We start from the raw sequence: 248,062 nt of genomic DNA, 5'->3' as shown, positions 1-248,062 counted from the left end.
AGCCCTCTGCAGAGACTCAGGGATATTTTGCTGCCAGTAAAGAGCCCTCTGCACAGGCTCAGACACTCTGTGACTCCAAGGAAAGCCTCGGGAGAAGGGAAGCCCTCTGCAGAGACTCAGGGATATTTTGCTGCCAGTAAAGAGCCCTCTGCACAGGCTCAGAGACCCTGTGACTCCAAGGAAAGCCTCGGGAGAAGGGAAGCCCTCTGCAGAGACTCAGGGATATTTTGCTGCCAGTAAAGAGCCCTCTGCACAGGCTCAGACACCCTGTGACTCCAAGGAAAGCCTTGGGAGAAGGGAAGCCCTCTGCAGAGACTCAGGGATATTTTGCTGCCAGTAAAGAGCCCTCTGCACAGGCTCAGAGACCCTGTGACTCCAAGGAAAGCCTCGGGAGAAGGGAAGCCCTCTGCAGAGACTCAGGGATATTTTGCTGCCAGTAAAGAGCCCTCTGCACAGGCTCAGAGACCCTGTGACTCCAAGGAAAGCCTCGGGAGAAGGGAAGCCCTCTGCAGAGACTCAGGGATATTTTGCTGCCAGTAAAGAGCCCTCTGCACAGGCTCAGAGACCCTGTGACTCCAAGGAAAACCTTGGGAGAAGGGAAGCCCTCTGTAGAGGCTCAGGGATATTTTGCTGCCAGTAAAGAGCCCTCTGCACAGGCTCAGACACCCTGTGACTCCAAGGAAAACCTTGGGAGAAGGGAAGCCCTCTGTAGAGGCTCAGGGATATTTTGCTGCCAGTAAAGAGCCCTCTGCACAGGCTCAGAGACCCTGTGACTCCAAGGAAAGCCTTGGGAGAAGGGAAGCCCTCTGCAGAGACTCAGGGATATTTTGCTGCCAGTAAAGAGCCCTCTGCACAGGCTCAGACACCCTGTGACTCCAAGGAAAACCTTGGGAGAAGGGAAGCCCTCTGTAGAGGCTCAGGGATATTTTGCTGCCAGTAAAGAGCCCTCTGCACAGGCTCAGACACCCTGTGACTCCAAGGAAAACCTTGGGAGAAGGGAAGCCCTCTGCAGAGACTCAGGGATATTTTGCTGCCAGTAAAGAGCCCTCTGCACAGGCTCAGACACCCTGTGACTCCAAGGAAAACCTTGGGAGAAGGGAAGCCCTCTGTAGAGGCTCAGGGATATTTTGCTGCCAGTAAAGAGCCCTCTGCACAGGCTCAGACACTCTGTGACTCCAAGGAAAGCCTCGGGAGAAGGGAAGCCCTCTGCAGAGACTCAGGGATATTTTGCTGCCAGTAAAGAGCCCTCTGCACAGGCTCAGAGACCCTGTGACTCCAAGGAAAGCCTCGGGAGAAGGGAAGCCCTCTGCAGAGACTCAGGGATATTTTGCTGCCAGTAAAGAGCCCTCTGCACAGGCTCAGAGACCCTGTGACTCCAAGGAAAGCCTTGGGAGAAGGGAAGCCCTCTGCAGAGACTCAGGGATATTTTGCTGCCAGTAAAGAGCCCTCTGCACAGGCTCAGAGACCCTGTGACTCCAAGGAAAGCCTCGGGAGAAGGGAAGCCCTCTGCAGAGACTCAGGGATATTTTGCTGCCAGTAAAGAGCCCTCTGCACAGGCTCAGAGACCCTGTGACTCCAAGGAAAGCCTCGGGAGAAGGGAAGCCCTCTGCAGAGACTCAGGGATATTTTGCTGCCAGTAAAGAGCCCTCTGCACAGGCTCAGAGACCCTGTGACTCCAAGGAAAGCCTCGGGAGAAGGGAAGCCCTCTGCAGAGACTCAGGGATATTTTGCTGCCAGTAAAGAGCCCTCTGCACAGGCTCAGAGACCCTGTGACTCCAAGGAAAGCCTCGGGAGAAGGGAAGCCCTCTGCAGAGACTCAGGGATATTTTGCTGCCAGTAAAGAGCCCTCTGCACAGGCTCAGAGACCCTGTGACTCCAAGGAAAGCCTTGGGAGAAGGGAAGCCCTCTGCAGAGACTCAGGGATATTTTGCTGCCAGTAAAGAGCCCTCTGCACAGGCTCAGAGACCCTGTGACTCCAAGGAAAGCCTCGGGAGAAGGGAAGCCCTCTGCAGAGACTCAGGGATATTTTGCTGCCAGTAAAGAGCCCTCTGCACAGGCTCAGAGACCCTGTGACTCCAAGGAAAACCTTGGGAGAAGGGAAGCCCTCTGTAGAGGCTCAGGGATATTTTGCTGCCAGTAAAGAGCCCTCTGCACAGGCTCAGAGACCCTGTGACTCCAAGGAAAGCCTTGGGAGAAGGGAAGCCCTCTGCACAGGCTCAGGGATATTTTGCTGCCAGTAAAGAGCCCTCTGCACAGGCTCAGAGACCCTGTGACTCCAAGGAAAGCCTCGGGAGAAGGGAAGCCCTCTGCAGAGACTCAGGGATATTTTGCTGCCAGTAAAGAGCCCTCTGCACAGGCTCAGAGACCCTGTGACTCCAAGGAAAGCCTCGGGAGAAGGGAAGCCCTCTGCAGAGACTCAGGGATATTTTGCTGCCAGTAAAGAGCCCTCTGCACAGGCTCAGAGACCCTGTGACTCCAAGGAAAGCCTCGGGAGAAGGGAAGCCCTCTGCAGAGACTCAGGGATATTTTGCTGCCAGTAAAGAGCCCTCTGCACAGGCTCAGAGACCCTGTGACTCCAAGGAAAGCCTCGGGAGAAGGGAAGCCCTCTGCAGAGACTCAGGGATATTTTGCTGCCAGTAAAGAGCCCTCTGCACAGGCTCAGAGACCCTGTGACTCCAAGGAAAGCCTTGGGAGAAGGGAAGCCCTCTGCAGAGACTCAGGGATATTTTGCTGCCAGTAAAGAGCCCTCTGCACAGGCTCAGAGACCCTGTGACTCCAAGGAAAGCCTCGGGAGAAGGGAAGCCCTCTGCAGAGACTCAGGGATATTTTGCTGCCAGTAAAGAGCCCTCTGCACAGGCTCAGAGACCCTGTGACTCCAAGGAAAACCTTGGGAGAAGGGAAGCCCTCTGTAGAGGCTCAGGGATATTTTGCTGCCAGTAAAGAGCCCTCTGCACAGGCTCAGAGACCCTGTGACTCCAAGGAAAGCCTCGGGAGAAGGGAAGCCCTCTGCAGAGACTCAGGGATATTTTGCTGCCAGTAAAGAGCCCTCTGCACAGGCTCAGAGACCCTGTGACTCCAAGGAAAGCCTCGGGAGAAGGGAAGCCCTCTGCAGAGACTCAGGGATATTTTGCTGCCAGTAAAGAGCCCTCTGCACAGGCTCAGAGACCCTGTGACTCCAAGGAAAGCCTTGGGAGAAGGGAAGCCCTCTGCAGAGACTCAGGGATATTTTGCTGCCAGTAAAGAGCCCTCTGCACAGGCTCAGAGACCCTGTGACTCCAAGGAAAGCCTCGGGAGAAGGGAAGCCCTCTGCAGAGACTCAGGGATATTTTGCTGCCAGTAAAGAGCCCTCTGCACAGGCTCAGAGACCCTGTGACTCCAAGGAAAACCTTGGGAGAAGGGAAGCCCTCTGTAGAGGCTCAGGGATATTTTGCTGCCAGTAAAGAGCCCTCTGCACAGGCTCAGAGACCCTGTGACTCCAAGGAAAGCCTTGGGAGAAGGGAAGCCCTCTGCACAGGCTCAGGGATATTTTGCTGCCAGTAAAGAGCCCTCTGCACAGGCTCAGAGACCCTGTGACTCCAAGGAAAGCCTCGGGAGAAGGGAAGCCCTCTGCAGAGACTCAGGGATATTTTGCTGCCAGTAAAGAGCCCTCTGCACAGGCTCAGAGACCCTGTGACTCCAAGGAAAGCCTCGGGAGAAGGGAAGCCCTCTGCAGAGACTCAGGGATATTTTGCTGCCAGTAAAGAGCCCTCTGCACAGGCTCAGAGACCCTGTGACTCCAAGGAAAGCCTCGGGAGAAGGGAAGCCCTCTGCAGAGACTCAGGGATATTTTGCTGCCAGTAAAGAGCCCTCTGCACAGGCTCAGAGACCCTGTGACTCCAAGGAAAGCCTCGGGAGAAGGGAAGCCCTCTGCAGAGACTCAGGGATATTTTGCTGCCAGTAAAGAGCCCTCTGCACAGGCTCAGAGACCCTGTGACTCCAAGGAAAGCCTTGGGAGAAGGGAAGCCCTCTGCAGAGACTCAGGGATATTTTGCTGCCAGTAAAGAGCCCTCTGCACAGGCTCAGAGACCCTGTGACTCCAAGGAAAGCCTCGGGAGAAGGGAAGCCCTCTGCAGAGACTCAGGGATATTTTGCTGCCAGTAAAGAGCCCTCTGCACAGGCTCAGAGACCCTGTGACTCCAAGGAAAACCTTGGGAGAAGGGAAGCCCTCTGTAGAGGCTCAGGGATATTTTGCTGCCAGTAAAGAGCCCTCTGCACAGGCTCAGAGACCCTGTGACTCCAAGGAAAGCCTTGGGAGAAGGGAAGCCCTCTGCACAGGCTCAGGGATATTTTGCTGCCAGTAAAGAGCCCTCTGCACAGGCTCAGAGACCCTGTGACTCCAAGGAAAGCCTCGGGAGAAGGGAAGCCCTCTGCAGAGACTCAGGGATATTTTGCTGCCAGTAAAGAGCCCTCTGCACAGGCTCAGAGACCCTGTGACTCCAAGGAAAACCTTGGGAGAAGGGAAGCCCTCTGTAGAGGCTCAGGGATATTTTGCTGCCAGTAAAGAGCCCTCTGCACAGGCTCAGAGACCCTGTGACTCCAAGGAAAGCCTTGGGAGAAGGGAAGCCCTCTGCACAGGCTCAGGGATATTTTGCTGCCAGTAAAGAGCCCTCTGCACAGGCTCAGAGACCCTGTGACTCCAAGGAAAGCCTCGGGAGAAGGGAAGCCCTCTGCAGAGACTCAGGGATATTTTGCTGCCAGTAAAGAGCCCTCTGCACAGGCTCAGAGACCCTGTGACTCCAAGGAAAGCCTCGGGAGAAGGGAAGCCCTCTGCAGAGACTCAGGGATATTTTGCTGCCAGTAAAGAGCCCTCTGCACAGGCTCAGAGACCCTGTGACTCCAAGGAAAGCCTCGGGAGAAGGGAAGCCCTCTGCAGAGACTCAGGGATATTTTGCTGCCAGTAAAGAGCCCTCTGCACAGGCTCAGAGACCCTGTGACTCCAAGGAAAGCCTCGGGAGAAGGGAAGCCCTCTGCAGAGACTCAGGGATATTTTGCTGCCAGTAAAGAGCCCTCTGCACAGGCTCAGAGACCCTGTGACTCCAAGGAAAGCCTCGGGAGAAGGGAAGCCCTCTGCAGAGACTCAGGGATATTTTGCTGCCAGTAAAGAGCCCTCTGCACAGGCTCAGAGACCCTGTGACTCCAAGGAAAACCTTGGGAGAAGGGAAGCCCTCTGTAGAGGCTCAGGGATATTTTGCTGCCAGTAAAGAGCCCTCTGCACAGGCTCAGAGACCCTGTGACTCCAAGGAAAACCTTGGGAGAAGGGAAGCCCTCTGTAGAGGCTCAGGGATATTTTGCTGCCAGTAAAGAGCCCTCTGCACAGGCTCAGAGACCCTGTGACTCCAAGGAAAACCTTGGGAGAAGGGAAGCCCTCTGCACAGGCTCAGGGATATTTTGCTGCCAGTAAAGAGCCCTCTGCACAGGCTCAGAGACCCTGTGACTCCAAGGAAAGCCTCGGGAGAAGGGAAGCCCTCTGCAGAGACTCAGGGATATTTTGCTGCCAGTAAAGAGCCCTCTGCACAGGCTCAGAGACCCCGTGCCTAGACGCAGCCCTTCAAGAGAAGCCCTCTGCACAGGCTCAGAGACCTGGGCGGAGAGGCGCGCTCTGCCTATGCCCAGAGGCTCTTTCCGGCCATCTCCCTCTCCTTCCAGCGGGGGCGCTCTGCGGATGCTCAGAGGCCGCCTCTCCGCCGCCAGGGGACCCCTTTCGCCCACGGGACGCTCCGAGCCCGCAAAAAGAACCGCGGGAGGAGGAGGAGGAGGAGGAGCCGCCAACGCCCCGCCCGGGACCGCCCCAGAAGAAGCAGAAGCAGCGGCGGCGGAAGAAGGAGAGGCGGAAGGCCCGGCGAGTAGGCCGCGCCGACGCCGGGGACTCGCGTAGCCGCCGACGCCGACAGAGTGGGGGCCATGAGCTAGCGCGGCCGCCCCGATGTGGCTGCAGCAGCGGCTGAAGGGCCTGCCGGGGCTGCTGTCCAGCAGCTGGGCGCGTCGGCTGCTGGCCCTGCTGGCCTTCCTGCTAGTCGCCTCCTGGTACCTGGGCGGCGCCTGGCCTCGCCTGCTGCTCCGCCTGCGGCCCGGGGGAGCCTCGGGGGCCGCCGCGGGGCTGTGCCTGCAGGCCGAGACCCGCGCCTGGCGGAAGGGAGACGCCCGGCTGCTGGGGGAAGGCCCCGGCCAGACTCCCCCAGGGCTGGTGGGCAACGGGCACCTGCTGCTGGATGCCCAGGCCAACCGCCTCTGGGTGGCCCCTATGGGGGGACCGGCTTGGCCCACCGACTACGGGCCCTTGGCCCAGCTGCGGGGCCCGGCTGGGGCTGAGAGCGAGGCAGGGGCGTCCGCCCTGCTGCCCAAGGAAGGGGCCTTCCGGAGAGTCCGCTGCATCCAGCCCGGGGGTCCCGGAGGGGCTTGCGTGACCGTCCGGGAGGAGCTGCTGGCCCACCGGGGACGCCCCCATCTCTATTTGCAGCGCCTGAGCGTGGACAACCCCACCGACCGGTTGGTGGCTTTGGAAGTGACCGGTCCGTCTTCCTCGTCCTCTTCCTCATCCTCCTCCGGCCGTTCTTTCGTCACCAGCCTGGAGAAAGCGGGCGACCGGCAGTTCTTCCTGTCCTCGGGCCGGGCGCTGCAGCCGGCCGGAGAGAAGTTGGTGCTGGTCGTGGTGGCGGCCAAGAAGCTGGTCAGCCGGGTGCAGGTGGCGCCGAAGTCGCGCTTCGAGGAGACGCTGGTGTCCGTGGTGCTCAGCTCGGAGCCCATCGAGGCCGCCCAGCTGGACGAGACCTTCGGGCGGCTGCGGGAAGCAGCCAAGAAGGAGATGATGGAGGTGCTGCCCCTGCGGACCGAGGAGCTGGTCCAGGAACACCGACGGGCATGGGACCAGCTGTTCATCTCAGGTGCGGGGCTTGGACTCTGCGAGTGAGTGACCAGCCACAGGGCAGCCTCGGTGTTGGGCACTGCCAGCTTTGGATTTGGACGGTGCCGTTGAGTGAGGTGTTCTGAGAAATGTGCCTTTTGGTACTTGGTACCAACCAGGTGCCACAAAGATGGCAGTTTCAGAGCAAGATAAGTTTTCCTCTGGCACAGGGATCTCCAACCTTGGCTGCTTTTAAGACTTGTGGACCTTCAACTCCCAGTATTCTTTAGCCAGCTCCAATCTCCGCAAGTCTTAAAAGTGGCCAAAGTTGGAGACCCCTGCTCCAGTGGTCCTACAAGCTTGCTTGGGGCTGTAGAGGGGGCTGAAATCTACCCCAAAACCTGTAATTGTCTGAAATCAAATTAGAATAGAGCTGGAGAATTGAGCTCAAGTAAGAAGACCAGGTCACGGTTGTTCCCAAAGGGTTTTTTTTTTTCCCCTTCAAAAAGCAATTGGACTTTCTTGGTTTTTCTTGAAAACGTTTCGCTTCTCATCCAAGAAGTTTCTTTGGTTCTGAAGAAGGAGCGAAGAAGCTTCTTGCGTGAGAAGCGAAACATTTTCAAGGAGAAATGAAAAGTCCAGTTTGCCTTTTGAAAAAGCACCTCTGGGACTTAGAGCCGAGGTGGCGCAGTGGTTAGAGTGCAGCACTGCAGGCTACTTCAGCTGACTGCAGTTCTGCAGTTCGGCTGTTCAAATCTCACCGGCTCAAAGTTGACTCAGCCTTCCATCTTTCCGAGGTGGGTAAAATGAGGGCCCGGATTGTTGGGGGCAATATGCTGACTGTAAACCGCTTAGAGAGGGCTGAAAGCCCTATGAAGCGGTATATAAGTCTAACTGCTATTGCTATTGCTACTTAACCAGCCTAGAGCTGGAAGGGACCTTGGAGATCTTTTAGTCCAACCCCTTGCTCGAGCAGGAGACCCTATACCATTCCAGACAAGTGACTGTCCAATCTCTTCTTTAAAAAAACCCCAATGATGGAGCATCCACAACTTCTGGTGGCAAGCTGTTCCACTGGTTAATTGTCAACGAAATTTCTCCTTAATTCCACACTGCTTCTCTTTCTGCAAAAATCACAAGCTCTGCGTGCCTTAGCAGTTGTGGGAGCAGTGGGAAACAGATTTTTGTTTCCGAGGGGTAGAAATCTGGACATTTTCTCCCTCCAAGTTGTGTCTGGACGATGGTGTCTTCTGTTTGTGTTCCTGGGAAATTGGTACAGGCTGGAGGAACATCCTGTGTTCAGGAAGTCAGGATCAGTTCAAAAGGCCTGCGGGGTGGATTTGATTTAAATCAAGTTGATTTAAATCACGATTTAAATCACTAGTAAAAAAAAAAAAAAGCTTGATTTAAATCAACTCGATCTAAATCATAATTTTTAAAGAGCAAAAACTGCCATCCCTGCAGTGAAATTGTACGAATGCCTCAGTGCAGGGCGTGTCATCTCAGCTTGCAGGCCTTGAGTCCATGGAATGAGTTTACCAAAAATTTAAACCTTGCAGGGGTCACCAACCATTTGGACTGCAGGGACCACTAAATTCATAATTTTAAATCCCACGGACCACCAATCTGAATTTTTAAAAAAAGGTAAATAGTGCAATATGAAAATACAGATAGTTTTTCTGCAAAATTTTCTCAGGAACCACTGGTTGGTGACCACTGATATACAGCCTCATGCTGCATAACAAAGCTCCATTTCATGCTGAATAAATGAAATGATTAATGTATCTTAAATAGAAAACTTACCTTTAAAATTATTGTTTTTTTTTAAATCATCTATTTTTATCCACCCGGAAGGCCTGCCTCTCCAGGGCCAGAATGTAGAATGTTGGGACAGACTATTTTATAACCAGAATTACTCATGGAAAAATACGATGATGGTTGTAAAGGCCTGAGCAAGCGGGGAATAGCCTTCGGCTGACATGTACAACTGAGCTAAAATTTCTGCTCCTCAGTGAGATAGCTGTTAAGTGAGTTTTGCCCTGTTTGACACCCTTTCTTGCCATGACTGTTAAGTGAATCACTGCAGCGATTAAGTTGGCAACACACGTCGTTAAGTGAATCTGGCTTTTGACTTCGCTTATCCGGAGGTCGCCAAAGGAGATCGTGTGACACCTTCCCCAACACACACACACACGCACACACGCACACACACACACGGGACCCTGCAACCGTCATAAACATGAGCCAGTTCCCAAGGACCTTCCGTTTGATCAAGGGACCCACAGGAAGGCTGCAATCATCTTGAAGGTGGAAAATGGTCACATTTCACTTTTTTTTCAGCGCCGTTCTTAACTCTGAACGGCCGCTAAACAAACTTGTTGTAAGGCGAGGACCTAACTGGTACAGGTCATGGGAAAGTTTCTCACTCCTTGGAGAAGGTAGGGAAAGTCCTTGCTAGGTAACTGTACTGTGAGAATTTAATGGTGGAGCTTTTATTATCGTATTATCCAAAACTTAATGGGACTCAGTGGCCAAGATGCCGAGCTTATCAATCAGAAAGATTGGCAGTTTGGTGGTTCTAATCTCTAGCACCGCATAACGGAGTGAGCTCCCAGCTTCTGCCAAACCCAGCAGTTTGAAAGCAGGTAAAAAATGCAAGTAGAATAATAGGGGCCATCTTTGGTGAGAAGGTCACAGCCTTTGGCATTGAGTCATGCCGGCCACATGGCCACGGAGACGTCTTCGGACAGCGCTGGCTCTTCGGCTTTGAAACGGAGATGAGCACACACACACCTAGAATCAGGAACAACTAGCACAGATGTGTGAGGGGAATCTTTACCTTTAGCCCAGTGTTTCTCAACCTTGGCGACTTTAAGTCCTGTGGACTTCAACTCCCAGAATCCCCCAGCCAGCTGTGCTGGCTGGGGGATTCTGGGAGTTGAAGTCCACGGGACTTAAAGTCGTCAAGGTTGAGAAACACTGCTTTAGCCCAAGACTTATTATCTTATTATCCAAGGCTTCTTTATTCCCGGGGGAAGACAGAGCTCTTAAAAACACTGAGCAATCTTTTTGCCTTTCAGGTGTGGAAATGCGCAAGATTACCGACGCTCACACCCCCTCCAGCGACACCGTCAACCTGACGCTCTACTTCGTCCTGTCCACCACCCCGGCTCCCCTCCTGGACCCCCACATCAGCCCCGAGGAGGAGGAGAAAATGGAAGCCACTTTGAACTACGCCGACCACTGCTTCAGCGGCCACGCCACCATGCACGCCGAGAACCTGTGGCCCGGGCAGCTGTCCACCGTCCTGCAGGTCTTGCAGCTCTCCAACCTGTGGAAGCTGACGCTGCAGAAGCGCGGCTGCAAAGGCCTGGTGGCGGCCGGGGCTCACGGCCTCATGCAGGGGATGGTGCTCAGCTTTGGCGGGCTGCAGTTCACCGAGAACCACCTGCAGTTCCAGTCGGACCCCGAGGTCCTCCAGAACAGCTACTCTCTGCGGGGGATCCATTACAACAAGGACCTGATCAACTTGGCCGTGCTGCTGGACGCCGACGGGAAGCCCTTCCTCCACGTCTCGGTCAAGTTCCAGGACAAGCCGGTGAAGCTGTACGCCTGCGAGGGCGGTTGCTCCAACGATCCCGTGGAGCTGACCTCCCAGGTGCACGGCCACACCTTCCCCGTCATGGTGACGCAGCCCATCACGCCGCTGCTGTACATCTCCACCGACCTGGTACACCTTCAGGACCTGCGCCACACCCTCCACCTCAAGGCCATCCTGGCCCACGAAGAGCACATGGCCAAGCGCTACCCGGGCCTCCCCTTCCTCTTCTGGTTCAGCGTGGCCTCCCTCATCACCCTCTTCCACCTCTTCCTCTTCAAGCTCATTTACAACGAGTACTGCGGCCCCGGGGCCAAGCCTCTCTTCCGAAGCAAGGTCTAAGGGTCGGCTTGACGGCCAAAGCAGGGTCCCGGTTTCCTCGGGGGGTGTGTGTGTGTGCGTTTGTGTGTCAGCTTCTTCTCTCTGACATCAGCCCTGGAAGCAGGGCACATCTGTAGGAGCCGAGGACATCTTCGGAAGAAGCCAGCCTTTGTGCTGGTTGTGTGTGTGTGTGTGTGTGTGTGTGTGTGTGTGTGTTTGCACACCTGTGCACCAGTCTACTTAGTCGTTTGCCTTTTTGGAAGATAAGCTCTCGAGGAGGAGGGGGGGGAGGCTGATAAAAAGGCCAGTGAAAAATAAAAGTTCTTCTACCAAAAGGATGCAGGGGTGTTGTGTTGGGGTGCTGTTTGGAAAAAAAAGGGTTGATGGGCAGTGTGATTGATGGGGAAGCTGGCGTAGGGGTGCCGGGGCTGACACTCCAAGGGTTAAGCAGGGGCCTCACTGTTTACGAGTAACCCTGAAATGAAGGAGTAGGGGGGGGAATGCTTTTTTGGGGGGGGGATGCTTGTCACGCGTGATCTGACTGTACCCCCAAAGTGTAGCTTTATGCGGAGTAAAAATCAGACGTTCTTAGCTTGCGTCTCTCTGTGTGTCTCTGTTTCTCTGTGTCTGTCTGTCTCTCTGTGTGTGTCCATCTCTGTGTGTGTGTGTGTGTGTGTGTGTGTGTGTGTGTGTGTCCATCTCTGTCTCTGTCTCTCCATCTCTTTCTCTCTTTGTGTCTGTCTCTCTTTTTCTCTGTACATATATGCCTCTCTCTCTTCATCTCTCTTTCTCTCTCTCTCTCTCTCTTTCTCTTTTTCTCTCTCTATGTCTCTGTCTCTGTTTCTTTCCATCTTTCTCCATCTCTTTCTCTCTCTCTCTCTGTCTCTCTCTCTTTCTCTCTCTATGTCTCTGTCTCTGTTTCTTTCCATCTTTATCTCTCTTTCTTCCTCTCTCTCTCTCTCTCTCTCTCTCTGTCTCCGTCTCGGTCTCTTTCTTTGTGTGTGTGTGTGTTTCTGTCTTTCTTTCTCTATGTCTCCGTCTCTCTCTCTAGCCCCCCCCCCCTCACTGTCTCTCTCTCTCCTTAGCTATTCAGCTGAAGAGCAGAGACAGGGAAGCGCCAGGATTACCCAGCACAACTGGAATTGACACAGGGGCAGAATCCTGGGCCTTCGGTCAGGCGTGGAACTGCCTCTCCTCTGACCTGAAAAACCCGTTTAAAAACAAGGCAAGGAGTCAGTTGGAGCGGCTGTGTGCTAAAGTGGCAGAAACCAAGAGAACAGAACAGCATGGGAAGGCAGTGGGACAGAGCCACCTGGCATAATATGTGCATATTTACTGGAATCTCTTTTTTTTTCTGGTCCCCTTTGGCTTTTCCCCTCAACTTTGGCTGCTGCCTATTCAGTTATTCAGAAAAAAAATATTTTTTTTTAAAGAGGGATTGAAAGGCTACACAACCCCTCTTGAAACCTTCCCCTCCTTGCCAATATCAATAACCCCAGCAGGGAATTATTGGAAATAAGCACTGCGGATACCCTTAAGATACTCCCCCCCCTCTCCCTCCCTTTGTATTCCAAAACTTTCTGTGGAAATCGGTGAGCAATTTGCTTTCATCGTTCGAAGCAGTTAAAAAGAGATGATGCCTGCGGAATGAATGTGTGTGTTTGTGTGTTTGCAGGTGCATTTTTCAAAGAGCAGCCTAGCAAAAACAAAAAGAAGATGGAACAGTCCCCCCCCCCCAAAACAACACATCAGGGGTCCCAAGAATCAGTTGCTTTTTGAGCCAATAAATGACTCGGCTCCCATCTTGGGTCTTTGATCCAAGAAAGCCCCATAAAACAACATCCTTTGTGTGTATGTGTGTGCCTCTTCCTGCACAGGAGGTGCAAATGGAACACAACCATTGGCAGTGACAACCCTGGGTGTCCTGGCTATGTCTCTATCCCCCCCCCCATGACCCCCAAAGACTTCCCCCCCCCCTCTATCGCTTCTTAGTTCCATTGGCTTTCCTTAACATTTTGTTCTTTGTTGAAAAATACTTGAAAAAGAAATGTGCATTAAGGATTTTTTTAATGTTGATGTTCAGCGATAAGGGAGGCCTTTAATCAGCGCAGGCTCCTTGGGTTTGAATGTTCTTGCTTAACTTTTGGTTTAAAAGATGTGGGGGGGGGATTTCTCTCCCCCTCCCAACCCTTAAACTGAGCGTTCGTCTCATTTCTTAACTTATTGTTGGCGGGTTTTCAGGCATTCTGTTCACCGTTTCGGGCCGAAGAACAGCCAACTTAGAATGTACCTGTGCTTTCATTGTGACTTTTCATCTTAACACTTGAGTTCTCACACCTTTTCTCTGAAGACGGCGTATAACTTAACAGCAACTTTAGTGAATTTTTATTGGGGGTGGGGTTGGGGGGGAGAGGCTCCTGATTTAGACTTTCCCCAAGTTTGTTGCCGTGACCTGTTTTTGTTTTTTTTCTTTCTTTCTTTTAAATTCTAGAGAGACTGAACAAGATTTTTCTGGTGATTTGCAAAAAAAAAAAAAAAAAAAACCCTGATTGTGATTATTTTAAGATACCAAAGGTTGTGGGTTTTGAATTTTTGGTTCTTTTTTTTTTGTAAGAAATAAAAAAAAATCTTTAGAATCTGTACTTGATGTCTCTTGCTGGCTTTGTTCTTTCTTTAAGCCCTGGTTTTGCTCGATTATTCGGTAAACAAGAAAGGTCTCGAACGGCATTCACGGGGCCCAGAGTGCCTGTTTGATGTCTCTTTTAATTCCTTTCCTTGCAAGGGAGGCGGTGGCTCAGTGGCTAAGACGCTGAGCTTCTCGATCAGAAAAATTGGCGGTTCGAATCCCTAGTGCCACATAACGGAGGGAGCTCCCGTGACTTGTCCCAGCTTCTGCCAACCGAGCAGTTCAAAAGCACGTAAAAAATGCAAGTAGAATAATAGGGGCCACCTTTGTTGGGAAGGGAACAGCGTTCCGTGTGCCTTCGGCATTGAGTCATGTCGGCCACATGGCCACGGAGACGTCTTCGGACAGTGCTGGCTCTTCGGCTTTGAAACGGAGTTGAGCACCGCCGGGAACGACTAGCACATATGTGCGAGGGGAACCTTTACCTTTAATATAATATTTGGGAATCTTATAGTTCATACCGTAATTGTCTGTTAATTCCTGCGCTCATAACTCTCCAATGCTATCGGCAGGAAAACAGGCGGGGTGCCAAATCTCACCTGCGAAAAAAAAGAAAAAAGGGAGAAAAATTCACACAGCAAAATTGTTATCTGTAAAAACAAAACTCCAGGTGCTCTGCCCTTGCAGGTAAATCTTCCTAGAGAAAAGATTTAATATTTTCAAAACAAGATGCTCCCTCATGACCAAAAAATCAGTCCGGCTAACCTCCCCAGACAGACTTAACCCGCTTAGCCTTTTCAATAGAGAGAGTCTTCGGTTTGCGGCCACAATTGTGCCCAAAACTCACCGTTGCTAAAGGAGACATTGGCTAAGTGGACTTCACCCCATGTTTACGACCTTTCTTGCCACGGTTGTTAAGGGAATAGCTGCACCTTATTAGTGAGACAGTTTGTTAGGTAAGGTCCCCGTTGGGAGATCGAGTGCTTTCAGAGAAGCGTTTGTGAGAGTTGTGTTGGAGAACACACAAACCAGCATACAGAGACACTGCAGTTTAAATAGGCTTTTACTTTCGTGGAAATAGAGGTATCAGAGTCCATCAAACAGTCCAAGTCATACACGGATAAGACAGTCAGTCATGAATGTCTTTCAGTTAAGGGATAATCCAAATAACATAGTTCAGTATCATATAATCAGTTCAGTACTCAAAGTTTGCTAGCAGTTGCAAAACTTACAATAGCTCACGGCCCTTTCTAACAGCCAGCTTCCAAAACACTCAGATCAGATCAGCCCAGCATCTAACAAAGCAGAGAGCTAACAGTCATTCTGGCTCCCTCTTATGGCCGATTGAGGAAACAGCAACCAATCACATTTTACAGTATGATTTAAAGAAACAGGTATAGCATTGCTATATGATTTATATACTGCCAACCCAACCGTTATATTATATTCCTAACACGGTTGCTCAGTGAATCCCCTTAACTTTGCTTGTCAGGCGATTGCAAAAGGAGACAGCGTGACCCCAGGGGGATCTTGCAACCGTCTTAAATGTGAGTCAGTTGCCAAGCATCTGAATTTTGTTCAGGGGATTAACAGTAACAGTTGGAAGGGATCTTGGAGATCATCTAGTCCAACCCCCCTCCCCCTGTCCAAGCAAGAGACCTTACACCATTTCACAGGGATGTTGCAACTTCCGTGTGAAAAATTGTAAGTCACTTTTTCAGTGCCGTTGTAACTTTGAAGAGTCACAAACACTGGGCCTTCTCTAATAAAATGAAATTCAATGTAGAGAAAAGTAAAGTCCTATACTTAGGCAAGACAAAAACCAAAAGGAAACATACAGACTGGGTGAAACCAGGCTTAATAGTAGTGACTGTGAGAGGGATTCTGGAGTCTTAGTGGACAATCAGCTAAATAGGAGCCAGCAATGTGTGGTGGCAGCCAAAAAAGCCAATGTAATCCTCAGTTGTATTAACAGGGATACAATCAAGATCAAGAGAGGTACTAATACCACTCTATAAGGCCTTAGTAAGGTCAGACCTAGAGTACCACATCCAGTTTTGGTCACCACACTATAAAAAAATGTTGAGACTCTAGAAAAAGTGCAGAGAAGAGCAACCAAGATGATTAGGAGACTGGAGGCTAAAACACAATGAACAGTTGCAGGAACTGGGCCTGGCTAGTCTAGTGAAGAGAAGGACCAGGGGAGACAGGATAGCAGCCTTCCAATATTTGAGGGGCTCCCACAGAGAGGAGGGGGGTCAAGCTGTTTTCCAAAGTCCCCGAAGGCCAGACAAGGAATAATGGATGGAAACTGACCAAGGAGAGATTCAACCTAGAAACAAGGAGGAATTTCCAGACAGGGAGAACCATCAACCGATGGAACAGAAGTTGCCTTTGGAAGTTGTGGGAGCTTCATCCCTGGAGGCTTTCAAGAAGAGATTGGACTGCCATCTGTCAGAAATGTCGTAGGGTTAGGGGGTGGGGGTGGTTGGACTAGATGACCTGCAAGGTCCCTTCCAACTCTGTTAATTCTGTAATCTCTATATTTCCTTCCCACTTCAAATGCCCTGTAGTGGGAGAGCATCCATGTTTCTTCGCCACGTAGCTCCAAAAAGAGCTAGAAACCCCAGAATAGTTCGACAGATGCACTGTTGGTTACGGTGCTGCATTCTGTGTTCCCAGCAGAAGCGTGGATCAAAGGGGCTTTTTCCCTGCTCAACTCTTGCCCCAAATCTGGGCCGCTGGCTCGACCATGTCGGGGACAGAAAGCCTGCGTTACCTTACTCCCTCGTCTTCCTGCAAGGCGAAGGCAGATCCGAGCAAAGAGGGAAGCGAAAGCAGGAGTCCAGATTTGCTTCACTCCCGTAACAGGTTCCCTTTTTGCAGGTGAGTGTTTTTGCTTTTAAGATGGAGAAGCGGGCAACCAAGCTTCTTTTATATTTTCAATCACGCCGGACCATTTAGGGGAAAACGGTTTGCAGAATCCTAAAGCAAAGTTTATTTTCTTCTAAGATTCCACCCGTGGAAGCAACATTTGAGTAACCTCCGACGAGCCATGTTTAATCATCTCTTTTAAAAAAATATATATATCATGATTTGGGGGCAGGTTGGAATTTTGCTCTACTTCAGGGTCAAGAAAAGCATCTTCGGTTTAAATGACATTTGTACTCAAGTCGCTGTCTGCCCAAGAAGAGGTGGGCTTCCCTCTTCGGATGGGGTCCTTAATTGGGACCAAGATTCAAACAAGCCTAATTGAACAATTCATTTGTCCATCCACTGGGGGGAAAAAGCAGCAAAAATTAACGATGGATTCTGACAAAGCGGATGGACTTTAAGAAGGGAAGCGTATAAACGTATCTCAACTAGCCAGTTTTTTAAAAAATTACAATATTTTTTTTAAGCAGTTGGTAAGAACTCTGTTTTGGGTTGGCCTGAACTAATAAAAAGAACTGTCTACATTTTTTTTTTTAGTTTGGAGGTTTTGCTGCCATTAAATTCATCATTCAATGATTTTTTTTTCTAGCTACTAAACCATCTAATCTTATTTTCACCACCTTTCAGGAAGCTGGCTTCTATCTTTCTTTCAAACTCAGGCTGTTTTCTAACCTCCATCGTGGGGCAAGTTCCAAACTGAAAGGCTGCTAATTCAGAATATATATCTCTCTCCCCCCCTCTCTCTCCATTGATATCTATATCTGTCTAAGGGAGAGAGAGAGATAATAGAGAGAGAGATAATAGAGAGATGATATATCAATATCGATGTGGATAGAGATAGATAGATGATAGATAGATAGATGATAGATAGATAGATAGATAGATAGATAGATAGATAGATAGATAGATAGATAGATAGATAAGAGAGAGAGATGATATATCAATATTGATGTTGATAGAGATAGATATAGATAGATAGATAGATAGATAGATAGATGATAGATAGATAGATAGATAGATAGATAGATAGATGATAGATAGATAGATAGATAGATAGATAGATAGATAGATAGATAGATAGATAAGAGAGAGAGATGATATATCAATATTGATGTCGATAGAGATAGATAGAGATAGATAGATAGATAGATAGATAGATAGATAGATAGATAGATAGATAGATAGATAGATGATAGATAGATAGATAGATAAGAGAGAGAGAGAGATGATATATCAATATTGATGTGGATATATATATATATATATATAGATAGATAGATAGATAGATAGATAGATAGATAGATAGATGATAGATAGATGATAGATAGATAGATAGATAGATAGATAGATAGATAGATAGATAGATAAGAGAGAGAGAGAGATGATATATCAATATTGATGTGGATATATATATATATATATATATAGATAGATAGATAGATAGATAGATAGATAGATAGATAGATAGATGATAGATAGATAGATGATAGATAGATAGATAGATAGATAGATAGATAGATAGATAGATAGATAGATAGATAGATATAGATATACTGTAGATAGATAGAGATAGGTAGGTAGGTAGATAGAGGTATAGGTATAGATATAGGTATAGATATAGATATAGATATAGATATAGATATAGATATAGATATAGATATAGATATAGATATAGATATAGATATAGATATAGATATAGATATATAAAATAGGTATTTCCTGGCTCTTCTTTCTATAATTTACAAAATAAAACAACATCAATTTCGCATGTTTAAAAGCTAGCTATAATTCTCCAGAGCAAGGAAAGGTGTCCATATGCAAACCAGGAGGTGTTTATGAGTCCAATCTTTGAGTATTGTAGGAAAAAATAAGAGGAAAAAATTGCCAGAAAATGAGGCGTGTTTCAATGCCCACAATTGGAGAATTTTCGCTGTATAACCCATGTAAATGGGGTGCACATTAGTACGCCAAGCACTACCCACCTTCGCGTGGCATATCAAACATGGCTGAAAGAAACAGATGGATTAACTTTGGATACCCTCATTCTGCAGCCCTGTCAGAATATTATTAGGAGGATCCAGGCTAACCGCAGGAGGAGGAACATGGGAAGCCTACTCACTTAACAGGTTTTTCTATGCCTTCCTTCCAGATGCTCTTCCCCTCCGTCGGACTGCCACGCCAGCAAGACAGTGAGACGGGTCTTGGCTCTCTGCTCCATCTCCTTCTTCACCTTGCTGGGAAACACCGCTCTGGATCTTAGCCAACTTCTGGAGTCCTGGAGGCACACCGAGAAGGCCATCAGCAAGCTCTCATTGTGCCGGAGTTTCTTGGCCCTCTCGGTGTTCAACCTCCTTGTCCAAGAAGCTAATTGGCAAGGAGGAAGAGGAGGGGGGAGAAACATGGCAGTGGAGAACATTTCTTGGCTGGAAGACACGCTAGTTGCTCTCTGCAACGAATCCTGGTGTAAGGACAACGATCGTTTCAGCTGTCCAAATGCTTCGATCAGGGAGAGAATCAATGGCACTGAGGCCTCTGGGATGGCTTTCTTGCAGCTCCAAATGATTGCAAAAATCTTGGAGATCCTTCAGACGCTTGAGGAGGGAGATGACCAAAAGATGAGGTCAAATCCAGGCTGGTTAGATGTGGTCTTTATCAAACTTCTCCTGAGAATCAAAGATCCGTTGGTACGAGCTTCAGAAGTGTCCCACCACCCTGAAGAGGTCCAAGGTTTGTGGCATCGGCTGTCTGCTCTTCTTACGTCTTCTGTTTTTACCTCTGAAAGCAGCCAAGAATGTTGGGCTGAGCATCCTAACTTCTCCATTCTGGCCACCCATCATGAAGGACTCCACACAGTTGCTCCTTCTTCGCTCTTCTGGTCATTGTCCCCTCCTTTAATGGATGAACTTGACGTCCTCCAGAGATGCTCACTTGAGAAAAGCCAAGAGCGGCTTCAGAAGAAGTCTAAGGATATCATCTCCCTGGTCAGTCTCAAAATCAGCCTCTTGGTAGTCACCGGACTTATCTACCCGGCGGTCCTTTTTTCCTTCAAAGGGATGACCGAATGGATCCAGAATTATGCCAGGACCCTCAAGGAGCGAACCGAGGATCTGAAACGGGAAAGGCACTTAGCTGAAGACCTTCTCCATCAAATGTTGCCCAGATCCGTGGCCAAACAGCTGCGGAAACGCAAGCATGTAGAGGCAGAAAATTATGACCAGGTAAGACGATGCACGAAGGGTTCAGACAACCTTGAAGGTTCCCGATTGACCGCTGCGCAATTCTGTCGTACAAAAAGCAGGATCAGTAAGGGAGATGTGAGTGAGACTTAAATAAAAATCCACACATATTCCCCTGATTTAACAGATGAACAGAGTTGGAAGGGACCTTGTAGGTCATCTAGTCCAACCCCACGCCCAAGCAGGAGACCCTACATCATTTCTGACAGATGGCAGGCCAGTCTCTTCTTGAAAGCCTCAAGGGATGAAGCTCCCACAACTTCTGAAGGCAACTTCTGCTCCATGGGTTGATTGTTCTGTCAGAAAATGTTTCCTTGTTTCTAGGTTGAATCTCTCCTTGGTCAGTTTCCATCCATTATTCCTTCTCTGTCCTTCAGGTGCCTTGGAGAATAGCTTGACACCTTCCTCTCTGTGGCAGCCCCTCAAATACTGGAAGGCTGCTATCCTGGTCCTTCTCTTCTGGTCCTTCTCTTCACTAGACCAGCCATGCCCAGTTCCTGAAACTGTTCTTCATATGTTTTAGCCTGGGGGTTATACCTCAAACCCACTTGCCAAATTCTGCCTAGGACAATATACAAAATAATGATTGCTCTTTATATCTGATTGGCCCATAATCAAAGAACATTCAAATTATGACATAATTATTGATTCTTTGTTGCTCTTCTTTTTTCCTTTCGCTTGTCGGTCCTCAGCTGTTCCCCTCACACATTGAGAGGGACACCCCCCCTTAATTAATCCCCCCTGTCTAATAAGTCTGCATTTCCTTGAGTGCTGTCATCATTACCCTAATTGGTCAATTAGGGTATGTATAGCCATAGATATATTGTATCAGAAACCATCTGGAAATAATGGGGAAATTAAAAACAGAACATCAAGCTACAGACAAAACCCGGCTAGGGTCTCAAGCAGAAGCAGGAGCAGGAGAAGAAAATTCAGGTTTCTGTGCTGAGTGCTTTTACAGCCCCCTCTAAGAGGTTTACAGAGTCAGCCTCTTGCCCCCAACAATCTGGGTCTTCATTTTACCCACCTCGGAAGGACGGAAGGCCGAGTCAACCTTGAGCCTGGTGAGAATCGAACTCCTGACAGTGGGGAGAATTAACCTGCAATACTGTATTCTAATCACTATGCACCATGGAAGGAAGGAAGGAAGGAAGGAAGGAAGGAAGGAAGGAAGTAGGGAGGGAGGGAGGGAGGAAGGAGGGAGGGAGGGAGGAAGGAAGGAAGGAGGAAGAGAGGGAGGGAGGGAGGAAGGAAGGAAGGAAGGAATAGTGCTTAGACTTATATACCGCTTCACAGTGCTTTTACAGCCCTCTCTAAGCGGTTTACAGAGTCAGCCTCTTGCACCCAACAATCTGGGTCCTCATTTTACCCACCTTGGAAGGATGGAAGGCTGAGTCAACCTTGAGCCTGGTGAGAATCGAACTCCTGACAGTGGGGAGAATTAACCTGCAATACTGTATTCTAACCACTATGCACCATAGAAGGAAGGAAGGAAGGAAGGAAGGAAGGAAGGAAGGAAGGAAGGAAGGAAGGAAGGAAGGAAGGAAGAAAGGAAGGAAAAAAGGAAGGAAGGAAGGGAGGGAGGGGGGAGGGAGGAGGGAGAGAGGGAGGGAGGGAGGGAGGAAGGAATAGCGCTTAGACTTAGATACCGCTTCACAGTGCTTTTACAGCCCTCTCTAAGCGGTTTGCAGAGTCAGCCTCTTGCCCCCCAAAATCTGGGTCTTCATTTTACCAACCTTGGAAGGATGGAAGGCTTAGTCAATCTTGCGCAGCTCAGGATCGAACTCCTGACAGTGGGCAGAATTAACCTGCAATGCTGCATTCTAACCACTGCATCATCACGGCTTCTGCCTCCTCCTCCTCCTCCTCCCAGGTGACCATCTTCTTTTCGGACATTGTGGGCTTCACCACCATCGCAGCTTCGTGCACCCCGCTGCAGGTGGTGGAAATGCTCAACAACCTCTACGTGTGCTTCGACACCAGGATCGACTCTTACGACGTCTACAAGGTCAGCCCACCTTCTTCTGCCTGGGGGGGGGACAGCAAGGACAGCTTCCTGGCGTACGCATGCGCGACGGGGAAGAACGGCTCTTCCGGTGTCTGGCGCGCGCATGCTTCCGTTTCGGCCCTTGGTGCTGAAAAGTTTTGTCAACACTGGTATACGGGGTCTGTCTCAGGGCTTCCGGTTGGCCAACTGGCATTCCAAATTTCCCTACCAAACCTCCCTTACATTCCCGTGCCCCGGCCCCCTTTCCCGTTACTGTTGTCTGGTTGCGAGCCTAGCGAGTCAGCCATGACAGCTCCCGATTTTCCTTGGGGCCACAAGGTGGAAACCATCGGGGACGCCTATATGGTCGTGAGCGGTCTGCCCGAGAGGAATGGCACCAGGCACGCCCATGAGATTGCCAAGATGGCCCTGGATCTAGTCGCTGCGGTCCGACAGGTTGTGATTCCCCACCTGCCAACTAGCAAGCTGCAGTTACGGGCTGGGATTCACACAGGTGAGCCAAGCCGCTGCTTTTCACCTGAGGTGAGTGGCCGCCTGTATGTGTGTGTGTGTCTACGACCTCTCTCTTTTTTCCCCACTTTTCCTGCAGGGCCCTGCGTGGCTGGCATTGTCGGGCACAAAATGCCCCGATACTGTCTCTTTGGCGACACAGTAAACACGGCCTCTCGCATGGAGTCAAGCAGTCTGCGTGAGTAGGGATACATTTTTTAAAAAAATATTTGATTGATTTTCTATTGTTTACATGTTGTTAGTGCTTAATAAACATCGTGTTGATGGGTTGTTTTCTTTGGTTAGCAGTGCAGATTACATTTTTTATTTTCCACCCCGATTTTCCAACCACTGGTAGAATAAGTTCCATGTTTGATAAATTTCTGTATCTTCTTTCTGTTAAATTTTCAATGTATTGTGGCCTGCCAGTGGTCAGCGGAGCTGGCAGCAGATTCGGACGGTGAGGAGGGGCCAGTCCTGGAGTCTGGGGAAAACTCGGAGGAGGGCTCTGTGTCGGAAGCAGAGAGTGAGCCAGAGAGTCAGACATCAGTGAGGCAGATGAACAGCTGGAGCCTGTTCCCAGTGTGCGCATGCACAGAGCTGCCAGACGAAGGGAACAGCTAAAGAACAGGGGTCGACTTGGGAGGAAGGCCACAGGTGGATGATGAATGGCCCCTCCCAGAGGAAATAAAAGAGGAGCGAAAGGGGAGTGGAGTTTGCAGGAGAGAATTAGTTCACTTCATTGGTTCGTGACTCTCTGAGACTCCTGGCCAAGTTCTGCAGATATCGGCCTGGCAGCTGTCTAAGCCAGATAAGGTCTGTGACCGTAAATCCTCCTTTGAAAGACTTTGCCGGCTGTGAATGAGCAGAATTCACAGTCAATTAATAAAAGGGTTTTGTGCCGGAACAAGGAGTTTGTTACATGATCTTGGGAGCCTTCAGAGTCAGACATCAGTGAGGCAGATGAACAACTGGAGCCTGTTCCCAGTGTGCGCATGCGCAGAGTTGCCAGAGGAAGGGAACAGCTAAAAAACAGGGGTCGACTTGGGAGTCCTGGACAAAATTCCTGGTGTTTTATTTTTATACAAGTCTCAGGCTTGGGGTCTAAATTTATTGTGGACTAGCTGATAACACGGCATTGCCCGGGTATTTATTTATAGGGGGAAAATGTCCAGACCAAATCTAATTTCTAATGTTGGATTTTCCCCCTTACCAGAGGAAGCCCCCTTGTGGAGTACTGTGAAGCTGTTACTGTGGCAATTCCACTGTGCTGCACAATAGAAGCCATCTTACGGCAGTATAGTAGAAGCCATTTAAGGCACAACAGGCTGTATCTTAACAGAACACACACACCAAGGGGTGTTAGGGGTATCTTACCCCCAGAGTATTTGTTTCCAGAGAGTAAGTGTGTACCATGTTTGGTTGAAATTGCTTGAGGCATTTCAGAGTTATTCTGGAACACACACACACATAGACACACAGACACAAAATGGGCAATTGCTTGTATTCTTCTCTGTTGGCGCGCAGCAGAAAGGCAGCGCTTTAAAAGAGTTTTTTTTTAATTATCCCTCCCCAGCACAGAAAATACACATCAGCTCAGTCACCTACCAGGCTCTGCTTGAAGATGATGCCTATGAAATTGAGCCCAGAGGAGAAATTGAGGTGAAGGTTTGTATTTTGGTTATTATTATTTAGGCTTCCCTTAAAAGAATTGATTTCCTTGTTCTGACCCAGCTCCCCAACCACGACAAACCCTCTGAAGTTAACTCAAAAGATTTCTTCATGAGGAGAGATGGCAGCCCCGGCAAAAAGTTTCTCTCTCATCGCAGGCAAACAAGTCTATCCGGCAGGGAGATGAATAATTGTCGGCCACACCTATTCATCTCCACCTCCTGCCTTTTGTTCCCAGAGCTAGGGGGGGGGGGGCGTGTTTCTAGCAGCGGTGGCTCTTCCGTGCCCAGGATCAGCCCATAGATTTCCACTGCTCTCCTCTCCTCTGCCTTTTGTCCCCAGAGCTAGGGTGGGGTTTTTCTAGCAGCGGTGGCTCTTCCGTCCCCAGGATCAGCCCATTGATTTCCACTGCTCTCCTCTCCTCTGCCTTTTATCCCCAGAGCTAGGGTGGCAGCAGTGGCTCTTCCGTTCCCAGGATCAGCCCATAGATTTCCACTGCTCTCCTCTCCTCTGCCTTCTGTGTATCCATGCGTCAGGCCCTGGACTCAGCTGTTCCTCCTCTTCCTCATCAGCCCCCTCCAGACCTGGGAGCTGTTGACTCGCCCTCTGAGGGCTGACAGATGGTCCAGGCTCCGCCCCCCCCCCCCCTCTGTCTCTCTGATAGCTCCATTCCTTCTTCCCCCTTGGAGCTCTCAGGTTACCTTGATGGTGACCAGGGGTCGTATTCACTTACCTTCCCTCTTAGGTAAGGTCCCCGTTGGGAGAGCGAGTGCGTTCAGAGAAGCGTTGTGAGAGTTGTGTTGGAGAACACACAAACCAGCCTACAGAGGCACTGCAGTTTAAAAAGGCTTTTACTTTCGTGGAAATAGAGGAATCAGAGTCCATCAAACAGTCCAAGTCATACACGGATAAGACAGTCAGTTGTCAATGTCTTTCAGTTAAGAGATAGGTTTCAGGTTCAGGTTTCGTTTTATTTATATGCCGCCCTATTCCCAGCAGGACTCAGGGCGGCTCACAAACCCAAGATGGGAAGGGAAACACAAGAACTACAAATACAAGCATTTAAAATAACCAACAGACACACAATCGAGAGGGGAAGGGAACTCATCAACCCCAGGCCTGCCGACACAGCCAGGTTTTAACGGCTTTTCGGAAGGCCTGGAGAGAGGTGGGGGTCCGAATCTCTGCGGGGAGTTCGTTCCAAAGGGCCGGAGCTGCCACAGAGAAGGCCTCCCCCGGGTAGTAGCCAGATGGCATTAGCTGGTAGACGGAACCCGAAGGAGGCCAACCCTGTGTGATCTAATGGGTCTTTGGGAGGTAATTGGCAGCAGGCGGTCTCTCAAGTACCCAGGTCCAATACCATGAAGATAATCCAAATAACATTGTCCCTAATCATACAAACAGTCTGGGACTCAAAGTTTGCTAGCAGTTGCAAAACTTACAATAGCTCACGGCACTTTCTAACAGCCAGCTTCCAAAACACTCAGATCAGATCAGCCCAGCATCTAACGAAACAGAGAGCTAACAGTCATTCTGGCTCCCTCTTATGGCCGATTGAGGAAAACAGCAACTAATCACATTTTACAGTACGATTTAAAGAAACAGGTATAGCATTGTTAGATGATTTATATATTGCCAACCCAATCATTAGATTATATTCCTAACATTCCCTACTGGTTGCAAATGTGATATGCACTCAGATGTATAAAGCAAGGGAAAATGCACACAAAAATAACCCCAGCATGAGAATAAAATATCTCATCCTTGGGGGGGAGGGAGGGAAAAACCTAGAGCCACATTTTTGTTCATCCCTCGAAGTCTCCTCACCCGAAGCTTCTCGGTTTACATTTTTTAAACGCTTTTCCCAGGTGTTTCATAACTAAACCCTTTAGTTTTCTGCTCTTTGTCTGTTTGGCTGAATACTTCTCTCTCTCTCTCTCTCTCTCTCTCTCCCTCCCTCCCTCCCTCCCTCCCTCCCTCCCTCTCTCTCTCTCTCTCTCTCTCTCTTTTTTTCCCTTTGGAGGGCAAAGGGAAAATGAAAACTTACTGGTTGCTGGGAAATAAGAACTACAGCGTCCAAAATGACAGCCTCGTTTGCCACTGGAACCCGGGGATGTCTCAGAGAAAGAAGGCAGGACCGAAATCACCTTCTGGGCAGCAGGTACGCCTTTGAAAAATCACAAAGGGAGACCTTTGAGGTCATCCAGTCTGACCCCAATGAAGCCAGGGGTCAGGGTTCCAAACAGCATTCAAAAATAAATCAGAGGCCAAGGCAAAGTATTGCTCAAAGTTCCTATTTATTAAGAGGGCCATGTTAGCACATCTGGGAAAACCCGAATCAGAAAGCTTCCCGGTTTTCCCCACCCAGTTGAAAGTTCAAGATCTTGCCCCCAACACCCACCAGCCCATTGCATGGTCCAATCTTCCACTGCCATGCTGGCAGTTCCACCCATCCAGTTCCGGTCAGGTGCAGAGGTGCAAAGACAAAGGATGACCTTGGTTTTCTAGAAAGAATTTTGTTTTGGCTACATCGCATCTGACTCCATACGGCATAGTAGAATAACAGAAAGTGTGGCAGGCCAAAGATCCAAGAGGAATATAGCTGCAGGCCTACACCAGGACTCTTCTAACCTCACCGTCCCAAATTGTCGGTCCAGGTTTTGCAGAAATACCTGCGAGGGGGAAAGGAAGGCAGAAACGGTTTGAAACGGTTAAGACATGGTTCCTTTTTTCTCTTCAATCCCAACAGCTCAGCGCCGATACCAAGAGGAGTCCGGGCAGCGAGAAACTCCCCGTCGCTTCTCAAACGCTACATCATCCTCCTGCTATCCAGGCTGGGGTGCACCCGGGCTCCCCCGCTGGATGGGAGCAAGACTTCCTGGGGTCCCTAGAGAGGCTCAAGACCCTCCCTCCTCAGCCAGCTGACCCGCGATTCCATTCAGGTCGCGAGAAGCCTTCTCTGCCGGGTTTTGTGAAGGAAGTGGGGATGCCAGGGGAATTCTCTCCTGGCACCGCAGATATTTAGGCTCTGCCTGCGCTTAGAGGGGACGACCACAAGGGGTCAGCCAAGGCTCAGCTGTTGCAGCCTCGCCAGAGTTATTTTAAACCTCTGTATTTAGATTGTTTTTAGGCTGTTGGGAAATATCTGAGCTGGGCAGCCAGAGAAACGTTTGCAAGGAAAAGAGGTTTTGTTGTTGTTGTTCAGAATTGGGGATGATGTGCCCTGCGGTTTGGTGAATCTGAACGGCTCCAGGTTGGGAGGAACTGCAAGAATTGCAAGGAAAAACTTTTTGTGCCTGCAAGCCGAAAATGGCATCTACAAACTTTCCCTGGTTTCTCCTGCCTTGGGCAGGGGGCTGGACTAGAAGACCTCCCGGGTCCCTTCCAGCCCTAGGATTTTATTTCTATTCTATTCATTCAGTTCTGTGTTCTCTTCTGTCCTGCTTGAATCTAGTCTAGTCTAATCTGTTGTTCTGTTCTATTTGTTGCGTTTTATCCTACTCTAATTCTGCTCCGATTCTATATTTATTCTAGTCTATTCTGTTTACCTATAGTCTAATCTAGTCTATTTTTTATTCTATTCTATTCCCTATTCTACTCTACTCTATTCTATTCCATTCTATTCTATTCTAAATTCATAATTCTATTCTAAATTTCTAATTCTATTCTATTCTATTCCTAATTTTAAATTTTAAATTAATTCTATTCTATTCTTAATTCCTAATTCCTAATTCCCAATTCCTAATTCTATTCGATTTAAATTCTTAATTCTATTCTTAATTCCTAATTCCTAAATCTATTCTATTCCTAATTCTATTCTATTCTTAATTCTCTATACTATTCTATTCTATTCTATTCTATTCTGCTCCGCTCCACCCTACCCTAGCATTCTCTTTATTCTATTCTATTCTATCCTATTCCTTATTCTATTCTATTCTTAATTCTATTCTATTCTCAATTCTATTCTCATTTTTATTCTTAATTCCTAATTCTATTCTATTCTTAATTCTCTATTCTATTCTATTGTATTCTGTTCCATTCCGCTCCCCTCCCCTCCCCTCCAGCCTACCCTAGCATTCTCTTTATTCTATTCTATTCTACTCTATTCTAATCCTTATTCTATTCTATTCTTAATTCTATTCTATTCTTAATTCTATTCTTAATTCTTAATTCCTAATTTTATTCTATTCTATTCTTAATTCTCTATTCTATTCTGTTCCGTTGCGTTCCACTCCACTCCACTCTACTCTACCCTAGCCTTCTATTCTATTCTATTCCTTATTCTATTCTATTCTATTCTATTCTATTCCACTTCATTTCTATTTCTATTCCTATTTCTAAAGCTAACTCCACCATCCCTGTTCCTTCCTTTTTCCTTTCTTTATGGTTTTTAACCTCTTCTTCATGCTGGCTGGGGAATTCCAGGAGTCGCAGTCCACACATTTTAAAAGTGGCTAAAGCCGAAGGCCTATGGACATTCTCCGCCCTCCAGGTCATGGTTGTCCCAAAGGCGCTTTTTTTTCTTTCCTGAAGCACCTGGACTTTCTTTGTTTTCCTTTTGAAGACGTTTCGCTTCTCCTCCGAGAAGCTTTTTCAGCTCCGACTGGACAACGGCGGGGAATGGAAAGATGTACAAAATGTATAAATCCCTTCCCTACCATCCAGTCAGAGCTGAAGGAGCTGCTTGGACGAGAAGCGAAACCTCTTCAAAGAAATACAAGAAAGTCCAGTTGCCACTTGGGAAAAAAGCACCTTTGGGTCGACAAATTTGCGTGACCCGTCAAAACCACGGTCCACTAAAGCGCGCCCGATTAAAGTGCGTACCTGACGTCATCAGCAGCGCGACGAAAAAAATTAAAAATAAATTAAATTAAAATTAAAATAAAATTAAAGCAAGTCGATTCACATAAAGGTAAGGGTTAGGGTTAGGGTTAGCATTAGGTTAAGGGTTAGGGTTAGGTTTAGGGTTACGTTAAGCGTTAGGGTTAGGTTTAGAGTTAGGTTAAGGGTTAGCGTTAGGTTTAGCGTTAGGTTTAGGGTTAGGTTTAGGGTTAGGTTAAGGGTTAGGTTTAAGGTTAGGTTTAGGGTTAGGTTAAGGGTTAGCGTTAGGTTTAGCGTTAGGTTAAGGGTTAGGTTTAGGGTTAGGTTTAGGGTTAGGTTTAGGGTTAGGTTTAAGGTTAGGTTTAGGGTTAGGTTAAGGGTTAGGTTTAGGGTTAGGTTTAGGGTTAGGTTTGGGGGGGGGTTAGGGTAAGGTTTTCGCTTTAATTTTAAATTTACCGCTCACAGAGCAATGTTTTCGTCGTGCTGTGATGACATCACGTACGCGCTTTCGTCGAGCGCGCTTTAGTCTACTGCGGTTTTGTGGTGGAACCCAAATTTGAGGAACATGGATGTAGATTGTAGACAGGCCAGCCTCCTTGCAAAGGCCTTTGTGTTAAAAGATTGCACCCAATGCTTTAGATCAGCCACAACCCAGGAATCCACAGACGTCTCCAAGCCGTACGAGGGCCAAACACGGGAAGAGCCAAAATGTCCCCTCCCATCTTCGTGTCAGGTGATGCCACGGGGACAGGTCCCATGGTGGGGCTTCTGCAGGGAGGCTGGGCTGATGAGTCCACCCATCCAGTCTCCGTGTGAGTCCCGGCACGTCCGCTTGAGCCTGGGCCAGACATACCCGGCAGGACGTTGCAAAATAAAATGCCCACGATTGGAATCTGCCAAGCGAGGCTGCTGTCCTAATTTGGAGGTTTGTGGGCTATCTCTTACGCGGGCCGAGGCCCTCTCCTCGCGCCGGTCTTCTCCACATTTCACATCCCACAAAAAGTAGGAGGGACGGAAGAGATGGGGAAGGTCTGCGGCTCTGCCTCAAATTAAAACCGGCTCTAAAGAGGATCAGGCAACTGATCAAGAGGAAGAAGTGGATCAAATTGGAAAGCTACCATATTTTTTGGAGTATAAGACGCACCGGAGTATAAGTCGCGCCAAGATTTTGAAGAGGCAAATTTTTAAAAAAAAGGTTTTGCACTCTGCAGACCTCCCAAAAACGGCCCATTTTTCGCAAAAACAGGCCTGTTTTTTTTTTTCAAAAAAAGGACATGAATAGCCTTTAGGAGTCTTATAGAGTGCTCCGGGGGGGGATTGGGGTGGGAGCAAAAACGAGCAAAAAAACGGCCCATTTTTCACTCATTTCTGCCCTCCCCAGCCTCCAGAAGCACTCTGGAAACCTCCTAAAGGCTATACATGGCTATTGTGGTGAAGGGGGCAGGGTTTCGGGAGGCAAAAAAATGCTGTATTCAATGTATAAGATGCACCCAGATTTTCAGCCTCTTTCTTGAGGGAAAAAGGTGCATCTTATACTCCGAAAAATACGGTAAAAAAAATACGGTCTGCGTGCCTTCCAAGAGTTGAATTTTGTGCCTCAAGTGGATCCTGGGTTAGCTGGCACATTGGGGACAGTCCAATCCTGCAATGCTTCTTCCTGCTTCCGTCCTTCTCCTCGGCGACCTTGCTCTAAGATGCCATTAAACATGTTTTTAACCAGGATAAATGGGTGTTTAGCGAGGATCTCCAAGTAACGGATGATGATCATGATGTTATTCGTTCAGTTGTGGGTTGATTCCCTGAGCTGGGCCCAGAGTTAGGATTCAACAGGTTCTGAACCGAAAATGTGAGCGGGTTCCTGCCGGCATTACTACTGGTTCAGTGCCCAAAACAATTGGCCCGAAAAAAGCTTTGCGTGCATGCGCATTTGCACTTAAAAAGGTCTACACATGTGCATACCATTAAAAAAGGGGGGAAATTACATTTTTTTCAATGAAGATTGTTCTGTGCATGTGCAAAGCAGAAAATAAAGATGGCAGCCCCCAGGATAGAACCAGTACAGTCACATGTCCGCCCAAGTTACTACCGTGTTTTCCCCAAAATACGACCTGTCCCGAAACTAACGCCTTGCCATATTTTTTGTGTGGGCAAAAATATAAGCTCACCCCCCCCAAAAAAACCCCTGGACAACCCCCCCTCAGGCCAGGCTGAGCACTGCTCTAGGAGTGCTCTCTATGGTGGGCCGGCTGCCGAACAGTCTTCCGGACAAAGAGTCTTCTAGCAGCCGGCCCACCATAGAGAGCATTCCTAGAGCGGCCGATGCTGGAAGACTCGGCCCCGAGTTTTGGAGTTTGGAAGTTATGCTCGGAGGGTGGCGGCAGTTGGTGGCGGCGGCCAGCGGTGGTGCCCTGGGAGAGCTGCGCAAGGGCTTGGTGAGGCTGGGGGCAGAACAGGCACTCGTGCAACCCCCCTCTCCAGCCAGGCAGAGCTCCATGCACTGACCTAGGGGGTATCCCAAATGTGCCAACCTGTGGGAGCTGGGGGGGGGGGACAGAGCACCATGTGGCTTGGCGCCTTAGTGATGCCCTCTAGGCCAGTGAATGGCGCTCTGGCCGGCTGGAGAGGGGATTTGCCGGGCGGCTGCTCGTGAGCATGGTCACTTCATGGCTGCTTCGCTCCTGAGGCTGTGCCTGGCTCTTCGGGAGTCCACCCGGCAACTCCAAAACAATAAGCCCTCCCTGATAATAAGCCCAAGGCCTTATTTCATGGGGCAAAAGAAAATAAGACCCTGTCGTATTTTTGGGGAAACATGGTACCTATTTGGCCGAACTGGTCCGTATCGGTAGGAACCCACTTCTGGTGTGCGGCATCAAAACACAGTGATTATATAAGATGGGTTATTGCTGGGGCAGGTGGGCGGGGCCAGCCACTGGTGGGAACTACCAGTTTACCTGAACTGATCTGCTTTCTTTGTGGATGTTTGGTGGTGATATTCTGTGTGGCTCTTGTGAGTGTGGGCCTGCCAGGATCCTTTTTAAAAACTTCCAGTGAGGAAGCACCCATAACTTCTCGAGGGAACCTATTACACTGGTTAATTGTTCTAACAACTGCCAGGAAGTTTCTCCTTAATTCCAGGTTCCTTCTCTCCTTGATTGGTTTCCCTCCATTGCTTCTTGTCTTGCCTTCAGATGCTTTGGAGAATAGGGTATTTTATATACATCATATTTGGAAAAATATATACGTCTGTATGTTGTCATGCTTGCAAGCCATCTTTCCTTTTGGGCTTCAGGCCTTCCACACTTTCTACTGTCTATTTTCTGTTGTGGGAAAATGGGAGGGGGAGATTATACGGAGTTGGGTGATATGTAGCCATAACAACATTCTTCTTAGAAAGCCAAGGTCATCTTTTGTCTCTGCACCTGGCCGGAACTGGATGGGTGGAAGTTGCCAGTGTCGCTGTGGAAGATTGGACCATGTGATGGACTTATGTGTGTGTGTGTGTGGGGGGCAGGATGCTGAACTTTCATTTTTTTAAATTAACAAACATGTAAAACTTAGACGTACACCACATTTACACAATACAATACGAATAGGAGCTTCCTGTTCTTTCTAATAGCAATTATCCGCTATTATCCGATAAGATCGCACAGACTGGGCCTCCTCCGAATTCCATCCGCCAGTCAATGTCGACTGGCGACTACACGGAGGAGAGCCTTTTCTGTTGCAGCTCCGACCCTGTGGAACGATCTCCCTGTCGAGATACGCACCCTCACCACCGTCCAGGCCTTCCGCGCAGCCCTTAAGACCTGGCTATCCCAACAGGCCTGGGGATAAATCTCTAATTTGCCCCACCCGAGTGTTGAATGTTGAATGCAAGTTGTGTTTTTATTACTTTATTTATTTTGTTCACATATTGTTTGTTTTGAATTGCACCCCCTCCCTAATGATTGTAAGCCGCCCTGAGTCCCCTCAGGGAAAAGGGCGGCCTATAAATCCAAATAAAATACTCAAAAATAAATTATCAATTGATACCGCTCACCTTATATTATTTCCCCTTCTATTGTATTTCATTTGGATTTCACCATTCTTAACCCTCTTATTTTACTCATAACTATTATTTTTTGAGTTTTGTTATATTCCTTTGTTGATTCTTGTTTCTTTCCTCCATCCGCCTATACCATTTATCCCATATCTGGTAGAATTCTGATTCTGCCTTTCCCTGGATTTCTTTAGTTAGTTTGTCCATTTCAGCACAATCCATAACCTTTCTTATTATTTCATCTTCGCTTGGAATTAATTTCTTTTTCCATTTCTGGGCAAAGGCAATCCTTGCCACCGTAATTATATGTAGTATTACATACTGGATTTCTTTTTTGTATTTCGCAGACATTATTCCTAATTAAAAAAAACTTCAGGTTTCCATTCTATTTTAACCCCTGTTATTGCCTTCAGCCAATTTTTGATCCTTTTCCAAAATATTTTAGCCTCTTCACAAGGATCCTGAACTTTCAATTGGGTGGGAAAACCTGGAAGCTTTCAGATGTGGGTTTTCCCAGATGTGCCAACATGGCTCTTTTAATAAATTGGAACTTTGATGAGGAATCCTTTGCCTCGGACTCTGATTTAATTTTGGATGCTATTTGGACATATTTATATATTGATTTTTTTAAAAACAGGTGGGGACTTTGTATTATATGTTGGAATTATTCACCGTGCACGGAATCCATGGGGTGTTTGATATTTTTCTACTTTTGCTTTGCTTTGGATTTCAATTTTCCTGGGGCAATTTAGTCTCCGCGGATGGAGATGGAGAGGAGCGGGAGGGAGGGCCCCTATTTACTCGAGAGAGATAGGCCTATCACGACCAATTCTATTCTAAGAAGGTGTTGGCTTGTTTCTGCAGAGAGGTGGCTAAATTTAGAGCCCCCACCCCACCCTTGGTGGGTTTAAAGACACCTTGGAGACACACACCCCAACCCCAAAACAGTTGTGGAAAGGGAGTCTCATCGGTCAGGAATGTACCCCAGGAAATGCTTATATGGTCCCTCACGGAGTTGTTATGGGCCAATAGGGAGAGCTAAAGAAAAAAACCCAGAGAAATAGAAAGAGGACAGAGAATTGGAACGCAGTCAAACTACTATGTATCAGCAGACGGCGAAGCGTCGTGTGAGGTGTGAGGTTGGCATGTCGACTGGACAAGCTCTTAGTTCAGCCAGATAGTAGAAACCAGCAAGATAGCTGGGAAAGTTGGCTGGTGGATGAGAAGGAAGGCCAACCTGGGCATGAAACACACCGTCCCAGCATTATTTTGCCCAGGAGGGAAGTAACCTGAATGGTTATGGAGTTAGAATAGAATAGAATAGCATAAGAGCAGGAGTAGAGTAGAATAAGGAGTAGAGTAGAGTAGGGTAGGGTAGGGTATAATAGAATAGAATTCAGAATAGAATAAGAATAGGAATAGAGTAGAGTAGAATAAGAACAGGAATAGGGAAGAGTAGGATAGGGTAGGGTATAATAGAATAGAATTCAGAATAGAATAGAATAAGAACAGGAATAGAGTAGAGTAGAATATAATTCAGAATAGAAGAGAATAAGAACAGGAATAGGGAAGAGTAGGATAGGGTAGGGTATAATAGAATAGAATTCAGAATAGAATAGAATAAGAATAGGAATAGAGTAGAGTAGAATAAGAATAAGAACAGGAGTAGAGTAGAATAAGAACAGGAATAGAGAAGAGTAGGATAGGGTAGGGTATAATAGAATAAATTCAGAATAGAATAAGAATAGGAATAGAGTAGAGTAGAATAAGAACAGGAATAGGGAAGAGTAGGATAGGGTAGGGTATAATAGAATAGAATTCAGAATAGAATAGAATAAGAACAGGAATAGAGTAGAATAAGAACAAGAATAGAGTAGAGTAGAATAGAATTCAGAATAGAATAGAATAAGAACAGGAATAGAGTAGAATAAAGTAAAGTAGGGTAGAGTAGAGTAGAATAGAATAGAATTGAATTCAGAATAGAGTAGAATTTTGTTTTCTGCAGACAATTTTAGAATATAATAGAATAACAGAGTTGGAAGGGACCTTGAAGATCTTCTAGTCCAACGCCCTGCTTACGCAGGAAACCCTCCACCGCTTCAGACAAATGGTTATCCAACATCTTCTTCAAAACATCCAGTGTTGGAGCATTCACAACTTCTGGAGACAAGTTGTTCCACTGATTAATTTTTCTAACAACTGTCAGGAAATTTCACCTCGGTTCTAAATTGCTTCTCTCCTGGATTAGCTTCCATCCATTGCTTCTTGTCCTGCCCTCGGGGGCTTTGGAGCATAGCTTGACTCCCTCTTCCTTGGGGCAGCCCCTGAGATATAGGAACACTGCTACTATGTCTCCCTTAGTCCTTCTTTTCATCAAACTAGACACGAAAGAGGCTTGGTGGCTCAGTGGCTAAGATGCTGAGCTTATTGATCAGAAAGGTTGGCAATTTGGCGGTTCGAATCCCTAGCGCCGCGTGACGGAGTGAGTTCCCGTTACTTGTCCCAGCTTCTGCCAACCTAGCAGTTCAAAAGCACATAAAATGCAAGTAGAAAAATAGGGACCACTTTTGGTGGGAAGGTCACAGTGTTCCGTGCGGCTTCGGCGTTTAGTCATGCTGGCCATCTGACCACGGAGACATCTTCGGACAGCGCTGGCTCTTCGGCTTTGAAACGGAGATGAGCACTGCCTCCTAGAGCCGGGAATGACTAGCACATAGGTGCTAGGAGAACCTTTACCTATCATTTAAAAAAAAATCAATTTTAAATATATTGAGGAAATCAGGTCCCGGCCAGCAAAGAGCCGAACACAGCTGGATAGGATACATCCATATTAAACTCTCTGAGGCCCGAGAGCATCTCCATTCTTGGTGCAAAGCAGAGGTCTCGGCCACTCCCCGGCTTTTTCAGGATGAGGGGGGTGTTAAGTCACAGACTTCCGCATTTTCACACCTCAACACCCAACTGGAATGCAACGTTATCCCGTGGGAGGCTGAGATCACCAGACAATCCTCTGCAGGGAAGCTAACAGCCAACGACAACGCCAGGCATTTGAGGAGGGAATTGAAAACTTTGGAAACTCTTTGGATGCTTCGGAGAATAAGTCGGTTAACATCAGCACAAGGGGGACAAAAATACCCTTCATTCCTCCCATGGACAGGTAGGTGTGCAGGTCTGCAAGAAAATTCCCCTTTGGGGAAACACACTTTCAAGTTGCATTAACAGAAGGATACAATCAAGACCAAGTGAGGTCCTAATACCACTGTGTAAAGCCCTAGTAAGACCACACCTAGAGTACTGCACACAGGTTTGGTCCCCACATTATAAAAAAGATGTTGAGACTCTAGAAAAAGTGCAGAGAAGAGCAACCAAGATGATGAGGGGACTGGAGGTTAAAACATACGATGAACGGTTGCAGGAACTGGGCTGGCTAGTCTAGAGAAGAGAAGGACCAGGGGAGACAGGATAGCAGCCTTCCAATATTTGAGGGACTGCCACAGAGAGGAGGGGGGGTCAAGCTATTCTCCAAAGCACCTGAAGGCCAGACAAAGAATAATGGATGGAAACTGGACAAGGAGAGATTCAACTTGGAAATAAGGAGAACTTTTCAGACAGAACAATCAACCCATGGAACAGAAGTTCCCTTCGGAAGTTGTGGGAGCTTCATCACTGGAGGCTTTCAAGAAGAGACTGGACTGCCATCTATCAGGAACGGTGTAGGGCCTCCTGCTTAGGCAGGAGGGGGTTGGACTAGATGGCCTCCAAGGTCCCTTCCAACTCTGTATATCTCTTCTGTTCTGACTACCAATATTTCAACAGCTGGATAGATGATAACCTACCCTTTGCTGAATGTAAAACCCTGCAGGCCCCTCCTGGCATTTTTAATTAGAATAGAATAGAATAGGATTAACAGAGTTGGAAGGGACCTTGGAGGTCTTCTAGTCGAACCCGCTGCTTAGGCAGGAAACCCTACATCACTTCAGACAAATGGTTATCCAGTATCTTCTTAAAAACTTCCAGTGTTGGAACATTCACAACTTCTGGAGGCAAGCTGTTCCACTGATTAATTGTTATAACTGTCAGGAAATTTATCCTTAGTTCTAAGTTGCTTCTCTCTTTGATTAGTTTCCACCAATTGCTTCTTGCTCTACCCTCAGGTCCCTTGGAGAATGGTTTGACTCCCTCTTCTTTGTGGCAACCCCTGAAATATTGGAAGGCTGCTGTCATGTCTCCCCTAATCCTTCCTTTTCCTAGTCCTTCTTTTCATTAAACTAGACACACCCAATTCCTGCAACCATTCTTCATATGTTTTAGCCTCCAGTCCCCTAATCCTATTTGTTGCTCTTCTCTGCCCTCTTTCTAGAGTCTCCACATCTGTTTTTACATTGTGGCGACCAAAACTGAATGCAGAATTCCAAGTGTGGCCTTACCAAGGGATTATAAAGTGGTATTAACACTTCACGGGATCTTGATTCTATCTCTGTTTATGCAGCCTAGAACTGGGTTGGCTTTTTTGGCAGCTGCTGCACACAGCTGGCTCATATTTAAATAGTTGTCCACTAGGACTCCAAGATCCCTTTCACAGTTACTACTATTGAACAAGGTACCATAAACACTATACCTGTGCATTTTGTTTTTCTTGCCTAAATGTAGAACCTTCCTTTTCCTAGTCCTTCTTTTCATTAAACAAGACATGCCCAATTCCTGCAACCAGCCTCCTGTCCCCTAATCATCTTGGTTGCTCTTCTCTGCACTCTTTCTAGAGTCTCCCCATTTTTTCTACATTGTGGTGACCAAAACTGGATGCAGGATTCCAAATGGGGCCTTACCAAGGCCTTATAAAGTGGTATGAACACTTCACGTGATCTTCACATGTAATTCGCATGTAATTACAGACACACACAGACACACCTTGGAAAGTCCCGCAAAATAATTTCGTTTCAAACGGGAAACCCCAAGGGAGGCTCTCTTTTCACTCCCTTTTCATTTCATCGAAGGCTTTTTAAATTTTTTATTTTACTTTTTATTAACAAACATGTAAAATACACACACACACACACAAAACCTAGATGTACACCACATTTACACAATACAATACGAACAGGAGCTTCCTGTTCTTTCTAATAGCAATTATCAATCGATAACGCTCACATTATATTATTTCCCCTTCTATTGTATTTCATTTGGATTTCACCATTCTTAACACTCTTATTTTACTCATAACTATTATTTTTTGAGTTTTGTTATATTCCTTCGTTGATTCTTGTTTCTTTCCTCCATCCACCTATACCATTTATCCCATATCTGGTAGAATTCTGATTCTTCTTTTCCCTGGATTTCTTTAGTTAGTTTGTCCATTTCAGCACAATCCATAACCTTTCTTATTATTTCATCTTCACTTGGAATTAATTTGTTTTTCCATTTCTGGGCAAAGGCAATCTTTGCCGCTGTAATTATATGTAGTATTAAATACTGGATTTCTTTTTTGTATTTCGCAGACATTATTCCTAATAAAAAAACTTCAGGTTTCCATTCTATTTTAACCCGTTATTGCCTCCAGACAATTTTTGATCCTTTTCCAACATTTTTTAGCCTCCTCACAGGTCCACCATAAATGGTAATATGTTCCGTGTATTGATTCGCATTTCCAACATTTTGGGGAGGTATTTGCTAAGATTTTAGCTAACCTTGTTGGTGCCAAGTGCCATCTGTAAAACATTTTGAACTGGTTTTCCTTGTATGCAACGGATAGTGTCATTTTTAAGTTTGTTCCCCAAAATTTTTCCCATTAGTCTAATTCAATATTATAGCCAAAGTTCTGTGCCCATTTTATCATTTGTTCTTTCACAATTTCCTCTTCCTCTTCCATTTTATACTTCAAGAGGAATTTATATATTCTCCCTATCATCTTTCTATCTGAGCTTTGAATAATTTTATCCAATTCATGTGGTTCTGTTCATCGAAGGCTTTTTTGCACGATCCCCAGGACGGGAAAGCAAACATTGGATTCCCTTTTAAGCCGATGGCCCTCCAATCTTGGCGGCAGCGGGAGTGGGAGTTGGGGGGGGGTCCTTCTGGAAATAAGAGGAGGGGGCGGGGGAGCATCAAACCGCAGAAGTGCGAACAATGAGATGACAGCTGGACTTATCGGCTACCCTCGCTCAGGCTCTGGGCCTGCAGCCCCCCAGGACGCCTTTATCAAGCACTTCCAATGTGTGAGGTTTCAAAACTCCGGCTTCTAATCAGCAGTGATGACAAGCCTCTGTTCTGACAGCTATACACACCAACACACCAACACACACACACACAGCAACACACTCTCTCTCTCTCACACACACACACACAAACACACAGATGCTGCTCCAGTCCTGCAGCACACAGGCACATCGCTACTTCCAGGAAATGGTTTTTTGGGGGGGAGAGGGGGGAAACTCCTCTGTCTAGGTCACCCAGCCTCTTTTTCAATACAAGAAGAAATTGGCTAATGGGATTGCAGGGGGTGTCTGTGTGTGTGTGTGTGTGTGTGTTTGTGTGTGGCTTCCGTGGGTCTAGGTCCCTGGGGAAAGCCAGGTTGTTCAGAATGTGGGAATGGGCTGCCTCCCCATCAGCACCTCACCGGGCCTGTTCTGGTCCCTTGGAAATTCTTTAATCGGAGCCGTTCCAGTTTAGGATGGCGGTATCTCCATTGCGGTCCATTCCTGGCAAAGCAGCTGACCAGGGTTAAGTGGGAGACTCTGCAAACAAGAGTCAGGTTTTTAAAAAATGAATCCAGAAAAAAGTATTGGCAAGAGACTCTAAGAAGATCTCTCTCCTGTCTGTCTGTCTGTCTGTCTGTCTGTCTGTCTGTCTATCTATCTATCTATCTATCTATCTATCTATCTATCTATCTATCTATCTATCTATCTATCTATCCTCTATCTATCTATATCTATTTCTCTCTCTCTCCTATCTATCATCCATTCATCTGTCTGTCTGTTTAATCTCTCTCTTATATCTATCTATCTATCTATCTATCTATCTATCTATCTATCTATCTATCTATCTATCTATCTATCTATCTATCCTCTATCTATCTATATCTATTTTTCTCTCTCATATCTATCATCCATCCATCCATCCATCTGTCTTTTTAATCTCTCTCTCTCTCATATCTATCCATCTCTCTCCCTTTCCTATATATCTCTCTCTCTCATATCTATCATCCATCCATCTGTCTAATCTCTCTCTCTCATATCTATCCATCTCTCTACCTCTCCTATCTATCTATCTATCTATCTATCTATCTATCTATCTATCTATCTATCTATCTATCTATCTATCTATCTATCTATCTATCTGATACAGCATGGGTTGCACAGGTAAACCAACCAGTGGCTGGCCAGGTTAGGTGGTCTTAATAGAATGGACCTTATAAATTCATTTTAGTTTGGCTTTTATTCCAGTGCCCTGGAGTCCCAAAGTTGACTTTTAGCTGCAGTGAACCTTCTCCCCAACTGCCTCATAAGTATTACAAATAGGGCTGAACAGTGTGGCAAGACCCTGTAAAGTGGGGGCATAGGAAGTGAGAGATAGAACAGAGGTAAAAGCTGCTGACAGCTTAAGATGAAATAGGAACTTCTCTTTTTTATATTTCTCCTATGTACTTTGCTGTAACAGTCCAAGTGAACTTCCCCTTTTGAAATGTCATGCTTGTCTCGTGTATGGAAACGCCTTGAGAATGTACCGTGTGGAACACGGCATAAAAGTAGTATCCTGGGCAGAGCTCAGTTCAGTTCAGATTTTGGTGTGTGAACACGCTGAACTCGATGCATCCAATGAACCTGTTTCTCTCACTTTCGTGGTCTCAAGTCCTGCTCTTTCCTAAGTAGATTACTAACCACAATCTGCTGCAACATATCTATCTATCTATCTATCTATCTATCTATCTATCTATCTATCTATCTATCTATCTATCTATCTATCTATCTATCTATCATCTATCTATCCATCCATCCATCCATCCATCCATCCATCCATCCATCCATCCATCCATCCCTATCTATCTATCTATCTATCTATCTATCTATCTATCTATCTATCTATCTATCTATCATCTATTTATCGATATCTATCATATTTATGACGGACACAGTGTCCTGGGGGGAGGAGGGGTTTCACATGATCCCCTTTTGCGACCTTCTGACAAGCCAAGTCTATGGGGAAGCCAGATTCACTGCAGGGCCCTTGGTGCTCTCCGAGCTTGATGGTTTTCTTGCTGACGTTTCGTGACCCAACTAGGGAACATCATCAGTGCTAGAAGGGAGGGTGGTTTGCCGAGTGGAAGAGAGGAGGAGGAGAGATGGGGGAGAGGAGGAGGAGAAGGAGGAGGAGGAGGAGGAGAACTGCAGGGTCCTTGGTGCTCTCTGAGCTTGACTGTTTTCTTAGAGACATTTCATGACCCAACTAGGGAACATCATCAGTACTAGAAGGGAGTGAGGTTTGCAGAATGGAAGTGAGAAGGAGGGGGGGAGGACTATGGGGTCCTGGGTGCTCTTTGAGCTTGGTGGTTTTCTTGCAGATGTTTCAGGGCCGAACTAGGTAACATCATCAGTGCTAGAAGGGAATAGAATTTGTGGGAGCGAGGGAGGAAGGGGAAAAGAGAGAAAGAGGGAGGAAGGAAGGAGGAAGGAAGGAGGAAAGAAAGTATTCTGGATCTCCTTGGTGTAGGCCAATTTAACAAGGGCAGCGATTAAACTTAACAGCTGCGGCGAGAAACGTCATAAAATGGGACAGAGCTCCCTTAATACATTCTCGCTCGACCACATATATTTTGGGCTCCGTTGTGGTCGTAAGTCGAGGACCACTGAATCTGTATTATTTTTCAGCAGGAAAAATCATACACCTCCCAACTCTCCTTTGGAGGGGTCACAGTTCTGTTCAACCCCAGTATTTGCATGATGATGACAAAATCGCAACTGCAGATGGCACCCATTCTCACCCATTAATTCTCTGAATAACCTGTTTCTCTCCGCACGAGGCAGACCTTCTCCGCCACTTAACATTTACAAAGGACAAACTTTGGGGGCTGGAGGGTGGGGTAGGTTGAAGGGTCCGTGCCCCTACGTGATTTGCAGGACCAGTTGCCTCCGGATGGGCTCAAGGCGTCGAATTTAGAAAGCGGAGCCGGACTGAAAGGTGGAGGTTAATTGCCAATCGAATGTTAAATCTCCAAACGAAAAGCAAGATTCGGGAGACTCGTCATTAGAGGGCCCTCCAGGGGCCATGGCAATCTATCTGAACTGCTGGCACAGAACTAAATGCCAGGCCTCCCACCAAGTTATCCGCCCGAGCCAGCCCTCTGCTCTTCTGTTATTTATAGAAAGAACCAACCACCCCAAACCAAGAAGGAAATGACCGACCTGTCGCATCTCCTAAAATTGCCCGGGTTCGGCTTAGTTTAGCGGGACGTGCCTAAACCCAATGTAGGTTCTCAGCTGTCTGAAACAAAACAGGAGATTTGCAGACCGCAGAGAAGTCCTCAGCGTATGACTGCAATAGAATAGAATAACGGAGTTGGAAGGGACCTCGGAGGTCTTCTAGTCCAACCCCCTGCATAGGCAGGAAACCCTGTACCATCTCAGACAAATGGATATCCAATCTCTTCTTTAAAGCTGCTTTTTTTTTTACATTTCATACAAATGACCACATGTCATCTACATAATCAAGACTGTTTTGTGTTGAGGCCCAGCAGGAGCCGTTGGGAGCTGCCACCAGACTCCGACAGCGAGGGGCTCTCTGAGTCGGTTCTGGAGGATGTGGAGGACCCTGGACAGGGTTCCGACTCCGAGCAGGGTGCAGAGAGGCTGGTTGGCCACCAGGAGGCGCCTGAGCCTTGGACCAGTGGGGAGGAGACAAGGGAGTGTGATCCGGATGTCAGCAGTGGGGAGGAGCCAAGGGAGTTGTTCCTAGATGCCCAGCACCGGAGAGCTAATAGGCGTAAGGAACAATTACGCAATTACAGGAGGTAATTGCACTCAGCTGGTGGTAATTAGGCTCCTCTCCAGACTATAAAAGGAATGCTTGTGCACATGCCCCTTTTGCAGAAGTCAACGCATTAACTAATGTTGGAGAACAGTATTGTGAGCTTGGCAGGCTGGATTGCTGCCAAGGCTTATCTGTGCTGGGTTTGCTGCCAAGGCTTGTCTGTGCCGGTTTGCTGCCAAGGACCTGTCTGTCTGTTAATAAATTCCGTAAAATATCTTTGGCTCGGAGTGTTTTGGTGTGGGGGGTCAGAATAGGTAAGTGTAGCTCAGGGGCAGGTGGGCGGACCCAGTTCAAAGTTGGAGCGAACCGGTTTGCTGCCAGCTGATAGACGGAGCTACTGGTTCACCTGAACCGGTCTGAACAGGTAGAATCCTACCTCTGGTTGGTGCGTTTTAATCTTGTTTAACAAATGTAATTAATCCTAAACGTTGGCTTCCTTGGGGAATTTAACCCTGTTGTCAGGTTTCCGAAAGTTGCCCTAATTGATTCATGAGTCTCGAGCCTTTTTATGCCAATTTTATGAGTTGACTCCTGTCTTGAAGGGATTACAAAATCTGCATTTCTAAAAGTTGGACCCCTTAAGTTTCTCCTTGGGGCAGAGAGCTGAGACTCTGAGTTTCTGCTCTTTAGAAATATGGTATTTTTAGGGGAATATATAATATTCTGCCTTTTTAAATATTTCCTAAACTATTTCATTCTTCTAAGAGGAGTGGGTACTAATTTTCTTCAGAACGGAGGAGCGATCCCTTGATTTCTTCTCTCGGTCTCTCTCCTCCCACCCACTCTCCGCAAGCTGGCTTGTAAGCATCAACATTAATGATAACGGCTGCTCCTTTTGTTCCCAGCATGTCTACCTTCTGAAAAATTAATAGACGGTTTCCAATTGGAGAGGCAAGCAGAGGTACCTCATTAAGCCACCTACTGGGGGAGTCCTGAGGAGACCCCCAAAGGGTGCCCGGGCAGGGGAGCTTCAAGCTGCTTTAACCTGGAGGTTGGAGGACAGGGAAACAGCCTCCATAAAGCTGAGATTCTCAGCTTCCCAAATAGATCCAGCCCTTTTAAAGAAAAATAATCAATAAACCAACTTTTGCATTGAAAGCAGAGAGGATCCTTTAGTTTGCAGGGCAACCAAAACTTCACACTTTTGTTCTCCCTGTCCAAAAAATAATACTAGCCACAGCAGTGTTCCAGCATTTGAGGGGCTACGATAAAGAAGAGGGGGGTCAACCTATTCTCCAAAACACCTGAGGCTAGGATAAGAAGCTTAGTTTAGACAGAAGCAACTTAGAACTAAGGAGAAACTTCCTGACAGTTAGAACAGTTAATCAGTGGAACAACCTGCCTCCAGAAGTTGTAAATGCTCCAACACTGGAAGTTTAAAGAAGGTGTTGGATAACCATTTGTCTGAAATGGTTTAGGGTTTCCTGCCTAAGCACAGGGTTGGACTAGAAGAGCTCCAAGGTCCCTTCAACGCTGTTACTTTGCATCTCTCTCGGAGTTTCCTGCAGATGCAAACCAGCATTTGTATTTTCTGCGTCAGATGAGGAGAGCCCATCCTTCTATCCTGGCCACTTTTTAGAGTGGCTAAATGGGGACTAACAAACTGCATCCCTATTTGGTTTGGTGGTAGCAGAACCTCAGATAGAAAGTCCATACAGAGAGTGGTAAGGATAGCAGAGATCATAGGAAGCTCGCTTCCCATTATTCAGAATGCTGCTTATAAGCGCTCTGTGCTTAGATCTTCAAGCATTGTTAGAGAGCACCCACTTCAGGGTCTGGTCCTATTGCTCTCCTCTGGGAGGAGGTTTCGAAGTATTTCCAGCAGGACTTCCCAATTCTGTAACGGCTTTATTCCCTATGCCATCCGTCTGGTAAACTCACAACATTCGTTTTTATCCCCATGTATATGTATGTATCTGAACTAGATTGTGTTGTTTCTCTATGTCATAGAATATATGTGGCTTTGTGGGTATATGCATAATATTCATTTATTTGTTTATTTAGTATGTAGTGTATATTGGAGGTGGTGAAGGGACGTGGTGGCTTAGTGGCTAAGACACTGAGCTTGTCAATCAGAAAGGTCAGCAGTTCGGCGGTTCGAATCCCTAGCGCCGCATAACAGAGTGAGCTCCCATTCCTTGTCCCAGCTTCTGCCAACCTAGCAGTTTGAAAGCACGTAAAAAATGTAAGTAGAAAAATTGGTGGGAAAGTAACAGCGTTCTGTGCACCTTTAGCATTGAGTCATGCCGGCCACATGACCATGGAGAGGTCTTTGGAAAGCGCTGGCTCTTCGGCTTTGAAACGGAGATGAGCACCGCCCCCTAGAGTCAGGAACAAATAGCACATACCGTATTTTTCAGAATATAAGACACACCTTTTTCCCTCAAACAAAGAGGCTGAAAATCTGGGTGCGTCTTATACACTGAATACAGCATTTTGGCCTCTCGAAGCCCCACCCCCTTCACCAAAATGGCCATGCATAGCCTTTAGGTTTCCAGAGTGCTCCTGGGGGCTGGGGAGGGCAGAAATGAGCAAAAAACAGGCTGTTTAGGGGAGGTCTGCAGAGTGCAAAAACATTTTTTTTTTAATTGCCTCTTCTAAATCTTGGTGCGTCTTATACTCTGGTGCGTCTAATACTCAGGAAAATATGGTATGTGCGAAGGGAATCTTTACCTTTATCTATTGGAGACGGTGACCCTTTGAGAGCTGTGTGCAACTCGATTTCATTTTAATGTAGAAACGATTAGTGCACATTCCAAGTTGCAATAAAGTCATTCCAAGTTTAAGTCCAAAACCTTTCCCTCTTTGAGCCGTTCTCCCTATTTTCTTGCTTTTGTGGCAGAGTTCAGCTGCACGATCGCCGAAACCTTTTCCCCCTACGTTTTAAAGCATTTTCTTTCCTGCTTATTCGCTCAAACCGGCAGGAAAAAATGCTTTAAAAAGTGGGGGGCAAATTGGCCACGCCCACCCAGTCACGTGACACCCCCGCCAAGCCACACCCACAGAACCGGTGGCAAAAAAATATTTCGATTCCACCACTGCCCCCCACCTGCAGGGAGAATGGACGGATGGAAGGGCAGAGATGCTGTGTTTCGTTTCCTCCTCCGACAAAGGATGAGCTGGACCTAAGCCAATCCCTGAGCTTTCCCTGGGCCCTGGAAAGGGGGGGGGGCTTGGGAGGGCTTGAAGGGGGTATAAAAGCAGCCGAAGAGAAGCAGGTCGACGCACCTGGGTGGGAGGAGGGGGTCCCTGTCCCAGAAACTGCCGTGAAGTAAGGATGAGCAGCCAGGCTCCCTGCTCTGCTTCGCTTCTTCTGCTTCTGCTGCTGTTGGGTCAAGGGGGAGCCAAGCCCCTGGGCGAGATCCAGGTAAGAGGGAGGCTGCTGCACCTGGTGGGTTTCTGCAGGCTCAAAGGATCGATGGGCTCCCTTTGAGAATAAGGAAGGGGTTGCTTGCAAGCCAGGTGGGCTTTTCCTGCCTGCCTCCCTTCCCTCGAAGCAGGTTCCCCCCCCCAAAGGAAGGCAAGCCATTTGGACAGAGGCGACTGCCCCACTGGGATGAGATGGGAGACAGAGCAATTGTTGCTCGGAGGCTGGCCAGCTCCCAACCTTGCAGGGAGGAAATTAGATCTTGATTGTCTTCCTCCACCTCTGTTCTGCCTCCTCCTCCTCTTCTTCTTCTTTTCTTCCTTCATCATCATCATCTTCTTCTTCTTCATTTCTTTCTTCATCTTCTCTTTCTCTTCATCTTCTTACTCCTCCTCCTCTCCTTTTTCCCCTCTTCTTCTTGCTCTTCTTCTCCTTATCCACCTCCATCTTCTCCTCCTCCTTCCTTTTTCTTTCTTTCTCTTCTTCTCCTTCTCCTTCACTTCCTCCTGCTTCTCTCCAACTCCTCCTTCATCTTCACTTCTTCATCTTTTTACTCCTTTCTTTCTTTTCTTATTTCTCTTCTTCTCCTTCTTCATCTTCTCCTTCTCTTTCTCCTCCTCCTTCCTCTTTTCTCTTTCTCCTCCTCCTCCACCTCCTCTTCCTCCTCTCCATCTCCTCCTTCATCTTCTTCATCTTCTTACTACTACTTTTCTTTCTTTTCCTCTTCTTCTTGTTCTCCTTGTCCTGCTCCTCTTCTTCCTCCTTCCTCTTTTCCTTCCCCTTCCTCTCTCCTCCTTCCTCTTCCTCTTTTCCTCCTCCTCTTCTTCTTCCTCCTCCTCCTCTTCTTCTTTTCTCTTTCTCCACTGCCTCCTTCATCCTCTTCTTCCTCTTCCTCTTCCTCCTCCTCTTCTTCTCCACCTCCTCCATCTTCTCTTCTTCTTCCTCCTTCCTCTTTTCCTCCACCTCACCTCCTCCTTCCTCTTCCTCCTCCCCCCTGCTTGCAGAGCTTATCCTCATTGTTTGAGGAAGACCTGGAGCCCCCTATGGGCGCAGAGGAGATGGACCAGGGCCGGGAGGAGTCCCTGATGGCTGGAGCCCTGGACCAGCCAGACGTGGTCTTCCCGTGGGCTAGAAGCCTGGAGGAGCATCCGGTCGATTTCCAGCAGCTTTTGAGAGAGTTGCTCAGCTCTGCCAGGAGGCACCAGTCTAGGAGCAAAAAGGGGTCGTCACGAGGCTGCTTCGGGGCCAAGCTGGACCGTATCGGAGCCTTCAGCGGGATGGGATGCTGAGCTCCAAGCGAGCAGGTGAGTCCCTGGCTGGAAATGTCATTTGAGTCCAAAAAAAAAAAAGTTACATGTTGGCAACTAATTAAGATGGGCAGAAAGCCCCCCCCCCCCCCCCCAGCCCATCCAGCCTCAGACCAGGCAGCCTGGCTGTCACTCAGAGTCAGGAATCCGTTCCAGTGATCTGGCTTAAAGTGTTCCGTTCACTTCAGACCATGAGGACTAGATACTTACTTTCTTCATAGGGTTCCAAGTGGGGCCAAGATCTTGAACTTTCAACTAGGTGGGGAAGCTGTCAGATTCGGGTTAATGTCAGGGTTCCAAATAGCATCCAAAAGTAAATCAGAGTCCAAGGCAAAGTATTGCTCAAAGTTCCAATTTATTAAGAGAGACATGTTGGCACAACTGGGAAACTCCGAATCTGAAAGCTTCCTGGTTTTCCCCACCCAGATGAAAGTTCAACATCCTGCCCTCCACACCCACAAGTCCATCACATGGTCCAATCTCCCACTGCCATGCTGGCAGCTTCCACCCATCCAGTTCCGGTCAGGTGCAGAGGTGCAGAGACAAAGGATGACCTTGGCTTTCTAGAAAGAATGTTGTTATGGCTACATTGCATCTCACTCCTACAATTCCCCCTCCCATTTTCCCACAATAGAAAATAGAAAGTGTGGCAGGCCAAAGATCCAAAAGAAAAGATGGCTGCAGGACAGACAGAGCATCCTTATCTCCTGCCACCAGATCAGAAGTGGGGGCCTTTCCGGCAAGGTGGACTGTTTCTGGAGCAATTCTGCCAGCTGCCCGGATCACTGAACATTGCTGATGCAGAGACTCTCACCAACAGAAGGAGGTTCCCCACTGTCTCTCTGTCTGAGTCCCTGCTCTGGATGTATTACCGTATTTTTCGGAGTATAAGACGCACCTTTTTCCCTGAAAAAAGAGGCTGAAAATCTGGGTGCGTCTTATACACTGAATACAGAATTTTGGCCTCCCGAAACCTCACCCCCTTCATCAAAATGGCCGTGCATAGCCTTTAGGAGGTTTCCAGAATGCTCCTGGGAGCTGGGGAGGGCAAAAATGAGTGAAAAATGGGCTGTTTTTTGCTCAGTTTTGCCCCCCCCATCCCCCAGAAAGCATTCTATAGGCCTCCTAAAGACTATGCATGCCCTTTTCTGACATAAAATGAGCCTGTTTCTGTGAAAAACAGGCCATTTTTGGGAGGTCTGCAGACTGCAAAAACTTTTTTAAAAAAATCTGCCTCTTCAAAATCTTGGTGCATCTTATACTCCGAAAAATACGGTACTTTCTTCCAATTGAGAGACTGCCAGTTCTCCAAAGAGGCTCTTGGTGGTCTCCTTGATTTTGATTTGATTTTGATTTTATTGAGATTTGTAGGCCGCCCTTTTCCCTGAGGGGACTCAGGGCGGCTCACATAAAATCGGGGAAGGGGAAATACAGACAATAACAAAGACACATATAATAAAAACAGTAACCAACATGCATTCATCATTCGGGAGGGGCAACTATCTTCATCCCCAGGCCTGACGGGCTAGCCAGTTCTTCAAGGCTGTGCGGAAGGCCTGGACGGTGGTGAGGGTACGAATCTCCACGGGGAGTTCGTTCCAAAGGGTCGGGGCGACTACTGAGAAGGCCCTCCTCCTTGTAGTTGCCAGCCGACACTGGCTGGCCGATGGGATACGGAGGAGGCCCAATCTGTGTGATCTTATTGGTCGCAGGGAGGTAATTGGCAGAAGGCGGTCTCTCAAGTATCCAGATCCACTACCATGTAGGGCTTTATGGGTGATTAACAGCACCTTGAAGCGCATCCGGAAATCGACAGGTTTCCTTGTGAGAACAGGGTCAGCTTTACCTGGATTGTCCTCCTCAATCTGAGCCACAAACCCAACACAACCCCTATCATCTTCTTTCAATGATTCTGAAATCCCTTGCAGGTGGAGTCAGGGCAACTGAATGGAACTGAATGTTTACTGGCCAGATGCCTTTCCTGTTGCCAATGGAGAGTTTTGTTCAGCAGATATATTCCCAATGTACCCAAAGAGAGAAATATCTGCCTCTACCCAGGATAGAACTCAGGGTCTCCTGATTGTGAGGCGGGAGCTCCATCTCTAGGCCACCACACCACTCCAACACTACCCCTATCCAAGCAAGAATTTTAAATATACACCGCTCTCGACTTACAACAGTTCGTTTAGTGACCGTTGGAAGTTACAACAGCACGGACAAAAGACGACCATTTTTCACGCTACAATTACAACCCCCTTTTCATACTTACAACCCCATGACCAAAATTCAGATGCTTGGCAACCGACTCGTACTTATGATGGTTGCAGTGTCCGGGGGGGGGGGGCACACAATCCTTTTTGGCGACCTTCCAACAAGCAAAGTCAATGGGGACGAAAATGGGGGCAAAGCCCGCTTTAACAAGTGTTTTGCTTAGCGATGTAAATGTCGGGCTCGGTTGCGGTCGTAACGCGAGGACTACTTGTTTTGTTTTGTTTCCCCTGCACAGGCTTTCCAGCCGAGACCCACACCAGCGGCATCTTCCCAAGACCCTCATCATCATCACCGCAGCAGCATCAAGTCATCCCCTCTGCAAACGTGTCTCTCCCAACCCCACCCCGAGAGCACCTGATCCAGAAGGATTCATTCACACATGCACGTTGAGTCTTTGGGAAGCTGGTTCAGAGGGGCTGAGCATCTGTCCTACGGGTTGTTTGCGCAGAGGGATCCCCTGGCACTCCAGTAGAACCTCCATGTACAGGAAATGCCAAGTGTATTTTTTTTTTGTCCTCCCCGGAAGCATCCCTTAGGGGGGAAAAAACAGCTCGGTTTTTTGAAATGGAAACAAGGTGTGTCTGTGTGTGTTTCTGTGACAGAGACGAAACTCTTCTGAAGGGTCTAACTTCGGGCCAACCAGGAAAGAGGATCGACCTCGTGAAAACGTAATTGTGCGAAATGAATCCAGGGGAACAAGCCACGCTAATTTGTACGTGATTGCATATACATCCTAACAACGTCATACTTGTGATGGTCATATACTGTATGTTAGATTTTGCAATTTGTTCAATTACAGTTCCCAGAATCTCTTTGGGCTTCTCCATTTCAACCAAAACAATCAGTGGTATTTTATTATTATAATACTTTATTCATTAAACATGAAACTCAGTCAACTGAACGTTATTATTATGTGGTTAATCTTTGGTGAGATTCATAGCCTTTGGGGCTGGTTGGTAGCTCAACAGCTCGAGTCCTAAACAAGGACCTAGGAACTGTTCAGGTAACATCGGAGGTTATAAGTTGTTCTTACGTTATATGTTATTATTTTTATTTATTATTTATCTCACAGTCAGCCAGATGTTCAGTCTGGCTTTGGCATTTTTGTCTGCCTATCGAGTCCTTACCAAGGACCTGGGATAGGCAAATCTGGGTGTTTGATGGTGTTACAGATTATCGTCGCAGGATGGAAGCAGTTCCTAGTAAAGCCGCCTTCTGCAATTGACTGATGGCAAATGTGTCAATGCCTATGGGGGTTCCAGTGGTGCTCCAGTGGTTTTGGGACTGCAACCAAGGCGCCTAGGATGATTGGTACTACCCTGGCTTGCCTTTGCAGTGTGAAGCACTACCTTGGTGTGGTTGTGGGGCTTGTGCGCTCTGAGGAAGATGAGGGCTATGCCAGAGGTTCAACCATACTGGACGGGACTCATGAGAAGGATCAGACAAAGAATGTCTCTGCCATAAAAAAATATGCTGAAATGTAAACTTCAAAAAGCCTCCTTTTAGCCTCCAGTCCCCGAATCCTCTTGGTTGCTCTTCTGCACTCTTTCTAGAGTCTCCACATCTTTTTTACATCATGGCGACCAAAACTGGATGCAGTATTCCAAGTGTGGCCTTACTAAGGCATTATAAAGTTGTATTAACACTTCACACAATCTTAGTTCTATCCCTCTGTTGATGCAGTCTAGGACTTCCCTTGGAAGACAGGACAGCTTCAATACTGCCTCCCTTCTGAGCAGGCTGCACTACAAACTCCATCACCCACAGCCATGCACAGAAGCTAAAAACAAGATGGCACCACTTATGGTGCCCCCCCGGAGAACCAGTCCGGGGGCGTGGCAGGCCTGGTTCGCTGCCAGTTCCAGGGACGCAGGCCGTCAAACCACTACTGGTTTGGCCGAACCGATCAGAACTGGTAGCAACCCACCACTGATGCTTCAGAACAAGAGGTCACGTTTAGGGGATTAAAAATGGGGTGGGCAAAATCCTGTGATACAGAAAGGGAGAAACTCCTGGACCGGGGAACACAATTCTGGCAGAAACAATGACAGATGCAGAAATGTGAGGAAGTGACTTTGTCTCTTCCAACCGGAGAAAGATTTTCTATGGAGGGATTCAAGAGAGGGAGGAATGAAGGCTGCGCAAGAAGAGAGGTGTTCCTTCATTGAGTCCTCAGACTCTCTCGCTTCCTTAAACCTAAACAATTTGAAGGGGTGAAGTGTAGCAGAGCAGCTACTAAGCTCCCATCCATCAACTGCAGTTCAAAAAAAGAAAAAAAGAGAGAGAATTATGCCAAGACTGTGATTGTGAATCTTTAAGAGACCGAGTGCCCAAACTGCAACCCAAAACCCACTTATTTATCACAAAGTGCCAACAGGGCAATTTAACCCGAATAATGAGGTTTTACTACCTGAAATAATGATAAACAAGGCAGAGTTCAGCTAACACAGATCTGCGACTAAAAAGCTGTTTGATTATTTTAATCTAATTTCCATGTATTTTGGTGTGCTGAAAACAAATAAAATATTGAAAAAACTCCTAGACGTCATGATTTGCCACAACAGGCAAAATTGTCTTCAAAGTTATCATTAAAAAAAAAAAATTGGTATTTTTTTTATATTATGGGTTTTTAACCAAATTTAAAGTCCAAATTACCATTAATTAATTCACATAAGTGCATTTAAGATATAAAATGCCAAAAAAAACCAAAATTAAATCTGAGAATATATGTTATTTATAGTAAAATAGAACAATAAATGGAAATGAAATGTTACATTGAATTAATTTGGAGGGGGCAAACAATGATATTGTTTATCTATAAAGAAGAAATTAAACTTAAGATGGAAAATAGGGAAAGAAAATAAGATGGCTGGAATTGAAAATGAAAACGTGATGTAAAAGGAACTATGCACATGAGAAGACGTTAAGGGGGAAAAAACATGGGCAACACCTTGTTTCTAAAAGAAGTTAAAATATGTAAACAAAATAATTTAAAAAAAAAAACTGATTGTCAGAGCTACGGATTCAACCGAATCAATCCAAACCGGCTGAATCCCACCTCTGCTTAAATGAATCTTTTGCCATTGCAACTTCTGGTTTAAATGCAAGCGCTTCCACTCAGGTTTCTACCTCTCCAAATTTATTTTCCCACTCTCTCGCTTCTTCCAGACCTTCAAAGTATCCTGTAGTGCACCACACCTGGCCTAAATTCACCCGGAGGGAAATGAAAACCTTTTGCAGAAAACTCTCAATTAAAACAAAAAAAGCAGGGCCAGCCACGGAGATGTATTTTCCCCTGCTCATAAAAGGCACTCTCTCCTAATTAAAATAATTGTGCCTGGCTAGCTCCCCGTTTATTCCATTAGCATATAAATAATGAGCGTGCCCTTTGAAGCTTGACCAGGCTGGAGATGACAAGAGAATGGAGCCTCCATTAAAACAGGTAGAGGGAAGGGGGGAAGGGGGGGGGCAGAAGGGCAACAGGAAGCCAGAGAGAACAGCTGGATTCATAGAAACCTTCAAATCCTCCCCCCTTCCCATTTTGAATTCATGAGAATCGCTGCAGGGCTCAATCATTCCACCAAGTTCATGCAGAACATTAAAATTTCAGATGCCAGGGCAGGCAGAGGGAAGATTGAAGCATGAGGAAAGGCCTCTGAGCAGCGACAGAGAGCCTCCCAAGGCTCCCTTTTTGTGCCAAGAGGCACCTTTCACCTTTATTTATTGTTTTCATTTGATTTCTGCTGTCCCCTCCCTCCCTCCCTCCCTCCCTCTCTCTCTCTGCATAGATGGATGGATGGATGGATGGATGGATGGATGGATGGATCAGATGGATAGTTAGATATAGATGATAGATGATAGATAGATAGATAGATAGATAGATAGATAGATAGATAGATAGATAGATAGATAGATAGATAGATAGATAAATAGATAGATCAGATGGATGGATGGATGGATGGATGGATGGATGGATGGATGGATGGATGGATCAGATGGATAGATATAGATGATAGATAGATAGATAGATAGATAGATAGATAGATAGATAGATAGATAGATAGATAGATAGATCGGATGGATGGATGGATGGATCAGATGGATAGATATAGATGATAGATAGATAGATGATAGATAGATAGATAGATAGATAGATAGATAGATAGATAGATAGATAAATAGATAGATCGGATGGATGGATGGATGGATGGATCAGATGGATAGATATAGATGATAGATAGATGGATAGATAGGTAGGTAGGTAGGTAGGTAGGTGGGTGGATGGATGGATGGATGGATGGATCAGATGGATAGTTAGATATAAATGATAAATAGATAGATAGATAGATAGATAGATAGATAGATAGATAGATAGATAGATAGATAGATAGATGGATGGATGGATGAATGGATCAGATGGATAGATAGATATAGATGATAGATGGATGGATGGATGGATGGATAGATTGATCAGGGATAGCTAGATATAGATGAAAGATAGATAGATAGATAGATAGATAGATAGATAGATAGATAGATAGAGACAGACAGACAGACAGACAGACAGACAGACATGGATGGATGGAAAACAATAAATAAATAAAGGCAAAAGTTGCCTCTTGGCACTGAAAGGATTTATGCAGGTGCCTTGGGAGGCTCTTTGTGGATGCTCAAGAGGCCTTTCTTCATGCTTCAAGCTTCCCTCAGCCTGCCGGGGCACCTGAAACTTAAATCTATATATATATACTGTATTTTTCAGAGTATAAGATGCACCAAGATTTTGAAGAGGCAAATTAAAAAGTTTTTGCACTGTGCAGACCTGCCAAAACGGGCCCTTTTTTGTCAAAACAATTCCATGCATAGGCTTTAGGAGGCTTGTAGAATGCTCCTAGGGGATGGTGGGGGGCAAAAATGAGCAAAAAACAGCCCATTTTTCGCTCATTTTTGCCCTCCCCAGCCTCCAAGAGCAACTCGATTGCAGAAAATACGACTTCAGCAACAGAGTGGTCGACGCCTGGAATGCTCTACCCGGCTCTGTTGTTGCATCCTCAAACCCTCACAACTTTAACCTTAAACTGTCTACTGTGGACCTCACCCCGTTCCTAAGAGGTCTGTAAGGGGGGGGGGGCATGCTAAGCGCATCAGCATGCCTACCGTCCCTGCCCTACTGTCCCCATTGATTTGTACTCATTTCTTATGTATGTACTTAGACTTGCTTATACTTATATGTTTATCTGTTATATTCATACTTATACTTGTTTTCTCATACATGCTTGACAAACCAATAAAATAAAAAATAAAATAAATAAATCAAATCCAAATGGACATTCAATAGGTGATGCTCTCTCCTTCTCAACAAGAGTTCCGTAAAGGGGGCGCGCATAAGCGCACCAGCGTGCCCACCATCTCTGTCCTACTGTCCCCATTTATTCGTACCCATTTACTGTGTTCATACTCTGTTTCCCCGAAAATAAGACCTCTCCCCAGATAATAAGCCCAATTGGGCTTTTGAGTGCATGGGCTAAAATAAGCTCTCCCCCAAAGATATTGCAACACAGCAGCACCCATGAAGTGACCACGCTCACCGCCTCCTGCACCTCAAAAATAATTAAGACCTCCCCAAAAATAAGGCCAAGCGCTTTGGGTCAAAAGAAAATAAGACCCTGTCTTATTTTCAGGGAAACACATGCAGAGGTGGGTTCCCACCACTTCGGACCAGTTCGGCTCAGTAGGTAGTAACTCAGCTGGCCACGCCCCTGAACCGGTTCTAGGCACCGCCATCTTGTTTTTTTTACTTCTGCGCATGCACAAAAGCTATTTTTTTATTACTGCGCATACACCGTATTTATACAATGCAATAACAGAGTTGGAAGGGACCTTGGAGGTCTTCTAGTCCAACCCCTTGCCTAGGCAGGAAGCCCTATACCGTTTCAGACAAATGGCTATCCAACATCAAAGACTTCCAGTGTTGGGGCATTCACAACTTCTGTCAAAGATTCTTTTATTACATTTTCATTTTCCTTTATACAATCACTTAAATACTGTGCAGTTAAAAAAAAAGAAGCAATAAACAACTCATAACACTTCTATCCTACATACACCCTTCCTTCTACCCCTCCAACTTTCATTTCTCCCTTCCAACAATCCCCTCTTCTACTTCCCCTCCCCCTCAGCCATTCCTTTCTCCCCTTCCCACCATCTCACCCTCCTTACATTCCCTTCTCACTCACTCCTAATTCCCCCCTCTTCTTTCCCTCTACACCTCGCTTCGGTGTATTTCTAGTATTCATTGGTCTATTTGTTTTGTACTAAAACAAAAGAAAAATAAAAGGAAAAGAAAGAAGAAAAGAAAAAAAGAAAAAAAAAGCAACAGTATCCAAGTGCATTCATTGTTCTGAAAATTGAGTCTATACTTCCACCCTCCCCCCCACCCACCCCCTGAACCCCCCTCCCTGACCCCCTTCCGACTTCCCAGGTCCCATTCCCGGCATCGTTCTTTATCAAGCAAAGTCTGGAGTATATTGAAACCAAATAGATTAGAAGTTACAAAATAATAAAAAATAATAAAAAATAAAGAACAAAAAAGAAAAGAATAATAAAAAGAAAAAAAAAAGGGGGGGGGAAGACTTCCAGTGTTGGGGCATTCACAACTTCTGGAGGCAAGCTGTTCCACTGATTGTTATAACTGTCAGGAAATTTCTCCTTAGTTCTAAGTTGTTTCTCTCCTTGATTAGTTTCCACCCATTGCTTCCTGCTCTACCCTCAGGTGCCTTGGAGAATAGCTTGATTCCCTCTTCTATGGGGCAACCCCTGAGATATTGAAACACTGCTATCATGTCTCCCCTAGTCCTTCTTTTCATCAAACTAAACCATTCCTGCAACTGTTCTTCATATGTTTTAGCCTCCAGTCCCTTAATCCTCTTTGTTTTTTCTTCTCTGCACTCTTTCTAGAGTCTCCACATCTGTTCTACATCGTGGTGAAAAGATGTGGAGACTCTAGAAAGAGTGCAGAGAAGAGCAACGAATGTTATGTTTATACCTCTACCTGTTATCTTTGACATGTTTGACAAACTAAATAAAATAAAATAAAAATATGTCTATGTGTGTTTCTTTGATGCTTGGTAAGGCAGAGGAAGCTGGCATCCCCGAGATGCGAGATTTAATGGCAGCCCTGCGCTCGGCAGCTCAACAACATAACCGTAATTGCTTTCCTGGATGAGGGGAGGAGAGGGGGGGGGGGATGAAATCCAAAGGCAGCTTTGCCTAAACTCTCCACCGCTAGCTGGGCTAGTTAGAACCAGTTTCCTTATCAAGATTGGTGGCCTTTGTCACCGGAGTTCAGCCGGCTTGAGGCAGAGAGAAAGTCCCTTGCGAGGGCCTTATAAAAAGAAGGGCTTACCCTGTCACAAACATCACCCAGGCCTTGAGACACAGCACAGAAGATGGCTTGCCTACTCCTGACTTATTCCTTCGTTTTGATCGTGGGGTTCCTCCTGGCCGGGCCAGGCTGGGCTCATCCAGTGACGTGGAGTCCCTCTGGCCAAGATTTGCAAGCTCTACAGGTAAGGAGGCAGGGGGGAGGAGGAGGAGGTATCTCCTAAGAGGACTTCTCTCGGCCGAGGAAGAGCATGCAGTTGAGGGCGTGGGGCATCTTCCGAGAGAGATGGGTGGTTAAGAAACAGGAAATGTAAATAAGGGCGTGAATGGGATGGAGGCTTTTGCTGAGCAAAGGTCTCCCGCTCGGTGAAAGTCCAGGGGCATCAAACGAGATCTCCCAATCTTGAGGCAGGGCACCTACCAACCCGTGAATGTAGATGCTCTGAGAGTAAGGCAGCCTTCTACTACTCTCTGCTTGACAAACCCAGAACCATGAGGACTAGAATCTCATTCAATTATTATAATTCGGAAAGAGCTTAAGCAACAAATGAGAGAGAGGGAGGGAGAGAGAGAGATGGAGAAATGGAAAGAGAGAGGGAGAGAAAGAGAGAAGGAGGGAGAGAAAGGGAGAGAGAGAGAGGGAGGGAGAGGGAGAGAAAGGAAGAGAAAGAGAGAGGGAGAGAGATAAAGAGAAAGGGAGGGGGAGAGAATGAGAGAGGGAGGGAGAGAAAGAGAGAAAGAAAAAGTGGGAGGGAGGGAGAGGAAGAGAGAGAGGGAGGGAGTTAGAGAAAGAGAGAGAGGGAGTGAGAAAAAGAGGGAGGGAGAGAAAGAGAGAGGGAGAAAAGGAGAAAGGGAGGGAGGGAGAGAAAGAGAGAGGGAGGAAGAGAGAGGGAGGGACAGAGAGAGAGGAGGGAAGAGAGAGAGGGAGGAAGAGAGAGAGGGAGGAAGGAAGGGAGGGAGACAGAGATTTCAATTTTAAGTATGTCCACATTTTCCCCTTCTACCATTCTTAGCACCTCCTTGATCGACTGCGAGAAAAGATCCGGCAGGAGGAAGATCTGGAACATCCGGACTATGATGCTGGCGGCGCAAACGAAGATGTCGATTATCCTGACTTGGAAGACGCCGAGATTATTCCTTCCCACCTGCCCAAACTCCAAGATCCCTCCCTCTCTCAGGCACAATGGAGAAAATTCCTGGTCGCATCGAGGAGGTACTTCTCCGGATGCTTCGGAATCAGGCTCGACCGGATCGGGACCCAGACGGGACTCGGCTGCCAGCCCTACAAACCCCGTAGGTCCCTTTTAAGAGCTTCATCATACAGGGCGGTTTAAGCATCCCACACAAGGGGACACTCTGGATTTTGGGTCCCATTAAAAAGTCATGCAAAAGTAGCTCTCTGAAACCAACCACACCAGGGGAATCAAGTTTCCAGCACCTCCATTGGTGTATAATATCTACCACAAGTAGGGTGCCCCCCCTTCTGTTTCCTGTGACTCCCCCCAATAACTAGCTGATAACTCGGCATTGCCCGGGTATTTATTTATAGGGGGAAAATGTCACGACCAAATGTAATTTCTAATGTTGGGTTTTCCCCCTTACCAGAGGGAGCCCCCTTATGGAATAATGCGAAGCTGTTACTGTGGCAACGCCACTGCGCTACACAGTAGAAGCCATTTTATGGCAGTACAGTAGAAGCCATTTTAAGCCACAACAGGCTGTATCTTAACGGAAACAGATCCTGAGGAGTTTCCAGAGAGTAAGCCATCTGTGCACCAAGTTTGGTTGAAATTTCAGAGTCCAGATTTATGCTGGAACGAACACACACACACGATAGATAGCTGGATAGCTAGATAAATAAATAGATAAATAGACTGATAGACAGAAGATAGATATAGAAGTAGATAGAAGATAGATAGATAGATAGATAGATAGATAGATAGATAGATAGATAGATAGATAGATAGATAGGAGGATAGATAGAAGATAAATGGATGGATAGATGGATAGAAAGAAAAAGATAGATATAAAAGAAGATAGAAGATAGAGATGGATAGATAGATAAGATAGATAGAAGATAGATAGATAGATAGATAGATAGATAGATAGATAGATAGATAGATAGATAGATAGATATTTTTCCAAATCCTAACAGAATCTAGGAGGTTTCTAGAATCCAGAAAGCGACAAGTAAGAATTCGCCTTCCAAAGGTCACTTTCCATTTGGTGGAAAAAGAACGAAGTCATTGTAGGGGAAACTTAACATGGATGTGACAAATTCTGCACGAGGTTCTTGCCAGGGTAGACTAGATGTCCTTCAAGGACTCAGCTCTGTTAAATTCTGATTCTGCTTTCCGAGGTGGGAGGGTTACTGTCTCACTCAGCTATATTCCTTTCCATGTTAAGCGTGTCACACAAAGGCTCTTCTGCCTGAAAGCATTTTGCATCTCATAGCTGTTCTTTTTTCTATATTCTGGGATGGTTTTTGATATTTGTGGATCTAAAAACTGTGAATCCTTACTGCCTTCAGGAAAGATGGAGCCCCTTCACTCATTCCTTTTTTTAATTTTCTGTTTCAGGTCCCTGGAGGAGACGAAGAAGCTGAGATTCACCTTCTTCCTCCAGAAGTAAACAAATGAGAAAGTCCTTGCTATGAACTGTTCAACATCTGGAAAAATGTCATCTTTCCATCTCCTGCGAACAGATGCACTCCGTTTTCCACGCTCTCTAAATATTGTAGAGAACCCTTTAACGTTCAATGTTAATTCTTCTATTCAATATTCAGTCTTTCAATATTCAAGCACTGTAGCCCCTCCAGTCATGGAGACCTTTTTTTACCACAATCACGGGGATCAAATCTGATTGTCATGGGCATCAATAAAGGTTTTGTAGAAATGGAGACTTGGTTCTTTGTCTAAAGGAGGTGTTATGGCCCGCCAGCAGATCTGGTAGCAGATTCAGACAGTGAGGAGGTTGGCGGGGGGAAGATGGGCCAGTCCTGGAGTCTGGGGAAGGCTCTGATGAGGGCTCTGTGTCAGAGGCAGAGATGGCAGTTATCAGCTATCTTTGGAGTCAGAGATCAGTGGGACAGAAGAACAGCTGGAGCCTGTTCCCAGTGTGTGCATGCACAGCCAGACGAAGGGAACAGCTATGGAACAAAGGTTGACTTGGGAATAAGGCCACAGGTGGACGGTGAATGGCCCCTCACATAGGGGATAAAGAGGAGCGAAAGGGGAGGGGAGTTTGCAGGAGACAATTACTTCAATTCATTAAAGATCTGTTCCTGACTTCTTGCCAAATAATTGCTGTTAAAGCGTGGCGTTTGGAAGATATCGGCCTGGCAGCTCTCCAAGCCTGATCAAGCTCTGCAGTTGTGAAATCTCATGAAAGATTGTTGGCCGGGACTTTGCTGGAGAGGGATTCCCTTTAAACTAAATAAAAGGGGTTTTAGTGGGACAAGGGGTTGGCTTTGTGCTTTTGGGAAGCTTAGGTCAGAACAGGAGGGGAGTCCTGAAAAGCAACTATAAAAAGGGAAGTGTGCAGAACTAGGTGTGGTCCATTCCGAGTGCGAGGAAGGACCGACTCAAATTTCTCACACTACGTCGCGCACCTCTACAAGTTTGGGTGATGCTTGCTAGGCTCAAGAGCGAATTGCAAGACCGTGTGAGTTAGATCAATGGTTTTAGCACCTTGGAGAGCACCCAGCAACTCAGACACACAGACTCCTTCCGTTTCCCTCTCTGTCCAGCTTCAACCGGATTTGCCCCCCCTCCCCCTTGACCTCCAAGGCCCCCTGGCCTTTTCTCCCTCAAGGTCATAACTGACCTCAACCCAGGATGGCCGTTGGTACAAATAAATGAGCCGCCACAAGGTTTTCCTTGCTTTTCCCCCCCACCTCCTTGTTTAGTGCCTCCGACACCGATATTTAGCGGTTGACTGGTTTTGCATGCGGAAGGGCCCTTTCCACATGCAGCGGCTTACGCTAGCAGAGAATTAATCACAGCACTATTTGCGTCTTCCATTGAGTGCTAAATAGCAATGGCAATCACATTTAGGCTTATATACCGCTTCACAGTGCTTTTACAGCCCCCTCTAAGCAGTTTACAGAGTCAGCATATTGCCCCCAACTACCTGCGTCTTCCATTTGTCTGGGCAAGTTTCCCAATTGCTGTTATTGATTGTAAAACCGAAGCTCTGGGCAGCCATCAACGCCCATCACATTGCAAGGATTTCTGTCCTGGCTGGATTGATTCCACTGAGCTGGGATTATTTCCTCATTGTGAATTCCTTGGAATTCAGTTCAGGCAAAGAGCTACAGGGACCAAATTCTTACACTTGAGTTCAGCCGAGAAAGTAAGATGCCATGCGATGACTGAGTATGTACAAATTGATTTACTAGAAGAAGAAGAAAATCCTCTTCCAGCCTCCCCCCCCCCCAATACCTTGTAGATGTTTCAGGCATTTTATACACAGTTCACAAACATTATATCAAGATAGATTAGATTAGAATATTGGAATGAAGAACAGAATAGAATTGAATAGAATAGAACAGACATGATAAAGAGCGAATTGATTAAGAGCCGAGGTGGCGCAGTGGTTAGGGTGCAGTACTGCAGGCCACTTCAGCTGACTGTTATCTGCAGTTCAGCGGTTCAAATCTCACCGGCTCAAGGTTGACTCAGCCTTCCATCTTTCCGAGGTGGGTGAAATGAGGACCCAGACTGTGGGGGCGATACGCTGACTCTGTAAACTGCTTAGAGAGGGCTGAAAGCCCTATGAAGCGGTATATAAGTCTAACTGCTATTGCTATGATAGCATCTTCCAATATTTGAGGGCCTGCCACAGAGAGGAGGGAGTCAAGCTATTTTCCAAAGCACCCGAAGGCCAGAGAAGGAATAATAATGGATGGAAATTGATGAAGGAGAGATTCAACCTGGAAATAAGGAGAAATTGTCTGACAGTGAGAACCATCAACCCACGGAACAGAAGTTGTGGGAGCTTCATCCCTGGAAGCTTTCAAGAAGAGACTGGACTGCCGTCTGTCAGAAATGGTGTAGGGTCTCCTGCTTTGATGAGGGGTTGGACTAGATGACCTACAAGGTCCCTTCCAATTCTGTTATTTTGTTCTGACTACTTGAATTTCAACTGGCTGGATAGATAATGACCTACCCGTTGCAGACCCCCTCCTGGCATTTTTAATAAGAATAGAATAACAAGAGTTGTAAGGGACCTTGGAGGTCTTCTAGTCCAACCCCCTACTCAGGCAGGAAACCCTACATTATATCATTTCAGGCAAATGGTGGTCCAATCTCTTCTTCAAAACCTCCAGTCTTGGAGAAGTCATAATTTCTGGAGGCAAGTTGTTCCGCTGGTTAATTGTGCCAACTGTCAGGAAATTTCTCCTTAGTTCTAGTTTGCTTCTCTCCTTGATTAGTTTAAGATAAGATCCTCCATCTTCAGAAGCACTCTACCTGCAAAGAGGAGCGGTTTCCCCCAAGCATTGGGAAGCAGCTGGATTCCTAGGCTGCATCTGCACGCGCACAACAACCTAACCTTGCCATGTAGTTTTTAAGGGGTTCCACAGATCACACAATTGGGTTGATTCTGATTTCGGCATGCCACATAGTTTGCGTTCCATAATTCGTTTTGCAGTAACGAATCGCCTTAAAAGCCTGACAACTCTAGAAGGCAGTGCTCATCTCCGTTTCAAAGCCGAAGAGCCAGCGCTGTCCGAAGATGTCTCCGTGGTCATGTGGCCGGCATGACTCAACGCCGAACCTTCCCACCAAAGGTGGTTCCTGTTTTTCTACTTGCATTTTTTACGGGCTTTCGGACTGCTAGGTTGTCAGAAGCTGGGACAAAGAACGGGAGCTCACTCTGTTACGTGGTGCTAGGGATTCGAACTACTGCGCTGCCGGCCGTTCTGATCGACAAGCTCAGGCGTCTTAGCCCCTGAGCCACCACGTCCCTCGAATAGGCCATATATGGTAGTGATAAACGGCGTTGGGACACTAAAATGCCTGCCTTCTTTAGTGCCTTTTCTATACAAGGAAGTTTTCTTCGGGAGGCCTTTTCTCCCATTTGGGAAAAACGAAACACCATCGTCCCACAAAGGCCATGGACCTGAAATGGGGGGTGGGGGTGGAGGAAATGTGAAGAATGCCCAGCCGAGGATGGTTTGTAATCTCCACTTGTTGGTATCAACCCGGACATCCCAGCAACATGAAATCATTGACTTGTGACTCGCATGCCTCTCAAAACAGCCGCTTCCCCCGTGACACCTAATAAAGGGAATCTTCTCTTTTGGGAAAACACGGCATGCCAGCCCTGGCTCTGGAATGCGCTCCAGATAACCCAGGAAAGCAGAGCTGGCTTTTCGAAGGGTATATAAGAACTCGCGGGAGGGAAAAAGGCCAACAGAAAACCGAGGCTCCTTGGAAGAGAGAGAAGGTTAAGAAGCCCGCTCTGAAAACAGCCGACTCTCGATCGCCAAGCATGGATGCTAAGGGTTCATTCCTCATCATGGTCTCCTTGCTGTTTTTTCTCGGCTTCCAGCATCCGGCGGCTCACCCCATCCATAACCTCAGCCCGGCTGAAGAGCTAGCAAACATGGAGGTAAGAGAAACACGCTTCTTGGGGTTCCATCTGGACTTGGGGAATTATCCAGCAGGCCTTGGAAGTCATTTCGGCAGGAATTTTCTTTTGTCTGATATGGCGTAGGTATCTCCTGCTTGGGCAAGAAGACCTCCAAGGTCCCTACCAACTCTTCCTGTTATTCTGCCTCGCAGTAGCTGCAGGTCTCTTAGAGGTGAGAATCCTTTGAGGGGCTATGACGCCTAGGGGAATCCAGGTTCAGGAGCAGTCTACCCTAGAGGAGAGCAGTCGATTTAATACCCAGATTGGCCGACTCCGTCGGAAGCAGGGAGTTGATGTGGGAAGGAGGTGTTCACCTTCGGCGGAAAAAGCTGGGGTGTTGAGCCAGAGATAAAGAGTTTGGACAAGCATTCTATCTGAAATGGAATAAGGACTCCTGCTAGAACAGGAGGGGTTGGGCTAGAAGACCTCCAAGGTCCCTTCTGACTCTGTTACTCTAAAGAAAGGACTGGCGTTGCTCTCAAGGGCTCCAGGAAGCAGGACTAGCACCAGTGGTGGGTTTCAAAAAATTTTGGAACCTCTTCTGTAGGTGTGGCCTGCTTTCCGGGTCCACTGGTGGAACCTCTTCTAACCGGTTCAGTAGATTTGACGAACCGGTTCTACCGAACTGGTGCAAACTGGTAGGAACCCACCTCTGACTAGCACCAATGTTAAAGGTGTTGTAAAACATGGGGAGAAACTCCTGAAAAACACACGTTCTCCCCTTCCTTTACTTTAAGGCAGAGTGGGAGCATCGACAGTTAAGGATCCCAAACAGAGGAAAAGAGGGGGGGGGGTTCTTATAAACAGGGGGAACAACATTGGGGACAGTCAAATATGCCCCAAGAAGTGCCAGCTTCAGGTCTATTTTTCTCTAGTTTGCTTCAAAATGGCAAATTCCTGACTCTGCAGGGCAGTTTTAACTACCAGAATCAGAATAGAAAACAGCTGGAAGGGACCTTGGAGGCCTTCTAGTCCAACCCCCTGCTCAAGCAGGAGATGCTATACCATTTCAGACAAGTGGCTGTCCACTCTCTTCTTAAAAACCTCCAGTGATGGAGAGCCCAAAACTCCTGAAGGCAAACTGTTCCACTAGTTAATGGTCCCCACTGTTAGGAACTTTCTCCTTAATTCCAGGTTGCTTCTCTCCTTGATTAGTTTCCACCCATTGTTTCTTTTTTTGCCTTCTGGTGCTTTGGAAAATTGGTTGACCGCCTCCTCTTTGTGGCAGTCCCCCAAATACTGGAACACTGCTATCATGTCCCCCCCAGTCCTTCTTTTCTCTAGAATGGCCATACCCAGTTCTTGCAACCGTTCTTGTGTTAGGTCCTTAATCATCTTAATTGGTCTTCTCTGCACTTTTTTTTCCAAAGTCTCAACATCTTTTTTGTAATATGGTGACCAAAATTAGACATGGCATTCCAGATATGGCCTTACTGAGGCTTTATAAAGCGGCCTGAACAGCCATCTCTTGCTAAACTGAAATCACGTTTAGCAGGATAGAAAAACGTGGATGCTAGTATCGAGTGAGAATTCAATTTAAGGCGCCATTAGTTACCTTATCTAATAACTTATCTAGTCTTATCTACGGGACGTGGCGGCTCAGTGGCTAAGACATGCTGAGCTTGTCGATCAGAAAGGTCAGCAGTTTGGCGGGTCGAATCCCTGGCGCCGCGTAACGGAGTGAGCTCCCGTGACTTGTCCCAGCTTCTGTCAACCTAGCAGTTCGAAAGCACGTAAAAAATGCAAGTAGAAAAATAGGGACCACTAATTTTGGTGGGAAGGGAACAGCGTTCCCTGCACCTTTGGCGTTGAGTCATGCCGGCCACATGACCACAGAGACGTCTTCGGACAGCGCTGGCTCTTCGGCTTTGGAACAGAGATTAGCACCGCCTCCTAAAGTCGGGAACGACTAGCACATGTGTGCGAGGGGAACCTTTACCTTAATGTTCTACAAAGACAATGGGTTCTTTTTCTTTGCAATAGACATAGCTGCCATATTCTGTGACTGACACAAACCTTCTCGGTTTCCATTCAAGGTTCTCCTGGAGAGGTTGGAGGAGAAAGTGGCCTTGATGGAGGACTTACAGGGCAACCCCGAAGACTCTGACACCCAGGGGGAGCGCCAGGCCGAAGAGGACCTGAACGATCAGCCCTTAGCCGATGATTTCCCCGTCTACTCCGACCGAACGGCTCTGCTGAAACACATGAGGGGGATTCAGGCAGCCAAAAGCATGAGGGAATCGAGCTGCTTCGGACGACGGTTGGACCGGATCGGATCCGTCAGTGGGATGGGATGCAAAGGTGAGTCCGATCCTATTTTCTTGATCCACGATTTAAGCTTATTCAAAGGAATCCCCCCCCCTCATTTACGAGAAAAGAAAATACAGTTCCCTTCCCGGATTATAATAAAAAAGCTCACGTCCTCCAAAATGAGTCAAGTTAATATTATTTTAAGCTGCCCAGAATTATCATCTGGCAAAGAATGGGCGGCTAATAAATTTTACAAATAAATAAATGTGAGTTTTGACCCATTTTATGACCACATTTGGTCATAAAATTGCCATATTTGCCACACTTGCCACATCTGTTTAGTGAATCATTGCAGTTGTCAAGTTAGTGATGGGGTTGTTACTAACAATGGATGAAAACTAACCAAGGAGAGAAGCAACCTGGAATTTAGGAGAAGCTTCCTAACAGTGAGGAGAATTAACCAGCGGAACAGCTTGCCACCAGAAGTTGTGTGTGTGGGGGGGTGTTCATCACTGGAGATTTTTAAGAAGAGCCTGGACAGTCACTTGTCTGAAATGATATATCACCTCCTGCTTGAGCAGGGAGGCTGGACTAGAAGACCTTCAAGGTCCCTTCTGGCTCTATTCTGAATTTGCTTTAAAAAAATAAAGAATTATCTACAACCGCAGTATTTCAACACCCACGTTGGAGATAAAGTAGAAAAGTGAGCTTCCGTTTTACGTTCAGGATCTCACCACTACTCAGAAGTTGACCCTCACACCCAAATGCAAATATTAGCTCTTTAAAGAGAAAGGGACACTCAAAAAACAAACAAACCAGGGTTATTTCAAGGGAATAAGCAGTTACGGAAATAGCTGTCAAAGTTCAAAATTAGTCCTGATCAGATTCAAAAGCTTTTCTTTTCTTTGCAAACTTTCACCTTTTGTCACAAGGACCTCCTGTGTTAAAAGCCACTTTTAAAACGATCCTCTTTCACGCCTCATTATTTCTACAAGGAAGTCTGTCTTTAATTTAGAAATGTAAAAAGGTTTTACACTTAGGCAGGAAAAAACCAAAGGTGCAAAGTACAGATTAGGGGAGACCTGGAGACCTGGCTCAAAACCGGCAACTGTGAGAGGGACCTTGGAGTCCTAGTGGACGATCCCTTAAACATGAGCCAGATGTGTGCGGCAGCAGCCAAGAAAACTAATGGAATCCTTGTTTGTATAAACAGAGGTATAGAATCAAGACCATGTGAAGTATTAGTACCACTTTATAAAGCCTTAGTAAGGCCGCATCTGGAATACTGCAACCAGTTTTATTCACCCTGTTACAAAAAAGATGTTGAGACTTTGGAAAAAAGTGCAAAAGAAGAACAATTAAGACGATTAAAGGCCTGGAGACTAAAACATATGAAGAACGCTTGCAGGAATTGGATATGGCTATTCTAGAGAAAAGAAGGACTATGGGTGAAATGAGAGCAGTATTCCAGTATTTGGGGGATTGCCACAAAGAGGAGGCGGTCAATGTATTTTCCAAAGCACATGAGGGCAGGACAGGAAACAATGGGTGGAAACTAACCAAGGAGAGAAGCAACCTGGAATTAAGGAGAAACTTCCTAACAGTGAGGACAATTAACCAGTGGGACGGAAGTTGCCACCAGACATTGTGGGTGCTCCATCACTGGAGGTTTTTAAGAAGGGATGGACAGCCCCTTGTCTGAAATGGTATAGTATCTCCTGTTTGAGCAGGGGGTTGGACTAGAAGACCTCCAGGGTCCCTTTCGGCTCTATTCTGGTTATGTCCCAAAGGTGCTTTTTCAAAAGAAAACGGCACTCTTTTCTTTTTTTTTCTTCTTGAAAACATTTCACTTCTTACCCCAAAAACTTCTTGTGATGTGATCCCCTGTTGCCACCATCTGACAAGCAAAGTCAATGGGCAAGTCTGATTCACTTAGCAACCGGGTTACTAATTCAACTACTGAGGATTCCCTTAACAATTGTGGCAAGAAATGTCATAAAATGGGGCAAGGTTTCACTTAGCAACAGAATAGAATAGAATAACAAGAGTTGGAAGGGACCTTGGAAATCTTCTAGTCCAACCCCCGGCTCAAGCAGGAGACCTTATATCATTTCAGGCAGGTAGCTGGCTAGTCTTTTCTTGAAAACCTCCAGTGATGGAGCACCCATGATTTCTGGTGGCAGGCTGTTCCACTGGTGAATTATCCTCACTGTTAGGAAGTTTGTCCTTAATTCCAGGTTGATTCTCTCTTTGATTATTTTCCATCCATTGTTTCTTGTCCTGCTCTCTGGTGCTTTGGAAAAGAGGTTGACCCCCTCTTCTTTGGGGCAGCCCCTCAAACACAGGAATACTGCTATCATGTCCCCACTAGTCCTTCTTTTCTCTAGACTAGCCAAACCCAAATCCTGCAGCCGCTCTTCGTATGTTTTAGTCTCCAGGCCTTTGGTCCTCTTAGTTGCTCTTCCCTGCCCTTTTTCCCAAAGTCACAATATCTTTTTTGTAATGTGGTACCATTAGCCTAGCCCAACCTTAAACACTCAAAGAGCCACAAAGGTCCTCACCAGAATCCCCCCATTCAATTCTGGAGCCAACCGGAAGTCCAGTTCCCCCATCATAGAGTCTCTCCTAGTGTGGCATCCTTTTTCTTCTGCCAACTGGAACTCCAGTTCCCCCACCACAAAGTTTCCTCCTAGAGCAGCATCCTTTTTCTTCTGCTGATTGGCACTCCAATTCCCCCACCATAGAGTCTCCTCCTAGCACGGCATCTTTTTTCTTCTGCCGAATGGAACTCCAGTTCCCCCCCACCATAGAGTCTCCTAGTGCGGCATCCTTTTTCTTCTGCCGACTGGAACTCCAGTCCCCCCACCATAGAGTTTCCTCCTAGTGTGGCGTCCTTTTTCCTCTATCTGTCCTAACCCAAAGCCCTATCAAACGTGGAGCCAAACAGCAACAGGGAGCCGCAGCAGAGGGATGAAAGAGCCACATGCGGCTCCAGAGCCATGGTTTGCTGACCCCTGTCCTATCCCTAGCAAATGCTCCCTCTTCCTGGGACCACAAATACCCTCTTGACATGGTGTCATTCCCAAGCGTGGCTTTTTCCTCTCTTAACCAACTTTGTTTTTTGTTTCTTTGCTTTCAGGATCCAGAAGACACTAAAAGCCGCTCCTTCACGTGGGGTGTGAATTTCCGAAGATTTTTTCCAGCCTGTGGGCGCTAGGAGAGAGAGAGACAGAGAGAGAGCGAGAGAGCGCTCCCCCTATTTATTTATTTATTAACTTATTTATTACCTGCCTTTGTTTGCTTCCCCCCCCTTTTCCCTTTTCAAAAAAAAAAAAGAACAAAATTGTTTTCTTATTTTCAGCACAGAGAAACTTAGTCTGAAACGATCATTAAAACTACGATTATTTTACTCTGTTTTGTGGTGTGGGATTGCCTTGCGCGCTTTCGACTCTCCTGCTCGCTTTGCGTTTTAAAGACGTTTGTCTTATCTCTTTTCAAAACAAGACATTTGCACAGTCCAACTGCCTCAATCCACCTTCCCGAGGTCTCTGTGGGTAGTCCTTGACTTACAACCAATCCTTCGGACGTGACTAAATTCATAATTTTAAATCCCGCGGACCACTAATATGATCTGCCTAATGACCGGCTGGGTGGGTGTGACTAAGTGTTCATGTGACCGGGGGCGTGGCCAATTTGGTGTCACTCACGTCGAGAGGCGCCTCGCCGGCCTCTATTCACCACTCCTCACCTTCCCGCCTGGGCTCCTTAGGGCCCCAATAGGAAGCAGTTGCTGGAGCTAAGCAGCCACCAGGAGAAAGAGTTGGCAAAACGGCTCAGTTCAATTTGGATCTGGCCAAGAAGAAGGCTCAGCAGAAGCATCTCACTGAGGATTAGGAGGATAGGCTTTCTAAGCAGAGGGAAGACCTGCGGGAGGGCAAGGCCAGGGACTGGAGCCTGGAGGCTCAGTGGGTTGAGATGGTCAACCAGTTCCAGGCCATGATGCAGTCCCACTGGAACGAGGTCCTCCGGCTCTTTGCCACCAGCGGCTCTTCCCTCCAGCCTTTGCCCAAAGCCCCCCACCAGGAGGCTGAAGCAGACCCCAAGTTGGAATTTCTGCCCCACTCTGACCCATACAAAAAGACCCCGAAGGGGGAGACTCTCTGCAGCAACACAGCGTTCATTGCACGTATCCGTCCCAGGGGCCGTAGTTTGAGGATCCCTGATTTAGTGCAATATAAAAATGCAAATAATGGTTCTGCAGACCACCAAAATATTCTCGCGGACCACCAGTTGGTGACCGATGATTTATTGACCGTTCAAAGTTACAACGGCCATGAAGAAAAGGGACTTAGGGCCAGTTTCACATAAGCTTTGTATCAGCCCCATGGCCACGTGATCAAAATTCAAACACTTGGCGCCAAATGTTGGCAATGTAATCAAATACCGGGCACATATTATCACATGTGGTGGACGTGTCGAAAAGCAAAATAATTATGGACGAAAGTGCATTTGAGGTTAGGAAAAAAGGTTAAGGCAACATATAGATTACTGTATAAGCCAGAACTATTTTTATTAGGCATAGTACCAGAAAAATATGATAAATGGAATGTACCGTATTTTTCGGAGTATAAGATGGATCTTTTTCCCTCAAAAAAGAGGGTGAAAATCTGGGTGCGTCTTATACACAGAATACAGCATATTTGGCCTCCTGAAACCCTGCCCCCTTTGCAAAAATGGCTGTGCATAGCCTTTAGGAGGCTTCCAGAGTGCTCCTAGGGGCTGGGGAGGGCAAAAATGAGCGGAAAATGGGCACATTTTTGCTCGTTTCTGCCCCTTCAGTCCCCCAGGAGCACTCTACAAACCTCCTAAAGGCTATGCATGCCCTTTCTTTGACAAAAAACAGCCCCGTTTTCCCCCAAAAAATGGGTCATTTTTGGGAGGTCTGCAGAGTGCAAAACCTTTTTTTAAAAAAATTTGCCTCTTCCAAATCTTGGTGCGTCTTATACTCCGAAAAATAGAGTATATTTAATATTACATGTTTTTGACAGCCGCAAGATATTGTATTTTCACAATACCTGAAAAAATGAGGAAACACCTACCAAAGAAGATATAATTAAAAAAACAATATTAAGACTGTGCAGAAATGGGTAGACTAACACTGAGGATAAAAGGAAAAGAAGACACGGAATATTTTTGAACTTGGGATTTGGATAATAAAGGTAAAAACTAGGAACTGAAAAAGCAATATTACGTAAACAAATTGTGCCAGACAGTACACTATTCTTCAAGCACTAATTGTATGTAAAGAGAAAATATATAAAAAATGGGGGGGGGGGTAGATTCAGACCCTTGGCAACTGATTCATACTTATGACCGTTGCTGTGTCCTGGGGTCATGTGATCCTCTTTTGCAACCTATTGCCAAGGAAACTCAAGGGGACACCAGATTCACTTAACAATCGGGTTACCCACTTATCAACCGCAGGGATTCACTTAACAACTCCGGCAAGGAAGGTTGTAAGCAGGGGTAGGTTGCTGCCGGCATTGTTGCTGGTTCGCTGCACATGTGCTTTGCTGCCTGGGCCGCTGCACACACATAGTTAATTGTAAATTGTTTTGCGCATGCGTAGAACATGAAACAAAATTACTAAAAAAACAATGCCGGCAATGGCAACGGTGACTGGGAACTGGTTGGGGGGGGGGAGGGGAGGGGGCACAGCCAGACCAATGGTTATCCAACATCTTCTTAAAAACTTCCAGTGTTGGAATATTCATAACTTTAATCGATTGCTTTGTTTAAAGACAAAAACACAACTACTTTTGTTTCTCCTTGGGAAACCACTTCTGGACTTTGTGCTCAAGGTGGGGGGAAAAAAATGAAACTTTGATTTTGGATTTTAGGCGCGGCATTCTTGTATTACTTCAGACTCTCTCTGATGCCCCCCATCACCCAGAATTCTCCCCTTGTAGTTTGGGATCCATCCATCCGTCCTTTGCAGTGATAGGCCAAAGGATCAGGAAGGAGAGATAGTCCTCGACTTACAACAGTTTGTTTAATGACCGTTCAGACTTAGAACCGCACTGAAAAAAGTTACTTATGACTGTTTTTCACACTTACGACTGTTGCAGCATCCCGGGGGGGGGGGGGTTTCACGTGATCAAAATTCAGACACTTGGCAACCGACTCATACTTATGACAAGTTGCAGTGTCTGGGAGTCACGTGACCCCCTTTTGCGGCCTTCTGACTAGCCAAGTGAAGGGGAAAGCCCGATTCACTTAACAACCATATGACTGACTGAACCACTGCGGCGATTCTTGCAACTGTGGCAAGAAAGGCTGTAAAATGAGGCCAGACTTACTTTTTAAAATGTCTCGCTTAACAACATAAACCTTGGGCTCAGTTGTGGCCATAAATAGAGGACTACCTGTATTTTAGACTTCGGAAGCAGAGGAAAATGGATAGAGAGATGGTGGGGAATTAGATGCCTTAAATCCTTGATGGGGGAGATTAAGAGGAACAAATCCTTTGGGCCTATCACTGCAAAGGATGGATAAATGGATCGCAAATTACAAGGGGAGAAATCTGGGTTAAGGGGGGGAGTATCCTTGCCCCCAGCATCAGAGAGAGTCTGAAGTGATACAAGAATGCTGCGCCTAAAACCCAAAATCAAAGTTTCATTTTTTTCTCCACCTCGAGCACAAAGTCCAGAAGTGGTTTCCCAAATAGAAACAAAAGTAGTTGTGTTTTTGTCTTTAATCAAAGCAATCGATTAAAGTTATGAATGTTCCAATACTGGACGTTTTTAAGAAAATGTTGGCTAACCATTTGTCTGAAGTGGGGGAGGGTTTCCTGCCTAAGCAGGGGGTTGGACTAGAAGACCTCCAAGGTCCCTTCCAACTCTGTTATTCTATCCTATCCTATCCTTTCCTATTCTATTCAGGGGTGGGTTCTTGCCAGTTCTAACCTCTTCTATAGAAGAGGTTCCACAAATCTACAGTGCCGTTTAGAACCGGTTCCAGCTCCCTCCCCCCGCCCGTCTGCACATCATCAAGATGAAGAGCGAGAGGAGGAATTCTGGGAGTTGAAGTCCACAAGTCTTAAAGCTGTCACGTTTGAACACCCCTAGTGGTTTTTTCCCTAAAGGATTAGGGGTGCCAAGGGTCTTGTAACTTGACAGCTTTAAGACTTGCGTGCTTCAAATGCCAGAGTTTCTGAGCCAACATTTTGGTTGCTAAGCAAGAGCGTTGTTAAGTGAGTTTCACCACATTTTACTAGTTGGCCATGCCCACCCAGTCACATGGCTGGCAAGCCACTCCCACAAAGCAGGCCACACCTACAGAAGAGGTTCTAAAAAAATTTGAAACCCACCACTGATTCTTTTCTTATTCTATTCTATTCTATTCTATTCTATTCTATTCTATTCTATTCTATTCTATTGAATATCAGTTGAATAGAACCATCTCTGCTAACTCCCATCAACTCCTGCATCCATTCGTCCATTGTGGGAATCAAAGTGTAGGATGATTGTTTTAGAAATGGCTAGTTGATACTATTACCTAAAAGTAAAAAGTTGAGGTTTGATGTTATTATCATTTATTCTACTGCACCAAAGGGTGTGGGAAGTCAACGCCTTTTCTTTCTTTTTTTCTCCTTCTTCCTGCATTTTTCCCTTCCCTTTTCCATCTCCTATCCTTCCGACTGCTTTCTTTGGCATTTTTGTACCTTATATTATTCATAAAATAAAAACATAATTACACTTAGGCAAGAAAAACCAAAGGTACACATATAAATTGGATGAAAGCAGGCTTAATAGCAGTAATTGTGAGAGGAATCTTGGAGTCTTAGTGGACAACCAGCTAAATATGAGCCAGCTGTGTGAGGCAGCAGCCAAAAAATCTAACATAATCCTGGGTTGTATAAACAGAGGCACAGAATCAAAATCACGTGAAATATTAGTACTGCTTTATAAAGCATTAGTAAGGCCACACCTAGAATACTGCATCCAGTTTTGGTCACCATACTATAAAAAAAGATGTGGAGACTTTGGAAAAAGTGAGCAACTAAGATGATTAAAGGCCTGGAGACTAAAACACATGAAGAACGGTTGCAGGAACTGGGTATGGCTAGTCTAGAGAAAAGAAGGACTGGGTGGGGTGGGGGGAATGATAGCAATATTCCAGTATTGGAGGGGCTGCCACAAAGAAGAGGGAATCAACCTATTTTCCAAAGCACTAGAGGGCAAGACAAGAAAAAAATGGATGGAAACTAATCAAAGAGAGAAGCAACTTGGAATTAAGGAGAAACAATGACAATGAAACAATTGTGAGAACAATGAATCGGTGGAACAGAAGTTGCCTTCAGAAGTTGTAAGTGCTTCATCACTGGGCGTTTTAAAAACAGACTGGACAGCTGCCTGTTTGAAATGGTATGGGGCCTCCTGCTTGAGCAGGGGGTTGGACTAGATTATACAGTGGTCCCCAACCTTTTTATCGCCGCGGACCAGTCAGCCTTTGATAATTTTACCGTGGCCCGCTGAGTGCGCGCAGGGGTGGGGAGGCGTTGTTCGCGACGACACATTGATTGTTTATATATCAGATTGTTTTGATTAAAGGTGCAGGAACACCGGGGAGACGTCTTCTGAGCGAGGCGTTTTCTGTAGAGCCGCAGGGAGACTGGGGAGACGTCTGCAGGGTCGCAGGTACACGTCAGCTTTGGGCCACACGTGCGTACCTGCGCGGGGCTCTCTTCCCTGGAGCCTTTGCGCACGGCCCAGGAGCTTTTGCGCACGGCCCAGGAGCCTTTGCGCTGCAGCGATCATGGCCCCCGGCCGCTGCGCGGCCCGGTGCCAGGTACTCCACGGCCCGGCACCGGTCCGCGGACCGGGGGTTGGGGACCACTGGACTAGAAGACCTCCAAGATAGGTCTCTTCCAGCTCTAGTCTGGTCAAATTTCTTCTTGAAAACCTCCAGTGATGGAGCATTCAAAACCTCTGAAGGTTTCCTTTTTTTTTGCATTCAAAGCTGCAAAAAACTTGAGTTCTGCCTTCTCTAGTTTGGTATCATCATGTTTTGGTCCTATCATTAAAGTATTTTCCATAATTAATCATGGTTTGATCCCCTCCCAACAGGGGATACATTTGGAAGGATTTTAAGGCTGAGGCCTCCAATTCTGAAAACACACCACACGCTCTCAACAAGTTAAACAAGAACCAAACCCCTTCCGTCTGGTCTGTCGCACTTTATGCTGGTTGAGTCGTAATTTTTTGTGTGATTGTCGGGAGCTGCCCAGAATCGTTGAGAGTTTAAGAAATTATTATTCTTGTTAAGCTTTGGGAGACCAGCACCCACCCACCACGACTTTTAATTTTTATTCATTTCTTATTAAAATATTGGAGACAGTGCGATCATCCTGGAATTATCTCCGCCCTACATACTAAAATATGAAACAAATAACATACAAGTCTTCAACACAATATTACTAATACTTCAATTAGTAATGTATGAAGACAACGTTGTCTTCATACATTACTAATTATATATTATTATTCTACCCAATATTTATATTTACATATATTACATCACATTCCATGTTCACAAATCCTAGTTATTTCTTTTTCCAACTCTTACCTTTCGTTTCCAACCATTGGTAAAACCTATTCCATATATCATATTCTGACTCTCCTTTGTTTCTTAATTCTAGCATCAATTTATCCATTTTTGGGCAAACAAATATTCTTTTTTATTATCTCCCTTTCTAAAGATATATTTTCATTTTTCCACTGTTGAGGGTATACCATTCTTGCTGCCGTTATGATGTGTAATATTAAACATATTGACCTCTTTGGTTATGATTCCTAGTAAAAATAGTTCTGGTTTAAATTCTAACCTTGGTTCCAATCATTGCTTCCAACCACATCTGGATCCTTCGCAAAAAACTCTTTTGCTTTTCTGCACTTCCACCACACGTGATAGCATGTGCCTGGCATTTGGTTCCATTTGCTGTGAGACCTGCAAGCCATCTTTTCTTTTTGGACTTCAGCTCTGCCAACTTTCTACTGTGGGAAAAGAATTATGCAGAATTGGGTGAAGTGTAGCCATAACAACATTCTTTCTTAGAAAGTCAAGGTCACTTTTGTTTCTGCACTTGGCCGGAGGTGGATGGGAGGACTCTGTCTTTGTGGCAGTGGAAGATTGGGCTATGTGAGGGGACTTGTGGGTGTGGGGTCTTGAACTTTCAACTGGGTGGGAAAACCTGGAAGCTTCCAGATGTGGGTTTTCCCAGGTGTGCCAACATGACATCTCTAATATAGTGGAACTTTGAGGAAAGTCAAGCCTTAGAATTTTATTTTGTTGGGGGTGTGGGTTTTTTTTTGGAAACCTGGCATTTACATCATTTCGGGGATACATTATTGAACATTTTGGCCAGTCGTGCTGGGGGAAGGTGCCACCATCGGCCATGGCTTGTGGCTGGGGTATCTAAGCAGGCTCATGTCCCCCAGCCAATCGGATTTTCCACTCCTAAAACCACCCCTTTCTCTGCCACAAGACTGTCTCCTAAAACAGATACAAGAGGGATTTTTTAGAGCTTCTTTCACACCTAGGAAGTGTGAAAGCTCTCCAGACAAGGACCAAGGAATGTGTCTGTCACGGGTCCTCCGCTGGTGCTTTTACGGTCTCCCCGTTGGTCGGAAACCGCAGAAGAGTGCTTTCCGCCCCACGAAGATCACTTTAAAAGGGAATCTTCTCCTGGCTCCGGTGTCCGAGATCCTTTATCGAGTCATGGCGATGGAATGTGGGGTTCATTCTTCAGGCGTGAGCTTTGCCGCCCAAAAGATATAAAGATAGAGGGCGCGGAGTCGACACCACTGCAGGCAGAGGAAGGAGGAAGGCTAGGGTCCTGGAGAAGATGATGGGTTCAAGGATTCCTTTCCTGCTCTCCCTGTTCCTTGCGGCTCAGCTCCCAGGTCCATCTGGGGCCCAGCCCATCTCTTGGTCAGAACTAGCAGATTTCAAGGTAAGGACCATCTGGGGTTGGGTCAAACCTGGGAGAAGCCTTGGAGAACTTGGGGACAACCTCAATGTTGGTGAACACTTGCTTGGCATACATCGTCAGTCTATAGACTGGTTCGGAGAACAGGTGATGGGAAGAGACATCTCTTGAAACGATACTCTAATTGGCTGTCACCTTCTAAATTCAATCAGAATAGAGCTGGAGGGGACCTTGGAGGTCTTCTAGTCCAACTCCCTGATCAAGCAGGAGACACTGTATCATTACAGACAAGTGGTTGTCCAGTCTTTTCTTAAGAGCCTCCAATGATGAAGCACCTACAACTTCTGTTCCACTGGTTAATTGTCCTCACTATCAGGAAGTTTCTCCTTAATTCCCGGTTGCTTCTCTCTTTGGGTAGTTTCCATTCATTGCTTCTTGTCCTTCCCTCTGGTGCTTTGGAAAATAAATTATGGTGGTCCTTCAAATACTGGAATATCGCTATCACATCACCCCTAGCCCTTCTTTTCTCCAGTCTGGTCATACCAGTCTAGAAAAAAAGGTAATATTGATGAATAGGAGTCAATGCCCAATGCTACGATTTCTGTCTGGCCTTGAAAATCATGGGCATACTTACTAGAAGCTTGTATTCAACCCAGAAAGAATCTACTCCATGGGTTAGCCTCTAACAGGCCACAGGACTGTCTGTGATGCATGTGTGAATTGGTCCAAGATAAGGCATTCTAGCGCAGTTGAGAAAAAGACCATTCAGTTTGATCTCGCCTTGCTTTGAAGTCATCTTCTCAAGTCTCCAAATCTACTACTCAAAGGCAGTTGTAAATATATTTATTAGATCAATACAGACATAGTTATGGGTTCATCCAACATGCTCCTGTTCACCAGCACTGAAAATCTGGCTACGACACCTTGGTAGGAGCCATCAAGAATCTCCTCTTTCCTGGGAGCATGTCAAAGAAATGATGGTTGCCTGGGCAAAAAATTTCGGTTACAATGTGGAAATTGGCTAAGTGGGAAAAACTTTGGATACTTAATCAGAAACTAACAATGGCTACAGCGTATAAAGAAAACCTTTATAAGATGTTCTACAGATGGCATCTCCCTCCAGCACGGCTCTCCAAAATGTTTAAAAATCTGGATCCAAATTGTTGGAAGTGTAAAAAAAAACACCAGGCACTTTTTATCATATGTGGTGGACGTGCAATGAGGCAAAAAATTATTGGAAAATGATTCAATCATGGTTGGAACAAATGGTGGGAGACCAAATCTTGTTTAAACCAGAAATTTTTCTCCTAGGTATAATACCAGAGAGGTATATGAAAGATACACTTTATTTAATTATTCATGTACTAACTGCGGCACGCATAACTTATGCACAATATTGGAAAAAAGAAAATACACCATCAGAGCTAGATATCATCAGAAAAGTGTTGGCCTGTGCAGAAGCAGATAGGCTCACTCTTGAACTTAAAAATAAAGGGGAATCAGAATATTTTGAAGTCTGGACTGGTATAAGTCAATGTGACAAGACTGGAACAAACTGTATATACTGCGATTGGACAGAAGGAATGATAATGTATTTAGTAGGCTAATTGTTAATAGTTGTGACTAGCTGCATATACTGTGAATGTATAGTCGCTCCGATTTCGCGGTACTGCATTGTTTTAAATGTAAAAATAATAAAAATATATTGGGGAAAAAAAGAATCTCCTCTTTCCCAAACTATTGTATGAAACTGGAGGCTAAAACGTACAAAGGACAATTGCAGGAATTGGGTATGTCCAGGGCTCTGGAGCCGCATGTGGCTCTTTCATCCCTCTGTCGCTCAAAATATGTGACCCCCCAACCGCCAATGTGCGGCACCCGCCGGCATGCGATTTATTGAACTTTTTGACCCTGGGTAGGCTAATCGTGGATAAATCTGTGAAGTAACCATCCTCTGCTACCAAATGTGATATTCCCGTGGGTCGACCATGAGGCCAATGTTGAGAAAAGACAGGAGACAAATTTTCTCGGGATGGAGCGACCCAGATTGGGGTCTGAGAGCCCCTTTTATTGAGATAGAACAAAGGCAGGAGGAGCAATAGCATGTGATAGAAAACAGCCTGTAAAAGTACAATTTCTAATCTACTGCTTCAGGAAAGTTCTCTCTATATATGGACAAATCCTGGACGTCAATGGTAGGGCACATCTCAGGATGTTATGTTATGCATTATCAAGATGTTATGGCTTTCTCGGAGCCAGTTGTCTCCTGTGTGATTCAGCGTGACTCTGCAGGCCCTAGTATGAACTAGGCCATGGAGGACACACACCTACACAAGGAACCATATTACAACATAAATCCAAGAAAAGAACAGTTTCAAAAGAAAACAGAATGTTCAATTCAACTACTAGTTGAACTAGTTCAACTACTAATTCAATGGCTAGTTTTCAGGCCACTCGGGAAATAGTCACGTTTTTGTGGCTCCTGGTGTTTTCTTTTCTGTGGGAAACAGGTCTAAATGGCTCTTTGAGTGTTTAAGATTGCAGACCCCAAGTCTAATGTAAAGAAGGGCTAGGCATGACTTGATAGCATCTTCCAATATTTGAGTGACTGCCCCAAAGAGGAAGGGGGAGTGTCAACCTATTCTCCAAAGCACCTAAAGGCAGGACGAGAAGCAATGGATGGAAACTCATTGAGAAGCAACTTGGAATTAAGGTGAAACTTCTTGGCAGTTTCTGAGCCAACATTTTGGTTGCTAAGCAAGAGCATTGTTAAATGAGTTTCACCATATTTTACAAGTTGGCCACGCCAACCCAGTCACATGGCCGGCAAGCCACTCCCACAAAGCAGGCCACACCTACAGAAGAGGTTCTAAAAAAATTTGAAACCCACCACTGGAGGATGGCGTTAGAAAATTGATTGTCTGCTTTCGGCCGTTACCACCAGTGGAGCCAAAAGGCCACCCAGGAACAATTGAACCCAACAGCCCAGACCGTCCGGAACCTGCAGCAGACACCAAACTCCCAGGGATCCAACAAGTACCAAAAGACTGCTGGGACTTGGTGGAGGTGTTCAGTGAGGAAGATGGCAACTATCTTCCCCCTCACCAGTTTACAGATGTGCCAACATGTCTCTCTTAATAAATTGGAAGTTTGAGAAAAGTTCTGCCTTGGATTCTTGATTTAATTTTGGATGATATTTGGAACGCTGATACTTTGCTTGTTTGTGCGGCCCAGTTTCTGGCATGCTGCAGACTGCTGCCAGCCCACAGACTGGGGATTGGGGATCCCTGCCCTAGTGGGAATACAGACAACCACTTCGGTAGAGACTGACTTTAACAGAAGAGTTTGCAAAATGTGTTATTTTTTGTTTCCCCCTTTTTTTGCTCTTAGGATCTTCTGCAACGGATTGAAAGTAAAGTGGCGTTGGCAGAAAAGGAAGAAACTGAACGAGATCCGGGTGACGCCAACGAGGAACCGGCGGGCGATGCCACCCAGCTCCTCTCGCCCTGGGAAGGCGAATACTCAAGACCCCCAAGCGACGGCACCAACTGGCAACCTCCCGAAAGAGCCCCAGCAGCAGCCGTGCGGAACAAACTGAGGGGCTTCTTCAACGCCCCCCGCAGGGTATCCAACTGCTTCGGACAACGGCTGGACAGAATAGGGTCAGTGAGCGGACTCGGCTGCAACAGAAGACACGTAAGTTGCAACGCGGGGAAGTCTGCGATGTTAGCTCCATTGCAGGGGGAAGAATCAGTTCAGCATTTGAAGCTCTGTGGGCTGGCAAAGCATCCAAATCATGGTCAAGTGGTCAATACCAACTCCCAAGAGGTCGTATCCCAAGAGAAGATAAATGGGAGTTAAGAAGTGGTCAAGAATGATGGAAGGGGTCAATTAATCTTCAGTAGTCCCTGGTCGTGAAGATGAGGTGGCTACCGGCGGGACTTGGGTGCCTAGATTTGGATGGTCAGCCGCCAGCAAGAGCGGCCTTGTCTGTATTTCTGCCATGTGTTAGAAATGGTGTAGGGTCTCCTGCTTGGTCCTGGGGGTTGGACTAGATGATCTACAAGGTCCCTTCCAACTCTGTTAATCTGTTAAATCTGGGCTAAAGCTTTCAAGAAGAGACTAGACTGCCATCTGTCAGAAATGGTGTAGGGTCTCCTGCTTGTGGGGGGAGGATTGGACTAGATGACTTACAAGCTCCCTTCCAACTCTGTTAAATCTTATTATTCGTAGCACTGCTAAAGTAGTACTTATTACATTATTTTCATACAATAATTGTTTGGGGTGGTGGTTGAACAATCTGAAACTCTTCAAAGGGGTCAAATGGGCAGAATTTGGGAGGGGGAGCGAGTCTAAACAAACAGAAATGAGTTATCTTAAAGGCGTTTGCATTTATAAATGTATTTCTAAGGGTCAGCTTTTTATGGGTATCTCTTCTTTCCAGATAAATGGAGAATTATCATAAGGAGGGAGGGAGACCTTGAAAAAGAGCTTCAAGAAAGGCGACGGGGGAGGGGGAATAGCCAGTTTTCTGCTCCATGTTTGATGCGACTATTCATGTGTTTTGATTTCTAAACTGCCGTACTCCTTCCTGTAAAGTAAAGTAAACTCAAAATCTAACTTCGACACAGGAATGCAATTTCCAAACATTGGCTGGTAATCAAGGCAAATCATATTTGTTTTCCTTTTTTTTTCTTAACAGAAGTGAAACTTTGGAGGACATCACCTTGTAAGTCATCAAAGGTGTTTTTGTTTCATTATGACTTCAAGATTCTGCCTGCCAAGCGTGTGCCACACCGGAAAAATTTAATACACCGATCCTAGATTATCAGGATTTTTGCTCCAGCTGAAATATACCCCCACGGGGCAATTTTGAGCTCCAAGCAAGTCAAACACAGCATCTATAAGCCAACCATTCAAGAATAGGAAACAAATTTAACATTTCCCCTTAATCATGTGAATGTAAATATGTACGTGCTTTTCTCTCTATGAATTTAATGTCCTGGATAGTTTGAAACCAGGAATTCTTAAATTCAGCACCAAGGACAGAGATGGGTGTGAATTCTTTCCACTCTGCCCAATTTTTATCCATAAACAAGCTGGATACCCGTGCTTCGCTAAGAAATGATGTGATCAGGCTTGATAATTAATAGCAATAGCAATAGCAGTTAGACTAATATACCGCTTCATAGGGCTTTCAGTCCTCTCTAAGCGGTTTACAGAGTCAGCATATCGCCCCCACAGTCTGGGTCCTCATTTTACCCACCTCGGAAGGATGGAAGGCTGAGTCAACCCTGAGCCGGTGAGATTTGAACAGCCGAACTGCAGAACTGCAGTCAGCTGAAGTAGCCTGCAGTGCTGCATTTAACCACTGCGCCACCTCGGCTACTCAATTAATGAGTAGTTACGATCGGGGTTGATACATTTGACGCTTAAAGCTTGAAAATTAATGTAGAATGGGTAACTCCCTAGCATCAAAGCGTGTTAATAAAAGGCAACTGGCAGTTGGAACAGAATTCCTTTCAAGTGGGGAGGGGGGGTAGAATGTCTAACTCCTTAGCATCGACACGTTAATATAATACAGTATAAAAAATACTTATGAGCCAATGGTCTTTTCGAAAAATCCTTTCTTAGCGAGCACCTAGAAGCCAAGAGAAACATACATGCTAAAATTTCAAGTTTGTAGGCTTTACATTTCTGGAGATTTTGTGATGAGTGAGTGGTATTTGAATTTTTTATACTGTATATAGATTAAGAGAGTGCAGCAATATCTTACTTTCTTCCCCATAAATAAAACCTACTGAAGTACAAAGATAGACTGCAAAGGGGAATAATATTGTTTCCCAAAATTACCCAGACCAAGAAACTCCCCCTAAAATGACTTGTTGCCAAAAAAAACTCTACTCAGATTTTGGGTTTGTGGGAAAATTTGAAAAAACATTGTGCCTTCTCATTCTTTGAATTTTTAAAGGAATCGGTTTTGAGATAATTTTTTCAACCCTTCAAATTTGAACGGACGCATCAACAAGCATCGTGGAATTGTTAGGATACAGGGAGATATTTAATTATGGGTTCTATTTTATCTGCACGCAACAAAGGCTTTGTGGAACACCAGTATGATTAAACAAACAAGATTTTAATGACCCGTGTGTCTAGCTACCTTTCTTGGGTTTGTGTGTGTGTGTGTAAATTATTTATGTAACTCCACATTTCAACTGACTGTGGGGATTGCACAAAAAAAGTCATTCTAGTTTAAAGTTGTTTGCTGCTTCAGAGATATCACTAGGATATTTTTTTTCCCAAGAAGGGAAAATTCCAGTTGGCCAAAATTGGAGCATTTTCAACCAAACTTGGTACACAGATGACTTACTCTCTGGAAACAAATACTGGGGGGGGGGGGGGGGTAAGACACCCCTAACACCTCTCAGAGTATGTCCATGTATGTGTGTTCCAGTATAACTCCGGAACGCCTGGGCTGCTGAGAAATTTCAACCAAACTTGGTACACTGATAATTTACTGTCTGGAAACAAATACTGTGGGGGTAAGACATCCCTAACACTGCTTGGTGTGTGTGCATTGCAGCATAACTCTGGAACGCCTGGCCCGCTACAATGAAAAGGAATAAACTAAATCTATAGTGTCAAATCACAGTATTTTTGACAGTGAAAGGGTGCATTTTGAATTCAAGGCGTGTGTGTCTGTGTGTGTTCGTTCCAGCATTACTTTGACTTGACACTATAGATATAATTCATTCCTGTCTAATACAGGATTAGCATAAATAAATACCCTTACAACCCAGGGTTATCAGCTACTAAGAGCATAAAAACAGGAAAATTATAAAGGCAGATGGGCATCTTTCCTGAAAAAAACCAACAAACCTCAAACCAACTATCTTTCTATTAAAAGTGCTTATTCAGGATGACAAATGACCCAGTGATTGTGCACATATAATACAGGAAACTCGGCTAAGGTAGTTTTAAGCCTGGTTATATTTTTTGTTTTTCCTGCATGGGAATTTAAGGCCTTGGGCAAGCTTGGGTATGGATTGGTTTGTGATTTAAACGCATTGTGCAAATCCAAAGTGAGCGAGTTACAAATATCTTATGGACGTAACGTTCTCAAGAAGCTATGGGAGAGAAAGTTATTCACCGATGGAAAAATGACTGAGTGTGTTAAAAACCTGTTGTTGTTGTCTCTGGCTAATAGGTACATGGGAACTGAAGTCCAATGCAAAGCAGGCGGGGAGAAAAGTAAAGCGAGCCTGCATGTTCAGAAGCACTCTACCTTAGAATAGCATATCGTGGAAACTAAGAGAGAATGGTTACAACTCAATTTTTTTAAAGCATTCCAAGAAGCCTTTAAAGCAGGGGTTACAAACTCAAGGCCTGTGGGCCAGATGCGGCCCACAGGGTGCTTAAATCCGGCCCGCAAGGCCAGCAGCGAAATATCAAAGGACCGGCCTGCTGTACCTCTGGTGGCTAAAACAGGCTGCGTATGGCCCTCCCGGGCCTCATTTTACCCCTCCATGGCCTCCTGTAGCACTCTGCCGGGTGAAAAAGGGCCCGGAAACAGGTTGAAAATGGCTGGCAGAGTTCTGCAGGCGGCCATGGCAATGTTTCCTCTAAGCTGCGCACCTGCGCAGCTGCACAGGTAACAAGAAAACACCGCGCAGAAGTTTCAAACTGCACTGCAGTGTTTTTTTTAATGTCTTTAAATCTGACTGAAAATATCCCCCCTCCCTCTCTTTTCTCTCTGCACCGAACTCTCTCCTCCATCTGGTGATTGGTGAAATCAAGGAAGAGTCTGTCCGGAGACCAATGATGCTGCAGAAGGGAGAATTCCCATTGGTCCTCTGGGGCTTTGTCGCTTCCTGGGAAAACTGGATTCGCTGGTTGTAACCTGCGTTTCTCTGCACATCCGGGGCTTCTCGGGCATTGTGTTGTCTGAAGTCTGGGCTCGGCAGTCTTTCTCCGATCCCTTCGCTTTGGGGAGAGAGGGAACCAGCGTGGAATTGGACTGCCTGAGCCAAAGGAGTCCACGGGATCTTGAGACTTGATTTTTGAGCAGTACCAATCCATTCCACTCTTTCCTTTCCCTTTCTGTCCTTCTTCCATCTTCCTTTCCCTTTCCTTTCTCTTTTCCTTTCCTTTCTTCTATCCCATTTCCTTTCCTTTTTCCTTTCTTTTCCTTTCCTTTCTCTTTTCCTTTCCTTCTTTTCCATTTCCTTTCCTTTCCCTTCCTTTCCTTTTTTCTTTCCTTCTTTTCCATTTCCTTTCCTTTCCCCCCTTCCTTCCTTCCCTTCCCTTCCTTCCTTCCTGGGGGCCTGAGGGAGAGGGAGGGGACCCTTTTCCTCCTTGGCCCCTCCCCAACATCTGCTCTAATGGCAATTATGGCTAAAAAGATTTCAGGTGCTCAGGCAGGAAAATGTGCTGCTCAAACACTATACTTTTTCACACACGCTGAAAAAGAATTAGAGGGAACATTGGGCCATGGAGGGTGAAAACGAGGTGCAGGGGTGGGAGGGGCAAGCACGGACCTCCCACGCTCTATTTTGGCTAGCAAGGTGCTGCAGGAAGCATCCACTCCGCCACCCCCCCTCGCCGGCCCATGGAGAACTACAATGCTGATCTAGCCCTCGAAGAAATCCAGTTTGACACCCCTGCTTTAAATATCTCTGGGGATGAAAATGCTGGTTTCTGTATATATATATATCTAAACGTGTGTGTGTGTGTGTGTATTCCAGCCTAACTCTGGAACGCCTTGAACAATTTCAACCAAACTTGGTACATAGATGATTTACTCTCTGGAAACAAATACTGTGGGGGTAAGACACTCCTAACACCCCCCGGGGTGTGTGTTCTGTTAAGATACAGCCTGTTGTGCCTTAAAATGCCTTCTACTGTACTGCTGTAAAATGGCTCCTACTGTACAGCGCAGTGGAGTTGCCAAGGTAACGCCTTCACAGTAGTCCACAAGGGGGCTCCCTCTGGTAGGGGGAAAATCCAGCATTAGAAATTACGTTTGGTCCAGACATGTCCCCCCTATAAATAAGTACCTGGACAACACGGGGTTAACAGCTACTATAAAATAAAATAAAAATGCAACAACGCTTAAACATTGCAAGAGGGTGGGGGTGAAGTGGTGGGTTGCAGGCAGTATGCCCCAGTACGGGCGTTCTGGAGCCTGCCCGGAGCACCGGATACCATTCCGATATGGTGCTCCGGAGGGCCCACCTGAGCTCCTTACCTGTCTTTTAAGTCTTTGACGCTTCCACACACACTCCGTACAGCACCTGTGCGATGCTCCGCTGAGCAGCTGGAGCATCGCAGAGGCTCACAGAAGCGGTAAGATGCATGTGCTCGCTGCGTGCATCCATGTGGACAAAACCGGGCACCAGTACGGTTGGAACGGGATCTGGAACTCACCACTGGGGTGTGTATGTGTGTGTGGAATCAAGAACGGCAGTAAAGAGTCACAATGACAGAGATCGAGGGATGGATGGACCCCAAAGACATAAAGGAGGAATTTTATTGTGTTGTTTTTATTTAAAGAGAAGGACCATGATTATAGAATACAAGTGCTCAAACCAAAATAATAAAAAATATATATCTAGCAGTCTCTGCAAGGGAATGCTTATTAAAAAACAAAAATGCACACAAAATTAGTTCCCCGCGATTCGGCTCACGTTGACAAGGGAAAGTGCAATTGGAAATCAAAATATTCATAAGAGCTTATAAATCAAAGAAATGCCCCATGTGCTTCTCCCTCTGGAATGGATATTAATACTGTTTAAGGGAGGAGAGAGCAGAAATAACGAGAATTCCTAGACTGTCCCAATATCCATGAAAATCCCATGACATGAATTCTGTGGGGCCTATCGACCCAAAACTGAAGAGCGTCTAGTCTATGGCTCTGGAACCACATGTGGCTCTTTCATCCCTCTGCTGTGGCTCTGTCACCAGTCGGCGCCACAATTTTGAAAGGAGCCTGGTTGGCGGGTGGGGGGGGAGCACGGTGCACCAGGAGGAGACACTATGGCAAGGGGTGAGTTTCCCCATCAGCTCCACAATTGATAGGGCTTTCGGTTAGCACAGGTAGAGGAAAAAGGACGCCGCACTAGGAGACTCTATGGTGTGGGAACCGGACTTCCGGTCAACAGAGGAAACCACACTAGGAGGAGACTCTGGTGTGGGAACCGTCATTTTAGTGTCATTTTACAGGAATCACATTCTCTTCAATCAATTCTATGATTTTAAGCCATGGCAAATAAGAACGAGAAGTCCTCCCGCATCTTTTTCCAATCCTGAAAGGCGTTAAGGGCATAATTGGAATCTTTAAATCTTTGATTATAGTGCACACATTATAACACAAACGCACCTATCAACTTAGGAGAAAAAAGACAGTTGTCATCTGGATTGTGAAGCGAAAACCTGCTAACAAAAGGAGTATCTAGTTTATGACAATGGACCATAGTGTTGCCTGAATTTCTAGGGTTACCTTACTTGTTTTAAATTTAAAAAAATTTTTTTATCCCCCTCGCAACTATTGGGTAATACAGATAACCCCAGCTGAGAATCTAAGATTTGACACTCTAATGCTGTGATGGCACACCATCACCAGCTAATCTTCTAGTTTCCAATGTGCCAGCCAGCTGGTCTTCGCGGGCACCAGAGTGCTGGAAAACAGCCCCCAAAACAAGCCATTTTTTGTGCCATTTTCCGGGTTTGAAAACAGCCCCACCAAAATGGCTTGAAAACAACCTAAAAAACAGCCTTAAAAATGGCCCAAAAACGCCACAAAAGCAGGCTATTTGGGGGGCCAAAAAACAGGCATGTGCATGCCAGTCGGTGCCTGCACATGCGTTCCGGTTTGGGCACTAGGTGCTGAAAATATTCACCATCACTGCTCTAATGTTTTCAAGATTCTAGAAACGTGGAAGAAAGTTATACAGTAACTGGCCAGCGATCATACAAAACTGGTGAAAAAGTATTAGCTTGGCGTTTTTTCCCCCCTCTCATCCCCTTTTAAAGCATTAAAGTAGATATCGAATAAATTCTCTCCCTCCCTCAGTCTCTCTCTCTCTCTCTCTCAGTTTTTGGAATTCTTAAGGCAAAGCAGAACAAAACAACTTTTAGGGGAGGGGGGAGGATATTGGTCTCTTCCCCCCCTAATACAAACACACAAGAGATGCGAACAAAATGGTCCTTTATAGCCACCAGTTTAGAATCAAATGCCCATCGGCCCAGTACAACAAAGTAAAAAAGAAACCCAGCCAGAATAATTTTGGTCTTGTGAAAAATTCAAGTGGCAAAGGGAACGTGGGACGGGTTGATGCCATGAAAGACAGGCCCGTAGAGAGAGAGAGAGAGAGAGAGAAGAGAGAGAGAGTTGCTAATAGGGCTGAAATGGGACCTGTTCGAACCAGAAATGGTTGTAAAGAGGGCAGGGGAAGGTAACACCTTGGAAAAGGAAAAATGACTTCTCTCTCTCTCTCTCTCTCTGTGTGTGTGTGTGTGTGTGTGTGTGTGTGTATTTAAGGTCAAGAGTAGGAGGCGGCCAAGAAGGAGCTGCAATGTTGCTTGGGTTGAGAATGGAGCAGGGAAATATTAGAATAGTGGTGGGGGGGAGGAGATAAAGAGGTGAACAAAATAAAACAAAAAAAAATCCTTGCACAGGCATTCCTGTCTCGAGTAGACAGAACCAGTATTAAAAAAAGCTTGAACTTCCGCTCGGTGTCCAGACCAAAATAGGTAGATAATCTTATTACTGGAAAGAGGAAAAAACTAAGAAACAAACACAACTAGACTGGATGGGAGACTTAATTAGCCTGGGAGCACATTGAAAACTTCGCCTGTGCCAAAAACACACGGCTGTGCCCCCCATTCATAGTCTAAGCCAGAATATCGAATTATTGCGCTGCTGATGATCACATCTGCAGGCAAATAAGCAAAGGGATCGTTACGTTTGGTCACCTTACCAAATTTGACTCTTCTCAAATTGCAACCAAAAACTGCAGGTTCCTGCCCCGCTGGGAACCTGGGAGAGGGGTTGAGTGAATGAGCCCCTGCCCACAAAACGGGCAGCATTCCTATTCTCCAGCAGAGACCCCCTGAGGGAATGGGGGCAGCTGCATGGATTAAGTCCTCTAACTGGGGGGGGGGGCAAAAGAGTTGGGCCCAGGTCCCCCTCTCCTTCCAAACATCGAGGACTGTGCTTTATCAAGGCTGCATCAGCTCTTTTCCGCGGCTCAATTTCTGCTTTCCCTTGAAAGGAGATTTATGCAAAGGTTAAACACACACACACACACACACACACACACACACACACACACAGAGCAACCCGAAGCTACAAAGACAGGAGCCTGCCGGAATTGCCCAGGACAAGAGCCAGTGGGATGAGGCTTGTTAAGAAGGCCGGTCTCAGCCGGCTCAAGGCTTCGTGTGAGCCAGCCAGGCAGCCAGGATGGAAAAGCTCTTGAACACAGCTGCTGCAGACATCCCTCCCCTTCCCGATCCATTCCGGTCCTACCTGGGTATCCCTCGGAACTATTAAAAGTGTCCTCCCCTGCCTGCCGCTCCCCCACTCCAGTTGGAAATTACAATCCTTCTGCAAAAACCAGATTTGTTGGGAGAGGGGAGGGGAGTGCCGTGCAGGGAGGGTCACGCCAGGGCAAGGAAAACATCTACCGCCTGCAGAGAACAAAGGTGTCGGTTGTCAACAATGTACCCCACCCCACCCCGCCCCCTCCACCCTCTTCCAGGTCATGTCTGGCTGAGAAGTTATTTGGGGACACCCTGCACAAGGATTGGGAATGTCCTCCCCAGCCAGAAACAATGGGAAAAGGGTGGGGGAGGGAATTGTCAGATAGCAGGAAGGAAGCACAGAGGACGGGATGAGTGGGAAAAAAAGGGGGGTGGTGGAAATCAGACAAGCTGGAAAACAGCATGCAAAGCGGGGCTGTTAGCGGTCGAAGAGAACATCACCAAGTTTGGTCCCGCGAGACAATATATCCCCTCCACCCCCCCAAAAAAAGTATTGGTTCCTTCTGCACGTTCAGAATCACTTGGCAACGAACTGTCTGTGTGTTAGATTTTTTTTTAAAAAAAGGGGGTGTGGGGGCTCAGTTTGAAGCTCAGCACCCAAAGGAGGGGAACGTGCTCGAAATCTGGCTAAACAGCTCCCCGTACTAGCGACAGCAACTCCGATGCTTTAACGCCCGACCACTCTGGATCTCCCCCCCCCCCCCTTCGCAAAGTTTTGGACGGGATCCCAAGGGAGGATTCAGGGCTCAATCTGAATCTCCCCGAAGCGGGAAAGATGTCCTTGGCGCCGGTGATGGTGGTGGTAGGGCTGATCTCAGAAAGACGTCAAGACGGAGAGAGGCATACAAAGCAGAACGTCAAAAGCCCAGTCAGAAAATTATTGTTGTTGTCCAATTTCAACCTTACCGAAGGCGGATGACTTAATTAAACCGAGAAGCAAGTAGCTAAGTTCGAAGTGAAGATCACGGTGTTCCAATTGGCTCAAAAAGAGGGAAGTCTGCAAGATTTGCAAAAAACTTCAGCAAGGTAAAGAGGAAAAAATGATATTCTTTCCCTCTTTCTCTCTCGAATAAAGTAGAGATGTAATATTTTCGGGTGCCCGCAGGGTTGGGCAATGAAGCATTGGAATGGTTTGATCCGAACCCATGGAGAGAAGTGCCTGGCTGCTAGAACAAGAAGAGGACAGCCAGTTCTCAAGATTTCCTACATATTACGCTTTTTCCCTTCCCTCCTGGCCCGAAGGATGTACAGTTTACGGCTTAGGCGGCGACGGGCTTGACGGGCTCGTTTTGTTGACCTAAAGTGCACACGGTGGGCCCAGGAATCCCAAGGAGGAGGAGGAGGAGGAAGGGGTATCTCAGGAGATGGGAGGAGGCAGGAGACGAGGTTAGATAGTGTGGTAATGCTGGCGCAGCCTGGCCTGGAGGAACTCGTGGGTCAAGTTGTGTCGAGTAATAATGCCCACAATCTGGAAGAAAGAGGAGGAGGAGAGAGAGAGAGAGAGAGAGAAAAGTGAATTTGTCAAGCGTGAAAGCAAAAAACAAAACATAACGGCAGAAGGGCCAAGAGGAGTCAGCTTTTCTGAATCGGGGGACGTCTTAGCAATATAGCAGTATAGCAGTAGACTTATATACCGCTTCATAGGGCTTTCAGCCCTCTCTAAGCGGTTTACAGAGAGTCAGCATATTGCCCCCAACAATCTGGGTCCTCATTTTACCCACCTCGGAAGGATGGAAGGCTGAGTCAACCCTGAGCCGGTGAGATTTGAACCGCTGAACTGCTGATCTAGTAGTAGCCTGCAGTGCTGCATTTAACTACTGCGCCACCTTGGCTCTCCAGGAAGCAGGAAGCTACTCAGCTCCCTTCTGGTTTCACTCCACCCCATCCTGAACGGTGAACGGTGCTCCCTCTGCAGATTTGGAGAATATTCCTTTCTCAGGAACCTTTCCGAAATCAGTGAGCGGGTAATCTGTCTGAATGTGGATCACGAGGAGATGGGAGTCCTCCTCCATAGAAATCGGTGCAAGAAACCCACGTTCCAAGCAGGAAAACCCCACCCAAATACTTTTCTCCTTTCCCCACTCCCCAAAAAAGTTATTTTGAAATGTCAAAGCATGATCCTCCCTCAAACGAAAGCAGAGCTAGAAGGGAAGCGAATTCTGCTGTCCAGCAATGTTCCTTCCATCTTAGCATGCATGTTCCCCCCCACATGCATGCTACTCATTCCTCACTCTAGGGGGTGGTGCTCATCTCCATTCTAAAGCCGAAGAGCCAGCGCTGTCCGAAGACGTCTCCGTGGTCATGTGGCCGGCATGACTCAATGCCAAAGGCGCACAGAGCACGGTTACCTTCCCACCAAAGGTGGTCCCTATTTTTCTACTTGCATTTTTTCATGCGCTTTCAAACTGCCATGCTAGCAGAAGCTGGGAGAAGTAACGGGAGCTCACTCCGTTATGCGGCGCTAGGGATTTGACCTTTCTGATCGACAAGCTCAGCGCCTTAGCCACTGAGCCACCCTTTGAGCCACTGCATCAAAACACGATCGTCCCTCAAACTGAAGCAGAGATGGAAGGGAAGAAGGGAAGCGAATTTTGCTGCCCGACAATGTTTCTCTTGGAATTAACCTAATACTAGTTTATGCCTCTGAGTAAAAATTCTAAAGCAGGGGCGGCAACTTGAAGGCTTGTGGGCTTCAACTTGGCCTGGGGAATTCTGGGAGTTGAAATCCATGACCCTTAAAGTTGCCAAGGTTGGACTCCCCCTGCTCTAAAGCTGCCTTTGCAGCAAGTGGTTTCAGGAACAGATACACAAGTTACAAGCCAATGACATTTGTTTCTAGGGCCGTCTGAGAGCGTCAGCCCCATCTGTGGGCCTGCAGCGACATCTAGTGGTGAAACCTCAAACTTTCACCTTGGCTCAACTTTAAAGGTAAAAGGTTTCCCTCGCACATATGTGCTAGTTGTTCCCGACTCTAGGGGTGGTGGTGGTCATCTCTGTTTCCAAGCCAAAGAGCCAATGCTGTCCGAAGACATCTCCGTGGTCATGTGGCTGGCATGACTAAACGTCAAAGGGGCACGGAACGCTGTTACCTTCCCACCAAAGGTGGTCCCTATTTTTCTACTTGCGTTTTTACATGCTTTCAAATTGCTAAGTTGGCAGAAGCTGGGACAAGTCACAGGAACTCACTCAGTTATGCAGCGCTAGGGATTTGAACCACCAAACTGCCAATCTTTCTGATGGACAAGCTCAGCGTCTTAGCCCCTGAGCCACCGTGTCCCAATGGCTCAACTTTAAGCAACTGCAAATTACAAATTGGATCAGAAAAGAGGAAAGTTTTTTTTCCAAAGACACCACAGACAGACTCACCTCCCCGACGGCGTTCACCACCGGCAAGTGCCTCAGCCCCATCGTCCGGAAGAGGTTGAAGACTTGGGAGATGTGAGCATTAGGCGAGATGGTGAAGGGAGAAGGGTTCATGTAAGGTGTGACGTCCTGTTGGGGAGAAAGCAAGCTCGACTTTCAGTTCAAATTTGTATTCGTTTATCAAAATATAAAATGTGGAAGGCAAAGAGAAATGAAAATGCTTTTCTTTTTCTTTTTTTCCTCTCCTGTTGTGGTTGCTCCACAGGCCACTCTGTTGCCAGCAGCCTGTGGAGCTGGCAGCAGAGTCAGACAGTGAGGAGGTTGGGGAGGAAGATGGGCCAGTCCTGGGGTCTCGGGAAGGCTCGGACGAGGGCTTTGCATTGGAGGCAGAGAGGGGGCCAGGGCCATCTGGGAATTATGTGCTGCCTCTGGAGCCTCCAGAGTCGGACATCAGTAAGGCAGAAGATCAGTAAGGCAGAAGAACAGGGGGAGCCAGAAGGGGTGACTCAGGAGTAAGTCTTGGAGGTGACTGGCCCCTCCCATAGGACATAAAGGAGGAGCAAAGGCACATGAACATGAGCCTTTGCAGGAAGCTACTTGGTTCATGCTGGTCAGTTTACATTCTGAAGCTCCATTTTGACTCTTTGCTCCGTGTGGCCTTGTCAAGCTAATTGCCAATGGAGTCTCTAGCAGCGATTCAAGGAAGATAAAGGTGGGTGCTTATCAGCCTTATCCCGAAAGACTTTGGCAGGCTACTGTAGGACTCTTTACAACTATTTGGGACTCATTACGGGCTGTGAATGAACATAATTCACAGCCTTTGAAATAAAAGGAGGGTTTTGGGGACTAAGCGTGAGCTTTTTACTGTTATCAGGAAGCCGAAGTCAGAACACTCTCCTATTTTCCCTTTATTTTTCAAAAGCATATGGCTTTCAGAGAGGAATTTATTTAGGCGAACAAAATACCCCAAAGCAGTGGTGGATTCCTCTCCCTGTCGCTATCAGTATGGTGCTCACGGGGCCATGCATCCTTTCGTGCATACGCACTGCGCACGCATGCACAATCCACTGCCCCTGTGACACCCAGTTGCTTGTTGGAGCTTGTACAGGCACTGTGCGCTGTGCACGTGTGCGCAATTGGCTGGTTGCTTTAAAAACCGGTATAGAACCCAGGCGGGTGGGCCAAACGAGCCACCATGTCAGCTGCTCCCGGCTACTACCGGTATGCCCGTACTGGCCGGAACCCACCACTGCCCCAAAGTTTGCATTATAAGTCTCTAACCATTTGTCCTCTGTGTATCCAGTTCTGGACAGACAAACTCCAAAAACAAACACAAAGGTATGGCAAACATAAAAATCCCAAGACATGCAGAAGTGTCCTTTCTGGGAAACACGGTAGAAACCGCACAACTGCAAGGAGAAGGCCTTACCACGATCATGCGTGGATTCAGGAGCGTGAGATCTAAGTCATGGATGTCCGGATAGCGTGGGTAATCTTCTGACATATCTGCATACGACAGACGAGGCTGGTTGGCACTCTAAGAAGGGGCGAAACAAGAAGAAATAAAGACATCCCTTTTCTAACGCGCTAAAACACATTCTAACAGAGTCTCTGGTTGGGGGGGTGGGGGAACCCAATTGGGACATTAATGCAAGAACCTCTCCTAATCCAGAAAAATCTGCTGGATTATCATCTATGCAGACAGCCCGGTCACTCCTTAGTCGGAACTCACTGATTGATTCTCTGCATAGCAGATTCCTCGGACAAGTAAAGTGACCAGCTGTGAGCGCAGGATCAGGCCGTGGAAAGTCAGAGGCCGGAAGCGTTCCTCCATCGTCCACTCCTCGCTGGGGGACTGGTCTGGATACAGGTTGGGATACGGAGTGTATCTAGAAGGAACCATACAACTTCATTTCGGATGGATGGATGATGTCATGGAAGGACTGAAGGAAGGGGAGATTGGATGGATGGATGGAAGGAAGGAGGGAAGGAAGATAGATATAATATGGAAAGGGAAGTGGGATGGATGGATGGATGTAATTGTTGGATGGATGGATGATGCAATGGAAGGACTAAAGGAAGGGGAGATAGGATGGATGGATGGAAGGAAGGAAGGAAGATAGGTAGAGATAAGATGTAAGGGAAAGTGGGATAGATGGATGGATGTAATTGTTGGATGGATGGATGATGCAATGGAAGGACTAAAGGAAGGGGAGATAGGATGGATGGATGGAAGGAAGGAAGGAAGATAGGTAGAGATATGATGTAAGGGAAAGTGGGATAGATGGATGGATGTAATTGTTGGATGGATGGATGATGCAATGGAAGGACTAAAGGAAGGGGAGATAGGATGGATGGATGGAAGGAAGGAAGGAAGATAGGTAGAGATATGATGTAAGGGAAAGTGGGATAGATGGATGGATGTAATTGTTGGATGGATGGATGATGCAATGGAAGGACTAAAGGAAGGGGAGATAGGATGGATGGATGGAAGGAAGGAAGGAAGATAGGTAGAGATATGATGTAAGGGAAAGTGGGATAGATGGATGGATGTAATTGTTGGATGGATGGATGATGCAATGGAAGGACTAAAGGAAGGGGAGATAGGATGGATGGATGGAAGGAAGGAAGGAAGATAGGTAGAGATAAGATGTAAGGGAAAGTGGGATAGATGGATGGATGTAATTGTTGGATGGATGGATGATGCAATGGAAGGACTAAAGGAAGGGGAGATAGGATGGATGGATGGAAGGAAGGAAGGAAGATAGGTAGAGATATGATGTAAGGGAAAGTGGGATAGATGGATGGATGTAATTGTTGGATGGATGGATGATGCAATGGAAGGACTAAAGGAAGGGGAGATAGGATGGATGGATGGAAGGAAGGAAGGAAGATAGGTAGAGATATGATGTAAGGGAAAGTGGGATAGATGGATGGATGTAATTGTTGGATGGATGGATGATGCAATGGAAGGACTAAAGGAAGGGGAGATAGGATGGATGGATGGAAGGAAGGAAGGAAGATAGGTAGAGATATGATGTAAGGGAAAGTGGGATAGATGGATGGATGTAATTGTTGGATGGATGGATGATGCAATGGAAGGACTAAAGGAAGGGGAGATAGGATGGATGGATGGAAGGAAGGAAGGAAGATAGGTAGAGATATGATGTAAGGGAAAGTGGGATAGATGGATGGATGTAATTGTTGGATGGATGGATGATGCAATGGAAGGACTAAAGGAAGGGGAGATAGGATGGATGGATGGAAGGAAGGAAGGAAGATAGGTAGAGATAAGATGTAAGGGAAAGTGGGATAGATGGATGGATGTAATTGTTGGATGGATGGATGATGCAATGGAAGGACTAAAGGAAGGGGAGATAGGATGGATGGATGGAAGGAAGGAAGGAAGATAGGTAGAGATATGATGTAAGGGAAAGTGGGATAGATGGATGGATGTAATTGTTGGATGGATGGATGATGCAATGGAAGGACTAAAGGAAGGGAGATAGGATGGATGGATGGAAGGAAGGAAGGAAGATAGGTAGAGATATGATGTAAGGGAAAGTGGGATAGATGGATGGATGTAATTGTTGGATGGATGGATGATGCAATGGAAGGACTAAAGGAAGGGGAGATAGGATGGATGGATGGAAGGAAGGAAGGAAGATAGGTAGAGATAAGATGTAAGGGAAAGTGGGATAGATGGATGGATGTAATTGTTGGATGGATGGATGATGCAATGGAAGGACTAAAGGAAGGGGAGATAGGATGGATGGATGGAAGGAAGGAAGGAAGATAGGTAGAGATAAGATGTAAGGGAAAGTGGGATAGATGGATGGATGTAATTGTTGGATGGATGGATGATGCAATGGAAGGACTAAAGGAAGGGGAGATAGGATGGATGGATGGAAGGAAGGAAGGAAGATAGGTAGAGATATGATGTAAGGGAAAGTGGGATAGATGGATGGATGTAATTGTTGGATGGATGGATGATGCAATGGAAGGACTAAAGGAAGGGGAGATAGGATGGATGGATGGAAGGAAGGAAGGAAGATAGGTAGAGATAAGATGTAAGGGAAAGTGGGATAGATGGATGGATGTAATTGTTGGATGGATGGATGATGTAATGGAAGGACTAAAGGAAGGGGAGATAGGATGGATGGATGGAGGGAGGGAAGGAAGATAGGTAGAGATAAGATGTAAAGGAAACTGGGATAGATGGATGGATGTAATTGTTGGATGGATGGATGATGCAATAGAAGGACTGAAGGAAGGGGAAGTGGGGTGGATGGATGTAATGGATGGATGGATGATGTAATGGGAGGAAAGAAAGGAAGGAAAGAAGGAAGGAAGAAAGGTAGAGATATGATAGAAGGGTAATTGGGATGGATGTATGTAATTGGTGAATGGATGCATGATGTAATGGAAGGATTGAAGGAAAGATAGGATGGATGCAATGGAAGGAAGGGGAGATGGGATGGATGGATGGATAGAAGGAACGAAGAAAGGAAGTGACATGATGGAATGGGAGGTGGGATGAATGGATGTGATTGAAGGAAGGAAGGAAGGGAGATGGATCAGTTGCGTTTATCAGTTTCTGAGACATGTCCACATTTTTCTTCCTTACACAGTCAAGGAAGAGCTTTAAGGCAACTTAAGCAATGAGCATCCATGAAAGTCCTATCAAAAACCAGCTGGCCAAACTCTTTTGATATCTAAGAAGGAATCTACTAATCCTGCTGGCTGGATCCGGTGGCCTCTCCACACAGGCAGCCATGGGTTTGCGCACCTCACGACAGAGCGTCCCCCTTCCCCATGCTCACTTCCGCTCCAACATCTGCTGCAGCATGTCCTCCGTCTCCGGCGGCTCCTCGGCCGCGTTGTGGTCATCGCACACGTTTCTCAACTCGCTGGAGGGATACGACTTCATGGACTGGCTACGTTTACGCTGCTCGGTCGCCCGAGTGAGAATGCTGGATTTCTGGAACAGGGAAAGCGGGGACTCCGTTTACCCAAGGATCATTTCGGGAGAACCTCCAAGCCCTCAGAATCAAGAACAAGATTCACCTGTTTATCCTAAACACACTGGGTTTAGAATATTTTAATTCCTGGTAAGTCTAAAGATAAAAAAAAATGACTCCATATTGACTGAACCGGACTGGCACAACCATCTCAGCACAGAAGGGTTTGCTACTAGATTTTTCTAGAGAATTCCCCCCCCCCCCAATTTCTCAGTTGAGCCTGTAGATCTGATATCCCCTCCGAACAGAATGCTTAACTTTGGAATCTCAATTTGAGCCAGCCATTGCTGAAATCCTGTTTTGCTTTCATTCAAATGATTGCTGTGGCCCGCCAGCGGCCAGTGGAGCTGTCAGCAGATTCGGACAGTGAGGAGTTTGGGGAGGAACATGGGCCAGTCCTGGAGTCTAGGGAAGACTCTGATGAGGGCACTGTGTCGGAGGCAGAGAGGGGGCCACAGATGTATGCCAGTTATCAGCTGCCTTCGGAGTCGGATATCAGTGAGGCAGACAAACAGCTGGAGCCTGTTCCCAGTGTGCGCATGCGCAGACTTGCCAGACAAAGGGAACAGCTAAGGAACAAGGTCGACTTGGGAGTAAGGCTGCAGGTGGACGATGAATGGCCCCTCCCAGAGGAAATAGAAGAGGAGCGAAAGGGGAGTGGAGTTTGTAGGAGACCATTAGTTTGCTTCATTGGTTCGTGACTCTCCGAGACTCCTGGCCAAGTTTTGCAGATATTGGCCTGGCAGCTCTCCAAACCAGGTAAGGTCTGTGACTGTAAATCCTCCCTTGACCTTGCCGGTTGTGAATGAGCAGAATTGACAGTAAATTAATAAAAGGGGTTTTCGCCGGGACCAGGAGTTTGCTTCATGCTCGTGGGAAGCCTCAGCCAGAACACTCATGTTTTAACAGGCAACATTCATGCAGGACTGACCAACCAAATTCTTCAGAACGGGGAAATCCAGTTGTCCCTTTATCAGGCTTGGAGAGTGGCTAGGCCGATATCTTTCAGATGCCGCAATACTTGCAAGAATGCACCAATGAACTAATTGTCTCCTGCAAACTCCACTCCCCTTTCGCTCCTCTTTTATTTCCGCTGGGAGGGGCCATTCACCTTCCACCTGTGGCCTTACTCCCAAGTCGACCCCTGCTCTTTAGCTGTTCCCTTCTTCTAGCAACTCTGTGCATGCACACACTGGGAACAGGCTCCAGCTGTTCTTCTGCCCCACTGATCTTTGACTCTGAAGGCAGCTGATAACTGCCAAGACGGCCCTGGCCCCCCCTCTGCCTCCAACACAGAGACCTCATCAGAGCCTTCCCCAGACTCCAGGACTGGCGATGTTCCTCCCCAACCTTGTCACTGTTCGAATTTGCTGGCTGCTGGCGGGCCACAACACCATCCCAGAAGGGACAGGAAAGGAGAAAGGGAAAGAGAAAACACAAAGAAAAATAAGAAAAGACAGGAAGAAAGCAAGGAAGGAAAAAGAAGGAAAGAGGGGAAGGAAGGAGAATGAAGAAGGAAGGAAAAAGAAGGGAAGGAAGGAAATTATAATGAAAGGGAGGGAGGATCTGAGGGAAGTTCTATCTTAGCACTTGGCCACTTCAGGTGTCCCCCAACACAAGTGACATTATTGAGCTGGCCACCCCCAGCCCACAAAGTCAAACACAACCCTGATGCAGCCCTCAATGAAATCAAGTTTGACACACCTGCCCTAGTTAGACTCCTAAGCTCACAAAGTCAGTGCATACTAAAACACACAACGTATCAAACTGAAAATACTGGTGTGAGTGAAATCTGAGCAAGGGAGTCGATGATCGTTACTTGCCGCGGATTCTCTTCCAGAGGAACAAGGAAGTCACCGATCGAAAACTCACCTTGAATTTAATATTGTTGCTGATAAGCTGGTCCCACTTCATAAATTCCTTCTCGTAGGCCCGGTTCTCGGTCACCACCGGGAAGGCATGATGGACCGTGGTGCGGAGAATGCTGACCAGGGACTGGATGCGGGTGTGAGGGTAGACGTACATCAGGTTGGGCTCCATGATGTCGCTCGCTCTGAGCCTTAGGGCGACAGAAAGGTTGGGATGAAATCAAAAGCTTTGGAAACAGCCAGACAAGATGAGTCCCAGCTGGCAGATGTTCCCAGCCTTAAGATCGGCCGACATTACTTGTCCATCTCTGCTTTGACTTCCCACTCCAGCAGGGGGACGCCCCGCAAGGCTACATAGATGTCGTAAATCCCTTTGTTGAAGAGGTCACCCGTCCACTTGGCCACCTGCAAACAGAAGGGGGACAGGCAAGAGTTGATCCTTTCCAACAGCCTTCTGAACTCTCTTGGCTCATCTGGACTGAAGAAGTGATTTGGAGGAGTAACGAAACGCCTCCGCTTTAATCAACTTTGGTCCAGTTGCCCTAATTTAACCTTTTAAGATACTTTTGGCCTGGATGATTGAGTCTTCATTTAGGGAGTGGGTGTGGCGGCCTAGGGGTGGAGCCCTCGCCTCACAATCAGGGGGCTGTGAATTCGATCCTAGGTAGAGGCAGATATTTCTCTCTCTGGTAACGATGAGAATGTATCTGCCGAACAAAACTCTGTATTGGCAACCGGAAGGCATCTGGCCATTAAATCACTCTACTAGCGCCATTCAGTTCCCCAGACTCCAGCCCGCAAGGGATTATGGGGTTGTTAAATGAAGATGATGATGACTGAATCTTCATTTACATTTTTTTCAGTCTGGGGAGAAACCACCCCTGTAGTCTGTATGGCAAAAGTGGGTTCATTCCAACGAGCCTCTGAACTTTCTGCCTACCCAAATTCTCATATATATATTTGTATTGTGTGTGTGTGCGTGTGTGTGTGTGTGTATATATATATATATATATATATATATATATATATATATATATATATATATATATATATATATATATATATATATATATATATATATATATAAAATATATATATTATATATATATATATATATATATATATAATATAGATATATATATTAGATTTTTTACAACCCCTGGTAAGCCCCAATTATGGGAGGAAGCTAACTGCTTCCATCATCTGTCAATCGGCTTGTCACAAGAGTCCATCACGACAGAAACCCAATATTTTTACTGTTGCCTTTGTTATATTTGTGTTGGTTTTTTTTTTTATTTGTCCCTTTATTTATTTATCAGCACAAAAAAAAACCACACACACACACACACATATATATATATAGAGAGAGAGATAGGTAGGTGTGTGTATGTATGTGTGTGTGTGTGTGTATGTATGTATGTATGTATGTATGTACTTAGTGTCACAACCCCTGGTATGCCCAAATATGGGAGGAAGCCTACTGTTTCCTTTCTCTGTCTATCGGCTCGTCGTAAGAGACCATCCAGACAGAAACCCAATATTTTTACTGTTGCCTTTGTTACATTTGTGTATACATATATATATGTTCGTATTTTTTTTATGGGTGTAGGTATGCTGGTCTTGTATTTGAGTCTTTTCCCATGTATGGTTGAGACATGAGACCTCACTGTAACGTTGCCAAGACAATCTCAATCTTACACAGGAAAAGACCCGAATACAATAAGACCAGCATATATATAGGCCCAGTATATGTATATGTATATATATGGATAGAATAACAAGAATTGGAAGGGACCTTGGAGGTCTTCTAGTCCAACCACTTCTCAAACAGGTGACCCTACACCATTTCAGACAAGGGGTTATCCAGTCTCTTCTTAAAGACTTCCAGTGTTGGGGCATTCACAGCTTCTGGAGGCAAGTTGTTCCACTGATTAATTCTTCTAACTGTCAGGAAATTCCTCCTCGGTTCTAAGTTGCTTCTCTCCTTCATCAGTTTCTACCCGTTGCTTCATATTTGAATGATGCAGACCCCAGACTCACCATCAGGGTGATCATGATGGGCAACCCGTACGTGATCTCGTTGGTGGACTCGATCAGGATAACGGTGAGGCTGATGGTCATGCGGACTACCCCGCCCAGGAAGGCAGCCGCTCCGATCAACGCAAAGGTGCCAGAGTAGACGTGATCCAGGCCAATGTAGCTGGGAGGAAGGAAGGAAGGAAGGAAGGAAGGAAGGAAGGAAGGAAGGAAGGAAGGAAGGAAAGAAGAGGGTTACGAGGTGGTCTTCGGAGCCAAGGGGGAGCGAGGGCTAAGTCTCTGCCCGGGGAAAGCAAAACCCACGAAAGCCAAAGAGGGCACCTTTCCAGCAGGTTGGCCACCAGGCGTCCGTAAGAGGCCCCGCAGAGCAGCGATGGGACAAAAAGACCGCTCGGCACAGAAATCCCGTAAGTCCAGCAGGAGAGCAAGAAGTAGAGGAGGAAAAAGAGAGAGAGGGTGACAGGGCTGAAGGTACCTGGAAAACAGGAAGGGAAACAGGAAAGGGGGGTTGAGCAGCAGCTGAAGACCAAAAGCCAAGCCCAGCCAGCACCTCTTTGGCTTGGAGCGACCGTCTCATCCCACTGGGATTGGACTGTACCTCCAGGAGGCTTGCCAGGGTTCCTGCCAGCCCGATTATTCCATCTGGCCGGGTCCAGGAGGAGGACTTTTCTCGGCTGTGGCTCCTGCCCTCTGAAACACCTCCCTCCCCCTGCCTGATATGAGGTCGTCCCAAACCATACTGGCCTGAAGACTTGACTGTGCCTGTCGGTTTGCGGGGACCCGCGCAATGGAGGGGGGTTGATTGAGTAATAACAGATCCCACCTCCACCCTGCGCTCTCCCCAGATGCCTTTGATTTTAATGTCTGATTTTAACTTTATGTCACTGTGAGCCACCCAGAGTTACCCTGTGGCCGGGGTGTCAAACTCGTGGCCTGTGGGCCGGATGTGTCACACACTGGCCACGCCCATGCCTGGTTTAGCGAAGGGGGAAAAAGTCGTGATATGTCGCGCGATGCTGCCATGATGGTGTGAATTTAATACCCTGGCCCTAGGGTAAGATGGGCAGCCAATAAATTGTATGTTTGTATGGTGTTTTCCTGAAAATAAGACCAGGTCTTATTTTCCCTTTGGCCCCAAAATAAGCACCATGTCTTATTTTGGGGGGATATCTTGCCCACTTACCTAAGACTACTGCAGCCAGGCTTCCCACACCCCGATACCTGTTGCGTTGCTGCCCGACTTCTGCGGCCACTTGCAGATGGACATCGTGTGGCTCATCGTGCTGGTGCAGCTGCTGGCAGGACACTGTGTGGTGTGTTGTGTTCTTGCGTGCACAAGTGGCTTCACCGGTGCAATGAGCCTTGCGTTCTGCCACGAGCAGCTGCACTGGCGCAATTAGCCTCATGGCATCCGGGGTGTGGGAGGCCTGGCTGCGGCGGTCCTAACAATAAGTGGGCGCGGGGTGCGTGGGGCAGCTCCACCCCCCCGCTCCGCTTGTGCCTCGCCTTACCTTGTACAACCAAATGGTGGGCGGGGCTTAACTAGGACTTATTTCAGGGCTAGGGCTTATATTAGGCACAGGTGTGGAAAATCGGGCTAGGGCTTGTTTTGAAGGTAGGTCGTATTTTCTGGGAAATACAGTATGTATGTATAAATCAATCAATCAATCAATCAATCAATCAATCAGCTTGCAAGCAGTTTAGGCCAGCAAAATTAAGGTGGCACTGGTTCAAACCCAATACGAGCATAGGGGTGGGTCAGTGGTGGGTTCCTCCCGGTCCGGTCCAGCCATACCAGTAGTAGCCGGGAGCAGCTGACAGTGTACTGGTACGGTGGCTCGTTTGGCCCACCTGACCGTCCACCTTTTTTAAAGCAACCGGCCAATTGCGCACGCGTGCACAACATGTGGTACCTGCGCGAGTTCCAACAAGCAGCTGGGTGTCATAGGGGCAGTGGCATGTGTGCATGCGTGCGCAGTGTGTGTGTGCACCAAAGGTCGAGCGGCCCAGTGAGCATCGTACCGTTAGCGATGGGGAGAGGAACCCACCACTGGTGTCAGTGTAAATTTATTTAATTCTAAGATCAATTCAGCCAACAGCTTCTCTTTCCACCATAATCTCCCAGCCAATAGGGTGATCCGAATGGATCTCCACGAGAAGACGGACAACAGGAAAGGTCTGTTTTCGTGCCAGAGAAAGCAAGACAGGGTAAAGTGAACTGCTAGCCAAGTCCCACGGGGGTGGGGGGGCAGGGAAGGAGGACCTGGGGTTAAAGAATGTAACTCACCCCCACCCGAATGGTATGAATGTTGTGTTCTATTTTTAATTATGTATTGTCCTTATGTGTTATTGTCTGTATCCCCCTCCCTTTGAGTTGTAAGCCGCCCTGAGTCCCCCCAGGGAAAAGGGCGGCCTATAAATAAATTTTCAAATACTAATTTTCAAATACTTACAACCTGCACAATTCCCTGTGTTTTCACACTCCTTCCAAATGGTTTAGGTGCTCTAAGTGTGTGAACTGCCTGGAAGCTGTTGGCCACTTTGGAGAATTTATTTACCATATTTTTCGGAGTATAAGACACACCAAGGTTTTGGAGAGGCAAATTTTTTAAAAAAAACAGTTTTTGCACACACTTTGCAAACCTCCCAAAAATGGCCCATTTTTTGTGAAAACGGGCCCATTTCCCCCCCAAAAAACCGGCACTGATAGCCTTTAGGAGGCTTGTAGAGTGCTCTTGGGGGCTGGGGGGAACAAAATTGAGCAGAAAAAGGCCCTTTTTTCGCAAAAGTGGGCCCGTTTTTTGTCAAAAAAAGGGCATGGATAGCCTTTAGGAGACTTATAGAGTGCTCTTGGGGGCTGGGCAAAATTGAGAAAAAAATGCCCCATTTTTCGCTCATTTCTGCCCTTCCCCAGTCCTTAAGAGCTCTCTGAAAGCCTCCTAAAAGCTATGCATGGCCATTTTGTGAAGAGGGCGGGGCTTCGGGAGGAAAAAAGTGCTGTATTCAGTGTACAAGCTGCACCCAGATTTTCAGCCTCTTTTTTGAGGGAAAAATGTGTGTCTGATACTCTGAAAAATACGGTACTTCTGAAGTTCCTTAAAAATGCATGTCCCTCAAGCCAGGAATTCCAAGGCATGAAAACCCCAGTTCCTTGAATTTCACCTTGGATTAGACTTCTCCAAATTTCTAACCAGGACCATCTGGAGCCCCTGCCCAACCCATCGAGGAAGGCAAGCATAAAAGAGAAAATAGCCCGTTCTTTTCCGCGCAGCTCCGGTATGAGCAGAGCTGGGTCAGGGACTTACCCTCCTGGTGAAACAGTTGTAAGATGGCCGACTCTTGAGGGTTGAAGAACAGGGTTGCCATGTCATTGTAAGTATTATTGTGACAGAAGAATGTCTTGATGCTTGAATTCACCTCCTCCGATGAAGAATCCTTGGCAGAAACAAGCACCACGTTTAACTCAGTTTCTAAAATCCTGTCCAGCATCCCTAAAAATTTACCCTCCCAAGGTCCCTGGATGGCTGCAACCTTTCGAGATGGAACCTTCTCTCGGGAATGTTCTAAGGTTTCTATCTCTTGGTTTCAAAATTCAATATTTTTCCCGCTAAGTGGAAGTACAGGCAACCCTCGATTCATTTAGGGACCAAAGTTACAACAGCACTGAAAAAGAGTGACGTATGACCATTTTTCACACTTAATAATCATTGCAGCATCTATTCGTGGCCAAAATTCCAACCTTTTGACAAGCAAAATCAGCGGGGAAGCCTGATTCACTTTAACAACCGTGATGCTAACTTAACGACTGCAGGGAGTCACTTAACAATCATTAAAGGGACTGACCCTGAAGAGCATCCGGAAGCTGCAGCTGGTACAAAATGTAGCAGTCCGCCTGGTTTTGTGCATACCCTGGTGTGTACATGTATCACCTCTGATGTGGGAATTGCATTGGCTGCTGATTTGCTTCTGGGTGTAATTCCAGATGCTAGTTGTCCCTGTTGTGGGACGTCAGCAGAGCTGGCAGCAGACTCAAGACAGTGAGATGGTTGGGAAGGAACAAGGGGCAGTCCTGGAGTCTGGGGAAGGCTCGGATGAGGGCTTTGTGTCGGAGGCACAGAGGGGGCCAGGGCCGTCTGACAGATATCAGCTGCCTTCAGAGTCAGACATCAGTGAGGCAGAAGAACAGCTGGAGTCTGTTCCCAGTGTGCGCAGGTGCAGAGTTGCCAGATGAAGGGAACAGCTAAGGAACAGGGGTCGACTTGGGAGGAAGGCCACAGGTGGGCGGTGAATGGCCCCTCCCAGAGGAAATAAAAGAGGAGCGAAAAGGGAGTGGAGTTTGCAGGAGACAATTTGTTCATTCCTGCATTCTTGCCAAGTATCGGCCTGGCCACTTTCCAAGCCCGATAAAGGTTGGCAATTGTGAACTATCTTGAAAGACTGTGGACGGGGACTTTCCTGGAGAGGAATTCAATGTCAATTAAATAAAAGGGGTTTATCAGGACAAGCACTTGACTTTGTGCTGCTATGGAAGCCTAGGTCATAACAGTCCCCTTTAAAACCCTTCATGGCTTGGGACCAAGTTATCTGAGGGACTGTCTCTTCTCGGTCACATCTACCTGGCCCACCAGAGCGGGGAGGCAAGAAATGTTGCGGATCCTGTCCACTAAAGAGATGCATCTGGCTGGACCCAGAAGAAGGGCCTTCTCCGCGGTGGCTCCCTCTCTCTGGAACATCATCCTTTTGGAAATTAGACTGGTCCTCACTCTCAGACTCTTTCAGAAGGCCCCGAAGATGCGATTCTGCCAGAAGGCCTTCATCAGAAGAGATGAAGCCCTTTAAATGGCTGGTATGTGTATTGTCACCGGGGAGGGGGTTAATTATTTTACTAAGTTATTAATATTAGTTATTAGTTATTAATTATAACTAAATAATTATATATTAGTTATTAATTATTCTTCTTTTTATTTTAATGTACTCTCATACATTAAAACATGCACATCAACAACGGCTGGTGACCTCTTTCTATCGGTCCACTCTAAAAAGTGTCCTCACATATTGCATTACAGTATAGTATGCTGCTTTAACAGCTGCAGACAGGAAGGGCCTACAGAGAGTGATCAATTCGCACAAGAAACCATTGGTGGCTCTCTGACACCACTGGAGGACATCGCCAGATCTCGCTGCTTTAGCAGAATAAGGAAGATACTCGGAGATGATTCACAGCCTGGTCAGTGTCTCTTTTGCACTTCTACCATCGGGCATAAGACATCAAAGCACAGCCAGATGAACAAACAGGTTTAAAGATAGTTTCTATCCTTGGGCTGTGAGACTTTTAAAGACAACCACAATCACTCCATGCACACGCTAGTTTTTTTTTCCTTTTTCTTTTCTTTTCTTGTTTCCGCTATAAGTTTGCACCAGTGAGGCTAAAACCAATTTCGTTGTATTTATTTTGTACTATGACAATAAAGACTCTGCTATTTCTTTTATATGGTTTTGATATCCCTGTGAGCCACCTGGAGTCGCCATGTGCAAGCAGGCGGCAAGATACCTTTTCTAAAATCAATGCATAAGTACATTCTTGATAAAACCGTTATCAAGAAAGGTTGCAAAATTCACTTAACAAATGCCTCACTTAGCAACAGACAAGTTGGGCTCGACTGTGGTTGTAAGGCAAGGACTTCCTCTATCTATCCTCTAAAACAGAGATCTCCAGCCTTCGCAACATTAAGACTTATAGACTTCAACTCCCAGAATCCCAGCCAGCCAGCACGGTATCCAACCTGCAGCATGGCTGGCTGAGGAATTCTGGGAGTTGAAGTCCATAAGTCCTAAAGTTGCCACGGTTGGGGACGCTTGCTCTAAAAGGGAGCTCCCTCCCCCGAGACCCCCCCCCAAGGTCCCTTCTCTGAAGGTGAAGGACACCTTGTGATGGGGCTCTACAACCGTTTCCTGGGGCAACCTTCAAAAGGGTTTCAAAAGGATTTTTAAAAACCGAAATGACACTGATATGCACATCCATCTTTGAGGTGCGTAAGCATGAAACGCTCTCCGCCCACCTGCAGGCTGAAAGAGGAGCTGTTGTCTCCGTGGTCAGCGGAAGAGAGCGGCCGGCATTCCCCAAGAACCATCGAAGCAACAAATATCACAAGCGTGGTTGTCAGGCACACCAAAAGGCTCTCCAGGACTCTGCAAAGCAACACAAAACACATGAGAACACGCGTGATTTGGAATGCCACGCCGACATCCCGAGAAGTCACAGAGGCTGAGATACCTGTCAGAATATTCATGAACTGGCAGAGACATGGTAACAAGGTCAGCCAACGAACAGGCGTGGTAACAAGTCAGCCCAATGGGAACTATTTGGTGACTGAGAGCCGTGCCAGACGGCTAGGAGCCTGGGCGTGGCTTACCTATTGTAGCTCTGAGTCTGTGCAAGAGAACTAATCTAGTCTGCTCTCTGAATTGAAGCTGGAAATCTCAATCTCTCCTCTCTTCCACATTAGAGACTCCACTACTGGTATTGTATATTTACTCATGTGTTATTATGTATATAAAGAAGTGAATGAATCCTGCTGAATCAGTGATCACTGCGTCTGCTTTCTGGATGTGATTTTTCTGCAACCAGCTCTGACAATACCCACCGCCCCTCCCTCCAGCTGAGCTAGGGGACCCAAAACCCTTGATTTGAGGTGCAGGTAGTCCACAAAGGAGCCCAAAACCTCTGTTGTTAAGTGACACATATGTTAAGGGAATACTGCCCCGTTTTAATGACCTTTCTTGCCAAAGCTGTTAGGCGAAGAGAATCTGGCTTCCTCGTGGACTTGGCTTGCCAAAAGGTCGTAAAAGAAGATCACAGCGATGTCTGTAAAAATGGAACCAGTTGCCGAGCGTCTGAATTTTGATCGCATGATCAGGGGAAGGCTACAAAGGTTGCAACGGGTGAAAAATAGTCCCAACTCACTTTTTCAGTGTTGTTGTAACTTTGAGTGGTCACTAAATGAACTGCTGTAAGTGGAGGGACTAACTGTAGTGAACATGAAGATGCACTGGTGAGTTTTCTCTCCATGGCGCCCAAGGCAACATGGGAATAGTATCCCTCACCTTTGCCCATAGCTCCCCCTGAATACAGAAAATGAAGTACTGGTATCCTTGACTTACAACCCTTCTGTTTAATGACCAAACTTACAACGGAGCTGAACAATGTGGCTTATGGCCATTTTTCACACTTACAAACCACCCACATGGGATCAAAATTCAGACGCTTGGAAACCGACTCATATTTCTGACCGTTGCCATGTCCTGGGGTCATGCGACCTTCTTTTGCGACCTTCTTGATAAGCAAACTCCACGAGGAAGCCAGATTCACTTAATTACGTGTTATTGACCTAAGGAGCACAGAGATTCATTTAACGACTGTGGCAAGGAGGGTGGTAAAATGGGGCAAAACTCACTTAACAACGGCCTTTGCTTAACAACAGAAATATGGGGGGGGCTCAATTGTGGTTGTAAAATGAGGACTACTTGTATAGCCCCTTCCTCTTCACCCCAATACACCCTGGTACCCCAATAACAGCTATTGTCACAAATGTGCCTGCCTTCTCTTGGTTTACACAGCGTGAAGCAGAATAATGGAGTTGGAAGGGACCCTGGAGGTCTTCTAGTCCAACCCTCTACTTAGGCAGGAAACCCTACACCATTTCAGACAAATGGCTATCCAACATCTTCTTAAAGACTTCCAGTGTTGGGCATTCACAACTTCTGGAGGCAACTTCTGATTGCCTCCCTCTAATTGTCAAGAAATTTATTTCTCCTCAGTTCTAAGTTGCTTCTCTCCTGCATTAGTTTCCACCCATTGCTTCTTGTTCTACACTCAGGTACCCTGGAGAATAGTTTGACTCCCTCTCACAACTTCTGGAGGCAAAGGGCCAGGCTTCAAAGTGTCTTGAAAGACCAAACACGGCAGAAAGATCAATCAAGCAGAATAGAGTTGGAAGAGACCCTGAAGGTCCTCTAGTCCAACACCTGCTCAGGCAGGAAACCCTCTACCATTTCAGACAAGTGACTGTCCAGTTCCTTCTTAAAAATCTCCACTGTTGGAGCCTCCACATCTTCTGGAGGCAAATTGTTACACTGAATAATTGTTCTAACTGTCAGGAAATTTCTCCTTAATTCTAGGTTGCTTCTCTCCTTGTTTAGTTTCCACCCATTGTTCTACCCTCAGGTGATTTGGAGAGTAGCTTCTCCTCCTCTTCTTGGGCAGCCCCTCAAATATTGGGACACTGCTATCATGTCTCCCCTAGCTCTTATTTTCATTAAACTAGACATAGCAATAGCAATAGCCCATAGACTTATATACCGCTTCACGGTGCTTTTACAGCCCTCTCTAAGCGGTGTAGAGTCAGCCTCATTGCCCCCAACAATCTGGGTCCTCATTTTACCCACCTCGGAAGGACGGAAGGCTGAGTCAACCTTTGATAAGAATCGAACTGCTGGCAGTGGACAGAGTTAGCCTGCAATAACACTTGCACTTATAGACCACTTCATAGTGGTTTTACAGCTCTCTCTAAGCGGTTGACAGAGTCAGCCTCTTGCCCCTAACAATCTGGCTCCCCATTTTACCCACCTCGGAAGGATGGAAGGCTGAGTCAACCTTGAGGCTGGTGAGATTTGAACTGCCAAACTACAGTCAGACGAAGTTGCCTGCAGTACTGCACTCTAACCACTGCACCACAGAGGATTATCCCCAATTCTAGCAACCGTTACAAGCCAATAACCTCCAAGCCACTGAAAAGGTCCCGGTACCTGACCAGCTTGGGCTTGGGGTGCACATTCCTCATGCGGTATTTTGCCAGCCTCTTGTTGATGCAGTTGAAGGTGGCCCCTAAGAGGCCCCCGCCGACCCCCATCAGGATGAAGAAGCCCAAGTCCACGATGGTCCACAGGTGGCATTTTTTGTTCGACTCTGGACACTGGAGACGGGGGGGAGGGGGGAAACAACGGGACAGAGAGACAAGACAAAGGTAAGTGGTGCAAATTCCTTGCATGTTTCATGGCCGCAATCCAGCTCTCTCTAACGTAGCCCTGGAGACCTGCTGTTGTGGCCTATCGGCCACCGGCCCCTCCAGCAGATGAATCAAAGGAGGAGGAAGAGGAGGTGTGGGACTCAGGGTCAGCATCAAAGCTCTGAGGGGGGAAGAGGGAATGGGAGCTGTCAGAGAGAGAGAGAGAGAGAGACAGATGCCATCCGTCAGCCCTCAGATGGAGAGTCAACAGCCTCCAGGTCAGGAGGTGGCTGATGAGGAAGAGGAGGAACAGCTGGGTCCAGTGCCTGACGTGCAGATGCACAGAAGGCAGAGGAGAGGAGAGCAGTGGAAATCTATGGGCCGGTTCTTGGGACAGAAGAGCCACTGCTGCTAGCGAAGCCCCACCCTAGCTCTGGGGATAAAAGGCAGAGGAGAGGAGAGCAGTGGAAATCTATGGGCCGGTCCTTGGGACGTGAGAGCCACTGCTGCTAGCAAAGCCCCCGCCTCCCAGCTCTGGGGATAAAAGGCAGGGGGCGGAGATGAATAGGTGTGGCAGGCAACTAGTCATCTCCCTGTTAGCCTGCGGTGAGAGAGAAACTTTTTTGCCGGGGCTGCCGGCGCTCCTAATAAAGGAATCTTTGAGTTCAGTTCAGAGGAACTTTGTCATGTTTGGGGAGCTGGATGAGAACACCTGCATCAAGGAAGGCTCTGAGGCCATTTTTAGTTGGGGTTTCTTGTCTCAAAGGCCACCTCCTATCTGGAAACCACAGGGGAAGAAAAGGAGACTGAATTATTATTAAGATAAAGGTTCTTCTTGCACCTATGTGCTAATCGTTCCCGACTCTAAGGGGCAGTGCTCATCTCCGCTTCAAAGCCAGCGCTGTCCGAAGACGTCTCCGTGGTCATGTGGCCGGTGTGATTCAATGCCGAAGGCGCACGGAACGCTGTTGCCTTCCCACCAAAGGTGGTCCCTATTTTTTCACTTGCATTTTTTACGTGCTTTCGAACTGCTAGGTTGGCAGAAGCTCGGACAAGTCATGGGAGCTCACTGCGCTATGCTGAACTGCCGACTTTTCTGATCAACAAGCTCAGTGTCTTAGTCACCGAGTCCCCGTCTGAATTGTTATTAGCTGAGGACATTTTCCTACATGGGTTTTTAGAAGAAAACAATAGTTTTCTGTTGTGGCCCAGCAGGAGCCATTGGAGCTGCCGATGGACTCCAATAGCGAGGACCCCTATGAGTCGGCTATGGAAGATGTGGAGGACCCTGGGCAGGGTTCAGACTCAGAGCAGGGACCAGAGAGGCCAGTTGGCCACCAGGAGGCGCCTGAGGCATGGAGCAGTGGGGAAGATCAAAGGGAGTTTGTCCCTGACACCAGGCAACGGAGGGTGGAGAAACGGAGGCAGTAGTTATGGAGACAGACTCATAAGAGATAATCAAGCCCAGGTGGTTGTGGCTTGGCCCCTCCCAAGAGTGTATATAAGAGGAGACTATGGGAGGAGTCCTTTTGCAGGACACAACCATTCGTAATAATCTGGAGAACTCCTTTCTGGTCTGCCTTGTGTTCCCGTGTCTGTTGGAGTCTGGGTTGCTGCCAATTTCTTGCCAGTGAGTCGTGTCTGGGGTTGCAGCCAACAGGACTATAATTGCTGTGAATAAAGAGTGGCAAACAGCTAAGCTTGTGTCTGCGTTCATTACCGGATAGAGGGCGGCCAGAACAGTTTTCTAACCAAGGAAAAGAGATTCAGAGACAAGTAAGGCCTACCTTGAACTCTCCGAAATTCAGCAACCCCGGCAACTGGAAAGATCCCCAGCTTCCAAACTGAATGCCGGAGCGGAAGAAGTTGAGGGTGAAGGTGGCGGACATGGAGCAGAACAGCTGGAAGGAAAAGACACGCACATTCACGTCATTCCCGGAAACTGTGTGGCCATTTTCTAGGTCCCAAAAGCGAGCTTCGACTTACGACGTTCGTTCAGTGACTTTTTGAAGTTACAACAGTACTGGCGGGGGGGGGGGGGAACAACAACTGACGACCGTTTTTCACACTTATAACCGTTGCAGCCTCCATTCATGGCCACGTGATCAAAATTCGGGACACTTGGCAACTGACTCATATTTATGACGGTTGCAGTTTCCCAGGGCGATCCCCCCCTTTTGCGACCTTCTGCGAAGCAAAGTGCATGGGGGAAAGCCAGATGTCACTTATCCATGCTGTTACTAACTGAACAACTGCCAAGATCCATGGAACGACGGAGACAAGCCATGTCATAAAATGGGACAAACTTCACAGAACAACTTGTCTCGCTTAGCCACAAAGATTTCAGGGCTCAATTGTGGTCGTAGGTGGAAGATTGCTTTTCTATGCCGTGTTCGGAGCAAAACGTTCTGCTAAGTGCCCTCTGTTCTGACCAAGGCTTCCCGAGAGCATGAAGCAAACTTCTTGCCTGACAAAAAACCCTTTTATTAATTTCCTGTGAATTCTGCTCATTCACATCCAGCAAAGTCTTTCAAGGGAGGATTTACAGTCACAGACCTTCTCTGGCTTGGAGAGATGCCAGGCCAATAGCTGCAAAACTTGGCAAGGAGTCTCGGAGAGTCACAAACCAATTCAGCGAACTAATTGTCTCCTGCAAACTCCCCTCCCCTTTTGCTCCTCTTCTATTTCCTCTGGGAGGGGCCATTCACCATCAACCTGTGGCCTTACTCCCAAGTCAACCTCTGTTCTTTAGCTGTTCCCTTCGTCTGGCATGCGCACACCGGGAACAGGCTCCAGCTGTTCGTCTGCCTCACTGATGTCTGACTCTGAAGGCAGCTGATAACTGGCATTTGGCTCTGAGTCCTTCTCTGCCTCCAACACAGAGCCCTCATCAGAGCCTTCCCCAGACTCCAGGACCGGCCCATGTTCCTCCCCAACCTCATCACTGTCCGAAACTGCTGCCAGTTGTGGTGGCGGGACACAACACCTTCCAGGAACACGAGACGGCTGAGAGTTTGGTCTCACCACTTTCCACGTGAGGCCCTGGTTCCAAAAGGAGGAGCCTTCTTCCAGGCTGAAAAGCGTCCCTCCGATGGGCGCCCCGAAGGCTGCAGCCACCCCAGCGGCCGCACCAGCAGAAACAAAATCTCTTTTGTCCCTAGGAAGAGAGGGGGGAAAAAAACAGAAGGCGTCTGAGGAAGAAAGAATGAATAGGAGAGCAGCATTGTATTTTCCATGCCCCTCTGGGAAGGGCAACGGGCGTGTTTTAAGACCCTGACGGCTAACCCTTTTCTCCTTGCATGCTGATATTGGGCATGTGCTCTCAACAGTGTGCACCCACACCCATAAAGCAATGCGCCCCACCCCCTGTGCATGCATGTGTGACCCCTCTGCGCTCCCCTTGCCCATGTGCACTACCCCTCCGTGCTCCCCATACACGTGTGTCCCCCTTTCCCATTTTGGGCCTAGCAGGCCTTCCTGAAGCCTCCTAAAACCAAAAAATGAGATGCCGGAAATCAGCTGGCTGGTGGGAGTGCATGCGCCTGCACAGTGGAGCTGAGCTGAGCGATGGCTCGCGTGCCCGCAGAGAGGACTCCACATGCCCCCTGTGGCATATGTGCCATAGGTTCTCCATCAGGGTTTTAAGAAGTACATTAAGTGGCTCATAAAAGATAGAACAGAGTAAGACCTGGAGGTCTTCTAGTCCAACTCCTTGCTCAAGCAGGAGACCGTATACCATTCTGGAGAAATAATTGGCCAATCAATGAATTGAAAAAGATCCAAGGGGGAAGTTCTAGTGATACATAGATGGTTAAAACTATCCTTCTCAGAATTTCTTGCTGTCCATGCTGGCTGGAAGCTAAACCATGGTCTGCTTAGTCATGGTTTGTCAGGAAAGCTCCAGGCAATTAGATTCTCAGAGTAGCAAATATGGCTTTCGATTCAGATCTGGATAGCTTTAAAACAGATTTTGGAAAGGAGTTCACTCATAGTTCATAGCCACAACCTGTTAGGGACCCTCAAAAATAACAAGGGAGTAAAAAAAAAATGCAGGTGGTTTTATTCACTGTGGAGTAGCTGGAGACTTTTTAAAGAGCTGAGCAGATTTCACAATTACAAATTTTAAAAGAGGAGGAAAATAATTCGCTTTCCCATCCATCGGTGTCAGTCGTGGCCTGACAGCTGATTGGCACTCAATCAAGAAAGCACCCATTGATGAAAGGGTGCAATTCCTTCTCTATAAGAGACCCAGCATGGCAACCCAATAGCTAAATTTTCACCACTGTGAAAAAAAGCAAATCTGAAAACATTCGGGGTTCTCTTACACAGACAGCCACCGTACCTGTCACTTCGGAAATAGGGGAAATTAAACTGGATTTTCCTTAAAGAGATACTCTGGAACTGCACAAAGAAAGAAAGAGAAATTCAAGAAAGAGGATACCTATTTGATTACACACATAACTACAGCAGCAAGAATTGTATTTGCCCAAAATTGGAAATCAAATAAGCTACCAACAGATGAAGAGATAATAAAAAAAGATATTAGATTGTGCAGAGATGAATAGGCTGACAATGAAAATAAAGGATAAAGAGGAATCGGAGTACTTAAAGACATGGGGAAGATTCTATGATTGGCTAGAGAAAAGAAACTAGGAAAGAAAATAGGGAGAAGATATAGAACCCAGACGAGGCACTGTTAAATGGAAAAGGGGGGAAGAAGGGGAAAACAGAAAAGAAAATATTAAATATGTAAGTATACAGCCAAAAGTGAGATATAAAGGGGAGGAAAATATAGCTAGGATAGATTAGCGAAGGTAAGGGAATAAGAAATGATAACCAATTATATTTGGGTCTGCGGAAATACCATCCCAAGGAAATATAAACTGAGGCTGGAAAGAGACACCTACAATAATAGAAAAGAAAAAGAGAAAGAAAGGAGGAGAACATGAAAGGAAGATGGGGGAAAGAAGAAAGAGGCAAGGAGAGGAGAATGGAAGGGAGAGGAAGAGAAGGAGAGGGTAGGAAGGGGAAGAGGAAGAGGAGGAGCGGGAGAAAGGCAAGGGAAGAAGGAAGGGGAAGGAGAGGAAGAAGGAAGAAAGTAGAGAAGGGAGGGAGGGAGAAAAGAAAGGGGAAATGAGGTGGTGTTACAACAGGAGGAAGGGATGGTAAATAAAGCAACCCAAAAGGTATATTATGACCTACTAAATGAAATAACAAATGTATAAGAATGTTAAATGTATAGAAGAATAACAACTGTGTGAATGTATACTTAAAATGCTATGTAAGAGAATAAAAAAATAAATAAAAAAGAGAGAAAGAAAAAGTTAAGTGAATGATGAAGGATAATTGCTGCCTTGCCAAGTTTTATTTATATATATATATAAACCCAGACAAAATTCATAGGGAGTGATACTACACAGGTAGTCCTCATCTTACAACAGTTCATTTAGTGACCGTTCAAAGTGAAAGTGGCAGTGAAAAAGGAGACTTAAGACCGTTTTTCACACTTACAACTGTTGCCGCATCCCCGTGGTCATGTGATCAAAACTGAGAGGCTCGGCAACTGACTTCTATTTATGACCATCCCAACATCCCGGGGATCCGCTTTGGTGACCTTCTGACAGGCAAAGTCAAGGGGGATGTGAGGAGGCCAGATTCACTTAGCAACCGTGTGACTAATCTTAACAGCTGCAGAGATTCACTTAACAACTGGGGCAAGAAAGGTTGTAAAACGGGGCAAAACTCGTTTAACCAAGGTCTCACTTAGCAGCAGAACTTTTGGCCACAATTGTGACCATAAGTGGAGGACTACCTGTAATTAGCTAAAGTGTCCATTTTTTTTTCTTTTTGGAAAGAAAAACCTGAAAAGGCGATGAACTCTTCTTAATCTCACAACTGCAAAAGCAGACACAAAGCTCACACATCTGGGGTCAGGGATCAGCGCCCGTTCTAGGTTGGCCAAATTCTGAAACATGCAAGTGGCAGAACTGGGATTTTCCTGTCAGAAAATGTGCCGCTCAAACACTATACTTTTCTGCTCACACTGAAAAAAAATTAGAGGGAACATTGTCCAGGGGAACTTTGCAGGCCTCTCAAACTCTCTGCATGGGGTGTGTAGAGGGTTTGGGAGGCCTGCAGAGTGCAAAAACCTTTTTTTTAAATGTACCTCTTCAAAATTTTGGTGTGTCTTATACTCCGGTGCATTTTATAGTCCGAAAAATACAGTATTTTCAAAAAAAGGGTTTCTGTCGCACTGGGACAAGCCCAATGGTGGGGTTCAAATAATTTAACAGCCGGTTCTCTGCCCTAATGATTCACCAAACTGCTCAGAAAGTTAACAATACCGGTTCTCCCGAAGTGGTGCGAACTGGCTGAACCCAAACACTGGACGAGCCTTGCACTCACACTCACCTGAGGTAGGCCAGCCCCAACGATAGCGCCGCTGTGGATCATGGGGCCTTCCTTCCCTACAAAAAGACCTGGGAGAAAAGATACGTCCGGTTACGAGAAAAGCCAGCTCCCTTCCCAATGCCAGAAAGACCAAAGACTGAGAATAAGTGACGGTTTTGGGGTTACCTCCAGCCACGCTGAAAAGGACCCCCAGGGCTTTGCAGATCAGAGTCCGAAGGCGCACGATCCCGGGGACCTTGACTCCATTCAAGTAACACTTGATCTCTGGAATCCCAGATCCGGCAGCTACTGGCTGCAAAGGAAGGCACAACGCAGGCCATTTATAAAATGTTTTATAGACGGCATTTTTCACCCACAAGATTGGCAAAGACGTTGAAGGACAATTCTGCTAAATGTTAGAAATGTAATCAGACACCCGGCTCGTTGTCAAGCCTGCAGCCATATTCCTCTTGGATCTTTGGCCTGCCACACTTTCTATTATTCTACTACGCATTTTCTATTGTGGGAAAATGGGAGGGGGGAATTGTACGGAGTGAGATGCGTCGTAGCCATAACAAAATTCTTTCAAGAAAGCCAAGGTCATCCTTTGACTTTGCAACTCTGCACCTGACCAGAACTGGATGGGTGGAACTGTCAGCATGGCAGTGGGAGATTGGACCATGTGGTGGACTTGTGGGTGTGGGGGCAGGATCTTGAATTTTCAACTGGATGGGGAATACTGGCAAGCTTTCAGATTCGGGTTTTCCCAGATGTGCCAGCATGGCGCGCGCGCACAAACACACACACATACACAGCCATATAGATAGATAGATAGATAGATAGATAGATAGATAGATAGATAGATAGATAGATAGATAGATAGATAGATATAGATTATATATCTATATCTATATCTATATCTATATCTATATCTATATCTATATCTATATCTATATCATCTATCTATCTATCTATCTATCTATCTATCTATCTATCTATCTATCTATCTATCTATCTATTTAGTGTCACAACCCCTGGTATGCCCCAATTATGGGAGGAAGCTAACTGCTTCCACTCTCTCTCTATCAGCTCGTCACAAGAGACCATCACAACAGAAACCCAATATTTTTACTGTTGCCTTTGTTACATTTGTGTTGTATTTGTGCTGATAAATAAATAAAGGGAGACTAGTATAGATCTATTTCAAGCTATTTAGCTCTCATCAGCATTCGAATTCCAGTAAGGGTATGGCTAGCTGATAAGAGCTAAATAGCTTGAAATAGATCTATACTAGTCTCCCTTTATTTATTTATCAGCACAAATACAGCATATATATATATAGCTGATAAGGAGTCGAACTCTGTGGCTTAATGGTTAACACATCTGCCTAAGATGTAATACAGCACAGGTTCGAATCCCAGTAAGCGTATGGCTAGCTGATGAGAGCTAAATAGCTTGAAATAGATCTATACTAGTCTCCCTTTATTTATTTATCAGCACAAACACAACACTTATACTTCTACTTATACATATACACACATACATACATACATACATACATACAAAACTAATTTTAAAAAAGTTGATAACTCTACCCAAATTTCAACTCTCGTAAGTGCCGTCTATTCTCTGGCCCTCTTACTGTTGATTGTAAATGTATTCCTTGTGAACGGAGAACCTGAAGGGGAGCCTTACCTGGATTAAGACAAAGAGGCTGGCCAGGAAGATGAAGGTGAGGTTGAAGCCCAGCAGCTCCAGCAGGGAGATGGCCAGGCAACCTTTCTCGCTGCAGTCCTCCACCGCTACAGAGACGGAGTCAAGGAAAGGAAGGAGAAGCACCAACTGATGTTCATGAAAAAGTACCTGGCCCAAGAGGAGAGTAATTTCTTGGCCCCAAACACTGGGCCCGGCCCAGGCCAGCAGGAATCCTCCAACGGAGGCGACTGGAGTTCTCTCTCCCCCGTCAACTTTCAAGACCACCACTCAAACTAGAAAAGATACAGTTCTGAACCACATGGAATTTGATTCTGGTGAAGAGGTGGACGAAAAAGTCAACGAAAAGGCCCACCTGCAGAGGGAAGAAGGAACAAGGCAATTTATTTTTTATTTTTTAAAAACCCAACAGTATGGGCAATCCTCGACGTACAACGGTTCATTTAGTGACCGTTCAAAGTTACAAAGTTGGAATGCAGTACTGCAGGCTATTTCCGCTGACTGCAGTTTGGCAGTTCGAATCTCACCAGGCCCAAGGTTGACTCATCCTTCCATCCTTCCGAGGTGGGTCAAATGGGGACCCAGATTGTTGGGGGCAATGAGGCTGACTCTGTTAACCGCTTAGAGAGGGCTGTAAAGGCACTGTGAAGCGGTATATAAGTCTAAGTGCTTGCTATCTTCCTTCCTTCCCTCCATCCCTCCTTCCTGTTAGAATGCAGTATTGCAACTTAATTCTGCCAATTACCAGCAGTTGGATCCTGACCGGCTCAAGGTTGACTCAGCCTTCCGTCCTTCCGAGGTGGGTAAAATGAGGACCCAGATTGTTGGGGGCAAGAGGCTGACTCTGTCAACCGCTTAGAGAGGGCTGTAAAAGCACTGTGAAGCGGTATATAAGTCTAAGTGCTGTCGCTACTGCTACAACAGCACTGGAAAAAAGTAACTCATGATCATTTTTCACACTTACGACCATGGCAGCACTTGGATTTACATTCGATACTTGGCAACTGACTCATAATTATGACAGCCGCAAGGTCCCAGAGTCACGATTGACCTTCTGACAAGCAAAGTAAAATGGGGATAATCAGGATTCACTTACCCACCACGTGACTCATTTAAGAACGGCGGGTGATTCACTTAACAAATGCAGCAAGGAAAGTCATAAAACTCACTTTCATAAATGTCTCACTTAGCAACATAAATTTTGGGGCTCAGTTGTGGCGTAAGACGAGGACTACGTATATGTTGCCTACTGTCTTACGGTTTGCTTGTTATCTAACTGCACACTAAGGAAAAGATGACAAGAGCAGGCCTAACTCGGAGCAGGCCGCCCGTGGACCTACCATCCCCGTGCAAACTCCGATGGCAAAAACCATCATCCACTTCACCGCTTCATAGCGCTGGCCTTTCTGAAAGGGAGAAAGACAAAGGCAAACATCAGGTTTCTAGATCCCATGGCTGCTTTGGGAAGATGTGGTCGCTTATAACACTTGCTTAAACAAACGGTCATTTAAAAAGAAAAGGTTTAAAACCGGACGTCCCAAAGAGGTTTTTTTTTTTTTTCAGGAGGCAACTGGACCTCCTTGTTTTTCTTTTGAAAATGTTTTGCTTCTCATCCAAGAAGCTTCTTCAGCTCTGATGGGACAATGGGGAATGGATGGATTTATGCTCCTTGCAAACAGCTGGTCATTGGCATCCTTTGAGAGCAGGCCTGTCAAACTGGCGGCCCATCCGGCGGGCCGGAAGGGTATCATGCACAGACCATGCTCACCCTACCTCCGCAAAGGCACTAAATGTTGTGATATGTCACGTGACGCGATCAAATTTGACACCAACTGTTTTAGAGAGTCGTTGAGGCCACTTGGAGGCAGGGGTGAAATCAGCAAATTCTGACAGGTTCCGTAGAACTGGTAGCAGAAAACTCCCTTTTGGAGGTGGTTGGCCATTGCTTGCTCCCCAGGGCTGGGAAAGAGGGACTGGCATGAGGTCCCCTGGATGGTTTTGGCCCTAAGGAGAGGGAAGCTCAAACCTCAAACAACCAGCCATTCAGAAGACCAGGGAAGAAGGGATTTTGAATCTTAAAATCATTCAAGCGAGCGGCACAGAGGTTCCTCCCCAACCTCCTCACTGTCCGAATCTGCTGCCAGCTGTGCTGGCAGCTGGCGGGCCACAACCCTGAGTCATCCAGGTCATGGTTGTTCCAAAGAAATATTTTCTGAAAATCCTTCGAATGATGTAAGAGTATGAACCTATTTCCGGAAAAACTGCAGACTACAGGAACCGTTTGCACGAGTTAGAGGACCCTGAGGAGACACAGACAAACCTCCAAGTGCCTCAACGTCCCACTAAAAGAATGCAAATGACCAGCTCTCTGCAAGGAGCATAAAATCCTTCCGTTCCCCACCATCGTCCAGTCAGAGCTGAAGAAGCTTCTTGGGAGGAGAAGCGAAATGTCTTCCAAAGAAGAAACAAGGAAGTCCAGTTGCCTCCTGAAAAAAGAAAGCACCTTTGGGGCAACCGTGATCTGAGAATCTCTATAGACATTGAAAACCAGAATTGCGTTTTCACTTTCAGCTCCAAATCGTGCCTCAGAGCATTTTGATAACTGCATTGTGCCAATCGATGGTCTGACTGCTTTTCCTTCCATCAACATTCCCTGGGCAAAGGTTGGACGGGCCACCTGGGGCGTGGATGATAAAAAGTTCCGTGTTGGTCAAATCCACGCCAAAACACACGGTTCAACTTTGGAAGTGCAATCAGACCTTCCAACTCAGCCTCCTCCGCAAAGATTAGATTAGTTTACAAAGAGAAAAACTATTTACAGCAACCAATGTTTGGTCGCCACGATGTAGAAAAGATGTGGAGACTCTAGAAAGAGTGCAGAGAAGAGCAACAAAGAGGATTAGGGGACTGGAGGCAAAAACATAGGAAGAACGGTTACAGGAACTGGGTAAGTCTAGTTTAATAAAAAGAAGGATTAGGGGAGACATGATAGCAGTCTTCCAATATCTCAGGGTTTGCCACAAAGAAGAGGGAGTCAAAGTATTCTCCAAAGCACCTGAAGACATTTACAAGACGCAATGAGTGGAAACTAATCAAGGCGAGAAGCAACCTAGAACTAAGGAGAAATTTCCTGACAGTGAGAACAATTATTCAGTGGAACAACTTGCCTCTAGAAGTTGTGAATGCTCCAACACTGGACGTTTTTAAGATGTTGTTGGATATCCATTTGTCTGAAGTGGTGTAAGGTTTCCTGCCTAGGCAGGGGGTTGGACTAGAAGACCTCCAAGGTCCCTTCCAACTCTGCTATTGTATTGTATTGATATATTCCCTGACCCGAAAACCTTAGCAATTGAATTAAAAAAACACATGCATTGTTCTGTACAGTTGATCCTCGACCTACAACAGTTCATTTAGTGACCAATGCATTTCAATGGCTCGGGGGGAGGGGAAGTGACTTATGACCATTTGCCACATTTACAGCCATTGCAACATCCCCATCGTCCCCTGATCAGAATTCAGATGCTTGACAACTGACTTGTACTTATGACAGTCTCAGCGTCCTGAGATCACACAATCCACCTTTTGCAACCTTTGGACAAGTCAACGGGGAAGGCAGATTCATTTAAACAACCGTGTGATTAATTTAAGAAACTGCAGCATTCCCCTAACAATGGTGTCAAGAAAGGTCGCAAAAATCAGCTAACGGGATGTTAGCAACAGAAATGTTGGTCATTAAGTCGAGGACCACCTGTAATTACTCTTTTACCTACACACCCACAATGCAATGCATCCGCTCCTGTGACCCCTCCCCCGCCTGCACACATGACACACACACAAACACCCTGTGGCCCACTCAGCCTCCTGCACCACAGCACATGTGTTTGTTTGTGGGTGTGTTTTCGCCTTCCCCAGGATCCGAAGACTTTCCTTGAGCTTCCGGGAGGGTGAAAATGGTCTTCCCCAGGCTCCGGAGGCCAGAAACAGACCCATTTTCAGACTTCTGGAACTTCTGGGAGGCCTGTTTTTCACCCTCCACCCTCTGGAGGCTTTCCTTGAGCCTTTGGGAGCCTTTGGGAGCGTGAAAACGGCCTCCCCTGGGCTCCGGAAGCCCTCCCTGAAGGCCCCCTGGCATCCAAAAGGGAGCACAGGGGATGCACTTCACCCTCCATGCTCCTCCTGCCCTCCCACCTGTGCATGTGAACCCCCCCCCCCCTATGGATGCGCATATGTGGCGGAGCTGAGTGACGGCTCGCGTGCCCGCAGAGAGCACCATTGTTTCACCATCACGGCAGTAGAACCTCCGGTCGTGAATGCTTCTGACCACGACCCAATCGGGTTCCGGCCAAAAAATTCAGAAAAGGTTTGAGTATGTTCATTAACACAGGGGTCAACAAAGTGCGGCTCTGGAGCCGCATGTGGCTCTTTCCTTCCTCTGCTGCGGCTCCATCACCGGTTGGTGCCACAATTGAGGCGTGAAGAGAAGCACAGTGTGCCAGGAGAAGACTCTATGGCAAGGGGAGGGCTTTCCAGTTGTCTCCACAATTGATAGGGCTTTCGGTTATGACAGGTAGAGGAAAAAGTACGCTGCGCTAGGAGGAGACTCTTATTGTGGGGGAACTGAACTTCCAGTCAGCTCCAGAATTGAACGGGGGGCTTCCAGTTAGGACTTTTGTGGCTCCCGCTGTTTTCTTTCCTGTGGGAAACGGGTCCAAATGGCTCTTTGAGTGTTTAAGTTTGCCGACCCCTGCATTAACACATACTCGGGTGGCGAAGAAGCGTGGCAGCGGCTGATTTCCCCTTCCGCACCATTTTTTTTTCTTTGTATCCGCCAAATTTTGAGTCACGACCAAATCTAGCTCTGACCAGTCATGGAACGAATTATGGTCGTGACCGGAGGTTCTACTGTGTGGAGAGAAGTATTCGACCTGTCACAGTAATGTTAACACGCTTTGAAGAACATTCAAAACTTCCTCTCTCCCCAGGAATGCGAGTGGCCTTTTACAATTTGATTTATTAAACTCATAACCCACCGCGATCAAAAGGCTCCCGTTATGTCTTACCTTGTTATCCAGACTTTCTAGGACTTCCAAGTACGGTTCGTTGAGGCACCGATCATAATCCAAACTCTGGAGGGGAAAAATAAAATGCCAATACTTTTAGAAAGGCTACCCAACCGGAAGAGACAAGCAGGCGATAGCCAACATTACGCCAAGCCATGTAACATGCAATCCAAACATCCCACTACAGGTAGTCCCCGACTTACAAGAGTTTATTTAGTGACTGTTCAAAGTTACAGCAGCACTGAAAAATGTGACTTACGGCTGTTTTTCACACTTACGATCAGGGTGGCAGCATTCCCACATTCAAGTGATCAAAAGTTCAGATGCTTGGCAACTGACTCATATTTGACAGCTGCACCCTCCCGACGTCACATGAGCCCCTTTTGCAATCTTCTGACAAGCAAACTCAACAGGGAAAACCAGATTCACTTAACAACTGCAAGCAGTTCACTTAACAACTGGGGGCAGGAAAGGTGGTAATAAAGTAGAGCAAAACTCACAACAAATGTTTCGCTTAGCAACCAAAATTCAGGGCTCAATTGAGGTCGTGAATCGAGGACTACCTGTACGAACATAATTCACCAACCCTAATTTTGAGTGCTGCAAGAAGCTGGCTGCTAAGTAAATGAAGCCACCTGCTCTGGAGTAACTGAAAATGCCACCCTAAAATCACTTTAAAAGTAAAGGTTCCCCTTGCGCATATGTGCTAGTCGTTCCCGACTCTAGGGGGCGGTACTCATCTTCGTTTCAAAGCCGAAGAGCCAGCGCTGTCCGAAGACGTCTCCGTGGTCATGTGGCCGTCATGACTCAATGCCTGGAGGCGCATGGAACGTACTTACCTTCCCACCAAAGGGGGTCCCTATTTTTCTACTTGCATTTTTTACGTGCTTTAGAATTGCTAGGTTGGTAGAAGCTGGGACAATTAACAGGAGCTCAGTCCATTATGCGGCGCCAGGGATTTGAACCACCAAACTGCCAATCTTTCTGATCGACAAGCTCAGCGTCTTAGCCACTGAGCCACGCGTCCCTTTAAAAAAAAATCACTTTACAGTGACTAAATCTACTTGTCCAAGCCATTTTCTTTCCAGCTGTACAAAAAAAAAATTGCCATTCTTTCAAGCTGTGTTGTTTTGACCCTCCTGTCCTGCCTACAACAATCCCAAGATTTCTTTGTGGTCTCCATTCCAAGGATACTCAACTCTGGCTTTGCTTAGTTTCCCAACATCGATTAAAGTCACAGAGTTTGGCAAAAAAAAAAAAGAGGCTCATTTAGAAGGCTCAAGGAGACATATTCGGAGATGAAACAGCTTTGGGCGACTACTCTTAACTTTATTTTTAGTGTTTTAGGGGAGAAGCAGCCACTCCCAGCAACATTTCTCTCTCTCTTCCCTTTTTTCTGCAATGTTTTCATGTTCTTTCTAATAAACGAAACGCATTTTTGAGGCATTTCACCTCATAGTCTTTACGGGGCAGAATTGCATCGTCTTCATCCTCGGTCTCTCCAAGGATGGTCTGCAAAATAAAAATAATAATTAACAGATCAATACGATAAAGGCAAATCAGGTACATTCATAACTGACTAAAATTTGGTGGGGGGGGGGGAACAAACTAAAAAGCAAGATTTTGCATGAAGTGCCTTGGGGATCCAGGCCATGCTGAAATCGTTGCTTTGCAAATGCCACTTTCTGTTTTTATTTAAAGTTCTTATTGTTTTTTATTTCTGTCATTTTCTTGTGTAATGGTCTCACCAGTCACTTTATAAATATTTTTTTTACATTTCTTTTAAGATGGTTTTTAAAAATCTTTAAAAATATTTTTTAAAAAATCTTTTAAAATATTTTTTAAAAAATCTTTTAAAATGTTTTTTAAAAAATCTTTTTAAATGTTTTTTAAAAAATCTTTTAAATCTTTTAAATTTTTTCTTTGAAAAATTTTTTAATTTTTTTCTTTGAAAATATTTTTAAATTTTTTCTTTGAAAATATTTTTAAATTTTTTCTTTGAAAATATTTTAAAAAAAGAAAAATATTTATTTATCTTTTTGTATTTGGCCCCCCCCTTCCAAACCCTTAGGAAATGGGCAGCCCATTTAGAACGAACCTCTTGGTTCAACAATGAACTCTGTATGTGCTCAGAGGTGCCCTCTTCGCTTTGCCATGAGGTAAACAGCAAATAAAGTGCTACCAGACCCAGCCTAATTTGCATATGCAAATGTAATACGCCCCCACCCCCAAATCTGCTGAAAAGAGGGGGGTCCAACAAGGAAAGCCCCCCCCCCAGTCCACCCCCTCACCAGCTCTTCCGGGGTGCGGCTCTCTCTTTCCCCACAGCAGCAGCAACAGCACCCGCAACAGCCCCCCCGGCACCCCGCCGCCATCGTCGCCCCTCAAGGAGCCCACTCTGGTGGCCCCCCAAAAAAGCAGCCCGCCCTCACGCATGCGCCTCCTAGAAAGATTCAAACCCCCCCACCCCAAGCCGGCGCAGAAAAGCGGAAGGAGGAGGGCGTTCCTTTAAGAAAGCTTTCCGCTCATTGGAAACGGCGACTTCTGGGCGGAAGTTATTCGTTCGGCCATCTTGAAAGTGGGCCGTGAAACAGGAAGTGGAGCTGTAGAGCTAGGAAGAGGAGGGGGCGGGGAAGTGAAGAGATGCACCCTTTTGTGTCTAGGAACCTTCCTCAAGAATGACCATAAGGATTTTTTTAAAATATATTATTAGTCGCAGCATTTCTCACAGAGTCCACAGGAGTTGGGAGACCAATAAATTTAAATAAATAATAATATGACATAAAATAAATGTGGGTATATGCATAATTCTGTATTTCTCTATTTATTTATTTATTATGTTATATTATGTAGTGTATATTAGAGGTGGTGACCCTTTGAGAGCTGTATGCAATTAAATTTCATTTTAATGTATGCCTAGCGTACGTTTAAAGTAAAAATAAAGTAATTATTCTATTCTATTCTATATTCCTTATTCTATTCTATATTCCTTACTCTATTCTATTGTTGTTATTCCAATATGTCCATATTGATATTTTTTCTCAAAGAATTGGGCTTGAGTTTATATATTATCCCAAAGCAATATTGATTTTCCTGTGAGAAAATTTAGAGCGATTTATGAGACACAGCCCAACGTTAAAAAAAAAAAAAAACTAACAAAGTGGACAAAAAGCCAAAACACATATTATTACCCGTGGTGTAACATTGACAAATCAATTGCAACAATATATTTTGTCCTTTTTAATTCACATTTTTGTTCTTGTCTATTTTGTAAAGAAAGTTGTATTTCTATTTTAAAAAATGACATTTCGTTTCATACAGCTCTTAAAGAGTCACCACATCCAATATACATTACATACACATGACAAAATAAATAAATACAAAATTATGCATATACCTACATGTATGACACAGAAACAACACAGTCTAGTTCGGATGTATACATGTACATATGAAGAAAAACAAATCTGTCTGGAAAAATATGTGGGTATATGCATAATTTTGTATTTATTTATTTTATCATGTTTATGTGGTATATTGGAGGTAAGAGTTCCCTCTGAGAGTTATATGCAATTAAATTTCATTGAATACAATACAATACAATAGCAGAGTTGGAAGGGACCTTGGAGGTCTTCTAGTCTAGTCCAACCCCCTGCCTAGGCAGGAAACCCTACACCGTTTCAGACAAATGGCTATCCAACATCTTCTTAAAGACTTCCAGTGTTGGGGCATTCACAACTTCTGGAGGCAACTTCTGTTCCACTGATTAATTGTTCTGTCAGGAAATTTCTCCTTAGTTCCAAATTGCTTCTCTCCTGGATTAGTTTCCACCCATTGCTTCTTGTTCTACCCTCAGGTGCCATGGAGAATAGCCTGACTCCCTCTTCTTTGTGGCAGCCCCTGAGATATTGGAAGACTGCTATCATGTCTCCCCTAGTCCTTCTTTTCATTCATCTAGACATACCCAGTTCCTGCAACCGTTCTTCATATGTTTTAGCTTCCAGTCCCCTAATCATCTTTGTTGCTCTTCTCTACACTCTTTCTAGATTCTCCACATCTTTTCTACATGGTGGCGACCAAAACTGAATGCAGTATTCCAAGTGTGGCCTTTCAATGTATGCTGATTAGTGTACATTCAAAGTGGCAATAAAGTTATTCTTTGTATTTTAACCTTCTGAATAAAATAAAAAATGAAGTTGAAAAAGAAAAACCCTAAGGAAATGAAAGAGATGCACTGACAAGGGCCTTTGTGGCAAATTAACCTTTATTATTATAAGCACTGACCAAGAGGAGGCATTTCAACAATATCCTTTTTCAATAGAAACCACCTACAGTACATCAGTGGTGGGTTTCAATTTTTTTAGAACCTCTTCTGTAGGTGTGGCCTGCTTTGTGGGAGTGGCTTGCCAGCCAAGTGACTGGGTGGGCCATGTGACTGGGTGGGAGAGGCTTGCCAGTCATGTGAACTGGATGGGCGTGGCCAACTTGTAAAATGTGGTGAAACTCACTTAACAATGCTCTTGCTTAGCAACCAAAATGTTGGCTCAGAAACTCTGGCATTTGAAGCACGCAAGTCTTAAAGCTGTCAAGTTACAAGACCCTAACCCTTTAGAAAAAAACCCAGGGGTGTTCAAACCTGACAGCTTTAAGACTTGTGGACTTCAACTCCCAGAATTCCTCCTCTCACTCTTCATCTTGATGATGTGCGGACGGGCGGGGGAGGGAGCTGGAACTGGATCTAAACGGCACTGGAGATTTGTGGAACCTCTTCTATAGAAGAAGTTAGAACTGGCAGGAACCCACCTCTGATCTACATTCTATGGTACAATGTCATGATAAATAAATAATAACACGTTTTAAGTTTTAATTCAACCTTGAAAAACATGCATTTGGCCGGTTTTTGCTGCTTTCCCTTAAATCAGGCAAGTTCTCTCTCTCTCTCTCCTGTGCCTTTTTAAAACCTTTCCAAACAACCTTTCTTCATATGAAGAACAGTTGCAGGAACTGGGTATGTCTAGTTTAGTGAAAAGAAGGACTAGGGGAGACAAAATAGCAGTGTTTCAATATCTCAGGGGTTGCCACAAAGAAGAGGGAGTCAAGTGTTGGAAGAAAAGTCCTTCTTGGTTCAGTTCCAAGTGGGGAAAAAGTCACTGGAAACACGGAGGCTGCTTGGAAAGATGGTTTTAATGGTGGATAGGATCACATGGCTTGAGCTCCTGAACAGAAAAGAGGGGTCAGATGCTTGCAGATGTTGGGTGAAGAAGAAAAAGAGAGTGAGATGCTGAAAGTTCCTGGTTTTATGCCCTCTCTGACCTTTGATCTCGATCTTGTATTCTGATGGGTTGTCAAACTCCCATAGGGCCATGCAGGGGCAACTCTGTAGGCTGTGCTTTGAGTCCAAGTTTGGTTGTCTTGATGGCTGATGTAATTTTCCCAGGTGCCATGTGGTGAGTTTCTGTGGAAGGCCAATCCTACCTTTGTTATGTAGAGTAGACTAGCTCAGGCTTTAATGGCTCATTGACAAAGGGTGGAGGGGGCAGGGAGCTACTTTGTCTTTAAAAAACATGTTTCTCCCTTTTCACATCCAGGGAAATAGAATATTCTGCCTTCTTAATATTTCCCAGGATATTTCAGTTTTCTAGCAGAGGGGTGGGGTTTTAACTTCCTACACAAGATATTCTCCAAAGCACCTAAGGGCAGGACACAAAGTAATGGCTGGAAACGAATCAAGGAGAGAAGCAACTTAGAACCAAGGAGAAAGTTAGAACAATTAAAACAGTAGAACAATTTGCCTCCAGAAGTTGTGAATGCTCCAACACTGGAAGTTTTTAAGATGCTGGATAACCATTTATCTGAAGTGGTGTAGAGTTTCCTGCCTAAGCATGGGGTTGGACTAGAAGACCTCCAAGGTCCCTTCCAACTCTATTATTCTAGCTTAATTAAAAGAAGGACTAGGGGTGACATGATAGCAGTGTTCTAATATCTAAGGGGCTGCTGCAAGAAGAGGGGGATCAACCCCATTGAAACATAATCCCTCTCCACCAATTTGCATGTCTGGGTTGCTACGAAAAATAGGCCAAAGGTTTTCAGATAGGCTGGGTCTGTGTACACTTCCAGCCAGACTCCAGATGTCACAACCACTGAAGACTTTTATGGCACATTAAAGAGTGATAAACCTGCCTTATCTGGTTAATCAGTGACCTGAACTATTATTATGATGTTCTTGTGGTCCGAGGTTACCTGATTTCAAGCCAAAATCATTTTATTTTTGGCTCTCTTGCAATTGTTTTGTATGCAGGCTATAAAAAAAGATGTTGAGACTCTAGAAAAAGTGGAGAGAAGAGCAACCAAGATGATAAAGCTAAAACATACAATGAACGGTTGCAGGAACTGAGCCTGGCTAGTCTAGTGAAGAGAAGGACCAGGGGAGACAGGATGGCAGGCTTCAAATATTTGAGGGGCTAACACAGAGAGGAGGGGGTCAAGCTATTTTCCAAGGCCCTGTAGGAAGTTAAAACCCACCCCTCTCCTAGAAAATGAAACATCCTGGGAAATATTGAAAAGGCAGAATATTATATTTCCCTGATTAAGAAATGGAGAGACATGTTTTTATGCAGGAAACAGACTCACTCTTAGTAGTCCCCACCTTTGACAATGGGCCATTAAAAATCTATTCTACATAAGTCTATTCTACATAGGTCAGTCTATTCTACATAACAAAGATCTCCCCCTTCAGCTCCAGGGTGATGGGATTAAAGCATGATAGTATTAGCCCTTTACCCATCTCACCCCAGGACACCTGGGAAGAAACAATGTTCAACCAAATGTGGACTCACAGCCTACAGGGTTGCCCCTGCATAGCCCCATGAGAGTCTGACAACCAACTTCAGCATCTGGGTCTCTTTTTCTTCTTTACCCAACCTCTGAAAGCATGTTATCCCCTTTTCTGTTCAGGAGCTCAAGCCATGTGGTCCTGTTCACCAATAAACCATCTTTCCAAGCAACCTCCATGTTTCCAGTGTCTTTTTCTCCACTTGGAGCTGAACCCAGAAGGACATTTCTTCCAAGAGCACCTAAAGGCCAGACAAGGAATAATAGATGGAAACTGAACAAGGAGAGATTCCACCTAGAAATAAGGAGGAATTTTCTGACAGTGAGAACAATCAACCTATGGAACAGAAGTTGCCTTCAGAAGTTATGGGAGCTTCATCCCTGGAAGTTTGCAAGAAGAATGGAGTGCCATCTGTCAGAAATGTTGTAGGGTCACCAGCTTGTGTGTGTGTGTGTGGGGTTGGACTAGATGACCTACAAGTTCTCTTTCAACTCTGTTCATCTGTAAACATGGGAGGGGGGTGCTTTGCAAAGCGGAATTTGCTGCCTGCTGCCCAGACAATTGGTGGCTGAACTGAACAAAGAATCATTTATGCTGCAAAATTAAGGCAGATAAGGAATTTAAATGATTTGGATTAGATTCTGGGCTCCCTGCTTATGAAGCAAAGGAGAGGGAGAAGAAACAACAACAACAACCCCAGATTTGTGGTTAACCACGCAATCACGTGCCAACAATAACAACAACGCATGATAGACGTCTGGTATTTAAAGAAAAAAAAAGGGTAAAATGACGTCAGCGCTGCCCTGTTGGAAGCGGGCACCGGGCCAGAAGGGGCGTGGCTTTCATTCCGAAGGGGCGTGACTCTGCCATTGTATTTAGACGCGGAGATTTAAACCAGGCGGCCACGAGGGATTGCCGAAGGGTTGTTGCGCATGCGCTCTTCGTCTCTCTCGCTTTCTCCTCCCCCTCCTTCTCTTAGGTGACTAGGCGTCCGCAGGTGTGCGCGTGAGACTGTGAGGGGAGGGTCGCCGCGAGGAAGGTGAGTGGGGGCGCGCGCATGCGGAGCATTCCATTTATCCCGACCGTGGGGGGGGGGAGGAGGAGGCGAAAAGAGTCCTTTTCTGTGTAAGCGACTGGCAAGGGAAGAGTAGAAGAAACCATTAAGGAATGGAGGGGGGAGAAGCAAGTATTCCTTTCCTTTTATATAAATATATCTGGGTCTGGAGTGGGGCGAAGAAGGGGTCCAAAAGCATTTTTTTCCAGCGGCCACAAAATAATGCATTAAAATAATAATAATAATAAAGCTGAATCTCTTCCCCCCGTTGCGCATTCCCTATTATTATTGGGAGTTAATATAATTTTTCATGCCTATAATTCAATGAAAATGGTCCCCTTTTGCAGGCGAGCGACTCAAAAGCTGGAGAGAAGCCTGCGATTTTTTCTCCTCCTTTGCAAAGTTTTTCAACCTCCCTCCAGCGCTGGAGACCCTGGTGCAATTTCCCCTCCCTTTCCAGGAAGGGGAAAAAAAACCCTAATAAGAATGGCAAAAAGATGATTTTCTTTTGTCCCACCCTAAAAAGGAAACATTTCCTTGCCATAAATAAATAAAGCCTCCAGGTTTATAAATAGGCGACAGATTTTTGCCCCCTTATATGGGTGGGCTGAGAAATGGAAGGCAGGGGACAGATGGGGGGGGGCGACCTCCAACTTTGAAGCTCTGACTTCCTTTCAGATTAACAGTTGAAAGGGACCTTGTAGATCATCTAGTCCAACCCCCCCCCCCCCCACTCAAGCAGGACAAATGGCAATCCAGTCTCTTCTTGAAAGCCTCCAACCTCCCAAGGGAACTTCTGTTGCATTGGTTGATTGTTCTCACTGTCAGAAAATTCTTCCTAGGTTGAATCTCTCCTTGGTCAGTTTCCATCCATTATTCCTTGTCTGACCTTGGAAAATAGCTTGACCCCCTCCTTTTTGTGACAGCCCCTCATTTTTTACGTGCTTTCGAACTGCTAGGTTGGCAGAAGCTGGGACAAGTCACGGGAGCTCACTCCGTTACGCGGCGCTAGAGATTCGAACCCCCGAACTGCCGACCTTTTCTGATTGACAAGCTCAGCATCTTAGCCACTGAGCCACCCTGTCCCTCTCTTAGAAGGACTTTAATAATCTTTTATCAATGAATAATAAGAATGTAATAATATTATTGTTATATACTTTATTCATTAAACATAAAATTCAGTCAACTGAACTGTTGGAAGAAATGTCCTTCTGGGTTCGGCTCCAAGTGGGGGAAAAGACACTGGAGATATGGAGGCTGCTTGGAAAGATGGTTTTAATGGTGGACAGGACTACATGGCTTGAGTCCTTAACAGAAAAGGTGATCACATGCTTCAATGTTGGTGGAGAAGAAGAGAAGGAAGGGCTGAGATGCTGAGTCCCTGGTTTTATGCCCTCTCTGGCCTTTGATCTTGAGCTTGTATTCTGATTGGTTGTCAGACTCCCATGGGCCCATGCAACTCTCTAGGCTGCATTTTGAATCCAGGTTTGGTTGAGTTCTCAGATGCCATGTGGTCAGTTGGGTAAAGGGCCAATATTATCATGCCTTAATCCCATCACTCTGGAGCTGAAGGGGAGAACTCTTTATTACGTAAAGTGGACTAGCTTGGCCTTCTTAATGGCCCATTGACAAAGTGGGGATGGGCAGGAAGCTACAGGCAGCTATTCTGTCTTTTAAAACACATTCCTTTCTTTTCACATCCAGAGAAATATTCTGCCTTTTCAATATTTCCTAGGATATTTCATTTTTCTGGGAGAGGGCTGGGTGATAACTTCCTACAGAACGTTTAAAGATGTGTCACAAATACCATTGACTGGTGCTAATGGTTGCTGCCAGTGTCTTAGGTATCAACCAGATATCTTCTTAAAATATATGATGTTCCTAGTAGCTCATTTTTTTGCAGTTCTGCTGTTGTTGTTTTTGTTATTATATGCTTCATTCCTTAAACATGAAACTCAAGTCAACTGAACATTCAAAAATGTATCACAAATACCATTGACTGGTGCTAATGGTTGATATGGGTTTCTGCCAGTGTCCTAGGTGGTATTATTATTATTATTGTTATTGTTATTACAGTAAAGGCCAGGAAAAATACGTCCCCTCTATCATGCCTGCTGTGAAAGAGGAATTTAAGGAAATTTGAACCCAAACAAACTTCCAGCTTTTTTTTTTTTTTTTTTTTTTTTTTTTGCCATTTGGATTTGCGGGAGACAAAACTTTGGACTTGCCCGATGGAGCTAGCTGAAAAAACGCCCATTGCAAGGTGGGTGCCATGTTTATTTTATTTTATCTTGTTTTTTTTAAAATGCATGCTTGGGATCTGGTTTCCTGCTGTTTCTTTGTCTGAGAGATAATCTCGCCCTCAAGACAAGCTTCCCAAAGCTGCTTTCCATGCTCAGCAAACAAGGGGAGTGGGGATGGGTGGGGGGGAGGCTTTCTCTGGGAAATCCAGCTCCCCATTGGTAGAGACACCGGGTGCCTCCGATTGGCCGGGGGTTGGGGTGGGGGGGCTTTAGATAAGGGGCTGCCTGCAGGTTGTTTCCTTTGCATATTGGTGACACCCACAAGGTGTGACTCTCTTCTTCGGGCAATTGGCTTGCATTTCTCCAGACTTTTGGGGAAGATCCGATCCAGCAGCATGGGCTGGGTTCAATCCACCAAGTAAATGCTAGGATGAACGTGGCCTGTGAGCCCCCCACCCACCAAGAAATTAGCAAACTGGAAGGGCTGAATCGGTCCACCAAACTGGAGGGAAACCCCAGATCCCGGTGGAAAATTACCCAGAGGGACAACACCAACACCAGGTGAGTGAATGAATGCTTAGGATCTTAGTCTCTTCGCATCCCTTTTTTCCTTGACTTCCTCCTTTGATGGGGACCCTGGAAAGTAGCCGGGCTTTGCCTCTTCCCCACTGGAAGAAACTGGCACAATTTGCAAGGCTGGTTAAGGGCTGAGTAAAATGCATCGTGTGGCTGAAAACGTAAATGCATCGTGGCTGAAATTTCTTCTTCGATTTTTGATGCTCCTTCCTGCCATTTATTTTATTTTATTTTTTTAGCCTGTATACATTTGCAAGTATACCTTCTCGTAGTTATTATTCTTAACACATTTTAACACTTTAAAACATTCCCTTTTCCATGTGAAAAATTAAAATATGCGATCGGGATTGCTTTGCTTACCATTGCTTACCATCCCATATGCCCACTCTATTTTCCTTTCCTTTTCTCCCTCCTTCCCTTCTCTCCTTTCTTCTTTCCTCCTCTCCTTTCCCTTTCCTTCTTCCCTTTCCCTACTCCTCTCTACCTCTTCCCCTTCATTCCTTCTCTCCTCCTCTTCCTATCCCTCCCAATCTTCCTCTCTTCTCCTCTTCCTCTCTTCTCCTCTCCTCTCTTCCTTTCCTCTTCTATTGTTGTGGTTGCCTATTTCATCTTCCGTTTGGTGTGTTTTCGGGATAGTATTCCAGCAACCCCGCTTCTGACTTTATATTTGCAAATTTTACATTCCCTTTTCCTCATATTTATAAGAGCCAAGGTGGTGTAGTGGTTAGAGTGCAGGGTGAAATGAGGACCCAGACTGTGGGGGCAATATGCTGACTCTGTAAACCGCTTAGAGAGGGCTGAAAGCCCTATGAAGCGGTATATAAGTCTAACTGCTATTGCTGTTGCTATTTTCCAAACTGTTTTTTATCTATGTCTCGTTGTTTGTTTGATTGTTTATTGGATTTATATGCCGCCTTTCTCCCAAGGACTCAGGGCGGCATACAACATTAAAAAAAAAAACATATTACAAAAGTTGAAAAAAAATAAGAGTATCCAAAAAACAAACCCAATTAAGATTAACAATAACGTTTAAAAAATTCAATTAAAATTAACAATAATCATTTATTTTATTTGGTTCAGGCCAGGCCGGCTTGCTGGAAAAGCCAACTTTTTAGGGTGCATCGGAAGGACCGGAGGTCGGGGATTATGCAAAGCTCCGGGGGGGGGGGGAGCTCATTCCAGAGGGAAGGTGCTCCCACAGAGAAGGCTCTCCCCCCTGGGGGTCGCTAGCCGACACTGTCTGGCCGACGGCACCCTAAGGAGACCAACTCTATGGGATTGCACTGGGCGGTGGGAGGCTACCAGTGGCAGTAGGTGGCCTCGCAGGTACCCTGGGCCTAAGCCATGGAGCGCTTTAAAGGTCATAAGTAGTACCTTGAATCACACCCGGAAGACAACCAGTGCAGGCCGCCTAAAAGGGGCACAACATGGGACCACCTAGGCGCCCCCATGATAACCCGCGGAGCTGCATTCTGGACCAGTTGAAGCCTCTGGGTGCTCTTCAAGGGTAGCCCCATGTAGAGAGCGTTACAGTAGTCTAGGCAAAAAAGGACGAGTATTTGAATATATGTATTAGTAGTTTACTATTTTTCCAATTCCCCCCTCTTCCCCCTTTTTTTCATTTCATAGTGTAGGTTTCTGGGTTTCTATTTCTCTCTCTTGCTTTCTTTTCTATCTTATTCATATTCTCTCCCTAACCAATGATAAAAAAACAGAGAAGAGAGAATGGGGAAGGATCCCAAACAGAAATGGCAGGAAGCCTTTCCTGTTTGGGATCCTTCCCCATTCTCTCTTCCCTATTTTTACTTTTGTTCGGCTGCTGGCTTGTCAACTGGGGCATTGATCCCATCAGGGGCAGTGTGGTTTTGGGCTGATTATAATCAGCCCAGTGCTGATCCGATGCAGAATCACTCAGAATCAGCGCTCTTGAGCTGCAAAATTAGGACTGCCTCCCCTCCCCGCTCCCCCCAATGCCTTCCTTCACAGGGTCAGGGAGAAATTGTGCTGCAAATCGCTTTTTAAAAAAGATTTCCACTGGGTTTCCTAGAGTAAAAAAAAAATTGTCACCGGCTCTTGCAAACCGCTAGCTAAGAAAATCCCGCTTGGATGAAAGCTGGGAGAAGTTATTAAGCCACTTTAAGCTTGGGTATGAGATAGGCAGCGTATAAATTTAATATAGAAGGAATTCTAAGATTAGATTAAATTTGGATTAAATACAGATACAGCCATTCGCTTGGCGACCGGTCAAAGTTAACAAAAAAGACTCGGGACTATTTTTCTCACGATCGTTGTGGTCGCATGATCAGAATTCTGACGCTTGGCAATTGACTCGTAGTTATGACGGTCACAGTGTCCCCGGGTCTTGGGATCCCCTTTGGCGATCTCCTAACAAGCAAAGTCAATGGGGAAGACAGATTCACTTAACAGCCGTGTTGCTAGTCCTCGAGGTACGACCACAATTGAGCCGCAAATGTATGTTGCTAAGTGAGCTATTTCTTAAGTGAATTCTGCCCCATTTTACGACCTTTCTTGCCGCAGTCCTTAAGTGAATCACTGCCGTGGATCATTTTAGTAACCAGGTTGTTAAAGTGAATCAGGCTTTCCCGTGGACTTTGCTTGGCTGAAGGTCGCAAAAGGAGATCATGGGACACCCCCCCCCCCAGGGACACTGCAACCGTTATAAATTCAAGCCAGTCTGTCATAAATATGGTCGTAAGTGTGGAAAATGGTCATAAGTGACTTTTTTCCAGAGCCATTGTAACTAAATTAACCGGTGAATGTCAGGACTACCTGTAAGTGTAGTGATTCACTTAACAACTGTGGCAGGAAAGGTCGTAAAATGAAGAAAAACTCACTTAACAATGCTCTCGCTTAGCGACATAATTTTTGGGGCTCAATTGTGGTCGTAAGTCGAGGACCACCCTGTAAGGGAAATAGTTTACCACTCTGAAGGCGAGCCAAGCATGACTGCTAGCTCAACTGGAGCCTTCTGTTCTCCTCCTTGTTTCTCCAGGGCCTTCACCATGGTCAACGAGTCCCATTGTGAGTTTCCTCCGGTGAGCAACGGCCTCGGCGGCTCCCGATCCGATGGCGGCAACAGCAGCAGCAGCAGCGGGGAGAGCTCCCAAAACAGCTCCCGTTGCTCCACTCCCATCCTGGACATGGAGCGTCACGAGCGCCTGCGGGAAAAAATGCGCCGGCGTCAGGAATCCGGAGACAAGTGGTTTTCCCTGGAGTTCTTCCCTCCCCGGACGGCCAACGGAGCCGTGAATCTCATCTCCAGGTGACGAAGCAGCTCGCGGAGGCTCAAAGTTGATTTATTAAGAGCCGCGGTGGCGCAATGGTTAGAAGGCAGTACTGCAGGCTACTTCTGCTGACTGCCAGATGACTGGCAATGAGAATCTCGCCAGGTTCAAGGTTGACTCAGCCTTCCGCCCTTCCGAGGTGGGTAAAATGAGGACCCAGATTGTTGGGGGCAAACCACTTAGAGAGGGCTATAAAAGCATGGTGAAGCAGCGGTATATAAATCTAAGTGCTATCGTTTCCTTCCTTCCTTCCTGGATGATGGAGAATCTCCATAGACATTTGAGTAAGGCATTTGATAAAGTAGACCATAACCTATTACTAGATAATGTAGAAACAATTAATCAGTGGAACAACTTGCCTCCAGAAGATGTGAATGCTCCAACACTGGGCGTTTTTAAGAAGATGTTGGATAACCATTTGTCTGAAATGGTATAGGGTTTCCTGCCTAGGCAGCAGGTTGGACTAGAAGACCTCCAAGGTCCCTTCCAACTCTTATTCTGTTCTAGATGTCTACCAGCTGAAGATGGCCAAATTCTTTCGTTCCTCACAGGTTCGACCGCATGGGGGCAGGCGGCCCCCTTTTCATCGACGTCACTTGGCATCCGGCTGGCGATCCGGGCTCCGATAAGGAGACCTCGTCCATGATGATGGCCACCACGGCCCTCAACTACTGCGGGCTAGAGACCATTCTCCACATGACCTGTTGCAACCAGAGCAGGGAAACCATCACCACCCACCTGCAGAAGGCCAAACGCTTGGGGCTGAAGAACATTATGGCGCTACGAGGAGGTGAGGGACGGCTACAAGGCAGTCTTTCCTTCCACGGGAAGGAACAGCCGTGTTTTCTGAAGAATGTGGGGTCTTCTTCTCCCGCAGATCCTGTTGGGGAAGAATGGGAAGAAGAACTGGAAGGCTTCAACCACGCCGTGGACCTGGTGAAGCACATCCGTCAGGAGTTTGATGATTATTTTGACATCTGCGTGGCAGGTGAGTATAGATGAGTTTCATGCAAAACTCTCCTGATCTTCTCAAGAGTCGGTCCCTCTTTTCTAACCAGCGGTGGGGATTCTTCAGGTCATCTTGGGCTCCTGGCAATGGCCTGGACCAGTCCTCTGCTATTTTGTGGGGCAAAGTTTTCATAACTTGTTGGCCATGGTCTTCTTGGGTTTGAGGGAGGGAAGCTCACCCAGCTGGCTTTGTTGTTTTGACCTAGGCTTCCCAAAAGCACATAACCGACTTATTGTTCCGATAAAACCCCTTTTATTTAGTTTAAAGGGAATTCCTCTTCAGCAAAGTCCCGGCCGACAGTCTTTCAAGAGATTTCACAACTTACAGACCTTTGTCAGGCTTGGAGAGCTGCCAGGCCGATAATCTTCCAAACGCCATGCGGTAGTAGCAATTACTTGGCAAGAAGTCAGGAAGAGATCTTCCCCCGAATGAATTGAACTCTTTGTCTCCTGCAAACTCCCCTCCCCTTTTGCTCCTCTTTATTCCCTCTGGGAGGGGCCATTCACCGTCCACCTGTGGCTTTACTCTCCAGTCGACCCCTGCTCTTTAGCTGCTCCCTTCGTCTGGCAACTCTGCGCATGCGCACCCTGGGAACAGGCTCCAGCTGTTCTTCTGCCCCACTGATCTCTGACTCCGAAGGCAGCTGATAACTGTCAGACAGCCCTGGTCCCATCTCTGCCTCCGACACAGAGCCTTCATCACAGCCTTCCTGAGACCCCAGGACTGGCCCATGTTCCTCCCCAACTTCCTCATTGTATGAGTCTGCCGCCAGCTCCATTGGCTGCTGGCGGGCCACAACAGCAATGACCTGGCCCAGTGCCATTTGGGGGGAGGGGGGTAAAGTTCTCATAACTTGTTGGCTATGGTCTTCTTGGGTTTGAGGGAGAGAAGCTGGCCTAATAACACCCAGCTGGCTTTGGGTAATTCAGGTTTCTCCACTTCTCAAGCTTCACTTCCCCCATGCCGCTTTTATGTCCATTAAGTGAAATTTATCTTTCGTTACCGATCCGGTGATATACACCGAGTCTCCATTTGTGTCCTGGTAAGTTAGGACTCTCTAAGACGGGTGTTGGCAACATGCAGCTCCGGAGCCGCTTGTGGATCTTTCGTCCCCCTGCTGTGGCTCCCTGTTGGCTGAGCCCACCATTGGCTGGCTCCACCCTTCGCCCTCCCCTTCCAAGCACTCCTTGCCTGGCCTTAGAGATAGAGAGAGAGATGAGAGACAGAAAGAGAGAGAGGGAGGGAGAAAAAAAAGACAGAGAGAGAGATACCTGTTTCCAGGAGCCACAAAACCTGGGTAGGCGTGGCTGGGGGGTGTTATGTGACTGAGTGGGAGTGAGTGATATCAAGTTGGCCACAACCACACAGTTTTTGTGGTTCCTGGTGTTTTCTTTTTTGCGGGAAAGGAGTCCAAAATGGCTCTTTGAGTGTTTAAAGTTGCTTTAAGAAAACCAGATGGCCCCGGCCTCTCAGTATGCAAGTTTCCAGAGTGAGATTCGTGAATTTCTCCCAGGTTTCCGACGTTTAATTCAGAAACCTCCCTTCTTCTGGATTCTTCCTGGATCCCGGATGAACTGTGGGGGGAAAAAGAGGAGGTTTTGAGACCAAGAAAATCAGGGTCTCTGCTTCAAATCTCACCGGCTCAGGGTTGACTCAGCCTTCCATCCTTCCGAGGTGGGTAAAATGAGGACCCAGATTGTTGGGGGCAATATGCTGACTCTCTGTAAACCGCTTAGAGAGGCCTGAAAGGCCTATGAAGCGGTATATAAGTCTACTGCTATTGCTATTGCTACTTCCGGAGCAGGCCGTGTGGAGGAAAATAAAGGCGAGATCCCCGATTTTACACAAATCAAATCCCGTAAAACAAGTTTCTCCGAGCTGTCAAGGCGGCTGTGAATTACGCGGAGGATATTTTGATAACTATGTTGGAAGAAATGTCCTTCCGGGCTCACTTCCAAGTGGGGGAAAGGACACTGGAAACATGGAGGCTGCTTGGAAAGATGGTTTAATGGTGGGCAGGACCACATGGCTTGTGTCCTGGACAGAAAAGGGGGGGGGGCAGATGCTTCCAGATGTTGAGTGAAGAAGAAAGGAGATGCTGAAAGTCCCTGGTTTTATGCCCTCTCTGGGCTTTGATCTTGATCTTGTATTCTGATTGGTTGTCAGATTCCCATGGGGCCATGCAGGGACAACATGCAGACTCATACAGTGAGGAGGTTGGGGAGGAAACATGGGCCTGTCCTGGAGGCTGGGGAAGGCTCTGATGAGGGCTCTGTGTCAGAGGCAGAGATGGGACCAGGGCCGTCCGACAGTTATCAGCTGCCTTCGGAGTCAGAGATCAGTGGGGCAGAAGAACAGCTGGAGCCTGTTTCCAGGGTGCGCATGCGCAGAATTGCCAGACAAAGGGAGCAGCTAAAGAATAGGGGTCGACTGGAAGTAAAGCCACAGGTGGATGGTGAATGACGCCCGCACCCCCAGAGGGAATAAAAGAGGAGCGAAAGGGGAGGGGAGTTTGCAGGAGACAATGAGTTCAATTCATTAGGGGGAAGATCTGTTCCTGACTTCTTGCCAAGTAATTGCTGCTACCACATGGCGTATGGAAGATATCGGCCTGATCAAGGTCTGTAGTTGTGAAATCTCTTGAAAGACTGTCGGCCGGGACTTTGCTGGAGAGGAATTCCCTTTAAACAGGTTTTGTGTTTTGAGTCCAGGTTTGGTTGAGCCTTGCTTCTTCCCAGGTGCCCTGTGGTGAGATGGGTAAAGGGCTAATACTATCATGCTTTAATCCCATCACTCTGGAGCTGAAGGGGGAGGACTTTGTTATGTAGAGTAGACTGGTTCAGGCCTTTTAATGGCCCATTGACAAAGGTGGGGGCTATGAAGAGCGAGTCTCTTTCCTGCCTTAAAACATGTCTCTCCATTTCTTAACCAGGGAAATATAATATTCTGCCTTTTCAGTATTTCCCAGGATATTTCATTTTCTAGAAGTGGGGTGGGTTTTAACTTCCTACAGGTGCATTGGAAAATAGCTTGACCCCCTCCTCTTTGTGGCAGCCCCTCAAATATTCGAAGAATGCCATCCTGTCTCCCCTGGTCCTTCTCTTCACTAGACTAGCCAGGCCCAGTTCCTGCAACTGTTCATCCTATGTTTTAACCTCCAGTCCCCTCATCATCTTGGTTGCTCTTCTCTGCACTTTTTCTAGAGTCTCCACATCCTTTTTTTATTGCCTGCATATAAAACAATTTGCAGGAGAGCTAAAAATAAAAAGATTGTGGCTTTCTAGGAGAGGGGTGGGTTATAACTTCCTACAAGAACCTAAGGGTGAAATCAGGCTTGAAGCTCACTGTTTTTATCTCTTTCATTTTGGAGGCTATCCTGGGGGACACCCAGAGGCCGAGAGTTACATCACTGACTTGAAACACCTCAAGGAGAAAGTGTCCGTGGGAGCGGATTTTGTCATTACTCAGCTATTTTTCCGGACGGAGACCTTCCTCAAATTTCTAAGGGACTGCCAGGCCATCGGCATCAGCTGCCCCGTGGTGCCGGGGATATTCCCCATCCAGGTAAAGGTCTCCCGCATACCTAACCAATGTCGTTGTATTTAAGTAGAATGACAATAAAGATTTTATTACTGTTTTAATTCTGAACAGTCACTAAAGAAGACAGTTGCTAAATGAAAACTACCTAGACTTGACATCTAGGATTTTTCACTCAGAGTTCACTCTCCACATATGAAAATAATCAGTTACTCTCTCAAAATAGGTTTTTGAGAGAGTATGGAATCATTTATTCACTAATTATCCATGAGAAAGTCCCTTTCCACAATACCAGTGCCAATTACCTCCAATAGACCGATTAGATCCCACAGATTAGGCCTCCTCCGAATTCCATCCGCCGGCCAGTGTCGACTGGCGACTACCCGGAGGAGAGCCTTCTCTGTGGCTGCTCCGACCCTCTGGAACGAGCTCCCCGTGGAGATTCGAACCCTCACCACCCTCCAGGCCTTCCGCAAAGCCCTTAAAACCTGGCTGTTCCGACAGGCCTGGGGCTAAAGAGCTTTTGCCCCCCCCTCGAATGGTATGGTTGTTGTGTGCTTTTAAATTGTGTATTGTTTTGTTCGTCTTTTTTATTCTTTATTTGTACCCCTTCCCTTGACTTGGATTGTGAGCCGCCCTGAGTCCCCTTCAGGGAAAAGGGCGGCATATAAATGAAATAAATTCAAATTCAAATTATACTATACAGGTAGCCCTCAAATGACAACTATCCATTTTAAGGGCCATCGGGAGGTTACACCAGCACTGACAAAAGTGACCGATGACCGGTTTTTCACACTTAACGACCATCGCAGCGTCCCCATGGTCGCGTGAGCAAAATTGGCAACTGACTCATATTTACGACGGTTGCAGTGTCCCCGGGGTCATGCGATCTCCACCTTTGGCGACTTTCTGACAAGAAAAGTCAATGGGGAAGCCCGATTCACTTAACAACCGGGTTACTAAGTGATCAAGTGCAGCGATTCACTTAACAACGGCGGTAAAGAAAGTGGTGTCATGGGACCAAACGCACTTAAGAGCTGTCTCGCTTAGCCACAGAAGTTTTGTGCTCAATTGTGGCCGTAGGTTGAGAACTACCTGCACTATAATAGGTAAAGGTTCCCCTCGCACATAGGTGCTCGTCGTTCCCGACTCTAGGGGGCAGTGCTAATCTGTTTCCAAGCCGAAGAGCCAGAACTGTCCGAAGATATCTTTGTGGTCCTGTGGCCAACATGACTCAATGCCGAAGGCACACAGAACATGGTTACCTTCCCACCAAAGGTGGTCCCAATTTTTCTACTTGCATTTTTACATGCTTTCAAACTGGCAGAAGCTGGGAAAAGAAATGGGAGCTCACTCTGTTACGTGGTGCTAGGGATTCCAACCGTCAAACTGCCGACTTTTCTGATGGGCAAGCTCAGCGTCTTAGCTACTGAGCCACCGTGTCCCCTGCACTAGGATTAGGATTAGGATTACTTTATTTATATGCCGCCCTTTTCCCTGGGGAGACTCAGGGCGGCTCACAATCCAAGGGGGAGGGGAGTACAAGACAAAAAATACACACATAAAACAGTACATCGTTAAAAAACGCAACAGTCATACTATTCGGGTGGGGTTGAAATCTTAGCCCCAGGCTTGTCGGGACAGCCAGGTTTTAAGGGCTATGCGGAAGGTCTGGAGGGTGGTGAGGGTACGAATCTCCACGGGGAGTTCGTTCCATAGGGTCGGAGCAGCCACCGAGAAGGCTCTCCTCCGGGTAGTTGCCAGTCGACATTGACCGGTTGATGGAATTCGGAGGAGGCCTAATCTATGGGATCTTATTGGCCTAGTGGAGGTAATTGGCAGTAGGCGGTCTCTCAAGTACTATTATAGAGCAACTCTGTTTAAAGGGATGTAGTGGCTCAGTGTCTAAGACGCTGAGCTTCTTGATCAGAAAGGTCAGCAGTTCAGCGGTTCGAATCCCTAGCACCGCATAATGGAGTGAGCTCCCGTGACTTGTCCCAGCTTCTGCCAACCTAGCAGTTCGAAAGCATGTGAAAAATGCAAGTAGAAAAATAGGAACCACCTTTGGTGGGAAGGTCACAGTGTTCCATGCGCCTTCGGCATTTAGTCATGCCAGCCACATGACCACGGAGACGTCTTCGGACAGCGCTGGCTCTTCGGCTTTGAAACGGAGATGAGCACCACCCCCTAGAGTCAGGAACGACTAGCATATATGTGTGAGGGGAACCTTTATCTTTACCTCAATACCACAAGACGCCTCGGAGACACCTTGCACCACGAGATGGGCGGTAAATGAATTTGATGAATAAAGAAATAAACCCGTTCAGGCAATCTCTGTCAGTGTTTCCCAACTCTAGAGCCATTTTAAGAGAGATGTAGGCTTTTCAACCCTCCATCTTGGTTTCTTTCAGGGTTATCACTCTCTGCGCCAGCTTGTGAAGCTCTCAAAATTGGTGGTGCCTCAGGAAATCAAGGACGTCATTGAGCCCATCAAGGACAATGATGCGGCCATCAGGAACTACGGCATTGAACTAGCCGTCCAGATGTGCCGAGAACTCTTAGACAGCGGCATGGTCCACGGCCTGCATTTCTACACCCTCAACCGCGAGGTGGCTACCATGGAGATCCTCCGACGGTTGGGCCTCTGGAAAGAAGACCCAAGGTGGGTCTGTCCAGAAGGTGGGATGGCCAGATACCTGGGGCTCAGCCTTGGCTTGGTGAACAAGCCCCAATGGTCTCCTTTCCAAAGCACGTTGAGCCATAAATCAATCACCCTAACGTCTGGATTGGCCTGTTCCACTGAGCCAAACCCAGATGAGGAATTTGGTCTTTTTAAGACTCCAAACTTAGCCACTGGAAGATTTTGTGGGACTTCAACTCCCAGAAGTCAATCTGGCTGTGGAATTCTGGGAGTTGGTCCACAAGTCTTAAAATTGTCCAAGTTTCAGAGGAATTCTGGGAGTTGAAGTCTATGAAGACTTAAAGTGGGCATGTTTCAGGGGAATTCTGGGAGTTAAAGTACGCACGTCTTAAAGATGGCCCAGTTTCTGTGGAATTCAGGGAGTTGAAGTCCACCAGTCTTAAAGTGGCCAAATTTCAGGGGAATGGTGGGAGTTGAAAGTCTTAAAGTCGCCAAGTTTGGAGACCTTGGCTATGAATAATAATAATAATGAATAATAATTCATTAATTCCTTTGACCTCACTTCCCCTTTAAGCTGAGTTTGGAGTCGGCTTGCTTTTTTAAAAAAAATGCCACTGTTGACATCCAGGAGAAGGCAGGATAGATTGCAAGATACAAATTAAGAAAAACAGAACCAAAATTTCAAAAATCCTGAGGGAAGATTCCAAACTAACTTACTTCATTTCACAACCAAGGGTAGTTCAGGGTAGCCCTGGAAAAGTCTGATCTAGAGTTTGAACTGTTTTTAATTTTTCCATCCCTGGTATTCTCCATGCCAGGCGTCCCTTGCCATGGGCGGTCAGTGCTCACCCCAAACGGCGCGTCGAAGACGTCCGGCCTATTTTCTGGGCTTCCCGGCCGAAGAGCTACATCTATCGGACGCAGGAGTGGGACGAATTCCCCAATGGACGATGGTGAGTGTAGTGCTCTTGTCCGCTGATGCAAAACGAAATAGCTTGTACTGGAAAACAATCATGCTTAAAAAAAAATCACGTCAGCTCCTTATTCAGGATTTGGTTGTCGGATTCTGTTTTTATATACATCATATATAATCCCCAAAATTTTAGCATAAATTATAGATAGACAGTCCTTGACCTACAACCACAGTGGGTTGATTTCTAGTTAGCCTATTTCTCACAGTCCAACCTGCAATCTAAAAGGAGGCTAGCAACGACTCATCTTTGGAAAAAAATAGCAGCAAGTCTTATTTTTTTTCCAACGCTCCCTAGGTTGTTTTCACATATTTATGAATTAATCTGTATTTAATTCACTAATTGAAACATTAATTTAAAGGCAACAATCGACCAAGACGATAGAGAATTTCCTACTTTGGTTCTTCTGTCTCTTCAACTTCTTGTCAATTCTCCCCCAAATCCCCAGGGGCAACTCTTCGTCCCCCGCCTTTGGGGAGCTGAAAGACTACTACCTTTTCTACTTGAAGAGCAAATCCCCCCGGGAAGAACTCCTGAAGATGTGGGGAGAAGAGCTGACCAGCGAGGAGAGCGTCTACGAAGTCTTCAGGTGCTACATCGCTGGAGAGGCCAACAGAAATGGACACAAGGTGAGCATTCATGAAAAGCATGGACATTTTCTGGTAAAAGAAGAAGATGGATGGACGTTGGCCATGAGTAGACAAAGCCAAAGTTGGCTGCTTTGGTGGAGAGTTCCTTCTTCAACCATGTATCTCAACCTTGGCCGCTGGTATCTAAAACCAGATAAGCTATCTAAAATGTATAAAGCAGCGGTGGGCACATGCACAGACGATTAAAACTGTCAAACATGCCGCGGTGACTGGGGAACCGGTTCGGAGGCGGGGTGAGCCTGCAGCCCTTGCCGGTTCGGTGACCCAGTCACAATTTCCATTACTAGTTCTCCCGAACTGGTGCGAACAGGTAGCAACACACTTCTGGTATAAGGGTTAGACTACGCTCTATGGTTGTGGGTTGGCTGCGGGAAGACTCTTGAGTCTTCGGGCAGCGGCCGCTCTGGGACTACACTCTATGGCTGTGGGCTGGCTGTGGGAAGACTCTTGAGTCTTCGGGCAGTGGCCGCTCTGGGACTACACTCTATGGCTGTGGGCTGGCTGCGGGAAGACTCTTGAGTCTTCGGGCAGCGGCCGCTCTGGGACTACACTCTATGGCTGTGGGCTGGCCGTGGGAACTCTCTGTCCCACCAGAGTCTTCCAACAGCTAGCACACAACCATAAAGCATAGTCCCATAGCGGCCGCTGCTGGAAGACTCAGCAGCGGATCTCTGGAGTTTGGAAGCCGGTTATGCTCGGAGCATGGCGACGGCAGTGTGGCTGTGGCAGCGGGGCCATGGCAGCAGCAGTGCCCTGGTCTGGCCCGGCCCTGCAGGGAGAGCTGGGCATGTTGAGGCTTGGAGCCACGCGAGCTGGAGGCAGAACAAGTGCTTGCGCAACCTCTCTTTCCAGCCGGGCAGAGCACCACGCGGCTTAGCGCCTTTGGGATATTACTGGGTCGGTGAGTGGTGCTTTGCCTAGCTGGAAAGGGGCGTTGCCGGGCGGCTGCTCGTAAGAGCAACTGCCCAGCAACCCCCCACTCCAGCTGGGCACAGTGCCACCCACCAACCTAGTGGTATCCCAAAAATATCAAGCAATGTGAGCGCTTTTGCCCCCCTCCCCTTGGCTCCTGCGCCTTTGCGCCTTTGGGATATCGCTAGGTTGGTGAGTGGCGCTCTGCCTGGCTGGAGAGGGGGGGGTTGTCCAGGGGGCTTATTATTAGGGGAGGGTGTATATTTTTGCCCACAGGAAAAATATGACATGGTCTTAATGTCGTAATTCGGGGAAACACAGTAGATTAGACACTAGATTAGACTAGAGTAGAGACTAGACTAGATTTGAGACTAGACTAGACACTGCAGAAGCTCTCGGTGTCCATAAAAATATATTCATCAAGAATCATAAGATACAAGACACTGATACTCATAGGATACTAAATAAGCAATCAAAATTGTACTAGGAAACTAAATAAAACAATTTAAATCTTAAGATACAAGCAACATGGTTACAGTCATAAGTAGGAGGAGATAGGTAATAGGAAGGATGAGAAGAATAATAGTAATACAGTCTTGGTAGATAATTTGACAGTGTTGTGGGAATTAGTTGTTTAGCAGAGTGATGGCATGGGGGAAAACTGTCCTTGTGTCTACATGTTCTGGTGTGCAGTGCTCTATAGCATCGTTTTGAGGGTAGGAGTTGAAACAATTTATGCCCAGGATGTGGGGGGTCTGTAGAGATTTTCACAGCCCTCTTTTTGACTCGTGCAGTGTACAGGTCCTCAACACTGCAGGCTGGGAGTAATTAATTTTTTTTCTGCAGTTCTAATTATCCTCCGAAGTCTGTGTCTCTCTTGTTGGGCCAAACCAGACAGTTACAGAGGTGCAGGGAATTCTGGGAGTTGAAGTCCACCCGTCTTCCAAGGACCAAGGTTGATGAGGGAAACACACTTCTACAGCTTTTAATCTATTGTCCTTTTCCCCAAGGTCACCTGTTTGCCATGGAACGATGACCCTCTGGCCTCTGAGACCAACCTCATGAAGGACGAGCTGGTTAAAGTCAACCGGAGGGGCATCCTGACCATCAACTCCCAACCTAACATCAACGGAAAGCCTTCCACGGACCCCATTGTGGGTTGGGGACCAGAAGGTGGCTACGTCTTCCAGAAGGTAGCTGCTCTGACCTAGGCTTCCCCAAAGCCGAGTCCTCACCCCAATAAACCCCTTTTATTTAATTGAGAGTGAATTCCTCTCCAGCAGAGTCTTTCCTCTCCCACAATCTTTTAAGATAGTTCACAATTATCGACCTTTGTCAGGCTTGGAGAGTGGCCAGGCCGAGATCTTTCAGATGCTGTGATAAGTGGTAAGAATGCAGGAATGAACTACCTGTAATTGCCTCCTGCAAGCTCCACTCCCCTTTCGCTCCTCTTTTATTCCCTGGGGAGGGGGGCATTCACCTTCCACCTGTGGCCTTACTCCTAAATTGACCCCTGTTCTTTAGCTGTTCCCTTCGTCTGGCAGCTCTGCACATGCGCACACTGGGAACAGGCTCAGGTGGTTCGTCTGCCTCACTGATCTCCAACTACGAAGGCAGCAGGGCCCCATCTCTGCCTCCAACACAGAGCCCTCATCAGAGCCTTCCCCAGCCTCCAGGACTGGCCCATGTTCCTCCCCAACCTCTGTCCGAATCTGCTGCCAGCTCTGCTGTCCACTGGTGGGCCACAACAGTAGCCTCCTTAATCAACTTGGTTGATTCTTTGTTTCTGTCCCTTTGGGTCAGTCTTGATCCCTGGGAAAACTCCTTTTTGGAAGTGGTTGGCCACTGCTTGCTCCCCGGGGCTAAGAAAGGGGGGACCGGCATAAGGTCCTCTGGCTAGTTTTGGACCTAAGGAGAGGGAAGCTCAAACCTCAAACAACCAGCCATTCAGAAGACCAGGGAAGAGGGGATTTTGAGTCTTAAAAATCATTCAAGCGATTGAATGTAGCACAGAGAATAAACAGTATTAGAGAACCTCATGGGGGGTCAACAGAGGATAATCAGCCCCATTGAATTTTAAGCTCATTTGCAAGCCTGTTTTTGCTGCTGGGAGCTCCATGAATGACACCCCAGAGTGAAGCCCTAGAAAAGACTGCAATAGGTTGTCCCAAACTGCCCATAGCAATAGCACTTACTTCACAGTGCTTTACAGCCCTCTCTAAGCGGTTGACAGAGTCAGCCTATTGCCCCTAACAATCTGGGTCTTCATTTTACCCATCTCGGAAGGACGCAAGGCTGAGTCAACCTTGAGCCAGTCAGGATCGGACTGTTGGCAGTGGGCAGAATTAGCCAGTAATACCACATTCTAATCACTGGGAGGGAAAGAAGGAAGGAAGGAAGGAAGGAAGGAAGGAAGGAAGGAAGGAAGGAAGGAAGGAAGGAAGGAAGGAAGGAAGGAAGGAAAAAATAGCAATAGCATTTACACTTATATACTGCTTCACAGTGCTTTTACAGCCCTCTCTAAGCGGTTTACAGAGTCAGCCTCATTGCCCCCAACAATCTGGGTCCTCATTTTACCCACCTTCCCAAGGATGGAAGGATGAGTCAACCTGGAGCCAGTCAGGATCGAACTGTTGGCAGTGGGCAGAATTAGCCTGCAATACTTCACTCTAACCACTGGGAGGGAGGGAGGGAAGGAAGGAAGGAAGGAAGGAAGGAAGGAAGGAAGGAAGGAAGGAAAATAGCAATACCACTTACACTTATATACTGCTTCACAGAGCTTTTACAGCTCTCTCTAAGCGGTTTACAGAGTCAGCCTCATTGCCCCCAACAATCTGGGTCCTCATTTTACCCACCTTGAAGGATGGAAAACTGAGTCAACCTTGAGCCAGTCAGGATCGAACTGTTGGCAGTGGGCAGAATTAGCCTGCAGTACTTCACTCTAACCACTGAGAGGGAAAGAAGGAAGGAAGGAAGGAAGGAAGGAAGGAAGGAAGGAAGGAAGGAAGGAAGGAAGGAAGGAAGGAAGGAAGGGAGATAGCAATAGCACTTAGACATATACCGCTTCACAGTTGCTTTTACAGCTGCTCTCTAAGCAAGTTTACAGTCAGCCTCATTGCACAAAACTGGAAGAGTGAAGAGGTCCCTTTCGAGGAGAATGTGATTAGGAAAATATTAGAATGTGCAGAAATCAATAAATTAACGCTGGCTATCAAAGAGAAAGAGCAAACTGAATACTCATATGACAGGGATGGCCCAAACTGCAACTCAAAACCCACTTATTTATCGCAAAGTGCCAACACGGCAATTTAATCTCAATAATGAGGTTTTACTACCTAAAATGTTGATAAACCAGGCAGAAATCTGCTAATTGTTCTAAGCAAAATGTGATCAATGCACTTCCTCCCCCACTTTTGAAATATTACATTTAGCAACAGCAAAAAAGAAAAAATTTTGTAATATCATTTCTCTTTCTCTCTCTCTTCCCCTCCCTCTCTCTCTCCCTCCTGTGGGAGAAATGGGATGGAGCTGGGCAACAGCACATGGGCCCACAGAGAGGGCTCTAAGTGCCACCTCTGGCACAAATGCCATATGTTCCCCACCACTGCTATATGGCATTTAGTTATTTTATGGATAATTGCAGAACAAAAACAGAAGCGAGAAATAAATGGAGATTAGTGAAACATAGAAAATAAGACGAAGATGTAAACAATATGATTTTTTTTACTAATATGTCTGATAAGACTGTTGGGTTTAATATTACTATTATGTTCTTATTAGAAGATATGTTAAGAGGGAGAAATGAATAGGTTTATTATTATTATTATTATTGTCAGATTAGAGAATCAGTATCAATGTAATGAATACCGTGAAGTTTGATTCCTATTGCACAGAGGTATTTGTAATCAGACAATACACTGTTTAATGGAAGATAAAATGTTTCAATTAAAACATTATATATAAGAAGAAGAAAAATTGCTGTCCTATTCTCTCCTCTGCACTCCCCCCCCCCGCCCCCCATTATAGGCTTACCTGGAGTTTTTTACTTCCACTGAGAACATAAAAGCTCTTCTCACGGTTCTGAAAAAATACGGACAGCGGGTGAATTACCACATCGTCAACGTGAAGGTATTCTGGAATTTCTCAGGCCAGTGGCCCCCAAACTTTGGGGCACCAGGGATCGGTTCCGTGGAGAGAGGTGTTTTTCACGGACCGGAGGGAAACGTGGTTTTCCGTGCTGTCTGCATCCCACGGATGGGGCTTCGCTTGTTTGCGTGGTCCGGTTTCTGGCACGCTGTGGCCTAGTGCTGGTCCACCAACCGTCAGAGGTTGGGGAACCTCTGTCTTGGGCCCCTCAAAAGCAAGCATCTCCCCATTGATCGGAAAATAGAATCCGCTCAACTCGGCATGGTTAGAAAAATAATAACAGAATAACAGAGTTGGAAGGGACCGTTCTTTCTAGGTTTTAGCCTCCAGCTCCCTTATCATCTTGGTGGCTCTTATCTGCACTCTTTCTAGAGTCCCACCGTCTTTTTTTCTAACATGGCGACCAAAACTGGATGCAATATTGCGAGTGGGGTCTAATAGTTGGGTGACCGCCCAGCTCTCCATGGCATTCATCTTCTTTTAACAACCCCATAATCCCAGCGGAATGGAGCTGAGTATTTACTGGCCAGATGCTCTTCCTGTTGCCAGGGCGGAGTTTTGTTCGGCAGATATATTCCCATGGTGCCCAGAGAGAGAAATATCTGCCTCTACCTAGAATCTAACTCACAGCCTCCTGATTGGGAGGCGAGAGTTCCCCCTCTAGGCCACCGCACCAGCTCTCCATGGCATTGACCTACAAAAAATAAACCCAATGGCCAATTTTGCTCCTCGTCTTCAACATTTTCCTGTTGCTTCTGCAGGGAGAAAACGTAACCAATGCTCACGAGATGCAGCCCAACGCTGTCACATGGGGAATCTTCCCCGGAAGAGAGATCATCCAGCCGACAGTGGTGGATCCAGTTAGTTTCATGTACTGGAAGGTAAATTTATTCCTTTTTCCCCACCCGTAGATTTCCGGTTTGCCTATTTCTCGCACCTGCAATCTAAAGGGAAGCTACCAACGACTCGTCTTTGGGATAAAATAGGAGTTGTGTGAGAAATGGGCCTAAGTTCCTTTTTTCAGATTCTAGAAGGGTGTTTACATTTGGTTCTTCCTTCTGAAACACCCCAGAAGCCAAAAATGGGCAGGGGGAAGTGGGGTGCATGCACAGGGGCGGGGTTATGTACACAGGTGCAGGGGGCGGACCACAGGTGGGGGGGTCGTGTGTGGGGGGCACGTATAAGGGGTCACACACGCACTGCATTCTGGGTGCATGAGGGCAGTCGCGTGCTCTTTCGGCCCGCAGCGACAAAAATCTTAGCCATCGCTGCTGTATTCATTTTGGGAACTGCGCCCGGGCTGACTCCCGTGTTCGAGTCTTGCCACCTCCTGCTGCCTAAGACCTCTTCACGCGGCTAACCCTAACCCTGCTCCCTCCCGTGGGCAGGACGAGGCCTTCGCCTTGTGGATCGAGCAGTGGGCGAAGCTGTACGAAGAAGAATCGCCTTCCCGTATGATCGTCCAGTACATTCACGACAACTACTACCTGGTCAACTTGGTGGACAATGACTTCCCCTTGGAGAGCTGTCTCTGGCAGGTCTTGGAGGACACCTACGAGCAGTTGAACAGCCCAGGAGAGGAAGTGAAGAGCTCTGGATCTTGAAACGGGGACTCAAAACACTTTTTACCTCCATCACAACTAATGGCAGCTAAGAAATCCCAGCAGAGTCTGCTGGTTTTTCCAGGTTTTTTTTTCCCCAAATAAGATTTTTAATGATTTTTGTGCTCCAAACCAGCGGCCCCCAGCTTGGCGGCCTGTTCTGGTTTGTGTGTGTGTGTGTGAGCCGCACGCACACGCTCACAGCTCCGATGGAGCTTTGCAACACGAGTAGAGGGCTTTTGAGCAAAGGGCAGCTCCCCTCGCACGAAGGAAGGCCGCTTGCACTCGTGTGCAAAGCTCCTTTTGCACGGAGATTGGCACGTGGATGCAAGGGCCCACCGCTCACACAGGGACGCGTGTTAAGTGGTGCTTCGCGTGCAAAGCATACCATAGTTTTTAGACTGCGAGACGCACCGATGGATAAGACGCGCCAAGATTTTGAAGATGTAAGTAAAGGAAAAAAACGTTTTTGTCCTCCCCGGCTCCCAGGAGCACTGCAGGCTTCAGCAGGGCTGGGGGAAGACAAAAATGCCCCCATTTTTGTGGAAAATGGGTCATTTTTTGCAAAAACGGGGGCCTTTTTGCCTTCCTCCAGTCCTGCTGAAGCCTGCAGAGTGCTCCTGGGGGCTGGGGGAAGGCAAAAATGCCTCCATGTTTGCGAAAATGGTCTGTTTTTTGCCCAATTTTTGCAAAAATGGGATGCAGGAGACCAAAAATGGCTATATTCGATGTATAAGACACACCAACATTTCCATGCTCTTTTGGGGGGGCGAAAGGTACGTCTTATAGTCCGAAAAATACGCTAAAATACGTGTTAAGTGGAGTTTTACATTTGCTCGTTTCTTCGGCAGCCCGGCTTTGAATAAGCTGTGTCCCGGTTGTGTGCCACGGCCCAAGAGTTGAAGACCCCCTCCTCTAAATTTCCTAAAGACCAGACTTTGCGGTCCACCCCCCTTTTTAATTCACCCACTCCCCACACCTATTTATATTGATTTTTGTAAGTTTCGGGGTGGGGGGAAGAGTGACAACAGTGGTATCTTTGTAAAGGGACGAAAAATGAAATAAAATGACTCACACATATAATGTCCCCGGGCGTGGTCTCAAAAGGGGAATGGTTTTGTTGGAAGGCGGCGTCATGGGGGTCTCTGATGCTTAGGAAAAGTTTGCTCCTCCTTCCCCCCGCCTAACACAAGCGGCACTGAGTCCACCTGTCTTAGAATAACAGAGTTGGAAGGGACCTTGGAGGTCATCCAGTCCAACCCCTTCCTGCCCAAGCAGGAGACCCTACATCATTTCTGACAGATGGCAGTTCGGTCTCTTCTTAAAAACCTCCAGGGATGAAGCCCCCACAACTTCTGAAGGCAACTTCTGTTCCATGGATTGATTGTTCTCCCTGTCAGGAAATTCCTCCTTGTTTCTAGGTTGAATCTCTCCTTGGTCAGTTTTCACCCATTATTCCTTGTCCGGCCTTCAGGTGCTTTGGATAATAGCTTGACCCCCTCTTCTCTCTGGCAGCCCCTCAAATATTAGAAGATTACTATCCTGTCTCCCCTGGTTCTTGTCTTCACTAGACTAGCCAGGCCCAGTTCCTGCAACCCGTTCATCCTATGTTTTAGCTTCCAGTCCCCTCATCATCCTGGTTGCTCTTCTCTGCACTCTTTCGAATCTCAACATCTTTTTTATAGTGTGGTGGCCAAAATTGGATGCAGGATTCTAGGTGTGGCCTTACTAAGGCTTTATAGAGTGGTATTAGTACCACTCTTGTTCTTGATTGTATCTAGTCAGTGAAAATCATTTTTTTTTTTACTACCGGTTCTGTGGGTGTGATGTGGCAGGGGAAGGATACTGCAAAATCTCCATTCCCACCTCACTCTGGGGCCAGCCAGAGGTGGCATTTGCCAGTTCTCTGAACTACACACATTTTCCACTCCTGGTTCTCCAGAACCTGTCAGAACCTGCTGGATTTTACCCCTGATTGTATCCTTCTGTTAATGCAGTTTAGAATTGCATTGGCTTTTTCGGCTGCCGCTACACATTCTTGGCTCATATTTAACTGGTTGTCCACTCACACTCCAAAATCCCTTGTATTTACAAATGGCCCGGATTCAAATCCTCCGCTTCAAAAAAAGGGCTTTAACGTTTTGCTTGCAACCCCTTGGAGGGTTCACTCCCGCACTGCAGGGCGGTGTCCTCGGGAGCAAGGGAATGACGGGAGTTGTTATCCCACCCCATGTTGAGAAAGTCACCCGTCTGTTCTCGGCCGGTGTCTAACTTGGCCTCCTGGCTAAGAGACCCCCATGGATCTGCAAAATGTTGCATAAATTTGGGTGTTTTTAGTCTTCCTCCACTCGGGAAGAATTAAGCAGGTCTGAAAACAAAAGTTGTACAGGGTGCCTTCACATGTTTGTTGAGTGACTGAAGTTACAACAGCACTGAAAATGGCCACTTATGACCATTTTGCATACTTATGACCATTTCTCATACTTATGACCATTTCTCATACTTATGACCATCTCTCATGCTTATGACCATTTCTCATGCTTATGACCATTTTTCATACTTATGACCGTTGCAGCAGCCCCGTGATGACATGATCAAAATTCAAGACGCTTGGCAACCATGGAAGCCGACTGGTTCACTTTGGGCCAATCACCAGGAGACTGGGAGTTTTAGTCTCACCTGGCTGGGTGACTTTGGGCCAATTACCAGAAGATGGTGAATTCTAGTCCCGCCTTAAGTATGAAAGCCAGCTGAGTGACTTTGGCCCAGCCCCCCCCTCCCTCCCTCCCCCCCACAACTCACTTCACAGGGTGGTTGTTATGAGGAAAATAGGAGGAGGAAGGTGTGTTGGGGCACATTCACTGCCTTGAGTTATTTGTAAAAATAAAAAAGGCGGTGCACAAACACAAAATAAAACCATCGCATCCATTTAGCCCAAATCAAGAGATGACTGTCCCTGCTGGTCCATCTGTCTCCAAAGGACCAGAATGAAATTAATCCGAGATGAACAAAGTCCCTTGTGAGGGATGTGTGTGTGTGTGAGAGAGAGAGAGGGACAAAGAAGATAGAAGAGAGAGAAAGGAAAGAGGAGAAAAAAGAGGAGAAAGAATATAGAGAAGAAAGAAAGAAGAGAGGAGAGAAAGAAGAGAAAGGAGAGAAGAGAGAAAAGATAGATAAGAGGAGAAGGAAGAGAGAGAGGAGAGAGAAAGATAGAAAAGAGAAGAGAAAAGAAAGGAGAGAAGATAGAGAAGAGGGAAGAGAGAAATAAGATAAAGAGGAGAGAAAGAAGATAGAAAGGAGAGGAGAGAAAAGATAGAGAAGACAGAAGAGAGGAGAGTGAAAGAAGATAAAGAGAAGAGAGAAAGAATAGAGGAAGAAAGAGGAGAGAGAGAAAAAGGAAAAAGGAGAGAATAGGGAGAAAGAAGAGAGAGAGGAGAGATGAATAGTTAACCCCAACACATTTATTTCTCACTGCTTCATAAGCAAATACAGCTAGTCCTAGACTTACGGCCACAATGGAGCCCAAAACTTATGTTGTTAAGCGAAACATTTGTGAAGTGAATTCCCCATTTTATGACCTTTCTTTCCTCAGTTGTTAAGTGAATCACTGCAGTTGTTTAGTCGGTAACACGGTTATTAAGTGACTCTGGCTTCCCCACTGACCCTGCTTGTCAGAAGGTCACAAGAGGGGATCGCAGGACCCCGGGAACAGTGCGTCCGTCCTGAATGCCAGTCAGCGGCCAAGTGGCCGAATTTTGATCACGTGACCCTGGGGGACGAAGCAAACGGTCGCAAGTGCAAAAAACAGCCGAGTCGCTTTTTGCCCGTCAGTGCTGCTGTAACTTTGAACGGTCACTAAATGGACTGTTGTAAGTCGAGGAAAATCCGTAAGGAAACTCAGCTGGGGGAGGGGGGGGGAGAAGACTGCCTGCTCCATTGCAAATGATTATCTCAAAACAAACAAGATTGGTTGATCCTCAGCGTGGCTCAGTGATGGGTTCCGGATCCCATTCCAACCGATACAGTTGGAACGGGCCCGGCGGCGTCCACATGGACGCACGCGCATGCGTCTTAGCGCCTCAATGAGCCTCCATGACACTCCAGCTGCTCAGTGGAGTGTCGCGCAGGGGCTGTACGCACCATGTGCAGAAATGCCGAAGACTTAAAAGACTAGTAAGGAGCTCGGGCAGGTGGGTGGGCCCCTCCGGAGCACCGTACTGGAACGATAGGCAGTGTTCCAGGCAGGCTCCAGTACACCCGTACCAGGGCGTACCGCCTGCAACCCACCACTGGCGGGGCTCTATTTTTCCTCTGTTTTTTCCACCCCGCAGATATAAATTTACATTTCAAAGTCCAGTTTTCGGAGCGGCTGGGTGTCCCTCTCACCCCCTCTCCATCCTGCAGCTGTTTACAAAAGGGACCCCGAGCCAGATGTTTTCTTTAAAAAATAGTTTTGATTGAACATTTTAATCTTTAAAAACAGAAAGAAAAACACAAGGAGAAAAAAAAATCAAACATAAAACACACCTAATACTGTAAAGCAATTCTACAGCCTTCTGCATTGGCTTTCATAGTTAGCCTTTCTAGTTCTCCATTTTGCATTGCCTTCCTGTTGCTTTTACTTTGTCCTATAACAATAACAACAGTGGTAGTAACCCTTATAATAATACTAATTATTTATATCACCTTTATCTCTACATTCTCTCTTCTCTGTTTGGGCTTCTGCTTCCTAGCCACTTATATAAATTCTATTCCAAATTTTATAGAAATCCGATTCTTCTCTTTCTTTTAGTTCTATTGTTACTTTGTCCATCTCTGCACATTCGAATACTTTTTCTAATTATTGTTTCATCTGCGGGTGTATTGATTTCCCACCCCCCCACCCCAGTTTTGTGCGAAAGCAATCCAGGCTGCAGTGAGTATCTGTATGGTTATGTATTGAAGTTGTTTATCCATTTTTTAAAAATCTAATAGTCCTAATAAGGATGCTTCTGGTTTTAGTCCAGTTTTCTGAGTGGCTGCATGTCCGTCCATCCTGCAGCTGGTTACAAAAGGGACCCCCCCAAGCCAGATGTTTTATTTGGTCTGGCCACGAGAGACGGCCGCCAGCCGACGCCACTTCCCGAAAGCCTGCAAAGAGATTCAGATGAACAAGGTGGAGGGGGACACCTTGTAGATCATCTAGTCCATTTCATTGAGGGCTGCATCAGGGCTGTGGTTGATCTTGCCTGGGGGGGGGAGGAGGAGGGAAGGGGGGCACTGGGTGAGTGTGGCCAACTGGATGGGCGTCACCAGCTTTTGACGCCACTCCCCAAACTGCTGGCATGTTTCCTCTTCGCATTAGGAAGCCTGGGCCCAAAGCCACGCTGGCCTGATCTTTCCTCTTCGCATTGCGTAGACCAGGACGGATCTACTGGCTGGATCCGACTATATCGTGGACCAGATTTGTCCTGGGGGCCTTGAGTTTGACACCCCTGATCTAATCCCAACACCCCACCATCACGCCCGGAGCAGGAGATCCTACACCATTCCTGACTCTCAAGAAGAGAGTCCAGTCTCTTCTTGAAAGATTTAGCCCAGATTTAACAGATTAACAGAGTTGGAAGGGACCTTGGAGGTCATCTAGTCTAACCCCCTCCTGCCCAAGCAGGAGACCCTACAACATTCCTGACAGATGGGCAGTCCAGTCTCTTCTTGAAAGCTTCCAGGGATGAAGCTCCCACAACTTCCGAAGGCAACTTCTGATCCATGGGTTGATTGTTCTCACTGTCAGAAAATTTCTACTTAGTTCTAGGTGGAATCTCTCCTAATTCAGTTTCCATCTATTATTCCTTGTCTGGCATTTAGGTGCTGTTGGAAGAAATGTCCTTTTCCATCAAACGGGGGTGGTGGTGGGGGGGGTGGTACTGTCTTTTCCAAAACAGATGCAGTCTCTTTCTTCAGTACACCTGGGATGCTTAATTTGTGGAGGCCACAGCTGGCAGCCCCCACCCCCAAGTTCTCCCTTGGGGAGAAGCCGATCACTCTGTGTCTTTAGCATCAGAGGCTCGGCTGGACTTGTTTTTAGATGGAGGTTTTTAGTTTAGATTAATGGAGTTGGAAGGGAATTTGTGGCTCATCTAGTCCAACCCCCCATCCAAGCAGGAAACCCTACACCATTTCCGACAGATGGCAGTCCAGTCTCTTCTTGAAAGCTTCCAGGGATGAAGCTCCCACAACCTCCGAAGGAAACTTCTGTTCCATGGGTGGATTGTTCTCCCCGTCAGAAAATTCCTCCTTATTTCCAGGTTGAATCTGTCCTTGTTCAGTTTCCATCCGTTATTATTCCTTCTCTGGCCTTCCGGTGCTTTGGAGAATAGCTTGACCCCCTCCTCTCTGGGGCAGCCCCTCAAATATTGGAATGCTGCTAACTTGTCTCCCCTGGTCCTTCTCTCCATTAGACTAGCCAGGCCCAGATGGGCCAGGGTAGCAGTACAAAGGGAGGGCCAGGGGGTGCTAATTAACTCCCCTCCCCCTAAAATGCATCTTTCTTACTGTTTTGAGCAACTGCGCCTCTTCAGCTTCGTGGAAACGCTGGGCCACTCGGAGTTGCAACCAGCGGCGTCTCCACATTTCCCAGACCCACCGAGCTCCTCTCCACCATCTCTGCGGGAAGAGGCATGGCACTGATGAAGAAACCCCCCAACCCTGGTTAAAATCATCCCCCAAAGCATCGTCCTATTGGGTCTGTCCCTCTGAATCTTCCCTTTTAACAACTTTTAAGATGAAGTGGACTTCAACTCCCAGAATCCTCCAGCCTGCCTGCAAACCCAGGAAACGTGGCTGGGAGGATTTGCTCTCTTTGTGATGTTCCAATTGCACAATGCTACCTTAACTCTCCTTCCAGAGGTGGGTTTGCTGCCGGTTCGGCTTGGTTTGCCCACCCACCCAGACGCTTCTGCGCATGCACAGAAGTGTTGTGGGCGCTCGTGAGCACGCACACGCAAGAGTGAACCGATAGCAAACAAATTAGCAACCCACCACTGCCTCCTTCCCATTGTGCTGCCGATAGGGCGTGTCCCTTCCCCGTTGCTTAATATGGACTAGAAACTTAACGGCACTTTTAAAAGCCCTGATTCCTGCCGGCTGATATAAAAGACACGGCTGTCCCCGGGAAGTGTGCAATTTACTCACCAGCGTTTGGATCGCCAGCTCGGTCCTGCAGGCGTCTTTCCAAAGCAGCCAGGCCTTGGCCAGCTGGCGCGCGTCCTGCACGCCCTGGAAGCGATGCAGCTGGACGCTGTGTTTCCACAGCCGTCCATATTTGCTCCTGGAAAGGGTGAAGGGTCAAAGGGCAGAGGAGTTAGCCACACAAGGTGGGCCATAACTCCTTGAGCCAGGGTTTAAATACATGGAGAAAAGGAAGTTTGGTTTTGTGAATTGGGCAAGGGGATGGGAGGAGGCATACCTGAGGCACCTGCAGGCACCTGGACCTAATTTTGGTGATGGTGCTCACAGCCATCCAAGGAAATCCCTTAATCTGTTACATTTCCCTTTGTTGCCCTTCAAGTTTCCAGCTCTCATGAGCCAACATGGACAGCCAAACTTAACTGGATTTTCTTCGGGGGAATCTTTGGGTCCCCCAAGCAGCCACAGTCCTTCTTTTTAAAGGAAGTTTTCCCCAAATTTCCTGTATGGATAGTTCTCGACCTTACGACCGTTCATTTAATGACTGTTCTAAGTTACTACAGCACTGCAAAAAGGAACTTCTGGTCGTTTTTCACACTTACAAGCAGCATGGTCACCTGTTCAAAATTGGGGGATGGGGAAGTCAGGTTCGCTTAATGACCGGGTTACTCACTTAACAACGGCAGTGATTCCCTTAACTTTACTTGCCCACTGGCGAGAATTAGGAAAATATGGAGATGTAGCAGGGTTAAAGATTCATAGAGAAAAGACTAAAATGATAACTAAAAATTTGAAGGAAGAACAAAATAAAGAATTAGAAAGAATAATAGGACTGCAAGTGACAAAGAAAGTTAAATATCTTGGAATATGGCCAACTGCAAAGTGCTCAACTATAAAAGAAAATAATTATACAAAATTAGTGCAAGAAATAAAAAAAGATCTAAAATTATGGGGGAAACTACAACTATCATTATTAGGGAAAATAGCAGCGATAAAAATGAATGTACTACCGAGACTATTATACTTATTTCAAACAATCCCCATAAAATTAGGATTTTTTTTTTTACTGAATTGAATAAGATTATATTAAAATTTACAAGGGAAGAAAACCAGGATAAAGTTAAAAGCTCTACACCGCCCTTACCTGTGTTTTAAGCTTTTGGCGCTTCCATGCACGCGCATGGTGCATACAGCGCATACACAACGCTCTGCAGAGCAGCTGGAGCATTGCGGAGGCTTGCAGAAGAGTCATTTGACGCTAAACACATGCACGTGTCGTGCACGTGCATTTGGGTGACTCCGGGGCTGTTCCAACCATACCAGTTGGAACAGAATCCGGAACCCACCACTGATGTTGTTTAACCAATGTAGTTAATCTAAAAACTTCCTTGGGGCTTTAACGCTGTCTTGAAGGGATTATCAAATCTGCATTTCTAAACGTTGGCCCCTTAGTTTCTACTTGGGGCAGAGAGCTGAGGCTCTGAGTTTTTGTCTTTCGAAAGATGTTTTCTCCTTTAGGGAAAAGAGAATATTCTGCCTTTTCAATAGTACCTAAAATATTCCATAATTCTAAGAGGGGTTGGGGTGTTTACTTTCCACAATGGAAAACAACAAGGTTGCAAAAGGGAGGACTTACGCTGCCTGCCAATTAAGCGGAAGAGGAGACGCCCGGTTAGTGACACAGGTCGGATTTTCGCGGTCAAAACTGCAGTTCGGACAGCGAGAGGTGGGAGCAGGAAGGCTGCTGGATTCTTCAACAGTCCCCAATGAAGTCAGGCCGATGAGGCTGGGCTCTACTGGTTGGACTGCCTGCCCCCAACAAAGAAAGAACACATCCTTAATCCTGGACAACCTTATAAAGCTAATCGAAATTGTGCATCCACTTGAAAAAAATATAATGTTCTTTTGTTTACAGAATGTAGGCCTGAGGGTAGATTGTTAGGCCTAAGGGGACGCTGCAATTTGCCAGCGACGCAACGCGCAACACAAACCTGACTGGCGCAGGGCAAGGCAGGGGAGGAGGAAGGTTCTTGCCAATCCGGCAACGCAAGGAGACAGCCCTCAGTGAGCCTGAGAGGATTCAGACCACGGGTTCTCTGGCGCCATCGTCCGAGAACCTCCCGCAGCTGTCGCAGGGTCAAACCGCGATGGAAAGACCTGCGGGAACGAAAAGAGACATCGAGCCTCCATGAGGACTAGAAACCTGCCTTTTGGGCAAGAGTGTAGGTTGGGAAAAGCTGGAAGCCAGCCACTTACCCAGCCCGCTGCGCTTCCTGGCATCTTGCCTCCCAAGTTAGAAATGCGTTCTGCAACGCCCTCAGGCAGAGAAGAGAGTCCAGAGTATTTTCGATGTACTTTGGGGGCCAATTTCTTCTGCTGGGGTCCCTCCAGGGCCCTGGAACATTTGGAGACAAAGAGCTTTGTCCGTGGGTCACCCCAAGAAAAGGGCAAAGGGTCCCCCCAAAAGGAGCACCAAGCTGTGACTACGACTCTCATTGCTTTACGTACCGCAGGAGGTCGGATGCTTGGCCCCCAGCAGCTCAATCACTGCCATCTTGGCGTTTCTCCTGGCTTGCGCCATTAGGCCCCACTGCCGGAAAGAGGCCCTCAAGGATTGGGCCCACAGGTGCTCCATGGCCGCCTGGCTGTGCCGTTTCCGTTGGGCCAAACTCTGCCAGGCTTCGAAGCACCTTGAAAAACCAAACACAGCAGAAGGATCAGTCTGTCAGGTTTGCGAACGATGCCCTAATTGATTCGTGATCAGAAAAGAGACGGAAGGGACCTTGGAGGTCTTCTAATCCAGCCTCCTGCTCCAGCAGGAGACCCTATCCCTGTGATGGTGAACCGATGGCACACATGCCAACCAACCATGCTTAAAATGACCAGCAGCAGAAGTGAGAACGCGAGAACTGATAATAACCAGGTTTAGTCAAAGAGGAGAAACGCCATCAAATACAGGTAGTCCTCACCTTACCCAACATTTCCGTTGCTAAGGGAGGCATTCGTTAAGCGAATTTCGCTCCATTTCACGACCTCTCTTGCCACAGTTAAATGAATCACTTCAGCTATCAAGTGAGTCCCACGGTTGTTAAGTGAATCCCTCTTCCCCATTGGCGTTACTTTTTAGAAGGTTGCCAAAGGGGAATCGCACGACACCACCACCACCCCGGGACACCGCAACCGTCATAAATACGAGTCAGCTGCCAAGCATCTGAATTTTTGTCCCGTGACCATGGGAATGGTGCAATGGTCGTAGGTGTGAAACACAGCCATAAGCAGTGGTGGGATTCAGCCGGTTAGTATCGGTTCGCTAGAACGGCCCATAAGTCACTTTTTTCAATTCTGTTGTGATTTCAAACGGTCGCTAAATGAACTGTTGTAAGTCGGGGATTACCTGTATTGTGAGGATAGCTACTCACCGCCTGATCAGCCTGGTCTGGATTCGAAACGCCAGCAGATGAATCTGCTGCCTTTTCTCCCAGTGGGAACGCCATCTTTTGAAAGCATCACCCAATTTCTTAATTTCCAGCGGGACAAAATATCCTCGGAGGGGACCCCCATCTTTCTGAAGGTACCGTGGCCAGACACGGGTGTTGGTGGGCTGGAAACCTTTTCTGGGACTCCTCCAGATGGTTTCCTCAAAGAGACCGACCTTCTGAAGGGCTGTCGACAGGCTGGCCTCATCAACACTGGAGGTGGTGATGGGGTCTCCACCAGCTTCTCCATGCTTATCTCCAACTTCAGGAGAGGCAAAATCTCCAGCGTTCTTCTCCAAGGTGTGACCTAACGGGACCTCTGGGACTCCAGAAGGATCAAGAGTTGGTGGCATCTCTTCGTGAGTGTCATCCATGGACAACCTTCTCCTCAGAGAAGGCTCTTCAGATGACGTCTTGAGGGAGCTCTCCAAACTCTTGAGGGAGAAGACGTCCGGCGGAAAGTTCTTGAGATACAACTCAGAGCCACAGAAGGTTCCAGAACAACGTTCTTCTCGGTCAATTGTCCTCAGGTAGCCCTGGTCCTTCAACTCATCCTTTTTGTTTGTAGTTGGTGGTGTTCCTGAACTGCTCCTCAGACAACTGTAGTTATCTTCCTGGCATGTCAACAAGGTGGAACTAAGCATGGCTCGCCATTTACTTCTCACTTGTCCAGGGGAACTGCCTTCCACCGAAGACTGGACTTTTCGCACAGCCAAGGTTGAGATCTGTGGCTCGCGTGCTGGTTGAGGAACCCAAGAAGGTGACCGGGATTCATAAGAGAAGGGAGACCTTTCCTTCTTAAGTCCATGGAGGGGCCAGCACCGATCAGCACAGCTTTGAGAAGACCTTATGGGAGTTTGAGGTCCCTCAGGAGAAGAATGACCATCAACCAGACTGTCCAAAGTAAGGGCCGGTCCTGGAGGTGTGGAGTCACTGATCCCCCTGATGGTCATCGGAAGAGGACAATGGTGGGGTGAGGAATGAAGAGATGGACCCAGTGAAAACTGGCTGGGCGAGGAGGACTTTCTCCAGGCCTCGAGATCCTCATAGCTTCTCCTTGGCCCAGTGAAATGCTCCTGTGGTTCTTTCGGCAAATATTGTTCTCTATTTTTCATTCTGGATGAATTCCTGGGAACGTTGCGAGGTCTCTCTGGGAAGCCCTTCAGAGGGGTCCTTTTTAACGTCCCACCTGCCCATCTTCTTCTCTGTAGGTTGGACTTGAGGTTGGTTTGCTGCTGGACCAAAGTAGTTTTGGCAAGAGTCCCAAGAGGGCAAAAGAGATTGGTTTGAAACAGGCCACCAGTCTGTCTCCTTCCCGACGGGACTCGTAAACCTCTTTCAACGTTTTCTCCAAGATGATTTGAGCCACGGATGCTGGAACCTGTCTGAGTCCAGATCTCTCCAAGATGGCTTCCTGAGGAGAGTAGATGATGAACGTTGATGTTCTTCTGGATTTTTCTTTGCTCTGGAGAGGTGAAAAACAGAAAGGCTGAGTCAAGGAGAAGGACCCAGGGGTGGGATTCAGCCGGTTCGGATTGGTTCGGGCGAACCGGTAGCTCTGACGATCAGCTGGGGAGCGAACCGGTTCGCTTTGACGATCAGGTTTGCCCGCCCACCTGCGCTTTTCTTACCTATATCCTCTCAGCTGATTCGCGCAGCAGCTGTGTTACTCCCCAGAAGTTAACGTGGAAGGTGCCAGATTTTTCGGAGTATAAGACGCACCAAGATTTTGAACAGGTAGATTTAAAAAATAGTCCTTGTACTCTGCAGGCCTCCCAAACCCTTCGCATGCCTCATTTTTTGGTACAAAATGGGGCATGCAGAGAGTTTGAGAAGCCTGCAAAGGGGCTGCCCCCCCCAAAACCGAGCAAAAAAGACCCTTTTTTTGCAAAAAACAGGGCATGCATAGGCTCTGGGAGGCTTATAGAGCGTCCTTGGGGACCGTGGGGGCAAAAATGAGCAAAAAACGGCCCTCCCCAGCCCCAAAGAGCACTCTATAAGCCTCCCAAAGCCTATGCATGCCCTGTTTTTTGCAGGGGGCGAGGTTTCGGGAGGCCAAAAATGCTGTATTTTGTGTATAAGATGCGCCCAGATTTTCTCCCTCTTTTTGTGGGGAAAAAGGTGCATCTTATACTCTGAAAAATACGGTAAGTTTTGTTAAAACTGCTGAAGCGCATGAAGCACGCAATCACCAAACCGGTTGTTAAACTGGCAGGATCTCACCACTGGAAGGGCGCCATTGTCTCTTCTTCCCCCAAGAGTTAAGACTCTCTATGAATAGGACGTGACCCCCTCAACAGTCAAGTCTACAGGTAATCCTTGACTTACGACCACAACAGAGCCTGAAATTTCAGGTGCCCAGGGAGACAGCCGTTAAGCAGGTTTTGCCTCACTTTATGACCTTTCCCTCCGAAGTCATTAAGTGAATCACTGTGGTTGTTAAGTTAGTAACATGGTTGTTAAGTGGATCTGGCGGGCCCATGGACTTTGCTTGTCAGGCGGTCGCAAAAAGGGAATCGCGTGACCCTGGGACCCTGCAACCGTCATAAGTACGAGTCAGTTGACAAGCATTCCAAAAAGGGAACATGTGACTCTGGGACACCACATTCGTCATAAATGTGAGTCAGTTGCCAAGCATCTCAATTTTGCTCAGGTAACTTTGGGCAGGCTACGACGGTCGTGTGTGTGTGTGCCAAAGGGTCTTCCGTCACTTTTTTCAGTGCCGTGGTCACTTCGAATGGTCGCTAAGTGAGCCGTTGTAAGTCGAGGACTGCCTGTATCGCAGCACCGAAATAAACTGTTTTTGGAGACAAGGATTTGGCATTTTTATCCACCGCTCGAGTCCTTCCTAAGGGCCCAAGATAGGCAACCCGTTTATCCTGGCTGGCACCGCATTTCTGATGGAGCCTCCATGTTCAAAGGCAGTTTGCCTCAGATTCCCATAGGTTGTGCCTCAGCAAGAAAAGAAAGGCGGATTGGAAAAGACATTTGTCAAGAACAAGATAGAAAATGTTCAAAAGCTTTTGAAGGCCAAATATAAATTATATTTCCCAATCATTTTTCCTACCCCCCACCCCAAATTATCCAGGGCTTACCTTTTGTGACCCCACAGCTACTTAAAGTTGGGGGTATGTTCTCTTTCCTGGCAGCCGCCTGGATCCTTTGGGACAATTCCATCTCTGGCTCGAAGTGTTGGCAGGCCAACCTCGCAGGATTGTTGTGCTGTGACCAAGCTTTGGGGTGGTGGGAGGCCAGGAAGCGGGGTGGAAGGGGGGGGCGAGCTGTAGCGAGACTGGGACCTTCCCTCTCTGCAAGCGTGGGGAAAAACTAAGGAAGCAAACAGCATTATAGTAACATTCCAAGTTCTTTCTTACAAAACATGAGGACTAGAAACGTGGGGGTTCTGACCGAGGCCTCCCAAAGATCATGAAGCTGACTCCTCGTCCTGATAAAACCCCTTTTATTTAGGTTAAAGGGAATTCCTCTCCAGCAAAGTCCCGACCGACAGTCTTTCAAGAGATTTCACAACTACCTTTATCAGGCTTGGAGAGCTGCCAGGCCCGATATCTTCCAAACTCCACGCTGTAGCAGCGATTCCTTGGCAAGAACTCGGGGACGGATTTTCCCCCTAATGAATTGAACTTATTATTTCCTGCAAACTCCCTTCCCCTTTCGCTCCTCTTTTTATTTATTTATGGGAGGGGCCATTCACCATCCGTCTGTGGTCTTATTCCCAAGTCGACCCCTGTTCTTTAGCTGTTCCCTTCGTCTGGCAACTCTGCGCATGGGCACACACCGGGAACAGGCTCCAGCTGTTCTTCTGCCCCACCGATCTCCGACTCCGAAGGCAGCTGATAACTGTCGGACGGCCCTGGCCCCCTCTCTGCCTCCAACTCGGAGCCCTCCTCAGAGCCTTCCCCAGACTCCAGGACTGGCCCAGGTTCCTCCCCAACCTCCTCACTATTTGAGTCTGCCACCAGCTCTGCTGGCTGCTGGCGGGCCACAACAGTGGGGGCATTGTCTAGCTGTGAAAATGTTACCTAGGCAGGTGTTCTGTCCCCCCTTCTCCGCTCGTTAACAGACAGGCAAACAAACTTAAAAGGAACTCTCTTTATCAGTTTTCGGCTCAGACTGGCTGCGAGCCCAAAAATAAACATCAATCAAGTCTCTGACCAGATAACAGAATGCAAAACAAAACTCTTACAAAACAATGCACTTCTCCAAGTGTCTCTTCGAATCAGGGTTACAGAAAGCAAATCACTTCTCCAAGTGTCCATCAAAGAAACCACGACTGAGGATCAATGAATGTAGAACAAAGAAAGGAACGTTGACTCCTGCAACCAGGGCGTGGCACCATCCGTCCTTTTATCCCCAGAAGATGCCCCTAACGAGCCCCAGCTGCATAGTTAATCTTGCATCCTGAAAAGACTCACAGAAGACTGCTGCTGAGTCACAACAGGCAGGTAAATGAAATGTCGGCAAGAAAACACCACCAAGCTCACCTTAGACAATGCAGTATGATCTCTTCCTATATAAATCCAAAAATGGCCACAGCCACCTCTCTATTCTCTATCCTAGTGATGACTAACCTTTTCTGGACCGATTGCCCAAAGCGCTTGCCTGAACCCCAAAAATGTAATGCGCCCCCCACGCATGCGCCCTGCCTCCACGCAACCATGTGCAATCCCTGCACAGGTGGCTTGTGCATGTGTGGGTGCGACCCCACGCATGCCCAGCCCCCCATGGATGCATATGTGACGCCACCCTTTCACATGCGCAGCAGAGATGCGCACATATGCGCATCGGAGCTGAACTGTGGCAACGGCTCGCGTGCCCTCAGAGAGGGCATTGCATGCCACCTCTGGCATGTGTGGCATAGGTTCGCCATCCTGGCCGGTTCTATCCTCTTTAAATTCACTGCCCTCTAGATATCACAGACTACAGCACCCATAATCCCTTGGAACTAGTCATGCTGGAGAGGGATAATCGGCCCATTATACTTTTAAAAGCACTAGGCCCTCTTGGGTTTTTCTTTTAAAGGTTTTATTGTTTTCTTTTAAAGAACATTTTATACTAGTGTACATCGAAGGCCAGCTCTAAAGATATATTTGCAAAATATTCGGGATTCTATCTGGCGACCCTGACACACACAAACACACACACACACACCAAAAAGGGAGAACAATCAAAACTTTGTTTTTCCTTTGGAAACTGGCCCAATTTTGCAAACTAACATTTCCAAGCCTTTTGAGTCAACGACAGAAACACTATAAAAAAAAACCTTTTTTCCCTTTTAATTCATTCATATAAGGGGTTCCACCCTCCCCACCAAAAAAAGGTGGCTTATATATGCTCTCATTCTCTCTCTCTCTTATACACATCTATCTATCTATCTATCTATCTATCTATCTATCTATCTATCTATCTATCTATCTATCTATCTATCTATCTATCTACAATCTATTTATCTATCATCTTACTTACCTATCATCTACCTACCTCTCTCTCTATACCTATTTATAATCTACTACCTACCACATCCATCCATCCATCCATCCATCCATCCATCCATCACTTCTTTCTCTCATCTATCTATCTATCTATCTATCTATCTATCTATCTATCTATCTATCTATCTATCTATCCATCCATCCATCCATCCATCCATCCATCCATCCATCCATCCATCCATCCATCCATCTACAATCTATCTATGATTCATCTACCTACCTATCAATCATCTATCTACCTACCTACCTTCCTCTCTCTCTACCTATCTATAATCTACCTACCTACCTACCACATCCATCCATCCATCCATCCATCCATTGCCTCTTTCTCATCTATCTATCTATCTATCTATCCATCCATCCATCCATCCATCCATCCACCCATCCATCATCTACCTACTTACCTACCTATCATCTACCTACCTACCTATCACCCCTCTCTCTATATCATCTACCCACCTACCTTTCACCTACCTACCTCTCTACCTATCTATCACCTACTTACCTACCTACCTACCTACCTACCTACCTATCATCTATCTACCTACTTACCTACCTATCACCCCTCTCTCTATATGATCTACCCACCTACCTATCCCCTCCCCCTTGGGTTTGTTAGCCACCCTGAGTCCCTCTGGGAATAGGGCAGCATATAAATACAATAAACCTTATAACCTACCTGCCTACCTCTCTACCTATCTATCATCTACCTACCTACCTACCTACCTACCTACCTACCTACCTACCTATCATCATTCTACCTACTTACCTACCTATCATCTACCTAACTACCTACCTATCACCCCCCCCCTCTATCATCTACCTCCCTCCCCTCTCTCTCTATCATCTACCTACCTACCTATTTAGGGAGGGGCAAAGCTGTAGACCCACAAACAGAATACAGAATATTGACAGAATAACTTTTAAGAAAATTTGCAAAGGTGAGGAAGCGGCTCACCTGCGCGGCTGTCTCGCTCAGCGAAGCAGATCTGCCCCTACCTGTCGGAAAAGCGAGGCAAGGAGGGGCAGACTGGACGGGGCGGGGGTTTGTGCAATGAAAACGAGCCCCCTTTCCGTTGAAGCGTCTCCCACCACTTCCTCCCCACCTCCCCGCGCCGACTTTTAAACGGACAAAAATGCAGCCGGGGGACGGGGGGATTCAAGGGGTGTTTGCGCGGCCGCGGCAGCTCCGGGAACGGGGCCGACAGGGAGGCCGCGACGGCCGAGGACGGCTAAGCGAGTTTTAGCCCTCGATGCCAGCGTTTCGCAAGGAGGAAGACCCGGGATGGAAAGCACGTGTGAAGGAAGGCTTCATCTCCACGGGGCGGAATAAAAATTCTGGAAACTACGAAACGAGAACTTGCAAAGTGAAAAGTAAGTCCCCCAGGTTGTCTTCCAATCTCTTCCCTTTTTATTTTGGGGGGGGGGGACGGGGTTGGACTAGATGACCTCCAAGGTCCCTTCCAACTCTTGCTTTAATTCTGTTAATTTATTCCAGTTTCCTCCTTTCATGGTGTTCAACCACAACACCCATCATTCCCACCCTCGCTGGGAATGCTGGGAGCTGTCATCCAAGCCGCCTCCTCCAGATTCCAGAAAGAAAGCAAGGCGGCAATCAAAAGGATATATTAGCAAGGGGCTTCTTTAAAAAGGGTTTTAAGCAGTAAATAAATCTGAAAAAAAAAACAGGACTGAAGGGCATCCTACAAATTCATTCATTTTTTTTAAGTTGATGCAGATCCAGGTGTTACAGAGTGCCTGATGGGAGTTGGAGTACAGCTTGGATGTCACAAGACCCCCGCTCTAATTTAGCATTTTTCCTTTTTATTTTTCTCTCCCAAACTACTGCTTCCATGAGGAAATTTGCAAACTTAACCCTGGCGAAAGCAATACCAAACCACGGAGACCTTTAAAAATGAAAACGGAAAGAGTTGTATTAGTAGGTTAAAGGGAAGAGCAGTAGGAATGGTTTGTTAATTCTTTATTAAGAAATAAAGTAATTACAGTATATTGCCAATTGTAGAAAAACATAGCAAGAAAAGCTCTCTGTGTTAAAACGTAATTAGAGAATATATATTGCTTATAGTAAAATAGACTAATGTAGGAATATGAAATTGTAATTTGGGGTAATTTTTAAAGGGGCAAGTGAGGATATTGTTTACGTATTAAGAAAAAGTGAGTATAAAAAATGGAAAATAATGGAAGAAAATAATTCCCCTGAAAGTGAAAACCAAGATGAGATGTAAATGGATTATGTAAATGAGAGGATGTGAAAGGAAAGATTTTGTCAACGCTTTGTTCCTATAATATGTATAAAGTTATATTTTAAAAAAAAATTGAAAAAAAAGAAAGAAAACCGATTGAGAAACATTTTATTTAAAAAAAAGCTTGTTTAATTCTTCCCGAAAATAAAATTCCAGAGAAAAAGAAAATTGAAGGCACTTTAAAGCAAATCTATTGGGAATAAAGGAACTGCAGTTGGAGGCGACGTTTGCGATAATGTTCACCGCCTCTCTCTCTCTCTCTCTCTACGACCTTCAGCCGTTTCTCCAGCCGCCGTCTTCTGCAAACATCAACCAGGCCAGGTCAGCCACCGATGCCATGAGCCACGCTGGACGACATGGAGGGGGGGTGGGGTTGCTGTGCCTTTTGCCTGATGAAAAGCACGTATTTTTGGGGGGGTGAATTATGAGCCAGGGGTAACTTTCCCTCCAGCGTCTCCTCCAGTCGGAGAATGGCACACCGAGAGAAAACAAGTAAGGTTCCTTTCCAAAGAAGATACAAAGAGGGACCAGCTGCTTCAGCTCTCCGCAAAAGGCTGTCAGTAAGAAGGTGGAGGTGCTCCCTTGCTCGCCACGTCGGGGTACGGGCGCGGCGGGTTTGGAGTATCAATAGACTGGTAGGCACTGGTATCCTGGCTGACGCCAAACACACCTGCAAAGGTGAGATGGAAGCACATTTTAGTGGGCAGGCCTCACGTCCCTCCCAGTCCTTCCCAGTTTAGTGTCAATAAATGGAAGTTTTAGGGCAGTTCGGGGTCTGACAGCGCCACCTCTATGCCAAATTAAAGGTAAAAGTTCTCCTTGCACACATATGTGCTATTCATTCCTGACTCTAGGGGGCGGTGCTCATATCTGTTGCAAAGCTGAAGAGCCAGCGCTGTCTGTGGTCATGTGGCCGGCATGACCCAATGCCGAAGGAGCACGGAACGTTGTTACCTTCCCACCAAAGGTGGTTCCTATTTGTCTACTTGCATTTTTATGTGCTTTCGAACTGCTAGGTTGGCAGAAGCTGGGATGAGTGACAGCTCACTTGGTTAGGTGGCGCTAGGGATTCGAACCGCCAAACTGATCGACAAGCGTCTTAGCCACTGAGCCACCGCGTCCCATTATGCCAACTTAGCTAGATGTATTTGGCCGGCCGTCTCTGTTTAGGTGCCGCACAATTCTCGCAACCCCCAAACGCCGCCGGGTGGGTTGACTTCAGTTCGGCACAGCCCAAGCCCTATTTGAGGTCAGGGCCTGGTAGCTACAGCCCATTGTACCACCGAATTAACGAAAATTTGACTCACTGTTGTCTGAAATCATTGAGTAAATTGCAAACAGCAGCCCCGCCAAAAGATGTGTGGGGAACAAAACCTCCCAAGCAGGAGGCAGTCTACCTTAAGGAAGCTTATTTCCCTGGGTCTTTGGGATACGCATAGGTGGGTCCAGAGAACCACACCCAAAGTGGGGCTGAATTGGTTTCAAACTCCAGAGATCTTATCCCGTATAATACAGTCCCATCTTGGAGAATCTGAGAAAAATATAGCTGGGAGCAGCTCCATGACTGATCAGGGAGACATCTGACTATTATGGGATTCCTAAAGCCCAGCAATTGTTGGCAAGGAGTGGAGAATGATGGGACTTGTAGTCCATTCCAAATGCCACCAGATCGTCTTAGGGTGTTTGATGCTTAGATGGACCAAAGAGGCATGGGAATGTGTTTCTGGACCCACTTCCTCTTTACAATTTTTCTAAAGAGCTGGAAATAATGTGTGTGGCTGGGAAGGGAGGCCTGATCCTGCCCAGATCTTCATGTCTTCTGAAAGAGTGCAAAAGAACATACGGATATTTGTACCATTATTCCTCACTTAATAACTCCTCATGCTTGAGCAAAATCAAGGTTCCACAAAACAGCAAATTGAGGAGGCAACTGATCACACACCTTTGCAAAATCTGGCTTTAATATTGCACGTTTTTACAGCCTCTGTGTTATGGGACAGGTATCTAAATACAGTCCCATTTGTGTTCCCTTGTAGGAGAGGGAAAAAGCTAGCTTCTTGGAAGAGGATGATGCTTCTGCAACCACAAAGGCACGCTTGAGATTCAGAGGGCCTTCAGTTATGGCGTTTCTAACAGCAGGAGAGGAAGATGGAGGAGAAGGAGGAGGTGGAGGAGAAGATGAAGGAGAAGGAGAAGCTGGGGAGGAAAGATGAAGGATAAAGAAGGTGGAGAAGATGGAGGAGAACATGAATGAGGGAGAGGAGGAGGAAGAGATGGGGAAGATAGAGGAGAACATGGGTGAGGAAGAGAAGATGGAGGGAGAAGAGAAAGATAGTTGGGAGAGAAAAGGTGAAGGAGAAAGAGAAGGTGGACAAGGTGGAGGAGAGCATGGGTGAGGAAAATAAGATAGAGAAGACGAAGGAAAAGATGAAGGAGAAAGGCAAGATGGAGGAGGAAGAAAAGATGTAGAAGATGAAAGAAAAGATAAAGGAGGCAGAAAAGATTGAGGAGAAGATGATGATGGAGAAGGAGAACAAGAAGAAGATGATGGGGAGAAAAAATGAAGGAGAAAGAGAAGATGGAGAAAGAGAATACAGAAGGAGATCGGGGAGAAGAACAAGGAGGAGGACAAGAAGGGGAGAAAAGATGAGGGAGGAAGAGGAGACAGAGAAGGTAAAAGAAGATATGACGGAAGAAAAGATGGTGAAGGAAAACTGAAGGCAAAAGAGACGATGAAAGAGAAGTGGAGAAGGAAATAAAGGAGAAGAAGGAGGAAAGGAAATGATAGAGGAGGAGGAGGAAACACCTTGCAAGCAGAAAGCGACAGTCCATGACAAACAACCAATGAATTAAAGAGAAAGTTGACTTCAAAAGCCATGCTGGAAGGGCAAAGTGTTGGAAACATTACTATCCCGGATCAACCAGCGGTCCGGTGGGCTCTCCAGCTCTGCAATGGAAGAGAAACCAAATAAAAGATTCCCCCCCCAGAACGGGCTTGGCGTGCGGGACGAAAATGGGCAAAACAGAGGAACCAAAGGCCAGAGCAAGCGGGAATAGCAAGCGAAACAAGCCATCATTCTTAGTTGTGCAGGAAAACAGATAGGGGTGGGATTCAGCCAGTTTAGATGGGTTCGGGCGAACTGGATGTTAATTTTAATCTGGCTCGCCAAACCAGTACTTGCAAGGACTGGCTAACCACGCCCACCCGGCCACGCCTCTCCCTGGAGTCTCCACCCAGCCCATTTGGGATGCCAAGTAAGTGCAGGGCCTGCGTGGGGGCTCCGGGAGGGCAAAAAATGGGCCTACCGGAAGTATCGAAAGTCCGGAAACGGAGCCCGAGGGAAGCCGTTTTCACCCTCCGGATCCTGGGAAGGGCAAAAATCGCCTCCCCCTGTGGTGTAGGAAGCCGAGTAGGCCACGCCCACATGGTCACGCCCACCCAGCAACTGGGCAGAGAACTAGTTGTTAACATTTTTCAACCCCACCCCTGAAAACAGACCAAGTGGATGAAAACTCCACTCCTTGGGAGACCGGTCCGGGCCGAGAACCGGGATTTGGAGATGGGAGATTTTCCCAGCCTACCTAGGTTCAGGGCGTACTCTCCGCCCCGTTCTCGGTACATCTGGTAGGCAAAGAAGCAGGACAAAGGCTTGAGGAGGAGGCTAAAAATGGCCATGCCAGTGCAGAAGCGTATGGTATCGGTCAGCTTCAACAGCTGGTAGTAGAGGCTGAAGTGGACAATGTCGGTCAGGATGGTCAACAGCAAGCCGGTCAGGAACTAGAGAAGGAAACAAAACCGAAGAGCATCGTCAACAGAGACACAGAGTTCAAAGGGACCTTAGAGGTCTTCTAGTCCAACCCCCTGCTCGGGCAGGAGACCCTATCCCACTTCAAACCAAGCGTTGTCTAATAGCTTCTTAAAATCTTCCATTCACAACTTCTGGAGGCAAGTGTTGTTCCATGGTTAATTATTCTCATGGCCAGGAAAATTTCTCCTATTGTCACACCCACTTTGGATCCTGAATATGCGGGGGAAGACGAGCTGGAACAGAGATCGAGGGGGCGGCTTCGTTGTCTTCGGAGGAAAATGCGGAACGGGAGGGCCACTCAGGCCAGGGCCTTTCAGGATTAGAACAACTTGTAGGCAGGGAGGAAAAGGGGCAGGATGAACATGAGAGACAGAGCTCAGGTGAGGAGCAAGGACCACCCGCTCCTGATCCAAGAGCACGGAGAGCGGAGAGAAGGCGAGAACAGCACTGACTGAGCAGGCTACTCAGGGAGAAGAGTGCCTCGCCCATCTTCACAGGGCACACCTTAAAGAGATGCTGTGGGGAGGGGCATTGAGTTGAACCCTGAGTTCCTGAAGTGTTGAGTGCTGACGTTTGAACTTCCCAAGAGTCCTTGCATTCTTTCCGGCGCTCTGGACTAACTACCTGGCTCTTTTGCTTCCTGAACTCCTTGATTTACTCTGCTCGGTTTATTGCTGTGCAGCTGCGGTGTACACAGCACTGGGTTGGAATATTTGCAGCCAGAGGCTGCTTGAGGGGTTTGTGGGGGTTTGTCATCTCTTGGTTCTGGGACTTCTCAGAAACATGGGAGCATTTGGGGACATTTGGAGCAACAAAGGGGCGGTTTGTAGTGCAAGCTGTTATTGTTATCTCTGGGCCGTGCCCCTACTCATCACACCACAGAAGCTTCCCTCCATGGTTTCTTGTCCTGCCTTCTGGGCTTTGGAGAATCGGTTGACCCAGTGGGGAAATCTCAAATATTTTATTACCAGTTCTGGGGGCGTGGCTTGGTGTGACTGGGTGGGTGTGGCTATGTAGTCATGTAACTGGGGGATCAAAAGACAGAAACTGGGTTTAACAATGTCCTGCTGGAGCAGGGGGTTGGACTAGATGACCTTCAGGTCCCTTCCAGCCCAGGATTATCCTCTGAAGCTGCATTTGGTAGTCAGGTTTGCAGTCCTTCCTTTCTCTCCTTTTTTCCTCCCTCCCTCCCTCTGTTTCTTTCTTCTCTTTTTCTTTCTCCTTTTCTTCCTTCCTTCCTTCTCCCCTCCTTTCTTCCTTCCTTCCTTCTTTTCTTTCTTTCTTTTCTTCCTTTCACTTCCTTCCTTCCTTTTTTTTCTTCCTTTCACTTCCTTCCTTCCTTCCTTCCTTCCTTCCTTCCTTCCTTCCTTCCTTCCTTCCTTCCTTCCTTCCTCTCTCTCTTTCTTTCTTTCTTAGCACCTCCACCCCCACTTTTGGCCTAGCAGGCTTCAGCTAGGGAAGCCTGATGATAACAAAAACGGACCCTCCCCCCCCCACTCCTGCATTTCCAAAGAACTTGTAGTAAAAAAAAAATGCTTTAATTTTTTTTAAAAAAAGTTCCAAAGATCAGCTGTGCAACATGTGATTGTCGGAGCCTTTTTTAAAAAGAAAAAAAAACTTTTTTTTAGTATTTTTTACTCCCGGTTTTGTGAACCAGTAGCATTTTTTACTACTGGTTCGGGGCGAACCAGCTCAAACCAGTAGCATTTCACCCATGGGTTGACAACACCCCTTTTATAGGGGGGCAGCCCCTCAAATATTGGAAGACTGCTCTCTTGTCACTCCTGGCCCTTCTCTTCACTAGACTAACCATGCCCAGTTCCTGCAATTGGCATGTTTTAGCCTCCAGTCCCCTAATCCTCTTCGTTGCTCTTCTCTGCACCCTTCCTAGAGCAGGGGTGTCAAGCACGATTTCATGGAGGGCCACATCAGGGGTGTGTTTAACCATGGGGCGTGGCCAGGTTGGGTGTGGCCAGCTCGACGTCACTTGTGTTGGGTGTGCCTGTGGCAGGGGTGCACGAAAGTTTTTTTTGTAACCAACTGATACACTTTCTCCAGTATGTAAGAAAGGAAGATTTTACGTGTTGTGTTTGTTTTGAAAATTAAAAATAAAATAAAAAACTTTAATTAAAAAAATCGTAAGTTGGAAAAATTAAGTATAATCTTTTATTGTCCTGGTACTTAAATACAACAAAATTGGTTGAAAATATGAAATAGGAAAGAAATACGGCTAAAATTGGAAAGAAAAACCTAATGTAAAATGAATTATGTATAGGTGAAAATGTTCAAAGGGGGAGGGGGGAAACCGGACAATACTCTTGCCTACAAAATAATTTTTAATTACGCAACAAAAATAATTTTTTTGTGGGGGGGGGGAGAAATATCCACCCACCATGAAGATGGCATCCACCGAATCTCGCTGCGCAATCGCCCAGACGCCCAGGGCCAGCACGGTGAAGTTGCTCCAGCTGTACGTGTTGGGTAGCCAAGGCGCCATGCATCCCCTGCAAAGAGAAGATGGATTTACTCCATGCCCTATGCCACCTGGGCCTACCTCGCAGGGTTGTTGTGAGGAAAAGTAGGAGCCGCACTCTAAACACCGGCCTGGGAAGGATGGTTCTACCACAAAACCGCGGACGACAAAATCGCGGTTGACGAAAGCGCGTATGTGACGTCATCACAGCACGACGAAAAAGATCGAAAAATGTAAAAATAAAGCTAAAACCATACCCTAACCCCCCCAAACCTAACCCCAAACCTAACCCTAAACCTAACCCTAAACCTAACCCTAAACCTAACCCTTAACGTAACGAAAAACCTAACGCTAACCCTTAACCTAACGCTAAACGTAACGCTAATGCTCTAACCCTAACCCTAACCCTTAACCTAACCCTAACCCTAACCCTTAACCTAATCCTTACCTTTATGTGAATCGGCTTGCTGTAATTTAATTTTTATTTCAATTTTTCGATCTTTTTCGTCGTGTTGTGATGACATCACATACGCGATTTCGTCGACCGCGCTTTTGTGGAACGCGCTTTTGACGGGTCACGGGGAAGGATATAAATCCAAATAGCAAAGACAAAGCAGGTCGCCCTTGATGGAGAACTGCCCCTTTAGTGACCGTTCAAAGTGACAACGGCGCTGGCTTAGGGCTACTTTTCACCCCTAAGACCCTGGGGTGGCATCCCCCCCCCGCAGTCACATGATCAAAATTCAGACGCTTGACAACTGACTCCTCTATATGACATTGACACGTCTCCTGGGGTCATGCGATCAGCTTTTGCGGCCTTCTGACAAGCGAAAGCCAGCAGAGAAGCCAGATTCGCTTACGAACCGCCTGACTGACTAACAATGCAGGGATTCACTTAGCAACGGTGGAAAGTAAGGTTGCGAAACGGGGAAAAATTCATTTAAACAAAGGTCTCACATCCCAAGGGGAAATGTTAGGCTCTGGTGTGGTCACACCTCAAGGGCTGCCTGTGATAATGTAACTTCAAAGTGGTAATAATCAGAATAGAGCTGGGAGGGACCTTGGAGGTCTTCTAGTCCAACCCCCTGCTCGAGCAGGAGACTCTATAAAATTTGAGATAAATGACTGTCTAGTCCAGTGTTTCTCAACCTTGCCGACTTTCAAGTCCTGTGGACTTCAACTCCCAGAATCCCCCAGCCAGCGGTGTGTTTTCTGTTAAGATACACCCTGTTGTGCCTTAAAATGGCTTCTACCGTACTACCATAAAATGGCTTCTACTCTGCAGTGCAGTGGAGTTGACATGGAAACGGCTTCACAGTACTCCACAAGGGGACTCCCTCTGGTAAAGGGGAAAATCCAACATTAGACATGACGTTCGCTCCGGACATTGTCCCCCTATAAATAAATACCTGGGCAACCCCAGGTTATCAGCTAGTTTTTAAATAAAGACTGAAAAAAATAAAAAAACTTGGCCCATTTCCCAAAACCGGCCCCTGTCTCGTTGCCAACCAGGTTGCACATTCTCTGCCCCGCCACAGGGGGTCTCCCCTTTCCACCGATCTGCAACCGTTTAACCCTATTTATATCCCAGTCAGATGTTCTACTCGTAGTTTAATGCGCACCGTTATGGGAGAGATCGCCATGTATGGCCAAGGTACCCTTAAAAGAGCCGAGGTGGCACAGTGGTTAAATGCAGCACTGCAGACTACTTCAGCTGACTGCAGTTCTGCAGTTCGGCTGTTCAAATCTCACCGGCTCAGGGTTGACTCAGCCTTCCATCCTTCCGAGGTGGGTAAAATGAGGACCCAGATTTTTGTTGGGGGCAATATGCTGATTCTGTAAACCGCTTAGAGAGGGCTGAAAGCCCTATGAAGCGGTATATAAGTCTAACTGCTATTGCTATTGCTACCCATTTCAGAATTGTCCATGATAGTTTCCACAAACCCACAAATTCCCGAGCGCAATTGTGTCACTCACCATATGGTCAGGAGCCAGTGAACCAGGACGATGGCCTAAAAGTGAAACAGAAAGAATAGACTCAAACTCCTTAAAAAAAACCAAAACATTTTAAACCAACTTTTCTTGTTTCGAGGGTATTCATTGGGAGCCCCCGGGTGCTTTTTCAAGAGGTTTTTTCCCCCTCTGAAGACATTTTGCTTCTCTTCCGAGAAGCTTCTTCAGCTCTGGCTGGATGGGTGGGGAATGGAAGGATTGATACCCCTTGCGAGACAGCTGTTCATTTGGGGAAACAAAACAACCACTTCATAAACACATGGCTCAACATAGGAGAACAGACCCATCAGGACAAGATTGAGCAGTTCATCTGCATTGAAAAGACACGGGCCCCTCTTTTGAAGACAGCAAAGTCCACATTTTGGTCAGAGAGGACCGCTGGTTTGAAAGAAGAGGGGTCAAAGAGGCCATCTATGTCCAAATTGAACAGCCCTCTCCCAACAGAGGGGGTTAGGGTTAGGGTTAGGGGGGAAAACATCCTTCATCTCCAGTTTACAACACAGTCCTTTCAGCAGGTCCATGAATGGCTCCGCACACATTTTCACTGCTCGGGTGACCCTGAGGACGGAGATAAACCTCCAAGTGGCCTCAATGACTCTCTAAAAGGATGCAAATCACCAGCTGTCTGCAAGGAGTATCCATCCTTCCCGTCCCCACCATCCGGTCAGAGCTGAAGAAGCTTCTTGGATGAGAAGCGAAACGGCTTCAAATGAAAAAGCAGAAAGTCCAGTTGCCTCCTGAAAAAGCACTTTTGGGACAACCATGACCTGGATGCTGGAAATCTCCATAGGCACAGATATTGGGAACATTCACTAATGTGTCTTTGTGCCCAAATTTCTATTATTTCCTCGGTGTGTATGTGCATGTGTGTCTTTTGAAAAAGGGAACTCTTTAAAAGCCCAACAGTTTTGGATCTGGGCTAATCCGGGAGGGGGGGGGGAGGCATCAGGTTGATGAAAGGGGTTGTGCAAAAACGCACACACACTTACACACACACACGGATGAAGCTTTCATACCAGTATGACAAATTCACGCTATTGCGAGATATTCATTCCTGTGACATTCCTAGAAGTTTGCTCCAAACTTGGCGACAAAAAAAGCATGCTCTGCATTATTTCACACATTTATTTGATGGGAAAAAAGTCTTGCTAACAAACCCTAATTTGTTTTATGCCGTATATAAAATGGATCTCAAGCATAATTAGCTCAATGATCAATTCAGTTTTTACTCTAGCATGTTTAATTGGATATTTGTTGAGTGTTTTTATTTGTTCTGGTCTATGACTGTAATAAATTGAATTGACTGAGCTCAAGGAATTATCTCGGTTATGGTGGTGAGGAATTCCTTGAAAACCAGAAAGCCAGGAAGTTTGTATCTTTGTCTGATCCCACATGAGCAAGCAAGCAACAATGCCAATATTATTCATTTTGTAAAAATAAATGTTTCACATGTCACATGTTCCCCATGGCTGGCTCTTAGGCAGTTTTTTTAAAAAACAAAAAAACAAAATGTAACACAATTAGTCATGCCGCAAGATTGCAGATCCAGCAAAGATGAAAACATCTGGGCAGGAACATTAAACCAAGAGAATTTTTAAAAATAACAACAATTTAGATCCAGAGCGCAATTTCATTTAAGCCCTGTGGCACGGATCACCCTGGTTTGTGTTTCCAGAATCACAAAAAGCTACGAGGAAAAAAAATAAAGCAACAAATCAACGTTGTGCCTTAAGATTCAGGAATAATAAACCAGTTGCACAGCTGTATATGAGCATTGGCTTGAAACTCAACATTAAGAAAACTAAGAACACAACATCTGGCCTTCTCAATTCCTGGCAAATAGATGGTGAATAAATGGAGGTAGCGACAGATTTTATTTTCCTGGGCTCCAAGATCACCGCAGATGGTGACTACAGCCAAGAAATTAAAAGATGCTTACTCCTGGGGAGGAAAGCTATGGCAAATCTAGACAGCCTACTAAAAAGCAGAGACATCACCCTGCCAACAAAAATGTGTATAGTCAAGGGTATGGTTTTCCCAGTTGCAATGGATGGCTGTGAAAGTTGGACCATAAGGATGGCTGAACGCCAAAAATGGAGGCCTTTGAACTCTGGTGTTGGAGAAGACTCCTGCGAGTCCCTTGGACTGCAAGGCGATCCAACTGGTCAGTCCTAGAGGAGATCAACCCTGACTGCTCTTCAGAAGGCCAGATCCTGAAGAGGAAACTCAAGTCCTTTGGCCACCTAATGAGAAGGAAGAAGGACTCCCTGGAGAAGAGCCTCATGCTGGGAAGAATTGATGGCAAAAGAAGAAGGGGACGGCAGAGAATGAGGTGACTGGATGGAGTCACCGAAGCAGTCGGCATCTCTTAAATGGACTCCAGGGGATGGTAGAGGACAGGAAGGCCTGGAGGAACATTGTCCATGGGGTCACGATGGGTCGGATATGACTTCGCTACTAACAACTACAACAACATGAACATATCTGGAAAACGTGAAAGCTAGAAATAAATCCTAAACGCAGCCACATCGTCTCTACATAATCTGGAGAAGTGAAACCATGTTTTAAAAAACATGTACTTTCTAAAATTCCACCAGACCAGGAAAAGAGGCTTTAAATACCGTAAGCCTCTTTTTTTTACGCCATAAACTTCCCCCCAAATGCCTTCCTTCCTGCAGTCAAATCTACATTGAAGCACTTTTTACTTTCTCTTCTTGAACAATTGCACAACCCAAATGCTGTTATTTGCTAATAAATGGTGAAGGTTTTTTTTCCCTCTGACGCAACAAAGTTCTTGCATTCTAAAAAAACACTTCTGAGCAAGCCTCAAAACGGCCTTCTTTTGCTTCTAAACTGCTTCTACCCTACCTTAAAATCCTGATTTGTAGCCTGGAGAGCAGTGTTTCTCAACCTTGGCAACTTGAAGATGTCCGGACTTCAACTCCCAGAATTCCCCAGCTGGCTGGGGAATTCTGGGAGTTGAAGTCCGGACATCTTCAAGTTGCCAAGGTTGAGAAACACTGCCGGAGAGCAGTGTTCCCAAATTCGTTTTTGGAGGGACTTTCCGTTTTTTTAGTTGTGGTCTAATGATCTAAGCGCCAGAGCTCTCTGTAACAACATTGCCAAAAATGCACTAAGAGTTGTTAACCTAATCCTGCGTAGCTTTTTCTCTGGTAATACTGTAACACTAACCAGAGCCTACAAAACCTTTGCTAGACCAATTCTTGAATACAGCTCGTCTGTCTGGAACCCGCACTGCATATCGGACATTAGCATAATCGAGTCCAGAGATATTTCACGAGAAGAGTCCTCCACTCCTCTGCTCGCAACAGGATCCCTTGCGCCACCAGACTTGAAATTTTGGGTTTAGACAACTTAGAACTACGCCACCTTCGGTCTGACCTCAGCGTAGTTAGTACATAAAATTATCTATTGCGATGTCCTACCTGTCAATGACTGCTTCAGCTTCAACCACAACAACACAGGAGCACACAATCGATACAAACTCAAGGTAAACCGCTCCAAACTCGATTGCAGAAAATACGACTTCAGCAACAGAGGGGTCAATGCCTGGAATGCTCTACCTGACCTCCCTTGTTACATCCCCCAACCCCCCAAAACTTTAACCTAAGACTGTCTACTGTCGACCTCACCCCATTCGTAAGAGGTCTGTAAGGGGGGGCGTGCATAAGCGCACCAGCGTGCCTACCATCCCTGTCCTAACAATCCCATTTATCCGTACCCATTTCATGTATTCGTAGTCTTGTATATGCTTATATCTATTATCTTATACACGCTTGACAAAACAAATTAATTAATTAAAAAAATAAATCAAACGTGGACCACAAAGAGAGAAATGTGTATAAATTGGCATGTTTTCGTACCTATTTCATGTATTCGTAATCTTGTATATGCTTATATCTATTATCTTATACACGCTTGACAAAAATTAATTAATTAATTAAATAAATAAATAAAATGTAGGCCACAAAGAGAGAAATGTGGATAAATTGGCATGTTTTTGTACCCATTTCATGTATTCGTAATCTTGTATATACTTATATCTATTATCTTATACACACTTGACAAAGCTAACTAACTAAATGAATGAATGAATGAATGAATGAATAAATAAATAAATAAATAAACAAACAAACAAAATGTAGACCACAAAGAGAGAAATGTGGATAAATTGGCATGTTTTCGTACCTATTTCATGTATTCGTAATCTTGTGTATGCTTGTATCTATTATCTTATACACGCTTGACAAAAATTAATTAATTAATTAATTAAATAAATAAATAAAATGTAGGCCACAAAGAGAGAAATGTGGATAAATTGGCATGTTTTTGTACCCATTTCATGTATTCGTAATCTTGTATATACTTATATCTATTATCTTATACACACTTGACAAAGCTAACTAACTAACTAACTAACTAACTAACTAACTAAATAAATAAATAAATAAATGAATAAATAAATAAAATGTAGGCCACAAAGAGAGAAATGTGGATAAATTGGCATGTTTTCGTACCCATTTCATGTATTTGTAATCTTGTATATACTTATATCTATTATCTTATACACGCTTGACAAAGCTAAGTAACTAAATGAATGAATGAATGAATGAATGAATGAATGAATGAATAAAATGTAGGCCACAAAGAGAGAAATGTGGATATTGGCATGTTTTCATACCCATTTCATGTATTTGTAATCTTGTATATGCTTATATCTATTATCTTATAAATGCTTGACAAAACAAATTAAACAAACAAATTAAACAAACAAACAAAATGTAGACCACAAAGAGAGAAATGTGGCTAAATTGGCATGTTTCTGTACCAACAACCTGCTGTTAATTCTCATTCAAAAGCCCTAATTTAAACAGGAAAGAAGCGTAGCGTGATGTATTTATCATGTATTTCTTCTTTTGAGGGAAATAAAAATCTGATTATATGAGCCAGCAAGTCTTTTTTTTTTTTTTTTAGAGGGCTCTCTGTCACAGAAGTTACACCCATAAAAAGAAGCGTTCAACTAATTAAAATCCACCCAGGGCGTTTTCCGAGGGCAACGTTATTAAAATGAAAAGCTCCAGTGAGTGCACACACAGTCCACACTCGAGCAATTTAATTGCCCCCTTGTGGCTTCCAAAATTAAAATGGGAGCGGGAGGGCTGTGTGAGCCACTACAGGGAGGGAAATAAATGTTTCATAATCCTTAATTGCCTTTTCCCCATAAAAACCACAACATTATAAAAAAGCAAACAAACAGAGAGGGCGGCTTTTACAAGCTTCAAGATCGCTTTGCAAGCGTTTCCCATTGCAAATTGCTTGGCATATTTTTTTTTACAGATGTTTTTCACGCCTGCCCGACACCCTGGAGGCTGTGCAATTATGGATTTTAATTATTATTTATTGAACGTATTTATATGGCCACCCAACACACACACACACACACACACACACACACACACACAGAGTCGCCTTACCCAAATAGTGTGCATTTGCCATCCCATGTGCCAGTTGTTCCGTTTCCTAGATCCAGACGTCACTCGCGGTGCCTCAATCGCCTCATGGCTTGATTACTGCAGCACCCTCTACCTGGGGCTGCCCTTGAAGACGATCTGACGCCTTCAACTGCTCCAGGCTTCAGCAGAGCAAGTGGCAACTGGCAGGAACGGGTGTCTTCTCTGTCCTGGCACCTGCCCTCTGGAACGAGGGTATCCTGGTGATGGGAATGGCTCCTAGCGGGCCAAGGTTGGGTTGCTGGTTGTGTTTGTATACGTTTTTCCTCTGCGTGTGTATTATTCGCTATACTCACAATCCTGTTTACTGCTATAGGGTAGCCTCTGTTTTTGATTGTATACTGGTTTTGTATTTAGCCTGCAAGTAACCCAGGATTGGTTTGAGGAAGGAAGGGAAGAAGGAAGGAAGGAGGGAGGGAGGGAGGGAAAGTATATGATGGCTGGGTGGAAAGAAGGAAGGAAGGTATATGATGGATGGATAGGTGAAAGGAAGGAAGGGATAGGATGGATGGTTGGATGGAAGGAAGGAAAGAAAAAAAAGAAGGAAAGAAAGAAAAGGGAAGGAGGGAAGGAAGGAGGAAGGAAAGGAGGGAATTATATGATGAATGAATAGGTGAAAGAAAGGAAGGAAGGGAGAAAGGAAAGAAAGAAAAAGGAAAGAAGGGATAGGATGGTTGGATGGCTGGAAGGAAGGAAGGGAGAAAGGAAAGAAAGGAAGAAAAAGGAGGGAGGGCGGGAGGGGAAGGGATATGATGGATAGATTGGTGGAAGGAAGGAAGGAAGAGATAGGATGAATGGATGGTTGGCTGAATGGAAGGAAGGAAGGGAGAAAGGAAAGAAAGAATGGAAGAAAAAGGAAGGAAGGAGGGAGGGGAAGGCATATGATGGATAGATGAGTGGAAGGAAGGAAGGAAGGGATAGGATGGCTGGAAGGAAGAAGAGGGAGGAAGGAGACTGAGGAAGGAAAGAAAGAAAAAGAAAAAGGAAGAAAGGAAGGAAGGAGGAAGGGAGCGAAAGCATATGATGGCTGGGTGGAAAGAAGGAAGGAAGATATATGATGGATGGATAGGTGAAAGGAAGGAAGGGATAGGATGGATGGTTGGATGGATGGAAGGAAGGAAAGAAAAAGAAGAAGGAAAGAAAGAAAAGGGAAGGAGGGAAGGAGGGAAGGAAGGAGGAAGGAAAGGAGGGAAATGATATGATGAATGAATAGGTGAAAGAAAGGAAGGGAGAAAGGAAAGAAAGAAAAAGGAAAGAAAGGATAGGATGGTTGGATGGATGGCTGGAAGGAAGGAAGGGAGAAAGGAAAGAAAGGAAGAAGAAGGAGAGAGGGTGGGAGGGGAAGGGATATGATGGATAGATCGGTGGAAGGAAGGAAGGAAGAAAGGAAGGAACGAAGAGATAGGATGAATGGATGGTTGGCTGAATGGAAGGAAAGAAGGGAGAAAGGAAAGAATGGAAGAAAAAGGAAGGAAGGAGGGAGAGGAAGGGATATGATGGATAGATGGATGGAAGGAAGAAGAGGGAGGAAGGAGACTGAGGAAGGAAAGAAAGAAAAAGAAAAAGAAAGGAAGGAAGGATGGACAGAAAGAAGGGAAGGAAGGACGGAAGGCCTTCAAAGGAAACCTTTAGAGAAAGTGCCAAGGTGCTTATCACAATCCTAGAGACCAGCTTTTCAAAATCCTCCATGCGCACAAACAAAATTTAAACCAGGGAGTAAGAGCACAACATACACACAAACATACAGGCCAAGAATGAGGAAGGAAAGGAAATTTGGGCAATACTCCGGGAATCATCGGTCTGACTCTTAGAGAACCGATGAGTCCAAGACAGGTAAAAAGGATATGGCAATTCTCTGTTGTTGTTTTTTCACCACCCGTTTTGCGTTTCCCTTACTTTTCGGTGCCATGCCTTACTTGTGTGGCATCTAAACCACCTGCCTGAAAACAAATGACTCAATTTATTTCCACACACAGGGAAGAAACGGCCCAGCCTGGGTGGGGGAAACTCCATGGCTTCTCTGTCATTTTAGACAATTGTGAATTTTTTTTGCCGGATGCTCAGATGGGCTGCTGAGTTAATAATTTCACCAAGGCCAGTTTCTGGCGCAGCCTCTAAATCCAACCAAGCAGAAACAGAACTCCTCGGGCCTTTGCACAATAAATAGTCTTCCCACGATTTCAAGGTAGACTGCCTCGGAACAAGGAGGCTCTCTTCGCGTCTGCGGAGATGCTCCCTCACCCAGGTCACGGGGGTCCCGAAGGTGTTTTTTTTTTTTCAAAAGGCAGCTGGACGTTTTCCTCTTGAAGACATTTCGCTTCGTATCCGAGAAGCTTCTTCGGTTCTGATTGAGGTTCGCTCAGGTCATCAGTTCAGTCAGAACCGAGGAAGCTCCTTGGATGAGAAGTGAAACATTTTTTTTAACAGTTTATTTATATATTTTTCATGACGTACATACGTAAGTGCTTAAGGAAGAGTATATTTGCCTGAATCAGTTTTTTAAATAAAATAATACTCTTCCCACTCCTAATTTCTACCTTTACTATCCAACCATTTATCAAACAAGTCCCATGCTCGAAAATACTCTGTGTCTTCTTTTTCTTTTATTTTTAATGTCAATCTATCCATTTTTGCACAATCTAAATTTTTTTAAAATTGCGTCGTTTTCTGTGGGCGTTTCCTCATTTTTTTCCAAAATTGTGCAAACACAATTCTTGCTGCTGTCAAAACATGTAATATTAAATATAAAGGTCAAGGTAAAAGTTCTCCTCGTGCCTACGTGCTAGTCGTTCCCGACTCTAGGGGGCAGTGCTCATCTCCGTTTCAAAGCCGAAGAGCCAGCGGTGTCCAAAGTCATCTCCGGGGTCATGTGGCTGGCATGACTAAATGCCAAAGGCGCACGGAACGCTGTTTCCTTCTCACTAAAGGTGGTCCCTATTTTTCTACCTGCATTTTTACCTGCTTTCGAATTGCTAGGTTGGCAGAAGTTGGGACAAGTAACAGGAGCTCACTCTGTTACGTGGCGCTAGGGATTCGAACAGATGAACTGCCAACCTTTCTGATCGACAAGCCCAGTGTCTTAGCCACCACGTCCCTTACAATATTAAATATAGGTTCCCTTTATTATACTTTTCAGATGTTATGCCTAGCAAAAATATTTCTGGCTTATAATCTATGTGTTGTTTTAACATTTTCTCCAACCATGTATATATTTTAGTACAATATTTCTTTGCTTTTTCACATGCCCACCGCATATGATAATACGACGCTGGTGTCTGGTTTACATTTCCAACGTTTGGTGGGCATACATTTAAACATCTTTGCTAGTCTTGCCAGTGGTAAATGCCACCTATAAAACATTTTGATATAATTTTTCCTTATAGGCAGTTGCCATTGTCAATGTACAACTTGGAAGCAAAATATTTTCAAAGGAAAAAAAATAAAAGAAAGTTCACTTGCCTTTTGGAAAAAGCACCTTTGGCTCTATTGATTCAATTTTAATTTTTTTCCCCCCAAAACAAGCACAATACATAAAACCTTCCTTCCTTACATAGCAATAGCAATAGCAATAGCAGTTAGACTTATATACCGCTTCATAGGGCTTTCAGCCCTCTCTAAGCGGTTTACAGAGTCAGCATATCGCCCCCACAGCATATCGCCCCCACAGTCTGGGTCCTCATTTCACCCACCTCGGAAGGATGGAAGGCTGAGTCAACCTTGAGCCGGTGAGATTAGAACCGCTGAAATGCAGATAGCAGTCAGCTGAAGTGGCCTGCAGTCCTGCACTCTAACCACTGCGCCACCTCGGCTCTCTACATACTGTAGAAAGTGTATCAGTTGGTTACAAAAGGTTTTCGTGCATCTCTTCCAGTCATCACACATAATTCATATTAACTCAAGTATTTTAACACAAATATTTCTACGTGTTACCCTTGTACCTCCATTTATATTTGACTATAATTATTTAAACGTCCTTCATCATAAAATATACCCAGATTGAGTACATAACCACCTACTGGCATTTCATTTAATATTTCTAAAATCCTCCAGCAACACTGAATTTACGTAGGAGGCAGGGCATCCCAACACCGACAACGCGGGAAGAGGTGAGATTTTTTCTTTTCTTTCGTGAGCTTCTGTTTTGTGGTTTGCAGGGAAACAGCAGGTCGCGAAAGAAATTGTTGTAATATAGTTCCTTGTGTAGGTGTGGGTCACCCATGGCCCAGTTCATACCAGGGCATGCAGAGCCACGCTGAACCACACAGGAGAAAACAAACTCCTAAAACTCCATAACATCCTGATAGTTCATAACATAACATCCTGAGATGTGCCCTACCAATGACGCCCAGGATTTGACCATATATAGACAGAACTTCCCTGAGCAGTAGATTAGAAATTGTACTTTTACAGGCTGTTTTTAATCACATGCTATTGCTCCTCCTGCCTTTGTCCTATCTCAATAAAAGGGGCTCTCAGACCCCCAATCTGGGTCGCTCCATCCCGAGAAAGATTGTGTCCTGTCTTTTCTCCACATTGGCCTCATGGACGAACCACGGGAAGAAATGCCACAGAGATCTGAACCTGGGGTGAGGGCGTGGGTGCCAGCAGAGAGGGCTCTGCATGCCACCTCTGCCTCGCATGCTATAGATTGGCCATCATGGCTGTTAGGGCAGAGGTCTTCAAACATGGCAACTTTAAGACTTGTGGACTTCAACTCCCAGAATTCTCCAGCCAGCATAACTATGCTGGCTGGAGAATTCTGGGAGTTGAAGTCCACAAGTCTTAAAGTTGCCAAGTTTGGGGAGCGCTTCCCTTAAGGGTGTACTCTAAATTATCAAAACCCAATTAGTATTTTTTTTTTAACCCGAAAACAATTATTGAAACATCTCTGCTGATCAGTGTTGCTTCTCTCCCGCTCTTCGTTTGCAGAAGGGCTAATTAACAGCCAGGCCAAGCTAAGAATTAAGGCAACAAATCATTGTCCTTCCCCCCCCCCCCCCCGGCCATACATTATAAAGTTAATCATTATTAGTCTGCTTCATCACTGGAGGCTTTCAAGAAGAGCCTGGACCGCCGTTAATCAGAAATGGAGTAGGGCAGTGATGGTGAACCTTTTCGGCAGTGCTCAAACCGGGACGCCAGAACACTGGAAATCTGAAAACCAGAGATGTTTTCAAGCTGCTTTTCTGCCGTTTTCGGGCCAAAACCAACTCAGAAAATGGCCCAAAGAACAGCCTGAAAATGGCCTGGAAAAATGGTCTGTTTTTTTGGCGTTTTTCAGGCCATTTTCCGGTGCTCTGCTGCCTGCGAAGACCAGCTGGCTAGAAGCCGAGGTGGCACAGTGGGTAGAGTGCAGTACTGCAGGCCACTTCAGCTGACTGTTATCTGCAGTTCAGCGGTTCTAATCTCACCAGCTCAAGGTTGACTCAGCCTTCCATCCTTCTGAGGTGGGTGAAATGAGGACCCAGACTGTGGGGGCGATATGCTGACTCTGTAAACTGCTTAGAGAGGGCTGAAAGCCCTATGAAGCTGTATATAAGTCTAACTGCTATTGCTATTGCTACTTGTGCGTGCCGGAAAGCAGAAGAGCAGCTGGTGATGGGGCACGTGCCCACAGAGAGGCCTCTGCATGCCACTTCTGGCACCCACGCCATAGGTTTGCCATCACGGGTGTAGAGTCTCCTGTTTGGGTGGAGGGTTGGACTAGATGACCTATAAGGTCCCTTCCAATCTGTTCATCTGTATTCTGTTAAACCCAGTCTGTGCCTCAATCCCAGGACTACACCGAGAACAGGAAAGTGTAACTCCTCACCAACAAAGAGACCCATTTTTATTCAAAGGCACACAAACTGTCCCCCCCCCCCCGCCCCAAGGTTTTTGTGATTTCGGAAATACAGTGTAACAGCACCACAACCCTGGAATCTCTGCGGAAACAGATTGTCCTATTCCCAAGGTTACACCCTGCCACAGCCTCCCTGTGTTTCAAAAGTCAACCCATCCATTGTAGGGTCCGATCCTGCCTTGCGGTGCTCGCTTCCTATCAACAGGACAAAATTCAGCTCCACAAGAAGAAACTTGTGATACCAAATTAGGGGGAGAAGATTTAAGTCACCGTTTCTCAAAGTGGACCGCTTGAAGAGGTGCGGACTTCAACTCCCAGAATTCCCCCAGCCAGTTCTGGGCAATCCTGGGAGTTGAAGTCCGCACTGCTTCGAACGGCCAAAAGGATGAGAAACAAATGTTTATAGCCAGAGTTCGGAGCCCACAAACATTTGTTTTCGGCTACAATGAGTGCAAACCATCACTGGTAAGTGATGCAAAGTGGTGTATTCCCCTTTCTAACTGGGGAGGAGACTGCCCTGACACACCTGTGTTATCTGTACAACACAGGTGTGTCAGAGGCCCTGTGCAAGCACACACAAGGAAGCTGGCCCTTGGAGATGGCCCAAGAGAGATCCAAAGTCCCCTACTCCAAGTAGGGAACCAAAATCCCCTACTCCCAACCGTTCTAGGCTGCATCAACAGAGGGATAGAATCAAGATCACGTGAAGTGTTAATATCACTTTATTATTCCTTGGTAAGGCCACACTTGGAATACGGCGTCTAGTTTTGGTCGCCACAATGTAAAAAAAGATGTGAAGACTTTAGGAAGAGAGCAGAGAAGAGCAACAAAGAGGATTAGGGGACTGGAGGCTAAAACATATGAGGAACGCTTGCAGGAACTGGGTATGTCTAGTTTAAGAAAAGAAGGACTAGCGGAGACATGATAACAGTCTTCCGATATCTCAGGGGTTGCCACAAAGAAGAGGGAGTCAAACTATTCCCCAAAGCACCTGAGGGCAGGACAAGAAGCAATGGGTGGAAACTAATCCAGGAGAGAAGCAACTTAGAACCAATGAGAAATTTCCTGACAGTTACAACAATTAACCAGTGGAACAACTTCCTCCAGAAGTTGTGAATGCTCTAACACTGGACGTTTTAAAGAAGATGTTGGATATCCATTTGTGGTGTGTAGGGTTTCCTGCCTAGGCAGGGGGTTGGACTAGAAGACCTCCAAGGTCCCTTCCAACTCTTGTTATTCTAAGAGTTTTGAGCCTGAGTCACCCACACACACCCACACACACAGGTTCCTCACTCAGTTTCCCCCCCACCCCCACCCCTCTATCTTGCACACTTGCTTCCTGCAGTTAAATGTGTGCGAGATCTGCTGCGGAGCACGTGCCAGGAAACGTATGGCTTGGAGCCCACCCATTCACAAGACTCCTTCCCTTCTTCCCACAGCTGGGGGTGGGGGTGGAGGGGGAGGCAAGCGTGCCAACCTTGCAGGGGTGTCAGGTGGATGAAGACGCCTCCCAGCAAGCCACCTGAACCCCAACCGCCAAGCCTTTGCTTGCTTGCCTATGGACTTTGTAGTCACACCCCCTTTTGCAAGCCTGGCGCGCGCGTGTCTTTTCCGCTTTCTTGCCCGCGGCTCTCCTCGCCCCTTCCCCCTCTTGGCTGACTTGGCAAACCCGCCGGCCCCGGGGCTCTGCTCGCCCTGCGCCCCTTCCCACGTTCTACAACGCCCACCCAAGGCTCTCGGGACGGCAGGGAAGTAAAGGGGGGCGGGAGGCAGGCATCCCACCCACCCACCTTCCGCGTCCCTCCCACCCGCTGCCTGCGAGGAAGCGGGGGTCCCGCGTTTCCCTCCGCAAGCTTAGAACCCCCTCTCAAGTGAAAGGGGGTCGTGGGAACGCGCCCACCGAGGGGCTTCGCGCTCCCTCCGCACCTGGAATGGTAGAGGGTCTCTGGAGCCGGGGGTTGGACTAGAAGACCTCCAAGGTCCCTTCCGACTCTTGGTTTATTCCGTTTACCTGGCCAGGTGTCGGTCTCGACCTACCTTCAGGTTAACGGCGGGGATCTCCATACCGACGGAGCCTGTGCAGCTACCGCCGCCGCCTTCCCCTTCTTCTTTCACGGCCGCCCCGCCCCGGCCTGCCTCCTTCCTCCTCCGGGAAGGGGCAGCTCCAAAGTCCGGCCCGCCTGCAAAAAGGAGCCACTCCGGAGCGACGCGTTCCCGAAGCGGCGAGCCTCTGAGCTTGTGCAGAGGGCTCTCTCTCTCTCTCTCCCCCTCTCTGCCACTGTCTTCCTCTCCCTCTGTCTCCCTCTCTGTGTCGCTCCCTCTCTCACTGCCTCCTTCGCCCTCTCTCCCCCTCCCCCTTGTCTCCCTCTCTCTCACTCTCCCTCCCCCTCTCTGCCTCTCCCCCTCCCTCTTCCCAGTCTCCCTGCCACTGTCTTCCTCTCCCTCTGCCTCCCTCCCTCCCCCTCTTTATGTCTCTCTCTCCCTCTCCCTTCCTCCCTCTCCCTTCCTTTTGTCTCCCTCTCCCTCCCTCCCTCTGTCCGTCCCTCCCTGCTCTCTCTCCCTCCCTGCTCTCTCTCCCTCCCTCCCTCTTCCATCTCTCCCTATTACCCCTCCCTCTCTCAACCTCCCCTCTCCCTCCCTCTTGTCTCCCTCTCTCTGTGTCCCTCCCTCCTTGCCTCTCTCCCCCTCCCCCTCCCCTACTTCTCCCTGTCTCCATCTCCCCTTCTCCCTCCCCCTCTTTATGTCTCTCTCTCCCCTCCCTTCCTCCCTCTCCCTTCCTTTTGTCTCCCTCTCCCTCCCTCCCTCTGTCCGTCCCTCCCTGCTCTCTCTCCCTCCCTGCTCTCTCTCCCTCCCTCCCTCTTCCATCTCTCCCTATTACCCCTCCCTCTCTCAACCTCCCCTCTCCCTCCCTCTTGTCTCCCTCTCTCTGTGTCCCTCCCTCCTTGCCTCTCTCCCCCTCCCCCTCCCCTACTTCTCCCTGTCTCCATCTCCCCTTCTCCCTCCCCCTCTGTGTCCCTCCCTCCTTGCCTCTCTCCCTCTCCCTCTTCCCTACTCATCCCTCTCCCTGTCTCCCTCTCCCCCCTCATCTCCCTCTCTCTGTGTCCCTCCCTCCTTGCCTCTCTCCCCCTCCCTCTTCCCTACTTCTCCCTGTCTCCCCCTCCCTGTCTCCCCACTCCCCTTCCCCCTCCCCTCTTGTCTCCCTCTCTCTGTGTCCCTCCCTTCTTACCTCTCTCCCCCTCCCTCTTCCCTACTTCTCCCTGTGTCCCTCTGCCCCTCCCTGTCTCCCTCTCCCTCCCTCCCCCTCTCCCTCACTCTTGTCTCCCTCCCTTTCTCACTGCCTCCCTCTCTGTCTCTCCCTCCCTCCCTTCCTGGGAATCAGCCATTGTCACATAGTAGCATTCAGATAAATAACATTACAAAATAACCTTATTATAGGGACTGTTACTAATCATTTTTACTATCTTTTTAGGTACATGGGGTACTCCTTGAATTGCAACCACAATTGAGCCCAACATACACGTCGCTAAGAGAGACAGTTGGTCAGTGAGGTTTCCCGCTTTTGACGCTTGCCTCGGTTGTTAAGTGAATTGCTTTGGTTCTTAAATCAGTCACCCAGTTGTTAAGTGAATCTGGCTTCTCCATCCACTTGGCTTGTTAGAAGGTTGCAAAAAGTGATCACATGACACCCCCCCCCCGCCACACTGCCACCGTCATAAATGTGAGTCGGTTGCAAGCATCCGAAATTTGATCACGTAACTGCAACGGTCAAGTGTGAAAAATTGTCATAAGTCACCTTTTTCCATGCCGTTGTAACATCAAACTCACTAAATGAATCGTTGTAAGGTGAGGACTATAATCGGAGGAGGGGTGGGAATTGTGTTATAATACTCTGTGGCTTCTTTTTCTTTTATTCTTAACATCAATCTATGCATTTCTGCACAATCTACGTTTTTTTTTTAAATGACGTCATCTCCGGTGGGTGTTTCCTCATTTTCCCAAAATTGTGCAAACAGAATTCTTGCTGCTGTCAAAACATGTAATATTAAATATAAAGGGAAAGGGAAAGGTTCCTCTCGCACATACGTACTGGTTGATCCCGACTCTAGGGGGCGCTGCTCATCTCCGTTTCAAAGCCGAAGAGCCAGCGCTGTCCGAAGACGTCTCCGTGGTCATGTGGTTGGCATGACTCAACGCCGAAGTTCCGTGGAATGTTTGTTCCCTTCCCACCAAAGGTGGTTCCTATTTTTCTACTTGCATTTTTTTACGTGCTTTCGAATTGCTAGGTTGGCAGAAGCTGGGAGAAGTCACGGGAGCTCCCTCCGTTAAACTGCACGAGGGATTCGAATTGCCGAACTGCAAATCTTTTTGATCGACAAGCTCAGTGTTTTAGCCACTGAGCCACCTGGGTTCCCTACACCCATTGTGGTGCTTATGAATATTTACAGAATACTTTTATTTTTGCAAGTCTGGTGTTCACACACAGATTCACCCACAAAGTTTGCCTCCCTTGGAGAAATCTGCAGGGCAATAAATCATCTGCAGTTGTGTTTGATCTTCCCTAAAGATAATGTTTTCAACCTTTGTTTTAGCAGCCTTACGATGGAAGCGCATCAAGGAAAGGAGACCCAGAGGTGATATTTTGAGAGGCGAAACTATTTAATTTCAAACCGAAACAACGCAGGCCGGACACAAGTTCTAGTCCCAGAGTTCTCCAAAGGAAGGGGTACAAAAAGGCAAGCCCAGCAAGAGAGAACCCCCCCCACCATAAAGGGTTTTTTTTCTCTCTCCTTTCGCTCATGTGCTGCGAATCAAGTTTCTAGACCTGGTGCTTTTTTTTCTTTTTTTTTAAACACAGCTAAACACTGCAGCAAAAATAGTCAGTGCTTGGTGATTTTTCAAGAGTGCAAACATTCCTTTCTAGCCCTTCAAAGCAATTCAGTTTTCCAGCTTTTCATATTTTCTCAAGGAATACTTGGCAGCGGGAGGGGGCCTGTTGCACCTCTGGATGAGACACTGGCTGAACCCCAGTCTCTCTCTCTCTTTTCTTTTTTTCTTTTTTGCAAATCCTGCCACGCTCGGCTCCCCTTCTCTGCCTCCAGTCTCTCTCAGGGCAGGGGAGGAGCTATCGTCCGAACGCTGACTTGCAAAGAGACACACCAGGCAACCTCCGACCTCGGGAAGAATTTATTTCAGAAAGTTTCCGCCCCCCTCCCTCTTTTGATTCCAGTTGTGCCTTTGAGGCCAGCCCACACCCAAAGTTATAAATTAACCGTGCCCACTTTGGTGCCCCTCCCATTAGTCTCTCTCTCTCTCTCTCTCTAGATGTTAAGGAAAGACCCCTGATCGGCATCCGCAGAGTCCGGCTCCACACAGCGGCCTCTTCGTCGGACGACTCTGCGGTTCCGGTGGAATTTGGCGTAACAGCGGAGACCTAGTGTGGGAGAGAAAAACATTGAGCAAAGTTTAAGGGGAAAATGCGTTGTGGCCTAACTCCAGTAGCTGAATCAGAAGAGGATAAGGAGGAGGTGTGGGAATCAGGGTCAGCATCGAGGCAACCTGGGACCTCTGAGGGGGAAGAGGGAATGGAGCTGGCCGAGAGAGAGAGAGAGAGAGACAGAGGCAGAGACAGAGCCTGGGCCGTCCGTCAGCCCTCAGATGGAGAGTCAACAGCCCCAGGTCTGGAGGTGGCTGATGAGGAAGAGGAGGAACAGCTGAGTCCAGTGCCTGATGCATGGATATGCAGAAGGCAGAGGAGAGGAGAGCAGTGGAAATCTGTGGGCCGGTCCATGGAACGGAAGAGCCACAGTTGCTAGCGAAGCCCCATCCTAGCTCTGGGGATACCCTCACCACCCTTCAGACCTTCCGCGCAGCCCTCAAGAGCTGGCTATCCCGCCAGGCCTGGGGGTAAAGATTTGATCCGCCCCCACCCGAATGTTGAATGAATGTTGTTTATTTTTTAATTATGTGTTATGTTATATGTTACTGTTTGTATCCCCTCCCTATAAGTTGTTAGCCGCCCTGAGTCCCCTCAGGGAAAAGGGCGGCCTATAAATAAACTTATTCCTATTCCTATTCCTATAAAAGGCAGGGGAGAGGAGAGCAGTGGAAATTTATGGGCCGGTCCTTGGGACAGAAGAGCCACTGCTGCTAGCGAAGCCCCACCCTAGCACTGGGGATAAAAGGCAGAGGAGAGGAGAGCAGTGGAAATCTATGGGCCGGTCCTTGGGACAGAAGAGCCACCGCTGCTAGCGAAGCCCCACCCTAGCACTGGGGATAAAAGGCAGAGGAGAGGAGAGCAGTGGAAATCTATGGGCCGGTCCTTGGGACAGAAGAGCCACCGCTGCTAGCGAAGCCCCACCCTAGCACTGGGGATAAAAGGCAGAGGAGAGGAGAGCAGTGGAAATCTATGGGCCGGTCCTTGGGACAGAAGAGCCACCGCTGCTAGCGAAGCCCCACCCTAGCACTGGGGATAAAAGGCAGAGGAGAGGAGAGCAGTGGAAATTTATGGGCTGGTCCTTGGGACAGAAGAGCCACCACTGCTAGCGAAGCCCCACCCTAGCACTGGGGATAAAAGGCAGAGGAGAGGAGAGCAGTGGAAATCTATGGGCGGTTCTTGGGACAGAAGAGCCACCGCTGCTAGCGAAGCCCCACCCTAGCACTGGGGATAAAAGGCAGAGGAGAGGAGAGCAGTGGAAATCTATGGACCGGTCCTTGGGACAGAAGAGCCACCACTGCTTCCGAAGCCCCACCCTAGCACTGGGAATAAAAGGCAGAGGAGAGGAGAGCAGTGGAAATCTATGGGTGGTCCTTGGGACAGAAGAGCCACCACTGCTAGCGAAGCCCCACCCTAGTACTGGGAATAAAAGGCAGAGGAGAGGAGAGCAGTGGAAATCTATGGGCGGTTCTTGGGACAGAAGAGCCACCGCTGCTAGCGAAGCCCCACCCTAGCACTGGGGATAAAAGGCAGAGGAGAGGAGAGCAGTGGAAATCTATGGACCGGTCCTTGGGACAGAAGAGCCACCACTGCTTCCGAAGCCCCACCCTAGCACTGGGAATAAAAGGCAGAGGAGAGGAGAGCAGTGGAAATCTATGGGTGGTCCTTGGGACAGAAGAGCCACCACTGCTAGCGAAGCCCCACCCTAGTACTGGGGATAAAATGCAGAGGAGAGGAGAGCAGTGGAAATCTATGGGCGGTTCTTGGGACAGAAGAGCCACCGCTGCTAGCGAAGCCCCACCCTAGTACTGGGAATAAAAGGCAGAGGAGAGGAGAGCAGTGGAAATCTATGGGCGGTTCTTGGGACAGAAGAGCCACCGCTGCTAGCGAAGCCCCACCCTAGCACTGGGGATAAAATGCAGGGGGCGGAGATGAATAAGGGTGGCAGACAACTATTCATCTCCCTGCCGGACAGACTTGTTAACCCGTGGTGAGAGAGAAACTTTTTGCCGGGGCCGCTGCCGCTCCTCATAAAGGAATCTTTTGTGTTCACTTCAGAGGGTTTGTCGTGATTGGGGAGCTGGGTCAGAGCAAAAGGTTTCCGAATGAGGAGGGCAACGCCACAACCCCCGGTTGTTTGTGCACCCCCTCCTCCCGAGAGATGGACACCCCTCCCCTTGCTGAGAAACTTCTCCAAGTACCTTCGGTGCACATACAGTCATCGTAGCATTTGTTGTTAAGCCCCCGGTTGTGCAGCTTGCAGAGGTGTTCGCGCAAATCACAACAGCTACCTGTGCTGGGACAAACGACCGGTTTTTAACGTACAACCCAAAGCAGCATCGAAGCAGCCCAGTGGGGGAAATTCTGCTTTCTCGTAGACCGATCCCTTGTCTTTCTTCTTTCCCGGCGAGGCTAGTCCTCATGAAAAGCTGGCGGCACCCACCTGAGAGGCAGTCCAAGTGATGATCGCAGGGCTCCCCTTCGGCCGACGTGGTCTCATTGTTGCTTTTGTGAGTCCGCCCTAACAGGGCAACCGAGAGAAAGAAGAGGGGAAACAGGTTAAAAAAGGGCTAAAGGTAAAAGTCCTCCTCTAGGGGGCAGTGTTCATCTCCGTTTCAAAGCCAAAGAGCCAGTGCTATCCGAAGACGTCTCCGTGGTCATGTGGCCGGCATGACTCAATACCGAAGGCGCATGGAACGCTGTTACCTTCCCACCAAAGGTGGTTCCTATTTTTCTACTTGCATTTTTATGTGCTTTCGAACTGCTAGGTTGGCAGAAGCTGGGGCAAGTGACGGGAGCTCACTCCGTCACGCGGCGCTAGGGATTCGAACTGCCAAACTGCCGACCTTTCTGATCGACAAGCTCAGCGTCTTAGCCCCTGAGCCACCGCTTCCCTTCCAATATTAAATAGAGATTCCCTTTATTATACTTTTCAGGTGTTAATGCCTAGCAAAAAAGTTTTCTGGCTTATAATCTTTGTTTAACCTGTTCTCCAACCATGTATGCATTTTTGTCCCACATTTCTTTGTTTTTTTACATATCCACCTGTTGTGGCCCAGCAGGAGCCGGTGGAGCTGCCACCAGACTCCGACAGCGAGGGGCCCTATGAGTCGGCTCTGGAGGATGTGGAGGACCCTGGACAGGGTTCCGACTCTGAGCAGGGCGCAGAGAGGCTGGTTGGCCACCAGGAAGCGCCTGAGCCTTGGACCAGTGGGGAGGAGGCAAAGGAGAGTGATCCAGAAGCCAGCAGTGAGTTGTTCCTGGATGCCTGGCAGTGAAGAGCTAATAGGCGTCAGGAACAGTTGCGCAAGTACAGGAGGTAATTGCACTCAGCTGGTGGTCATTAGGCTCCTCTCCAGACTATAAAAAGACTGCTTGTGCACACGCCCCTTTTGCAGAAGTCAACGCAGGAACTAATGTGAGCTTGGAATTGTGAGCTTGACAGGCTGGATTGCTGCCACGACTTATCTGTGCCGGTTTGCTGCCATGGACCTGTCTGTCTGTTAATTAAATGCCGTAACTTATCTTTGGCTCGGAGTGTGCGTTGGTGTGGGACGAGGGGGGTCAGAACATCCACCACATATGATAATAGGTCCCTGTTGTCTGGTTACCTTTCTAACATTTGACAGACATATTTGGTAAACATTTTTGTTAATCTTGAACATTTCCAAATGGGGAAAAATAACACCCAAGAAAGTCCACTTGCCCTTTTGGAAAAAAAAAAGACCTTTGGCTCTATTGATTCCATTTCCTCTGAAGGACCAAACTGGTTGGGAGCCAAACGCCCCAATGTTTACCAGCCCTAGGGCTCATCTCTAAGTTATCTACAAACCAGTGGTGGGTTGATCCTACCATCGCTACCAGTACACATGCACACTCCATTGCTCCTGCAACACCCAGCTGCTCGTTAGAGGTTGCGCAGGTGCCGTGCGCAATTGGCCCGGTTGCTTCAAAAACAGGTATGGAACAGGGGCGGACGGGTGGGCCAAACGAGTGACAGTGGCCACTCCTCCCGATTACCACGGTATGGCCGTACAGCAGAGGTGGGTTCCTACCAGTTCGCACCTATTCGGTAGAACCGGTTCGTCAAATCTACCGAACAGGTTAGAAGAGGTTCCACCAGTGGACCCGGAAAGCAGGCCACACCTACAGAAGAGGTTCCAAATTTTTTGAAACCCACCACTGGTCCTTGGATATGATTATTCTACACTATCATGCTCCTATTTATAAAACTCAGTGCCTCTGTGAAAGGTAAGGATGACTACTGCGTTTGTGGTGCAATCAGAACATTGCGTGTGTTGAAGTTGTTTTAACGCAAACCAAAGATGCCTTTTAAAAAACAAGTTTACATCATATTCTTATGCATGCCAGTGCTGTGTGTGAGGTAATTTAAGGTGGTTCTGACACGTGTCATCGGCATCTTCATATCTGGTCACATGGGCGGCAAGCCACTCCCACAAAGGAGGCCACACCCACAGAGTAGGTTCGAACAATTTTTGAAACCCACCACTGCCGTACAGGGCTGTACCGCCTAGAACCCTTCAGCCGCTAAATCGAGAAGAGGGATTTAGAGCAACACAGATTTCATTTAAAACATTTTAAAGTACTCTTCAACCTCTTCATCAATGATTTGGATGAGGGAATAAATGGGGAACTCATCAAATTTGCAGATGACACCAAGCTGGCAGGAATAGCCAACACTCCAGAAGATAGGCTTAAGATACAGAAGGATCTTGCCAAACTTGAACATTGGGCACTATCTAACAAAATGAAATTCAATGATTAAGAGAGTAAGGTTCTACACTTAGGCAAAAAAAACCGAAATGCACAGGTACGGTATAGGTGGTACCTTGCTCAGCAGTAGTAACTATGAGAGGGATTTTGGAGTCCTAGTGGACAACCATTTAAATACGAGCCAGCAGTGTGCAGCAGCTGCCAAAAAAGCCAACACAGTTCTAGGCTGCATCAACAGAGGGATAGAATCAAGATCACGTGAAGTCTTAATACCACTTTATAAGGCCCTGGTAAGGAAGGCCACACTTGGAATACTGCATCTAGTTTTAGTCACCATGATGTAAAAAATGAGGTGGAGACTCTAGGAAGAGTGCAGAGAAGAGCAACAAAGATGATTAGGGGACTAGAGGCTAAAATATATGAGGAACGCTTGCAGGAACTGGGTATGTCTAGTTTAACAAAAAGAAGGACTAGGGAGACATGATAGCAGTCTTCCATATCTCAGGGAAGATATGGAGAGGGGGAGAAGAGGGAGGAGAAGAGGGAGTCAAACTATTCTCCAAAGCACCTGAGGGCAGAACAAGAAGCAATAGGTGGAAACTAATCAAGGAGAGAAACAACTTAGAATTGAGGAGAAATTTCCTGACAGAACAATTAATCAGCGGAACAACTTGCCTCCAGAAGTTGTGAATGCCCCAACACTGGAAGTCTCTAAGAAGATGTTGGATAGCCATTTGTCTGAAACGGTATAGTGTTTCCTGCCTAGGCAGGGGGTTGGACTAGAAGACCTCCAAGGTCCCTTCCAACTCTGCTATTGTATTGTATTGTATTGTATTGTATTGCATTGCAGTGCAGTGCAGTGCAGTGGTGCAGTGCAGTGTGTGTGTGTGTGTGTGTGTGTGTGTGTGTTTGTGTAGATTTTCACGGGTGTAGGTAGGCTGGTCTTGTTGTATTTGGTTCTGTTGGAGATTCCAAAGAAAAACAATTACCAACCTAATCCAAAAGGTGACACCCCCAAGAATCGAGACACAGAACAGGACAACCGCATCGCCCTCCTCCCTTACATCAAAGGCACCACAGATAAAATCAACAAAATTCTTCACAAGCACAATATCAAGACAGCCTTCAGCACTGACCCCCAAAATAGCCAACATCTTACGAAACCCCAAAGACAAGATCCAGCTGGAAAACCAAGGAGTCTACGAAATACCATGCGAAATCTGCCCTGTCACGTACATTGGAAAAACTAATAGGAGAATAAATGCACACATCGCAGAACACAAGAACACAGTCAGAAAAAAAGAAAAAAACTTCCTCCCTTTTCCAGCACCTTAAAACTACAGGACATGAAATTGATTTTGAAGGAATCAAATTAATCTCCAAAACAGAACAGAAGAAAATAATTATGGAAGCCATCAAAATAGAGAAACACCCCCACAACATGTATAAACTTGACGATACCTCCTGCCTACCAGAAATCAGCCCTAGTCAACAAACGAACCCCACCCACCACCCAGGTCGTTACAACACAAAGAACAACGGACACACAGACAGCACCTCAGCCACACAGGATGATATGAAACAGCCGACCAATCTACCAACATCAACTCCATCTACCAATCAGGATGCAACTACACAGCCAATCAACCCACTTACAGCAACAAAGCCAGCACTCCACACACACCCCACCAAGATTTATAGAAAGACGACAGGTCAGACCACGCCTTACTCGCACAAGTACGAAGCCTAAAACACCAGCCTGAAGATGGCGAGTGGGACCTCGCCGAAACGTTGCCAAGACAATCTCAATCTTACACGGGAAAAGACCTGAATACAACATACCTACACCCATCAAAATCTATGAAAACATATATACAATTCAGCCAGGATCTCCTTCTTTGGGCATCCCCCATGTGAAAGGGAGTTTACCTTTTTCCTGTCAGAGGTCCACAGGTCCAGACGCAGGTCTTCGTAGTCCGTCCAGTCGAAGAGAGCCATGTCCAGGGTGGGCATAACATCACCTTCTTGCCATTCACGGAGCTGGGGCTGGGAAGAGATGGCCCGGACGGGAGGAAGGGGATCCTCGATCAATGTCTGGGCCACGGGGCTGGGGAGAGAGGTGGGGGCTGAGCCAACTGCAGCCCCTTCCCTTGGAAGGGCCGAAAATGCTCCACAAGGCTGTCCGGCTTTTTCACCAAGGCCCGTGGTCTCAGCTTGGAGCCTTTCCCTGAAAGAGGCAAGAACCACAAGCAGGAGAATCTCGGCGGGGATTCTGCCATTCAGAGAGAGTGCTCCTATCTGTGGAGGATTTGCAAAACCCTGCGAGGATGAGCCGCCAATTAGACCCAGGAAGGGCTTTGCGGCCGCTAACCAAAGCACCTTCACTTCAGGGGTTCACTTCACCTGGGCAGGTAGACTGCTCCTTATACTGGAGGAGTGGAGGATTAATGTCAGCCATCATACAGCAGACAGCCATTCTAAAAGCACAGGGAAGGGACCTCAGAGATCTTCTATACCTACCCTTCACTCAACACCCCACCGCAGGGCAACCATGGCTCCTTTAAGACCGGTGGACTTCAACTCCCAGAATTCCTGTGCTGGCTCAGGAATTCTGGGAATTGAAGTCCATCACTCTTAAAGGGGCCATTGTTGCCCACCCGTGCCCTACAGAGATGCTGGTGTTCTGACCGAGGCCTCCCAAGATCATGAAACCGACTCCTCACCCCGATAAAACCCCTTTTATTTAGTTTAAAGGGAATTCCTCTTCAGCAAAGTCCCAGCCAACAGTCTTTCAAGAGATTTCACAACTACAGACCTTTGTCAGGCTTGGAGATCTGCCAGGCCGATATCTTCTAAACGCCACGCTGTAGCAGCAATTACTTGGCAAGTAGTCAGGATGGATCTTCACCCTAATGGATTGAACTAATTGTCTCCTGCAAACTCCCCTCCCCTTTTGCTCCTCTTTATTTGGGAGGGGGCATTCACCATCCACCTGTGGCCTTACTCCCAAATCGATCCTTGTTCCTTAGCTGTTCCCTTCGTCTGGCAACTCTGCGCATGCACACATCGGGAACAGGCTCCAGCTGTTCTTCTGCCCCACTGATGTTCAACTCCGAAGGCAGCTGATAACTGTCGGATGGCCCTAGTCCCCTCTCTGCCTCTGACACAGAACCCTCATCAGTGCCTTCCCCAGACTCCAGGACCGGCCCATGTTCCTCCCCAACCTCCTCACTGTCCGAATCTGCTGCCAGATCCGCTGGCGGGCCACAAGAGGTGGCTAGACAAATGACTACTAAACTCACCACTTCCTTCATTTTGTCCCCTTTCCTTGTGCAGGACTGGGAACCCCCCCTCACTCTTTTCTGCCCCCCTACCTCGGTGCTGTTTCAGCCTCTTCCTTCGTGTATGGCGCCGATGCGCCCGGCCCTGCTTCTTCGCTCTCTCGGGCACCGGGTTGTTGTGGTTCTCCTGTTCGGGGTATGGGAAGCAAATCCCACAAAAGCGCCTTTCTGCCGGAGGTTGGCCGGCCGATCCAGCCCCCTCGATTCTGTACCCCCCAAGCTGGGACCGCCGGTTTCTCTGGAGCCCGGAGACCCGGGCGGCATCTCGTCGTGGTCCGTTTGACGGTTACCCATCCTTGCCTGTGTTGGTACGGGGTAACTCGCATCCAGGAATCCCGATTTGGGAAACTGTTGTCATTTTCAGGGACATTGGCGGCCATCCGTGGCCTCGAGCTGAGACCCCCAGAGATCATCAGAAAGAGGAACAGTACAGAGAAGAGCCAAAGGGAAGGATGAGCCATGTTCCCCTTCCCTGGAAATAGAAAAAAATAAGGAATTTAGCCAGGGGTGAAATCAACTTACCTTCGCTACCAGTTTGCAAATGTACGCGCGAGCATGCGCAGAGCATCAAAAACGGGATGGGCAGGTGGGCGGAGCCTGCTATCGAGCACACCTGCAAAGGTAAGTAGAACAGCAAGGGGGAGGGGGAATCCGCTGCGCCACATGATTTAGATTCCGGGGACACTGCGACGGTCGTAAATATGAGCTAGTTGCCAAGACTCCGAATTTTGATCAAGTGACTCTGAGGACATTGCAATGGTTTTAAGAGGTGAAAAATGGACATACGTCACTTTTTTTTCAGTGCTGTTGCAACTTTGGGCCCTAAATGAATGGCTATAAGTCGGAGACTGCCTGTATTCCGTTGCTGGCATGAATATCCACCCCCCCTCCCAAAACAGCAACAATGGACACTTTGACACTGCTAGATTCTACAATGACTTTATTCCCGATGCCCTCCATCTGTTACACCCGCGAGATTCGTTTTTCTTGCCATGTCCATGAATACATCCGAACTATGGACTGTGTTGTTTCTATGTGTTGTACAATATAGGTGGGCATATACATAATGTTGTATTTATTTATTATTTTGTCGTGCTTGAGTAGTGTATATTGGAGGTGGGGACCCTTTGAGAGCTCTATGCAACCAAATTTCATTTGAATGTATGCTGATTAGTGTACATTTAAAGTGACAATAAACTTGATCGGTCTGTCTGTCTATCTGTCTGTCTATCTATCATCCATTTCTCTCTCTGTCTCTGTCTGTCTGTCTGCCTGCCTCTCCTATTTGTCTGTCTTTCAGTGGACATGAATCATTTTGCAAAAATTAAAAGAGCATTTTGCAAAAGAATATCTATCTATCTATCTATCATCTATCTATCATCTATCTATCTATCTATCTATCTATCTATCTATCTATCTATCTATCTATCTATCTATCTATTATCTATCTATCATCTATCTATTATTTTCTCTCTTTCATCTCTCAATCATTCTCTCTCATCTATATATCATTCTATCATTTGCATCCGTCCGTCCGTCCCTCAGTCAGTCAGTCAGTCTGTCTATCATCCTTCTATCATTCTCTCCCCCTCTATGTCTGTCTGTCTGTCTGTCTGTCTGTCTGTCTGTCTGTCTATCTATCTATCTATCTATCTATCTATCTATCTATCTATCTATCTATCTATCTATCATCTATCTATTATCTATCTTTCTATCTATCTATCTTTCTATCTATCTATCTTTCTATCTATCTATCTATCTATCTATCTATCTATCTATCTATCTAAATCTTTCTATCTATCTATCTATCTATCTATCTATCATCTATCTATTATCTATCTTTCTATCTATCTATCTTTCTATCTATCTATCTATCTATCTATCTATCTATCTATCTATCTAAATCTTTCTATCTATCTATCTATCTATCTATCTATCTATCTATCTATCATCTATCTATTATCTATCTTTCTATCTATCTATCTTTCTATCTATCTATCTATCTTTCTATCTATCTATCTATCTATCTATCTATCTATCTATCTATCTATCTATCTATCTATCTATCTATCTATCATTAATCATCTACCTACCTACCTGTTTAGGGAGGGCAAAGCTGTAGACCCACAAACACTGCTTTGACAGAATAAGTTTTAAGAAAGTTTGCAAAGGTGAGGAAGCGTCTCACTTGCGTGGCTGTCTTGCTTAGCGAAGCAGATCTGCCCCCACCTGTCAGAAAAGCGAGGCAGGAGGGGACAGACTGGGTGGGTGGGACAGGGCAACAATGAAAACGACACACACACCCCTTTTCCGTTGAAGCGTCTCCCATCACCCATCATTATCTCTATCATTTCTCTCTTTCTTGTTATTATTCCCTCCCTCTCTCCCTCTCTCATCTATCATCTATTTCTCTCTCTCTTTCTCCCTCCCTCCCTCCCTCCCTCTCTCTCTCTCTCCCTCCCTCCCTCCCTCTCTCTCTCTCTCTTCTGTCTCTCTTCTGTACGTTGTCTGAAAAACCTCTCTCTCCAAAAGTCACTTTTTCTAGCATAATTCATTTCCAAGGAGGCTTCCAAGCATTTCCAGGCAACGCTTTGAGGGAGTCAGTGCCTTCCCCTTCTCCGTCCCCAGATGAGTCACGTCTTCCCTTTCTAAACAATACAAACCCTCATTTGGGGGTTTCATTTCCCCCCCACTCCCCCAGCATCGAGGGAGGCAGCACTCCCCCCCCCTCCCCACACAGACCCGGCTTTCAATCCGAACATGTGCGCCAGCCGCCCCTTGGGAAGCCAGCCGGATGCAAATCGGGTCATTAATCAAGTGCGGCGTCCCCCCCTTGGAGAAGCAGCCCCCACCCCCCTCAGCCCCAGAGGACCAAGTGACACAGCGCCAAGCACCAGCTGTTGCTCAAAATGGGTTTCTTTCCCCCCCCCTCCCCCGGGGAGCATGCAAGACTAGGCTGGCATTCTTGCTCTGTTTCTACTTCCCAGCTGCTCTGCCTTCGATGCGACACTTCAGGAGGAAAGGTGCAGGAACCAGAGCAAGTTGGCATGCTTGCCAACCTGGCAGAAATTTGTGAAAACCTGCCCGCTCTCGGGCAACACCCCCCCCCCGACATTTCGCTGCCAAAGGCAAAAGCAGTGTTGTTTCGGCCACCCCCAAATCGGCCACGAAAAAATGCCTAAATCTCATGTTCCTAATGGTAAAAGTTCCTCTCGAACATATATGCTAGCTGTTCCCGACTCTAGGGGGCGGTGTTCATCTTTGTTTCTAAGCTGAAAAGCCAGCGCTGTCTGAAGTCGTCTCCGTGGTCTTCAGACAGCGCTGACTCTTCAGCTTAGAAACAGAGATGAACACCGCCCCCTAGAGTGGGGAACAACTAGCACACATGTTTGAGGGGAATCTTTACCTTTAGGAACACGAGATTTGGCTGGCATGACTAACACATGTGGCCGGCATGACTAAACACAGAATTGTAATTGTAATTGTAAATTTATTTATAGGCCGCCCTTTTCCCTGAGGGGACTCAGGGCGGCTTACAACTTGTGGGGAAGGGAATACAGACAGTGACATATAAAAACAGTACATAATTAAAAATAGAAACAACATTCATCATTCGGGTGGGGACGAATTACAATCTTTATCCCCAGGCCTGACGGGATAGCCAGGTCTTAAGGGCTGTGCGGAAGGTCTGGACGGTGGTGAGGGTACGAATCTCCACGGGGAGATCGTTCCAAAGGGTCGGAGCTACTACTGAAAAGGCTCTCCTCCGCGTGGTTGCCAGTCGACACTGACTGGCGGATGGAACTCGGAGGAGGCCTAATCTGTGTGATCTGATAGGTCGCGAGGAGGTAATTGGCAGGAGGCGGTCTCTCAAGTACCCAGATCCAGAAGGCGCACAGAACACTGTTCCCTTCCCACCAAAGGTGGTCCCTATTTTTCTACTTGCATTTTTGCCTGCTTTCGAATTGCTAGGTTGGCAGAAGCTGAGACAAGTAACGGGCGCTCACTCCGTTACGCGGCGCTAGGGATTCGAACCGCCAAACTGCTGACCTTTCTGGTCGACAAGCTCAGCGCCTTAGCCACTGAGCCACCCGTGTTCCTACTTCCCTGTAAGAAAATCTTGATTTCCCAATTCCTTTGCTAAACAAAAATTGTCCCATTTCAGCTCAGTGGTTGCACGGCTGCAAGTTAGGCCTCAACTGGCATCCATTCCTTGGGTGAACGTTCGTAGTTACGACAGCACTGAAAAAATGTGACCTGGGATGTTTTTTCACACTTGTGTCAGAGGTTAGGAGCCGCCAAGTTTCCGAAAGTCATTGCGATAACCCCGGGTGTGGCGCAAAGCCAACACAGCCGGAGAACCAGCATGAGTCTCCTTATTATCACCAACTGTGCCCCCAACGTCCCTTTCAACTCGCTGGCCTGGAGAAAAACTCTCTGACGAACCTGTAACCTCCTTTGGCTGACAAGACTCCAGTCCAAACGTTGTAAGCAGAAAACTTTCAACTATAAATCCAACAAGGCAAGATAAGGTGATTAATCTGGCAGGGCAAGCAAGATAGAGTTCCACAAATGAAGTAGCAGTAGCACGGCAGAAAATCAAAGCAGTTGGGAGGATGCCAGGAACTCAGATAAGAAGTTAACACCAGATGAGCTCCGTGTTTGTTCCGGACAGCCCCCTTCCTATTTGTCTCTCCTTTAAACTCCATCCCCAGGTGTGCCTTGTGAAGGGAATCAGGGCCCTTTCCCCCCTTGTAAGCCACAGAAACGCATGTTGCTCTCTTCTGCGTTCTTCCCTGCATGCCCTTGGATGAAGAGGGGGTGGATCCAAGGGCATGCAGAGCCAAGGTGGCGCAGTGGTTAAATGCAGCACTGCAGGCTACTGCTAGATCAGCAGTTCAGCGGTTCAAATCTCACCAGCTCAGGGTTGACTCAGCCTTCCATCCTTCCGAGGTGGGTAAAATGAGGACCCAGATTGTTGGGGGCAATATGCTGACTCTCTGTAAACCGCTTAGAGAGGCCTGAAAGGCCTATGAAGCGGTATATAAGTCTACTGCTATTGCTATTGGATATTGGTCTTCATCTGAACCCTCTCTCCCTTGTTCTATCTCTCCCCTCCTCTGTCCAACTTGACTTTGCCCTTCCCCGTTTCCTCTACTACCAACGGAGCCACTCTCCTGCTCTCTGTCAGCTGTCCGTCTTCCAACTCAGAGTCAGACTCGGATGGGGGCATGACAGCCATTAGCCCTTAAACCAGTGTTTCTTAACTTTGCCCACTTTTAAGAGGTGTGGACTTCAACTCCCAGAATTCCCCAGGCAGCCATGTTGGCTGGGGAATTCTGGGAGTTGAAGTCCATACCTCTTAAAGGCGCCAAGGCCGTCTTGAGCGAATATTGTGAGGTTTATTTAAAACAAATCACAATAGCAGCATTGCCATGCGCACACGATCAAAATTCGAATGCTTGGCAACTGGCATGTACTCATGACAGTTGGGTGGGGGGATGTCTATTGTTTGAAAAGGGAGGAAGGAGGGAAAGTGCCAACTTGCTCCAAGTGTTGCCTGGAAATGTTTTGCGGCCTTCTGGGAAATAAATTCTTCTAGAAATCTCTATGGTCACGTGATCAGAATCCGACTCTTGGCTACCGGCTCTTATTTATGATGATCGTAGCATCCCCGGTGTGTGTGTGTGTGTGTGTGTGTGTGTGTGTGACGTGATCCCCTCTGGCGACCTTCCGACAAGCGAAGTCAATGGGGAAGCCAGATTCACTTAACAACCGGATTGCTAACTTTAACAACTGCAGGGATTCACTTAACAACGATGGGAAGGAAAGTCGTAAAAGGCGGCCAAACGTCATAAATGTTTCACTTAGCAACAGAAACCTGGGACTCAATTGCGGTCGTTATGTTGAGGACTTCCTGTTCTTCCTCGAAGCATTTCAAGGGCCAAAGCTAATAACAATCCCAGCTCCTTCAGGCTGTTTGCTCTCTAAGGCCAAAAGAAATGAGTATAAAAACCAAAGAAGCAGGTTAGAAAAATGCCAATGCAACCCTCTGAAATCCCCAACAAGCTGCAAACTCGTCAGACCAGATGGGGAATAACAGCGGCTTTCAAAACTTGGAGGAAACACAACGTTGTTTCTTTGAGGAAACACAACACAACAATGCAAAGGCGCACAATGCCCGCGTTCGCCGTCCTCCGAGGGCAGCTTTCACACATTCACAAATGCATCCCACCGAGAGCAGGAATTTGTTGCCTGCGAGTCCCAGCGTCCTTTTGAATCCCCCTCGGGCATCGCTTCAAACTGTGCCAAGCTGCAAAACAGGTGCGGCATTCACACTGTGACACACACACCCCCTCTCCTCTTGACACTTCCTCTCTGGACGACAACTTCTTCGCAGGAAGAAGGATGCTGAGAGAGATGATTAAAAAAACGACAAGCCACCCTTGGCAGCTCAGGGGAGAAGCCATTGTCGTGTGTGTTGCGTTGCCAAGCTGGCGGACTGGATGTTCGCTGCCTGCCTTGCCAAAAAAGGGGGGGGCGGCGCATGGACTTGGCAAGGGGTCAGGGTGGCCTTCGAGGCCAAGCTGGGCACGACGACCACAATGCCATGAGCGATGGGGAGGAAAGGGAGAAGCCCCCATTGTTGGCGAAATGAGTTTTTTTTCTTTCTCCTGCCCCGCTGAGCTAGCCTCCATCTGCTTTTCCCGAATTCTGTTGGCGGTGGTCGTTTGGGCCACCGCAGGGAGACGCACAATCGCTTGGGACAAAATGACAGCCCTGTTTTCTTCTTCCCGAACCCCCCTCTCCCCAAAGATGCATTTGGCACCCCCTTCTCTGGCAATTACTCTTGATTATTTCCAGGGTGTTGAATCGGGTTTACAAAGAAGTGTGTTTTTTTTCTCTTCATCTTTTCAGTCTCTCTTGTTCTCCAAGCCTGCTTTGATTTTAGTAAAATCTCCGCCGTCCCCCACCTCACAACCGTCTCAAATTCAGACGATGCAAAAATTTGGCCCTTTTTAACCCATTAAGAGCCAAGGTGGCGCAGTGGTTAAATGCAGCACTGCAGGCTACTTCAGCTGACTGCAGTTCTGCAGTTTGGCTGTTCAAATCTCACCGGCTCAAGGGTGACTCAGCCTTCCATCCTTCTGAGGTGGGTGAAATGAGGACCCAGACTGTGGGGGCGATATGCTGACTCTGTAAACCGCTTAGAGAGGGCTGAAAGGCCTATGAAGCGGTATATAAGTCTAACTGCTATTGCTATTGCTATTGCAGGTTGGGGGGGAGCAATTTCCTCCATGCCCCCCTGTATTCAGCTCTAAGCAGCCCCCTCCCCACCTTGCACCCACTAAGGGAGATGAACTCGTGAAGTATTTCAGTCTTCTAGAGTGTCAAGGCCCGAATACAGATAGTCCTCAACTTACGACAAAGGAAGCCGGATTTTCCACTGTTAAGCAAGACAGGTGTTAATCAGAATAGAGCTGGAAGGGACCTTTGGAGGTCTTCTAGTCCAACCCCTGCTCAAGCAGGAGACCCTATACCCGTGATGGTGAACTCTCTGCGGGGATGCCAACCGTCGCCCCAACCCAGCTACACTGCGCATGGGTGCACACCTCCTGCCGGCCAGCTGCTCTGCCGTGCATTGTGGGGCGTATGCGGGGGACAGTGTGCTCATGCGTGTGTGTGTGGGACACTCGCATTGCATTTTGGGGCCTTGTGCAGCGCTCCCAGCAACCTGGCTTGCAGGTTGATCCAGGCCCAAATCGAGGCACGGGGGCATCACACGAGCCCTCCACTACCCTTGGCGTCCTGTTTTGGGCCTGGAAAGCCTCCTGCGCCAACCTGGAAGCCAAAAATGGGTGAGGGGAGTGGCATGCGTGGGGGCGGGTCGCACGCAGGGGTTTTTGCTTTCGGCATGCAACGACAAAAAAGTTAGCCATCACTGCCCTATAGCAGGAGTCAGCAAACTGTGGCTCTGGAGCCGCATGTGGCTCTTTCCTCCCTCTGCTGCAGCTCCATCATTGGTTGGCGCCACAATTTTGAGAGGAGCTTCCGGGGGGCGGGGAGAGAAGCTCCAGGAGAAGACTCTATGGCAAGGGGAGGGTTTTCCAGTTGTCTCCACGATTGATAGTGCTTTCGGTTATGACAGGTAGAGGAAGAAGTACGCCGCGCTAGGAGGAGACTCTATGGTGGGGGGAACTGAACTTCCGGTCAGCTCCAGAATTGAACAGGGGACTTCCGGTTAGGACCTTTGTGGCTCCCGGTGTTTTCTTTCCTGTGGGAAACGGGTCCAAATGGCTCTTTAAGTGTTTAAGGTTGCCGGCCCCTGACTTATACCATTTCAGACAGGTGGCTGTCCAATCTTTTCTTAAAAACCTCCAGTGATGGAGCACCCAATGATTTCTGGTGGCAAGCTGTTCCACTGGTTAATTGTCCCTCAGGAAGTTTCTCCAGATTGCTTCTTCCTTTGGTTAGTTTCCATCCATTGCTTCTGGTCCTGCCCTCTGGTGCTTTGGAGAATAGCTTGACTCCCTCTTCTTTGGGGCAGCCCCTGAGATATTGGACGACTGCTATCATGTCTCCCCTAGTCCTTCTTTTCTCTAGACTAGCCATACCCCAATCCTACAACCGTTCATCGTATGCTTTAGTCCCCAGGCCTCTCATCATTTTAGTTGCTCTTAGTGAGGAGTTTTGTCCCACCCTGGCTATTACCTTTCTTGCCACTGTTGTTAAGTGAATCACTTAACGCAGTTGTTTAGCTAGGAACAGGGCTGTTAATGAGAGCTGTGGTGGTGCAGTGGTTAGAATGCAGCATAGCAGGTTAACTCACTGCTCACTCCAGGAGTTCGATCCTGACTCAATCCAGGTTGACTCAGCCTTCCATCCTTCCGAAGTGGGTAAAATGAGGACCCAGATTGTTGGGGGGACAATAGGCTGACTCTGTCAACCACTTAGAGAGGGCTGTAAAGCACTGTGAAGTGGTATATAAGTCTCAGTCCTTCCTTCCTTCCTTCCTTCCTTCCTTCCTTCCTTCCTTCCTTCCTTCCTTCCTTCCTTCCTTCCTTCCTTCCTTCCCAATGGTTAGAATACAGCATTACAGGCTAACTCTGCCCACAGCCAGCAGTTCAATCCTGAACAGCACAGGGTTGACTCAGCCTTCCATCCTTCCGAGGTGGGTAAAATGAGGACCCAGATTGTTGGGGGGACAATAGGCTGACTCTGTCAACCACTTAGAGAGGGCTGTAAAGCACTGTGAAGTGGTATATAAGTCTCAGTCCTTCCTTCCTTCCTTCCTTCCTTCCTTCCTTCCTTCCTTCCTTCCTTCCTTCCTTCCTTCCTTCCTTCCTTCCTTCCTTCCTTCCCAATGGTTAGAATACAGCATTACAGGCTAACTCTGCCCACAGCCAGCAGTTCAATCCTGAACAGCACAAGGTTGACTCAGCCTTCCATCCTTCCGAGGTCGGTAAAATGAGGACTTGGATTGTTGGAGGCAAAAGGCTGACTCTGTCAACTGCTTAGAGAGGCTATGAAGCAGTATATAAGTCTATGTGCTATTCCTTCCTTCCTTCCTTCCCTCCCTCCCTCCCTCTCCCCAATGGTTAGAATACAGCATTGCAGGCTAACTCTGCTAAGCACTGTGAAGCAATATATGTCTAAGTGCTATTCCTTCCTTCCTTCTTCCTTCCTTCCTTCCCTCCCTCCCTCCCTCCCACCCTCCCTCTCCCCAATGGTTAGAATACAGCATTGCAGGCTAACTCTGCTCAGCACTGTGAAGCAGTATATGTCTGTGTCCTTCCTTCCTTCCTTCCTTCCTTCCTTCCTTCCTTCCTTCCTTCCTTCCTTCCTTCCCTCCCTCCCTCCCTCCCTCACTCCCTCCTTCCTTCCTTCCCTCCCTCCCTCCCTCCCTCACTCCTTCCTTCCTTCCTTCCTTCCCAATGGTTAGAATACAGTATTGCAGGCTCCATGGAGTTTTTTGGGGTTATAGAACCCAAATCTCATCCAGAATTAGCTTTGAGAGCCCTCAATATTCCTTCCCTTCCCTTTGGTGAGGCACCCATCCATACCAAAACCAGGCCTAAACCCCACTTAGCTTCCTGAAATCAGCCAAATAATACACATCTGGGGAAAAACAAGGGAACCCCCCCCCTTTTCTGACGTCGCTGGGGCATTTCCCCCCCAAAAAGTATTTGATTTCAGTTTTAAATGTTTTAAATATTCTAGGCAGGTAACCCGGAGGAGGCTGGGAAAAAGACCCCCCCCCCATCCATTAAGAAATTGACAGTGAGAATTGCAAAAATGGCATTGAAATTCTGTCAGAGGTTAAGATTCACCAAGTTTCAGAAAGTCATCAGCCCCTTAAGTCAACATTTCTCAGTCTTGGCTACTTGAAGAGGTGTGGACTTCAACTCCCAGGATTCCACCAGCTAGCCATGGGGAATTCTGGGAGTTGAAGTCCCCACTGTCAGGGTTCCAAGTAATAGCACTGAAGCTCCAAAATGGCTTCAGCCAGGTCAGCTTCAGGGTTGATACACACAGCTCTTAAAGTTGGCAAGGTTGAGAAAAACTCAAGTAAATATTGTGTGGTTTATTTAAGACAAATGACAATAACCACCAAATAACCAAGTTGTTTTTTTTTTAAAAAAAATGAACCTAACTCTTACAAACTCCACATTCCAGTTAACTGAGCTGCAAAGATGCAGTTTTATTTTCTTAAGCAAGTCCACAAACTCGGGGGTCACAACAAACCCAGATAAAATCATAATTAGAATATGTAGAATCTGGGAATCCAAGGCTGGCAGGGAAAATAAAACATCAATTGGGCTAACAACGTGCCAAACTGAGCATTGACATGTCTCGTGAAGCTCAAAGCAGATCAACAGAGTTGGAAGGGACCCTGTAGGTCATCTAGTCCAACCCTCTGCTCAAGCAGGAGACCTTACACCATTTCTGACAGATGGCAGCCCAATCTCTTCTTGAAAGTCTCAAGCGATGAAGCTCCCACAACTTCCAAAGGCAACTTCTGTTCCATGGGGTTGATTGTTCTCACTGTCAGAAAGTTCCTCCTTATTTCTAGGTTGAATCTCTCCTTGATCAGTTTCTGTCCATTATTCCTTGTCCGGCCTTCGGGTGCTTTGGATAATAACTTGACCCCCTTCCTCTCTGTGGCAGCCCCTCAAATATTGGAAGACTGCTATCCTGTCTCCCCTGGTCCTTCTTCTCACTAGCCATGCCGAGTTCTGTAACTGTTTTTCGTATGTTATAACATAATTATAATATGTTATAATATAATATAACATAATAATATAACATGTTATAATTCCCGCTTGGCAAATTTAACCCATATTTGGAGTTAAACCCTTGTTGTTCTAACTTTTTTTTTTTTGGCACAGAGAAAGATGTCCTAAAGACCTAAAGAACAGGTGGTCATTTGAAGTTTTGAGTCAAGGACAAATTCTTGATCTTTGTAAAAATAAGATCCCGAGCAGCCTTCTTCTCTGAAAGCCACTCAGCCTGATCACAGCAGGGGGAATAAAATTGGCAATCAACCCATCTCAGTGGGGAAGGCGAAAGAGCTGGCTTGTGCAAGCTTGTCCACAGAAAATCTAAATCCCTCTAAAAAGGTATTTAACGAAAAAAAGGGGGTGGGTAGAGGTGGGTGGGGAGATAAAGAAACTGCCAGAATTATCGCCTCCTTTTTTCCAGTCTAGTACATTTTATCTGTAATTTTAAACCTCAATTCACCTTCCATTTGGGACATTTAAAAAAAAATATATATATATAAATGCATTTTTAAAAATGTTTTTTTCTTCCCTGAGTGGCAAAAGGAGAAAGGGGGGGAAATGGGGGCCTTTTGTTTGCATTCTCCGGGGAGAAGATAGATGGAGGGCATCACGAGAGTGTGTAGAAGTTATAATATTATCCGTATTATTAATTGGGGATGTATTGATTAATGGGATTAACACTCCCCCACCCCCACCCCAGCCAAAGGATTCAGCACTTTGTCATTAACTACAGCACAGTTTTTTTAAAAAGCCACCAGGAGGGATGCCACTGAAACAAGCCACATGCAAATCAAACACACACACACAAACACACACACAAACGGAATGCAATGATTACAAATGAAATTGTTCATCTCTTCCCTAACTGCTTTCCCACCTCCAGAAGCCCAATTATATTCACAGCTCACCTTTGCCCCAGCTGGAGGGCAGGGAAAGAAAGAATCTCTGTTGAAAATCCACTTAATAAATCCCACCGATCCCCAAAAGCAGATTTGGGGGTTCCTCCCCCCCCCCCCCGCAACTTCTAGAAAATCCTGCTTTTGAAATTCTTCAGTTCAACGCAGACTCCCTAGCTTCCTTAAGCAGGAGTGGAACATTTTTTTTTTTAATTTCCTGGGTTTTGGTTTTTGTTAACCCAAAGTCTGGGATCGAAAGCAGGTGGGAAGGGGTGGAGGGCACCCCTGCCTGTCCTCAGCCCCCCCTCCCACTTCCCTCCCTCTCGCCCCCAGAGCTACTCACCACTCAGAGTGATAGACAAGAGAGAGAGAGAGACACTCACAGGCTGACCCACTGTCTGGTTCTGTCTTCTTTGACAGACTGGCCCAGCTAGTGGCAAAGCAGAGGGGTGGGATTGGGGCTGGGAAGCTGGGGCTGGGGTCCTCCCATGCCTCCTGGGAGGAGGGGAGGGGTGCCTGGAGGAAGGGAAGCGGAGAGTGTGAAGAAGAGGGGTGTGTTTTGGCAGGCTTTATTTATTGATTTTGGGTGGAAGGGTGGGTGGGATATAGGATAGCTGGTGGGCATTGCAAAGAGGGGAGGGGGCGCTCTCTCCTCTCCGGAGTCTCTCTCTCTCTCTCTCTCCCCCCCACCCAAAGCTCAACAAAGGGAACAAAGAGTTGGGATGCAGCCAGTGGACCTCAGCTCCAGGAAAGAAAAGGGCATCATGGGGAAATGCAGATGAGGAGTGGATCTATCCCCCCCACCCCACCCCTCAAGGGGATAGATAGGAGGATGGGGGGCATTTAACAGCCTGCCATGCACAGGCAACCCCACCCTCCACTTCCTTTCTCCAAGCCCCTCTTCTCCTCTCCATCCTCCATCCCCTTCACAGGTGCATTGTGGGAAACTCCCCAGGGTAAAAAGGATGCTTAAGGGGAGGGGGGGAGAAAAACTGGCCGGTCACAAGAGCCACGAGGGTTGGTGGGGGTGCAAAGCAGGGGAAAACCTCCCCCCTCCCGATTTGAAGGAGGAAATCCTCACCTGTCTAGCTCCAGCCTAGCCATTTGCAACCGGGCGCCCACCGCGTTTCAGAGTCCATCTGTGGCGGGTGGGCTGGTACCGTGTTTTAGCACCCCCCCCCATTTGAGATCACTCCCTACACAAAAGGGGTGGGGCCAGACCCCCCTTTTCCTCTGCTTACTTGGGAGTAAAAGCTTTCAAGGGAAAAAGCCTGGGCCAGCTGCTGGAGCTGGGGGCCTCCTCTCCTCCTCCACCTCCTGCGACCCCCCCTGACCCCCGTTGCTTGCATTCCAGAGCCCATCAGCCCCAGCCCAGGGAAAGAAAGAAAGAAAGGGAAAAAAGGAGAAAAGGGATGGAGGAAAATGAATAAATGAGGGAGGGAGGGAGGGAGGAAGGAAGAGGAGAAAGGGAAGGAAAGAGAAAAGGGAGGGAGGGTGGAAGGAAAATGAATGAAGGAGGGAGGAAGAAAGGAAGGAAGAGAAAAGGAAGGAGAAAAGGGAAGAAGGAGGGAAGAGGAGAAAGGGAAAGAATGAGAAAAGGGAGGGAGGGAGGAAAATGAATGAATAAAGGAATGAAGGAGGGAGGGAGGGAGGAGGGAAGGAAGGGAAATGAATGAAGAAGGGAGGGAGGAGGGAAGGAAGGAAGAAAAATGAATGAATGAGGGAGGGAGGGAGGGAGGAAGAGAAAGGGAAGGAAGGAGAAAAGGGAGGAGGGAAGGAAGGCAAATGGAGAATAAAAGAATGAAGGAGGGAGGGAGGAAGGAAGAGAAAGGGAAGGAAGGGGAAAAGGAAGGGAAGGGGGAAATGAATGAATAAAGGAATGAAGGAGGGGGGAGGAAGGAAGGAGGGAAGGAGAATGAACGAAGGTGCAGTCGGGTCTCTTCGGAGCCCGGGCGCTAAGACCGCGGGCGGCCGAGAGAGCTTATCCGGTCAGGGCGCGTCCAACAGCTGCTCCGCCTTCCGCCGCCATCAGCCCCGAGCAGCCTCCGCCGGGAAGGTAAGCGCCAAACCGGGTCGGGGGGATCTCCGGAGCCCCCCCCGACTCAGGGCTTGGAACCAGCGGCGGGAGGAAGCGAGGGCGCCAGGTTGGGGAAGGGCAGCCCCTGCACAGCTGGCCCAGCTTTGGGGGTGGGGGGAAATCCAGCAGTCCCCCCCCCCCGGGGAAAGGGTTGCAGCCCACCCCTTTTGAGGACGCTTCGTGTTTTTCTTGGCAGAAGCCCCCCCCCCCCCCCCGGGAAGGATGACGACGCTAACGCGGCAGGACCTCAATTTTGGACAAGGTACCACCCGGAGATCTTAAGACTTCTTACGAATGCTGGGAAAGTCTTTAAAGGTTCCCTTTGGGTCAAGGGAAGAGGGGTAGACTTCAACTCCCAGAATTCCCTGGGGGGGCAGCTGGAGAATTCTGGGAGTTGAAGTCCACCCCTCTTCCTGTGCTTGAGAAATGCTGCTTTTATTGTCATGTTTTTAATACAGTTAAAACCTGCCTGCTTATTTATTCGACGGGTGAATCTTCCAAACGTATCCATGTTTTCTGAATCTATAACAACAGCAATAATAATAATTTGATATCTAGGACGCTGGCAGCAACCTGTATCAACCATCAGCCCCAGTCTATAATATTTGTGATACATCTTTAAATGTTCAGTTGACTGAGTTTCATGTTTAATAATAATAATAATAATAATAATAATAATAATAATAATAATAATAATAATAATATGAAGCTGATGAAACTGTTGATCACATACTCAGCTGCTGTAAAAAAATCGCGCAGACTGATTATAAATTGCGGCACAATTCAGTAGCACAAATGATCCATTGGAATTTGTGCAAAAATTATTATATTAAAACAGCAACAAACTGGTGGGAACATCAGCCTGAAAAAGTCACCGAAAATCAGATGGTCAAGATCTTGTGGGATTTCCGTATACAAACGGACAAAATACTGGCGCATAATACACCAGACATCACACTGGTTGAGAAAAATAAGGTCACAATCATAGACATCGCAATACCAGGTGATAGCAGGGTCGCCGAGAAGGAACATGAAAAAATCGCAAGATACCAGGACTTAAAAATCGAAATTCAACGACTATGGCACAAACCAGCAGTGGTAATTCCAGTGGTAATTGGCACACTGGGTGCTATTCCAAAAGCACTGGAATTACATTTAAAACAGTTAAAAATTGACAAAATCACCATCAGTCAAATGCAAAAAGCCGCACTGCTTGGATCTGCACGCATATTACGAAAATACGTTACGACGTCCTAGGCCCCTGGGTGGGGCCCGACTAGTAACCAATGCCAAATCCAGTGAAACAACTGGCCGCTGTGATACAATTGCATAATAATAATAATAATAATAATAATAATAATAGTAGTAGTAGTAGTAGTAGTAATTGGAGCCCTTGGAGCAATACCAAAAGGGCTACCTTGCTATTTGGAAATTTTAAATTTATCAGACTTGAACATTCTGATTCTACAAAAAACCACCCTACTTGGAACAGCTTATATCCTCCGACGTTACCTTAACAGTTCCTAGGTCCTTGTTTAGGACTCGAGCTGTTGAGCTACCAACCAGCCCCAAAGGCTGTGAATCTCACCAAAGATTAACCACATATAAAGCAGCTCAGACACCAATTTTAAATACAGTTTAAGGTGACTTTTCCAACTGCCCTATTTTAAAAACAACAACAACCACCACCACCTCATATTTATTTTCATTCTTTTATCTTCTTCTCCAGTGGTCGCCGATGTCCTTTCTGAATTTTTAGAAGTAGCCATTCACCTTATCCTTTATGTCCGAGAGGTTTACCCCACTGGGATTTTTCAGAAGAGGAAAAAATATAATGTTCCTGTTCAGGTAAGAGACACACAAGTACATGTATATCTATAAATCTATATCTATAAATCTCTATGTCAGCGTTCCAAATATCATGCAGAATTAAATCAGAGTCCAAGGCAGAGCTATCCTTAACGTTCCAATTTAATAAAACAGACATTTTGGCATCGTACTATGGAATCCCAATTCTGAAGAACCTCCTGGGATTCCACCCAGTTAAAAGTTCATGATCTTGTCCCCACACCCACAAATCCACCACATGGTCCAATCTTCTCCTTCCACGCTGGCATCTCCACCCAGCTGGTTCCGGTCAGGTGCCAAGGTGCAGAGGCAAAGAATAACCTTGAGCTTCTAGGAAAGAATTTTTTATTTTGAAAATAACACATTCTACTCCTTGCTATTCCCCCCCTTAATAAATACGCTTACTAAAGATGAAGCTAGAAGAGAGAGTGTGGCAGGCCAAAGATTCTTAAAGGAACCACTGCAGGCCTGACACTCTGTCTATTTCTATCTTCACATCTATCTATCTATCTATCAAAAATTAGGCGTCTGTTCCACTTTTGACCTGTCTTTAGAAAATTGTTTTTAAAACTGCTATTGTATGCAAAACGTATGTAAAAGTCTATTTGAGGTAATTCAAACTCCTAGTTCTCCTTTCCACAGCACATTCATTTGCTAACTTATATGCCTCTTTACGAAAAATTTTACTTGAGCATTGCTAATCAACTTTTAAACACTTTCAAAGAAACTGCAGTTATCTTTCGTTAACGTTTGCAGTTTCAGTCAGTGAAATTAAAGATCGGCCCAGGATCTTATTTAACAACAATGAAAACCAAATATACCTTCTTAAATAGAAATCAAAGCAAGTGGGTTGGAATAAAATAAATGGCTCATATTATGTGAAAATAGAGTACATATTAAAAGAAGACAGTAAAAACTTTAAAAAAAACCAGTCCTCTACATGGGGCTGCCCTTGAAGAGCGTTCGAAGACTTCAGTTAGTCCAGAATGCAGCCGCGCGAGCGATTGTGGATGCACCTAGGTACACCCACGTTACACCTATCCTCCGCGAGCTGCACTGGCTGCCCATCGGTCTCCGGACATGCTTCAAGGTGCTAGTCGTTACTTATAAAGCCCTGCATGGCATTGGACCTGGGTACCTGAGAGACCGCCTCCTGCCAATTTCCTCCCAAAGACCGATTCGATTGCACAGGCTTGGCCTTCTCCGAGTCCCATCTGCCAGCCAGTGTCGGCTGGTGATCCCCCGGGGGAGAGCCTTCTCTGTTGCTGCTCCGGCCCTCTGGAACGAGCTCCCCATGGAGATCCGGATCCTTACCACCCTTCCGTAAAGCTACGAAGTCCTGGCTGTTCCGAAAGGCCGGGGGCTGTTGAAGTATCCAGCCCCGCTTCAATTGTGAATGTTGTGTATTTTTAAACTGTTGTATTGTCCTATTTATTCCCGGCATACAAAACTAATAAAACACAAACACAAACACAAACAGTCCTAACCAAATTTACTTAGCCTCATCATGCATATCTAAAAGAAAAAGTTTGAAAAAGGAAATGAAAATAAAAACCATAGAGTGCAGTTAAAGGCCCAATATACAGGGGTGAAATTCAGCAGGTTCTGACAGGTTCTGGAGAACCGGTAGCAAAAATTTTGAGTAGTTTGGAGAACTGGCAAATACCACCTCTGGCTGGCCACGGAGTGGGGAGGGAATGGGGATTTTGTAGTAACCTTCCCCTGCCATGCCCACCAAGCCAGGCCCACAGAACCAAACTTAGCGAAGATTTTTATGTTGGATTAAATCTCACTGTTGAGTGTTGAAATGTGCAACAAATTGAGTGTGTTTACTATTTAGAGCAGCGGTTTAGTAGAAGTGGAAAATAATTGATCTCAAAATGAGAATGCATAGCTTAGCTTTCCAGTGTGAACCTTTTAAAGAATTTTTAAAGTGTCTGTTTGGGCTGAAATCAAGATAAGTTATGGAGCGAGCATTCCCCCTATTAACTAAAACCAGAATTGTTTTAAAGAGAAAAAACACAGAGGGTTAACTCAAATGGATTTCTATCGACACCTGAACCAAATGTCTTGCGCCCACAGATGTCTTGCCACCCCGAACTCAATCAATATATTCAGGATACCCTCCACTGCATCAAACCTCTGCTACAGAAGGTAAGTATCAAAACTTTAGTGCTGCCTTAGGGAACTTGGCATGGCTAGTCTAGTGAAGAGAAGGACCAGGGGAGACAGGATAGCAGTCTTTCAATATTTGAGGGGCTGCCACAGAGAGGAGGGGGTCAAGCTATTCTCCAAAGCACCCGAAGGCCAGAGAAGGAATAATAACGGATGGAAACTGAACAAGGAGAGATTCAACCTGGAAATAAGGAGAAATTTTCTGACAGGGAGAACAATCAACCCATGGAACAGAAGTTGCCTTTGGAAGTTGTGGGAGCTTCATCACTGGAAGATTTCAAAAGACTGGACTGCCATTTGTCAGAAATGGTGTCCTGCTTGGGTGGTGGTGGTGGGGTTGGACTAGATGACCTAAAATGTCCCTTCCAACTCTGCTAATCTTTTAGATCTGTTAAATTTCCTGGTGCAGAAGAATCCAATCTGGAACCAGAGGTTTAATCTTCTGAGCTTTTGGACTGGATCCCACCCTCAGGGAATTTCTCTGTGTCCTTTGGTCTGTTGTGTGTGTGGTGCTTGTTGTGTGTGGCTTTTTAGATGTTGATTGGGGTGTTGATTGGCTGGCGATTAAGTTGTGGGTTGTTATTTCCTTGTGTTGCCCAGCCCTCGCCTCCTAAGTACTTGATAAGCTGGTGGTAAATCAGCACTCCTGTTGACTGACCAATCACTTCTCTGGCTGTTTTAGTGCCTGCTCTTCCAACAATCTTAATAGCTGCGAAATTCAATGTATGTCCTTGTTTATTGCAGTGTGAGGCTATCAATGAGTTTAAGTCTTCTCATTTGACTGCTCACTGATGGTCTTGCAATCTGGTGGTTAGCTTCCTCCCCGTCCTACCTAGGGGATCCAGTAGATTACATTGGAAGTATGTCCCCTCTCCAAGCAATCTTTACAATGCATAATTTGTCCTCGTACAGTAGACTTCGGGTGATATGCGATGCCCACTCGCAGATCTTGGAAGCTACGTTCTACTGCTTCCGAATTTTTTTTTTGATGTACCAGTTTCCTCATATTTCGCAGCAATCCGACTTGTGTGAAAACTCAAACCAAGGGAACCAGCTCAACCTCTGGAATTCACAGAGTTCTTCTTCAGAGAGAGATAATATTTATATCACCTTGCTTGTTTTCGCAACCTTTTTCAGAACGACGTGGAAAAAGTGGTAGTAGTCATCCTTGATAAGGAGCACCATTCGGTAGAAAGATTCGTCTTTGAGATCATGCAGCCCCCATTGCTGGCAATCAGGTAAGGGTCCTTGTTTTTAAGCCCCAAATGCTGGGTTGCTGGGTCGCATGCCACACCCACAAAGGTCTTTCCTTAGCAAAAACTCAGTCGCCATCTCTGGTTTATTCTGCAAAACGCAAGAGAAGCAAATATTCAAAACTGCTGAATATTAAGAACAAAGGAAAAGCATTGATTTGCAAATAAAATGAATTAAACACATGGGGGGGAAAAAACCATCCTCTTAAGATACAGATTAGGGGCTGCTTTGAGATCCGATCGACCAGGCTGTGTCTGCATCAATCTAGCTCAGAGTTTCTCAGTTTGGCAGCTTGAAGATGTATGGACTTCAACTCCCAGAATTCCTCAGCTGGCTGGGGAATTCTGGGAGTTGAAGTCCACATATCTTCAAGGTTGAGAAACATTGGTTTAATCACTCCATGGCCCATGGTTATTACTATTAGTAGTATTAAAACTTAGAAATATGGAGCGTCATAAAGGGGAGAATATAATTGTAAAACAATATTTAACCCAAGTTAGGACTAGCCCTCAGGAAGGCGGTAAACCAGCATCTCAAGTGGATTTTCAAAGTCAGTTTGCGGCCTAGTCTTAAATCTTGAAAGGAAATCCTTACAGACCAATGATGACTCTGTATATTGGGTTTCTGTCTGGATGGTCTCTTGTGACGAGCCGATAGACAGAGAAAGGAAGCAGTAGGCTTCCTCCCATATTTTAAATACATACATACATACATACATACATACATACATACATACATACATACATACATACATACATATAAAATTTCAGCTACTTTATATATATATATATTACATTTCAACTACTTTTTCCTTCTCCAGCTCCGATTCCCTGCTCACCCATGTGGAGCAGCTTCTGCGGGCTTTTATCCTGAAGATTAGCGTTTGTGATGCTGTTTTGGACAACAACCCTCCAGGTAGGACAGTCAGCAGAGATGGTAATCTAGCTGGCAGCTGGCCGTGGGGTGTTTGGGGGTTTCAGGGCGATATTAGGACTTCATTTTAGCTTCACCATCAGCTGAAGAAAACACCCAATCCTGAATGCGGGACTTTGGTTTGTTTCAAACAGTTGTCTTCCAGATGAATTTTTCTTCTTCTAGCAATTCTGGGGCAAATGGAAAAAAAACCAGTATTTTTTTTCCGGAATATTTATAACCTCAGTGGTAAAATAGTGCAGGAATTCTCACTATGCACCTCTCCACTTCGCAGGGACCAAAATATGCAGGTGGTCCTCAACGTAATGACCACAAGTTTCAGTTGTTATGTGAGACAAGTTGTTAAGCGAGTTTCGCCCCATTTTACGACCGTTCATGCCACAGCTGTTGAGTGAATCACTGCAGTTGATAAGTTAGTAACGTATCTGGCTTCCCCATTGACTTGGTCATTTCGCAAAAGTTGATTCCATGACCCCAGAACTCTGCAACCGTCATAAACACGAGTCAGTTGCCAAACCTCTGAATTTTGATCACGTGACCCATGGGGGTGGGGTGGGGGAGATGCAAGGTGGTAACTTTGAAAACTGGTCGTAAGTCGTATGTTTCGGTGCTGCTGCAACTTCGAACCGTCACTAAACGAATTGTTGTAAGTTGAGGACTATTGTATTTAATCACAGGTTGGAACTCTGAATCGGGCCTCTTTTATTTAAAATCTGGGTCGCGCTCTTTCTCTACCTCATTTGTTGCAGGCTGTACTTTCACCATCCTGGTGCACACCCGCGAAGCTGCCACGCGCAACATGGAAAAAATTCAAGTGATCAAGGTAAGGGATGGCGCTGTTCTAACCGAGGCTTCCCCAGAAGCCGAGTCCTCGTCCTGATAAACCCCTTGTATTTAATTGATGGTGAATTCCTCTCCAGCAAAGTCTTTCCTCTCTCACCGTCTTTCAAGATAGTTCACAATTACCGACCTTTATCAGGCTTGGAGAGTGGCCAGGCCGATATTTTTCAGACACGCCAAGAATGCAGGAATGAATTAATTGCCTTCTGCAAAGCTCTTCCGTCCCAAGGACCGGCCCATAGATTTCCACTGCTCTCCTCTCCTTTGCCTTCTGCGCATCTACGCGTCAGGCACTGGGCTGAGCTGTTCTTACTCTTCTTCATCAGCCACCTCCAGATCGGGGTGGGTGGGTGGGTGGCTGTTGATTCTCTATCCAAGGGCTGACGGACGGCCCAGGCTCCGCCTCTGTCTTAATACTAATATAATTATATTAATACACTATATTAATATTTATTATGTTTGTTTTGTAAGTATAAATATGGCTATACATTCAGTGTGGGATTATATGTATGTATATATGTATATAAAAGGGACGCAGTGGCTCAGTAGCTAAGACGCTGAGTTTGTCGATCAGAAAGGTCGGCAGTTCAGCGGTTTGAATCCCTAGCGCTGCATAATGGAGTGAGCTCCCGTGACTTGTCCCAGCTTCTACCAACCGAGCAGTTTGAAAGCACGTAAAAATGCAGGTAGAAAAATAGGGGCCACCTTTGGTGGGAAGGTAACGTTCCATGCGCCTTCGGCGTTGAGTCTGCCAGTCTGCCAATTCTCTGCCAGCTTCATTCCCTCTTCCCCCTAGAAGCTCTTAGTTTGCCTTGACGCCGGCCTTGACTCCGCCGCCTCCTTTGATTCGGCTGCTGGAGGGGCCGGCGACCAACAGCCCACAACATTATGGGCACCTGGCCAATAGTTTGCATGAAGACGCTGTTATGTTTCCCATCCTGTAGGACTTCCCCTGGATTCTGGCCGATGAGCAGGACGTCCACATGCACGACCCCCGGTTGATCCCCCTGAAGACCATGACCTCCGACCTCTTGAAGGTGAGCAGATCCACCTTCTGCGGCCAGCCAGTTTGGAAGAGGACAAGCTGACCATTAGATCCAACCCAGTGGTGGGCTTCAAAATTTTTTAGAACCTCTTCTGTAGGTGTGGCCTGCTTTGTGGGAGTGGCTTGCCGGCCATGTGATCGGGTGGGAGTGGCTTGCTGGCCATGTGACCGGGTGGGAGTGGCTTGCCGGCCATGGGACTGGGTGGGCGTGGTCAACTTGTAAAATGTGGTGAAACTCACTTAACAACGCTCTTCCTTAGCAACCAAAATGTTGGCTCGGAAACTCTGGCATTGAAGTGTGCAAGTCTTAAAGCGGTCAAGTTATAAGACCCTTGCACCCCTAACCCTTTAGGAAAAAAAACCCAGGGGTGTTCAAACCTGACAGCTTTAAGACTTATGGACTTCAACTCCCAGAATTCCTCCTCCAGTCATGTTGGCTCAGGAACTCTGGCATTGAAGTGTGCAAGTCTTAAAGCTGTCAAGTTACAAGATCCTTGCACCCCTAACCCTTTAGAAAAACCCCTTGCAAGGGAAGAGTGAAGAGAAGGACCAGGGGAGACACGATAGCAGTCTTCCAGTATTTGAGGGGCTGTCACAGAGAGGGGGGGGGGGTCAAGCTATTCTCCAAGGCACCTGAAGGCCAGAGAAGGAACAATGGATGGAAACTGACCAACGAGAGATTCAACCTAGAAATAGGGAGGAACTTTCTGACAGTGAGAACCATCAACCCAGTTGCCTTCGGAGGTTGTGGGAGCTTCATCCCTAGAGGCTTTCAAGAAGAGACTGGATTGCCATCTGTCAGAAATGGTGTAGGGTCTCCTGTTTGGGTGGGTGAGGGGGTTGGACTAGATGACCTACAAGGTCCCTTCCCACTCCGTTAATCTGTTATCAGGCTCAAATCCTGCCTCTCTGCAAAAGCCCCCGGTCTTGGAATGCCTGATAAATGCAAAATTCCTGATTTGAACCCTTTCCTTTTAGATGCAGCTGTACGTCGAGGAGCGGGCGCAGAAAGGCACTTGAACCTCGACCCTCCCATTTTGGAAGCTGCAATCCAGGGGATGCATGACCAAGCTGCACCCCCATCTCCTGCAACCACATCAATGCTCGGTTGAACGCGCGTGTCCGAGTCCCTTCTTAGCTACCGGGTGATCGTGTTTTTAAAAGTGCTCTTAAACCCCGCCAGGTTATTCTCTCTTTCTTCAGCCGAATCAGAGAGTCGAGTACTTTTCAAGTGGTTAGACCCGAGGGAGGACGGGGACATTGCAGAACTGTGCCTAGAAAGTGGTAATGTCTTGTTTGCTGTGAAAACCCTCGTCCGTCTTGTTTTAAAGTCAATGTTTATCGCTGTGTTCTGAGGTGGCAATGTAGAACAATATGACGACAAATTCACTGTAAATAAACTTGAAACGTTGAATCTTTGAGCAACTTCGGTCACTAAACTGAGAAGAGGGATTTAGAGGGACACAGATTTCATTTAAAACATTTTAAAGTACTCTTCAACATAATATAATAACAGTAGACTTATATACCGCTTCATAGGGCTTTCAGCCCTCTCTAAGCGGTTTACAGAGTCAGCATATTGCCCCCAACAACAATCCGGGTCCTCATTTTACCCACCTCGGAAGGATGGAAGGCTGAGTCAACCCTGAGCCGGTGAGATTTTTTTTTTTTTTTTAATATATATTTTATTATGTTTTCATTCTATACAATCACATATTCACTGTGCTTAATCAGGGCATATAACATTGAATAATAAACACGGCCCTCACTTATATAGAAAATGCCCTCTACAATACAAACCCAGTATACCACCTTGGCCTGCCATACACCCTCTTTCAACCCCCTCCAACTTTCATTCTTCCTTCTCACACACCCCTCTACGCCTACTTCCCCTCCCCTTCTTTCTAACCTTAACCCTATCACTCCCTCTCCATTCCCTCCCTCCCTTCTCCTCCTCCTCTCTCTCACCCTCTCCACCCTCCTTCTTCTTTCACTCGACTCTTTCCTTCGGTATCTATTACCTTCCAGTATATTCGGTTTGTTCTATTTTCGCACTAACATTGAAAAGCCACAGTATACAAATACAATCATGGAATTTAACACATATTGTATTTCCCCCCTCCCCCTAAATCCCCACCTCCCTTCCCTCCCCCCGACTTCCCAAAGACCATACGTGGTATAATTTTTGAACAATCACAGTCTAAAATATCTCTACATTGAACTCAGCTTCTTACTGTTACCCAAATTTTAAACAATTTAAATTGTTACTGATACTAAGCATAAGCTATCTGGAGTTTCTTAGTCCCATATTTACTTTTTATGTAATCAATCCACTTTTTCCAGTCTCGTTTATATCTCTCGTTTGAATGTTCTTTGAGATATGCTGAGATTTTGGCCATTTCGGCTAAGTTCATAACTTTCAAAGTCCATTCTTGAATTGTAGGTAAATCTTTCTTCTTCCAATACTGCGCCACCAAGAGTCTTGCTGCCGTTATTAAATACAGAATCAAATTACAGCCGGTGAGATTTGAACCGCTGAACTGCTGATCTAGCAGTCAGCCTGCAGTGCTGCATTTAACCACCGCGCCACCTTGGCTCATATCTTCAACATCTTCATCAACGATTTGGATGAGGGAATAAATGGGGAACTCATCAAATTTGCAGATGACACCAAGCTGGCAGGAATAGCCAACACTCCAGAAGACAGGCTTAAGGTACAGAAGGATCTTGACAAACTTGAACATTGGGCACCAATAAAATGAAATTCAATGATGAAGAGAGTAAGGTTCTACATTTAAGCAAGAAAAACGAAATGCACAGGTACAGTATAGGTGGCGCCTTGCTCAACAGAAGTAACTGTGAAAGGGATCTTGGAGTCCTAGTGGACAACCATTTAAATATGAGCCAGCTGTGTGCATCAGCTGCCAAAAAAGCCAACACAGTTCTAGGCTGCATCAACAGAGGGATAGAATCAAGATCACATGTGTTAATACCTCTTTATAATCCCTTGGTAAGGCCACACTTGGAATACTGCATTCAGTTTTGGTCGCCACGATGTAGAAAAGATGCGGAGACTCTAGGAAGAGTGCAGAGAAGAGCAACAAAGATGATGAGGGGACTGGAGACTAAAACGTATGAAGAATGGTTGCAGGAACTGGGGATGTCTAGTTTAATGAAAAGAAGGACTAGGGGAGACATGATAGCAGTCTTCCAATATCTCAGAGGTTGCAACAAAGAAGAGGGAGTCAAACTATTCTCCAAGGCACCTCAGGGTAGAACAAGAAGTAATGGGTGGAAACTAATCAAGGAGAGAAGCAACTTAAGAACTGAGGAGAAATTTCCTGACAGTTAGAACAATCAGTGGAACAACTTGCCTCCAGAAGCTGTGAATGCCCCAACACTGGAAGTCTTTAAGAAGATGTTGGATAGAGAGAAAAATTTTATAAGATGTTCTATAGATGGCATTTAGATCCTAAAAAGCTGGCTTCTATGTATCCGAATGTACAGCCTAAATGTTGGAGGTGTGGTTCTCTCGATGCTACATATTATCATATATGGTGGACCTGCCAAAAGGTTAAGGCATTCTGGATAAAAATATGGTGGATTATGCAAAATATCTTTAAAAGAAGGATAAAGTTTACTCCTCAGTTATTCTTACTAGGTATATGTACTGACTTTACAGTGGTAGAGACTAACTTGATTCTGCACCTAATAACGGCAGCAAGACTGTTGGTGGCGCAATACTGGAAGAAGGAAGATTTGCCTACAACTCAAGAATGGACATTGAAAGTTACTAACCTAGCCGAGATGGCTAAAATATCGGCATATCTTAAAGATCACTCAAATGAGAGATATAAACGAGACTGGAAAAAATGGATTGACTATATACAAAATAAATACGGGACCAAGAAATTCCAGTTAAGCCTATGCTTAAGATCAGGAATGATTTAAATTGTTTAAAGTTAGCTCAGCAAGAAGCAGCTAAGGTCAATGTAGAGATGTCATTAATTTCTTTATTTCTTTTTTCTCAATAGATTTTAGACTGTGTTTGTTAAAAATCCATACCGTGTACCGGTTCTGGGAAGTCGGGGGGGGGGGGGGGGAAAGGAGGAGGGGGGTTGGGGGGGAGGGTGGAGGGAGGGAGGGGTATACATTAGGCTAGACAAGAATTTGGTGGTAAACTAGAACTATTTTGATAAATTTTAAAGTTTGGGATGAGAATATTTTTTTTTTAATGGAATCACAGAAGTCAATCAATTCTGAAGAAGCCATGCTCAGCACTTGGTTAGAATAGTGTTAGTACTCTGGAGAGAGTAATTCAGGTAATTCGATTACAGGTCGGGCGTAGACTTGTAATCTTACAGACCAGGTCAATGTTTCTTCTGTATAGAGGAATATATTCTTTTTTTTTTAAGAAGTAAAAATTTCCAATGCTTTAAAAAAAAAAAAAAGATGTTGGATAGCCATTTTGTCTGAAACGGTATAGGGTTTCCTGCCTAGGCAGGGGGTTGGACTAGAAGACCTCCAAGGTCCCTTCCAACTCTGCTATTGTATTGTATTGTATTTTTATGAAATGCCGCAATTGTACAACTTTTCCAAACGTAGCGAGGTTGCCGAAGAAGCAAGGAGAAATATCTGTTAACTGATAAATATCTACAGATTTATTTTTTTTCTCAGCGAGAGAGAAATAGACCGGTGGATGTGTAGGGCACACTGGGGTTAACTTCTTTTCCATGCTGTTAAGTTCAAGGGTTAGATTGACCTTCCCCAGAGCCACTTACTGGGCCCCATGGGAGTTGTAGTCCTATCCAAAGCGAAGCAGCCCTTCTCCGTCAGTCTGCCACTTGGGGGCCCAGGGTGAGGCTGCTGTTGGTCACTCGGATACCGTACCAGCCTTCCCAGTATTGCGTGTCATGGCCTCCGTGACTAAATAAGATGTGTCGGACTCCAGCAGGGTAGTTGTGAAATGTGTGCGACACCTGAGCAGGGAAAACAAGTAAGAGGAGCAGGTGAAAGGGAGAAGTTTTGTCCAATTCCGTTATCAGATGCCCGTATTTTGGGGAAGCACCTTTTCCCCTCAAAAAAAAAGAGGGTGAAAATCTGGGTGCGTCTTATACCCTGAATAGAGCATTTTGGACCAACTGAAACCCTGCCCCCTTTGCAAAAATGGTCGTTGCAGGGGGTTTCGGAGGCTTGCAAAGTGCTCCAAGGCCTGTGGGGGGAGGGCAGAAATGAGCAAAAAAGGAGCCATTTTTTACCCCCCCCATCCACTCTACAAGCCTCACAAATGCATGCCCTTTTTTGAGTTGACAAATGGGCCATTTTTTGCTTGTTTCTGCCCTCCCCCCCAGACCCCAGGAGTACTTTAAGAACCTCCCAAAACTCTGCATGCCACCCCCCTTTTGGTGTGCAAAAAACGAGGCGTGCTGAGGGTTTGGGAGACCTGCAGAGTGCAAAAAAATTTTTGTTTTAATTTACCTCTTCAAAATCATGGTGCGTCTTATACTTCGGTGGGTGTCTTATAGTCCCCAAAATACGGTAGATTATAGAATTACAGAGGGGATTTTAAAAACTGCCAGCTCCAAATCTGGTGGGTTCTAAAAGTGTTGTGGCTCGCCAGCGGATCTGGCAGCAGATTCGGACAGTGAGGAGGTTGGGGAGGGGGGAACAGGAGCCAGTCCTGGAGTCTGGGGAAAGTGCTGACGAGTGCTCTGCATCGGAGGCAGAGAGGGGACCAGAGCCGCATGCCAGCTATCAGCTGCCTTCGGAGTCAGACATCAGTGGGGCAGAAGAACAGCTGGAGCCTGTTCCCAGTGTGCGCATGTGTAGAGCTGCCAGGAGAAGGGAACAACTAAGGAACAAGGGCCGACTTGGGAGTAAAGGCAAAGGTGGACAGTGAATGGCCCCTCCCATAGGGAATAAAGAGGAGCGAAAGGGAAGTGGAGTTTTCAGGAGACAATTAGTTCAATTCATTCGGGTGAAGATCTGTTCCTGACATCTTGCCAAGTAATTGCTGCTACAGCATGGCGTTTGGAAGATATCGGCCCTCCCATAGGGAATAAAGAGGAGCGAAAGGGGAGTGGAGTTTGCAGGAGACAATGAGTTTAATTCATTAGGATGAAGATCTGTTCCTGACTTCTTGCCAAGTAATTGCTGCTACAGCGTGGAGTTTGGAAGATACCGGCCTGATCAAGGTCTGTAAGTTGTGAAATCTCTTGAAAGACTGTTGGCCAGGACTTTGCTGGCGAGGAATTCACTTTAAACTAAATAAAAGGGGTTTTATTGGGACGAGGAGTTGGCTTCGTGCTTTTGGGAAGCCTCGGTCAGAACAAAAAGCACCATGTTGTGTGTGTGTTACAAACAGCGTCCTTATCAGTAGGACACTACTATACTTCTTAAGTAAGATCAGTCTTTCGCTTGTGAGATGGGCAGCGTGCAAGTTTAGCGATAAATAAAATAAACTCTGGGGTGCTGGGTGCTCATTTGCTTTGCAGAGAAGGGGGAAATTGGGGGTGGGAGAGGAGGAGAAAGAGGACTGGGAAATTCTTGGTGCTCTGAGCTTGCTGGTTTTCTTGCAGACATCTCACTACCCAACTAGGCAATATCATCAGTGTTAGAAGAAATGGCATTTGTGGAGAGGAGGGGAACTGTAGGGTCCTTGGTGCTCTCTGAGTTTGGTTGTTTTCTTGAAGACGTTTCATGACCGAACTAGGGAACAACATCAGAAGGGATAATAAACTGAGAGCAAACCTCCCTCCTAGCACTGATGATGTTACCTAGTTGGGTCATGAAACACCTGCAAGAAAACAGGATAATTCTGGAATGTCTCGAGCAATTTCAACCAAACTTGGTACACAGATGACTTACTCTCTGGAAACAAATACTTTGGGGGGGGGAGGGGGACATGTCTCCATGTGTGTGTGTTCCAGCAGGACTGAATTATATCTATAGTGTCAACTCACAGTACTTTTGACAGTGACAGTGTGTACTTTGGATTCATGTTCCGTTAAGATACAGCCTGTTGTGCCTTAAAATGGTTTCTACTGAACAGCAAATGGAGTTACCATGGTTTAAAGCTTCAAGTACTCCACAAGGGGGCTCCCTCTAATACAGGATTGGGATAAATACACACCCGGGCAACGTCGGATTAACATCTAATTGCCACCCCCCCCCCCCCCCAAAAAAAAACCTTTTGGCCTCTCGACTGATGCCACTGGCTGAATCTTGTGGGGGAGGAACTGGCCCGTGATCCCACCCGCTCCTCTACCTTGCGCCATTCTGCATCGCTCCACTGTTCGATCACAACCGGTTCCAACACAAACTCCTGGAGAACGATATAATCTTTGGACAGGAGTCTCACACAGAGCTCATACTGGCAGCCGCAGTCGAAACGTGCGGCGAACCTGGGGGAACAGACAGGGATCAAAGGAATGTCAGCTCTTAAAAAAGGTCAATAAAAACACAGGGCGTCCTCAACTTACAACCATGACAGAGTTCAAAGTTTCCATCATTAAGTGAGACAATAATTCAGCCCGATTATTCCAGCTGGCAGGGTCCAGGAGGAAGGCCTGCTGCGGCTCCTGCCTTCTGGAACATCTTGCCCCACACTCCAATATGAGGTTGGCTCCCAACCAGGGGTGGGATTCAGCCAGTTCAGAGCGGTTTGGGCGAACTGGATGCTAATTTTACATCTGGTTCGCCGAAATGGTAGTTGCAAGGACTGGCTGGCCTCGCCCACCCCACCCCTCCACTTCCAAGAGTCTCCAGGTGGCCTGTTTTGGATGCCAGGTAAGTGCAGGGCCAGGACGGAGGCTCTGGGAGGATGAAAACCAGAAGTTCCAGAAATGAGCCTCCAGAGGAGCCCGGGGAGGCCATTTTCACCCACCTAGAGGCTTGAGGAAAGCCTCCGGAGCCTGGGGAGAGCAAATCCCCCCCTCCACCGTGGTGCAGGAGACTGAGTAGGCCACACCCACCATGGCTACGCCCACCCAGCAACCGGGCAGAGAAGCGGTTGCTAAAACAGTTGTAAATCGAGAACTATAGTCTTTCTGTGTGAAAGCAAGAAGGTAGTCCTCAACTTAACAACTGTTCATGTTAGTGACTGTTCAAAGTTACCATGGCACTGAAAAATGTGCCTTACGACCGTTTTTCACACTTACGACCATCCCTGCAGTCAGGTGATCAAAATCAAGATGCTAGGCAAGAGCCTCATATTTATGACCATTGCAGAGTCCTGGACTGTGTGTGTGTGATTCTGACAAGCAAAGTCCGCAGGGAAGCCAGATTCCCTTAACAACCGGGTGACTAACTTATCAACTGCAGTGATTTGCTTAATGACGGCGTCAAGAAATGTCGTAAAATGGGGCAAAGCTCACTAAGTGTCTCACTTAACAACGGAAACTTTGGGCTCCATCGTGGTCGTTAAGGCGAGGACTGCCTGTATTGTGCCTCCTGCTTTGACGGTGCTACCAAACACCACCTCAGCACTTGTGCTTCCCGTGTCCATCTGTCCGTCTGTCTGCCTCTCTTCCCTGCCACTCACCAGTCGCTCACCACAATATCAGGCCGGGCTTCATCCATCAACCGGTCCCAGTAGCCGTGATCCCGTAAAGTGATCATCTGCCCCTTCATGCATGAGCTGGCAAGGAAGAGAAAACCACCGGTTGTTACAAGCCTCCATCCTCATCTTTTCTTAATGGCTCCATAATCCCAGGCTGTCACGCTACTCACTCATAAGACGTCACAAAGTATTTCTGAACATGCGGAAGAAGGAAATTTCTTCCGTGATCTCCCGGGAGGTCCTCGATTTTCCAGCCGTTGCCTCCGTTCGATTCTTTCTTCCAGGCCTCAAAGCCTTCTGTGGCGGAAGACACAAAGAAGAGGATGGCGCTGCAGGTTGGAGGCTCGGCACTTTGGAAACATTTCAAGGTAGGGAAAGGAGACCACCAGGTGGTTATGCCCTATTTTTTTAAACGTTTGCTTAGCCATGTTGAAAATTCAGTTTGGATCTCCTGATGGTCTTCCATCCTGGCCTTGATTTGATTTAATCTAGGATCAGACCAGAGCTGGTCAGGAGCTTCAGGGAAAATAACCTTCCAGCGGTCCAAAACCGGACCCCCCAAATAGCCCAGCCCCCTTGACCCCCTCCTCACCTTCAGCACAGGGGTTTTTGATCAGGTTCCTCTTCAGGCTGCAGAGGAAATAGAAATTGCGCCAGTCCGGAATGGGACTGTCCAGTGGCTCCGGCCAGTAGCCCTCACGCTGGCACTTGAGCTTCCAGAGCGAAGGCAAGTCTACCAGCCCGCGCCAGAGAGAGCAGACCAGCCGGCAGTGACGCACCAGGTCCTGGGCGGGCACCAGCACCAGCACCGCAATCAGGGCGTCCTCAGGGAGGTTCTCCATGCTCGCCATCTGTGAAGAGAAAAGAGAGGGAAAAGAGGAAGGAAGGAAGAGTGAAAGATAAAAGAAAGAGAGAGAGGAGAGAGAGAAAGGAGAGAGGGGAAAGAAAGACAGGAGAGAAAGGAGGGGAAGAAAGAGAGGCAGGAGAGAAAGGGGAAGAAAGAAAGAAAGAGAGAAGAGAAGGAGACAGGAGAGAGAGATAGGGGAAAAGAGAGAGAACAGAAAGAGAGATGAGAGGGGTCAGAAAGGGAGGGAGAGAAAGGGGGGAGGGAGGGAGGAAAAGAGAAAGAGGGAGGGAGGGAAAGGGAGAGAAGGAAGAAAGAAAAGAGGGAAAGAAAAGAGGGAAGGAGGAGAAGAGAAAGAGGGAAGGGGAGGGAAAGAAGAGAGGGAGGGAGGGAGGGAGAGGGAGAGGGAGGGAGAGAGAGAGAGAGAGAGAGAGTGAGTGAGTGAGTGTGAGTGAGTCTGACTCGCCTTGGAGCTGTGTTGACGTTTGCAGAGGTAGAACCTCCCCGGCCAGGGATAGTCTACTTGAGCCGACGATTAGCGAGAAGGGCGAGGCAGCCCTGCAGGGGCTCCAGCAGTCCCTGACGCAGCCTCCAGCTCCAGGCAGCGACATCTGGGGGACCCGGAGCTCTGCTGCAGGGGAAGGGCTTCCGTGGACCCCCACACCCCACCCCACTCCAGCACCCACCCGGGGGGAGGGCAAGGAGGGCCCCCTCCCTCGCCCCTCCCCCCTCTCTACGCCCCCTCCCACCCCGGAAGCAGCGCCCTCCCCGCCCCGCAGCTGGCGACTCCGCACCTGCCAGAAGCGCAGCAGATCCTCCGCGCATGCGCCGCCCAGGCGAAAGCGAAAGCGAAAGGAGGCCGGAATCCTGGCAGAGCTACTAAAAGGGAAGAGGAGCGCGGCGCTTCCCAGACTTCCGAGTTCCCTGTGCGAGGTTTCCCTGGCTCAGCTTTCTCTCCGCCCTTCGGACCCCCGACAGGGGCCGGCAAAGGCGGCAGGTGGGGTCCAAGGAGTCCCCCTCACCACCTCCAGGTGAAAAGAGCTACGGGAAAGGACCGAGGGGCGTCTGCGGTGGGAATCTCTTGCGGGGAGGGCGTGGCCTGTGGATTACGTCATCGCATGCAAATGAGCGGGATTCCCTTTCCCCTCCCCCTTGGGAGGGGTCTCCTCCGCCCTTCTCTCTCAGACACCCCCCCCCCCAAGGAGAGCCGCGGCCACCGGCAATCCGGCCGGCTCCATCCAACAGCGCCGCTGAAAGAGCGCTTCTGAGCGTGTGCAGAGCGCCTCTTCTTTTGCCTGGCGTAATTGATTTGGGGAGGGGGGGGGTCTCCCATCGGAGTCCTTCATCGGTCCCTACTCGCCTTGGCTGCTCTGGAAAGCGAACGGCGGCCCGACCTGGTTGGAAGGGCATGGATGGGAGGCCACGAGGAGATCCCCGGACTGTGACTTTACCTGGGATCATGATCCTAATGCCAAGAGATGGGGGTCTTCCAACTCAGGACCATCCCCAGTAAAGAGTGGTGGTGGGAAACCCCTCCGTATTCTCCCCCACTTTCCTCCTGGCCAACCCTTGCCAATGGGGGTTACACTGGCATAGGTGGGGGTGTGTGTGCCCTGACCCCCTCCCCCCTCCCCTCTGCCTGGCCGGCGTCCCGTTGGAGTTACTTGCCTGCGACAAGCAGCCCAGCCCAGCCCCAGAAGGGAGGCGGAGTCTTTCGCCCGGCTCCCCCCAGAAACTGCCGGGCTGCTGTCTCACTCGCCACCCTCACCCGCCTGCCCGTTTGCAGCTCCTGGCATCGCCCTCCCCAATGGTAAGTGCCTGGAAACTCCCTCCCTCCTTCTCCCCTTTCAAACCCCCCAAAACTCTAGAAGCCCTTCATTCTTCCACAGGGGGGGTGGGATTTAGCGCCCCACCCCCAAATGTACAAACTTTGCAGAGCTGCAGGTCTCTTCGGCAGGGATTGGGTCAGAGAAGAAGAAGGCATGTGGGTCGGAGACCCCCTCTCAAAAGGGACACAACTTCTTGATCCTTCTTGCTATGGGGGTGGGGTTGGGGGGGGCTTTAGGATAGCCCCCACCCCACCCCAGGGACAGGAACTCTGCAAGGGGGAATTTGGGAAGGGATTTTCCAGGCTCGGGAGCAAAGAAGGACCAGGATAGATGCAGAGGGAAAGATGCAGGTTTTGGGAGAGGAGCATCCAGCAAGAAAGACTGATTCATCCCCTTGGCAGCCCTGGCAAAGTGGATCTCCCATCCCTTGATCTCCCGTCTCCGAACAAAATCCCCCCGTCAGCAACTTCGATCGGCCGGAAAGTTGCCTCCGAAGGAAGGCAGATTCTATTCTCTCTTGATTGATTTCTGAGAGTGGCAACGGGGAGGGGGGGAATCCGCAGGATCTGAAATGAGCATTGATGCCAACCGCCAACCTCAATTTAGCCAAAAACCGAGGAACAAAGACACATGATTGCTACTAGATGTGGGCCAACTCCCTCCTTTTGCCCCCCCCTTCAAGGATGCCCTTCCAGAGCCCCTCCTGGTGCGGATCCTGGCCGGCCTGCCCGCCCTCGACCTCGTGCTGGTGTGCCGCCTGGTTTGCTCCCAGTGGAAGGCGCTGGTGGATGGAGGGGCTCTCTGGCTGCTGAAATGCCAGGCGGAGGGCTTTGCGGGGAAGGAGGCGGGCGTGGATGCCACAGAGAGCTGGCAAACTTTCTACTTTCTCCATAAGAAGAAGAGGAATTTGGTCAAGAACCCCAATGGGGAAGGTAAACAGGTACCAGCCCTAGCCTTGGGAGCTGGGGTGGGGGGCAGCTCCTGAGCCAGATCTGGACAGCCCCCTCCCCGCTTGGCCCTTTTTCCTGAGCCAGGCACTCTGGGCCCCCGAGGGGAGACCCTCAAAAGGGCATCAGGAGGGTCCTTTCCCTCCAAGCGGAGGGAAATCCGTTGCCCCACTCTGTTTGCGGGATGGGATTTGGGGCAGAGTGAGCATCCTCTGAGGCTCTCCTGCTCGGTTTCAGAGGGTCTCCAGCATTGGGAGGACGTACAAAATGGCGGTGATGGCTGGAAAGTGGAAGAGCTGCCGGGCGATTTTGGAAAAGATTTCCCCAAGGAGGAAGTCCGCACCTATTTCGTGTCCTCCTTTGAGTAAGTCCATTTCGCCCTTTTCTGGGCATCTCTGGATGATGTCCACAGCGATGTCCACAGAGCTCAGAAAACCCAAGGGGAAACCAAAGCAGTCTGCTTTCCTTTAAAAAAAAAAAATCAGGTTTCTAGTCCTTGTGGTCAAAAAAGAAAAAAAGAAAAGGGATGCCAGACCTGAAAGCAACAGGTTTGATCCTTTTCCACGTGACTCTTTTGCTTCCTTAGCTGGTGCAGCAAATCCCAAATCATCGATCTGCAAGCTGAAGGCTACTGGGAGGAGTTGATGGACACCAACCAGCCCAAAATCGTAGTGAAGGATTGGTGAGTGGCCAGAGGTCCCCGAGCCCTCCCCCCCCCCGTTCCTCCCTGGGGTCACCCCTTACCTCCCAATTCCCCTTCCTCAACTCCTACTCTCAAAACGACGCTTTAGAGCACTGCACGCCAGAACAAGTAGACACAAGAACAGGTTTTTTTTCCCCCCCGAATGCCATCACTCGGCTAAACAGTGTTATAATGAAAGTGTTAAGAGTGTGCAGAGATGGACAAATTTACAAAAGGAATAAAAGAAAAGGTGGAAACAGAATATTATATGGCAGCGATGGATAACCTTTTTTGCCTCCCGTGCCAAAAGCGGGGGGAGCGCAGGGGGTTTGTGCGTGGGCGTGCCCATAATGCTATGCACATGTGGACAAACCTCCCCCCCTTTCTAGGAGCCTGGGTAGGGCGAAAACAGCCCTCCTCCCGGAGGCTCTCCAGAGGTTTCAGGAGCTTCCCTACCAGGAACCCGGAAGTTCAGGAATGTTGACTTCCGGTTTGTTCGTAGGGCCGTTTTTTGTCCTCCGGAGCCTTCAGGGAAGCCTCCTGAAGGCTCCGGAGGGCGAAACACGGCCCTACGAGCAAACTGGAAGTCCGTTCTTGAACTTCTGGTTTTTCGCGGAAGGAAGCCTCCGGAGGGTGAAAAATGGCCTCAAAAGAAGGCCGAAGTCAATTGGCCAGTGTGCGCATGTGCGCTGGAGTTGACAGGGCAACGCCTCGCGTGCCCTAGCAAATGGCTCCGCATACCAGCTGTGGCACATGTGCCACGGGTTTCGCCATCGCAGTTATATGGTATGGAATGAGTGGTAGAAATGGCTAGAGGATAGATGTAAAGCTTAAGGAAAGGCTAAATGAAGACGACACAGGAGTTAGAAATTAGCCATGTAGAGGTAGAGATGAACAAACATGTAAATGGAATGAAGGACTGTAAATTAAGGAAGGCATATAATAGTATCATATGTATAGAGAGAGATATATAAGGGGGGAGAAGTACATTTACAATGGATGTATACTGAGGTGGAAATGTTGTACAGAAGGAAAATTTATCTTTTTTTTTAAAAAAAAACACCTGTTTAATAAAAAAAAAATTTTTTTTAAAAAAAGAACAGTTTTCCCCCAAACGCCATCCCTCTGCTAAACAAATAATTCCCTCACCACTGTTAAACTATTTACTAAATCTGCACCACTATTGATCTTCTCATTGTTCTGATCACCCATCTCCTCCCACTTATGACTGCAGGACTGTAACTCTGTTGCTGGTATCCTTGCTATTTACATTGTTTGTTTCCTAGTAGGATTCGATTGCTTATTTGTATCTATGATTATCATTAAGTGCTGTACCTTATGATTCATGATGAATGTATCTTTTCTTTCATGTGCTCTGAGAGAACATGCACAAAAGTTCCTTGTGCGTCCAATCACACTTGGCCAATAAAGAATTGTATTGTATTGTATTGTATTGTATTGTATTCTATTGTATTGTATTCTATTCTATTCTATTCTATTCTATTCTATTCTACTCTGTTCCTGTTCCTATTCTTTCTTTTTCTATTCTTTCTATTTCTTATTTTATTCTATTTTATTCTTTCTCCTATTCTATTCCTATTCTTTCTATTTCTTATTCTATTCTATTCTTTATTATGATATTCTATTCTATTCTATTCCTATTCCTATTCTTTCTTTTTCTATTCTTTCTATTTCTTATTTTATTCTATTCTTTCTCCTATTCTATTCCTATTCTTTCTATTTCTTATTCTATTCTATTCTATTGTATTCTTTATTCTGATATTCTATTCTATTCCTATTCTTTTTTTCTATTCTTTCTATTTCTTATTTTATTCTATTTTTTCTCCTATTCTATTCTATTCCTATTGCGATTCCTATTCTTTCTATTTCTTATTCTATTCTATTCTTTATTCTGATAGTCTATTCTATTCTTTATTCTGATATTCTATTCTATTCCTATTCCTATTCTTTCTTTTTCTATTCTTTCTATTTCTTATTTTATTCTATTCTTTTCCCTATTCTATTCTATTCCTATTCTTTCTATTTCTTATTCTATTCTATTCTTTATTCTGATATTCTATTCTATTCCTATTCCTATTCTTTCTTTTTCTATTCTTTCTATTTCTTATTTTATTCTATTCTTTCCCCTATTCTATTCTATTCCTATTCTTTCTATTTCTTATTCTATTCTATTCTATTCTATTCTATTCTTTGTTCTGATATTCTATTCTATTCCTATTCTTTCTATTTCTTATTCTATTCTATTCTTTATTCTGATATTCTATTTCTATTCCTCCGCCAGGTATGCCGCTCGGTGCGACGCCGGCTGCCTCTACCACCTGAAGGTGAAGCTGCTGTCCGCTAACGAAGATGCGGTGGCTGAATTTGAGAGCGAAACCATCGCGGTGCCCCAGGACAATGAGGGCGAGTGGGCTGAGGTTTGTCCCCGGGAGAAAACACCCCCCCCCAAAAAAAAGCAAAGGGGGAGGAGAGAAGGGCTGGCCAGGCCTTGTTTTCCGGATCCTGTTCTCAAATTGGGCTGGGACCCTGCTCCCCCCCATCCCCTGGGCCAGGGGTGGGTTCTGCCTGGCTTTACTGCCGGTACGCTCGTGCCTGCACTGGATGCACAGTTCAATTAAAATGGTTCTGTGCATGCGCAGAACTAAAAAACAAGATGGCGCTGACAAGGGGGGAACCGATTCGGGGGCGTGGCAGGCCTGGGTCGCTGCTGGTTCCAGTGACCAAGGCTGCCATACCACTACCGGTTCGGCCGAACTGTTAGGAACCCACCACTGCCCTGGGCAGAGGAAAGGGGGCTGCGGGGGGCGATGCGTCGAACTCTCTGCTCTTTCATCCGAGTTTTCTCTTTTCTCTCCCTGGCTTAAGATCACTCACACCTTCGCGGATTACGGTCCAGGCGTGCGCTTCGTCCGTTTTGAACACGGCGGTCAGGATACGGTGTTCTGGAAGGGCTGGTACGGCGCCCGAGTGACATCCAGCACGGTGGTGGTGGAACCTTAGGCCACCATGCAGCAGCCTGGCCCCTCTGCAGGAAACCCTCGCTACAAAAATGATGCCTAGGAATGGGCAAATCTCACATGGAAAGCAAAGCAAAGCAAAGGAAGTCCCATCCATTTATCCAGCAAAGAAAGACTCCTTGGCCATTGTTTAACCGTCCCTGCATATCCATTTGGCCAAGGCGTAAATAAATGCAGTTTCAGAAAAAAAAGTTACAGCAGTGGCTGCGAACAAGAGAAACAGATCTCCAAAGTTGGAGGGGAAGGAGAGGGAGGGAGAGGGAGGGAGGGATAGAAAGAGGGAGGGGGAGAGATGGAGTGAGGGATAAAAAGAGGGAGGGGGAGAGAGGGAGGGATAGAAAAAGGGAGACAGAGGGAGAGAGGGAAAGAGGGAGCGAGTGGGGATAGAAAGGGAGAAGAAGAGAGGGAGGGATCGAAAGAAGGAAAGGGAGAGGGAGAAAGGGAGAGAGGGAGGGATAGAAAGATGGAGAGAGATGGAGAGAGAGGGGGAGGGACAAAGAGGGAGGGATAGAAAGGGAGACTGAGGGATAGAAAGAGGGAGAGACGAAGATAGAGATCAAGGGAGGGATAGAAAGGGAGGGGGAGAGAGGGAGGGATAGAAAGAAGAAAAGTGAGAAGGAGGGATAAAAAGAGGGAGGGAGAGAGGGGGGAGGGATAAAAAGAGGGAGGGGGAGGGATAAAAAGGGAGAGGGAGAGAGGGAGGGATAGGAAAAGGGAGATGGTGGGAGAGGGAGAGAGGGAGCGAGGGAGGGATAGAACGGGAGAAGAAAGGGAGGGATCGAAAGAAGGAAAGGGAGAGAGGGAGGGATAGAAAGATGGAGAGTGAGAGGGGGGAGAGGAAGAGAGTGATTAAGGGAGGGATAGAAAGGGAGGGGGAGAGAGGGAGGGATAAAGAAGAAAGCTGAGATGGAGGGATAAAAAGAGAGGGAGAGGGAGAGAGAAGGAGAGAGAGGGAGAAAGGGGGGAGAGAGGGAAGGGGGAAGTAAAAGAGGGGGGGAGAAAGGGAGAGAGAGCTCCGCCACATTTAAATTAGGTAATACAGAGAGTTCTCAACTTATGACAATTCATTTAGTGACTCTTTGAAGTTAAAAAGGCACTGAAAACAGTGATTTATTGCCACTTTCCATACTTTTCCATGCATTATCCCCATCACGGTTACGTCAATGAAATTTAGATGCTTAGCAACCGATAGGTAGTTGTGATGGTTGTCATGATCCCCTTTGGGGACCTTCTGACAAGCGAAGCCGATGGGGGAAGCCAGATTCACTTCACAACCAGGTTACAAACTTCACCAACTGCAGTGGTTTACTTAACAACGGTGGCGAGGAAGGTTGTAAAACGGGACCAAAGTCACCAACTGTCTCGCTTAGTGACAGAAATTTGGGGTTCATGATTGAAGGCCATTGCGATGACCCCGGGTGTGGTACAAAGGCAACACAGCCAGAGGACCAGCATGAGTCCCTTTATTACCACCAACTGGGCCCCCAACGTCCCTTTCAACTCTCCGGCCTGGAGAAAAACTCTCTGACGAACCTGTAACCTCCTTTGGCTGACAAGACTCCAGTCCAAACGTTGCAAGCAGAAAACGTCCAACTATAAATCCAACAAGGCAAGATAAGGTGATTAATCTGGCAGGGCAAGCAAGATAAGGAGTTCCACAAATGAAGTAGCAGTAGCACGGCAGAAAATCAAAGCAGTTGGGAGGATGCCTGGAACTCAGATAAGCAGTTAACACCAGATGAGCTCCGTGTTTGTTCCTGACAACTGCCCCTCCCATTCGCCTATCCTTTAAACTCCATCCCCAGGTGTGCCTTGCGTAGGGAATTCCTTCCTCGTAAGCCACGCAACCCAGGTTGCTCTCTTCTCCGTTCTTCCCTGCATGCCCTAGGACAGCGATGGCAAACATTTTTTGGCCCACCATGTCATGCCATGCCCACCATGCCACACCACACCCACCAGGCCATGCCATGTGACGCCCACCAAGCCACGGCCACAGAACCAGTAGAAATTTTTTTTGAACCCCACCACTGTTCACATTGTGGCTCTGCGTTGTAATGGGCTTCAGGAGGAGAATGAGATCTTATCTCCCCCACTATGAAGCACGCGAGTGAAAAATATTCAATCAATTCCATCTTTGCGAGATCTTTTTCTTTCACAAGAAATTGATGGAGTGAAACACAATGGAGCTGGGCTGCGTCTCCACAAAGAGGGCTCTATGGAGTGCCATAAGTTCACCCCCACAGCCTTGTCCCATTTCAGGCAGGTGGCTGTCCAATCTCTTCTCACAACCCACAACTTCTGGTGGCAAGCTGTTCCACTGGTTAATTGTTCTCATTGTTAGGAAGCTCTACCAGCCCTTCTCTCCCTCTTGAATCTGCCCCTCTTCTATGGCTGCCTAAGACTGCCTGGGCCTATTTTGTCATCTGCAGCAGAGTTCTGGCTGATCCTCAAGTGATTTGCCAGGAGATGTTTCCATAGGTGCCACTGCTGAGCCAAGTACCCCCTGTTCTGTACCTGGGCATTGGGGTCTCCTCAGTGCAGATCCTGGCTTTTCTCACCAGTGAACTGCATCTTGTTAGGTAGAATCTAACGTTTGTGTCTTCTGGATATTGAGCTTATATTCTTGTAATTCCCACAAGCTTGGTCCCATCTGCAAACCTGATGAGTTCCCTTTCTATCCCCTCACATAGATCATTTGGGAAGAGATGGAAGAGTCTGGGGCCCAAGGCAGAAACTTGAGGTGCCCCTCTGAATATTTCTCTCCATATAGATGTCGCTCCATGAAGGACTTCTCACTGGGTGCAGTTGGTCGGCCACCTTATGAATTTTGTGCTTATTTGGAATTGTATACCGATATCTCTCTCTCTTGTTGTTCTTTTCACATATTTTTTTCCTTTGTGCCTAAAAAGAAATTCAAAGAAGGAATTAAGCGTTTCTGCATTCACAGTTTGGGGCATGTGGAATCCTTCCCAGCCTCTCTAGAAACTAGGAAAGGTTAACAGAGTTAGAAGGGACCTTGTAGGTCATCTGGTCCAATGCCCCCACCCAAGCAGGAGACCCTACACCATTTCTAACAGGTTCCTGTCCAGTCTCTAGTTTAAACCTTCCAGGGATGAAGCTCCCACACCTTCTGAAGGCAACTTCTGCTCCATTGGTTGATTGGTCTCCCTGTCAGAAAATTTCTCCTTTGTTCTAGGTTGAATCTCTCCTTGTTCAGTTTCCCTCCATTATTCCTTGTCCGGCCTTCAGGTGCCTTAGAAAATAGCTTAGCCCCTTCTATTATAGCCCCTCAAATATTGGAAGATGCTCTCATGTCTCCCCTGGTCCTTCTCTTCACTAGACTAGCCATGCCCAGTTCCTGCAACTGTTCTTGGTATGTTTTAGCCTCCAGTCTCCTAATAGCAATAGCACTTATATATCACTTCATAGTGCTTTTACATCAGAAAAAGTAAGTCTCCCTGATCTGACCAATTTTAATCTTTTGTCAAGAACATTTGCGTTCCACTCACATGTTTTGAAAAAATAAAGGAGGGATTGTAGGAAGTTATCACCCAGCCCTCTCCCAGGAAAATGAAATATCCTAGGAAATATTGAAAAGGCAGAATATTTCTCTGGATGTGAAAAGGAAGAAACATGTTTTAAAAGACAGAATAGCTGCCCGCAGCTTCCTGCCCACCCCCCTTTGTCAATGAGCCATTAAAGCCTGAGCTAGTCCACTTTACATAATAAAGAGTTCTCCCCTTCGGCTCCAGAGTAATGGGATTAAGGCATAATAATATTGGCCCTTTATCCAACTCGCCACATGGCATCTGAGAACTCAACCAAACCTGTATTCAAAATGCAGCCTAGAGAGTTGCCCCTGCATGGCTCCATGGGAGTCTGACAACCAATCAGAATACAAGATCAAGATCAAAGGCCAGAGAGGGCATAAAACCAGGGACTCAGCTTCTCTTTTTCTCTTCTCTTCTCCACCAAGATTGAAGCATGTGATCACCTTTTCCGTTCAGGACTCAACCCATGTGGTCCTGTCCACATTAAAACCATCTCTCCAAGCAGCCTCCATGTCTTCAGTGTCTTTTTCCCCACTTGGAGCTGAACCCAGAAGGACATTTCTTCCAACAATTCAAAACCTCCAAAAAATCAAAAAACATCCAAACAAACCCCCATAAAACTACATTAAAAAGTGCATAAAAAGAAAAAAGAACCAATTCAGGTGAGGAAGGGGGGGGGGAACCCCTGCTGAGTCTGGATGCCAACTTGGGGAGAGTCGGAATAACATTTTCCTTCCAGTTGTTCAGCAGCTGCTGGCCTGGATGCTCAGCCATCATCCCTGAGTCCTGCAGGTCATTTTCCACCTGATATCCAGGAATTTGAACCCCTGGCACGGTCCTTCTTGACCTGGGCAACTAAACAGCCAATCTGGGTTTCTGTCATGTGTGTTTTCCCCGTATTGTTTATGGGAGAGACTCTCTTTGTCCGATTCCTCTCCTGAGTCCTGTCCAGCATGCTTGAACCTCAGTTGTAGCCCTCGTCTTCCTCAGAGCACACAAGCCCCACAACCACATCAAGGTCCTGCCTCACGGGGGGATTGTGGTTCCACACACAGTCAGCCAGATGTTCAGACTGGATGTCAGCTGTTCCAAGGAAATCGGCCTTTGGCAATTGACCGATGGTGACGTTTTCAATGCCGATGGGGTTCAAATAGGGCTCCAGTTGTTTTGGGATTTCACCCATGGCAGCTACTCATCCTGGGCCAAAAGAAACACCAATTTAATATTTTAATAAAAAAATAATAAGTAAGCAAGAAACAATAAATAAATAAAACCTAGCAATCCAATTAATATTTAAAATTACCAGGCTCCCACTCTTCTTCCTTTTCAGCTTCCAAGGCCAACATCTC

At 46.9% G+C, this 248,062-nt stretch overlaps 13 protein-coding genes and 1 non-coding gene across 18 annotated transcripts; 9 read left to right on the top strand and 5 right to left on the bottom strand.

The window, feature by feature from the left end:
• The first annotated feature begins 5,824 nt into the window (after positions 1-5,824).
• Positions 5,825-13,441, top strand: KIAA2013 (KIAA2013 ortholog). The gene is made up of 2 exons (XM_014060648.2): positions 5,825-6,920; positions 9,961-13,441. Exons 1-2 carry the CDS (start codon positions 5,963-5,965, stop codon positions 10,818-10,820), a joined length of 1,818 nt encoding a protein of 605 aa, XP_013916123.1. The 5' UTR covers positions 5,825-5,962; the 3' UTR covers positions 10,821-13,441.
• A 2,736-nt stretch (positions 13,442-16,177) lies between these two features.
• LOC148042555 (uncharacterized) lies at positions 16,178-27,348 on the top strand. The gene is made up of 8 exons (XM_087702432.1): positions 16,178-16,311; positions 18,509-19,577; positions 21,469-21,603; positions 21,922-22,096; positions 22,193-22,291; positions 23,669-23,760; positions 25,787-25,924; positions 26,513-27,348. The coding sequence occupies exons 1-8, from the start codon at positions 16,178-16,180 to the stop codon at positions 26,786-26,788; spliced, it is 2,118 nt and encodes a 705-aa protein (XP_087558558.1). The 3' UTR covers positions 26,789-27,348.
• Positions 27,349-46,977: 19,629 nt separating this feature from the next.
• Positions 46,978-47,299, top strand: LOC106552503 (C-type natriuretic peptide 1). The gene has a single exon (XM_014070797.2). It carries the CDS (start codon positions 47,054-47,056, stop codon positions 47,297-47,299), a length of 246 nt encoding a protein of 81 aa, XP_013926272.2. The 5' UTR covers positions 46,978-47,053.
• Positions 47,300-57,030: 9,731 nt separating this feature from the next.
• On the top strand, positions 57,031-58,299 carry LOC148042554 (natriuretic peptides A-like). Its single transcript, XM_087702431.1, has 2 exons — positions 57,031-57,150; positions 57,979-58,299. The coding sequence occupies exons 1-2, from the start codon at positions 57,031-57,033 to the stop codon at positions 58,297-58,299; spliced, it is 441 nt and encodes a 146-aa protein (XP_087558557.1).
• A 5,075-nt stretch (positions 58,300-63,374) lies between these two features.
• Positions 63,375-69,260, top strand: LOC106552502 (natriuretic peptides A-like). The gene is made up of 3 exons (XM_087702121.1): positions 63,375-63,580; positions 65,638-65,902; positions 68,991-69,260. The coding sequence occupies exons 1-3, from the start codon at positions 63,461-63,463 to the stop codon at positions 69,005-69,007; spliced, it is 402 nt and encodes a 133-aa protein (XP_087558247.1). The 5' UTR covers positions 63,375-63,460; the 3' UTR covers positions 69,008-69,260.
• Positions 69,261-76,630: 7,370 nt separating this feature from the next.
• LOC148042553 (natriuretic peptides A-like) lies at positions 76,631-81,306 on the top strand. Its single transcript, XM_087702430.1, has 4 exons — positions 76,631-76,663; positions 76,809-76,865; positions 80,232-80,465; positions 81,286-81,306. The coding sequence occupies exons 1-4, from the start codon at positions 76,631-76,633 to the stop codon at positions 81,304-81,306; spliced, it is 345 nt and encodes a 114-aa protein (XP_087558556.1).
• Positions 81,307-89,621: 8,315 nt separating this feature from the next.
• On the bottom strand, positions 89,622-126,269 carry CLCN6 (Cl-/H+ antiporter 6). The gene is made up of 23 exons (XM_087701897.1): positions 126,133-126,269; positions 125,294-125,353; positions 123,842-123,907; positions 120,122-120,187; positions 119,070-119,136; positions 118,764-118,870; positions 117,255-117,381; positions 117,090-117,157; positions 115,021-115,079; positions 113,703-113,835; positions 112,466-112,579; positions 110,479-110,645; positions 107,733-107,862; positions 104,979-105,108; positions 101,995-102,148; positions 101,677-101,836; positions 99,935-100,041; positions 99,641-99,827; positions 97,571-97,728; positions 94,480-94,636; positions 94,177-94,284; positions 92,751-92,876; positions 89,622-90,852 (listed from the first exon to the last, which is right to left on the bottom strand). Exons 1-23 carry the CDS (start codon positions 126,214-126,216, stop codon positions 90,772-90,774), a joined length of 2,616 nt encoding a protein of 871 aa, XP_087558023.1. The 5' UTR covers positions 126,217-126,269; the 3' UTR covers positions 89,622-90,771.
• A 5,313-nt stretch (positions 126,270-131,582) lies between these two features.
• Positions 131,583-153,768, top strand: MTHFR (methylenetetrahydrofolate reductase). 3 transcript variants are annotated; one of them, XM_087701912.1, is made up of 14 exons: positions 131,583-131,712; positions 133,804-133,990; positions 134,338-134,531; positions 137,560-137,829; positions 138,403-138,641; positions 138,729-138,839; positions 142,231-142,424; positions 144,809-145,059; positions 145,857-145,991; positions 146,458-146,638; positions 148,582-148,764; positions 151,598-151,699; positions 152,479-152,598; positions 153,106-153,768. In XM_087701912.1, exons 3-14 carry the CDS (start codon positions 134,401-134,403, stop codon positions 153,319-153,321), a joined length of 2,133 nt encoding a protein of 710 aa, XP_087558038.1. In that variant the 5' UTR covers positions 131,583-131,712; positions 133,804-133,990; positions 134,338-134,400; the 3' UTR covers positions 153,322-153,768. The 3 variants fall into 3 exon arrangements, with proteins under 3 accessions (XP_087558038.1, XP_087558040.1, XP_087558039.1); XM_087701914.1 differs by lacking the exon at positions 134,338-134,531; XM_087701913.1 differs by lacking the exon at positions 131,583-131,712 and having other exon boundaries at positions 133,238-133,990.
• Positions 153,769-158,198: 4,430 nt separating this feature from the next.
• CUNH1orf167 (chromosome unknown C1orf167 homolog) lies at positions 158,199-161,351 on the bottom strand. Its single transcript, XR_015695143.1, has 3 exons — positions 160,492-161,351; positions 159,853-159,963; positions 158,199-158,448 (listed from the first exon to the last, which is right to left on the bottom strand). It is a non-coding gene; the product is annotated as a chromosome unknown C1orf167 homolog (transcript).
• Positions 161,352-171,802: 10,451 nt separating this feature from the next.
• On the bottom strand, positions 171,803-193,642 carry AGTRAP (angiotensin II receptor associated protein). Of its 2 annotated transcripts, none has more exons than XM_087702055.1 (5): positions 193,441-193,616; positions 179,995-180,029; positions 177,937-178,048; positions 175,318-175,513; positions 171,803-172,405 (listed from the first exon to the last, which is right to left on the bottom strand). In XM_087702055.1, exons 1-5 carry the CDS (start codon positions 193,465-193,467, stop codon positions 172,293-172,295), a joined length of 483 nt encoding a protein of 160 aa, XP_087558181.1. In that variant the 5' UTR covers positions 193,468-193,616; the 3' UTR covers positions 171,803-172,292. The 2 variants fall into 2 exon arrangements, with proteins under 2 accessions (XP_087558181.1, XP_087558182.1); XM_087702056.1 differs by lacking the exon at positions 171,803-172,405 and adding an exon at positions 172,879-174,682 and having other exon boundaries at positions 193,441-193,642.
• A 2,584-nt stretch (positions 193,643-196,226) lies between these two features.
• Positions 196,227-205,373, bottom strand: DRAXIN (dorsal inhibitory axon guidance protein). The gene is given in 9 exon segments (XM_087702106.1): positions 196,227-196,834; positions 199,039-199,128; positions 199,281-199,358; positions 199,725-199,731; positions 203,501-203,718; positions 203,721-203,798; positions 204,946-205,059; positions 205,062-205,205; positions 205,208-205,373. Coding segments are annotated over 9 exon segments (1,008 nt in total). The 3' UTR covers positions 196,227-196,721.
• A 14,003-nt stretch (positions 205,374-219,376) lies between these two features.
• MAD2L2 (mitotic arrest deficient 2 like 2) lies at positions 219,377-228,676 on the top strand. Its single transcript, XM_087701982.1, has 8 exons — positions 219,377-219,429; positions 220,897-221,015; positions 223,098-223,169; positions 224,328-224,428; positions 225,265-225,359; positions 226,127-226,200; positions 227,162-227,254; positions 228,241-228,676. Exons 1-8 carry the CDS (start codon positions 219,390-219,392, stop codon positions 228,280-228,282), a joined length of 636 nt encoding a protein of 211 aa, XP_087558108.1. The 5' UTR covers positions 219,377-219,389; the 3' UTR covers positions 228,283-228,676.
• Positions 228,677-231,900: 3,224 nt separating this feature from the next.
• On the bottom strand, positions 231,901-237,601 carry LOC106549764 (F-box only protein 6). 2 transcript variants are annotated; one of them, XM_087702045.1, is made up of 6 exons: positions 237,461-237,601; positions 236,415-236,673; positions 235,993-236,119; positions 235,805-235,900; positions 234,530-234,665; positions 231,901-232,241 (listed from the first exon to the last, which is right to left on the bottom strand). In XM_087702045.1, exons 2-6 carry the CDS (start codon positions 236,671-236,673, stop codon positions 232,095-232,097), a joined length of 765 nt encoding a protein of 254 aa, XP_087558171.1. In that variant the 5' UTR covers positions 237,461-237,601; the 3' UTR covers positions 231,901-232,094. The 2 variants fall into 2 exon arrangements, with proteins under 2 accessions (XP_087558171.1, XP_087558172.1); XM_087702046.1 differs by lacking the exon at positions 237,461-237,601 and adding an exon at positions 237,133-237,339.
• A 173-nt stretch (positions 237,602-237,774) lies between these two features.
• Positions 237,775-243,343, top strand: FBXO2 (F-box protein 2). The gene is made up of 6 exons (XM_087702109.1): positions 237,775-238,476; positions 239,178-239,427; positions 239,680-239,806; positions 240,029-240,124; positions 242,427-242,562; positions 243,011-243,343. Exons 1-6 carry the CDS (start codon positions 238,474-238,476, stop codon positions 243,143-243,145), a joined length of 747 nt encoding a protein of 248 aa, XP_087558235.1. The 5' UTR covers positions 237,775-238,473; the 3' UTR covers positions 243,146-243,343.
• Positions 243,344-248,062: the final 4,719 nt, after the last annotated feature.

Source organism: Thamnophis sirtalis, unplaced genomic scaffold, assembly GCF_051295495.1.
Source record: "Thamnophis sirtalis isolate CommonGarterSnake01/CBP01778 unplaced genomic scaffold, rThaSir2_p1.2 scaffold_15, whole genome shotgun sequence".
NCBI classification, from domain to species: Eukaryota; Metazoa; Chordata; class Lepidosauria; order Squamata; family Natricidae; genus Thamnophis; species Thamnophis sirtalis.
The sequence above is the reverse complement of the archived record's forward strand: the minus strand, read 5'-3'. Positions and strand labels throughout refer to the sequence as shown.

Bases quoted from the DNA above. Each gene is read 5' to 3' on its own strand.
- LOC106552502 (XM_087702121.1), top strand. From the start codon at position 63,461: ATGGATGCTAAGGGTTCATTCCTCATCATGGTCTCCTTGCTGTTTTTT. The intron at 63,581-65,637 runs GTAAGAGAAACA...TTTCCATTCAAG, and splicing joins AAGAGCTAGCAAACATGGAG to GTTCTCCTGGAGAGGTTGGA.
- KIAA2013 (XM_014060648.2), top strand. From the start codon at position 5,963: ATGTGGCTGCAGCAGCGGCTGAAGGGCCTGCCGGGGCTGCTGTCCAGC. The intron at 6,921-9,960 runs GTGCGGGGCTTG...TTTGCCTTTCAG, and splicing joins GGACCAGCTGTTCATCTCAG to GTGTGGAAATGCGCAAGATT.
- MAD2L2 (XM_087701982.1), top strand. From the start codon at position 219,390: ATGACGACGCTAACGCGGCAGGACCTCAATTTTGGACAAG. The intron at 219,430-220,896 runs GTACCACCCGGA...CTTCTTCTCCAG, and splicing joins GGACCTCAATTTTGGACAAG to TGGTCGCCGATGTCCTTTCT. The intron at 221,016-223,097 runs GTAAGAGACACA...TTGCGCCCACAG, and splicing joins AATATAATGTTCCTGTTCAG to ATGTCTTGCCACCCCGAACT.
- LOC148042553 (XM_087702430.1), top strand. From the start codon at position 76,631: ATGGCGATGGAATGTGGGGTTCATTCTTCAGGC. The intron at 76,664-76,808 runs GTGAGCTTTGCC...CTTGCGGCTCAG, and splicing joins GTGGGGTTCATTCTTCAGGC to CTCCCAGGTCCATCTGGGGC. The intron at 80,466-81,285 runs GTATCCAACTGC...TCTTCTTTCCAG, and splicing joins TCTTCAACGCCCCCCGCAGG to ATAAATGGAGAATTATCATA.
- AGTRAP (XM_087702055.1), bottom strand. From the start codon at position 193,467: ATGGAGATCCCCGCCGTTAACCTGAAG. The intron at 180,030-193,440 runs GTAGGTCGAGAC...TTTCACTTTTAG, and splicing joins TCCCCGCCGTTAACCTGAAG to GCCATCGTCCTGGTTCACTG. The intron at 175,514-177,936 runs GTGGGTGGATAT...TTCCTTCTCTAG, and splicing joins CGGTGGATGCCATCTTCATG to TTCCTGACCGGCTTGCTGTT.
- LOC148042554 (XM_087702431.1), top strand. From the start codon at position 57,031: ATGGCTTGCCTACTCCTGACTTATTCCTTCGTTTTGATCGTGGGGTTC. The intron at 57,151-57,978 runs GTAAGGAGGCAG...TACCATTCTTAG, and splicing joins AAGATTTGCAAGCTCTACAG to CACCTCCTTGATCGACTGCG.
- LOC106549764 (XM_087702045.1), bottom strand. From the start codon at position 236,673: ATGGCGAGCATGGAGAACCTCCCTGAGGACGCCCTGATTGCGGTGCTG. The intron at 236,120-236,414 runs GTGAGGAGGGGG...CTTCCGCCACAG, and splicing joins CAAAAACCCCTGTGCTGAAG to AAGGCTTTGAGGCCTGGAAG. The intron at 232,242-234,529 runs GTAGAGGAGCGG...TTCCCTGCTCAG, and splicing joins GCGATGCAGAATGGCGCAAG to GTGTCGCACACATTTCACAA.
- LOC106552503 (XM_014070797.2), top strand. From the start codon at position 47,054: ATGGGCGCAGAGGAGATGGACCAGGGCCGGGAGGAGTCCCTGATGGCT.
- CLCN6 (XM_087701897.1), bottom strand. From the start codon at position 126,216: ATGGCGGCGGGGTGCCGGGGGGGCTGTTGCGGGTGCTGTTGCTGCTGC. The intron at 112,580-113,702 runs GTGAGACCAAAC...TTTTCCTTCCAG, and splicing joins AGGGCCTCACGTGGAAAGTG to CTGTTCTGCTCCATGTCCGC. The intron at 94,285-94,479 runs GTGAGTTCCGAC...GCCCCTTCTTAG, and splicing joins GCTATGCAGAGAATCAATCA to AGTGCCAACCAGCCTCGTCT.
- FBXO2 (XM_087702109.1), top strand. The intron at 239,807-240,028 runs GTAAGTCCATTT...TTGCTTCCTTAG, and splicing joins TATTTCGTGTCCTCCTTTGA to CTGGTGCAGCAAATCCCAAA. The intron at 240,125-242,426 runs GTGAGTGGCCAG...TTCCTCCGCCAG, and splicing joins AAAATCGTAGTGAAGGATTG to GTATGCCGCTCGGTGCGACG.
- MTHFR (XM_087701912.1), top strand. From the start codon at position 134,401: ATGAACGTGGCCTGTGAGCCCCCCACCCACCAAGAAATTAGCAAACTG. The intron at 138,642-138,728 runs GTGAGGGACGGC...CTTCTCCCGCAG, and splicing joins CATTATGGCGCTACGAGGAG to ATCCTGTTGGGGAAGAATGG. The intron at 142,425-144,808 runs GTAAAGGTCTCC...GGTTTCTTTCAG, and splicing joins CGGGGATATTCCCCATCCAG to GGTTATCACTCTCTGCGCCA.
- LOC148042555 (XM_087702432.1), top strand. From the start codon at position 16,178: ATGTCGGGGACAGAAAGCCTGCGTTACCTTACTCCCTCGTCTTCCTGC. The intron at 16,312-18,508 runs GTGAGTGTTTTT...CCTTCCTTCCAG, and splicing joins AACAGGTTCCCTTTTTGCAG to ATGCTCTTCCCCTCCGTCGG. The intron at 21,604-21,921 runs GTCAGCCCACCT...TGGGGCCACAAG, and splicing joins ACTCTTACGACGTCTACAAG to GTGGAAACCATCGGGGACGC.